The following is a 279816-nucleotide window of genomic DNA, read 5'->3' as shown; positions in this document are numbered from 1 at the left end:
AGATACTTTTAGCTTTGTGATTTAAAACCAGACAAGAGTAGTCCTAAAATTATAAAATACTAGCAAGGAAGTGCCATTCATAAAGGAACTTACTCAGGCTATGAAAATTACTCTTTGGGATCATGGAGTTTTAAGGCAGCAAACCAAACCAGACTAAAAATGTGGCTGTATTGATGAGCAGTGCCATTTGAATATTTTACAGTACTAATACGAGAAATAATGTGAGATTTCTAATCTTCTGTGCACAACCTAAGCATTGTGGAAACATGGTACTACTGTTGCAAATAATTTTGCTTCCAGTTGTACTGTGGTATGTATATATCATAGGTACTTCATATGTATATTCCTAATGAAAAGGTTTTAATGATAAAGTTAAGGAATATTTCTTACTTGTCAAGAATGTAAGTCTAACCTTTTCAACAATTTTTTGGTAAGACAAGATGCATCCTTCATGTGATGGGGGGAGGTGAAGTGAGATTACCCCACACGCATGCGGGTGAAAGCTACATTTAGCTGCAAACTTGAAGAGTAAATGTTAGTTTAAAATATTTTTTTTGCTACTGTTATGCTTACAAAAAATTTCTGTAGTAGCAATGTTGTTGCCATGATAGTCTTCAACACTGCATATGCTACATAATACAAATTGGCCTGTTGTCTGTAGGCTTACATTTGGTATGCAGCTGTCTGTAGTCCTGCAGGATTGGTTTTAGGGAATTACCAGTTGAAAAAAAAATACATTCATTTTGGAGCTGTGAACTGTGTGTATTCAAACATCCGTCCCTGATGGACCACTTCTCTGGTAATTTCTCTGACCAGAGCCTGTTCTGAACCTTGTTCAACTCAGAGAAAGTTTTAATCTCTTCTCTGACAATGTTCTCACTCCATCTTTTTAAAAATTGGCTGTTTAGTCTCAGTTAGTTACTCTAGAGTCCCTCAAGAGTCAGTCCCCAGGAAATAGGCACTTTTTTCCCCCCTCTCAAGAAGCAGGCACTTCCAGAAGGCAGTTTTTCAGCTTTCTGTCTCTTTCCCCATGCTGCACAGAGAGTGTAGATTTAGATGAACAACTTTTTTTTTGCATATCTACAGAAAATTAATCCCAACTGAATCATGACAGAAATGGTCCTGCTTCTTTTGCCTTGTTTTCGTGCACTTTTTGAAAGCATTGAGAAAATCTTCCAATTAATATTTTATGAAGGCAGAGTCCTCTTTAGAAAGCCTATGTGAAATATGCATATGTCATAGCAACTAAGAAAAGAAGGACCTTTTCTTTTGCACTGTCAGAAAGAATTCCACATACTTGTTTCTCTAATTCATTCTAAAAATGTAATTGAATAAGCCTGCAGATTTACTTAGTAAATTGTCATCTAAATCCACTGAGCAAAGAAGTGTTTATTGTAACAGTCCAGAAATCTTTATAAATGTAATAGTTAATCCCTTGTAATTCAGGTCCAAAAACATGTGTGCCAATATTACTTTCTCATCATTGAAGCATATTCATCTTTCTAAACAGATGAAATGCATTTGTCATAGTTAACAGGAGATCTAGGGAGAAGAACAGAGTTCTCTATCTGAATTTTTAGTAAGAGTAAGGGAATTGTAGGTAGGGCATAAAAACCCCAAAAAAGAGTCATGACAAGACTTTTTTTTTTCATGTAGATTCAAAGAAACCCTCCACCACAAAGGTAGGTAAGGTCTGTACTAAGGGATAGCTTTCAAAAACTTATGTTTTGGATTATTTCAGTTACCATCACTTTAGAGCCTGATTACCAAAATGAGGAAATGATACATAGGATAACTAGAGGAACATTCAGTGTTTTATTTTTTGGCATCAATAGTACATTTTAGATGGCATGCACTAGTAAAACTCAGAGCAAAGCACTGGAATTTGGCTTGAGTTACATGTTTTATTTCTTCCAGCAGAGATAAATTAAAACAAATCCTGTGTGAGCTGGTTTGCATTCAGCATTTCACAATCAATGCGGTTAAGTAAGCAGTTGAACTAACCTATACACTATGTGTCAAATCTGTTCTTACAAACTAATGCTTTTGAGATGAGTATATAAAAAGCACTTCTTACTGTTATATTCCGAACAGCATATGTGGTAATACAAAAAATAAATATCCATAGAGAAAAACCACTTTTAGTCTCAATAGCTTGTGGATGGAAGTTAAAAAGAAATCCAGAACTCTCTGCAACAAGCAATGAATTCTAACGCATAAGACTAATAAAGCAATGGCTAGTATGCAACCTGGCTCACAGAAAGATGATTTAATGTCTCTAGCACTCTAAAAAAGCTTGGTGTGGCCTTCAGTTTCAAAGACAATTTCACCTGTTGCAAAGCTTGTCTGAAGTCCACATATTTTTGAATTATCAAATCATGCCTTAGAATCAAAAGTTCAAGGTTTGTTTGTTTGTTTTTAAAAAAAAAAAAGCCATGTGTAGTTGTAAATGTTTTGCTTCTATCCACTGGAATAGAAAGAACAGTTTTCATAAACCACATGACAGTATTATTGCCATAGATTTTAGACATGCACTGATTGGGTATTCTTTTTTCTTAACCACTTTAAAGATTAGTGATATGAACAGCAAATTTTTAATAATAATGCCATTAATAACATACTTATTAATAAAATGAAATATTTAAAAATGGTTAGTAATAGGATAATAAATTGAATGTTGTGGATGATGGTCAAAAAGGGAGACAATGGAACACAAAGCTGCTACAGAAATTAATCCACTGGAGCTGTAAAGGGTACTCACGCATGTTAAAGACAATATAAGATCAAGAAGAAAAATGAAGAGACAAATCCATTTTAAAAGCACTTGATGACATTAGATGTCTTTTACCACTGCAAACTGCAAAGAACAGGTGAATTTTCCTCTAACTTAACTGCAACTATTACTTTTATTCAGGAATCCAACTCACTTCTTTTTCACTAAGTATAAAAATAAAAAATTGCAGAATAAACTAATAAAAATAATTTGCAGTCATCCAGAAGATAAGTAGGAGGTGAGTAAGGAGGTGAGTAACAGGATGGATTTGTGAACAGCAAATGGTGTTGGGCAAGTCTGATTTCCCTCTAGGACAGGGTAGCAGCTCTTGTGAATGAGGGAGAGGCAGTAGGAGTTGTATATTTTAATTTTCATAAGGTTTTTGAAAATGCCTCAAATGGCATTCTCATAAACTATCTAGGGAAATACAATCTAGGTCATACATTGGCAACATTAAGGGCTGTATGCCAGATTCGATTTCCCCCTCCAAATTATATGATTAAGAACCTGGTGCAAGTTGGGAGATGTCACATCTCAGACAAGATGCTTCTTACTGGCAACATGTTGCCTCTATGAAAGATATAGTGGCTTCTCGCATATATCCTACCAATGTGCTGTGATCCCTATTGGCAGGGTAAGCAGAAGGAAAGAGACAGAAATAGAGGATTAGAAGGCTGTAACAAGCAATAGCTCAAAGAGGCTGAGCTCTGCCTGCTAGCAAGTTTTATTAGCTCTCCTGATGGCAACTGCAAGGGCTACTGAAAACACAATATTTACAGAATTTAGTCTCCTTTGAACAGGTACAAGTATAACTCTGCACCTATCTTCTGGCCTTTCTTGCAGCAACTCAAGGTTTATGCATGGATTTTTGCTACTCTTGCTGTAGATTTAATGGTGGTTGAAAAGTACTCAAAAATTATCAACAACTTGGTGGGGCTTTACAGAGGGGTCTAAAATCTTGTGCTTTCTTTTTTCTTTTTTGGTGTCTTAAATGCTACAATTGAATATTAAAATATAATTATTAAAGTTTCACAAGATTGAGAGGAGCTTCCAGTGTGCTGAAAGGCAGGATTAGAAACTAGAATAGTCTTTATAAATTCAATACATAGTCTGAAAAATATAAGGTAGAATTTAGTAAGGAAAAACACAAACTTAAACATTTAAGTATAAATAATTCAACCACAAGGGTTATACAGAAAATGATCTGAATGTTACAAGACAGTGGAAATAGACTATATCATGCTGTTACAAAAAAGGAAAAGTGGGAGTTTTGCCTTTTAAGCAGCTTTACTACTGTTTGTTTGCCTGTTCCTGTTAGCCTTTCAGAACTGCTAGTATCTTTTGAATTAGCACCTCCATACCAGTCATCTTTTTAAAAATTCTGTGTCTTGGTTTCTTTATACCTGCAAATTAAATCTCCCGTGAAGTACATTTTTTAAAACTGACATGATTTTACAGAATGTGGTTTCCATCTCTTACTATGGAGTATTGAGTACTTTACTAAATTCAGATCATGATGACACACACAGCAACTGTGCTGGTCAAACAAGCTTAAAGAGTCCCTGTTTTCCACTCCTGCTGTTCATCCTGACTCTCATGCCACCCCTTTTGCCATGTTGTGCTGGCATAACTCTCCATGGGTTAGTATGGAGCTGAATCAGGGAAATTCACCTGAAAAGTAACATTGTAAAAACCCACAGCCAAACAAAAGATAAAGCCCATAAACAGAAGGCAGGAAAGACTGTGGAGATCTTGAGGAACACCTAAGCTACACTACCACCAAAGAAATTTATAGAATCTTAGTCTCAGGGATGTCTACAAAGGGCAGCTTCACAACATTTACTTATTGGGGTGTTCATCCTGGGAGTTGTCCCATTAATATTTTGTACTAACAAAGGTCACAATGGGTTACAAAAAAGTGGTTGATTAGGTAATGAGATACAACATTATGGATAATTTTTTGCTACTTGGTCCATAGCAAGTGGAACTGCTCAGCAGTGAAAATCTAGAGTTGCATTTGGAGTCTCTGCTGACAGCTTTAGAAATAACAGGTGATGAAGAATGAATCAGCACCAACAGCTAACTGTTCATTCTCTGCTAAACGAACTGTCAAAAAAAGCGAAGCTTGGCTTAGAAGTACAAGAATTAATTAGTTAGTGTCTGGAATTGAAGCAGTGATTGTTAATGTGCCACCTGGGCATATTCACGTCTACTGATATTGGTGGATATTGCTGATCATCAGCAATGAAGAGGACAAATTCAAGCCAGGAAAGTAAAGTGTGACCTGGCTCAGCTTCTGAGTTTGTTTTGGAGGTAGATTAGTAGCAGAGTTCTCTCTCTGGTGAATGACTCTGATCTGTTACTCATCAACTAAACAAGCCAAAACAGAAGAAAAACAAAGCAACTCACCACCTCCAAATAAAGTGGAGTGCTGGTGCCAGGTATGCTCAGCTATTCACTCCAGAGTGAATCTGTCAGCCCAAAACCTGCACATTCTGACAGCTGCTATTGCTATACGTGGGGAAGAGGATCAAAAGAAAAGATACTGAGAACACAGATAAAATTGTCTGGAGTCCTCAACTCCAAACACTTCTTTTATGTGAGAAGAACAAAAAAATCTTTATGAAAAGTTGACAAATACTTCTATAACACTAGTGAGGAAGTATTATTCTGTTAACACAGCTTAATTCAGTGATTCATAGACCATATCTTGTCCCACATAACTTTAGGTACTGGCATGTAAATTTTGAGTGTAGTCATCTTAAGGTCTTGTGTCATCAGAGTGAGTAACTTTTCAGGGTTCAGCCTTCCTAAAGTCTGAGTTGTCTCTGGAAGTAGCTCTCTGGCTTGGAGTCACTCAGTGGCTGGAGCTGATGCTACCTCAGTCATAGGTGCTATTGACAGTTACAGAATACCTCTGGCACAAAAGGTTTCTCAGCTTAGCTCCAAACAAATGCAACAGCTCTGTTTTCCCTCAAGACCCCCTCTGTCCTAGAGGTACAGCAATGAAGAGGAGTGAAGGGATCATAACTAAAATGCAACATGAACTGAATATTCTCAGCTCTGGCTATTCTGTGCCATCAGATAAACCTCTGGACAGCACAAGAATGCAAAACTGTGTTTGGTTAGGTCTCCAGCAGAGAGACCCTCAGTGCATAAGATCAGTTTGGGGTATGATTGGAAGTGTGATGCTTAACAGAGTACATTTTGCTTCATCCACCTGAAGAGAGGATTGTTCATAAGCAATGAACAGACTAGAACATGTGAGAGATGCTGACTTGACATCTTGGGGGACTATGGGTAATTTTTTTGTCCCCCCCCCCTTTTTTTTTTTTTAAATTTTTTCTTTTTTTTTTTTTCCTCAGTTTGGCCATCAAGCACACACGCACTCTCCTCAACCAGCTTTCTCAGGACTTCCTTGCTAATCAGTCACTGTTGAGATAATTAACAACAATGAATATTATTCTTGTCTGTGAAGCTATGTTTATTTTCTAGAACTCTCTTTCTTACATTGTGTATCCCTGTCTTGAAATTGATTTTGTATTGTGCTCTGAACTACGTTATTTTTTTTTAATAATTAAATGATTTCCATTTTCCTGAGGAGTAAAACTGGAAATAGTGGAGCTTGATAGTTATTAATATTATACTCTGGAATCTGTTTATTTTTTTCTGTGGCTTTTTTGTAGAAATAGTCTAAGTGGTGGCATACAAGAGACAATTTTAGTAAATTACAGGAAAACAATTAGAGAATGAGTTTAGTTTGCAAGCAGGCATTTTTATTGCTATTTTCTGGACGACTTCATACTAAATAAAATGTTTGGTTTCTTAATTATAGGTAATAAGATAAAGATTGAAGAAACTAATGAGTAAACCAAAAAATATTTAATATTTTATCATTTAGGTACAGAAACAAATTAAATTCCTCATACTACAAAAACTGCCCTAAAACTGCTGTTACTTACAGTAGCTCTTAGTTCCATAAACACTGTATCTTTTAAAAAGAAATTTCACTAAAGTGGCTTAAAGTCTACGGCAAGATGGTTTAAACAGCATAGCTCAAGTCAAGCCTGGGAAAATGTCCAGTGATGTGAATGACCTTTTAAAGGAAGTTGGCCCGCATTGATTTGGTGAGCTCTGAATCTAAGGATGAGCTGAATGGAGTTCATAGAAGTAGTAAGTCTTTACAGTGATGTTTTTGAATGGTTTAGTAGGATTGTACTTAGGATGCGTACAGAAAGAGTGAGGGAGCTATTGAGTTAAGGGGAAACTCAGGTATCCTCCATTGGGATTCCAGATTTCCTCTGCTGAATATTGGGAACTGTCTTGGAAGCAAGGGATTTCTCACACTTTTATTAGGTGATCCAGACCTTTCTTGATACAATAAGGACTGATGTGTGAGAGGGCCACTGTCCTGTCTAGCAGAGCCAGCCACATAGCAAAGAATGATTCAACTAAGTAAAGCCAACATTTCATTAACCCATCAAATGTAAAAGTGTGAGGAATGGAGAAAAGATGTCTGGAGTAACATAAACCTTTACAGGAAGATACAGAGGACTATAGTGGAGGTGAAGAGAATGTAGTCAGCCTTGACAAAATCTTGGTTAAACAAGATTGGGTTGAACAAGATGAAATGTGGGAGAAGTATCCTGGTGTGATCTGTTTTATTGACATACTTGTATACAAATATCTTGACTAGCATGGGTAATCGTAATAACTTAAATATTAAAAGTCCTAGCAAGAAAATACTACAAAACACTAGAATTAAGAACTCACTTTTAAAATTTTGATAAAACAACAGGAGTCAGCAAGACTCCTAGCATTACAGGACATTAAAGAATAGCAATTAAGACTTTTTGCCCAGCATATTAGTATTTTGAATCATGCAAATTATAGTTCTGTGCTTCCCACCAAAGGTCTGTAGGCAACAAGATTTTTCTTTCCAAATGTTAATTTTTTTTCTTTAAAGAATGTGTGTACATTATTAAACCGAGCTTGCCCTTCTACCTACTTTTTAGAGAAGAACCATCCTTCTATTGGTGTATTATAGGAATGAAGCTCCCTCCCCCTTTACAGAAGATGGCACAATTCAGAAGTTGTTTCGGAACATACTCAGTTTAATTACAGGATCAGTGAACACAGCAATGTTTTCTTGGCAACAGGTAGACAAGCTGGCAGTTAATCAGTTTCTCTGGAGCAGTTTCTTGGCATTACATTGCTGCATTAGAAACTTGGATTTCATTTCTTATTTGTTTTTCTTTTCCCCTGCTTCATTTCCTCTTTATCAGTTTTTTTCCTAGTGGTACATAAAAATAACAGGCTGCATTCTTTGTTATGAAGAAAGAATTAACTCAGTTGCTTTTTGAATTTGTAAACAGTGGTGGGATGTGGTAAGAATTCTGCATATACATATGCATTATCTGGTAATAAATAAGGTAGCTAAATGAAGATCATGAAAAGCTTTGAAGAAGAGGAAACAGTTTATAAGTGTTGAATGTTAAACATGTAATTGCCATTGCTGAACTTATATATTAAAGTGTATTACATGCATAAGAAAAAAATCTGGTAGGTATACAATGTAAAACTACTAGTGCATCAGGCAAGAGAAAACCCTTAGGGTAGAAAGTCAGAGAAAACCCGACAACAGTACTTGTGACTTATGTTAGTGTTTAATCACCGTTGCTTTACTGGCTTACTGCCTGCCCCATAAAGTTCATTTCTATTGATCACTGCATATACTAAATTGAATTTAATACTTGGAAGTAGATACGATATATTAAGAGCAGTATTTTTCAGAGAAAATATATTGTTTTCCTTCCCTTGTCCCTTTGAGAGACTGAACAAAACAAACAGCAGCAGTAACTGCTGACTGAAGAGAAAGATGTTTAAGCCCTGCACATATATCTACACTTGACAGAAAAGGGTAACTTTCCAAATTTTACAATTCAGATTGCTAGTTTTCTATACTTTAATATAGTTGTACATAAAGAATATGAAGAATTAATTGACAATCTGCATTGGATTCATGACAGAGCTATCTAAGCAAAGATGAGTCATAAAGAATGACATGCTTAATAGTAATTGATAGAACTTTTAGGAAATTGAATACCTTTCTAGCATTCAAATTGCCTCACTTTTGCTATATTCTTACCTTTATTTTTATTATCTTTGTTTTTAATGCTATCTCAAAATAGTTTTATCAATAATTGGCTTTTCTTAAATAAAAAGTTGTGGTTTTTGCTCAGTTACATCGTTATTTTTATGTTTGTACAGCAGATGGAAGCCATAAACAGACAGATTCTTCTTAAGAGCATGCCATGCCAGCACTCTGGCCTTATAGTTTTAGTTCATTTTTGTAACTCTGTATTCTATGTAAGCTCATTTAATCCAAAAGAAAAAAACCATTGGAAATAGTTCCTTTTCTGTCTCCTTTTCCACTTACTTATGCCATTGTACAACAGTAATTGAATATGGCTCCCATTACTAATTCACATCATGTACATTATCGTGTCTGGTACCAGTTTCTCATTCTACAGTTTCTAGTGTAGGATTGGAAGAAGTACCCAGATAAGGTAACTTTTTCAAAGTTTTTTGTCTTAGGATGTAATTTTGCCCCAGTGCTGAAGTAAAATATTTAAATTCCTATTTTGAGGTCTGCAAATCAGAAAGTAGGGCAACACTTCATTAGGTTGATGTTATGCTGTGTTTTGTGAATGCAGAGTTTGGGGGTTTTTCATATAAATTGTTTAACAGGCTTTTTGCACATCTGTACACTTCCATAAAAACAAAACAATTGAAAATATTTTCAGAGGTAATGAGGAACAGGACAAAAAGAGTTAACAATTGAATAGTGCAGCTTCTGGAAAACTTTAAACTTCTTCTCTAAATACTCGTCACAGCAGTAGCCTATAATTTTACTCTAAATTTTGCATGATGTTATGAAGCCTTTATAAGACTTTGCAGTGGTTTTCCAAGTCTGGAAATAATACATTAAAGTTCCAGAGTGTTGTTTATGTATGTCTAGCTCTCACTTAAGTGGCTTGAGCTTATCTCTAATAAATAATGTTTGAGTAAGCCTGCTCCTGTATGAAACCTTTTATTTTTTTAAGACAGGGATGACAGATCCATGCTAGATCTTCTGAACAGCTTTTGTTCTCTGTACTGTTGGAAAAACAGTTTGAGAGTGTTTTACTCTTTCAGCAGACACACCTTCATTCTGGAGAAAGATTCTGTTTATCTGATAAAGTACACAGCAAATATTACATTCAATGTTCAGTAGCCTGTGTCTTCAAATAGTTTGCATCAGGTTGGTATCACTTAAAGTCGTTTCCTGAACTTGGATGCTAAATTATGCAAGTCCTTGGAAGCAAGACTCAGGTTCAACTACTCACTTGCTCAAGTACATCACTAAATCATGCCTCAAAAAAGGGCTGTACTGAACATTTAAGATATTTTTGTGTATTTTAAAAAATCTGTAAATATCTAAATACAGTATCTAGATTTGATTTCAAAGGATTTTTGTATTTCTGAGAAACATAAACTAGAATGTTACTTCACTGGTTTTAGTTCTTGTTTGAGAACTCATTCTTTTGACCACACAAAGAAGCATTTTCTGTTTAATACTACTCTTAGTAGTAGTAATCTCAAATCTGTCAGCTTTGGAAATAATATTAAAGATGTGTCTTGATTAGCTCTTTTCATCTTATTTCTTTTCCTCTTGACTGCATTCTTATACTACACTTTATATAATGATAAATATGAGAGTAACGCCTGGTGATTTTGACTCACTTCTGATGATAAATATGAGAGTAACCACTAGTGATTTTGACTCACTTCTGATTTCCTTCCAGGGCTTTCTACTTCTATTTTCAGGCTTAATTGCTGCTATTTTAAAAATATTTGTTGTCTTCATAAAAGTTCCTAAGTGATTTTTGCTATGATTTGGGTGTGTCCTCTTATTCATACATATATAATGGGCCCATATATACACATTGTTTAATAACCACCAGTTAAGTACAAGCCTCCTTATTTTTTCCAAATATTAAATATTCTTTTATCCTGTCGTAGTGTGCCACACTTAAAATACTATTTGAGGAATTTACTCGATCTTTATTTAGATATGCTAATCCTGGTAAAAGATATTTTTGGTAGCTAAACTGAATAGGTTTGTGTTTGTTCTACTTTTACTAGATTTAGTATCTAAATTTAGTGCATGAATATAAAATCTTTCCTGACGGGCCCAGGATCTTCATCTTTCCAGATTTAAAGTACTTTGTAGAGTCCAGTCTTACCTCAGCAATTTTCTGTACTCTGAGTCTAGAGTGAATATTCTGTTTGCACTTTCAAGTGTTAAGAAATAGTTTCTTTTTTCTTTGTTGGGTCTTCATTTTATTTATCTCTTAACAGAACACTTATTTAATCACATGGCATCTACTGTGACTTCTCAGTAAAGTGTTTTGATTCTTTTGCAGGGGTTATAAGTCATTTGCAGAGTAGAGGTTTACTATTAGTCTGGTTATCTCACAATTTTCTGATATTAAACATAAGAAAAAAGCTTTTTCTGAAGTGGAGTTGTGGGCATTTATAGCTTACTTTTGAGCCATATAATGTAGAAAGCAACTGAATGTTTCCAATTTTTCTCATAGATATTTTTCACTCCAATTTATCTTTTTCATAATCTTTTTCATATTTTGTTTTAACTGATTTGTATTATTGCCATTTACAATATCAACCCATGTAAGAATGAAAAATAGAGGACAGAAAGGAAAAGTAAGAATAAACAACTTATAGTTTTAATAATTCTTAATCATCTACTGCTTTTGATACTTTAAACATGGTTTAATGTAATTAATGTGGAACACTCTGGAAGCCTTAGTAAGCTAGCTTGATCATCTGAAGAATGCCAGCACTTATTAGGGAAAGTTCATGATTCATACTCAAGAATTACGCCAAAAGAATCTTGTGACCTAAGCAGCCTGGCTCTCCAGTGGTAAAAATGGGATTTTCTTATCTTCAGAAAAATAATAATTGAGACAGAGAGCAGGGATGGAAGCAGACATTTGATTTAAGAGCTAGCAATACTCAGTGTGTAGGGAGATTGCTGTTTTGGTAAATTGCTGGTATCATGATAGAAACGTTAAAAGTTAAACTACAATATATGAAGTACTCCACAGAGATGAATCAGAGCATGCCTGAGAAACAGTAAAGATGAGATTTGTTACATGACATGTTAGGTCTTTTATCTTCTCAGTTATCCTTAAGAAATTTTTAGTCCTTTGCCTGATATTCAGGCAATTGCTCTTTCCCAGTTATTAATCACTTAAAACCAAAAACATGAACGTGCATCACAGTATGGTAGGTAGTCAGTGCTGGAAGACTGGATGCAGGATTTGGAGTGATACCATGAAGTCCAATCCTATTTCTAATAGTAAACATTGACTTGACAGAGTCAGTCAGCTTCAATACTTCAATTTCTCCATTTCTACAATTGGGATAATAATTTAACTTTTGATTTATTTGTTTAGAATCTTGGAAAAAAAAAAGGCCTTTGAAATATGAATAATAAAGGATACAATGCATAAGGGAACATTGCAAATCAGCTCCCTGAGGAAGTTGCATAAACACATGCTTATCCTTTTGCAGAGTTCATTGACAGAAACAGTCTTGGTTATATTTAGGTATACATTTGGATGCCTTGCCACCTCTATCCTTCTCCCTTCATGCTTATTTTAGTTCTCTTACTATATTTCACAAATTCAAAGGGAAAATGAAAATAAGATACAAAAGCTGTAGCCATCATCACTTTTTAATTGGAATCTGCATTCACAAGCATGAGAAAAGTAAAAAGCTACTGGTTTGGTGTAACTCCTGTCTTTATATTGCTTTCATTCCCTTTCAATAGTGGATGAATATCAGCAGGCAAAAATGTACTCATTGTACAAAACTGATGATCCTGTTGGTTTCTTTAAAAACCATGCAGTCAAATTCCTTAGCATTCACAATGTAGCAATCTCTGGCATGCACTGGGAGACATTTCAGTGGCAGCTTTTGTGGGAACTGCATAGGTAGGGTAACAGCAAACTCCTTTCTGTGCAATCTTTTGTGCTGGCTTTTGTATTGTACAAATCAATTATAAGGGAATGATGCTGTAAGTGACATATGCAAACATATTACTCTTTTTAATAACATCAGTGGTTTAGTTTGAGTTCTGTGAAGGAAATCATACATTAGAGCTTCTTGCAAGGAGCCAATTTGTAGGGAAGAATTTACCATCATTACACTTGTGTTCAGTTGCAACATCTCAAATTCATGTTTATTCATACCTTCCTCTGCAATCCTGTTGAGTTGCAGTTGAAATAAAACAAATTATACAATGAAAATGTATAAACCATAGAAATAGATAAAGCAAATTCCATCAGTGCTGCCAGAATCTTTGCTCAAATAACAGAGTAGTTTAAAATCTTTTGTAAAAGATTTCGTTGCATTTAAATTTTAGTTTGCTTTTGTGATATTTGGAGAAGAAGTAGACAAGTTGCATTAAGTAATACTTTATAAATATAATATAAATATAATACTATATAAAAATACTCAATACAATTTCTGTACAATAATACTTTAGTTTCAGAAATTGCAGTCTAAATCTTTTAAGATTTTTCTTAAATTTCAGTAGTGCAGCAGCCCTTGGCAAGAAGTAGAAGTAGGCCTTTAGAGACACATCCTGGACACTCCTTTTGTCCCCCTTAGTGAAAAAAAAAGGATGGAAAAATGCTCTATCAGGACAACAATAGTTTCTGTACTATAAATCTGAAATTATAGGATTGCTATTGTACATGGAAACACCGTATAGCAGCCCTTGCCCAGCAGTGCTCTTCTTATTTTTACAAATATTGCCACTTTCATTAGCAGTCAGGAATTTTCATTTCTTCTAATTATAATCACAAAAACTGAAAAGGGAGATTTAAGATAGCAAAAGATTTCTTTCTCTTTTATGTTTATAATGAAGACTTTATATATACCACGTTGTTATTGCATTTTCAAAGGGAAGACTTTTAAAAGCAAAAAAGACAATTAGATCCCAAACTACATGGAAATCATGATGACTGACCTGCCTAGCTCCATTTGTATCTGGGACATTACCAAAGTTTTGTTAACAGGTTTGCTAAATGTTGTTTACTACATTTGATAAATGGCAAAAAAACCCAAAAGACCCCCAAAACCATAAAAGACCTATTATTCTACAACCTCTTTCACCTGCCAGGACAAGACAACTTTCTTTTGTGGCAAAAATGAGGACCCAAAGCTGTAACATATTTTTAGGTAAATGCTGTTAAGAAACTATCAGCAGTTTAAATGATGTTTAAAGTGACAGTTCCTGTTGTTAAACTTGTCCTTCTTTCTATGCAGTGATTATTTCATGTATAAATTGAAAATTGTTTTTTAATGTCCATGTTTTAAAAGTGTTCTCCAGCTGAACTTGTAATTCTGACTTCCCTGATTCTCATTCTGAATTAACATTTAACATTAACAGCTTCTAATCTATAATTGTGCCTAAGCTGCTAGCTTTAAGTCCATATTTTATTATTTGCTGTTATGGTATTATATATGAAAATGCATTTAAAGTGTTATGCTAAAAAGACTCCTTTATTTGAAATTTCACTTCTAATGACTTTTACTTTGTTCTTGCGTATAACTTGCTATTGAGTGTGGAATAGATGTAGTTTTCTCACATACTGAAATGAGAGCTGACATTCAAACATGTTTGAGAACATAAAGAGTTTAACTAAGTGCAAGCAGGTGCTGGGTAACTCCCTTGCCCAGCCCTACCAGGGTTTGATGGTTCTGACTTGCAGAACCAGTCATGGGACTCATTTAAGGAGGAAAGAAAAAGGACTCCTAAAGTGTACAAACCATCAGTGTTTGCAAGTGAGGATCAGTGTGTTCAATTAGCAACCTTATTTTTTTTCCTTTATACCATACATTGTAAAAGATTTGACACCATACCCCAGCATCTATCCACTCACCTACCCCTTGAGAGAGTCTATTCTTTCTACTATTTTTTGAAAAGCCTATGATGTGCTAGCACAGTTAAATTGTGGTGAAAAACACATAAAGAAAATGCATCTCTGCCAATATCTAACTCTCTTACTGTTTTCTGGAGGAAGTGAGAATTTAGCTACTAATCATAATCTACTTGTATTTATATTCGGTCCATCTCTGATTTCTTCGTGCTAAATGTAAGCAAAGTAGAGGGCTTCTTTTTTGAAAAATGCAGTTTTCTTAGTACTAAAAATTGTATCTTTGTTATTATTGGCTAAAGGTGCCTCATTTATTAGCTTTTATTCCTGTGACCAGTATAAGTAAGAGCAAACATCTGCCCCAGAAAAAAGTGAGCCCTGTAACTTTTGTGAAGATTAGTCTTTCAGTCTTTTGTATTGGAAAAATATTTGATACACGTTTTAGTCTCATATCAAAGTTATACCCAGTGTGAATATCTAAAACTCATATACATAATCCTGACATTTGTATGGACATAAATTATCTCAGTTTTCAACATAGCTTTGAATAACAGACTAGAATATTTTACCCATAAGAAAAGCAATAAGAAAAACAAGGATTATGACAAAATTTAGACCTTTTAGTTCCCATAAATATTGTAAAACATTAGCAAAATATATTAATATTTATTTTCTGTGGAGTAAAAAGAATCAAAAAATCCTCAGTTCTATACGTCATTGTATCCAGGTAGTCTGATTCCTGTGTGCAGTCTCATCAATTTAATTATGTTCAGTGCAGGCTACAGATCTACTTGCAAAAGCACAGTTTGCACAGGGAAGAATAATACATTTATATACCAAAAATAAAAAGTACTTCTACAATGTTATATAAATTTAGGATTTAGATTTTGGAGAGCAAGCCAAAGCCACCTCTATACTTACAGCAAGATTTTGACTCTGTGTAGTGAATACTACCCGTGGATATGGAAATCATTGAACATAGGTTTACAAATTAGAAATAATGCCAGATAAGATTAAACTGTTTTAAGTATTAGATGTAAAGAACAGAGTTATAAAATTATTCACAAAATTCTATCACCTGAAAGAGGAAAACAGTTCACTTGGCTTTATTTAAAGTAAATACAATTTAAATTTTTGCTGTGATGTTGATTGTCTGCGTGCAAAATTTCTCACAGTAAAAGACTGACTGAAAGACACACTCGGGAAGATTGACAAGAAAGAGCTCTATGAAAATGCAATAAAAGCCAAGTTTATAACCTTTTTATATCGCTTCAAAGAGAAAGTAAGTTTATCAATGGTGAAGTTCCTCAAGCAAGGAAAATTGGTTTTCTTTCCAAAAAGAAAGTAAAATGAAGGCATAATATAATATTTAGAAATATCTACGTACCCACAAATACATAAATGTGATACCTCTCATTTATTTTTTTAGCATTCAGGTTCAATACTCAAGATTTAATATCTAAAGATGTGAGATTCAACATACGTTACTGTGATATATCCATGTGTGTTTTCAATTACCTACATACTGTCAGCACAAACCATATTTTAAAATATTTTTTTACTTCTGATTTTGCATGCCTCCATTTTTGAAATGTATTTTCAAATATTTTGAACATTGACAACTCCCTACTGATGTGAGCTGCAATTGGAAACTGCCCCAGAAGCAGATTCTTTTTACACTTCAGAGCAAAAGAGAGTAAAGACTTCAGAGTGAGTGGGGAAGAGTGTTCAGTGGAAGATGCTTTCAGCCAAATGTTTCTTTTACAAACATAATCTTTTTCAAAATAGTTTGTAAGTAGAATATGAAATCTATTGGTATAAAACCCTAGAATTTATATATTGGAATAGTTATCTTAAGTCACTTTATTCCCTGCCTCTTTGTGTGTAATGCCATTATCCATAAGGCAAATTATAAAGGATTTCTTCATAACAGGAAATGGGCTGAACAACTCAGTTTTATAAATACCTGGAATATAGAGATTATTTTTAAAACAATGCTGCATTTTGCTGAGTTTAACTTACAGTGTTTATTTTGACAACCTTTAAAAATCTAATGTAAGTAACTGAAACTCAGTCTTTATCAACATTTTAGGAATGTGGCATATGGACCCTGTAAATTCCACCAGTGCCCTTAAATTCCACAAACAGAGTGGGGTTCCAGACTGCTCTGCAGATATCTAGCAGCTAGCTTGTATCAGAGAGTAACAATTTGCTGAATCTCTTCTAAATATAAGTAACTTGGGCATTTCTGTCAGCATAGGACTAGTTTATTTGAAAAATCTCATTGTAATGTGTCTAAATTAGGAGATACCTTTTTTTTCCCAACTATAAATCATTTTTTAAGATACTGATCTAATCCAGGTTTACACAACTCTGAAATTAATTTTTTGGAGCAAAATTTATTGCTAGCTAAACCAAACCTTGCCACAAACAGAACAGATAGCAGAAACACTAATAACACATCCATAACTATTTCACTAAAAACTGACATAGATGTAACAATGATACTTAAAATCATATGGTTATTTAAAAGACTATTATTTTCAGAGTATAAATATTTTTTGCAGTTAAATAAATGTAAAGTCTCTCCAGGAAATTCTTATAATGTTGATTTTTGTTAAAAAGTGAGAGAGATTTCTGCAGTACTTATATACTGCTATACATGATTAATGATGTCAGTGCTGTCTTTTATTAGCATGTCTTTCCTATGGTATTTATGATATTAGTGGATTAATAGTACTGGCTGCAGTCAAATCTAGTGTAGAGAGGCACTACACAGGCTTCTCCTATGTATTTTAACCAGACCATTGCATTTTAGGACAGATTCTTAGCCTAACGACAGAATTTGCTCAGATTAACACATACAAAGTGGCTAAGCAGGTTAAAAGTCTAATGCCAAATGGAGTGAAAAACCTCATTTGGCACTCATCTGCATTTTCTTCAGGCAAAAGCCCCTGTAAATGTACGTGGTAGCTAAATGACCATATTTTGTCTGTTGTTGTTTATGGTGGTGGGGATAGAAAAGGCCCTGCTTCAGGCCTAAGCATGCTGCATTCCACATAGATCTTTGACACACAAAAAAGAAAGACTTCTCCAGTAAATCCTTCAAAAATTTCATACTGTAAGTTCTCCATGCTGGTAAAGACTTGAGGAATTCTGATAGAATTGTGTATGTGTGTTTGTTTTGGTGAATAAGTGGTTATCACAATTTAATCAAGCCAGTGAAGGTTTTGCAGGTAACTTCAACCCAAGTATTAAATGACCTTTTTAATGCCAGTGGCAAACTGTAACCAAGTAGTTTTCTGTCACTAGCCCTTAGTGATTCCCTTAGGTCATTATTTAAGGTAGCTGGACTGAAAATGTGCTTTTTACATTAGTCACTATAGTCAAGCAGTCACTTTAAGGATAAACCTTATGCTACAGAGAAAAATCAATGCTTGGGTTGGGGGTAAGAGTTACATTTTTAATGGGCATGTATGAAGAGTGTAAATATTAAGTAATAATATATGTTTGTATAATAGAAACATAGTATTTATCATGCACAGTGTGAAATAATGCCTACAAATAATACTCCTGAATGTAAGTATAGTTGTCCTAGATGATTTTTGGATTATGCTAGCCATTCCATCATGTGCTGCAGCTCAAAGCAAGTATGTGAAATGTGTCTCCTGGATAACATGTCACAATATTTCTTTATTCGGTGCAGTTATCAGGCAATGTGCTATTTTATAACAAAGAAAGTTCCTAATACTGCATTGTCTCATTTTTGCATAATGTTCCAGCCTCCGCCCCAGACAGTGATCAGTATGAAGGGATATACAGCTGTGCTACACTTTGCCCTCACACAAAACACATTCTGATTAGAGCAGCAACTCCTGATGCAGCAAAGGAACGTATTCAAGGTGCTGAATTAAATATACGACTTAGAGTTAATTTGTTGTGCCCTCTCCTCCTAAACCAACAGGAGTAGTCCAGAAGAATGAGTACAAAGAAATTTCCAGTAGTAATATCTAGGTCATCGTCCTCATTTATTCAGTGTGCTAATCCAGCTATCATAGTCTAAGTAAGTTCCAGAGAGAACCTCCTCTACAACAGGCACCAGCCATTTTTATCAAACAGCATTTAGTCACCAATGTTTAATCACTGTGCATTTAATGAGAGGGAACCTTGCCTGTTCAGCAGAGTTGTACAATTTGGGATTTTTGTTTTACGAATATAGCAAAAACTTTTCGTTTTGGTAAATAATTTGGCATGAGAAGGTTAGCATGGGTATTTCCTTCATTTCCGTACTAGTTTCTCACACTTCGAAGTTACTAATACTCCAGATTCCACATGAATCTTGGCCAAAATCTCTAGAGTTTCACGTTATTTCCTGTCATTAGTACTAACTATTTGCTGTGTTGAAATGAAACCATAAATCAGCTCAGGCATACTAAATGTGTTAAAGGGAATTTGGTCTGGGTTTCCAGGGGATTTAAAAACAAAAACTATTGAAATCAAGACTCTCTTCCATAGATTGAGATTTTTTTCTGAGTATTTCATACCTGTCTATGTGACACTGATGATTTACATAAGTGATTTTTAGGGTCAAATAAATAGAGACTCAGAACAAAATGTTCTGTCAAAAGAACATTTTACTGTGTTCCATTATAAACAAAATGGTCTCTTACAAATGTAGTTGTTTGAAGATATGCTGAACTTATGGTTGTACAGATCAGTTTCAGATTTCAAAACCGATCTATGCCTAGTGGAGATGTCAGGTGATAGAGATACCTATTTCTGCATTCTTTGATTTTCAGTAGGGCTTCTTAAATAAGGAAATTCAGTTTCAGTATAACCTTATACTACAAGGGTTTTTACAACATAATGTTTAATGCACACTCTGTTACTCTAGAAAGTTTTGTCAATATGACTATAATGACATAAAAATATTACTGCCAGTAATTTTAAGTAGACAATTACTAAGTAAAACTGTGTTTGTCATTTAGACTTTGATTGTGTTAGTTCTTTGTGAGTCAAACATCTAGTTGCTTTATTTTTTATGTGATATTAGCCTTATCTAGTGCAATTTAGAATGTATTTATAGGCTGAAATGATCTACATATGATAAATGCATGATTTTTTTCTATATTCATGCTTATTTTTGTCATTTAGAGTATCTGTAGGTTGCACAAATAGATTTGGGTGGTTTATAAAGTGGTGTCATAAATATAATAGGCAGCCACAAGACAATATTAGAATAGCCCTTTTTCCAGTATTTCTTCTGATCTTGTAAGTAAGAAAAATAATGTGCTGGCTTTTAATTTCTTAATCCTCTAAGGAACGTAGTGACTTTAAGGAGAATTAATCCCTCCTTACTTTGGGCATCTAAAACTTAGGGATCATGATGAACAAGATTACTGAGGAGTATTCTGCTATCAGGGAAGAGAAATGGCTACTGCCAAAGAGTTATTCATCCTCTCATATGATAAACATCTAAGATAGGTGGGACTCAAAGAAGAATTTGCTGAGTTTTGAAAGACTCTACCCTGAATTGGATATATTCTACAAAACCAGACTGCCATCTTTAGGGGGGTTATGCTGTTAAGCCACACTGTAATCATGAAAAGGTGGATTTTCTAGAAAGGGGTATTTCCTTTGCATCTACTAAAGCCAACCATATGTGTGTGTATATATATAGTTTTATATATATACACACATTGATAATAGTTAGGTCTTGCTCCTTAAATGATCCTTTATTACAGTGAGGCAGAACCAGGTACAATACATTACCTGTATTCTGTAATCTTTGTTCATTATTTTAATCAGTTTTTAATTTGGACCTTGGCTAAGATCAATCAAAATGGCTGTAAATCTGAAAGTCATGTAGAAATAGGTATCGCAGCTCTAAGAGTACAGATAAGGTACTTCCCATATTATCAACAATTGTTTAATAAGGGTTTGTTAAATTTGTAAAATTTGTTACTTCAGTAAGGACTAAATTAGTCATGCTCTCTAGGAATTCTTTCTAATATTCTTCTTAGTTTAGACTTTTCTGTAGAGAACTTATCATTCAGCATTATAGTACTTTTTTTTCCATAGAGGAGGAGGACTACATTATTTTAATTCCGTTCATCTTTACATTCCATTCGCTGCTTGGCTAGGATTAACAAAGCCTTCCAAGTATTTTAACAGGAAAGTAATACATTCACAAAATTCTAATTAAAGTCTTTATCTTCAAGTTACAAAAGACTACACTTTTTAATGATTAAAAACTGCATACTGAAGCAGCACATACTTAAAGATTAAAGAATGATTCTGATAGTACTTTTGTTGCATTGATTTGGGAAGATCCCTTTCTTTGCTACCACATTCTTATGTCTCGTAGCTTTAATACTACAGTAATAAATACTGAATTCTAATTCCAGGATATAATATGTGGCTGTCAGTGCCTGACTAACACAGATCTCTGTTATTATTAAAACAATCCCAATATGGAAAAGCTCAGTTTTAAATCTAGAGGATCAAATTATATTTGGGTTTGTACAAAGTGCATAAGACTACAAGTACAACTAAATAGCATCTTTCCAACAAAGGTTTATTGCCTTGCAAGATTTACGTCTTTCAATTTCATGAAAATTTAGGATGATTCTTAATTCATACAATTTCTTTTTTTTTTTAATTCAGACGGGAACTCTATGTAATTACTATCAGTACTGGAATACGTTATGTACAGAGCAGACTAGGTGCATTATCTGTTTAAGCAGAGATAAACACTAGAGCTCATTAAGATGATTTCCTGGTGCAGTACTCCTGGTGCACTACCTCTGAGCCATTACTTCGGAACAGTTGCACTTGGCAACAGAAATCCAAATAAACAGAATTCCCTACAAAACATTCTGAAATGAGGCGTTTCAGAATCAGGATGTGTTCCCAAGGTGGGTCCTCCCAGAGAAATACTGCTGGCCTGTTGTTAAATGAAGGGCTCCGTGAAGTGCCTTTGTAGATTACTTTTGCAGTAATGTGTGAGTAGAAGAGAGATGATTTCTCAAAAGTGGTATCTCCAGTGATATGTCACACACACTCAGATCTTAATTTTGAGCTATTTTCAATTCTGAAACAAAGCTCTTAATAACTTAATTGTGCAGTCAGGCCTATGATGTTGCAGTTTCTAATAAATTTAAAGTTATCCTTGTATTGACAAAATACAAATATGGCTGATTGCTTTGGGAGATACACACACACATTGAAAATTAAATGAACTGTTAGAACAACATGAATATTCTTCATGCTTGAAAAACACTGGATATTCTCAGAGAACTTAGAAATGAGGAAGTGCAGTTCTCAAATGTTATTCTCCACGCACTTTAATTCTCTATGAATTTGTGATGATTTATGAATGTACACCATTGTTTGCTTCTATATGCATATGCTTTCTTTTGCTTGCCTCCCTGACAAGTTGCCAAAGCTTTGTTTCTCAAAAACTAAGTTTTCAAAAAGTTTTGTAAAGTACTGGGATGGCAGGTGTGTGAAAATTGGCAAGAATTTGAAAACGGAATTTGAAATGTTTGTCCATTGTAGAGAAAATAATTTTGATGGTAATGTGTGCATACACATATATGGGTAATTAGGACTGTTTTGGACACTAAACACATCTTGCAATATTCAATACAATGCCCTGTATTAAGAAATTTTACAAATTCTATTGTACATTGAGATGTGATGTAACTTGGCGTTATGCAAATCCCTACTGATATTTTGCTATTGTTTTATGTCTTTCCTGCTAGTGTGAAAGAATCCAAAAAACAAAAGGAGGAGCTGACTATAGAAGAATTATGCATTTGACTGCATATAGAAATAAAATAAATTGTGAAAGCAAATTTTTACATGTATTTATACGTTTACAGATAAAATAGTTCTGATTTTTCTTCATTCATCTATTTAATAATTTTAAAAGATGCAGATGCAGTAGGAACAGTTACATAATTTCCATTTTGCCAACAGGTTTCTTGTGCAAGAGTGTTTTCCCGAAAAACACAGAGTCATTTCAGCCAATTAGTCATTCTTCTCCCTCTCCCCAGTGGTCACTTTCACCAGTGGAAATCACAAACTCATTATTACTACCCAAACTGGTAGGTATTTTAAAAATACTATATCCAATGACAAAATTAAAATGAGCCAACAGCATGTTGTCTTCAGTGCATTAAAATAATTGCTTATATAACCTTTCAGAATTATACCGAATATTAAAGGGGGGCAAATACAAGACTGCTTTAGCTTTTTTTAAGAAGTCCTATTTCTGAATATTTTTGCTATTCATTCTGTATTAGTAGAGAATTTACTTTCTTGTGTAAAAAGATTTGGATGTAACAGCGTGTTTTAGATTTGGTAAGATCAGTGAACCTGCCTATAATATGCCTCAAATATTTTAAAAGACTGGACTTTGCTTTAAAATAAAGAAGAATAACTACAAACCTTGTCAGCATTGGGAACAGAGTATATAAATTCTTAGGTAAAGAAAAGATTTTAACAAACATTCACTAACTATATTATTTTCAGAAAAAGTCAACTTAGTTTTAAATAAATCCTGCAGTCAAACATTACATATTTGGCTAAATCCAAATATCTCTTAGTTAAAAACAATAAAATATTACCTAGTTACATTCCCTCTGCCTTATATTTCAATGTAAAGCTAATGTGCAGATATAATTCTGTGTGTCCATTTCTCAAAAAGGTCCTAACAGGTTTAGATTTATCTATTTATCTATATCAGGTATTTCAGAATTATCTCGATACATTTCTTTGGAAGAGGGACTTGCCTCTAAATTGTGCTAAGGTGTTTTCTAGGTTCCAAGACAATCTGAGCAAAAACTTCAGTTGATATGAACTGGCATAATGCTACTTGACTCAATGCTGACATGTACCAGCTACAATGTGATTCTTGTTTTTTCTCTAGACTTAATAAATCAGGGTAACAAGTAAAAAGTTCCCTGTTAAGGTCTCATTTCGTTACTCTAAAATTGAACAAGACATTTAAGATCATTCAGGTCAAATTTTGTGTCTAAATCAGTCTTCCTTCTTGAAAGATGATACTTGTTTTGGGAGACCTAACCTAAGCTAATATAACCTGATGACAAAAAATAAAATTGAAATCTCCTTTAGGCAGGATAATGAGTCTAAAGTGCTAGATCAGCTGTCTTTTATGATATATGAACTTTATTCTACCTTAAACATTAAATCCATCAGACCCAATATAAGACAAATGTTATCAAACAATATTCTCTTCCATTTTAACTTAGATTTATTAGCTCCTTATGGACATTTGAGCTTTTGCACAAACTAAGGAAAAATATTCTTAGGCCTCAGAAGAGAAGTGCTATCTGTGTCTGGTGTGTCTGTGCTTGCCATATATGATCTCTTTATCCTCTGAAATACCAGCAGCAAAATTGTTGGTGCAGAGTTGAAAGACAATTTATTCATTAAGCAGCATGTTGCTCCTATAGACATGCAGTTGGCTAAACTGGCACGTTTTTTCTTTGCATTCTTGCAGGTTATTATTTATGTTACAGGCCTACATGAGCTCCCTTTATCCAGAACTAAAAAGTGTGCGGAATGATGATTCATTAGTATCCTGCTTTCTTCATGCCACAGTCAAGGTAGAGTAGTTTCACAACGTGGGCTATCTGCTGATTATCACAATATAGATTATCACAAAACAGATTATCTGCTGATTATCACAATATAGAGGTCTGCTGCCATGAAATATTAGAGACTTCGGAGGAATTTCATTGCACTGCAAGAAGCTATTGACCTCCCAGAAGACTTAAATTGAAATTTACACCTTATGGGCCATCTTACTAGCCTACTTGCATTCTGAATCTTTTAGAGCTACTTTTAGCTGCAGTTGCTTAATAGTGGAACAATCTCCTGTGTCAAGAGACATCTATGAAGTTTTATGGCTGTTTTATGAAGGCCATATCCAGTACCTGAATTTACACATACATGTCAGTGTCTGGTCTTGCTTGAGTTCTAATATTCTAGATTTGAGAATCAGAAGAAACCAGGATAAGCAATTAGGGAAATGAACTTAAATAACTAATTTTAAATTACTAATTTATTAAATTATTGAACTTACTTACTTAATTAATTGAAAATATCTAGCATGCCAATAGCAATACTTCTGTGCTAGTAGCCAGAGAGTAGTTCAATTTAAAAAATAATAACCCCTAGTTGACTAATATTAATATGGTGAATAAATATGCTACCAAGAAAACTGTTTATGTTTTCAAGGAAGCCAAGCATCTGCACACAAACAATTTCTGTCTAGCAGCAGAATGTTAACCAGTGTCTGAGAATACAGAGGAAAAAAGTGTTTGCTCTTTGTCCTTCAAGACAGGAGCATGTTTACTTTCACCAGATACCCATATATCTGTGACTCTCTCTCTTAAGCAGTCAGTTGCTGGAAAACTTTTTTATTCCTTTCAATAAACATCCTGCACATACATCTCCTGTGTGTGTGCACTAAATAAAGAAGGAAGGAAGTCCTGAAAGACTATGTGTTCAGTTGTGAGCTCCCAGTGGGAAACCAAGGCAAAGGACACAATTCTCATACAAATGGGCAAAGGTATCTACATTCCACAGTGCCAAGCAACCATCAAATCCAGAAGAAATTCCTAGTCCTCATCCTTGCCCTACTTCAGGCATCTGGGAATCATTGAAGTCTTGCAAATAACTGAAAATATTAGCCCTCCGGTTACTGATCACATCTTGCTAAAGTATCCATTTCATCTACCCGTCCTAATTTTCTTGTCCCTTTTACCCCATATTGTGAGACAGGATATTAAAATAAGTTCTTCATATTTCTTTGACAGAGTGTAACAACATTTTCCAGGCAAAATGTGTCACAATTTCTCCACAGTGTATTATTGTTATTTCTCTAGAGCCATAAAAATTGGCATACCACAAATGTCAGTGGTGCTTAAAAGCCTGTCTTAGTGGGGAAAGTGACTAAAAATAGTATGGATACTTTTGTAAGAAAAAAAATATAAAACTTTTCTAAAATAGATGTTCAACAAAATAAATGATACAGAAAAGTCATTAGAGTGTAGGATAAAAGTTTCTTACTGCAACCTAGGAAGAAGACCTTTTTCCTTATGTTTTTATCATCTGTGATTAATATACACACCTACAGTTTTTGCCAGTAAACCCTGATACTACATCACTGTGCACTATCTCTTTGTTTCTCCTTGTTTATATTATGCTGCATACCATTACAAAAAGATAACTAGAAGTGACATTTAGGATATATACGGCAGGATTTTTAATATTTACTTTGGCAGATCTTAGTTCAAATACAGATTTGGTGACAATACGAAGAGTCAAACACTATCAGTTTGTTCTAAGGCATATAGGCCTACATCAGAAAAACAATCAGGCAAGAATTTAAGAAGTGCTAAAATAGAGGTATACAGCAAAACCTGTCATAGCACCTATTTTGTACTATACCTAAATACACAATATTTAATTTTCAATAATTACAAAAGGCAAAAACATGGAAATAAGATCCCAATATCCACAGTTAATGTGAAAAGATACAGAGCAGAAAATGCATATTTTTAATCTAATGAAGTCACTAAGCCGAATTCTGCCTATTGTGCCATGACTTAAGTTTAGTTGCTTAAGTTTATCAGTGTAGAATTTAGACTCCTATATTTGTACCACCTGAAAATACAGAACCAGGATACAGTGGTGTAAGGGGGCAGATACACTGAGGAATTTACCACAAACAGAAAGAAAAGTTGTCTATAGCAGTGAAAGCTCCAGTTACTAAGAATAGAAAACATTTTTTTCAGCAGAGCAGTTTGGGCATTGACCAATTATTTTTCATTTTTCAGCTGCACATTAAAACTTTCCAGCACATTTCTATCTTTCAAATGAACTAATAAACTTCTGATACAACTCTTGATACTGCTTATCAACTTGTCACGCATGGTAGTGTTTGTTAACTTGCAACAAGAAAACGTTTATCTTTTTGCTACACTCAAAGCAAGCAGCAAAACTGAAAGTTCCTGTAAGAAGAAGCTGGCACGTGGCCTGCAGTCTAAAGAGACTTTGGTTTGTTCTGTTTTATTTTTCATTCCCATGCCTTTTCTGAGCACAACGTTTTCTATATTCCTTATGCTAAAGATTGGTAATAATTACCTACAGCCTGAAGTACAAAAAACGTTCCAAAATAAGGTACAGAACCTTAAAATTATTATTTGTTCTTGCCAGTCTTTTGACACCTGAGTGTTAAACGCATAGATCAGGACTGGGAGATGCAGAATCACAGAACACAAAGTTCCTATCTCCCAAATATGTTTAAAACTCCATGTTACTGCTGTAACACTGCCGTATTCTGGTGTGTTAGTATAAAATACTGAAATGGTTTTAAGTGTTCCATAGGTAGAATGGGAAAATACATTTTTCTGTACTCTGTGATATATATAAAAGGTGAGAATATGTCCTTGGAATATATAATATATATAACATCAATGCCATCCAATATTATGCTTCATTAGAAATGTTAACTTTTTTGTGCAGTAAGATAAACTTGCTATTGCAGGTATTGTTATATACTCTGCAGAATTTGGTGTTCAAGTATACTGCTCTGCTCATATTAATTCCTAGGGAAATCAGTTTAAACTGTGTAGCTAAACAGTTTGGCTGTTATGCAGGCTCAGGGTTGTAAGCTGTTTTTCAATCCTGTTATTAACAATGATAAAGGATGTTTTCTCAGGGAGTTAGGCAAGATGAAACTCAATGCAGCAGTTCACCATTTCTTGCTATCTTGAGGGTGACATCTGAGAAAAAGTCAAGAAAACAAGACACATAAAATAGCAATAATAAGGTCAAGTGTGATCTGCTTGCTGACCAGTCCCAAGTAGCCTGTGCAGCACCAGCGTTGCCCTGCCGGCAGAGGACTGGTGCCTTCCAGCCTCCCACCATGCTCACAGGGTCCTGCCAGAAGGCACTTCCCTCCAGGTCCAGCTTTGCACTGCAGTCTCCTCCTGTCGCGTGCACCAATGTGTTGTACGATGCCCTTGCTTTTATTATACAACCCGCCACACTAGATGCATGTCTGTTGCAGGACATGATGCATGGGTGTCCTGCTTTATGAGAAAATCAAGAGGCTTGAATTGACTAATTGGTGTAGTTTTCCGCTCACACACACCATATTGGGATGTTAGAAAGAGGTACGTTATCAGGAAATTGCAGCTGTGGCTCAGTCTTTACTTTCTGGCAGGAGTGTCTTGAAAAGGAGTTACCTCTGGTTCTGGGGGGGTTTTTGACTTCTTGGAACTTTCTGTTTGTTAACTGGATAATCTGCAAAGAACGAGACAGGAGTAGAGCTGGTACAGAAAGATACCATGTTTAAGGCCAGAGCTGACTTGCCCTGGCCTACTATTGCAGATTAAAATGCAGTCCGAAAATAGCTGGTAGCTGTACTGCTCCCTCTGACAGGTGAAGTGCATGCAGTACCTTACCGTGCTTAGGTTCTAGTGAAGGCGTTTTACACCTTCCTGTGACTGGCAAGAGGGCAAATCAGGGCCCAGACCTTGAATCCAGAACCTCTTGAATTTGCAACATTCACTTCCTAATACTCAGCTGGGAACCAAAATGCCACAATTTTCATTTCAGATACATTCCAAGAAGGGGGTTATTTTCCGGTTTTGTTTTAGATATACCCAGAGTTTTAAAAGAATGTTATTGTGAAATTCTGGTACAGGTTAGAATACATTTATAAGATAAGATGATTTTATATGAATTATCACGACATTGAATCTAGATTATTTGAATATGAGTCCAGATTATATCACAGAGTCTATGTTTGATTCAGACTACAGTCTGAAGATCTTCTGGACACACTCAGTTCTCCTTACTGCCAATTCCAGTCATGGGAAAATTTTGTTATGGATTAGTTCAGAACTCCAAAAATGACTAGCACAGATTCCCTGGCTTTATATATGAATATCTTAGTGCCTCCTCTGATACAAAATTAACCTGCTGCAATCTAGTTAGATATTTATGCTGTTCTCACCATTGAGATCTCAGAAAGCCTCAGACAGCAGTCATAGCAAGGCTGTAGATTTCTTCTTTTAAAATAATATACAAAATATAATTTCTCATTGGAAAGGTAAAGAAAAAATTTAAGTGGCATTTTCTTAAAAAAAAAAGTCAACAAAAAAGAATTTTAGTTAAGAATTCCAGTCACTCAGTAGATTATTTATCGGGTAATATCACCTGTCAAGTCTAACTACTGGATAAGTTAATTATCTTCAAATATTTCAGCTTCTATTTTAATAGCTTAAGTGTAAAATAGGTCATATTATCTTGATGAAAGCATGATTATGAAATGTGTGATTTCTTTTAATGATCTTTATTAACTTACAGTGATGCCTTGTATTTCTACTCTGTATACACACTGGCAAATCTTCTTCCAGCTAGAATTACGTCAGCGCTGTATTTCATAACTTACATTTGCGCTTGTTTATAGTACAACCATAAAGATCCACTTCAGTCAGAATCTTGGCACTGGTGGTTTAAATTTGGGAATAAAAAATGCTTACACACATTTAAAATTTAAGGAAAATGAAAACAAAACCATTTACACATATTTAGTCAGCCATCAGTGGCAACAAATTAACAAGGTCTGAAACAGTTTAGTATAACTGAGAAATGTAGGAGTGACCATTTATTAGTGGGGTTTATTTTTGTATGCATTTCTGCTCCCATAATTAACCATTTAAGGAAAAGATACATTGTAGGCTCATCATGAATACTGGTCTGCTTCCTTTACCCTTACTTCTGGCCACATTCTGGTCCCCTGTTCAGAAAACTAGTTAGGTCTTCATTCTGTAGATTTACAGCATCTGAGTAGTGATTGATCTCTTGCAGATGATTTGCTACTCTGCTATAGCTCTTCCCTTTCCCACGTCTTTCTCTAACACAGTGCAAAACTAGATGGCTTATTTGAGCTGTTCTGAACAGCTTCATTGTGGCACAGGTACAGTACTGCTTCCTGCATTCAGACTCTGATTCTATTTATGTAGTCCCATGCCCACAGGTAACGGTACAGGGAGCTGCACTGGTATCCCCTCAGTACTGACTGAAGCAGAATTGATACCATCTTAATTCAGTAAGAAACTGGATCTAACATATTGGAAGTCAAATAACATAGTAAATAAATATTATTAAAATCGATGTGTCAACTTCTGTACTCTAAATAACATTTTAAATAGCCAGTGTACATCCAGTTGAGGTAATGTTCAAAACTGAAGATTAGCAGGGGCTTATTCAATACATAAATGAAATTGGTTTATTTTATTCAGCCTATTTAATAACTACATGTTGTTTCTGCTTTTTTTGATTATAAGACTGTTAGTAATCACAAAAACTTTGTATACAGTAAAAAACTAAAATGCTGTTAACGCTCTTCTGTTTTATAAAAGAATGAAAGTATTTTCATATTATTCATTTCTTGGCACATAACAAACAATTAACATCTTTTCAACTGTGGAAATCCTGTTTGAAAAATATTACCTAGTTGCTACTGTTCTAACTTTTAGAACAACACCATGAATTTGTTGGTTCATGTTAATGACTCTTGGTCCTATAATTAAAAGAAATCAAAATCCCTAAGAAGAGGTTAATAGAAATCTTTGCTTTCCTCATATTTAAAAAACAACCAGACAGCGAAATTATCTTTAACAAAATATTTAATATTGAAACCTACTCACAGCCTATTCACAAAGTGCTGTTAGCTTCAGTGGACAGTTTTACTGATGAGTTTTGCAGTCCTTGCTCTGGAGCTGTATCAGATCCAGAGGTTTTTGTGACATAGTATTTCAAAGCAGAATAATTTAAATACTTAAACAATTAGACGCACGTATTTGAATTCAAAGGTTTAGGTACACATCTCAAACCATGTGTTTGGCTCTCATTTTCTAATGCTTATTATTCAGCAATAAAAATGTGTGAAAGATAACAATTGTATGTCAGGTGATTTCTATTAGATAGAAAAGGGACTGTAATATAGTGTTGCTGATTTTGATTCCCTTCTTTGAATTTAATCTTGGGATTCCTAGGTCTAAGCAAATATTTTTCTTGATAGTAGTGTCATATGATAAATGCATTTTTACATATTTACAGAACACATGTTCAGAGGGTATCTGACTTCTGTTACAGCCTGTATGCATATAAGTAGGTATGTATGTAAGAATCAGCTGTTGAGATCTGTGAGTTATACTTGCAAGAAATTTTATGAAAGATTGCTTATGTTAGGGAAAAAAAAATTCTGATATCCTTGAAAGATTACATGTAAGATAAGATTGTAAGATGGGACAAATACAAAATCAGATCAGTTTTAATGCTGAAATCTATCACAGTATTCTTTATGCAGTATTGTGACGAGCATAGCCCCTAAAAGACTTTTAAAAAGTAATTAAAAATCTAGTCTGTTCATATTAGCAGTGTGTTCTATATAAAGGTGATACAATTTATGGCTCTGGGAGTACTCCCTTTGCTGATCCTTAATATTATAGAACTCCATAGAATACATGCAGTCTCACACCTTTTTTTTTTTTTTTTACATTTTCAATTAGATGCAGAGTCTTTAGCTAGGAGTGTTACTTGGACATAAAAAGTTTGCTAAACATGCACACATGGCAAAAAATCTTTACTAATAACAATAATTCAATGAATCTAATACCTTGTAAGTAACTGTTATAATTTTAAAGGCTGGGTAAGCGTTGAGCCAGTCTGTGTTACACCACCTTTCATTTATGTCAGAAGGTGCTAGGAATCATCTTGCGATCAGTAGTCCAAACAGACACACGGAAGTATAGAATATAGAATTAATATAATGACTAGTTTTTCTACTGCTTTCTGTCTATATATACATTTGAAATGCTGTTGCATCTTGAAATGTTGTATGTTGAAATGCATATGCCAGCGTGTTTTGACCTGTGAATATTGTGCAACACAGCTCATTCTGTCCTTCTAGAAAGTAATTTTCTTGTTCTTGTGGTATTTATCTGGGCATCAAAAGTTCTGGGTTCCAGTCATAACAGCAAGCTTGCTTTGTGACCTATAGGATGTGACTTAACCTGTAATATTTTCCTGCCTGAAAAATGAGAAACACTCCTTTGGCAGAATGTAGAAGAGCATTTCCTTGGGGATTAAACTTTAATATTAAAAGGGACAGGGAGAATATACCCAGCTGGTTTCTTTCCTATGTCACCAAATATTTTGAAGGCCATTTAGAGGTATTGGACACTGTCAGAGGGATGATGCGATGCCATATATCTATTATTTCTTTTAAGCTAGTCAGTGAAGTCAAGAGTACAAACACATTATAAGAGTGTCGCAAACACAGCTACTGAAATAAATGTTATTAGCACTGCACATGTCAAACTGATGATATATTGCACTGCAATACCCAGACAAAAACAAACCATGTTTACATTTGTATGTTCTGCATTTTCCTGCAAGAACTGTGGAAATGTGCAGACTTCAGGGGAACCTGCCACCTAGAAGGAATAAACTGTACCTGAGAGACTAAGTGTGGGCACTCCCATCCTGGAGATCTCTCTCACTCAGCCGGAGGAGTAGAGAGAGGAGCCATACAGCACAACTGCATTCCCAGTGGACTATGCCATCCCTCCTTCCTCAAAAGCCCCAGCAAGAGGTATGCCCACACAAAGACCTTTCAAGTTGAATAAACATAGAATAGCTGTGAACCCACAATGTCTCTTTTAGGTTTAATCGTAATTATTTTGGAACTGCATGAAAATTTGATTTGAATATTTTTGTGCATTTAATTTAAATAAAAGTACTGGGCAGACCTATTAATTTGATAAATGGCCTGATGTATGTTCTTAAAAGCAGTTAATAGAATTTCTAAGTGAGGTCCACTGTAGCAGTCATTCAAATTAGCTTGCAAAATCTGTGTCAAGTTTTCGGAGACATACACACTAAATTCTTGTATTAAAAACAAGTTAATCATACCAAAAGAGTGAAGCTCTCACTCTTAAGCCAAAATATATTCCTTTTCATAATACCATGCAGTTATCGGCATGTCCCTTGGATTTATGACTTATGACATTTGTTTACCAACAGGTGGTTGCATATCTTGCCATTTATATTTTAAGCAACAGTAAACACAACTAAAAATAATGTAAGATAAACAAAATAAAACTCAGTGGGTTTTTTAAAGTGTTTTTAGAGAAAAGCTGTACTTATAAGCTAGGTCTTCAAGTAGTTCACACCAGGCCCAGCAACACAGAAGAATACTGCAAGAGCAATAAGGATTTTTAGGGGCATTATGATAGTGTAATGGAAACACATCTGCCCCCAAAAGTCCCTCATTTTCCCTGCGGTAAAGAGCCATGCAGGAAGTGGTGAATGCTGTGGAACATCAAGAATGAAACTATAAAAAAAAATTTTTTTAAGTTAGAACAATTGTCCAACAATACTTCAGGATTTCATAATTTCCTGTTAGTCCACTGCATAGGAAAATTGTAGTTTTTCAAGTAGCCTCTAACTCATTTACGTTGGATATATAAAATGGTTCTGTCCATTCACCAAAGTGAATTCTGAAGCAGCTATCTTAGAAATACTATTGGGAAGCTGAAAACTTTATGTGTAAAGCAGAGACAATCCAGGACAATTTTTGTTCTGTCAGCTCCCAAAAAGCGAAAAATAAAACAGGATAATCATCATTAACAGTTGACCTGCATCTCTCATTTTTAAGGATTTCCTTCAGTGACAGAGCAAATGTTAGTTTATAGAAAAAATTGATACATAATAACATCATATAACATTTTTCATTTTAAAGAATTTCAAAATATTTTCCAGCCAACCACATGGCAGTTTTCCATACATACAGAAAGACCACTCAGTAAAAATGCAAAGAGAAATCCTAATTTAGTAGAAACTGAATACTCCATATTTATAAATCTCCTTAGTAAAACAGGTAGCACATCTGAACTTTTAGTTATGCCTATTCAATTGACATGCTTAATGAAAAGTTACTCTTTTAATATAATCCACACTAAATGGCATCTAACAGGCATATTCTTCAATGGATTCTTGTAGCATAACATAAAATATAATAATACGGTTGAAAAAACCAATGCTCATTTCCTCATATATTATTCAATATGATGTTCTGTGTAATACATTTGCTTTTTGTTTGTTTGTGTTATAACATAAAAAATGAACCCTGTTCTTTCCTCAGGTTCCAGAAATTTTACTGTGATCTCACTTGTATTTTTCGTTGATGTAGGTCCAATGATTTCAGTGGAGATACTGCTGACTTACACCAGCATCCAGGCACCTACTGAGAGAGGTATGTGCATTTTGTGTGATTTGAAATAGGCCTTTTATTACAAAAGAAAGCTTTTCTACAAACAGCAGCAGCACCAAAGCAAAAACCTAGATTATGCTAGGTCTATTTAATAGGCATTTTTCAACAGTAGCAATATATAACAAATAGACATATCCCTTAGTAAAATTACTGCATTCAGTTATTTTTACTGACCCTTGTGGGCCAGTCCTGAAACATCTGAAATTATGTTTCTCACCCCTTCCTAAAACCATTTATACATGCCTTGTTGTAGATGACAGAACACATTTTATCCTTTTTTTTGTGTGTGTGTGTTAATTATTATCCTGACCTACAAAACCAAAGAAAAGCTATTGCTTTAAAAAATTGGTGTCTAGCTACTATTTTATATCAGTTCATATAGAAAGGCCATGATTCCAGTAAAAGGATTTGGACTGCCTGATTGAAGCCAAGATACTTAAAATAGCAAAAATGCATCAATACTACATTACACTGGTGAATTGTAGCCTCCCCCATTAACAGCTAAATTAAAATACAGCAGCAGTATTAACTGAAAAGATCGAAATAGTTTTGTTTAAAGTTATTAATGTGTATCAACTATGTAAGCATTCAGTCTATTAGGAAATCAGACAGGACTGATGCATCATTTTTAAGACTTCTTTTGAGCTCATCTAGGAGCAGGTATGCTCCAAACAGAAAAAGAAAAAAAATATTTTAAAACTCTGGAGTCTGTCTGCAGAGAATTATGATTCCAGTGTGGAAAATAAGATCTTGATAATTGAAGAGCCTTATACCCAACAGGGAGTCAGAAATTAGTGGTAATCTTCTGAAACCAACCGCTAACATAGTCATATTTGGCTAGCTCACGAAGCAAGTTACCTCAGTAATAAATGTGGTTTTATTTCTATTCCTATTATCTTTATTTATTCTGTACATGTTGTAGAAATGTCCTGAAAAAAATCCACAAGCTGAATAACACCTATCCATTCAAACATCACCTATGTAAACATTGACCTTGCACTGAAACCTCGTAAAGAGAAATTATTTGTGCATTTGACAGGCAAAAAAGCTGATTCTTTGTTTCTTTTTTCCATGTTTGCACCTTTACCGAATTCCCTACACATTTCCATTGTTTGAGAAAAGCGTATGACGCTGCAACAAGAGCTTTGTGTATTTATTAACTGATGTGTGCTGTGAACAGGGCAGATGATGCCATAAATTCATTCATTTCACCAGAAGCTTCATAGTCTCAAGCATGGTCTGAAGTGGATGTGGCAGTTCATGTAATACAACCACTTTTCTAACACTTCTTCCACTACAGGTGCAGCTTCCAGGTGATAGCAATGTTTTTCCCCTAACATTTTTAAAGCCATCAAAAATCCAATTTATTTTGCTTCATAACCTGCTAAATATGATTTTTAAGGTAAATAAGGATTTTTGAGTGATATTTTTGAAAAATATGTTCTGAACATACTGGTGTATGTTCGCATAGATTTTCTTTGTGGCAAGAGGTCCAGGTCGTACACAGGCAAACAGTGCTGTTGTGTAACATTGTAACAGAGAGCAAAGAACAAGACACAATTTAAAATTCATACCTTGGGTGTCTGTGTTCTTGCCCTGGAAGAATTCTGGATAGCTTCATATGAAGGGACAACTGATTTTGTAGCCTTTACTAAGGCAAAATTTTTTGTTGTTCCAGGTCATGAGTTTCCAAACTCGGGGTCACTACCTCCCTCTCTTTTTTTTCAATGGCTAGATCAGAGGGGAGTCACAAAACTTTTCTGTTGCAACATGAGGTCAGGAGATGTCAAAGGTTGAGGCCCTGCTTCAGAAATCAGACCAATCCCCAAACCATGCCACTGGATTCTGGTGGAGATCCTGATCTTTTCACTGCTTTCAATAAAATTTCAAAAGTAAACAGATTAGTCCATTTGATAATCCTCTGCTGATTCAGTGTTAGTAAGCTGTTTTTTTAAAGGTTTGCTTAAAAATGTAGAAAAGTCATTCTAAAAATGTAGTTTTAAATTTATTTTAAATAGAAACATAGCTAGTAGGGCTTTCAATTTTATAAATTATAAATGCAATAAATAATTGGAGTTGATTTTCCTAAATATTATTTTTTCAATAATTCATGACAGTTTTTATCTCAAGGAGAATTAATTTTGATTCCAAACATATCATCTACTTTTTATATTCTGTAAATCTCTTTTTTCATTTCAAACAGCAAGATAGGCTGATCTCAGGTATTTAATTATTAATGCTCTGGATACGCAGTACACTTCAGGAGCCTCAGCTCTGAGGCCACCACCTCACGCTGCACGCAAACCTTGTGGGAAAACCAGTGTGAGGGAGAGAGATCAAATTTTTATAACACAGATTTTTAAGGAATCTATCATGTTTTGTCTAATCATCATTAATTTGGGTGACATATAAAATGAACATACATTTAAAGTTTAATATATATGCATGAAATCTATAGTAGTAGAAAATGGTCTGTTTTACTGCACACTAGGGACAACCAGGAGCTCTTTCTGTAAGCTTAATAATGGGAAAAAATGTGAATAAAAATTTTGTATGAGGAAGGCCTACAGAAGTGTAACTGTGTTCTTTAACACTGCTCATTAATCATTTAAATAGTTTATTAATTCTATAGCTAGGTTATTGGTGCTAGAGAGAATGCATGTGAATTTTATGTATCTTCAATAGAAAATCAAATAGAACCTATCTGAAAAAAAAAATGTAAAAATAGTTGGTTAACAAAGTACACTGCATAAAGCACATCTTACTGAAAGCAGCTATACAAAATGGCATGTTTTAATTTAAGAGCTTTAAAGTAATAGTTGGTGAGAAGCAACTGCTGTATTTCAGCAGAGCAGAGTTGATCTTTGCTGCTGTTTAGATATGTAAGTTTGTTTCTCTTTTCCCTTAAAGCAAGATCCTCACATTGATCCACTTTCTGATCTCTGATTCTCTGCTCTTATGTGCTCAGAATACTACTGAAGAGACCATAGGCATTAAACCAATCCAAATCGGACAACTTGTAATATTGGACAGGTCTAGAATGTATTCACGAGCTAAGTACTAGAATTCAAAAATAAAGATTTTCTCCAGTTAAAGTTGTAGCTTAACTGGTTCATGAAAATTTAACCTTCTCATAAATGCTGCTTTTGAACAGCACTATTTAATGCAAAATAGTAGCTAAAAGGTATATTAGCAGCAGAATTCTGACTTAAGCTCTTCCACATCAGATTTCAGTCTTAAACAAGTGAGGAATTTGTTGCACTGAGGGTTGGATATGTCCTATTTCACATGTGTAGCGTTTATATTGCAATAAAATGTAAAATACCAGAATTCCATATAAAAGTCTTGATAATTCAGCATGAATATACAGATCGTGCATATAGTCATGCAATATATCACATATCAACAACTTCAGTTTAACAGTGTATCACTGTGTAACCTCAGCTGAATTTCCAGGCCCTTTTGAAATACTCAAATTGATTCAGTTTGGGTGGGTCAGCACTAAAAATTAATCTGACTGCAATGATAATGTGACCACAATGTGAATGTCTAGACGTTTATGTGTAACTTAAGCAGGTGATTAGCTGGCATAAAATGTCAAAACTATGACAGACGCGCTTACACCAACTGAGGATGCTGCTGTATGTATTCTGTGTGTGTGTGCCGTATACGTGAGCCATTGTATAAATTATATGAGTGTAGTAATGTGTTTCATTCTGTCTTAAATATATATGTACAGTATATTCAGAACCACAAGGAAGTCCAGCTTATCTACTAACAAATTTTCAACACTTACTAGAATCCCATGAGGAAAGTACAACTACGTAATTTTTAAGTAAAAAATATGGTCAGATTCTTTAGGATATTGATACGAAAATGTAAATAGTAACATGAATTTAAACAGCTCTACCAAGCTCAGGTTTACAGTGCCTTACTCATAAAAATATATTCTACAACTTTTATCAGTACAAAAATTAGTTATCTTTAAATTGATTCATAGATCAGACTGTACACAAGTAGACACAGAAACACACACACACACGTTAAAAAACAGCTAGTTAAAGAGATACATGAAAACCGAACACTTTGTGAGCAAAACTCTGAGGGGATTGACATGTTACTGGCGCTTATATGATGTTTTCAAGGTTTAAGCTGCCTCTCTTTTCTAGGGACTTTCTTTTCTCCCAGTTCACCTATACTGAATGACCAGTCTTTGAAACATAACTTTATCTTCAGCTTTCACTGGCTTTTTAAGAGAAAAACACAACCAACAATTAGAAACCTTCTTCTTTTACGTTTAACTTTCAGAATGATAGTATTTTCTAGCCACTTTTTATTGCTGAAGACAACATTAACATTAGAATATTATTTAAAGTGTATAGTAGCCTTTTACTAAGTGCAGCGGTAGTTTACTACTAAGTTTAATGTCCACTGTAAGAGCCATAATGCACTGGTTTCTTTTGCAGAACAAAGTGACCACCAAAAGCGGGACTTTGTGGGCCAGTTGGATAAAACATAAGCTCATCTCGCCCCCAAAACCCCGACTCTGGAACCACAACCTTCCGAGATTCAATTTGTAAGTAAAGTATCTTTGCAAGATATGCCCAATCAGCTGAGAGAATCATTGCTTGTCAAGTGGGTATCTCTTAGACTAACAAAAGAGAATATTGTAGCCAAGTCACAATACACATTCCTTCACTTTCTGGACAGCAGGAATCGCTAACAGATGTTACTTTGTTTTACTCACATTTTATGATTTACTTATTAAGTAGGTAAGTAGCACCTTCTTTAAGCGTCTAGAAAATGACATGGAACTCCCCCAGAATAACACTTATTTATTAGACCCCAGCACTCAAAATATCTATTTAGATTTCTTCTCAAAGCGAGAAACAACTTACTTATCTGTTCCACTGTATTTCAGACTAGAGTTGCCACTTTATAGAGAGATGTCTGTCGTTATTCTAACTTTGATGTTTGTAGACCAGAAAATATTTTTGCTTTACTTGAAACAGTTAGGTCTCTTCCCACTAACAGGGGTAGTTTAAAGTATTCAGCTGCGTGCCTGGATCTTACTACCCTCACTCAGCATTATGTTTCTTAAGAACTTTTCAAAGGTGAGAGGAAAAGTAGAGATCTGTAGACAAAAGGAGCGTATTTTTAAATCCTGAGTTTATCATTCCAACAGAACTTCTAAATAAGTCCAAGTTTAAAAGCATTATAGTTTACACTTGGATGACCGAAGTAGGTAAATGCTGTAAATTACTTTAAGAGGAGCTAATTACTGCGCTTGAAGAGCCACTGTCACATCTATTCTGCTTTTGATAATCAGCGCACAGAGCCGGGAAGGCTGTGCTGGCTCCACCGCTCTCTAAGCAGCAACATCTTGAGAGGAGAAGGCAGAGAAGTTGAGGAGCTCCTGGCTGGGTAGCGAGGGCGAGGGCTGAGCGACGGCCTGTGGAAGCGGACTCAAGCGCCTTGCCGGTGGCCCTGACGCTCCGGGCGGGTTTTCCTGCTATTCCTTCCCGTGAGCTCCCACCCCGGAGCTGCCGCGCCCCGCCGCGCCCCTCCAGTTCCGTGCGGCCGCCGAAAGCCGCCCCGGCAGCCCCGCTCGGCCCCGGGACGGGGCCGCCGCTGGCCCGCCCGGGGGGGTGTGTGGGGCGGGGGGGGGGGGGGGGCGGACACCTGTCGCGCCCGGGGGCGCGCGCGGCGCGGCGGCGCGAGGCGGGCCCCGGCCTCCCCGCCCGCACGCGCCCCCGCCGCGGCCTGCGGCAGGTGGGCGCGGGGCCGCCGGCACGTGCCGCCGCGCCGCGCCGGGAGGCGGCCGGGGATGAGCGGCCTCGCGCCGGCCCCGCGCCCCCGGCCCCGCCGCCGGCACCGGGCGCCCCTTCCGCGGCCGCGCCGGCTCGGCCGGTCGCCTCGCCCCGCCCGCCCAGCCCGGGTCGCCCGCCTGGCGCGGAGCGGGCGCGGAGCCGCCCCATCCCCGCGGCAGGGCGCGGCCCCGGCTGCCCGCGGCGGCGGAGCGGGGGGCGCGGGGCGGCGGCCCCACCTGCAGGCCTGGGAGGCAGCGGGGACGTGCGCGGGGCCACGCTTCTCCCCGCGGGCGGGCAGCGCGGTGGCGGGGGGGCGCGGAAGGAGAGCGCAACTTACCACTTGTCAGCCCCCTCCGGCGGTGCCCCCGCCAGCCGCGAGCAGACACACGGCCGAAGCGAGCGGGGATCCCGAGGAGAGGGAGGGTGCCGCTCGCCCGGCAGGTTCCCGTGCTTGGAAGGAGACAGCCCCTCGGTCCTCGCTCCGAGCCGGCTCCTTCCGTTGGCAAAATCCTGACTCATTACATAAAAAGATCACCCTGCCAGGCGCCCAGAAACATTTCTTCATCACGGTCACGCCACAAGCTAAACAAGAGGCCACATCAAGGGGAGGGGGAGAGGGGGAAGCGGAGGGATAAAAAAAATCCATAAGGTTTTTTTCCTGAAGATCCTCTTCCTTTAAAAAAGAAAAAAAAAAAAAAAAAAAAAAAGTGCAGAGGGGAGAAAAAAAGAGCAGCCACCAGGAAGAAACTAGAGAAGATTCACTCATTGTTGCCACAAAGACACCTCTCCCCTTCCCACTCCCTCTCCATGCTCATTCCTCCAACAGTGCTACAAAGACGTGCAGTCTGCGCCGGGAGTTGCTGAGCCCGAGCCGTGGGCTCCGCAACTCCGCGGGGGCCGTGCCAGGAGACCCGGGGCTCGGAGTCCTCCGACAGTAGGTGTGGTGAGTCCAAGACCGTCCGAAAATTATTTTTTTTCCTAGAAACTACCTCCAAATATAGTAACAGGGAAGGGGCATTCCTAGAAATTCGGGAGACGTCAGAAAGGGAAGATTTGTGAAATTCAGCTTCACTTCCTGCAGAGGGCTCCTAGCACAGGAAAAAAAAAAATCAAGTGAGCAATAAAGTGCTTTTCATGCTTCTCTGATCAGATAATGGTTAAAAAAAGAAGAATGGTAAAACACTTAACTCACATTTCTCCGATACGATCTAGGAGTTTCATCTGGGAAGAAAGCTAATCAGTAACCCCCTTTCCTCATTTTCTACTAATGTTTATAGATGTCTATCTCCTGTATTTACTTTCCCCCATGTCCTCGTATCAGACCTACACGCACAGCAAATAAAAGGAATACGCATATGAGTGAAAAATGGGCCAAATGATAACCCTCCCATGTATCACAGGAACACTAATTAATGTTCATGTGTTATTTTAAACAGGCTTTGCGGGCTGCATCTTTCATGCTACACCGATGTGAATAATTCATGTTATTATTGTAGATGTGTGCAATATCGTTACTCGCGTGGATGGGGATTTGAAGGTTGGTTTTTATTTAAGGGCCCCAATACTGAGAACTGCTGAACGCTGTCAGTCCCCATCGACTTAATGGTATCTTAGGCTGTTAATTAATTCTGCTCAGCAATTCACAGGATCAGGCCCTGACTGACAAATGTAAATGGGGACTTGCAGCAGACCCGCACACTGTCACGAGCTGCTGTTACTCCTCACGTGTCTCCTAAATCTATTTGCTTTGTGCTTGCGTCTTAACACCCTATCATTCTTTAGTCATATCTTTTTTAAAAAAACACTATTTGATACATTTCATAGGAAGCAGAAATGAATGTTTGCAAAGCAGTAACAGATTAAGATGTTCTATATGCTATTAATTATATAAAGACGCCAGTGCATTTGTAATAACACATTATTTATCCAGGAATAGGAAAGGTTGCTATAAAAAACACAATAGCCAGCTTTTGGGGAAAGATAATAGATTTCAATGTGTTCAACTCTTGCAGGTTAATTGAATTTCCCTAATGAAATTCCCCTCAGCCACATGAAATCCTTGGGTTTGTTCTTTGAATTTCATTATGACTTGCAGAGTCTTCTCTGCCCCCAAATCAAATGCAATAAAAGCACTGAAGTCTGGCTTTACTTCAGTGTTTTATAAACGCTCACATTTAATCAAAACTTAGTTACAGACACCTTCTTTGTCTGCAGTTTTGAAGGGGAATTAGCAGAATCCACCCGACCATCCTAAGTGTGCTTTGATTCCTAAGTGTGTTTTAACTATTACCGCAGTGCTCAATAAACAATTGCTTCAAAATACAGACCCAGCTTTCAGGGAGGTGCACCCACAGTGCTTCGTTAGCAATAATGCCTGGTTAGAAGTAGATTTATTTTAAGTAATCTCTTGGAATTCAAAACAGCTCTAGTTAATTGCAAAAAGGCCTTTTTAAGCTTGCTCGTTTATTTATGGCACACTGCTCTACTCTGCCTGTCACTCTCATTTCCTGAGTGAAAAAGTGAATGGCAGCTTCAAGTTCAGGATCTTCTGATCATTAAAAGAAATGGATGTGCTGTCCTCTGTTGGTCATACTGGTTGTCACATGTAAAATTCAATTAACTCAAAAAGGCAGCAACAGGCTCTGTTAAAATGACAAAAATGACTAAATTAAATCTGCTTCACCTTCCACTTTCACCAATAAGCCTGCACAGTGCAAGGGAGTTCTAAATCATTTCTACAAAATGATGCAAGGATGGAGACTAGAAGCTGGATTAAGGGGAGGACTCATTTCACATGACTCCCTACTACAGATTTTGCCCTGGCATTCAGCCCCACCGGACTCCGGCTGCTGTTTCAGCCCCTTGCTGTGGGCCACCCGCCCTGCTGTGCCTGGCACGCTGGGTGACACCGGGCGCTCCAGCATCCCTCTGGCTCCAGGGCTGGTCCCCGCGGGGGCCGGGGTTGCAGGGGGGCCACAGCACTGCCAAGCACGTGGTGAGAGAGGAAGTTTCGAGCTTAAATTTTGCATCACGCGGTCCGGTCTGCGTACGGGGCCATGTGTGCCAGTTCGGATAGTTTGCGCTCACGTGTAATGACTCACGTTGTGTGGTGTGATGGCAGCTATGCAGCTTCTCGGAGCACTCGAACTATGGCAGCTCAGGCTTTGCTGGGTACGCGTAATGCAAATTCCTACTCTGCTGCTGGTGGTGTCCTTCTGTCAGTTGTGATGTGTAGAAATGCTCTGCTCCACTCAGCATTGGTAAGCAGCAGAGGTGTGTCCACTTTGGGTCCTCATTTCAAGGAGAATATGCAGCAGCTGGAGAGGATCTGGGGGACTGTAGCAAGGATGATCAGAGGTGTGATTAGAGGTGTAGAAACCCTGACCTAGAAGGAGAGATTTTAAAATTTGGGGATTGTGTTGTCTAGAAAGGAGAAAGCTGAGGGCAAATACAGTAACACTTTCAAAACCATTTGACGTGATGTAAATGAACCTATGTCATGGCAGTAAACTGGTGTGGTGTGTTAATTATTGCTGCATCTTAACTACTGGAGTTACCAATTTCTGGTCTGCACTAGCTTCTCTTTTGATGTGATTTCATAGATAGCTTTCTAATTACAGAATTAATTTCAAGTAAATAACCATGAGACATGTTTTTAAATGTTATTTAGCAAAATCATTATCATGCTAATCATTTAGCAATGTTATTAGCAAAATGTAAGTTCTGTCTGCAAACTGTGGAAAAACAGGCTCTGTACTATCTAATTTCTCTGAGTGTCATGTAACACAGACTCACAGGCCTCAAACTGTTGTTACGTGGGTGAGACACTGCCGTAGCCCTCGTGCATACCTGGCTTGGTCTTACATTTCTAAAAAACAAGCATTTATGAAAGCATTACTCATCACAGGCAGGGTGGCTCCTCTCCAGGTTTATCCCTGAGGTTGTAGTAACAGAAAGCAGTATTTGCCAGATACATGTTTTGTCCTTGAGTTTGATTTTTATGTTTGTTTTTGAAAACCCTCTTAGGAAAGCAGCTTCAGGGACATGGCTGTTCCTCACTGTCCTTCATATCCATGAGTAAAAGTATCTAAGGAGACAGAAACCGATTTAGAAAATTTTGGGTTGTAGTTTTGCGTGTGCTCTGTGCTGAAGCTGTCACTGCTCAAAATCAGTAATTTACACTTTTCTTCTCTCTAGGGAGATCGGGCAGTGTTGTCACGGATTTCATACTAGAAAGTTCAAGTTCAAAAATGAGCTGCAAGGTGTGTAGTAGGATTTCCTCTCTGCTGACACTTCATCAGAGGTATGCCAGATTTGCTAAAGAGCAGTTCCGGAGACTTGTGAATATTGACAGTAAACTAAGTGCAAAAATTATACATTTTAATTACTTGTAATTAATACAGACAGATAATCTTCCTAACACTAAATCTGTGCAAAAAAAAAAAAACCAAAACTTTATATAAATGGTTATAGCCTTTCTTTAAATCAAAATACAATTTGAATGATGATTTTGACCTACCAACAGAATTTACATATTTTTAATAGTTAATGACAGTTATTTTTGTTCATACAACAATTGTACAATCTTGATTCTAGACAAAAGTACTGCAGAACATGAGAGGAAGATTTGTCAGGAAGAAAACAAAACTGTGTGGACTAATCAAAGGCCAGTGAAATTTCAAATGGTAAGCAAATATCAAACATGAATCAATAAGGATTTCCTTCCATTTGTAGTGCTGTTATTCTTTACATCGTTAGGATGGTTTTAAGCGCCGTCAGACCTTAACTGTGTGCGTGGGTTTGGTGGCTGGTCCCAGCAGCATCCCGGCTGCTCCTGATCCTGCTGGACCAGCCGTGGCTGACGTGCCCAGGGTTTGCTCGGGTGTGCAGACGGGCGAGCAGCAAACGGCTCCGCTAACGACACCGCGCCGGCCTTTCCTCCCCCGTTTTCAATGTCCCAGGGAGTTTTTCTATTTTAAAAAATATAGCAAATGTAAAGTGAACACTAACCAGATTGCAAATAACCCTTCTAAGTGGTTAGTGATACAGATGAAGAAACCTCATGTCTTCCTAACCAGAAGATGGAACTAAATTAATAAATAATGAAATGAATGGGGCGGGGGGAACAATGAAAAGAACCAGGAATTATAGGATAATCTTGGTAGCTGCAGCCTGTGGAGAACATCTCTTCCAGCAGGAGTTTGCAGGGGCTCCACCTGTTCCCTCCAGGCCGCTCTGCAGGTGGACGCCGTTGCCGCGCACCTCTGAGGCTGGGACCGCTTCTGCTGCTGCGGGGGGAGCGTGAGTGCAGGATCAGGCCCCGAGGACAAACCGCTGCAGCTGTTGCAATATGTGGTTTCGGCAGCCGCTGGGGCGAGCAGAGCAGCACGGGTGCGCGGGGTGCGCAGTACCGGGGCGTTCCCCGGGCCGCTTTGTTCAGGCAGGGGAGGCCAGCGAGGGCTGAGCCCCCTCCCTGCGCGGCGTCTGCCCGCTCGGCTGAGGGACACCCCCTCACCACCACCGGGGGGGCAGCGCCCGCTGCCGGCTGCTTTCCCCGGCCCCGCGCCCTCCCTGCGGGGCAGCGCGTCCCGCCCCCGCGCTGCCGGGGATTCTCCGTTGGTGCTGTGCTGGCCGCTCGCCGCCGCCGCCGCGTAGGGCCCGCGCCGCCTCCCCTAAAAAGGATCGGGAAAGCTCCCGCTGGCGCGGACCCGCCAAGGCACGGACGGGGTTCGAACCCGTGATCTTCGGTTTACGAGACCGACGCCTTACCACTTGGCCACCGCGCCTGCGTTACCGCGCCCTCCCGACGCCCTTCTATCGCTGGCGCCACTCCCGCGCGGCGCCGCCGCTGCCGCCCGCCCTCGCCAACCGCGCGCCAGCGGCCGGGGCCGCCCCCGCGTGCGCGGCCGGCGGGCGCTGAGGGGGCGCGGTCCGGGCGGGCGGGAAGCGCTAGCGCCTCTCCCTCAGGCGCGGAGCGGGCGGCAGGTGTCTGCCAGGGCGGCGGCGGCATTTGCGAGAGGGCGCCGAGGAGGGTCCCGCTGTCTGTGGGAGCGGCGAGGAGCTGCCCCGCCCGGCTGTGGAGGCGTCCGCAAGGGCAGCGCCCTCTTTCCCGCACCGGCCCTGGCGAGGCGCCGGGGCCCCGGGGCGCTCCCGCCTCCGAGGGCGGCCGGGCCGGGCGCGGGCTGCGGCGACAGAGTTTGTTTTCCCCGGGGAAGGGGGATTTGTGGTGCCGCGAGTGATTGGGGCACGCAGCGGTGCTGCAGCGGGGGTTCTCTTTACCAAAAGATGGCACTCTTAGATCAGTAAATGTGTTGGAAGGAATGTAGGCTTCCTCAGACCAGAAGGAGCAGCTGGGAGGCGGGAAGCGAGAGTAAAACTTTCTTCCTCCGAGAAAAGAAGCGGAGATCCTAAACGTTGGGATAATTAAACGGTAAATGTTAAATTAAATTCACTAAGTGGCTGGTATCAGTTCCCTGTGAAAGCTTAGTGTTTTGGAATGTAAAAAAGATACTGAAATACCTATTTTTCTAGGTTTGGCCTCCTAGATATTTACAATTGTGACCTGGAAACAAAGCTTGTAGTTTTCATTTGATGTTCATTGTGGAGATCTCTTTGAACTCCCTGTGAAACTTTTGGTGGGCACCCAAGTTATATTCCATCGTCCTGGATGAATGGAATTTTGTTTATTGACCTGTTGGGGGTACTGATCCCCGCATTTTTGTCAAAGCAGCATGTAAACATGGTAACAGAGGTATCTTTGTAAAGGTCGAGATCAGAGTTACTAGTTTGGTGGTGCTGTAATGCAGGTGTGTTAAAAGATTAATACATCTGTACCCTTTTGGGATGTCCTTTGAACTGTCAGCAGGAAAACTCATAACTGATGGCTTGACCATAAGAACAAATTTCAATTCTTTAAAAGCTGCCGTTTGTCAGCTTCTCTGTGATAACTCTGCATGCCTGTGTTTCAGCAAACACAGAGCAATTTGAATTAGCTTCACCTGCAGTGAAAGGTGTCTAAATTACCTTATGGGATAGTCAGCCTGTGTTAGGAGTGTCTGTTCCTACCCTGGGATAGCTGCCCCAAAGGTGATTTGTTCCATTTTTCCAGTCCTTACGGGCATAACTGATGGCCTGGCCAACCTGACCACATGCTGTAGTTTATCTGCTTCAAAGGACAGAGCCTCGTCTGGACTGTGGAGAGCTGGGAAGCCAGAATAGTACTGTTGTATTCTGCTTTCATCTTAATCATTGTGATCACTGCAGCACTTCAAAAGTGTGATGATGTGTAGGAATGGAAAGTGCCTCACTCAGCTCTCGTACCTGTAACTTTTATGATAAGGAGTGACCGCAGAGGGCCAGTTGTCTTAGCTGACTGAGGAAGAGTTACTCAGTGTTACCAAGCTTGCAGCAGGAAGGAGTTGGATTTTAATGTCATGGCTGACTGATGTCCCTCCATTTCTGGCCCTACTAGTGTATTACAAACATCCTCTTTTATGTGCCATACTTGGTAGTTGTAACTTGTTGTAGCAGTTCCTGTGCAGCTTGTGTCTGTGTTTGTTTTATTCATGCTTTTATACCTTTGTGATCTGAGAAGTAATTTTGTGGTGGGAGGAAGCAGAGGGGACTATTTGAATTATATGTGGGATTATGTGAGTTGTTATGCTACATTTTTAATAAATATATTTAGTTGGCATCAGAAATAGTATTTAATGGTAAATCCACCTCTAATGCTAAAGTTCTTCCTTAACTGTGTGGGGAGATTGAAAGTTCAATTTGAAATTGTAAAGATCTTCTGAGTAGATTAAGAGGAAATACTTGATTGGGTGTAAGAAAGATAATGTCAGAGATTTTGTTGGAAGGAGAAAATCATCAGGTTATTTTCTTCCTTCCCTAAGCCTCACTCTTACAAGATGGAGGTGTTGCTTTAGGAGAGGGCTTTGATGTCTGTTTTAATGTACAAAACTAGGCCTTTCTACAAATCTCCCTGACTCTTTTGAGGAGATACAGGGGAACAGTCACATTTATGTAGAATTTGTGCATAGCTGTTTATGAAGACTTGTTATGGGGTAGCTGGAATGCTCCTCACTTACCAATTACTTGAGCTTAGACTTTGTCCTAGATTTATGAAGGAACGTTTTTGTTCACTATTTTAACTTTTCATCAACAGCATTTGTCTTGGAGGGATTCAAGAATGATGCAGTGTTACAGTAGAGTGGCCCTGCAGTCCTTATTCTGCAGAGAAGACTGGAGACTCATCTTCAGGTAATTTTTTATGTGAAGGAAAATATTTCTTACTCTATAAATTTATGGATAAACTTAAAGGAAAAAAAAGCTGTTGCTTCTCAGATGTTCCTCTGATTGTTACTTGGATTCTCTTTTTGGAAGGTCTCAGTGGGGTTGTACACTATAGTATGGGGTGTGAGGAAATCTGTGGGACTTCTTTGCTATCAAAGAAACATCTCTGACTTGAGATGGTAGAAATACTCTAAGAAATATGTCACTAGCAACATCTGTATAATACACAACAAGGTAGTAGGGAGGAGTATATAGCATTTAATGTACAGAGTAAAGACAAATACGATGATGGTCATTTGTAGAACATGGTTTAATATATTCAGGTTTTATTGAAAACCAGGGTTTAGCTTGTGGAAGAGGTTCACTGAGCATAATCTCAAGCTTCATCAGTCCTTGTCTTGGTGTTTATATCATCATACTAACATGAACACAGTTTGGGAGGGAGGGTTATGTGTTTATATTTCTTGGTCTTTGTAAAACAATCAAAATCCCAGATTGCCAGATGGCACCAAAACAAGCGCTTTATCTCTGATACAGTCTAAATTCTGTAATGCACATGGTCAAAAAGTGCTCCACTTGTTTTGCAATATTTGTGTTTGGTGTGTGATATCTGAAGGTAAGTTTGTGGCACATATAGCCTACAAACTTTTAGAATGGTTAAAGTTCATAAAGAAAAGTATTTTATGAAATTTACAGGGCATATTAGTAAGTTTTAATTTGTTCACTTTTATGGGTACTATGTACTACTTTATGGGTTTTGCAGCACTTGGCCGAGTTCTGATGTCATCAGCATAGAACAGACTTTAATAAGGAAGGGGTGGGTGATCTAGTGTGGGGACTGCCTCCGCAAGAGGAAGTATAGTAGTAAATATTTAAATAAAGCAGCTTCATCATGACAAGAAGCTTGTGCATATTGAACAACTCATAGCTCATTCTCCTGAAGAAACATGTAGAGGAGTTACAGAACACAAGCTGAGCAGAATACAAAATGCAAATATGAAATCCCACAATCCAGTGCATCTTGAAACCTTGGAAGAATTCGGGGAAGTCATGAATGAAACTGGCTGCAATCTTTTCTACATCAGAAATAATCTTCTAATCATTTCTTTGCCTTATTACAGTTCTGAAATATCCCTTTATTTCTCACAGAATAGCCTTGTTCTTTGTGCTTAGTTGGTTTTTCTTTTTTATCATTAGATAATTACAGGTAGCTCCTTTTCAGAAAATTGCGATACAAATACTTATTTCCTTTCTTGTTAAATTCAAGACTAGTACTGTAAAGTATAAAAAAGTTTCGCAGTATTTTGTAGCTGATAAGAATGTCCCTGTAAACTTACTTGGGGATTATTTGTGTATGTGTGACAAGGTAACCCAATTAGGAGTGGAAGCCTGTATTGCAAGGTGAAATGCATCCAGTAATCTGCAATGGTATTTTAATAGTTTTTGACTTCACTCTGAGAGGCTTTAAAGGTTCATTCACATAAGAGAAAAAAAATGTTGCATTTGACTCACAAATGAGGTTAAACTATCTGGGGAGTATTCAGAAGCTTGCCTGATTGCACAGGCGCAGCTGAGAGATGCATCTCCTGTGGCCTGACCTGAGCAGCTCAGTGGAACCAGGCCACTAGTCTGCTCTAGGGCAGGGGTCTGAGAGGTTCACTGTAGGAACATGCACCTCTCTGGAATGCCTTGTTTATTCTGTATTTTGAGTTGCCCTTTTTCCCTCCCTGAAAAAAATCTCACTTGGAGTGAGGAAGAAACTCCAGGTTTTTCCTTCTTCCTTTTTCACCCTGGCACTGGGAGTCAGAATACTATTAGAGCCCCCTCTCTCCCTTGCTCTTGCTTTTATACATGACTTCAGTGTTGCAGCTTGTTCCCCCATCCACTAGCAAATGGTGTGGACTAATCCAAGAGATTATCCTTAGAGAATTTTGCTAGAGACCTGACTCTCTGTGGTTCACAAAAATACATATTAGAACCTTACTGTATTTTCCCAAGTCTTACCACAGCATCTTCAGTTTTGATCAGTTTTTCTTTTTGATGGGGATGGGTTTAAACTAGTGCTTTTTCAGTGATCTCTTTAGCACCCCTGCGCAGTCACACATGGTCAATGCATGCTTTATGTAACTTTAAAGTCCCCTTCTGTGCTAACTTTAGAGACTCTTTAAATAAGGTGTTTTGCTCTTGTGAAAAAGAACAGGGAATGTCCAGAACTACTCAATACATCTCTGCAGTTGCTAGTACACTGTCAGAGCTGCTTAGGTTTGTGCAGTTAACACATGCTTACTCTGGGTAGCCTAGGAAAAGCACTCCCTTCCAAACTGTTCATACCTTTTAAAAAGCTTGTATTTTTAACATTGGGCTGAGCCAAAGAAAAAGTCATTTTCCAATGACCTAATTAGTTAATAGATGAGGTGTGGGGTGGTGCACCCCAGCTGCACATCATGAAAATACAGTGACAGATTACAAAATAAGCCATACAGTCCTTATGAACTATATAAAAACGTCATTAATTGCAAATGTTTGAATTTTTATTAAGCCACTTCATTTAAAATATATTGAAGAGTATCACAGGTATATTTTACCTGTGTGTTATGTAAAATAGTGACACTTGTGCCTACATTAGGATTTTATTTTCTTTTTTAATGACAAAAGTACTGAAAAGTCTGGGTTCTTATCCTACCATTTCTTGAGAAAAGAATAAAAAACAGGAAAGGAATTAATATAGTAGTACTGCTTAAAAAAAAATCCAAACCTAAACTTTGAGAGTTCAGGAAATCTCTGTTCTTGCAGATTTTGGCTCTGATTTTGATGACAAACCATCATTCTTTTGGAGTTTGTCTAAGTGCAGATTTCGTTCTTATTCCTTTTTGTGAGAAACGTACTTAAAGCATATAAAAGTCAGAATTTTTGTTGAATATTATTAATGGTATTTTTCACTTTTAAGTAGTAAGCATGGACAAATGAACACAGTTTTCATTTTTTATTTGAGACACTTAGCAAAAATGCTGAAATATCAAACATTTCCTCAGTAGCTACAATATTGCCACTATGTACAAAATATTTGATAAATGTAGTACACATATAAAAATACAGTATGCATTACATATATACAGTACAATGTGCAAAACATATGGCATTCAAACGTATGGAATTGATTTTAGGGGTGCAAACAGCAAATACAAAGGCATCATGGTTTCTTATAGAAAGGCAATACATAAACTGACGCCCTGATTGCCATAATTTGCATTTAGTAAAGTAGTGCTTAAATGAAGAGGGCCCTAGAGACAGGTGTCTATCTTCCTCTTTTCACAAAATGAGATGCTAAGACATAATTATGACTATGAAAATAAGAAGAGAAACACCTACTAGGGTTAGCGTTATTTCTACTGCAAGCAGTACTGTGAAGAAAAATCCTATCTGGAAAAAAGCCTGTGCTATTACTTAATACAAATTTCTCAAACAACAAAAACAAATCTGTACTGTTAAACATCAAAAACAGCTTTGAAAATATCTACATCCTTAATTTTAAAAAAGTATGGATAATACTTTTTGGGATTTAATTTCCTATGCTTCAAAATACAAAGTGCCTCCTTTGGCAATATAAATGGCAATGCTTTGGTTCCTATTTAAATTTTTATATTATTATAATTTATTTTAGGCTGTCTTTTTACTATCTGAGCTGTATTTTTTTTTTTTATAAAAATAGTGTGATTATATAGTTATTAACCATTCCCTGCTTTTTATTGAGAATTTGCTCTCATAGCTAGAATGGCTTTTTGGCTAGATTTCTACAAATACATTTATGCACTTTTAACTTAAAAAGTGTTTATACTCAGTATTGGACACTACAGAATGATGTAGGTGTCTCTTTTTTGCACTTTATTCCTAACAAACTGGTATAAAAGGAGTATTTGTGATTACTTCAGGTTTTAATGGATGCTCTTTATTGGCCATGTATATACTATACGCAACTCCATTCCACATATCTCACATAAAAAACCATCTGAAGTATGGTCTAGAAGTCATCAAAAGGTGATTTAATAGACCACAATATAAAGAGTTTCAACAGAACATTTAGTAGAGATAAGTGGAAGAAATTTTTTTCCAGTTTTAGTAAAATTTAAGTTTATAATAAACTGAAGATGCCATCCAAATAATAGTTGTTTACACTGGTGAACTTTACTGTGTTTTGATTACATAATGCCCTTCCAGTTAAATGTATTCTGTGATTGCATTTTCTCAGCCTTGAAAACAGTTCAGCAGCTTGTGCTTGGTTTCCAATTATGGTGCCTACACTTTTCAGGCATCTGAATGTTTGAGACTACGTAATGTAAAAGTTTAACATTGAAACTTCTATTTTGATCACCTACTTCCTTGAACATAACTCCTGTTGGTGAATTCAGAAGTGCCTTGGAAAGAAATTTCAGTATTAAGTAGAGATTATTTCTAAAAGCTGTGGCCTCAGCTTTTTAAAGGTCTGATTCTGCAAGCCCACATTGCTGGATTAGACTCTGATTTCTATAGAGAACAACTGCCATAAATTAATTTTATTCTCAAAGAGAACTGTTAAATTTATGACAATGATTTCTTAACTATTTATAACGTTGAAGTTTTGCCTGTAAACTTACTTGCCTTAACTAATGCTGAATGGCACTAAAAGTGCGTAACAAATACCATTTCTGTATTAAACGCAGGATGTGACTCCCCTTGATTAACATTAGCCTTGTAAAACACGTCTGAACTCTCTCCATGTCTAGAAGTATAAACACCAACTTTTGATTTTTCACACTGATAAAATGGTATTCTTAATTACTTTGAAGGATCTGTGAACAACACATTTGATAGGATGCATTCTGTTAGTATACTGCAGCCATTAAATGGCAAATTTAGTGCCAGTGCATTCCTTTGCAACTATTCTCTTAATGAGAAATATTCAGTTCTGTACAGTCAAACTGCACAGTCATGATTAAACTTCTAAGATGTATTGTATTTGTGTTACAAAAATTGTCATGTAAAACATGCACACACAAAAGTCTAAGCAAAACCTATTTCTGCCATAACAGGCATATATAACTATGGCAAATATATCACATTTCAGAACAAAGTCTAAAGCAAACCATTATATATAAGGTTTAATACACAATTCTGAAATGTACAAAAAAGTAATCACACATTCCCTACACTAGAATATTTGTACTTCAAAAACTAAAATGATCCCTTAACTTTTTTAATAATTTTTTTTTTTTTTTTTTGCAAAGAGACTTTAGAGTAGAAAGCTATACTGTACTGGTAACAACACATCTCAACTGTTTGGGTTTATTTCTGCACATAGATTCCTATGGATTAGTTAACATTCTACACTGCCAATAAAGATAGTTTTGTAGCAAGATGACTTTGCCAGTTTTAAGCTCTATTTACATGCACATCAAAAATGACAGTACAGTTGCTCTAGGTTAATTTGTCCTCTAAAAATTAATTTACTTGCCTCATTTAATCAGAAGGCAGGGTCAAAAAAGGGGTAACTCTAACCACACATATGTGGTATGTCTGGTGTACCACACACAATAAATTGACAGTACTGCAGAACACTAAATTTCATTCAAAGTTGTTCCTATCAGACCAAGAGTCCTTAATTCTTAACCTTGTAACAGCTGAGGGCACTCAGTATCTCAAGAGTATTAGCTCCCGATAGTATGATGAAAAGGAATGCAAAAAGTTGAATGTCTTTGTTCAATGTTATTGAAGAGTCCTATACCATCAAAATTTAAGGCAGACAGTCCACGTGTAACACCGTACTCAAGTATTGTAGGCACAGCAAGAAGGAATAAGGAAACATGTTTTTCAACTTCATCTTTTGTTGTGAAAATCGCCATAGATTGTCTTTCTGTACTTAGTTTCAGATTAAAGTGAATTCTGGCCTGTAACACTAGATAGATATAGAAGATATGTAATGATTTAAAGTGCTGGTAACTGATATGATACAAACATACGATGCCAGTTTAAACCCTGAATCAATGATATAATCTACTATTTTATCTCAAGGCAATGGAATTCTGTAATATGAGTAAACCAGATTGCATTGTATATCTGGAGACATAAATTTGCAGTTAATTCCACAACATTTTCTAACAAAAGTACTTTGTTTGATGTTAATGTGATTGTGTTCTTTTTTAAAAATGTGATACAGATTGCTAAATAGTTAACAGCTACCTTATGTTTTCATTATTTCTTTGTTACTTTCTGATACATATCATTACTCTAAGAAGTAAGCAAAAGCTTTGGGGTATTTTTTCATTAGCTCCTACAAAACTTTATTTTTGAAACTTGGTGGTGAGGAAGGAATTCTGCAATGAGATCAGTTTTCAGAGTAGAAAACATACCACATTTCCATTGTTCGGGAAATAGGGGACTGTTTACTTTTATCTTAATTTAGGAATTCCCTAATAGGAAATAATTCCAATTTTATCTTTGATTATCAGCCTACATTATCTATGGCAACATTTAACAGCTATTACCTGAGACACAACCATAGAATTTCAAAGTATTTTACTTCTATATACATTTTTTTTCTTTTTCCAACTGCTTTCTTAACAGACTCCCCAAAAAAACAACTAAGGACTTTAAAAAAATAGTATTTTCATGCTGTGCTGTGAGGTAAGAGCTTAATTTTTGCTGTTATCCGTTTCAGGTATGAAATATGCCTTCTTATCACAAGACAGTACATCCTGATGCTATTTAGGATTCTCACTGAGCAGCTTCTCTGTTTAGCTTCCCTGATGTTATGTAGTGGTAGATGAAGCTGTTCAATAGATAAAGTATTGATTAAGAAATGGTGGTTGTCCTGTCAGTACTGTCCCCTGCAACTCTGATCCTATAAACATCTTTTATTGAGGGCACTGGGACTATTCTTGCATAGATGCTTGCAGGATCATAGTGCTCAAGAGCATTAATTAAACTTTGCTACTTCCTCAAACTGTTCTAATATGCTGAAATACTCGATTCAATGATTAACAACTATCCTCAAACACAAAGTAAATTAGGGTATTTATTATTTCCATTATAGTAATCTCTAGTTTGAAGACCACTGTTCCCCTCTGTTCACAAAAATAAGGTATGCAAAGAGTATACAAGTAACTGTCTGATATACACATTAAAACCTAGCTATTAAATCCAGAGCATTGCTATAGAAAATTCAGTGTTCTCAATATTACCTGGCGTAGCTACAGTGGATTTCTTGCAGTTACACTTAATATCCCTTTGGATGCAGTTAAATTCTTCCCTCATGATTAAACAATGAGGGAAGAGTTTTAAAAACCACAAACCCAAAATATAAAAACAACTTGAACAAATTAAGAGTCTAGATATATGAAATTTCACTGAACCAGCCAGTGCTTGTACTTGCCTTTGCCCTCACAATTCATTTTGAACCTGGCTCAGGCTATCCACAGGAACAATGAAGTGCAGTGATACCTCACCCTCCCCCAAACATTTGCTCACTGTGTTAATACAGACAGTTGTAATCTGACTTTTTCTTCTCTAAGTTTAGCCACGTTGTGTTGCTCATTTAAGCATTACAAAGTCAGAGACATAACTTCTTTCTTAAATATTTGTGATGCATTTACCTTGGGGTACTTTGAATCAGTAAGTACAATCATCCTTTCTTGACTTGTAAAATACAGCTTTCAGAGGGCCCTGATCTGCATTACTGATAGGAGCATAAAGTAATTCACTGTTGTAAACTTGAAAATCAATAAGGAATTAGCTTCAAGCATTTGTTCTTCCAAATATTACTGTCTTAATTTATCTTAATTGCAATCAGAATGGTATAATAATGGACGTCTGCTGTAAAGAGACTTGCAGGTCGTGTTCTCATTGGCTACAGCTTAATCCCAGTGCAACTGTAGATCCTGTGGATCTAAAAAGTCAGTGGAAAACACGCTGGGGGCAGTAGAACTGAGAGGAGTGAGTCCAGATGAGGAGCTGGGCATTGTAATGTCTAGCCATTCCATATTGTCCAAATTTGTATCAGGAAGGTCAAGAGACAGACAAGAATTATTAGTGGTAAACTGTGGGTCGGATGTTTCCATGGGTGAATGAGAGTGATCTAAAATGCTGGAGTGATTAAGCAGATCATTCTGGAGGTCTTCAATTAAAGAAAATGACTCTCTGTCCTCATTATTGCTTGTCAGTTGAGGAATTTCATTACCTGATGGTAAAGTTCCATCCAAGAGGGCTTCAAGTTGGTTTTCCAAACTTATAGACAAGCTGGTGGTTGGTTCTAAGGACACAGGAGGAGGGGCCATTTGGATCTGTGGTGGTGGGCGGGATATCACTGTATTCACTGGCATTGTAGTGATGTTGGCTGTTACTGGTCTCATTTTAGAAATGGGAGATGGTTCCTCCTTTATTGGAAGGGAAATCTCTGTAATAAAAAAACCAACTCACTGTTGAATTCAGAAAAGATAGTGACACATATCCTTGGGCTTACAACTTCCACCCCCTTTTTTCCCCACTGTGGGATGCATGTACAGTGAACTCAAGGGAGTAAGAGTCATTTTGCTGTTCTGATAATAGTAACACTACATACATCAGACTGTCAGGTACTCTATGAACAACAAAGTATTTTAAAGCAAGTTCCAGAGTTCTGCTTTCAGTAATACTTCAGCCAATTAGAATATTTATACTTATTTAAAAAGGAACCTCCTTCATGTTTATAGTTCTTCTGACTAATTAGAATGATTATGGAACCAACAGATTTCCTCATTTAGATAAGGGTGCCTGAACCAATTTTCGGTATCATCCCTGTGTCCACCTTGATGAATTAGAGTCTAAAAGATCAGTTGATGTGATTAGGATGCATTTATTCTTGATTCTAGAATCTGGAACTACTCTTCTGTCAAGAAGTTCCATGTAAGACAGTGGTAGTAACAATAAAAGAAAATAAAGCAAAGTAACTTCCAATTAATTCTTATCATAGACTGGTTTGGGTGGGAAGGGACCTTAAAGATCATCCAGTTCCAACCCCCCTGCCATGGGCAGGGACACCTTCCACTAGCCCAGGTTGCTCAAAGCCCCATCCAACCTGGCCTTGAACACTGCCAGGGAGGGGGCAGCCACAGCTTCTCTGGGCAACCTGTGCCAGTGTCTCACCACCCTCACAGGGAAGAATTTCTTCCTTATATCTAATCTAAATTTACCCTCTTTCAGTTTAAACCCATTACCTCTGGTCCTATCCCTACACTCCCTGATCAAGAATCCCTCGCCAGCATTCCTGTAGCCCCCTTTAAGTCCTGGGAGGCCACTCTAAGGTCTCCCCAGAGCCTTCTCTTCTCCAGGCTGAACACCCCCAACTCTCTCAGCCTGTCCTCACAGGGGAGTGCTCCAGCCCCCTGATCGTCTTCATGGCCTCCTCTGGACCCGCTTGAACAGATCTGTGTCCTTCTTATGTTGGTGCCCCCAGAGCTGGACACAGCACTGCAGGGGGGGGTCTCACGAGAGCAGAGCAGAGGGGGAGAATCCCCTCCCTCGCCCTGCTGGCCACACTTGATGCAGCCCAGGACGCGGTTGGCTTTCTGGGCTGTGAGCGCACATTGCTGACTCACAGTCAGTTTTCCATCCACTAACACTCACAAGTCCTTCTCCTTGGGGCTGCTCTCAATCCACTCCTCGCCCAGCCTGTGTTTGTGCTTGGGATTGCCCTGACCCATGGGCAGGACCTTGCACTTGGCCTTGTTGAACTCCATGAGGTTTGCACAGGCCACCTCTCCAGCCTGTCCAGGTCCCTCTGGATGGCACATCCCTTCCCTCCAGCGTGTTGGCTGTACCACACAGCTTGGTGTCGTTGGTGAACTTGCTGAGGGTGCCTCGATCCCACTGTCCGTGTCACCGACAAAGATGTTAAACAGCGCCAGTCCCAACACCAACCCCTGAGGAATGGCACTTGTCACTGCTCTCCTCTTGGACATGGAGCCATTGACTGCAACTCTTTGAGTGCGACCATCCAGCCAATTCCTTACCCACTGAGTGGTCCATCCATCAAATCCGTGTCTCTCCAATTTAGAGACAAGGATGTCGTGAATGGACACAACATGTGAATGGAGTCCATAAATAAGATTAGACAGACAGAACATGCAAATAAATCATCTAGCACAGGTGATGTTTCTGCTAGAAAAATTATACCTGAGAATAGATTTTGCATCAGTTTTCCAAGCGAAATCATGTCCTTAAAACCTGTAACAGCATCTATTAAAATGATTGCTTAGCAAAAGCAAAACATTACTAAATGGACCCTCTCACTCTCCTGAATTACATGAGTAAACTAAGCATTTTTCAGTGTAGAACTTGCTTATTTAAGTGCAAGAGCCCTGAATTCTACTTTGTTTTTCATAAAGATGATCAGGAAAGGTTTGCTTTTTTTATTGCAACTTTGCAAATATGGAGCAGTTATTACCTTTATGATCAAATGGGTTTAGTAACTTAACACTCGAAGCAAATATTTAAGTAAGCACACCAATGTTTCCTACATCCTCTGCTCCAGAGGTAGAACTACTTCAAACTACCCATGCAATATCTTATAAAAGCACTGAAAGCATTTTTTAATTTAGCTTGAGTTGTTCACTGCACAGGTCACTTATCTCAGTCTGTCACTGTCTACTCCATTTTCTTCAGCTGACTTTGCAATTTGCTTCAAAAACGAGAAAATACTTGGATGTTTAGAATATGGCTAAAATCTTCTAATAGCCCACAATCCATCACTTCTGTCCTGGCCTTCACTGCTGTCAAGAGCCTTATATGACAGTAGTACAAAACATTAAGTTAATTGAATTGCTTGGCACCAGAACATTTCTGAATGTTGCAATGGCTTCTTAGTCTACAAAGCCTCATTATGCCTGAAAGCCTCCTTCTTTTACTGCAAAGCTACTTTGTATATCACTTTAGTTATTTTAGTTCCTTTCTAATAGCTCCTGTATTTTAACTGACATAGAAAGCTGTTATTCATTAATGCCTCTATGTAGTTCATATATACTTTTTCCAGTAATGTATCTTTGGTTATATTTAATGAAATTCTTGTATCAACATGCTTTAACTCTTACCTTATTCTTTTTGTATAATTTCAATATACATTATATGGGCTTGCTCAACTTTTCCAATTTTGATAAAATATGTGTGTGCTAACCTAAGGTGTTATTTTAATTGTTTGAATGCCATGTGGATTATTGCAAAGGTCTACCTGGGCTAATTCACAAGCAGAGAAGTTCCACAGCAGGTTGACTGTGTGTGTTTTGGTAAATGTTTTCTTTAATAGATAATTATTGCAAACTTTCAGAAATACTAGTTTCATCCAGGCTAGACAGCTTCTACTTCTTCTCCCAGAAGAACTCTTTCTTTTCATTCCTTTGATTATAGCACTGAGTTTTTATTACCAGGTTTTAAATCTCTGCATCACACAGATGTCAATTAGCTTACCTCCGCTCTTGATGAGAATATCAAAAAGATCATCCATCTGCTGACTGTGTGCACTGGAAATCTGTAGTAGATGAGAAAAGGGTTATTCTTTTTCATGTAGTATTTTTTCCTAAGCTGATTGATCCTAGCTTCTCTCAATATACGTAAGTACTAACCTATGATCAAGACTAAAATTCTTCATATGAAACTGTCAATCTAGAAAACAGAGAGATATTTTGGAGAAAATTTAGGGAAAAAATCTGAAAAGCAAGATAAAGATTTCATGAAGGCAACCTAGAAGAGGGGTGCAGAAAACTAGGGATAAGAAGGAGAATTGCTAACCCTGTTTTGTACCAGGGTAAGTATCTGGAATAACTGCAGGACTTCGGGGGGCACATGCGGAACTGTTTTCTCTCAGAGATATCCTGAAAATAGCCATCAGGTAAGATAAATTTTGTTAGGTATGGCTTGTTTTTTTTCAATTTGTAGATTCATGTTCTTTTCGTTTTTAAAGTGGGGAAAGCTTTCATCAACTGTTTATCTGTTTGTTTTAAACAGCCATCTCCTGCATATCTGCACCTTAAGCAAAGGGTCACAAAATGCCTCCAAACCCATTCTTTCAAAAACGGTCTAGGAAAAGTGGAGATGTTTATGATAGTTTCAAAACTAAGACAGTGCTTTAAAACACTGGTTGTACTCTGGAGATGGGAAGTAATTTATTATCTTCAGGAGATCTAGCTCCTGAAGAGAGGCCAGTGGGGAGGCACTTCACTAACTGGTAGTGATAGAGTCATGTAAGACGACCTGTGTGCCTTTGCTGTGAGGGTGTCTCACACATGCCAAGAACATGTGAAATGGCATTAGATACCCATGCGTGTGCCTGAGTGTCTGCCACCACAAAACCAGCCATAATACTAAGTCACTACAGGGTTTTATCTTTTGGGGTAGTTCTGAAATGCATGAGGTTAGGGATGCTCATTAATATTGTTTGCAACTTTCCTCCAGTGTGAAGGGTGTCATGGTAGACTGACAAAACACTGTAGGATTATTCATCAAGCTCACGAAATACAGACTCTTTTCAAGCAAGCACCTATGCTCATCTATATATATATATATGTATGTTTGCCTAAGTGTGTATAAACACACATACATTTTCCTGGTTTTGGAAAACAGGAATATATTTTCTCTCTTTTAAGTCTGAAGTTTGGGCATCATACATCCTTGAAAGAAGTCAGTTGAAGGCTAGTTATTGTTAAGTAGCACTACCAGCATTATCCCAATTATATATATGTATCACCAACTGGATACTGTAAGACCTATTTACGTGTCTGTTGCTTTAATAAAAAGAATCATGAAACAGGAGTCCTGTAGTTAGAGACAGTTATGGACATATTAACAGCGTATGTTAGAAAATCTTGACACCAAACAAAAAACTAAAATAAGCAATGGCTTTGATAATTCTAAAGAAAAAAAAATGTTTTTAACGGACTAAACAAGAGAAAATAACTACCTCACGGTGCGATGGCTGAATATTGCGGGTCTGTTTTATGGCCTCTTCATAACGAGGAGGATCTTTTGTCTTGGATACTGTGTTGTTGAAGAGGGATTGTTGAACAATGTAAGGCTGGGCTTGAGATGGAGAACCAGGCTGCACGAAATAACAAAACAATGATGAAACAATATGTTTCAGTGAATTCAAGATGTATCAAGTTTTACAGATTACCCTATTTTGTTGTACCAATCTACATATCAACAAATAACAATAGCATAGGTAATCAGAGGGAGAAAATAACAGTGTCTCTCTTGCTCACACATACATACATCTATGCATTATTAAAATCTACAAAACATTCTTCCTCGAGTGAGCTGCAGTATGTACACAGTTGCATGTTATTTAAGAATAATAATATAAAACTGAACTTTATGGAACATTGTTGGTCTAACCTTACCTTATTAGGAGTAGCAGGTCCATTCTGCACAGCGGGGACCTGGTTACCACCAGTGTGAATGTTGGAGTTTGATGTTTTATTAATAAAAGATTGTGAAGGTGTTGTAACTGGTGCAGTCTGATAGGAAAATACTGTATTTGATGTGGTAGGTGGAAAAACCTGAAAAGGATTAATATATCAGTCTTAGGTTGTGGGTTTTTTAAAAAGTTAATAACATTGGGTAAATGACATTAATAAAGTTTAAGGCTTTTTTTTTTTTTTTTTAAATACTTGCTTGCTTAAATTCCCTATTCAGGGAATGTTCTTTGCACTGATTTTTCCCACCAGTAGAATAATTTGTAAATCTAGAATAATTAGTCTTTGAAAGAAACTCTGTGCTGTGACATGTTTTCATTCATCGCTGATAACTAAAAATATTTTCCTGTGATTTTCCAGGAAGCATGAGGAAAGTGTAATGTAATTTTTCCAAAATACATTGAGAAGAGTGTGGAACATTTAATACAGTATGCATGATTTCCCCACCTAGTGGACAGTCAAGAAAATGAACTTATTTCTGGTCTGATACAAACTAGTGTACATATCCATGCTTGTCCTATGCTGCCTCTTTTAAGACAGAATGGTTTGGTTTGTGCCATGTAATTCTCATTTCTTTGAACTACAGATGTCTCTGAGTAGTGAGGGAGAAGCAAAAGATACAACTGTTGAACTTGGTATCAACTGTAAATTTGGTTACTGGTATATAAACTTTTTATTTCTTCAACTCATAGTCCATACGCTTATTTCAAATGATTCTAAGCAGTATTGTACTTCTCATATTTTTAAGGTAAGGGGAGAGGAAGATGGGCTATGAATGTGTGAGTGCTTGAGATTATTCTTCAAATTCAGTATCACTCCCAGATACCTTTATGTACAGTATGAATACCAAATTAAGTCTGCTGTGAGAAGGTTTAATACAGTTTTTGTTAGCCACCTGGATCATCTGTGTGAAAACCGCTGTGCTCTCCAGCTGTCTGCCACTGAGGTGAATGGCTGTGGAGAGGTCTCCTTATTACTGAATGAATTGAAGAACAAGGGCCATGGGGTAGCTAGAATGGGAAGAGACACCTCAAGTGTGTAGGAGAAAATAAATGGAATAATCAGCTGGTTCGCATAAAAATCTGATCTACCTGAGAAAGTCTAGATGGATTCATGGGAAACTGGCTCTGGAAAACAACTGTTTATGGAGGCGATCACTATTAGGAAGACCAATTTCACTAAAAAGCGTTAAATTGATAAGTATCATTACTCACTCGCAGTTCATTAGCTCAGTCTGCCTGCTGAAATATCCAAGCCTCATGAAATGCAAACAGCCGGCAGGTAGATCTAATGCTGAATGCATGAAGACTGTCTTGATCTATTGTATCACGTCAGTATTTTACATTCTGATGTAAAAAACAGTGCAATTACGCTGCCTGGTTTCCTATGTAAAAGATGGCAGTAGATGTGTGAGAAAAACAGCTAGGATAGGCAGGCTGCTCAGCTCCAGGATAGCCAGATGCAGCCTAAAGTCTGCTGGGAACTATGAGGTCTCCATGACAACCGATCTGAACAGGGAAAAGACCAGAGGGTACAATTCTTGGTTATCTCCTGCAGTCATTTCAAGAAACTTCTAAACAGCAAAGGAAGCAAACTGCTAGTCTCTGGCACAAGTACGTGCCACAGGATGACTGGAAAATTTCCATATGGGACCTGTCGAATTAACAAGGTAAGATTAGCCCCTCACCAAATCCCAGAAAACCTGGATGAAATCTGTTTTTTGGATATATGTCAGTTTTGACTTCTGTAGGATAACCTCAATGTCCATGAAATTAAACAGATTGAACAAGCAGTCTGAAGAGTGATGATGCTCATTTAGTTGTGTTCCCCTCTATTAGCCAGCTGTCTAGAGAATGGCAGGGCATAACCATACGTCTTCTAAGATAAATTCTTATCTGGAACAAGAGCCTTAACAGAAGCAGATTAGAGGACATTGCACAGGTAGAAGCCTCAGATTGCATCAGAACGTGGGTTTTATGATGCAGTTGTGTAAACTGAAATATATTGTCACAGTTACATAACATACTGTAAAAATTACCCTCTTCATTGTGAAATTTCAGTTGTTTCTGAATTATCCTTTCCTTGGGGCAGGCTGAAAAACCTTGTTGTCCCAAGTGATAGGAGCCTTAGAGTCAATGGCACTGATTAGGAAGCAATAAAGGTCCAGAACCAATCTCTGAGTTCCTAATATTAGAGGTGAGCCTGGAAGAGGCTCAAAGGAGGCAAAAGCCTTTTCTTTTGTGATGACTGATGCTGATGGGTTGATATCAGTTACCATATGAACATGACCAGGTTGGCACTCACAGCTCTGCATCCAGTGCTGATGAACATCTGTTCTGGAATGGGAAATTTCACAGCTGAGTGTTTTGGGTAGAGAAGAAGAGAAGGATCTCTCTGAATCATTCCTGCATTCCTCAGGAAGAGATGTATTGTAGCTATGATGGGGTTCTGACTCACTAGAATTGCTGTCCTCAGTATCCAAGTCCATAGCCTTCTTCGGAAGTAAGGATGAAATCAACAAGGGAAGTAAGAAAACTAAAAGGAACTCCTTTTAAAGAATAAACCTGTGAAGCCATAGGTAAAAGCTTTCTCCTAAGACCTGCCTCCAAGAATCTTCCATTTTGAGCCAGTGGCAAATAGGAGAAGGTGACTGGAATACCTGATATACCACCTGTGCTGAGCGTGAGGAAGAACATAGTAACAGTGGTGCTGTAAGAATACCATTAAGATAAAAAGTCTTTAGCCTTATTTTTCAGTTGCAAATAAATATATAAAGTCCTGCACAGACTAAAATTCTGGAAAGAGATGGAGTTACAAGCCCATTTATCACACCGAAAAACATGGTACAGAGATGTTAGGTGACTGGATTTATATATGACGCAGATGACACATAAAAGATTCTAAAAGCTTCTAGATAAAAGATTCTAGAATTAGATTACACAGCTATTTATCTTAATGCTTATTTCTATCCACAAACCTTTCTGATTTGTTGGGTCTGACCAAGTGTATGCTGCGTGATGGTGTTTTGTTTTGATTGTGGAGTATGCATCTGAGGTGCTGCCTGGACCAGGCCAGAGGAAGAAATAGTAGCAGGTATTTGTGATGGGGTCTGTATTCCAGCTTGTGATTGAGCCTAAAGGATGAAGATAAAATATTTGCATTATTTGTACCTCACAGTAAATTAGATCATGTAAAAATCTATTGCATAGATTATGTAGAATAGCAATAGCACATATTCTGGGAAGGATGAGCGGGAACTATGTGTAGCAGACAGAATTTTTGCTCTGGTACTGACAAGTTCCCAGCTAAAAGGTGTTTATTTTGCCAAAAGTTTAAGAAAGATAAAGACAAACTGGAGAAGGTCCAGTGGAGAGCAATGAAAATAAAAAGAGAGAGAGCATAACCAGGAAGGACTATAAGAACCGGGTTTGAGTAACCAGAAAGACAAAACTGATGATGCAAGAAAAAGGTTGGTTTTAAGAAGGTAACAGCAGTTTTTAATGGCCACTGAAAGGCAAGAAGCATGTCTAACCTCAGGAAAGATAATTTTAGCCAATAGTTAGGAAAACTTCCTGCAGTATGAGTGAAGTACCAGAACAAGCTGCTTACAGTTGTGACAGAATTCTAGCAGGATTTTAGAACGATTTAGACAAAGATCTGTCTGGGTGCGTGGCTACTAGGAATAGCTCTTGCACTGCAGACTGTGGGGCCCATCTCCATCAGAATTTTACAGCCCTCGTAAGTATTGCTAGATGTGATGGTGCACATGCTGGCATCAAAGCCTAGGCCCACAACCTGCCACAACCCCCAAGTACACACTGGAGCTGAAGGAGTACGTCGCTGGCATAAACCATTTCATCTAGCTATGCCCAGTAGTGCCACTGGGAAGTGTATGCTTAATTCTACCTTAGACCAACAGGTTAAACTGTTTCAGCTTGGTGAGATTACTCTTACACCTCTTCATTTATTTATAACCTATCTTGGTTTATGCTGTATTTATTAATTGTGATACTACCTATAATCAGCCTAGAAATACTATTTGTGTAACCATGGTTTCTTTTTATAGCTCCACGGGAGTTCTACAACCTAGCATTGACATTCTTAAATACAATGAGCCATCAACACACAAGGAAGTTCAAACACATATTTTGCAAACAGATAGACCTCAAAATACTGGGTTTGTAGCTCTCCATTACAATTTGGAATTAACAAAATCGTGGTATATGCTGATATAAATCAAAACCAACTGTGCATGGAGGCAGTACATGGTAAGACAATTACTTTTCAGGAAAGAGTATCTGGGAAAAAAGTCATAAAGAAAGCAAGTACTAGAAGAAGTTATAAAGAGATTGGCTTTTACTTTTTTCTACTCTTTTCCCTAAAGCAGAAACAGGCTAAGCCTGATTTTTAAGTTAATCTTACAAGCAGCACATTTACCTATTTATACTAAATTGTGCAAATAGTGCCATGCAGTTTACATGATGAAAAAGAAAAACACCCTTACCTGCAACTTTATGTTTCCAACTGGTAGCTGCACTGCAGTGGCAGAGTTCGGTCCTTGGATAGATAGTGGAAGGAGCAGCTGTGCAGTTCCTTGGGTAGTTAATAAAGCTTGAGGTTGGGCAACAACTGCAGTTTGCGGCTGCCTCTGTGGATTAACATAAAATTGAGAAATGGCATTCTGAGGTTCAGCTTTGGCCACAGGTATCTCCTGCTTGATAACAACGGCCTTTTTGGCAACTGGATTCTGGCCACTGGTATATACCGGTTGTCCTAAAGAATGACTAGCTACAGGTACAGATTGACTTGTACTGGAGCAGTCAGTAAGAGCATTTTCATCTTTGACAGCAGCACTGAATTGCTTCTGTTCCAAAGCAGCTGAGTTACCAGAAGTCTGAGACTGTTGTTGTTGTCCCCGTTTTTCAACCTCAAGTTGCATCTTCAGTACTTCCACAAGTTTTTGCTCTTGTTCCAGTTTCCTTTTGAGCTCTTCAATCTGCTTTTCTTTTTCTTGAAGCTTGCGGTCCTTTTCTGCTACATCAAACTCCATGGTTGAGATGCTTCCACTACTGCGATTCTGATTATCATCACTCATATTTGCTCTTAGTGGTGAAGTACTTAAGAACTGGGATGGTGACATCATGGTCATCATTTCTGTGAAAGTATCTGCCATACTAGTGTCATCTGTGCTTAGACTAGATTGTTCTGAAGGAGAGGGAGATATAGGCAAAGGAGAGCTAATGTTTTCGGTATTTACAACTTTGCAGCCAGGTCCAGTAGATGTTTTTTCTGGAGGAAAGCTGGATATCGTATTAGCCACTGGTTTATTTAGTGTTGCAACAGGAAATGCCACAGTCACTTCCCCAGTGTTACCTGTGGCCCCAGTAGAAGTGGTTACTGTAACAGAGCTACTAGTAGCAACCCCATTGTTATTAAGATCTTGATAGGGTTTCAGACGCTCAATAAGATCTGTTTTTGTTCCAGACACTGGTAATCCCCTCAATTTCAACTCCATTTTAAGCTCTGCTACCTGAAATAAAACAAAGCACAATAGTAAAAAAATAAAATATTAAAACTTATTTATATACATTCTCCCTTATTAAATCTTAATAAGAAAAATTATTTTTCAGCATATTTGCTAGTTATTACACCTTTGTGTTCTGACAGCGTGCATGATCCGTGAGCACATTTCCATGACCTGCTACTTACTTTCACTGTTTAAGTGGCCAAAACCTTAGCAGTGTTCGGTGGTTGTACAATCAATAGTAGCAAAGTTATACTAATTTTTCATAAACACTCAAAATGGGAAAATGAACATACAGCTCCAGTTCTGGGCTAAAAACTTCTGAAGTGAACCTGTAGATGATGTCAGCAGTGCAGATAAAAGCACTGAACACTAGCACACTGAACCCCTTTGTTACGCCATCAAGGCGGATAGGTATCTTTCTGAGAAATTTTATCAGGTCAGTTGGATGACTCAATAGACCCATCAAACACAGAAGGCTCGCTCTCTAATTAGCAACTGAACAGTTATAGCTATGTACCATCTGGGTTTCTTTTACAATCATAAATATAAGAAGTTGAAATTAATCTAATTTCTGATAGAAAAATGTTCTCAATTTTTGAGTAAATGTACAGACAAAGTGAAGTGCAAATGTGTTGACTGTAAATTAATTCTGTGCTTCAAAACACCAATTAAAAACCAACAGTCACAGTGAATGGCTTCTGTTTATGATATACCTACACCACATCTAAGTATCGAGTGTTTGGGCTGTATATATATATTAGAACCACCTCTAAAAGAATAAAAGGTAGTGACCTCAGTAATATTTCAGTACTTTGCCAGTCTAGAATTTTCAATTATAGGTCTTCATGATTTGGAAATGATGAAAGGTCATAGCAATCCATTTAACATTTTTAAGAACTACAGTAATTTTATGTTAAATAACTGTCTACCTAACAATGACTATCAGCTGTCTCCCCTAGTCTGGTATCCTCTACTCTTGCTTAAAAGTGCATTTCAGTTTTTTCTGTTTTTCAACAATGCGTTTCTGAATTTAATCAGAACTGATTTACATGATTCAGCGTTAAAACCACCACCAGCAGGTCTGCAAGTATGGCTTATGTTAGTGTTACCACATTAGCAGGAATACCAATAAATTATGCAGAAATGGGTAAGTGAACAGCTTTAATCACTCCAAAGCACACATTCAGATATTAAAGTCTGCAAAGCTTATTTCAAGCACTGTTGTTTGAATGGCATTTTTACAGACTTGTTTCATATTAAAAGATTGGCTTTAACTGACAATAGATTACTGTCTTGAGAATCTAATCTTCAGAAGCCTCTTTTTTTATCGCTTTAAGTCTACAGCAATACTCCCATCCCTCAGAAAGCCTTGGTGAAGGGAGGGAGACACGAATAAACTGCCCACTAGATGTCCCTGCGCCTCTGCTCGGGTTTGGAACATTCGGGTAGCTGCTTTTGAAAGGGTCCACATCTAAACCCCCACAAGCTTCTTCAGATTCATTTTCATTACATCCCTCACAGTATTAATTCCTGTTGATGTATTTCTGAAGGAAGAAAATCCTATGCAATGCCTTCATATTACAGTTTAATCTGAGTTTACACAGATATTTTTAACTTCAAAAAGCTTTTATGAAAATTAAGTGTTCATTTTCAGATGATGTGTTGAACTCCGGTAAGAAGATCTCTCATTTTTCTGTTCTCTTTTACTAGTGTTATTTCTGTGTTGGCTTTACAGCAGTGACCTCTCTGAATATGTTATTATTAGGGTATCTTTTAATTTATACTGCTTAACTAAACCTCTTCATTGATATACTAGAATTGTCATGAGGAAATTACTGTTCCAGTGTTTAAATCTGCCTGGGTTAAAACTTCACATGAAGTGTGCCCCACAGTTTACCCAAGGTATCAAATTATGTACCTATACAATCTGTCTGAAATTCTTCTTCCTCTTCTATTTCTTTGACAAAGAAATGTCATTTCTAGAACATAAGCATATGAGGAGGCTAAATCAAAACAAATATTTAAGTCCAGAAGAGTTATGTCTGAAAACTTTGAAAACCTTATTCTAAAAGTTAAGAGAAAAGTACAGTTTTAATTGGTAAATAATATCCGGGCTTATTCTTGACAATAACAGTTGGCAAGTTATGACCTATAGTGATGCACAGGAATGGACAAATCCCTCTTATTTTTTTACCTTCAAGTCATCCAAGCTTGAAGGTAGAGGTCCTGGTTTTCGGCTCGGAATATTACTGTTCTGTCTTGGTGAGCTGGCAGCTGAAGTCGGTGTACTGTTGTTCAAAGTATTCAGTGGCGTATTCCCGTTGTTACTCTGTTTGTCATTCAGTGGCCTTCAAGCGATAAGAAAAAGGGAGACAATAATGTCAATGCTAAATATATTACATTGTCAGTCGAGAAGCTGTGGTTCTGAATCTAGTGTCTATCAAGTTAATGAACAAATGAAATTTTTTTTACTAATATGTATTTAACATAAGACATTACCATTAAGTATTTTTAGTAAAACAGCACATAGAAGTAAATATAAGAGTAGTACGTTGATACTTTATTTTCTCCTAAGAGTACTAATTTATGCTTCATAGCTTTTAATATTGTCACAGTATCCCTGAAGAATACTATGGACTGCAGAATCAGTTTATACAAATTAATCATCAGCTAGGGCAACTAGTTAGTTTTTTGACATGAGTAAAAAAACTCCACAATATTGAACTCTATGTATCAACCCTACATACATGTCCAATGTCCATATGTAACAAGGACCGATGTGAAGGCAGTTTACTCTGAAGATGATGCATTTTTATCAGCTGTACTCATAAGAATATCATATAAGGATCTCAAAATAATTGTACAAAATTTAAAAATGCCATCATTTATACTAGGTACCATAAGTCAGCTCTTTTATTTCGTCTGATTTATGAAAAAATGTTTCTGAAATGTCAGTAAATGGAACATAAGAAGCGTGGGTAAGCAGGCAGAAACATCTCTAGTCCAAATGTTAGGATACATGGTAATTATAAATATAACCACAGATGGTATCTTTAACTTCTCTAGCCTCGCTTGCTGAGGAAAAATAACTCAGTGAAAACTCATTTTAAAAAACCCCAGTTGAAAGTAATTTGAATTTAGGGTTGTGTGACTGTGGCATGTTACAGTATAAGCACTTCTAGGAAAAGATTGGTCTTGGATGGTGAGAATGAAACTGCAGATAGTCAGCTTCTCATTCTGCTATAGGGTGCTGGCAACTCTTTGAAGATTTATTTTTCTAACTGCTTCTACCTATAAATCATAAACCTATATTTCTCACTGTTAACAGTGCTAAAGATGAACACTGATGAGGAACTCGTATAAGCATTGCAGATGAAGCTATAAACAATATACAGATTTTACCTAATTTAAAATGACTGTTTCTTCTTATTTGTAAACTGCAAAAATGTGGTCTGTGAAACTGATGTAAAAAGACAGTAAAAACACAACAATAGTATATGTCTTTGTAAAAACCATCATCTGTAAGTTTCTCTTCTGCTCATATTTGAGTCATGTTTGTCATATTTGAGTGAAAATGGCATCAAAACTTTCTTGCTTTTGCATAAACGCTTTTGAGTTTCAAATATGCATCTGGTCGGAAAAAATGCATCTGACAGGTAGGAGGTTCTGTTTCCACCTCATGCAAAAATAACTAGAACCATTTAAAGGCTTATCAGACTTCAGGAGTATTTTAACAAGAGAATCACCTTGTTAAATGAGGCAAATAACACCCACAGTGATGCACATTGCCATTTAGGGTTCCAATTGTCTCGTAACATTTGCAAATGCTTAAGCTCTAAAGTCTATAACTGATGTATATATCTTTTCTTTAAAGGACACAAACAATGCTTCACATACTTCAGTGGTGCAGGTAGAATTGTCTGGTAGTTGTAGTGTTGTTGCTGTTGGCTCAGGATCTGCAGCTGCAAAAACAGTTGCTGCTGTTGTAGCAGACGAGCATAGTTGGAGTCCATCTGTGGCTCATTTTTCTCACCTTTCTGGTCAGGTGGAATATACTGATGATACTTCAATTTTTTCACCCTTGGCTTAGGTTCTTTACATTTCTTGCTCCGATGCTTATCATTTGGGTTCTTTGGATGGCTTTGCTGTTTATGGATGGAAAAGATTCAAACAACTGTAACAGATATCTCATTTACAAGCAGTTATGCAAGGTACAAAGTAAAGCATACAGGAGCACATTTACTGCAAAGAGTTGCTGAAATCCCTGCAAACCTGCCCAAAAGAATCACTTACCATCCTTGAAAAGTTAACGTACTCCAGCTGGCTTATACAAGAAGGGGTCATCAAATCACAGTTTGTAAATGTTTTTTTAATAGGTGGCACAAACGAAGCTAAGGGATTCTGCTAGTCATGACCTGTCATTGCAAAGAGGAATTCTTCTTAAAACAGTGCCCTGGTTTCGGCTGGAATAAAGTTAATTTTCTTCCTAGTAGCTGGTACAGTGCTGTGTTTTGGATTTAGGATGAGAATAATGTTGGTAACACACTGATGTTTTAGCTGTTGCTAAGCAGTGTTTATACTAAGTCAAGGATTTTTCAGCTTCTCATACTGCCCTGCCAGCGGCTGCTGGGAGTGCACAAGAAGCTGTGAGGGGACACGGCCAGGACAGCTGACCCAAACGAGCCACAGGGATATTCCATACCATAGGACGTCATGCCCAGTATATAAACCGGGGGGAGCTGGCCAGGGGACACCACGGCTTGGGGATTGGGTCAGTGGGTGGTGAGCAACTGTACTGTGCATGCCTTGTTTTGTATATTCTATTATTAATTTCCCTTCCTTTTCTGTCCTATTAACCTGACTTTATCTCAACTCATGAGTTTTACTCTTCTTTTTTTCTGATTCTCTCCCCATCCCACTGAGGTGGGGGAGTGAGTGAGTGCCTCACTTAACGTGCTTAATTGCTGGCCAGGGTTAAACCATGACAAACAGGTAGGTTCAAAGCCACTTAGCACTTTGTACAAGTAAAAGCTAGTATCTTAAAGTCCATCTATCTGTAAACACCTGCAGGTCAGAAGTACTTCCACGTCAAGATTAAAAGCATGGACAGACAGTCCTGTAAATTACAGGATTACTCTTACAAAACTTTCAGCAGTATCCTTATTAGCAACACCTGAACATGTGGTAAAACCCTCTTCCTTTACAAGCTCTTTGAAATTATTTCAAGTGAAAAGTTGAAGGCAGTTACCTAGTCATACAGAAGGTATCAAAGCAGAAATCCTGTGTTGATCCATGCACATTTATTACACAGGTAGCCTGTTTTGGGGGATATCTGAATTTATCATTAAGGTCCTGCATTAAGTAAGCTGGTACAAATCCAGTGATTTCATTGGATATAGACAAATTTATACTAGAAATTGACTATTAGAGGTCATCCTTGTAAACTGAGCCAAGAATTAATTTCACGTAGTTAGGTAGAAGTCTACATACATATATTCATTACACAGCTGAAGACCTTTGGCAAAGTTGCTGAAATGAAGTATTACAGACATCTTCTAACACAAACCCCTCTCTAATTGCATTCAAAAAAGTTCTCCAGGCTGCTGGCTACGTCAGAGCAGAAAAGAGAACTGAGTATGTTCTTCTGATATTCAAATACAAGGATACAGTAACTTCTCTCACACAGTGTGTTCTGCTTATATGGTAAATGAACTAAGAAAATAGTTGTGAAAAAGGAGCAATACCTATAACCAAACTGGTGAACAGCAGACTATGAATGTGGTTGTCTCTGTTACTATTAAATTATTCTCCATAAAAAATAGATTAGAAAAGATTAATTTCACCAATAGAAAGTAGAAACTCAATACTGCAAAAATCTGTTGTCCTTGTTTCTTAAAAACTTCCATAGCAATGTAATGCATAATTCTGCTTGAAACCTTTTGTCAGCTGTACTGTAAGGACCTCCTGAAATAATGAGCCACTCGCTACAAGTGTTAATGGTTGATCTTAGCATACAAAAGCTTTCAGTCAACAACCAAGTGTGTTCTCCTGAACACTAATAAAAATTGTTGTTAGAGGCACTGTAACATGTATTTTGTCATTAAATATTGCATTGAAAAAGGACAAAGATTAAGAACATAGTCCTCAGATGCCGATATTACAGATACCTACCTTTACTAACGTTGGCCCAGGCTTTGCTGCAGATACAGTACTTGTGGTCAGGGTGGTTGTAGCAGTAGAACGTGTAACATGCTGTTCGATTGTAGAGGGAGTTTTGAGAAATTCAGGAACTGGAGAGGTTAAAGGTGGATACTAGTATTAAAAAAATATAAGGAAAAAGAAAAACATTAAAAACATCCACCATCTGAATAATTGAAAAAACGTGAAAAGGTTAAGACAATTTACTATCATGTCAAATTTGCAAAATATTTTTAGGAGGAATTGTGAAAACAGGACTCTTTCATATACATGTCTACAAGTATTCTATAAAGGCACATTTTGGCACTCTTCAAATATAGCAAGTAAGATAAACTGGTTTACTACCTTGACTGCGTAGTTAACTACTGCATGTAAATGTATCCAAAATCTGTTTTTACTGGATTTACTTCTAGTTTCACCAAAGCAAAACAGTAATTGATTTTAATATCAATTTTTGTCGTGTATCATAATAAATATTTTTCCAACATTAACAGTTTTCTTTATTATTGGGTTTCTGCAGGTAAAAAGAACAATAACCAAAAAGGATTTGTAACAATATACAAAAAAAGCCCTCAGCAAGGGCTTTGTTTTCATAACCTTTACACTGTTGTTTTAATTTGCAGAATTCTCTTCTCCTTTTAACATACGTGAAAGCAAATAAAGACATATCATGAAAACATCTTCTTTCTGTCTTTCTTACAAAATCATAAGAAGGAGCTGGAAGGATTCAGAAGTAATCTCACCCATTCAAGTCAGAAATATTTTACTTAAACTGCTCCTAACATGTATTTGTCTCTGGTTGGTAGCCCAGAATCAGATTAACCAATTGATGCCAGTTCTTAACTTTTGTTTGTAAGTAAAAGGGAAGATAAGGGTTAGAAATAATTCAAGGAAGAATGCAATGCATTGTTAGTAATTGTTAGCAGAGACACCACCATTTGTTATTACTCTGCTTGAAGCAACATTAAAATTGGACCCTAGACACACTACACGTATACTGAAGTTAGAGAAACACTGCTTTATTACTATAGAATTAAGGCCTTCAGTATTTTCTGTCTGTGAAGTCAGAATCTTGTGTACACAAGATAATCTTGCCACCCAAACTAGTACCATCAGAGCAACCTCTCTTTTCATAAATGTCAAACATCAACATAGGAAAATGAACTTCTTGTTTCAGAATGATCATGCAGCAGCAGAGCAGATGTATTTTGAAGAGACAGTTTCCTATAGTATTTTCATGGCAACTGCACCTCTGATGGTGCCAGGAGGTACATTACTTCTGCATCTGACTGCCAGCACAACGATATTACTGTGTACAGTCCAATAGCCTGAACTTTAGTGGGTTTGTTCCCTCGCTGTTACAAACATCATGTGTGTAATTTCTTCTATAAATTTACTAAATTCCATATAAGCTTAGGAATTCTTATTCTTCTCCCAGCACCACTACGCCTACCAGAAAATTCCCAAAAGTTTTCCTACATAATTACCAGACTTCACCGACCTTAACTTTGTCGTATCAATTTTTTCTGTGCTGAAATTGTTTTCTGATTTAAAACCTATTTCCTTCTGTAGTGAATATCCCTCTGATGGCATACAGTCTCTGCACATAAACAGATTTCAACCCTTGTTTTTCTAGCTACGCAAATGATTTTTTAATTCTTTTCTCATAAAAGGGATTTTTAATTCTCTGATCATCTTCTCTTGTTTGTGTTAAAGTTTTCATTAGTCTTTCTTGGATATAAGTAAAAGTAACTGGAAATGTACAGGATATTCCACATGGCGATTTACTGGGATCCTCACAGTGGCATTAACACTTCCACTGAAATCACCTCTTCTGACATACTTGCAGTTTTACAGAGGAAGTACAGAGTAGCTCAGTCACTTCACTGCTCACCACTGCACCCCAACTGTCTTCCTCCTCAGTTTTCTTTTGTCAGGGCCCCCAGCCTTCCCCATTCCTTTTTCATGGGAAGGAGAGGTGGTGTGTATTTTTCTTTTTAAGAACTATTCCATTCTATTGGCATTCCATTTCTCTCCTAAAAGCCAAATCAACCAGTACTTTCTGCATAATAACAAACCAACTCTGTGCTGCCTATGCCTTTCAACTTTTGTTACATGATCCGTTCTTATGTCAAGGTTGTTAATAACATGAAACCAGAATGTCCCCAAATCAACTCCTGCAGATCACTGTTACCAACTTCCTTTCAACCCAATACTTCCCTCTTTCTGTCTTATCTCTGCTTATCTCCATCTTCTCCAGTTTTGCTAGTGTTTAATATCATACAGTATTAAATCCAGACAGATGAGATCAGTTGTATTTCCATTGTTTAAGAAAGCAATTAGATCACCTAGTACAACAGTCCTTTTATAAAAGCCCATCCATTTCCCTTATATTCCTATCAGTAAATATCCCTTTTCTTCAGAATACATTCTAAAACCTTGCATTCTAATCAAATCAGACAGGTACTTCTCCCTAATTTCTTCCTGTGCTCTACTATTCTTCCACAAGATTGTACCACAAAGGACTTCTTTTGCTAAAAACACTTGGTACACATTTTGCAACTTTATGTTCTGGTTCTTTTGTATTTCTGGGATAGCAATTATCAAGTTGCCAGTCTGCATGCACTAAGGTCTCTGACTTTTGCTTACAATAAAATTGTAATAATTTTCCCTTCTATCTCATTGTTTCTTTTATACGTTTTTCTGTGTCTCCAACTGTCAGCTGGCAACAGGATCCTAGCTTGCCATAACCTATCTAAACTGTATAGTGATTTTGATCCTTCTGTAGTGCAGCCATCCAGAGGAAAAGCTCCTGATACTGCTTTACTAAATTGCAAGATTTAGTATGCCATGCCTAGTCACTGAAACATTGCACACATGCCTGTCTTGGGGTTGTGTCAGTTTATGGTGGCAGGCTAAAGATATAAATGCCTCTATTTTTATATCCAACTTTCAAAGTGCTCTGGAAAGCATCCGATACCTACACAGTATCTGTTATTTGCTGGACTTGCCTAAGAATTGGCAGAGGACTTTACAGGGACTTACCCTTTAAAAAAAGAGTTCTGGATGCTGTATTCCAAGGTATTGCTCTCCTGTTGCTATCAAGTTTAAAAGGCTTAGTTATAGTGGTATCATTTTAAAAAGCATTTAGTTTGTCTTTGATTCAAAGTGTCATGTACCATAAAACACAGGAGAATTCTAATGATCTCATGTTTTTCACTGGTTCTTAAATTTTCTTTTCCTGAAGTCCCATTTAAAAAGCATTCTAAATGTTTGATAGTTCAGCTTATTCATTACATAATCTTTTACTGTTCATCATTCTGATCCTTCTTGAACCCAAATAAATAAATAGACTTCAAATATAATATTTAGCAAGCCTTTACAGGCTATGAAAACAAGTCCATGACAGCACAACAAAACTCAATAAAATGGCAAAGTTAGTAACTTTCTAAAAACCTCAAACAAAACCAAAAAAAACCCCACCTTTTAAATTCATACTGCTTGAAAATCATGCTGTTAAACATTCTCCTCTTGCCATAAACTACTTTTTCCTTACATTAGTTGTTATCCTAAACTACAAAGGATTAATGGCTCCATGAAATACAAAGCTTCCCAATTCTTCCTGCAAGTGTTAGATGAGGCAATGAACTACTTGATAGTTTTTTAAATTCAAAAAAACTAAATGAACATGTCTCAACTCCTTAACTTGATTAATTCATAAAGTAATGTAAAGATTATCTCCTTTGAACAGATCTTCTATTTCCATTTACAGATAATATGATTTCTGAACCTTTTCTTCTAGCTGCGAACAAGCATCTAGCAGGTCAGCAAGCTACAGTGAATATATTAAGAAAACGGTCTCATTAAGCAAAATACTTCAGCTGTTTTGAAGATGACTGTTTAATATCTTCAGAATTGTGAACATGACGATTTGATCTGTTTATAGTGGTGTGGTTAAAATGCCTAATCCTCACCAGATGCAAATACATTGGGTTAAAGCAAGTTTTAGGCCATCAGTCAATGAGGGTTGAAGGTTCTCAAAGTTATGTTACATCCTGTGAGGCCTGGAAACGTGTGGAGGAGGAAGCCTTGAAAAGAACTCTGGCTGCACTCCACTATTTTCAAAACATTCTTTGTATTTTATGTTGTAATAAAATGTAAAATTTGTCAGAGGAAATTAAAAGAATGAAGGAGCAATTTCCCAGACACATCTCCTGTAGAGACATGCTGTGCTGTTATTCTTTATTTCAAAAGGAACAACAAGGTAAGCATCTGTTTTATTCTGCAGAAGAGCAACTTTGCATTTTAGATCTGTGCACAGAAGCGGCTGTAACATGTTATGAAATCCATAAGCAAAGGATTGAAGTGCTATCTGAAGTGCTTTTTCAATCAAGTTCAAGTGCTCTGTTACTCTGTTGCTGCAATCACGTATCTATCTTGTGCTTCCTACTTGAAAAGCTTTTGGCATGTATTGCTTTGAGTATTTTTATTTAACTCTCCATTAGGAGCCTAAGTCTTTACTTAGGAATCTAATTTCATGTGGTTTGTTTTCGATTTATTCAACACAAATTACATTCTCTTGACATGAAACTCAATTCACATCTTAATCTGTATGTTGGGGAACAATGAAATAAAATGGATGTGCCGTACGTTGTGTCCAGCATTGGTTTTCAATATGAACTTTGCAATACTTTTTCTATCTACTATAGTAGTAAGAAAACCAAGGAGTATAATTCCAGATCGTGAGCTACTCAGTTGTCAGGTATCCATGGTCATTAAGACAGTAACATCTTTGGAGAATCAACAATATTTATCTCATATTTAACTGTTTAATTTTACATTACTTTATACAGTAAGAACTCAATTCTCAGTTCTGTCTTATCTTTTGTATGTATTTGTATTTAATTTATGAATTGCAGCACAGTTCCCTATGTACAGCCCTGCCTTTGCTACAAATCCTCCGAGAGTTTAAATATATAAATAAATGCATTTTCTAAAAGAATGCTTAATAAAGACAAGCATGAAAATAATTTGAACTGCAAAGTTACACATCTTTTTCTCCTTTCTGTAGTGGAGAAAGTGATGACGGAGCACTCTTAGGAAGTCCTCCTGAAAAAGATTTGTTACAGATTACAGTTGATCAACATTAACCTGAAGAATATACCGCATTTATAGTAATACCATTCACATATTGGTCAAATTTTGATACACTCTTAAATTCTTTCAAAATAAAGTATTTTAATGTTTGTGTTATACAGGCTAAAACAACTTGTTTACTAGGTACAGACTTGCATGAAATGCAACAAGTTAAAGTCCTAAAGCTTTTGAATTTCCATCAAATTCACACTTTCTGCTTAAGGAATACTGCTCAAATTAATACAAAACATTTCCGCTAATTAAACAGAAATGACAACTACCAAAATTTCTGCGTTTGCTTATATACACGTGGTATATCGATACCAAGTACACAAAGCCAAGTGCATTATTAAACTGATGTCATTTGTAAGTCACTTCATATATATAATACTGTGATGAAAACCCATCTCTTTCCACTAAATAATTTATTTAAGTGTAAATGTGGATAGTATGGTAAAATGCAATCTGAAACATAAATTATTTTTCTGCAATAATACAGCTGCTTTCATTTACATACAAGAGGAAAATGGGCTTATTGGGAGAAACAGTAGTTCAGGATCACGGACTTTTTCCTATCATACAGGACTGCTCAGCAGGCATGTGTAACTGATTCAACAACTAATTCAGCATTGATACAAGGCAAAATTTTTGTTACACTTCATTTCAACATGGAACCACAAACTAATGGTTCCCGTAGGCAAGTATAACTCAGAATATAAGCACAATTTGTCATTTACTTAGCTATGTCAGTCTCAAATGAACAAGCTGAGTGGAGATGAGTACTGTTAAATCTGGTTGGTTTGGAATTTGCTGGCCATTTAAGCTAGTTCCCATCAGACAACATATGATGACTTTGCTTGCCTTTCCCTCCACTGGAGCCTTAATTTGGGTCTCCATCCAGAGAAAAAGTTCCCTGAAAGCTGCAGAAATCTAGTTAAAAGCAAAGCCTTCTCCTCTTAACTGGGCTTAAGTTAGTGAGTTTAAATTTACTAGCTGAGGTATGACAGAAAACATCATAAACAACCTATTTAAGCTAAACATAGTAACCTTTAAATAAATACATGTATCTCATTAATAAATAAACTTACTGATTAACTTAAAGGTGAAGATAAAGACCTGTGAAGCAAGTGCTGTACAAGATATTCTAAAAAGCATCCAGGTAACAGTACGATTATGCATATAACTGTTTTCAGTATGCTAATAGAAGATAAAAGAAATTGATTTGTAGCACCTTTGTTTCATTACTGTTTTGGCAAATTATTTTACACCAGCACTTTTACAATGTGTTTAAAGATAGGGTAGGCGATGTTACTGTCCATTTCAAATCACGGAATTTTTGTAAGAAGAGTTCTCTTTTCAAAACTCATTTTTGCAACTCTCATGAAAACAGTCAAGTGTTTTCATTCAAATCCACTGTTCTTTAAATCCTCACATGTTTAAATGCTCTACTATAAAGACAACATTTTATCTGCTATGGCAGACTCAGTTACTTTCCTTTCTTGGTAAATAACTTGAAAAAATACTAAAAACCTCATAGAAAAATCAACATACAGGTTATTTTCACATCTTACATAGTAAATTCTTTAGACAGTCTTTTAAAACTATAGGAGAGAACATTTAAATTATGTGGGAAACCTTATTTTTTATGGACTTTTCTGGAGATAATGGAACTGACGTCAACTGTTGTTGTTTCAGCTAAGTTTAATTCTAAGCAAGTTCAAGACCTTGCCCAGAATGAAGACAGACATTAAGTAATCAATAACAGCTGCAGTAAACCACGGATATGACCTTTTAAACAACTTCTGGGAAAGCTGTAAATCTTCTACGGGCCATAATGAATTTCAATGAATTTATGGCTTTACCACAGTCTATGGGAATTTCGTCACTGCCAACAGCTAAGCCAGGGTTCCAATCTATACAGACTCCCAAACAGAAAATGGGAGTCCCAGACACTCCTTTGCAACAGCAAGTGTATTCATTCCATCTGAAACTATGCCCCATTTCTATAGTGGCAGACCAAAAATCATACCGTGAAGATTTTGTTTCAACGTTTAAAAACTGTACCTGTGTTGACGTAGTAGCATTTGGTGTTACTGGTGATGGTGAGTCACTTGTTTTTGGCTCACCAGGGGAAGCTGCTGAACCCTGGGATTCTTGGCTGGCTGGCTGATCTGGTGATAAAGCATCACTGCTGTCTTCATCAAATGAATAATCATCCAAAGCTTGAGGATAATTCTCTTGTCCAACTGCTAGAATGTTTACAAAGAAACAAGCAAAACAGTTTTTTTTAGTTACACAACTTGAATTTAGACATTAGTGGCAGAATTAGTTAATTGCTGGAAAATGATTGGTTTTCAGCACAGTCTAAACATAAGTATTTATTGTCTTTTTAATATAATGACAGCCATATTAAATCATATTCAAGGAATCAATAAAACTAAGTGCATAGCAGAAGTTGTTTTAGTAAGAAATTAAAAGGTATGTTCAACATATGTGGAGTGCACAGACACCTATGACAGATTGAGTAATGGCCACATGTTTGATTACTTTGTCATAATTTTTATTACAAAGAATTCTTTTCAAATACAGTATTACACTCCAACTGTATAATTCCAACTTAGTTTTGAATATAAATAGGGTAACTTTAATTAAATGATCACAGAGTTTAGGACTCAGAAGCTGAAAGAATTGGTAGTAATAAACTTTGAGTATGTTACCTTCCAGTGAACTTTACCCTCAAGAGTTAAATTATTATTTTCCACAATGCCATACAGATAACAACATAGAAGCTGTGGCACTCTGACTTGCCTATGATAGCTTCTTTAACGCTGGAGTCTACAGGAAGAATATTTTTTTCTACCAGTTCCATAGGACCAGGCCTCTGAGCAATCTTTTCATTCAGATCATCTGCCAACCGAGCCCTCTTCAGTTTCATCTGAGTGGCTTGCAGCGAAGGCTCTGCAAAGGTCTCTAAAAAGATATATTGATATAAATGTTCTGTTCCATCTTTTCTCCAATTTCATGACAACACTGTCTTGTCTTTGCAATAACCATTCCACTTTTATCAAAAGCAGGCAAGTATTCTTCTGAAAATTCTCAAATTAATAAGCAAACCCAAGATTATATGAGTAGATGTTGTTCATACCCATGATCATGTTTTTCTATAAATATAACCTTTTTTAACAGCAGTAATACTTTTGGTAAACATTTGTCTAATGTCCAAAAATAATGCAGGGAATATAAAATAGCAAACACTAATTATAATCTGAAGACAGCATTTGCTGCCCTAACAGTTTGCCATTGTGAGCTATGGTAAAGGTTTAATCAATCCACTGATTTTTAGATTCTCTTTTGACAAACATCTTAAAAAGTTTACCTTTAAAAATAGCTTCTAGCACAAATTTGAGTCTTCAAAATTGTATTTCAATGAAAATATGGGATAGTCTGTCAATATGGATGTGATCTATCAATATGGAGAACTATCTGGGTTTAGTATCCAAATGCATGTTTTGAAAACTAGTGGTTATTAAACTGACTTGAATTATGGTTATTTGGTAATTTCTGTCTTTGGTAAGATTATGGAGAAACACAGTAATACAGCCCCATTCATAAGACGACTATTGTTTCAAATGACCTGAGCAACAAGGAAAATAACAAGACAGGGTGAAAGTCAAGTTTATTAAAGATTGTTTGGGGCAATGGGGGAGGGGGGGAAGTACAAGGCTGTCAGGTTATTTAGGGTATGAGTAGAAACTGAAGCAATATATATGCTATGTGTACATACCCCATGGTATACTTATCATTATAGAATAAAAGCAGTATGCAACTGCAGAGGAATACACAGTTGAGCATACTTTCACTGCCACAGATGTATCTGTTATTATACACATTTAGAATACAGATTACAACAGACACTGTAGAAGTAGAGAAATAGAGCATATAAACCTTTAGAAATAATTCGTATCAAAGACTAATTCAGTTAGAAAACTGAGTGCATAACAGAAGTTCCTTCTAACAGCAGCTCAAAAGGTACATACCTTCGAGGATGTGCATTCTGACCAGCTCAGACCGGTCCGGCCTGCTGCGAATCTTGTGCTTCAAAAAATTTTCAGTCTTTAAAGAAATAAGGAAGTAGCATTAACTACTGTATGCTAGAAAAATCAAAGTAGTTTGATAGATCACTGATGTCCAATCAATGAATATTTGAAGTTGTATTCAGATAGTTGGACATCACTGTTAGAACATGGGCAGTAGAGGGGTTTGGTTTGGTTTGTTCTGTTTTTCTATCAGTTAAGCAGTGCTAATGAATTTCTATCTTCCCCAAACAAGTTGGGAATGTTTCTGGATTTGATCCCATACCACCACACAAAATCACAATAGTGTAGGTTTGCTACAGAAATACTGCACAAGCATAATTTACCCAAGCATCCTATCCTTAACTGGAGGTAGCTGTGTATTACATTATGACTGTTAAGTTTATCCCCCACCTTGATCTGTGAAGGATTACAAAAATTCTTCTCAGATTTGACACCAGTATTTTATTTTAATGAATTCTTCCAAGATAAAAGCAGATGTTATTACTGTAATGGTAATCATTTTTTCATGTACTCAGTTTAGTATCACCTACAACTGACTATCCATTTTCAGATGTTAATAACACGTTTACACAAAGTGGCTTACCCTGGCTCTTTCCAGGCTCTTTATCTGCTCATGGAATGCAGCTGGACTTTTCAAAGCTGTGAAGGGAGAGTAAGAGTTAAATTCACAGGAAGTGATTTCCAAAAGAAATATCCTAATCAGTATGTGTGTATGGGTGTTTAACACCATCTCAGAGTGGTGTTTGCATCTGACCAGGCTTACATTTGACTCGTGCTAGTTGTATTCACTCATATTTAACAGAGATGAGCAACACTCCTATACAGAATACTTGGAATACTTGATTTTAACAGACATTACCATGTAACAGTTAACTTTTTCACTCTGTACACTGGGGTCTATTTACCAAAACTGTTCCACAGTAGAAATTTTATGAGGTAAGGTTCAGAATGCCAAAATACTGTTTCATTGATTCCACTGTATTTACTATCTGTGTGTGCTTCATAATTGATGGTACTAGAGAGAACTGGACCATCCCTTAGGAACTATTTGTGCTGATTTTTTAGAAAAATTTGAGGAAGCCCCAAATGTTCAGATTAGAAAACAGAATGATGGTTAGCTGCTAAATAGGCAAAAAGAGTAAAAACCACTACCCAGCTAGAATTAATATGAGTCGTAGAGTGCTTCATCTCAATCAGATTGTTGAAAGGAAGTGAAATGGCAGCAGACATAACCCATTTTATTTGCCACACCTGTGGCAGAGATAAGATACTGCAAAACAAAATCTTTAACACCTTTTGACAGTTTAGAGGTTTTTTCCCAGGTTTCACTCAAAAAGAAACAGATCATTCTGTTCCTGAAGATAAGTGACACTACAGACCTGGGAAGGTGAAGATGCTTTAGCAAAGCGATCTGAAGTCTGCTGCATACTCAGAAACCTTCAAGAAAAGATTAGCTTTAAGATACTGTGCTTTCAAGCTAGAATTCACCAGTGCACACTGGGCTATTTATAATAACTTGACATAATTTTTGTATGTTTTCAATGGTTGCGGTTTTTGTTTGTTTATTTTAAGAAAAATCACTTTTCACAGTTGACTCTCTTGAAAACTTGAACCTATTATCTTAAGCCCAGTCTCATCCACTGTCCACTTAGGGATTCTCAGTGTTTTCTGTGCATTCCTCATTCTGAAGCCAGGCTTATCTCCACAACAAGTCAGAAGATGTTATACTAAACAATTAGCATAGTCATTGGGAGCTCAAAACATCTCTAAGGAAAGAGTTAACTGCAGTTGAATTCTAGGCCCCTAAATATCCATATTCAGGAGGACCTTCTTGTGATTCCTAAATTGATTTTAGGTGTCAGAAGTGCTGCTGCTGAAACAACCATCATCTCGCAACAGATTGAAATCAATAAAGGAGAAAATGGACTCTGGCAATAAATTGCATAAGCATGCCAATTACTTACTTTCAAAATACAAGTGCTGTGAGTTCAGACATACAAATGTAACAAATTTCCAAATTTACAAACATTATTTGCTTGTCAAAGCAGTATGATCTGCAATTGAATTCCAGTGGTAGAACAGAGTTAGAGATAAAAATGGTTTACTGAAGAACTGATAACTTCTTGCCTAGCTGTCAAGGATGGTAGGTAGCCAGGCCAAAGAGGCAGAAGCTCAGCATTACACAATCCTGAAATCATAAACACATCTCCAACTCTTACTTATGAACTTGGTGACATTGCTGCCTTAGTGAGACACTTCACACTAAGGTGATCAGCAGCATCTTAACTCTTCCAAAGACTGCATCTAACCACTATATAATCTTTGTTTTGGAAGAGAATACAAAATTCTTACACCAATTTGGACAGTTTGCCAGATGTGGCAAGTTGATCAGGAACTTCTGACAACTGGAAAAAAATGTTCTAAACCCAAACCAATTTACTAAAAAAACAAACCACCCAAAAACCAAACCAAAAATCCAAAGCCTCTTTCCATATTCTTGGAAAGGTATTCATGCGCAGAAAGAAAGGCCTAGGCACAGAAGATTCTGCATTAGGTCATACAATCCCAGTGTATGACGCCCAGCCTAATCCACTGCCTCATGTCCTGTAACATCACAGCTACCATCATGCAAGATCTGACACAGAAGACATGTCTGTTGGCACATAGGTCACAACTTCTATGTCTATGTGTCCTTTGCTTTTGTTTAGCAACCCTTGGCATCCTACTCTTTAAAGACCGCTGGCTTTATTGATGTCCACTCATATATATAATTCAATTTATTTCAGTAAGATTAGTCATAATTTAAAGAGAGAAAATAAAAGGAGAATCAGACTATGTCTGCAAATCCTTGCGTTTTCATCACAATGGGCTATTTTAACTTAAACATTAGATAAGCATGATGAATTTACTTCATGCTCATTTAAATTACCAAAAGGATCCCACAAGTCTTTTCAAGTAGTAGTTATTTTTAATGATTCTCATAGAAATGCTTATCTTTATTATTTTATATATTCAGTTCATAATGAATACAGTATAATAATACAAATGACTAGAAATAACATAAGTCTTACGTGGCATGATGCCCTGGTCCACCAGCTGTTCTCGCGTCCGTCTTTGTTGTAGCCTCAGCTGAAGTACTGACAATAGAAAACAATCATTCATTCATATGTAAGCATACTATCCCTCTGAAAGTACAAAAAAACCCCCACATTAAAAAGATATCAAGTATTTCAACTTTAAATAATTTTTTTCTATATGTATTTAGACCTGAGAGTAACCTCTAAGACATCTATCATTAAGGATCAACTGTTATTTACATAGTTTGGAGTGATTGATTCCAATCCCTAGTTATATTGGAGTTTGCTGCTTTTTGGTCACATCTGATAAAGGGACTGTATTTCATATACACATCCACTTTTCCTATCAGCTAGGCCTCACAAGAGGTACTAAGTATACATCTAAATCTAGGATATTTTTTTTCCCCTTGTAACACTACTCTTAGATTCAAAAAAATGCAGTGAGATATAAAGAGTTTATACCATAAACTGCAACACATAATGATTATATAGTCTTCTTACATGCCTTAAACCAATGTTACATGACTGCACTATGCTGATATAATGATGTTTGCAGAGCATTTTAAAAGGAAAGCTGCATGTGTTTGACTGTTTTTCCTTAAGGATTTTTTTTTTTTTAATATAAAGGCTTATTGTACATTTAAATAAATCTTGCTGAAACACAAGAAACTGAAGAGAAGCCAGATTTTACCTGGCTTATTTAAAAACACAAAAAAAGTGATACAATCAGGAACAGATCTCATCCTCTCTCTGAACATTAGAAATGTTGTTTTCCTGACTAATTGAGATATGTGTTATCATAATTATTTCAAGGACCAAATAAATCCAATACTGTCAAATTTGGAAAAACTGTTTAGAGTTTCAGAGGTAACATGTTTCATTACATTTAATAAAATGTACAAAGGTTCTCAGCTTATTGTTACTGTATAAGCAATGTGACACAGACTAAATACTACACCAGGAACTGCACAAAACCTGGGGGAGGGCATAGACATAAAGGCCTCGTACTTTCAAAGATTAGGGCTTTTTTGTAAATGTTCCCAGAAAAAAAAAAAGAAGAAAAAAGTAGTTGTTTCTTCTACTGTTCCCTTCCCCTTGTTTCTTTGTCAATTTATCATAGTGCTTCATTATTTCTTAGATACATACAGCCATTACCCTCATGTGAAATTTCATCTTTTGAACAAGAGATGGTCAAGATGCTTTGTCAAGGAAAAAAATATATTAAAGATGTAATATTTACATTCTTAAATTGTGCCTTGATAGCTTATTATAGGTGTATGATTATGGCATGCTGTTCCCATTGTATTTCACAAGGAAGCAAAATAAACTAATGCATTGTCCAAAACATCAAAATGAATGTAATTTCTAAAAATTAGGCTAAGGACAAAGTTCATTGTTTTCAGAATTTAAAAGGAACCAGCTTATTTCCTGTTCTACAGTACAGGAAGGATACTCTTCTGGCTAAAGCATTAAGACCGGGAATAGCAAGTCCTGAAAACAAGAACATTATTTTCTTGTGTCACACAAACATTGAGAATTTAAATACAAACATTTCAGGGCTGTGGCACAGCAGTTCCATTCAGACTTTACAATATTGTTACAGGAGAATTACAAAGGACAGAGATGGGAGAATGCAAAAGTAACAACAGTAAAATGTAAATTGATGGAAAGTCATTCAAAATGTATTGAGTTCCTCTGGAAACTTGAAAATACCTGCTTTAAGTAAAGAATTGTGTTTTCCAAGTAATATTAAATGACTGTAAAAAGTTAACTGAAGAATTATTTTATAATAGTTTGAATGATTTATTTTCGGTCTTCCTTAATTTCATGTGGCTCCATGGAAGCTGTGACCTCTTCTTCCAATATCTCTTACTAGTGGATACAAACTTGTGCTGCCTGAAGTCTTGAACCAACTCAAACAGTGCTGTTACACACTCCTTTCAGCAGCACTTCCTCAGTTGGCTTTGGCATATGGTGTAGCATAGATAGCTACATACTCCCACTAAGTTCAGAGCATGGGTAGAGAAAGTTCAAATTTTTCTGCAGAAAACCATGCGGGTTTCAAAGTCCAATTGGTTTAGTCTGCCCAGAGACATTTATGTAACTGTACATCCAACTTTAAAAATCCACAAGCTTCATACAACTTCAAGAAATGCACATTTCAATAGAAATGCATTTTAAGCATATGATATAATGTTATGATACAAAGCTTCTATTCCTGGTGCTACTTCTAAGAATTTCCTACTGCAGTAGCACAAAGCACTGAGAAGCTGATTAACTGGTGTGGTGTTTACAGGAGAGCAGAAAACTCTGATACGTTCTTGTTTTGGATTCTCTTGCTTACAACTGTAAAATCAAGAAAGCTCACAGTCTTAAAACTGAACGGGCAATCCTTTAAAAAATCTTAAATAAGTTTTACCCATCCAAATGATGTGAGAGACAGTTTATAAACAGCATGGCAAGACCATATTTCAGACCCAGTATTTTTGGTCTTGAGTAGATTAAAACTTGACTTTCTTCTGTTCTTCACTCAAACTATGCTTCCTTTTACACAACTAGGAAGCTGTGGGAAGGGTTGAAAAGCATGTCCTGCTGTGGGCAGGAGTCTCATCCATGTTTTACAGCTGTATTAGGTCCAAATTTACACCATACTTAAAATTGGCTTTCTTGGAACACTAAACACACTACAAATGCATCTACCAAATGTTTTACCTGGTTACAAGTCAGTTTTAAACATATGCCTCTTTATTTCAGGCTCAAGGTCTTTGAGAAAATGACCTGCTCCAACATCAATTATGTCCGGGGTAGAGCTGATATATGTCATCAGACACAGTAAGTAAATCAGAATTAGTATTATTTTCAATTCCATCACCTGGAATGCAGTGGATCAACAAGTGAATACTGGTAGTATTACAACAGGTGCAGGAGTGTTATCACTGATGCGAGTCATCTACCAACATATGATAGGCATTTGTAGTACAAAATATTTCTGATTTCTAATATGCTTTTTACTCAGACTTTCTTTTTTAATAAGCTTTATCATAAAACCCATTTTGTAGGTGTAGCTGGTTCAGCTGTGGCTACCTAAGCCTTGCTAGTATGGTGATTTCAAACATCAGTAAACAAAAGTGGGAAAAAATTAAACAACTTTCAAATTGACCTTGACACTACAGAATGATCACACTGTTTTGCAGAGTTGATAACAGTTTGAACGCCCTCACTAATTCACCAACTTGGACAGCTAGCTGATTTTGTAGAGTGCGTACACCATCTACTCTATGAAACCTACTACAGACAACAGATACTTGTTCTTCAACTTATCAGACTTATTTAAAATTCCGAAGTACCATCACTGCAATCTCAAATGTGAAAAAATAGCTTGACAGTGTTTTTTTAAGGCATTAGTTTACCTGTTAAAATTACAGATAAAGGGGCAGAGTTTTATCAGAAATTTATTATTTATTAATTAGAGATCTGGCTTTCCCAGATGCAGATACTGACATGACTCTCAGACCAAGACTTTTCATCTTTCATATGCAAAGGATCAGACTTCTATTTGTCATTCCATTACACCAAGACAGACAGCTCTCACTGTTAGGTCATACAGTTGGACTGGACAGTCTAAACACATCCCACCAGTTCAGCATTTAGCAATTATTGCATTTTAAATTTTCACTGGCAAGTCTGCAGGAAGAAAAATCAGAAAGGCCTCACGCTGCACTTTGCCAATCCAAGTGAGCTAAATAACTGCTCTAACACTTCTAATATGCATTGCCCTGTATTCCCCTAAAGTGTACTTTAGGAAGAGTCTGCCTGAGGTACATTCAGCTGCTGAAATTTCTCCTGGAAACAAGCAAACAAACCACCCCACAAACAAAAAACCCCTCAGAAATCAACGTGCCAAAGTTTCTGTGTCAAGGTCCTGTTTTGAACCCTCTTTCAACAAACAGCGCTAGTAACACAAATGTGTCAGCAACATACGTGTGTCTCCAAAGAGGAGGACACTGAACACTGAACGCACTGATACAGACCCGTTGAGTGCGATGCAGTTCCTGCAGCTCCCTGTTTGTGCTATCCAGTGTGACCTGTGTCAGGAGGGGCAAGGGCTGTGCCTCCCTCTGACATCACACTCGCACACAGCCCTATCTCATGGAAGCATCAACACTGTAAAAACATATCCCATTGGATGTGTTTGTGGCTGATGTGATTTCTGTCAGTTCCTGAAAATTAATGCTGCTTGGCCATGGCCATGATATTCACCCAGGAAATGGGGGAGGGAGACTAAAATAAGTCTATTCTGCAAAAAATAGTGTTGAGAATGTAGGTAACTTGCCTCTTATTTTCCAGCTGGTTTCAGCTAATTCTTTAATGAACATTAATTCCAAATATAGATAATGAGAATCCCTGCTACATAATTTATGAATGTATTATATATATTATTTGTGGCTTTAATTATGATCAGATATTTGGCTTAAGCTTTGCAGAATGAATAAAAACTGACACATGTCCTACGATGTGTAGTCTTACAAGTGAATATGCAGTGGACTATAGCAGAAGGATGAGAAAAACTGTAAGAATGTACCTTCACAAAACCCATATGCACTCAGGTGTGAAGCTTTAGCATTTTTTAGCAAATACATACATATATATAACAAATAGTTACTGTCTCTTATAACACTACTTGCCTACCCATCATCTGTTAACCTACATTGGGCATCACAAAGCAAGTAAGAGATGATTTTGAAGTTGTCCCATGTATGTCTGGACAAGTCATAAAAACCGGGGGAGGACTGAAAAAATGAGAGGTACAGAAGATACAGAACATGCAGTTATTCACTTATTAAGTAAATATCAGGAACTTACATATTACATAGTAAAGAAAGGACAGCCTGTAGCATGACTAATAGGGAAGCACTGCAGGGGGAATACTAAAGAAGAAATGACTCATAGTTAGAAAGATGGTATAAGAATATAACCATTGAAGATTTTGACTTGACCAGAGCAAGGAGGTTAAGCAGAAACAAAGTTGGATGAAAACCAGATTGTTCGCTTTTGCAAACAACTCCAAAATTAAGAAGGTTAATAAAACAGTTTGATGTCTTTTTTTTACAAAAAAATAAATATTGAGCAGTTGAATACGTTATTAAAGAAAAAAAGTTTCTAAATAGAAAGTAGTTGTGAATAAAAAACCTCAATATATTATTTTAAAAAGTTGAGAAGCTGAAAAAAACTTTTGCTTTGCCAAAGCAAATAGATCAGGAAAACGCTAGTATTTATATCTCAATAAAAAACATAAGGACCTAAAACACTTTGAGCCCCAACAGCGACAAAAAGTAAAAAGGAGAGATGTTTCTAAGGAAGAAATGATAAGGCCTGTATATGAGTTGCATAGCTACATCTAGTCAAAAGAGGATATTTGGCGTACAGGTCTGCGTGTCAGAGCAGATGGTCACACTAGTAATGACCTTTATATTGTCACTGCAGTTAGACAGACTGAGCCCTACAACTGAGCAGAAACAAGTTACAAACAGACTTGTATCTTTATACTGGAAATGAACCTGAAGTGGATATAAAGGAAGGGAATTGGAATGAGGCTTGTGAAAAGCTCAAAAGGAAGTGGGGACCCACAAAAAGCAGCTCAGAGAACAGCCAGGAAGGTATGGAAGATGGGAGTCATGGAAACTAAATCACAAGTTTTCAATAAAGAAGATGTGATGAAATTATCTTCAAAGACAAGAATGAACGATATGAGAATGGAGCACAGCTTTGCACTTTTGGCAAAGAATTGCCGATTTATTTCAGTGAGAAACTCTCTATAGAATAGAATGAAGATTGGTTTAAATCTAACGTAATTAAATCTAATACAGACTTTGCTTATCATATATCTAGAAATCCACGTATCAAGAGATTTCTAGAACAGTCAGTAACACACAAAGAGGTAAATCTATTAAGGATGGATGAGACAGAAGGACACAGCTTCCAAAAAAATCTAAAAACCACCGAGGCATTACCCAAAGTTATTATACTGTACTATTTGTTCTAGTTTTGGGGGATTTGTTTTGGAGGTCCCCCCCACCCCTTTATTACAAAGAACCATTTACAGAAAAACCAGTGTGAAATCTAGGGAAGGGAGAATTCAAAAGACACGAGGTACTACAAAACAAAGTTCCCTATGGGGTGGTACTTACTCAAACACTATGTTTAACAGATTGGTCTTATCAGGATGAATCCCTTCAGCTTGTTGCCCAATAGTTTACCTCTCACTTTCACACTTTTAAAATCAGGCAGTTACCTGTATAACATTTAAAATCGTAGAAGATGATCTCCAAAATAAAGGCCCAGAATTGACAAAGATCTGGATATGTTAATACACTATTAACATCTGTAATACTGTCCCTCCTATTTGAAGTGTATGTGCAAAAGAAGGGCTATGTTAACACCACTGAGCAAATCTAGTTGCTAAAAGACAGCACAAATATTTTGCACTTCACATTATCTGGCAGGAATCCCCCTTCACACCACTGCAACTCTAAGAAATTGTCTTTGAACTGCTGCTGAATAAAAGCCATGCACAGAGAGGTCAGTCAAACAGCTGTTTTGACTGAGGGGGGAGGGAGGGTATTTTTTTTATTTTCAAGTCAGTGTATGATTTTAAGATTAACACTTTAACACCAGGTGAAGAGATTCCAAAATTTCCATGTGTTTTCTTCAGTCAACAAAAGACCATTAAATCTTAGATAGTTTATTTAATACTTACTGACAAAACCAAAAAGTATAATCCCTCCCTCACAGTAAGAACATCTGGCCATCTGACTCTCATAGTCAGTAGAAGTCTTCTGACATCACTGGAGATACAGATTTTTCACCACCTGAAAAACTGAGAGCCAGAGGCCCCTATAAAGTTTCTTCCAGTGCTAGCATACCAGGGAATCAAGGGGAATGGAGATGATGGTACAAAAAGGAGAGGTTTTCTGTTAACCAATGCACTTTATTATTTTGGAACTTATTTCTATATAACAGTAAATTTTATAAAGCTAATGGCCTCTGTTTTCAAACAGTGTGTACTGTTCAGGTTCATGTACACTATACCCTAAAGGGGCATAAAGATCAAGAATAACCAAAACAAGCAGGTCTTCAATAGCTTGCTGAAGTGCTATACTGGTTTGAATGCAAGAAAGCTGGCACAAATAGGCACTTGGGCAAGTACACATCACATTCTGTATAAGACCCTTTGAAAGGTAAGAATCACAGAGCAGTATAGTCAGGTCTTACTCCATGTGGATGGTAGAATAAGTGTAAATAAAGTGTTTTATTAAATCACTTAGAACAAACAGCTATTATCAAAGTTGAGCAAGTAATTTCTGTTACAAATCTGTAATTTGTATCCTATGGAAAAGATTTCTCAAAGTAGCACTATATAATCACAAGCACTGGAATGTAAAGAGGCCAAAAATAAACTGATAGTTGTCCTGCAGGAACAATGCTATCTACACTGATTGACAAGCTTTCACCACTGCTTCTTGTCTTGAAAAAAAACCAGAACTCATACTGTGCACAGTAGTAATTCCACACCTAACACAGTTGATTATGTATCCCATTAATTTAAAATAAAATTTAAATTCTCTTTTTATAGAAGGTACTATGAAACAGCAAATAGTTGTTGCCATTTAAGAATTACACAGACAAAACAGACACTAAACCATCGAAAAGGGGTTCATCAGACAGCACACAGTTCTTTCAAATGACTGCAAGAAGAAAAATAATGCATCAAGATTTTTTAATGTTCTGTATGTAATCATCTGTTTCTTCCAAAGTTAAAATCCAGTGGATATTAGCTATTTAAGCCCTTAAAACTGCAAGTAAAAATGAGAAAATGTAACGTCCAACATTCCTGCATACTCCCTTGGAAATTTCCAAGAGCCATAGAAACTCCAGTGCAGGCTGCTAGGGCTGGCTGCCATGGAAACAGACAGTGCTGGAAACAGGGCCGTTTCCTTTAAATTAAAAGCTGTTCTCAGAAAGCCTTCATCTCTTTCTGCCATCTTAAAACAGCTTTTATGCAGCCAATGTCTCTAACACGTTGAGGTTGAAACACAGAGCAATCGATGTTAACAACAGACATTCTGGGTGCAGTGAAGCACTGCTGCAGATGAACTACTGCATCCTCAATCTGAAGCAGTTTATTACTAGCTGTTTGGCATCGGGACTATAACATTAATACAAGTATATGAACAGCAGGGTGGCAGTAAAGTAGAAGAGAGTATTTTATCAGATGGTACGTGGACCATACAAGTGATCAAGCATTGGCTTTGTATTAGAATTCTGGACCAACCTCGCAGCACAGGGTGACAGTTACAGAATTGCAGAAATCCAGTATCAAGTACTTAACTCTGTGTCTCTTTCAGTTGTTACCTTTGCACCCCCAAACTCCACCTGCTTGGACTTAAAAGTTTATATGGGATTTTCTAAACAGTATAGTTTACACTGTTAGTTTTCCAGAGACAGATGTTTTGCTTTGTCCTGAGCTGTGACTGTTTCTCCCTCAACTCTGTATGGGGTGTTGTAGTCTATTTATAATTCATTAAATGCTTCACTGACACAAAACCAGTTAATCTTTTCAATTAATATTTGTTCTGTCAATAAAACTAAAAATTTAATAAGCTGAATGTTCTGTATAATAAGTTAAAGAAAGAGCAGGTGATACACGAGGTACACATTTCAGGAAGGTTATGGAATATGGTAGCTGGTTTACACCTGGCATTACTCATTCCACATGTGTCCAAAGTCAGAAATTTGGTAACACAGCATTCTTTTCATTTATATGGCATGTCAAAGAAGGAAGGAAGGAAAGGGAAAAGCCATGAAAATACCTGCAATTTGTTGGAAGTGATTCTAAATAAGTTGTACAGCATTTTAAGGATAAAATGCATTTAAAATTGTGGTACTCACCTCCCATCAGCCTGAAGATGGTGATACAGAATGTTAAATACTCTCAATTTTAAAACAAAAATAATCCATCATTAAAGAAATCAGTCATCATCTAAACATGAGTGAGTATGTTATACTGGGTTCAGTCTTCAAAACTTTCATGTATGCCAGGGTATCATTTAAAAAAAGAAAATATTTTACTTATTTTTACAAAAAATTCCTTACTTATTTTTATATATTTTTAATGTTATTTTTTTCCATTATTGTGTATGTGATTTTTCTGCTAAGACTATATCCAAAATAATTAAGAAAAGTGAAACAGCCTCTGAGGCATACTCATTTTAAGCAATTATTCAGTCATACTTTCATTTCAGCTTAGAAATATTCTGGATAAATGTAAAGCATGTGAGTGGAGACTACTGAGGGCCATTTCAGACAATCTCCTCAGAGTTCTGAAAGGAAACCCTGCAGGACCTCCAAAGCTTTTAAATTATACCACTGTGATTCAAAGCTTTTGTCTGTAAGCCAGTAATGATGTACACATAACTGCTTCCAGAAGTAACATCATCATACTGAAAGTAGAAAATGAAACACTAGATGGGAAAGATAGCTAAATGTAAACTTCTCATTTAAAACAAAAATATAAAGCATAACAATATCATCAGTTGAGAAGCTTAAATGACTAGGATATAGGACAATCTGTATTGTACCCTATTGCTATGGAACATGTTGCTTAGAAACAAGCCAGAACATACACGAGCCTCCAAACAAATTACCAGAATGTCTGCTGGGATGAATATATATATACACGTGTACATGTAAAAAGCAAAATCCACACTGTTCGCAATTCTGTTTAAATCTTTAAAATGAGAAGAATCACTACCATCTTGGGTGGAAAGTCTGAATAAACTAAAGCTTACATTTCAAGCATTCTGTAAAATTGCATACCTTAAGTATATTAACAATACTTATATTTTCTAAATCTGCAAGTATTCCTCAGCTGAGTACAGTCTGCTGATTTTTAAAAAAATAATCTGCATTTCCTCAAATACTACTATCAGCCAAGAAGTGTTCTGTCAAGGGAGTTGTGAAACTTGGGTTTAAATGCTACATCTACAACAGACTTGCTTTGTGATAATTTGGAGCATATTACACTGAATGATGACAGATGATTTCCAGCCAAGCCTTCTCGAGAAGGTATTACCTCCATTTTCCATGCTTTTCCTAGGCACAGTAGAGCCAGCAAACAAAATGCATACCCAAGCAGATCCTCCAACTCATGAGATTACACATTAATTCAAAACACTGAGGAAGGTGGATTTACACTAAGATGCCTGATTGCAAACTGGGATGTAAGCAATGGCATTGTGTCAGCTCTGCTATGTAGACAACTACATCAGATTTCTGCAGATGCTTGCTCAGTGGGTGAGTCAGATTGCTTACAGTGACAGCAAAGTTGCTGCATTAAGAAGGACTCTGAATTAAAAAGGCTGAGGTACATGCATGTTTTGTTGGATGCTTTGTGAAAGAACAAACCTCCAGTATAGCAACAAAACAGACAGTAGTGTCAGAGTGTAGTTTCATAACTTAATATGATCTAAGACAGGATTACTGATGAAAAGACAATGGTCTCTTCCTCCTTCCAACCCCAGCTGCTTCTGTTGCATCAACACTGGCAAAGATGCAGCCTGTCAGGTCAGTGCTCTGATCTGGCTGAAAACTAACACTATTGAAATAAACAGTCTTCAGTAATACCTGTTCACCAATCCTACTCACTTCAGGGTTGCATAATTACTAATGCTAACACAAGAAAGAGGCTGGCAGTAAGCAGGGTAGGGCTGGATGAGACTACACCTACTTTTGGCAACAGCAGTCTTAACCCTAACTTTTTAAAAAACCTTTAAGAAATCTTGTAGCTGCCATAGCAAGTTTCCTTAGAACTCTTGGTTAGCCACTGTATCCTCTATTTGTATACAGATGACATACAAAATCAAATTAATACATTGTGGCCTTGGTTTATCAAAGTATTTAAGCATGTGTTTATTATAATGGGATTACCATATATTATTCACTTAAGTGCTACACTGAAGAAGAAAATTCTGCAGAATAAGTGCTGATTTACTTGCAAAACATACAATTATCCCACTGTCATTAAAGAGACTGTTTATAGCTGATACATAAAGTTAAATTTTAACACAGCCTCAAAGGAGGGCTACACTGAATTTCTAGTGCTTCCTTTATTAACTAAGATGACAGGAATAATACTTTTTTTTCAGTATTTTTCTCGTTATCTGTGTCTCAGGAAACATACCTGATAGACCACCACTGATAAGGGGTCACAAAAACACCCTCTAAACACCATATAACAGAACTTAAAGCTTTTTTAAAGAAAAACCCCCACAAATGTAACCAAAACCACCAAGCCAACAGTAGAATCTTTAAGTCTAAAATGCCACTGCAGGAGAGCAGTAGAGGTCAAGAGTATCACCAATACTCAACATGCCCGCAATAGCAGGAAATCTGATAAATAAACAATTCTCATGCAATAGTGATTTAATTGCAAAGGATGAAGGGAAGAAACCCTTCCTGACTAAATCTGGTAGTCCATTAACCAGAGAGCATGAAGACATTTCCAGTGAGCACCTGAGAAATCCTCGTGCTTCACTCACTCCACCCCATATCCTGTTTCTGGCACTTGCCAGTTTCTAGTTCCTTACAAAACAACAAAGTTAAAAAGCAATACAAATCCAGGAAGTAAATTAAGTTTCAAGGTGAGTATTTCCTTCCTGGTTAGTTTTTTTTCCTTACAGTAACCTGCGGGCAAGTGGTAACTTTGAAGCTCAGATTAATATATGAAAAATATGGTGCAAACAAAGTGGGATCCAATCTCCTTTTAAATTCCACCTGAGATAGTACCATACTGATTTGTTTCACCAATTTAGTACTGCATCTTCACGAGTTCTGCATGGTCACACACTCTTGCAGGAGCTCAGCAGTCTTTATATTAAAACAACATAGGGTACAAGACAAGACTTCCTAAATTCACTTCACTCCTCAGTTAGAAACCTCCTTATCTGCAGCCTAAATATATTCCTAATATATCCATTGTTGATGATACTCTTTCTTACTAACTGTATACACAATGATGTCCTGATTTCATTTAAGGCTTTTCACTTGAATTTTCTAAATGTTTTGGCCACTTACTTGACATTAGAAGTCAATGCTACAGGAATTTCTGAAAAAGCTGTTCAGCTGGCACTGTATGGTTAGCTTCGGAGCCAAAAAGTACTTTTATTCCTTGCTCATACAAAAGGTAATTTTGATAAAACAGGTAATTAAGAACTGTTTTCACAGAACAGACAATATGTAACAATAACTTACAAGTTGTTTACAAGAAAGTAGGGTAATTAAGAGGATATCCTCCTCTGCTATAGGATAATATAATGTGTATCCTCTAAGAGTATTCATTAGCCTAAGCAAAGAAAAAAATCATTCTTGTAATCTAACCTTCCAATGCCCTTAATTTGCTGAAGACAGCGTTGGGTTTTGTGTTTCCATCAAAAGTCTCCTTTCTTATAAAGAAATATTAAGTAAAAAAAGAACCACACCTAACAATTCTCAAGGTATGCACTGCTGAAATAAGCACACTGTACTCAGGATTTTTAGATTTATCAAACCTGTGCAAAATAGATTATGAAGCAAAGGCTGTACCACCTTCTGAATTACTTGACCCTCTGTGTACTTCATCTGGGTTTGCCAATAGAATTGCATTTTTAATTTTTGCAATTTTAACCATTCACAGATGGTATTTGTAAGTATTTTTGTGTTCTAACAAAAAAGGGTTTATGATTCAGGTGGCAAAAGCAATCGCATCATCATTTGAATTAAAGGGGAAAAGAAAAGGAAAAGAGAGAGGCAGAATGCCACAAGCTAATTTAGAATATACTGTTCTGTAAAATAAAATGTGTTTTAATGTTATTTGCAGTGTTATTTAAATAGAATGAAATTAACGACAGCAATTGATATTTTAAAAAAATCTACAAAATACCTGAACTACATTATTTTGTAACATTATAAACCGAAAAGGTAAAGCTCTGGTTTAGTCTCTCTAGATGCAAATCAAGCAGATTTGCAATGTTTTCAATAATTCATTCTATATACTACAAGAAAGAAAATGCTTAGTTTTTCTAAGCTTTAGAAAGAGGAAAGGCTGGAAGACGAGATCCAGTAGTCATTCATACTCTTAAATTAGAAGAGGTTCATTATTTTAATTATTACATTGCCCAACTTAGGAGAGATAAAAGGATAAGCAGTATTCACTGGGGAAAAGTGAAAATGGAGGTACTAAAACAGAGAAAAGGAAGCAAATATAGTGATTTTGGAAAACATATCTTCTTTTAGGGACTGAATAATTTAAACTCTAAAATATTCATGAATTTAGACTGGAAGAGTGTCCCATAATTGCAGGTTTTTTGCGACTCTGACAGACCATCATTATTGTAAAGTACATTCTTTCATCTACTTTCTACATAACTGACACATTCAAAGAAGACTGAAGATAATGATTACCGTGGTTACTTATTAGCCCACCTACACTATCCACCTCTCTCTCTCCCCTTTATTTCTTGGTAGCTTAGATTAGTTATGGGTTTCTTCCCTACAGTATTTCCCACAACAGTATGCTTACTCCTCTGTCCCTCTCAACTTCCTTGCCTTCTTTCTTTGTTCCTGTTGCCCCACAGAGCTTCAGAGGTAGCAGCTGCAGGTTTAACTGAGCCTGTTGGAGTTGCAAGGCAAACACCATGAAAAAGAATCCACGGTTGGCCCTTTCTCTTCAATCACTGTCTTTCAGTCAGTATTTTCCTGCCGTAAAGGAAGCAGAACTGTTATTCTCTCCACCACAGCCACATGCATCAGCCCTCAACTTCTTATTGTCTGTCTTTCCAATCAATAAGAAACCTTTAGAATCACTACATTACATAAAAGCCAGTGTTTTCTCTATCTCTAACTTAGAGCTAAGTAAAGGGTTTTTTACTGAATTCAGTTACTGAATTCAATAATGAATATGGGCTATCTTTTTGCTATTTTAAACATTTAATAATGTTTAAATGATCCAAATTTTAAAAAAACCAAACAAAACCCCAAAACAAAAATTTAAATTCTGAGAAAGGCATGATCTTAGAAGGGGGAAAACCAGCAGTCTTGCCACAACACCAAGGAAGAAATCTCTGAATCACCAGACAATGCAGAAATATCTGAAGTAAAAGCCAATGCAGAGTGCTGCAAAAGGAAAGAAGGAATTTTGTCTGCTACAAATACACTTTGTTTCTGAATGATTAAGAAGTTGGAGTTTGAGTCCTGAACTGTAAAGAGACTGGTATGTTAACACACACCAGTCAAGAAACTGTTCTGTGCAGGGCAGACTGCTGACCTCAAGAGGTCTCTTCCTTCTCCTCCTTAACACAGGCCAGCTAGAAAAATACCTCCAGCTAGAAGGAGTAAGGCAACTTCCGTGTCTCAGAAGTATTATTGCCACAGCCTAATAAATGCTACTGTAAATGAATCTAGTATAGTACCCTTTGTCAGCTTTAAATAACACTCCAAATGTCCTCAGACTGTTGCTATTTTACAAACTAATGCTTGTGCGTTGTATCAATTTAATGCACAGTCTAAAACCAGTAATTTAAGGAGACATGTAATTTGAAAAGCATACATCTGGAAAGCAGAGTCAAATCTAATCTTAAGTATGAGGGGAGAAGGGAATTCTAGAGAAAGACAGCTGAGAAAAGCACTGCTGAGAATGGGGTAGTAATACATGTCTAAAACTAAAGGTTTGTGGGGTTTTATTTTTAATAGTGTCATATTTAATGGCATTTGTTTAATCATATTTATTTCAATAGCGACATTTTGAAGCATGTTGTGCAAAATTTACAGGACAATTTCAGAGTACTCATGAATTCAGCACTAAATGCTACTCTGAAAAGGGTACTTAATCACTCACTTTTCTTCATACTACAATTTCTATCAACTATTATCATTATTTTGATACTCAAGTGAATTCTAAATTTAGCTATTAGAATGTTTTTTTAAGAGGGAAAACAACACGTCATTTAATGTACAAAAATTCTTCCTGACATACAACATTACATCACAAATGCTGGTGAACTGAGATCTGCCCAGTACTTCTGCATTTTCTGTCCCCCAACCAGCCAGTGACTGACCTTCCTTGAGACTTTTCTGGCTGTTCACCTCAAGGCATTCCTTCTCCTTCAGTGGCTTAACATCTCCTGCAGGTAAAATCTCGGAAAAGCCCTGCTGCTGCTTCTTGGAGCTATCGATCATGATGAGAATCCTTTAGATTGGCAACATCCAGCATAGGAAAAAAAAATATTGATTTGTCACCAAGCAGTACACTGCTGTCCCGAACGCTGCTTCCAGGTCCTTTCTCCTAATAAATGAGCAATTGCGCCTCTGTGCAGCCGAAAGCAGCCATCATCCTTCACTTTCCAGGTTGACCTGCAGTACGCTCAGCCTGCTCTGGAGCCTGTAACTCACTCAGACAGCAGGCACAGAGCATGTGAAGCAGAACTCCCAAATCCCACCTCTTTCCCCAGACAACCACTCCCCCTTTTCCTTTCGTTATGCTTGCTTCCTCTGCACATTCGTTTTTCAATATGCAGCTTGATGGTCAATCATCTGACAAAGAATGAGTCAGGCAGTTAAAAATAAATCCAGCAGTTGCTGAAGGAGCAGCATTCGCTGATACCTAAGACAAACTACTGCTGAGGACTCCCTCCCTCCCTTTTTCCCCTTCCTTCTCCCTTCCCCCACTACTCTGAACACTGCTGCAGGCAGCAGAAGTACTTTATCTTTGCCTGACCGGCACATTCATTACTCATTAAGTTTCATCAGTAAACAAAGCTGCACACTGGCATTTGAAGAAGTTATGTTGAGGAACTTCCCAACCACCCAGGCCCCAGGTCTTGTTTTAGAGACATTAATCTAGCAGAAGTAAGCGGGAAAGCCAGTGATTATTTCCATGTCTTTCCTCGCTCCTTGTTGTAAATATCTAAACCCCAAGTATTTTAATATGGTCATTTTTGCATTACAGTTACACATCTCATTATTCCCAGCAGTTTTAGGAGTATCTTCTCCCACAGCTTCTGATCTGCCATTCTCTCCAGCATATCCCATTTATCTTACATGAGTCATCAACTTCAGTGTCAACCTGGAAGATTCTGGGGAAATGGATCCCCACTAATTATCTGGCATTGGCCATGAGGGAACAGCAGACTAGTTTGCATTTCATGTACTTAAATAAACTATACATAGTTTTAAGTAGTTACTACATGTCAACAAGTAACTCTAGCAGATGCATTTTACCTTCCCTTTGGCCTAAAAATGCTATCATTATACATATTTTCCACACCCCTACTTCGTATTTTAAATCCTTCAGCCTGAAATTATAAAGGACATCTACTCAGAAAAACTGCTTCACTTCTATGGCATCAGATTTGAAAAGATATCTATGCAATAACAAACACCTGATGCAGAATTTTTAAAAGCAGAAACTAGAAAAAAAATCATCTTGCCTCTTCGGATCTTTCTACAAGACAATCATTCAACACCGACTCTTCACCTTAACGATGCACTCCCAGGGCAAGCAGTTGATACCACGGGGTGTGGGGCTGCTGACACAGCCAGAAGGATTTGAAAACCTCTCCCTGTCTTCCTACTGCTGGGAGAGGGGAGACCTGGATCTACGCAGAACTGCAGATTCAAAGGAGGCATGAGCTTACTAGGCCATATCAACTTCTTGACATCTAAGGAGCTGAAAATACAGGCAAAAAGCCCCCTCTTGCAGCATAAATGATTTGAGGCAGCTCTCGCAGACTAAAGATTTGTTGTTTGCACATCATTTGTATAAAAATTGTCAGCTTAAATTAGATTTTGCTTAAATACAAATTATAGACAATTCCAATACATCTGCTTTTGCAGCGATTTTTACTGAACGCACACACACACAAAATTACTGTGGAACTCCTTCAGAAATCAAATTAACTTCCTCACTGCCTGCACCTGAACACTTACTTTGCATAAGAAACAAAATTGCTGTTGAGAAACTCCACACATTCAGGGGAGAGAAAAAAATATCCAAACAAACAGAATACAAAACACATAATGCTTAAAAAAACGATATGAAAATCTGACACAGTTATGGATATACCAGATTGTAACTCCTCATTTTTCTTGTACCAATGGAGAAGTTAATAGTTTGGATGGATTTAATTATATTCTAACAGTATAACAATATGTAACAGCAGAAATCGTTTTGTGGGAATGGTACAGTGCACATCACACATTTTCTGAAAAATCAGTGCTTTGGTCTGTAGCAATTTCAAAATGATTCAGAGAATAGAGTATTTGAAATGAAAAAAATCAACATACTAATAAGAAAGTGTGTAATTAAAGAACCCAAGGAGTAACACATTTTCCTTCAAATGTCCTAGTTCTGAAGGTAGTTCTATCCATTCCTGTTTACAGTGCTTTATATAAGAGTGTCCAGTGCTCAAGTGAATGCTGGATCACAGTAATAGTAATTGGGTAACAGCAGTTCAAGCCTTCTTGCACATTTCTCACCTGTTCAGAAAGATCAGCTTTAGTAGCATGGAGTTCCTGCTATCCATTTCTCCCCTTTTTCATGGGTACCCACTCCACAGCAGCTAATGCTTCAGCCACTTGGAGTTAAGCCTGATATTTTGCTTCAAATTCACCTCCCAGCTCAATACAAGCTAACATACAGATTAATATTTAAAAACACCTTTAAGAAGTCTGATCAACATCTCTACAGTAATTTCATGAGGAAAAGCAAGAATCACCAAATTTATGGAAAATAATGATGAAATTCTGGTGCAGACTAGGGGATATGAATGATCAAAAAGATAGTGCATATTTTCCATGTAACCAAATATTGTAGATGCCAATAAATGCTATACAATATTGAATAGTTGGGGCGGAGACAGACATAATGACTGCAGAGAAAGAAAAGATACCCTGGAAGAAGAAAATGGTTTTTGTTCAGATTCAGTTATATCGTGACTACTAAGAATGCCTGGACATTCTGCCCAGGGAACAGTTTCTCTTAAATCCCTGCACGAAGAATGACATTCATCCCTCATGTCGTGAAAAAAAGACTCATACTCCAACAACATCTTGTTTTTCCAGCAGTCTTGAATATACATTAATCCAAGCTCAAGTGATAATTTAAATATACTGGTTACTTGAGTGATCAACAATATAGTTCTATTTTTAGTGATAAGGCTTCAAAGAATAATCAGCATGCCTCAACTTGTCTATTAGAAAAGTCTAAAATTCTGAGACAGTTTTACAGGCACCTGGGGGTATCTCACAACTGCCAGCTCAGTAGCTGTAGTTGCAGCACTGTAACATGGGAAAAGTGCATGTTTTAAGAAGTGACTTTCTCACATTCCTAAGAATTGTACTAGAAGGAAGAGACACTGTTAGCTGGTTAGCACATTCAAGTACTAAATTCACCTGCTAACTAACAATACTCAGTTGTTCAAAGGTGTTTTCCAATCACAAGCAGGTCCCACATGAATCAAGGCAAAGTGCCTCCTCATGATCCCCAGACAGCCAATCCACCCGCCGTTTAAGAGCTCCCTTTTCCCTGCTAAATGAAAGAATTTTGTAATTCTCCTAGAACAGTTCACACATGTTCTTACCTTTGACTGCTAAAGCACCATACCTACTTCTCAGATCTACTTACGCACTTTCAAATCCGATAGTAATTTTTTAAGCTCTTGCAAAATAGCAGAAGCCCTGTCATCAGCCACCAACACCATCTTAATACTTTAAACATACTTCCTATGTTTGGATAGTATTTGTCTTGAACGTCATTGTTCTGACGGATAAAAACTGCTTTGTACAGCAGTTACTGTTGTTGGTTTTAAAGGATGCTAATTCCATATGTATCTTAAAAGAACTGGTGAAAGACTTCAAGTGTGGGAACTTAACACTTTCCCATTCAAATTATCCATTTTGTCCTGTAACAAAAAATCCTTTATAATAAGTATTAGTGAAACAATAGCGACTGGTTTGTTCTTTGACTACTCTTAAAAGCTTTTTCTTTACTTTAGCAGTTATACAGTAAATAGAATACAACCCATGAAATATAAAATATAAACAAAGCAAGCTTGGGGTCTTTCAGCTCCACTCACAGTTTGAAATGCTTTTCTGTTCAGTGTCTAAAAGGCAGTTGGAATTTGGATTGTCATTTGAAATTGATGGCATTATCAAAAAACAGGCCAAAAACCCTTTTTTAAATTGTTAGATTTTTTTGTCTTTCTGCTGCTGTGTACTTAAATAAAGAAGGTTTTGTAATAAAGGAAGAAGAACTACTCATTTCCAAAGTAAGCACTGGATGTATAACCTCTCTGATTTGATCATGTACCTGTTTCCAAAGAGCTATTTTTAACAGTACAAATAGCTAAATGACACTGAGGATCATACAGAAACCTATAATGAGCTAGAAACAAAACTGGGTCTGAAACCCTAGTTTCTATGGAACAACAAAACATAAGTATCTCTTTCAGCTTTCAATGGTACATGTTGTATCTTTCAGTTACAGGTTTAAAACCAATTACAAACAGCATCAGTGTATCAAAACCAGAAGATACACAAGCAGCTTTTTGTTTCAATAAAAATTAAATCTGTTTAAATTCACATCATCTTCAGAGAGGGTAGAAGTACCTCTCATTTTAATTTCCACTTGTTTAAGTTGTATATATTGTATACAAGTGGGTGAAATGAAGAAAAAAGGCTTCAGAATGGAACATCCCTGTCAGATCCATAAACCAGAATCCAGTAACATCTCACTTAATAGCAACGTATTGCACAAGTTTCAAGTTTCTCATAAATCTGTTTTTTCTTTCCATCCTCCTGCAACATATAGATTTACAAGTGTTCTGCCAACCTTCAGACTACAGAAAAAGCATTATTTAAGAAGAGAAAGTGCCTAATAGATATTCCCCAAAATCACAACGTACAGGAGGAAACAATGCACCAACAGGGTACCCTCCCTAGTGCAAAGCCTGCTTGTCAGCCACTCAGAATAGAGCCGTTATCTGCTGAGTGAGATCAACTTCACAACCTCATTAAATGTGAAGTAACTAAGCAACAATTGCTTTAACAGTACCTTCTAACTCATCACATCATATGGAGCTCATTCCTCTGCAATCCCATAAAAAAACTCAAAAACCTACAGATGAACCCAAAAACCTACAGCCTTAGGTATTTAACCTATTTCGCTACCACAAGATTTTTAAGTGGGAAAAAAAGCTTACTTACTCAAACGTGTATTTCATCTTGGCTTTGTACACATCTTGATGAATTTCTTGGTCCTTTATATTGTGTTAGGATAATCCAGTTCTTCATCATGATGTAATAATTTCTTCACATAGGAAAATAGTGCTCTGACTACGCAAACTAAAGCATTCATGTAAATAATCCCTATTATAATTTATTCTATTACTTCTTTAAACAGTAAGAATGTTACCTCAAACCGTTAATTTAAGGGGTTTTGTTTCAGGATTTTTTGTTTGTGTCCCCTCTCCCCTCCACCCCCAATTGCCACTTAAAATAGATTTCTATTCTGCTTTCTTGTTTTGTTTAAAAAAACCAATTAAACTTCTATACCAGTATGCAAGTTCTCTGCTTTGAACACTTAAGACATTTTTCAAACAACTCAGCAGTAAATCTCATAAAAGAGTCATATGCTTGTATTTAAGATAAATATACAAACCCCCAAACATTCAGGTCTCTCATCTTCATATTCTTTTGGTAGTAAAATATCAAGTATATCTTTCTATTTGTTTTTTTCAAAAAGTCAAATGAAAAATTTGAGTAATTTTTGAAATAGCATTGTGTACTATGCTGTAACTAAGGAATTACCTCAAGACAGGAGACTTCTGCCTATATTTCCACCACTGTGGTAACAAAGACCCGAACAACCCAAATTATGGTCACCAACTACCTCAGTTACTCTTCCCAGAAAAATCCCAAACACTTACAGCGATACCAAATTTATAAGTCTACATGTTCTACTTCTCTTCTCCCACTAAAACCCGCACAAATTCCTTTTAAGGGAGGACACACATTGGCAGTGTTCACTGTTTAAATGAAAATTCCCTACCATTCAGCCTTGCCCGTATATTTATTTAAGTAAGTAAATATTCGAAGAGTGTATATAAAAAAATACATTAAACATTGTTATATATATATATAAACATTCAGTTTTTTAGATGACAATATTTGGTCATCCACCATGCTATCTATGATTTGCAAAAGGTACATATAATAAGTACTGCACATAATTACCATTCCGTTTGCACTACATTACCTTCTTGTAGTGGCCATGTCACAAGCTAACATTTCAACCATAACATATGCAGCTAGGATTTACTTCTAACAATTTAAAACAATTATACATTGGAATATAAAATTAACATTCTTTTCTAGCTATGCATTTAGTTATCCACAAGGAATTTCAGGAAAAAAAAAAGTCAGAATAAAACAGTTTGATCAAGAGATCTCTTTAAAGGAAAACATACTTCCCATATCTCCTGTAATCACACAAATGCTAAGCCCTCTAACAGGATCTTTTCATATATACCAGATGCCTTAAATTGAGTCAGTCACAGGTCATGTCTCCTATGTTAATCTCTTCACAATAAGCAGATAATTTAAAAAAAATATTTTAAAAAAATTCTATAAATCAAACTAAAATGATGGAATGTTTGTTTAGAAGTTTACCAAATGGAATGACCCTGCTGGAATTCTTTCATGTAGCCTGTGAAAATGTCAGAATATATTGCATTTAAGAGGTCACAGTCCCTAGAGAGTTCTGAGTTTTGGCCTGTATGTCTTTTCACATGCTTTAATATTTGAAAATTGTTCCTTGTAGACACTGACTGATGCCCTGGGAATGCTAGGATTGTGGGAACTGGCAGTACCAATGACAAAGACAGACTTACTGGGAAATCAGTACCTACTCAGTGTGCGCTCTCATCTTATAACAGATAAAACAACATTGAAATATTTACAGGGAGACCAAAAGAATCCACACATTAAGAGACATTTGTTTTTTCTACTGACACTGTTTGTTAAAAAACAACAACAACAAACAACTCCCCGAACTCCCCAAAAAACCTCAGCACCACAGGAAACAGACAAACACAGAGACAAATATATATTAATTACAATATACTGAGTGTTCTTACAAAGGATTATTTAGTAGATGATCTGTACTGGATGTTCCATGGACTATTAAAACCTTAAGGGAAAGACAAATCACAGAATCACTGAGGTTGGAAGCAACCTCTTGAGGTTACCTAGCCCAAGCCCCTGCTCAAGCAGGGTCAGCTGGAACAGTCTGCCCAGGACTGTGCCCAGTCAGATTTTTAGTATCTCCATGAAAGGAGATTCCACAACCTCTCTGGGCAACCATTCTTCTACACACACACATTATATATACACTATACTACATATATACACACATTTCTTTTGTAAACTTACATAAATTGTATACTTCTATATCTAGACAGGTTTTTTAGAATATACTTACTTTGAGGTTTTGGGTTTTTTTGGGGTTTTTTTTTTGTTTTTTTTTTTTTTTTTTTGTTTTTGTTTTTTTTTTTTTGTTTTGTTGTGGGGGGTGTTGTTGTTAATCAGAATCTCTGTATGCTGTTTTCCAGATCTTGTTGCTTTCAGCTTACTGACTATGAAACTACGGAATTTAAGTTGACATTTCCAATTATTTTCTGTGCCTATTACTTTAATCAGAACTAGGTTTTCCATTTGTTTTTCTCTAGTCTTCCCACTATCCATCTATTCTTCACTTTATCTCTCCCAACTCTCTCAAGAAAATAGCTTCTAAGCATAGTAACCTACCTGTGTACCATTAAGAGAGGAAAAAATATGCCTAATCGCATATCTTAAGAGTGGAAAAAACCTGTTGTTCATAGATACGAGGAGAATATCCCAAATTTCACCTGATTCCCTAGTATCAAATTTGCAGCTTCAAATCTATTAACTGCACAGAGGATTAAGAATTTGTTCAGAAGCCATAAAGCTATGCCAAGAATGCATGTTACCAGTGCTACATAATGAGGGAGTGGAAGATAAGAGATAACAAGCAAACTAATATACCCACAACTCTTTTCGATGCCAGAAAAATTCCCTTGGTTCATCAAATTTATTTAAGTAATATCATTAGGTTAAGTGTGATGTAGATTTCATTCAGTTATTTTGAGAACTGTCTGTCTCCCAGCTGGCCTGACTGGTCCCTTAGGAGGACTCAATACACACCATTTAGAGTACTTGTTTTTGTTTCGGTTTGGTTTTCTGGGTTTGTGGGGTTTTTGTTTTGGTTGGGAGAGGAGGGAGGGGGTGTTGTATCTTCACCTTAATTCACTACAGTTCCCCACCAGCTCTAGTGGCCCCACAGGAAGCTGTCATTCTCATCTGACCTTCAGCGCCTCAAGGTCTTTGCTCCTGAGCGTCATTGTTCTCCTATAGTCAGAGGCACTAATTTCTTTGGGCTAATTTCTTCTAATAGAGATTTTTACCAGTCGTGCTTTTACTTTAAGGTGTTCACTGTCCCAAGACTTTTTTCCTGACAAAACATCAAATACTTTTAGCTCTTTTCTCAATTAGCTCAATTCTGCTGTGGAATACTAGCTGCTAGCCATCAAAGAGTGAGATCTAGCTGACAGCTATAGTAGGCACATCACAACCTTTTCTACCCTCCTCCAGTACAAGATACACAACCCCAAACAGAACCAGAATGCAATCCCGTATCTACTCTGGTTCTGAGTTTGGAGAAGCAAACACCCATTGGCTTCCATTATCTGGAACAAAACTGTTTCTCCACACAATGCAGAGGATAGAGAATGGGCGCAATCACAATCTGAAATTATTTATAGCCAAGACAAAGAGCTGAAGCAGGCCTACACAGTGCTAAAGGACAGTCAACGGCCCATATAATAGCCAACCAGTTATCTACCCATTTTACAAGAATATAACCAGGCTCTCATCTGTGGATGACAGCTGCACAAGAGTAACTTACATGCCTCTTTTTCAGAAACTACTAGCCAGTGTCACAAGGAGATTGTGGCACAGTGGGATAGTCAAGGAAGCCACTGCAAAGCCAAGAGAGACTGCTGTAAAACATAGAAGCTAGGACCTTTTCATTTTACATGTACCTTAAAACAACTATAATTGCACCGTTTCTGACACCCAGACCTCCACACCTACCTCTACCAGCCAAAGTGGCATGCTCACCAATTCTGGGAAAGCACTAATTCAGCATGCAAAAAGCTTTGTTCATACAGTGCTTCCTTTTGTTGATGGTATCTGCATGTGCAATCCTTTCCCACCCTTTGGTTCTGAAACAGCAGGTTGGAAGACTGCAAGCAGCATCATTCTCATCCACCCTCCTGCTGTCAGCAGCAGACAGCCTATCCTTCCCTCCCTTGCCACCTCCTGGCTCTCAGACAGAAGCTTGTGAAACTGTGGTACAGTGTGTGGGTAGCATATTGTTCTGACTAGTACTTCAGCTGTGCCATGCTGCCTGCTACTCAGTCGTTCTTCCTCCACTGCAGTCCAACTAAACAACACCTAGTCATCAATCTTCTCCCTCCTGCTCCCCAAGAGCCTCATCTATGTCACTTTTCTCCTTCCCCACTGTCCTCCCTAAGGACACGGCATCTTGACTAAGAAAGCAAATACAGGGTACACAACCTAGCATCCTTCAGGTAGGGACACAAACCAGGAGCCTCTTCAGGCCACAGCATTCTGTTTCCCAACATCCATTTAGGTGAGAAGCCCAACTGCTCACATGACAGACATGGACCATACACCAGTGGCTGCCATTAGACTGCCAGAATCACAGGTGTGTCTTTGGTGTCTACTCAGTAGGCGACAAGTGTGAAAAGCAGAACCAATGAAGGTAACTTTTGCTGCTTTTCAGCAAGTGCAACAAGAGTTGGCCTCCTAATACGCTGCAATAAACAGGGCACGTGTTTACGTGATCAATGCATTATATGTATTGCCTAATTATCCAGAAAGATGCAGACTAATGAGAAACTAAAATTGATTTCATTACTAATCCAGTATTGCCCACAGCCATTAACTTGAAAACAGCTCAAAAGAAAAAACAGAATCTTAAAATTGTGACAGTCCAGAAGACCAACATACAACACCCTGGAAAGATGATTCTGTGTTATTACACCCAAATACATACACAAGGTTACCTTCTATGAACAGTTCGTTTTTCTAACACCAAATAATTAAAAATGTTTGCTTTAGAGGTGGTTCACTTGAAGAATTTCAGCCCTGCAATAAAACCTTATCTAGCAAATCATTAGAAAACTCCCATTAGTTGCCTTACTATTAAAATATGAAACATTTATTGCTCTGTACAACTGCTTGTAAGGAGGTTGTAGCAAGGTGGGAGTTGATCTCTTCTTACAAATAACAAGCGACAGGACAAGAGGAAATGGCCTCAAGTTGTGCCAGGGGAGGTTTAGACTGGACGTTAGGAAAAATTTCTTCACCGAAAGGGTTGTCAAGCACTGGAACAGGCTGCCCAGGGAAGTGGTGGCGTCACCATCCCTGGAGGTATTTAAAAGACTGTAGATGTGGTGCTTAGGGACGTGGTTTAGTGGTGGGCTTGGCAGTGTTAGGTTAACAGTTGGACTCGATGATCTTAAAGGTCTTTTCCAACCTAAACGATTTTGTGATTCCAGATGCCTCCCACACCTCTAGTGTCATTGGAAAACTTTGAAACACAGTTTCTGTACTGACTTGTGCAAGGCAGCTTAACAACACTATGCAGAACAATACTAGAATAATTCAGCTTTCTACTGGACTACTGCCAAAAGACTCGTTCAAGTAAACAAAGGTTTAAAGGATCACTACTAAAGCTCACAGTAAGCATAATGCTTCCTGCATAAAAATATTCAACACAAAACCCTTAAACATTTCAGATTTTTTTTTATTAAGTGCCACTCTATTTCTGTGTACTGAAATCTCTTTATGCTTACAGACTTTACAAAATAGTGACATGTTAAAATAATTCAGAAGAAATTCAGTTTTGGTAAAAAGTAAAAACAAAGAGTAAGTATTAAAGCTACTTTTAATATGAATCCATCAAGCTCTAATTTTACATTCACAAATTTTCTTCTGACTTTCATAATTTCTACAAAAAAATTATTTTTAACCAAATTAACCAAAATTACTAAATCTGAAATTATGGGTGAGGAATAGTCTGGAGAATGACAGTGCCCAAACTTCTGTTCAAGCAATTTGAACACAAATGTCTGTTTATTTCAGGAACAAAAGCAGCCAGCCAGTATAAAGTCAGATATTGTCAGATCTTTTGCATAAGGACAGGAAAAGAACTAGGATGCTCCTCTTAAATTCATTTAGGAATTATTTAAATACTACTAAAGCAGCATTCCCTCAGTGGCAGGATGCTTAAACAACATTAGAGGACAATGTTGTCCAATACAACTCTTCATACAATCTCTTCCTCAAAGAAGACATTAAAATCTTTATGGGAGGCCTGATACTTGCTATGGACAGATGCTCAAAAGTATCCTAAGTCATAAGACGAATTATGATAAATAACAAAGAGAAGGGTAATAGCTCTTAAATCAACTGGCACCGAGGAGTGAGAGACAGCTTCTCAAATTATTCCTTTCCTCGCCACCGCTTTATTTATTAAAATCTCCTCTGTTATTTCAACAAGCCAGAGCCCTTAAGCATTAAAATCTCTTGCTGCTGCCTTTTCTTTGGAAAATAAACAAGAAGCAGGTTATATATGAAGAGAATAAAAAACCTACCTATAAATTATTTCATTAATTCATGAAAACACAAAAATACCTTCAAGTTATGGGAAGAATGCCCAAGAAAAGAAACAACAGTCCAATACAGAAGAACTAAAAATGATAGACTAAAGAGCAAACATGAGTAAGTTTAGCACCTGAAGCTGCATACCTTGTTTTATTGTTTGAAATTTATCTTGATTAGTAAAAGCAGGAAGATACCAAAACAATGAAATTAAGTGAAGGGGACAAATATGACCTTAACATAGTCATAGCAAGGTTTGTCAGAAAAGAAATTGACAAGCTTGCCATCTTATACAGGATTTTTCCTGTTCAATTTAGTGCATTCTTGCAATAGTAGCCTTCAGAAATGAAAAGTTTGACTTATTTAGACCCAACGTAGATACCCGTGTCATCCATTTCAGTTTTACAGGCACTTAAAAAGATCCCCAAATTTTCCAGAGGTATAGTTACACACAGGATGCAAAAAACCCCACTACCTTCTCTTTTTGATTAGGTTTATGAGTTAAATGTTGGCACTTTTAGCCTCATTATGAAATAGATTTAAATATGTATTTCTATCGCTTCCTTGATAAAAATGTTGTAAGCTATCTTAAAACGAGCTTCTGGTATGGACATACCTATTACCAATTTAACATCAAATATTTTTTTTCTGCCTTACAAAAATTAATTATTAAGGATGTACAGCCAAAATATTAATAAATTAGCTGTAAGTCTCCTAGTTTAAAACACTTTGAATATATTATATCAGTTAACATACTAGTCTGTATTTCAAGATCTTCATACATGAGAAGAAATAAGGAAGTAATTGTAAAAGACAAGCTCAAGTATTCAAAGAGGTTGTCATTCCACATTTATATAAGCTAAGCCTAAGTCTCTCCCCTACCATGCTTTCCCTTTACTAAATTTTTCTTTCTTGGAGTACTGTATAATACTGATGGTATGTACCCAGGGCACCATGGAGTTAGTCCCTCATTGTATAAACAGGAGCATCTTGGTTATATACAATATTCCATGTCTTTCTGAAACAAATGATACCATGACTTAGACCTGTCCCCAGGTATCTGAGGTACATACAGCCTAGTAATATATTTCCCCATTTTTTCTGCTTTAAAGCCAGGATATTCAGATATTTTTCTTCTTATTTAATAATGCTCATACTATTACAACTGAATTAATAGCTAACTGTAGCTAAACTGATTTTTAAAAATGCACCAAAAAATCAAGTACTTCGTTTACATCATTTCAGTGTTCCCACTATTTACTACAAATACTGGAAAAGAAATCCCGCATTAAAAAAAGTTCATGCCTTCTCCCCAATAAAAATGAGCCTACATTTGGATTCAGACCTAATTCTTCCTGATGCTTACTGTAACAGTGGAAATACTTTTTTCCTAAGTTGTCATGCCAACATCAACAACGAGGAAAGATACTGGAAAGATTCCCAAAATGTAAATCTTATTTTTCTTTTGCTGTTCAACCTTAAATTATGTGGTAAATTACACTTTCTGGGATACAATGTGAAACTTCAATTCTCTATTAATTTTTGCAGAAAAAAACCTGTTCTTGACAATTATCCCTTTTTGTCTGGTAATAATACAACTCTTAAAAATATTGAATGATACACTATTATACACTAGCTGTGGTTTTAAAACTATTTAAAAATATAAACAACTCCATTTTATATGCCTCAGAGTATTCCAGTTGGTGTTTTAAAGTCAGACTTAGAAGCTGCCAAGACAGGTGAAGCTGATCAGGACAGATTTTGTAACAAACAGTGTAGCACTTTAACTCCACATTCCCAAACGATGTTTGGGAAGAGAATGTGAGGAGAGTCAATTCATGTTATTTGAAGAAATCAAACAAACATTATTATTCCCATAGAAAACATTTAAGCAATCTAGAGAAATAGAGAACAGTCACTTTTGCACTCACCATTCTTCCGTTCATTGAGAGGAGGTAAGTACTGATTGGGCTGCAATGAGAGTTCCTTAAACTCATGTGCAACTGCTTCACTGTGAGGACTAGGAGCAAGCCGTGTTAGTGATCCAGAGTCGTCCTCAGCATCCGCGGTCCCCAGGTGATCCATTGTGTTAAATTGTCTGGAGACAGGGAGAGCAAGTGGTCTCTTAATCACACTATAGTTGATAAAACTAATAAAGAAAAAAATTCATGTAGGCGTATTACTTTTTTGTTTGGTTTTTGGTTTTGGTCAGTTCCTTTGCACACAAAATTCAACTTTAAAATGATATATATACTATCTACTAATTTTCCACAAATATTACAGGTTCACAAAAATATAGTTAACCAATGTATTTACAAGCAATTTAACAGTCATTTGGTTTTGAGAAGCAGAACAGTTTCTCTGCTCACTTTGACGGAGAAATTACACGGTGTTAACTCTAAATATGGATGTCCAGAAGCTCCTGTGCCCTACCTTCTAGCAAGTGACACAGCCCGTTTATCAGCAAAACATTCTTTTTTTTCCAGTAGCTTTTATTAGAGAATGCTGAATTAATATATGATAGCATACAAAAGGCTTTTAGTATTTTGAAGTACTGCACAACTTTCCTTTGGATCAAAAATCAACTTTGCTATTAATACAGGACCTCATACCACCAAAGAACTATCTTACAACTAGTTAATTTCAATCTCTCCAGCAAGTAAGGCTTTTTGCCATGAATTTTTTTCAAATTAATTTTATTGCATACTAGCTACTTCTTGTAAAATACTCTACAGAGTGGAATAAGAGTCCCAATTTATTACTTCTTCCCTTTCTATTGTTAATGTGGTAATTAATCTACATGAGGAGAGACAGAAGTATGAATTACTGGTACAGGCTTTTTGTAGTTCACAAAACTCTATCAAGTCATTAAAATTTCAATAAATCAATTGAAGTCCATCTCTGGATTCTTGGAAACTTGAACAATATGAAATACTAACAGTTCATAAAGATCCACAAAACTGAAGAAATGTCCTATTATTGTTAAATTGTTTATTTTTAGTTATTTTTCTTAAGAAACACTACTGCTTGCCCATATTCAACCTTAACTTTCATACTTCAGGCAAATACATGTGTTGGGGTGCGTATTTACCATACATAAAATATTTCAAGTGTTACTTGATATTTCAAAAAAATATCAAGATGACAAAAAATTATCATGACCACCAAAGAATGGCCTACACTACAAAAAGGGATAAAGAATCACACTGCTGAAAGTGCCAATTTAAAAATAAGAAATATAAGCAAGTACTGTTTGATATATACCTCAGTAGAAAACTGTGATGGTTAAGTGCCTATTTTTCATTATTTTCCATAGTTACCAACTGATGCTTTCACATTATATGAAGACACATTAACTTACTGTTATGCAAGATTTTTTCTTTGTTCTTAGCTTTTAGAAGCATAATTTACTCAGCTCTCATTTGATTTCCTGACATTACACTCTTCTCAAAACTCCCACTCACCCATACAAATTAAGTACATTATTAACAAAGCGAGTCTCTTCAGAGGAGAATTTAAGTGAAAATTTAGCTGCTTATCTGCTCATATTCACAGCATTTTATCCACAATTTGTTAGCTATGAGTTATATCTTGGAGTCATTTTTCAAAGAGATTAAACCACATTAGCTGTACTCATGCCATTAAATCCATATGAAATTAATAGAAACACCTTCTTGTACTAAAGGTTTAACATCTATTATGCTGCATGTGAGCTTTGATTAACTCTTTTCCCCACGACAAATAACTAAATACCTTGCTTCAAATTAAACCAGTTTAACTTTCACCACTCTTCTACAACACACTACTAAATTAGTTACGTGTCCATTTCTTAGTTTTCGTTTCAGGAGTGTATGTAAATGTGGTTTTATTGTCCACATTCAACTAAGAACAAGGTATGCAAGAGTTATATGCGGCATATTAAATGGTACTGATTGCAGCACTGCAGTGCCACTCAAAACAAGTTGACTTCTCACACAAAATATGCTTAATCTGTTTGAACCTGACTAAATGAAGTTAGAAGGGACCTAAATGGATTAGTCCATCCATTAAAAAGTTGTTAAAAAAAAAAATTTCAGCACACCCAAACATCCACTATTTATCAGTTTACCATCATTACCGAATTTCACAGGAACAGGCTTCTAGGAAGCAAAACCAAAACAGGTTGTAGCGCACACATTGAAATACCACAGCTGATGCTTTCTTTGTTTCCTCAAGCAGTTGTCTATATTGATTGACAGAGAGGGATGAGATCACCACACACTTATGTGCAGAAGGCCCTCTTTCAATTTTTTGCTGCAAGGGTGCTGCAAGTCCCTTTCCCTATAGGCTGCTAAAAATCCAGGTATTTTCCCAAATGATCCTTTAAAACTAGAACAACCCTGTTGCTATGCTGCTACATCGTCTTTGGATGAAAGACACTCTAGAATTCCCAGAAAGTCTAAATTCCTCAAGTTCCTCAGTCATATCTCAAATCACATTTTGCTCTCATTTCTTTTCATTTTTACTGATGAACTGCTACCATATCAGACTGCGGAAATATTTTTGAGCTTAGAACAACAAATTCTTTTGACCTTCCCCCAAAAGTGAACACACACACTTCCACCCAACGTTTATAAGTTTTTTTTGTAGAGGGAAAAAAGTCTGTGACCTACATCATCACAATCTGGCTCAGATACACTATGATCAATGACAGCTCCTTACGGAATCAATGAACGGAACATCTAAACAATACTGTAAAGATGACAAATTGAAGACTTGTAATAATAAAATATACACAATTCACTTGATTCTTCTCTCTTGTTCCATTAGAATCTAAAGGAGAATTCAGCTGTTCAACTTTCTAAAGAGAACTTCTAAACTTAGCATCCATGAAATTACTACTTTGTCTAGGGCATAAAGTTTTCCTTATTGATTGACAAAGTAACTCTGAAACATAAATAAAAATAATTTTGATAAATACCTTTCCAAACAAACGAAATAAGACGTTTCTATGTATATGAGATAATAAACCACTACTACTTTTTTAGCACACTCATTTTAACTGCTGCAGAAGATGCATACAACTGCTTTACCATCAGCTGCATTTTCTTCACATGAAACTAGACTTAAGATATACAGAACATCTCTCTTCCGTCTTCAAAAGCTATACTGCATTCTGACATTTCTGATATATCAGCAATTCAAACACAAAAAACCCAGCAGAAAACAGTAGTTCACCTTGATTAAAATCAAACCCTGTACAATAAATACTTTATCTAGTCATCGTGCAAAAGTGAGAAAAGTATCTGATTTAGAATTTAATGTACCATGATACTACCTTATTTTATATTAAAGGTAACACATTTGCCTCCCCTCATTTATTTGAAGTCTTCTCAGTCTTGAAGAATTATTTCATATTTGCCATCTGCATTTACAGATGGTAACCATTATCTATGTAACCCCTGACTTTATGCAGACCTATATACAAAAGTGTATTAATAACGTAACTGAAACTCAATAGTTAAAAACATGTATAGGAAGAGCAAAATTTTAAAAAGATCCATACTATTGAAGTCTCAATATTCTACTCTGCATAATCCAAGAAAGCACCATTTTATACAAGGCTAATCTGACAGACAGACATTAGTTGTCACTTCAGGGGTTTCCACTCTTTCCTTGAAACTAAGACATCTAAAGGTTTATTAAATTGTATGAACCATCATTCTATTTGGTATGAAAAACATTTCTACTTATGAAGTGTTGGAAAGTTTAATACTATCTTATTTGTAGCAACTAAAATAAAACTACTCCTCTCCCAATAGTCCCAAAGGATTTCAGGTTTGGGGGTGGGGTGGAGGGGGTGTGGGAGTTTGGTTGTTGCTTTTTGTTTGTTTTACACAGAATTCAACAAAAAATTTAAGAATAGTAAACTGAAAACTAGAATAAAATTATTTGCCTACCTAACCTTCAGAATAGATTATCAAAACAGAACATGCACCAGCACTGCAAGCAAGGCTTTGGTTTGCATTTATCTGACAACTACATAGAAACAGTGTTCCAGTACTGGCAAAGGAGAACTCCTGTACAGCGTAAGAGTCTTATGTAAGTGTTCTCACAGATTGTAGGTGGTTGCTATCTTTCTTAACTGCTCAAGACAAACGCTTCTTTTATTTTTAAACATTTTATCTTCAAAACACAAAGTATATTTCCTTAGAAAAATCTTAGAAGGGAGGAAAATACATACTTCCCTGCCACTTGAGACACTAGGACTGGTATTTTATTTGGCAGAAACTGTGAAATCTGGATGACACTTAGGTAGTAAATCAACTTTTATTTTAGAAATCTGCTGGAAAAAACAGTTCAAGAATCACAGTGCGTTCAGACTCTGGCCAAGTCAAATGGCTGACCTTAACACTGCTCACTCATACCTGCAAGGAACTTGGGTCACTATACACCGTACAGTATCAAATTATTAACAGTCACACCAGATTAGATATTAGCAATACCAGGCTCCAGTACAGAATTTATTACGGAATCATGGTGTGAACATCAGCAGTCAAATCACCTAGGTTTAAGTTTCTCCATTTATAAAACTCAGTAAAATTTTAACCGATATAGCTAGCAGTTTGTAATACTCCACTCTTTAGTGGGAAGAATACTAGAATCACAAAATGTTGGGTTTGTGGTTTTGTTGGGGGTTTTTTTGTTTTTTTTTTTTCCTCCAAAGTGTCAGAAAACACTAAAAAAGGCACTTAAAAAAATTTAAGAACTGCATCCAGCAGGTTAGCTGGCAGCTACCGCTATTAACAGTTAAAAGTTCACAGTTGCCAGTGAAGGTCATTTGTGTTAAGCTCTTTGCTACTTTGTCAATGCCTAGAAAGACTTGAAAATATGTAGAGTGGGGACAATGATCTCTTAACACCAGAGTGGTAATAAGCAATTACGTTTCAAATAGCCTTACAGTTTCAAATATTACTTCAATTTGAATAGTAAGCATTAATGATTTGTATCTGAAATAATGTGCCAAGTCACACTGTGAGACTTAACTTGGCAATTCCTCTTTCCATCTCATAAAAGAAGGGCAAGAACTATGCTTTCACAATGCAGCTGGCCCTATCAAGTGCATAGATATGCCTACAGTAAATTTCCTTTCTGATCTTCAAATTAGCCCAGTCCCAGTGGTCAGACCCTCAGAATGCTCAGTACCTCCTTTTTTCCACAGCATCAATACAAGTAGGACTTGGACATAAACATTCAAAATACACAGGAACATTTAGCTCACTGAACAATACGGTAACTGTAAGCCAAGAGAGTCATTTCCCAGAGAGAAGAACTGGGGATATACCTGCTTCAGAGAAAGGAAAAGATGTAAAGTTTTTACAGGATGACTCCTCTTGGCATGCTGCCTATCATCAAGGGGTAAAAAGAAAATTAAGAAACAGATAGTAGGGTTGGCTGCAGGAAATCCATCTCAAGTCAGTTCCCAGAGCAATACCAAATCTAGGTGTCTGCTACAAAGACAATAATGCTCCTTGGTCTAGTACATAATGGTTTCTCTGTCACCTCTAGAGTGCAGCATGTTCTATTTGGTAGACATTAGCACATATCATACATGCACAATTTCATTTCAGCTGTGCTTACATCCTATTATACCTCTGAGATCTTATTAAATTCCTACATGAAAAGCTATTGGGGGTCCCTTTGTAATTGTTCTGAATAGCTTTTTCCACATGTCTATACACAATTTTTCCCCAAACTCTAAAGACTCCTTATATTTCATTACAAAACTGAAAGATAAATAATAGCATTATAAAGCTGTTTCTCCAAATCACTAGCCTGTCTTTACACTGTCTCATATATCGGTGTTTTCAAAATAGTAAAGGTGTAAAAACCAAAAAATAACCTTTTGCATTTAACACTGCAATTTTAACAATAAACTGTTAGAGAAAAGTTGGGGGTGGGGTGGGGTGTGTTTGGTTTTTTTTTTTCTCAATAGGTTTCAAATCCACTTACTGAAATAGCATTTAGAACCAGTAAAGATGAATATATGACTGAGTACAAAATGAACATAGGCATGGAAAGTACTTGCTATTAATCATCCAGATTATCAGTAAATTACCTGAATATGTTCATCTAATTCATTTTTGACATCCATAATTTCACTGATTGGAGAAAAGGTCTCAAATTAAGTTTGCCTCTGTTCCAAGAATAGTGCTTATTCTGTTGAGATTTAGGCCCCTCATTTCATGATTCCACAGTGTATTAAAAGACCAAAAGACAATTTTCATTAAGAAGTCATGAAAATATTCAACCATTTTAGTATTCCACTTCACACAGTACAATGCTGTTCCTCTTCCCAAAGAGATGCAGCGTCAGCACTGCTGACAACTCGGTGTTGCTTGCAACTTCTGCAGTTAGTTTCTTACACAGCCTCTCACATTAAATGTATTTTGGATACAGTATGTGACCTTTGAAATTAAAACTGACATTAAATTATTATATTGAAAGAGAAATTCCAATCCTACAGCTAATATAATACAGTGCTGCTATATTAATTAATGAAGATAAATTTTGTGGTAAAATACGGAGCAACAAATATTTAAATCATACAGCTATTTTTACAAAGGTAATCGGACAAAAGCAGAAAAAGATGAGAAATATCAACGGCTGACTAACTATGAGTAATCATCGTGGATTATGCATTATCAAAAACTGACTGTTACTATTCATTTCTTTAAAAAACAGTGTGCAGAGGTATATGACAGAACTGAGGTCCTGTCACGCTTCTCACCATACCAGTAATTGGAATTACATGCTTCTTAAAGGAGCACAGAGTCAAGACTGGACTGATAAATATTTCAGATTTCCTCTTTTATTTAATAAATTGAGGTTAAATTTTTGTAGCTGTCTACTCTAACTAAGTTAATACCCCTGAGCAGACACTAGACCTCCAGAAACTGATTTAACACTTTTGTGTATTTTGATGACAATGCTACACTGAGATTCTCTTTTCTAATTCTTAGAAGGAAATCGTTAAATCTTAAGTCTTTGGACAGATTCAAGTCTGAAAAGAAATAAGCTACACTAACAAATGCACACCATAAACTAGGTATAGAAAATTACTTATATGGACAGAGGCAGGGGATGAATCAACAGAATACTAGATAATACATTCCCTCCTGTACTATCTCCAGGCAAAAAAAAAAAAAAGCACCTCATTTGTAAAGGGAGATGTGGCCTGCTAAATACAAATTAATTATCAGGCCCAGAGTGTGGGTCTGTGATGAACAAAAGCAGCCTCTCACAGCTCTCAAAGTGTGGGGAAGCTAAAGCTTATGCTGTTGCTGTGTGGGGCCATGTAGATGCTTTACCTATTCTTTTTTCACATTACTGCCTTCTCAAAACTAATCTATTCAAATAACATTGGGTAAAATCTTCTGGGCTTCACAGAGCCCTTCAGTGGAAAGGATGTAACTCACAGGAATGTTGTGAAGCTTGGTGTTTAAATACTTTAAGGTCTCATAAAAATGTTTTAAATAGACATATTACAATTATCTTCTGTGTTCACACTTCATGGGCTTTAAAATGGTAATTAATAAAGTTTATCCAAGATGCTAAACTTTTTACAAGTATTTTAAGTAAAGCAAGCCAGGGTTCAATACACATAATATTCAAGTCACTAAACCAAACCTAATTCCTTCAGATGGAAGTGTTGTTTAAATTGTTTACTGATTATATAAAACTTTTCAAATCTACCATTTTCATAACTGTTTCTTAAAGGAAGATAACTTTGCAGGATGCACCAAAATAAACAAATGGTCTGATGGACCAAACAAAAAAGTAGAGTCTAGGATTAGCTGCCTCAAAGATAATACACAGTCAACCACCTTTTTCTTTAAAGAAGAGTATGAACTGCTCTGCTATTCTATCATGTGAAAGAGATCTGGTCCCCTAGGTCACTGTGGAAGCTATTTAAAAGCAAGCATCGAAGCTAGCATCTATTAATCCATCTGGATAACCCAGAACACCTTTTAATGTACCTTCTACTGACACAATGCTTTATAAGTAGAAGCTACATTATGCTTAACTTACAGTATAGTCTTTTGTAGCAGAAAGCTCAGAAAGACATAACTTGTGTTGAAAACTCTGAATGACAGTGTGTTATTTCATCTACGACTAATAAGTCCATCCTTCCTAACAGTTCCTACCTGAGCACTCAGTTGCAACAAGAATTATGGCAACAACGCTTGGAAGTATAATAAACATTGTCCTACAACTTGTTATAAGTGAAGGACTTCCAGATACAGTCTTAACAATTTTTTACTTTTAATCACCTTACGAGCAGACATAATTTGATTTCATCTCATCTTTTTTGTGGATATTCTTAGTCAACAGTGCTCATACTGAAGCAACGTTGTCATTCAGCTGGATTAACTTGATTAAATAAACACGAAGCTGTTACAGCACATATCCTCACTAGTTTTATTAAAATAATGAGCTTCATAAAAATACTTTAAACCAGAAAGGTAAAACATGATGTAATATCTTGTTTAGATGTTACACACATGCACACACTGTGCATGAAAATATGCCAATTGCAAGTGCTCAGAAAAATCTAAACATGACATTCCTATTTTTCAGTCCATGAAGATGATGTTGATTGTTCCTATTTTACATTTGCTTTAATACTCTACTAAAATTTAAAATGGCTGTATTAACATTGGCAGCAAATAAATTTAGACTCAGCTTAGAAAACAACTCAAGGTCAGTTTTATAATACCTAAATTTAGCAAGACAAAGAAACAAACAAAAAAAGAAACCATGCGCATTATTGATACGCAAACAAATGATGCTTCTAGTTTCTCATCCTAACGGATCTCTACAAATTCAAGTTAGATCCGTTTTTTCCAATAAAACATAAGTGACATATTTCAGAAGCAATTTATTTGAATTCCAATTAAGAAAATCAAAAGTTTTTAATATCAGTTTTAATATGAAGCACTTCACAGTAGTGTTCCAATAACTGCAAGATCAACTCAGATTTACCTGCTAAAAAAGCAAGTTCAGGTCTTCTGGTCTATGACAGAACTTTGTGGAAGGCATTAATAAGATAACATGTGCTCCATGATTTTCTGTGGCCAGCAAACATAAACAGTGTAGCCAGAAGAATCTATTTATGTAACTGAAGTTGACAACATATTAAAAAAAAGATCAAAACACAAGTGTTCATTTTGTTATTATAAAAGTGCTTGATAGCTCAAGTCTGAAGCAAGGGTCAAATACTTACATGGCCACATCATACGACTGCTAAACATTTTAGCGTCATGTCCTGTAAGTGGGCATTTGTTAAAAAAAGAGAAAATATACAGAGCTTTTTACAACAGCTGTTCTGACATTTCAGAAAATAATTAGTAACTTTTATCAATAAATTAGATCATAATCTTTAACAATTCCTTTATGTGTTCAGAGTCCTTTGATAGCCGAAATGCTGATCTATCTTAAAAATGAATGTTGGTAGAGCATCTAAGGCATTTCAGAAAAGGTTAAATTACTCCATGATTTCATTTGTTTGCTTAGCTACTTCAAGATGTTCCCATTTATGACTAAGCTGCAGGTGCTATTCTGTTTATTTTAGTGCCTGTAAACCAGGCCCTTGAATTGAACAAAGCAAGGAAAGCATTAGGATTCAAATCAGAGGAAGGAACTGCAAGACTGTTTCCCGTTGGACATGCTACTTTCTACCTTCCTTCATAAGCATGACCAAACATTACACAATCATTTCCATAAAATTAACTTTCTTGAAAAAGATATACTTTGCTTTTTATTTCTATATACTATAACAGAGATTAGCAGAATTTTATTGGCATTATTAGCAAATAATAATTACCAAATAATATTTGGTGTACCAAAGACTGATATTTGACCTCTTAAAAAAATACAACCAACTTCTATAGGACAGAATTTAACTTATTATTCACATTCAGCAATAAACAAAATACTAATTAGACATGAACTCAAAATAATTAGGGATTACTAGCAACTTCCATTTAGGGGATCCTGCAAAATACCAAAATTATTATGTCTGAACTGCAACCCAGTGCACACATGCAAATGATACTCCTAACCTTAGGACAACTTAGAAAAATCTCTCCTTCACAAACCTTTTGCTGCATATTGACTTGTACCAACACAGCTACTTTCAGATATTAACAATGCAAACAATGACTTGGATTAGCTCCCATGGAAACCAGTCAATTTGTTGCTCTTAACTTCTGAAACTAAAACTTGTCAAGTTTAACCCACTAATGGACAAAAACTTAGAAGATGACAGATCAATGTTTAAATAAAAAAAGATAAAAAGCAACTTTCTGTACATCTGAAGCAGCAGCTATTTACCATGCCTTATTTGATTTATGCTAAGTGCTTAGAGTTCATCTAAAATATTTTCTGTTCTTTTCTTATTTATGATCATGTAACCACCCTGTAAAAAGCATAGCACCAAACCATAAAAGCATAGTACCAAACGGTTAACATGTCTGGTTTACAAGTTCATGGGACCATCTCTTCTTTTCAACAATTCAGTTTACAATGGATGATGTGACACATTTTGAAGAGCAACAAAAGTACAACTAAGAGCTAAAGAAGGTGATGGAAGTTCTAAGATGATATTTTTTTTTTATGGTGACACTGTCCTGCTTCAACAAAACCATTGGGTGAGCTACCTCCTTAAGATTTTGAAGACTCTCCTAGTGCTCCCAAAGATAACTCAGTTAGCTACATTAGATACATATATTCATTACATGCATGCTGTGTGGGTATGAATGCTCATCTTTCTCAACTAAACAGAGGCAGCAACACAAAATTTTGGCAGTCCCATAATACCACTTCATGCTATTGCCAACTCTTCTACTCAGTACATGTAAGTTATTCTCCGCTGTATTTGTCATTATCCTAGAGTCAGGATGAGGTCAATATAATTCTAATTTCTTATAGCCAAAGCTGCTACTGGAACCAGGAAAATATATTTATTTGTTTGGCTTAAAAGTATTACTGTTACAGACTTTAAAAAGCACTAAAAGTGAAAAAATATAGTTGTTCCGTCACTTATATACCAGCTTTCATTTAGATTCATGGCTTCAGAAGGACAACCTCTTCCCTCCTCAGTCTTCAACTGATGCATTCTCCAGGTTACACCTGGAGATACAGCAGGGTTAAAGGAAATACAGCAGGGTTAAAGGAAAGTTATTACACCTTACCTCAAAGCAAACAGAACATTGTCACATTACATTTGGCTACAGTGAACCACTGCTCAACTGCTCAGATCCCACATCATAGTAAGTGACCTAATTTTTTTATACAACAGTGACAAAAGGTCAGAATGTGAATGCAATTAGATCAGCTTTAATAGATTTACACCTTGCAGTATCTTCCCAAGACTTAAAGTGAGGTTTTTTTATAGATACAATAAGGATGCATACTAAAAGAACACTAAATCCCAGGCATTTAAGCACAGACTTTCAGGTAGGAAAAAACCCAAACCACAAAACTCTAACCCCCAGCTGCCTAAACACTGAAAATTAAGCATGAAGATATACTACAAACATAATATTACTACTTTAACAGAATAAATAAATAAATTTTGTTAAAGACAATATAACACTCTTTAATAAACAAAAGCCAAACTTCTACTTCTCAAATCAAGAACATCTCTTGCAACAAGGCCAATAATACTTTCTGTGAACAGGGTAAGACCACAGGAAGGAATATCACTTATTGTTTCTTTATAAATACAGAACCAAGATTATAAGTGATCAAGCTTAATTCCCAGATCAACACCCATATTCTAAAATAACCAGAAAAAGTATGTTATTAGTATGGTGCCTGAAAACTCTAATGTTCTAAACAGTTTAATGCTATAATCCACAGTCCATGCCCTCAGTGCTTTAAGAACCAATTTCTCACGATCTCCAAAGCTAAAATGAACTTGAATTCCATTTTCCATACTGAAATTAGCTAAAGACTAATAGGGCAGAAACTCTGGGTCAGGAGAGTTTATGTTGCCTAAGGCCACTTTCAAAGAAGTCTTATCTGGTAAACTATTGTGTGTTCCAGTATTTCATTCCCTACAAAGCTGCTTGTTTAAAAATAAATAAATAAATAAATAGAGATAGATGGTAACCATAAAATTGTTTACAGTAGATTGCTGCAGAAACTGCTACACTTAACAGCTGTAACACATCTAAATTCTGTATTTCTTGGGATTTTCTTGTAATATAACTTGAAGTGAAAAAAAGCCATTAAACCTTCCCCTTATAAAACAATCATCATTCTCATCTCCCTAAGTTATAATGGAGAGAAAAAAGTCCTGTTTATGCAGAAATGGCAGCAATCAAGAATAAGCTGATCAAGTAAGAAATGTAATGGCCTTCAGAAATACTTAAAATCTGAAGAACCACTCAACAGAAAGTTAATAAACATAGGAAAAAAGGCCTCTTGTATTCAAAAATACAAATTTCACATGTGTAGACTTAAAAATGAGGAAGCCTCACAGCAACAAATTATTTTCTTCACTCAGTTGAGGCTAATTATTTCCAAAGATCATCTTTAAGGAAAATAATATTTAGAAATCTACAGTGAAAGTAATAACACAAAGCATCAATTTAACATTGATATGATCAGTGTAAAAAAACCCAGATTGTCTGTACCCACCCTCCCCATCCCCCCCCCAATTTAAAGAACAGGGTATTTCTGAAATGAAAAGGAAGAGACACTATTACTGAAATCTGCTAAACTGATACAGAGAGCTCCTGTGCAACACTGCCTTGTTATAACAAAACTTAAACAGCTCTTACTAAAGGTTTTTCCTTAATTCAACACAGAGCATCTGCCACCACTAGAGCATCTACTTCAAATGTTTAAAACACCTAAACTATAGTTACTGACTAATTAGGCCCAATGGCATAGCGACTAAATACAGGGCATTTCTCTTAGAGCCCCCAAGTCCGCTTGCAATTGTGCTGGCTGACAAAATTACCATTCTCTCTCATGATTTTCATCACCCGATTTCTGGTTATGATGATCTTGTTCACACTGCTGGGTCAGCTGTTGGCATGGGTGCTCCTTATCCACAGAGAGCTCGATCAGTTTAACAAGTTGGAACCATTACCTTTGCTAACTTGGCTAATCTGAACTGAAATGGTTTAGGAGACCAAACCTGAGCAAACAAAAATCTCTGGGAGGTATGGAATGAGAAGCTCCACCAAAAGACAATGTGTTATCACCTTAATCATGTTCCAGTAAGTTATGTGGCTGAATCTCCCCTCAGCTGAAAATGTACTTCAAACATGGAGTAAGCTTCATGAGCTTCACTAAGCCAAAAAAATCCTTAAAACACAGGCTGAAATATTTTAAAATTTATTTTCCTAATATCCTTCTGCATAATGCTAATGAAAAAGCTCTTAGTGAATATTTCTTCTCATGAACACATCAAAACTAGAGCAACAGTCAATTTAAAACCTCATGAGCCTAAAAATACTTCAAGCCATGATTTCTCTCCTACATAATAATTTTATTTGTATACAAGATATTTTTGGTCTTCAGCATCATAACATAAAATATATTTGCTTTAGAATTCCTTCTGATATGCAAGACACCTCCATCATTTAATAGTTATCAAACGTAATTTATTAGGGTAAGTATGTTTCAAAACACTTTAGTTAGATCTGTTTACTAACACTAAAACACACAAAGTATTATTTAATCATGAAAAAAACAGTAAAAAAAAGCTGAAAAAACTAAGCAGTGCCACTGTTTCCTCAAAGATACATTTTCTGAATAGCATTAAAAATATTTGTGCAAAAAAAAATACTACAAAGTTTTATTAGAAACCTTATTGGAAAACTATTGATAATCTGATGAAAACAAGATACTCATTAAATATCTGGTCAGAGATAACGAGAGCACGGTTTTCTCTTTTTCCTCTTGGCTTATTTTCATTATTTCTTTTCTGGCATCAGATCATAGCTCATTTCTTCCCCAGATCATTTCAGTACCTGCTGCTTTCCTTCTTGATTCCTCTTCTTGAATTTTTTTTCTGTCCTCCATGTATCACTAAATCACTTCTCATCTCAGCTTCCACTTTACTTGTCAAAAACGCTCTCTATACCATCCTTCCTTAATACATCTTTTCTCCTCTTGAACATGTTCCTCAGCCAGCCAGCATTAGGCTTTCAGAAGCTTACCTACAAATGCCAAGAACCCACAGACAGATCAAAGAGATGCTATGGAATTCTATCTTTTGAACTACCTTCTGGCCCCATTACTGCTCCAAATATTTGAGAAACTGTGCCTATGTTCAAGAGGCTCCTCTCAACTATCAATCTGGTTTAGGCTGCAGAAAAGGAAAGTACGTTCTAGTGTTTTATCCATCTTCCATTTCAGATTTTTAGTTTGTCTCTGTATTGCCCACCTTTGCTCCTGCTCAGAGCTTTCTCAGGGCAGAGAAAGATGAACTACTGATTTAGGTAGGTTGTTGCCATCTGCATTTCACCCTTTACCAGAGATTCCGCCTTTCTGTTTTCTCAGTTCTGCGTGACAAGTTGTTAAAATCAGGCATATTTTACAGGACCCGGTAAAACAGCAGTCAAATGGTTAAACTGGCAAAACAGAGGAAGGGTGGAACATCTGGCAAAGGAAAGAGGGAGTCATTAACCACTCAGCTTGGATCTACCGCAGCCAGAACAGTTTGCCTCACCATGCTGATCCGATTCCAGAAGAAATCACCAATTACACTATGTTATTCATAGAAGCAAAGAAAATTGGTTGAAACTGTCTACAGATGTAGAGTGAATTATTTAAAGCTTGATTCACACTGTAAGACTTATAATTCCTGTAACCATAAAGATGGTTTACATTTTGCAGAAACTAACAGCATTTGCTCAGTAAACCCTTTATCTTATACTAAGTGAAAGTATTTGAGTACTGCTGTATTTGACACTAATGTAAAGAAGCATTACTGTAAATAACCGAAAATCAGAAATAATAAAGGCTGTAAAATATAGTAACTTCTCTTAAGTATTTACTAGAAACACAGTAAGTAAGCACTGCCCTCATAAACCGCATATTAAAATCCTTCTGCTGAACAGAAACTCAAAATGAAATTACAGTGTTGAATACATTAACTAGAAAATGGTGAGGTTTTCAGTCATTCCTGTAACTTCACCCACAGTTGTGATGATGCCGTGATTATTCTCAGTATTTACCTAAACTATATAAGCCAAACTACAGGAGCATCGGAAATTTTTCAAGAAATAACATCAAGTCCTAAACAAACGATCTGTTAATTATCAACTTTGCTTTCGGAGCAATTCCTCAGTATTCAGTGATAGCAAGTATTATTAGCACTTTCATTACTTGTAAATTGTATTTAAATTTTGGATTTCTTACCTGAAAAAACTTTAAGGTTTGCAAAAATACATTAATCAGTACAAGTTCATCTACTCCTCTGGAGTATAAGCATTAAATCTGCAATTTTACTAAAAAAACACCCCACTTTCTAACAGTGAAAAAAACCCCAGAACTGACATGCGAACACCCAACTTTATTGTCAATTTTACATTCAATTTCATAGCAAATGCGGCTGCTGTTGGATGCAAAGCAAGAACAAGTATAACTATGAGGAAAATGCCATCCAAAAAAATTATTTTATTGGCTTGAATTAGTAGAAAATCTGACACATCACTACTAAATGGTGTCAAGAGATGATTCAAAAAGATTTTTTAAATTATTTCCTAATTTACAGTTTACAAGTCTTTAAAAAAACCCTTATAAATATATTAAGTATATTTAAAAAGAGTACAGCTGTACAAAGAGTACAACTTACATGTTGAAAATCATTAGCAAAACATTAAGGCATTTCTTTCGTTACCTGTCTTGAGTTGTGTTTTCCATGGAAAGACACTTTTAAGACAGTATTTTTTAAAGAGAAAATCCTAAAAAATAACCTACCGAGTAACATGATATCATAATGAAAAAACAAACGCTCCAAAACTGTTATGAGAAATTTATTAGTCCATTCAAAAACTCCTAAAATAATACAAAAGTGGTACAATTCAGACCAACCACAACGAACATAAAGATCCCATTAATTTCTGTATAGTAATCTCAGCATATTCAGCAAGACTCATTTTCAAATTACACACATTCCGAGGCCTTCGTCTGCCTGATTACCACCAAAGAAAGATTATAAAAGCACAAACACACTCCTTTGCTTTCACGCTTCCAAAGACACTTACATACAAGAATGAAACAGGCTAAGATGGCTAATTCACAACATACAAAAAAATTGATAACACATACAACTTATGCAGCATTTTAAAACACAAATGGAGATTAATGGTGATATTGCATGTTCTCTCAGATAACATGTAAGTATAAACTCTTACTAAGACTGGAATTCACAATTTACACTGAATACCTATCAATGCAAAAGAGATTACTCATACACAAAATTGCATCTATAACATTGCGGTGCAAGGAGGAATACATCCACCACAATGACATTCAGAAACAAATTTATTTGCTTATGTTAAGTCACAACTATTAGTTTCCTAAGGCTTTACTAACATGTGGTTCTAAATCCTGAAAAGCTTTAAGCATGTGTTCAACTTTGTGCAACTCATTTAGTCTCATAAACACATGCTTAAAGCTTTGCTGGATTACAACTTTACCAAACAATACATTTTCATTTCTAAAAAAGAGGAACAAACAGGATTGTGACAGCAATGTCAGACAGAATATCAGCAGCTGGAATTCTATGTCTCTTCTATTTGATTTCATAGGATATACTGAGAAACTTACCACTTCATGACATATAAGAACCATTTATGAGTATTAACTGGATTTTACTGGAACACAATAACAACTTGAAGTCTATTTTAATGAGTTTCTCTGCTGAATTTTTACAAGCTACCTCTTTTACATTTATAATAAAGAATGACTGGCAAACTAATTTTAATGTCTCTAGAATTTTTAATCAAGTTTTCAACAACTGTTCCCTAGCTTTCCAGCAGACATCTAACATTAGAAACAAAATGTAAAAATAAAAATACAATTGTCCACCGCTTTCAGTGATATGAATTAGGGCTAATTATCTCATAAATTCACAGTTAGAAGGGTAGAAAACCAGTGGGTTTTGTCTTTTTGTCTTTATTTTTAGTGTTTTTGTTCATTTGTGTTTCAAACATCAGTGTGAAGATCAAAAATGAGCTCAACCATGACTTCTCTCTCACTTTGTTGCTTTTGGCATCATGCCCAGGTTTAAGCCAGTTTTCAAACATTTAATTAATGGCTTTAGCCAAGTACCAAATACGAAATCTTAAAATACTGTCTACTGAGTCAACGATCATACAGATTCAGTTTATTGCACAAGTGCAAAACTGTTATATTAACATCTGGATTTAATAACAGTAATCTGAACACTTTAATAAATTCTGTAATGTGCATTTGCTTTGGAGTTTCAGGATATGGAAGATTTTTGTGGCTGTGGCTTTGACAGAGCCTCAACAACCCCTAAGAGTAGTTTTACAGCAGCTGTCAATTTTTACCACAGAAGAAAAGTTTGAAAAAGTTTTATTCCATAATTAATATTATGCAATTTAGGCTCCTGAACTTCAGGTGATAAAAATGCTTAAGAAACAATGCCAGGAATACTGGTTCACTATGCTCAACACAGCACAGAATAATTTCATTTAAAGAAGCAGACAACCATGAATGTTTAACGTTAAGTGCAAATAGGCTTAATTTCAGGTGTTGATCTCTTTTTTAGGCATGCTGATAAAAAAGTAGCAGATGCATTCGCAGTAAGAAACAAAGGTTGCAGATTTACTAAACCAGGACATGAAGTGAACTGGTTTGCCAAGTCTAATCAAACCTGCTCTTCTTCATGTAGACTGAATGCAACCTTGAAACACACCTTACCTTCAGGTTAAAGGAAGCTCCTCCATCTTTCTAAGTGTTTCCAGTTGCTAATTTTTTGCATAACACTATTACAGCTCTGGGGTTTGTTGGAATACGTCAATGCTCCAGATACAGACACCTTCTGCGTATATCCAGGAAGTTTTGTATGTCTTGCTGTTCTTCCATTCTCTGGAGCAGTTCTTAGCCATGAAAGTTGTGCGCAGTGTCTGGCTTTTTCTGTAGAGGTGGAGCCAATGTTCTGTTTCACCTTAGAAGGGCCTCAGTAGAAATTATCAAGGAGGCTTTAAGCTTGATGCCCTGTCTCAGTTATTCTGAAAATAAAGCAACCCCTCCCACCCCCTCAACAAAGCCCTTTTTCCCATACAAAAGATGGGGGGGGAAGGGGCAGGATCAGAACTTTCACCATTTCAGTACCAGCTGAACATCAGAGGCACAGTTCCAAAACTGAGAATGTTTCAGCTGACATAACCTAAGTTGCTGGAGACTCTTCCCAATACCTACTGAAACAGAACTCTATCAGCAGCCATTAAATATTCTCGGTTACTCCCTTTGAGGAAGAAGTTTCCTCTCCTCATCTATAACTGGATTTATTTAATCAAAACACACCGGGTCTGGTGGTACCGTGGAAGTGCTGTGCTGTTAAGTGTTCTGGCACTATGCTGGTACTAGCCCAAGTCACTGTGAAATAATTGTTAAAAATAAACAAAATGCTATATAGGCCAAAGTTTTACCTACCAATATCAAAACTACTAATACTTAGAAAAAGTCTACCATAATCTGTGAAGGCTTGCAAGCATGACAGTCCTTTAAAAAAGAGAAAATATTATTTAATCAAAATAAGGATATTTAAGTCAAAATTCTAAGAGGTGATTAAAAAGCACTCATACCGAATTGCAAAGCAAAACCCTCACAGTAACTTGCTCTTAGCTTATGTAACACAGGTACTACATTCTCCTATATTCCTGTTTGTATGAGAACATATCTCTTGGAAAACCTTCCATTTTAACAGGATTATTACCAGCACAATTTAAAGTGATACACTGCTCACTAAAAAATGGCAACTTTATAAAGAAACCTGTATTCAGAAAGCTTTAATTGTTTTAAGATATAGCACTTACCTTGTATCTCTAGCCTCCTCCTACAGCGTCTGTTTCAGCACATTTCTGGTTAATTGGAAAGTAAAGATAGGAAAAATGAAAGTCACAAAAATGTCACAAGGATTCTTTATTTTAAAAGTTACTTAGGTTAAAAATCCTTAGCATAAACTAATTTCAGTATGCTCTAGGCTCATTTTTTAGCACCTTTCATATTACTACTCAAATTCTAACACACTAATTATTTGTCTTTTCAGTTACCTCTGGCAAGACTATAGTGCTAGAGATGCATTACCCACTCCTTTTAACTCAACTACAGTATATAAGACCAGTCCTAGCTCCTTCAAGTCCATCTTGCATAACTCCTTAGAGCTGGAATGTCTTCACACTTGGAAGTTTAAGTGCCAGTTATATCTATGCACTGTAACTTCATTTAGTTACAGAAATATATTTTAGTTTTCTACAGATTCCAATACAAAGGAACCCTTACAAAGAAAAGTGTTCACAACCACATTTTGGCTTTTTGCTATGACAACAACTCAAACATACTTGTTCTGTCATCAACTTCTCATTTATTAGTATATTTTAGAGTATGCGTGTACATATATACACATACAGACAAGTGATTATGTCAATGGAAATCTACTGCATACTAAATTTAGAAAAGTTTTTTAAAAATCATTTATCTTTAAGGCTGGCCTTTATTAATGCCACTTCATACAACATGAATGAAGTTTACCAGTTTTGGCTTTGAACCCATAGGTATCGGTCTAAAAGGTCTCATACATTGCTTAGCCAAACAATGTTGCTTTTGTTCCGAGACGAATCCTAGCAGATAGGGTTTTTCTTCTTTTAAAGGTTTCCATGCCCAAAGGCTGAAGCTGATGTTATGGTTTCTATACATACCAGTGAAAGACGTTAAAAATTAGGGACATAAAAAACCAAACCAAAACACACAAGAGGAAGAGGTTACAAGACAGAAACAACAAAAAGGCCTAAAAAAAGAAATACCCTACAATAAAAAGCATTCTGTCTTCCTGCCAGTAATTAATCAGTAATCTAAATGCTCTTTAAAAAAACCAAAACCACAACTAATTGTATTCCCTATCCAATATCATATTAATCCATAATTTCATCAATTATCTAATTTGATTTCCAGGACAACAACCAAGGGCTCCAATTTATTGAACATTTTATGCATACAAACACTAAATTTGTCTGAATATGTGCATTAACCTCCACCTTTAAAGCTTTTTTATAATAACTCATTCCCACAAATTAGAAAAGGTAAATATTAAGGTGATTTCCATGTGACTGTATGACTGCTCCTAAAAATTCACCTGTATCATTAAGTTCAGTTTTCTACATTTCTCCAAATACAGCCAAATCATGAAAGTTGCTCTGCACTTCCAATAATGTACTAAGGATTTTCAGCTCCCAGATGTTTTTATTTCCTTAATAACCGACATGATTACCAGACAGCACTCTGTCAAGTTTTATATGCAAGTTATACCACAAAAATCATAATTTGCCCTAACTAATTACACAGGAAAGAAATCTTCAGGAAGGAACTAGATAAAATGTCAAACATTAGGAAAATAATCATGAAATGCCAGCTGTGCCTTTGTTGAGAGCTTTAAAACATCAATTAACTCAAAACCTGAGCATTTTTCCATCATAAAGGGAAAGATGTAGAGTGAGGAAAAAGTGTAATCACCTTCCCATAAACAAGAGCTTTAGAACATGCTGTATTCACAGTGCAGTGTAAGCGTTTTCTTTTTTTTAAAAGGTGACTGATGTTAAGTCTAAATCTTTTAGACACACTGACAGCAAAGTTATGAAATTTCACAGTGCTGTTTGTGAAAGATGCATGAAAGGATAATTTTCTGATATTTACTTCATGGTTAAACAAATTATTCACTTTATTTTAAATCCTGTACTTTTTATTCCAGCTATACTGCCTTCTGCAGCCATGAAGTCCTGGTATTATCTCTCTCGGCTGCACTGAGATAGCAGAACAGCAGTTTGCTGCACTGCATACTTAGCAACCAATACAAAAACCATATAAATGGAATAAAGGCAAATGTATCTGCTGGCACTCGAGAAAGGCATCGCAGCATAGATCTTTACCTTGCTCCCTCCATTCCGAATAATGCCACTCTCACAAGTGTGAACGGATTTATGTGCATCTGAGACACAGATCTGTGCATACAATTGCTACAGCCACGCTTGCTATTTTCTGCACAAAGCTGATTAACCAAGTGCCATTAAAAAAATCTGTGTATTTCACAAATATCAAACCAAACCCTGTAACAGTCCCTGGTGTACGGGCGGCTGCTCTTTCAACAGGTAAGTGAACCTACGCTGTAGTTGTATGATTTGGGTCATCAAGGCCAGAGGCCTCAACTTCACTGCTGAGAACACGGAAAAGCTTTCGTTTCAGTGCACGGATTTGTAAGGCCAGGCCCTACAGTTACGCCTTTCTACCCACAGGCCCCTACCTCTCCCAGGAGTTTATGTGCCTAACTAAAAAAGCAATAATAATAAAAAATAAATCCGTGACCGCAGCGCAACAGAAAGAAAATCTATCAGCGGAAGCACGGCAGAAGAGGAGCTGGGCAGCGCTCCAGGGCAGACGCATCCCGGGGCGCGGTGCGAGAGGTGCCGGCACCGGCACCCCACGCCGGGCTGACTCCACCTGCGCGGCCCCGCGGGGCGGGGGAGCCGGGGCAGAGGGGCACGGCAGGGCTGAGGGGACGCCGCCGCCGCCGGTCCCCAGGAGCCGGCCCCGCGTGGACCCTGCGCTCCCCCGGCAAGGCGCGGGGAGGCCGCCGCTCCCGGCGCCGGGCCAGGGCGGCGAGGCGCAGTCCCGCGCGCCGCAGCCTCCTTAAGATGGCTCTGGCTGGCGCGGGCGGGCAGCCGCCCGCGGGCGGGGCCGTGCCGGGCCGTGCCGCACCGCAACCGGCCCGGGGGCCGGACGGCAGCCGCTGGCTGGCGGCTGCCGCCCTCCGGCCCCTCCGCGGCGGCCGCCGGCCCGACCGCCACGGGCACCGCTGCCATCCCGCCGCGCGCCGGGGGCGAGCCGCCGCCGCCGCCGCCGCCGCCCCGCCCGTCACGTGGGGCGCCGACCCCGCGCGGAGGAGCCCGGCCAAGCGGCGGCACCGTGCGGCGCGGCACCGCCCGCCCCCCAGCTCGCCCGCCCGCTCGTTCGCCCGCCCGCTCGCTCACCCTCGCTCGCCGCCGCCGCGGACATGTCCTCTCGCGAGCTCTGCGGCCGAGACCGCCCTCGGGCGCGCGCCCCGGCGGTTGGCCGCGGGCGGGGGCGGGGAGGCCGCGCGGCGCGGGCGCTCTGTGGCCGCCTCACACGTGTGGGAGGCGGGGGGGGAGGAGGCGGGAAGGGGGCGGGGCCGACGCATCCGGGGATTGGCACCCCCCTCGCCCTGCTGCCCTCCGCCCCGAAAATGTCCTCGGGGGCCGCTCCCCCAGGGCCTGAGGTAAACAGTCCCCTCCTCTGTGCCCCTCGGCCGAGGCGGTGCCCCGCGGGGGCAGTGACCGCCGCCCGTTTTCAGGTACCTCCTCGCTCTGGACGCACCTGGCTGGCGGCGGGGGAGTCGCGCTTGGCTAACCCCATGGCTCGGCTCGGGGGCGGCGGGGCCCAGCCAGGGGCATGGGGCTAGGCGGGATTTCTGCGGCGCTGGGCCGAGGCTGGGGTGAGTAGAGCGCACCTCCTCCCCGCCGCGGCGGTGCGGCCCGGGGCGGTTCCCACAGAGCTTTTCTCCAGGTGCTGCAGTCGCACGCATTCGAAATTCGAAGCAAAACTCAGGGTACGGCTTCAAACCTCGGCTGTGCAAACACACATAAACAAGATGGGACTCATAACTCGTGCGTTTTCCCTTCAGGCTTAGCTGTAAATGTGCGAGGTGACTGAACCTGATCAAACATCCAACCAATCGGGAGGTAAAAAACCCATTTCTTACGAGAGGTTTTGGAAACCTGATGATGTCACTTGAGAATGTGCAATAGAAAAAATATGCGTTTATTCTGCGAGCAGAATGAGCAGCATGTACATAATAGTTTGTTGCATGTACTGTGCAACATTGTGCTCACAGCAGTGAATATCATGCTGAGAAATGGACTTTTACTAATACCAAACTAGTCCTATTGAGTATACTGCATCAGGCCCATTATTATGCGAGCCTGCTTTTGTTTTGTTGCTGGTTTTTGCTTTTTTGTCACCTCACAGATTAAGAATTGAGCTGCCACTCGGTGCAACGGTCTAATATATCTTTCTTATTATTTGCAATTTGCTAGTGTCCAGGATCTTGCTAGGAGACTACATGGTGCTTATGCTACATGGTAACAAAGCAAAACGTGGTTCCCTGCTCCAAAGAGCTTTTCAGTGCGTTTGTTCAGCACTGATACCACAGGCAAATGGAATGCATACATGCATTAAAAAAAGAAGAGTCAGTTTTTAATTTCTTATGGTTTTAAGATGCTAAACAACATTCTGATATGCTTCATTATAGACTAATGCTTTGACATTTAAAGAATTACTTGTTCAAATTAGATGGATTGGAAGGGTTATGCCTTGTTTTGCTTTTTAAACCAGGGTACATATCTCTTACGTTCCTCTAGATTACAGTTAGCTAATCAGATTTTATCCAATTTCGGAAGCAAACTAAAACCAGCAATGACCCGGAAATTTAGCAATAAACTGTGTAAACATCTCATTAAAACCTGGAATTTACTCCAGATTTACTTCCGTCACCCTTCAAATAAAATAGTTCAGATATGAGCGCTGTTAAAACCAGAAACACAAACAACTACAAGTAAATACTCAGTTTAATGTGTGGTATTTTATTAATCAGATTAGGATTACAAAGCAGTTAAGGTGAAATTGAATAAAACCAATTTATATCTGAAATGTCAGATTTCTAAGAAAATAGAAAAAAGCTATATGGCACAGAGATTGAGATCTTAGTCCTGCTTTGCCATTACGTTATTTGGAGATGGTCCTAGAACTTTTGAAGCAAAAGCAGAGAATTGATAAACATGAATTCAATGGATGTCTACTGTGTCCAAACATTTTCTCAAACTGAGAGAAACAATACTCTAAATTCAGGACAAATTATTACATGAGACCAAAGAGCTATTGCTGTTAACAAAACCGCAGAAAAAGTAATGGACATGTACGTAACAGGGAAGCAGGTGAGACTGATACAATTAAAAAGAACTGTGCAGTAGAACAACTATTGGAATACCTTTAGTTCAAGGCCTTTTTGCACAGACAAATACTGTTAACATGGTCAGAAGTTTGTAGAGATTAATCAAAGATGCTTACAAACTGATTTTTGTTCAGCAATATTTGTGTTCTAACACAAACCAGGGATTCATATGAACATAGTTACATCTCTATTTTTTACATTTAGTCTGCAAGGATGAATCAAGGAGGCTTCATCAAGTCACCCCAATGATCATGCCTAGAACATGTATATTATCCTTCAAAATCACTAAATATTTGGTGCTGCTGTCTCCTATAAAAACTTCTAATTTTTTAATATTGGCCTAGAGAGTTGTAGGAAATCTAATTAACAACAGAAAAATCCTCACCTAGAAATTCAGTAGTGCATACAAAACCAAAAGTCATTGAGAGAAAACAGATTTATAATGTAAATTCTAGCAAAGAATTTTGGGTGTGAATGGTACTGAAGGTGAGATGTCAGATAATTATGCCAAAGAAGTTATGATTTTTTTTCTGCTTCAAATGCACTGAATAACAGGGGTATTTGATGTATTAATCTTTTTGGAATGATTTCCATTCACGAAGAATTCTTTATTTTCTGTTTTCCTGAAAATGCAAGACGTCCCTTTGCTACAGAGAGATTATGTTGATGTAGTTCAGTCTGCCTCTTCACATTTTTCCTTTAAGTTAGCCAACACATTTAAAAAACGGAAACATAAAAAGATTAGCTGTGATTTCAGGTGATGGTAAGATATAAATCATATTTCTATTTTGTATATAAGAATGGAAATGACATAATTATTGCAGAAATGCAGATTACCTCTTTACAGCGTCTACAGAATATGGGAATGCAAGCATGTACAAGAACGTTGTGCAAGAGGTGTAAAATCTCTTTAATGTCACAATGCAGTCTAGATTATTCTAGTTAGTTCAACTGCTGCAGGTATTAAAGCGTTGCCAATTAATTGATTAGAAGGGTATAGATGTGGTTCAGATTATAGAATACCTTGAGTATTTCATGATAAGGAATACTATAGAATACTAAAAACCTGACAAAAAAGGTATCAGAGGAAAAGGTGTGTTAAAAGGTTGACATTAAACACAGTTGATATTCATTTCTTGAAGGTATTTGTGCCTTTTAAAACAACATGGTGATACTAGCCAGTGGAAAGGAAGACTCAATGAAAGCAGTAAATAAGTTTCTCCCATAAAATCACTCTATGGAAATTGTCCAGCTCCACACAATAGCTCTTCTCTTTTGAGCGCCACCTTTCCTGTCTTGGGCATGAACATGGACAACACTTCCTTCTTACTACAGAAAAGTTTAACTAGAGCACTTGCCATTTGCCTCCAAGAATAACAATGAACTCTATATTCCCTTTCTTACATTAGAAGTAAGTGTAAGAAACAGAGTTCCAGTGATTTTAACTGGTAGAGAAATGCTGCTGTCTGAAAAGATAGACCTAACTCTCCCTCTGTTGCTTTCAAACTAGTGTCCTGCTGTTAGAAACTGCTAAACATGAAAAGCAGACAAATGACACGATATCAGTATTTTAATATCCAAATTAATGCACAATAAAAATATTTGTTGTGATTTATAACAAATATGTATTTCATCATGCAGTTGTAAGTTGTACATTTTAGGGAAGGATTGTTTATATCATGAAACAATGCAAAAATTTTTTTAGAAATTATTTGGAAACTACAGATGCTTTTCAGTCCTAGTACAGCCTTTATATAAATAATTTGATCTAGAGATGTAAACACTGTGTTCAGATTTGTTAATAAAGACAATTCATTAAAACATACAATAAAAAATATTCTGTAAATAATTTTAAATTAGCACAAGAATTATGAAATTCACCCATAGAGTTTTGTGTGGTTTTACATGTTGAAGTCATATCAAATACAAGCAGTAGTAGTAAAATCGTCGGTGTATTTGTCTTGAGATGCATCTGTAAAAATCTTACACGTGACACCTCAAAGTTATTTGGATTTTTTTCCAAAACCTTTCCGTCAGTTCTTTTCTCAAGCATATTAGAAAAGAGAGGGTTTATTATATGTCTTCTAAACCCTGTCCATATATGGGCTGATAAAGAGAAGACACTGATGTCCAGAAATATTAACAATATCTTGCTGTCACTCTTGCCTGTATATATAGCTTCATATGAACGTGGAATGCATAACCAGTGCATCCAATTGACTAATTATCAATAATAACTTGCTACTGTTGTTTATAGGAAGATTGTCTTACAGTGCCTGTATTCTGCAGGTCTTCTGGTCTATTTTTCTTTTATATAAATATTTGGTAACTATATACAAGAATCACACTAGCTTTCTGGGGAAGAAATTAATATATACCACTCAACAAAAGTACATTCTGTGTAAATGCTAGTGAAGAATTTAAAAAATGTTAGTGTACATTTTCAAGTAGTGGGTTTTTTTGTTATCCTAATCTTCAGGCATTGTGACGTTCATTTGTAACATCCTTCTTAAGAAAGCACTTGAAGCCTGTATCTGCTAACACAAATAACCGAAGTACTTTGCTTAAAATGTAGCCAAACTCATGCTATTTCAGAGACAAGCTTTTATTCATAAGTTACCTTGCCAACCACAATTAGCACCCACTCAGATGAAGCGTATCATACAGTTACACCTCTCTACAAAGATAAATGCCATGTAAATGAATTATATTAAACATAAGAATTTTTATTTACTTTTTGTTATTTATAGGCATAAGAATGTCTTGAAACTGTTAAGAATTTTTAAATGCTGCCTTAGAAGATGTTGGAAATACCTTCACTGAAGCACTGAAAATAATATACTCGTATATACATAAAATAAATTTTTGTATGACATTGAAAATTAAGCATTTCAGATAATTTCTATAAATCTGTCTTTACCCAGGAGCACCAGTGAACCCCTTTGTTTTTTTCTTGTTCAGGCTGCAATTAGTACATAGGATATGAAGGGTTTTGCTCAACTTGAATGTTTATCAAATGATTAACCTTTTAAGAGGTTTAATTACATGTTTTTAGAATTCAAATGCTGAGAAAAGCATTTTGTAATACTTGTTCACTGCTCCAGGTATTTTTGTCAGAAAGTAGTTCCAGTTTTTCCAGCATATCTATGAAGTACCCACAGTCCACAAAGGAACAATGAACACTGAAGCTCGAGAGAAGTTCAAATACAGGATATGACTGCAGAAATTGCTTGTTGTTAGGAAATTTTGATCATGTCCAAGCTAGAGGGAAAAGGAAGATACAGAGTAAACTTTCTAGTATCACTGCAGACATGGTTACCTTATTTTCACTTTCCAAAAAGATAAATCCCTATTTCTTTGAGTAGGTCCTAAAGTAGGGGATATCTTAGCTTTTGCAAATACCTATCATCTGTGCTCTTTCACCATTTTGTGCAGGTTGTGTCTGCAAAGATTTGGACTACCTGCAGAAAAATAAATGCAATTATTAGTCTTGGCTGCCACAGCCAAGTGTCAACTATGTATTTGATGGGGAATATTTAATTTCTTGGTAGAATTCATTGAGTAAATATCACAATTTTGCCATGTAACTTGCAGGATTACAGAATAGTTGTGCAGTTACCTTACAACTGAACAAGCTATTTTGAAACTAGAATGAGAACTATGGCTTCTGTCATATAAATTGTAATTATTATATTCCAATATATTTCTTAAAGGCCTGAGATCAAAACAAGATTGACAGAGCATGCTATGCAGTGTAAAAATGACTCCTTTCTCCAAAGGTCTTTTTGAGTTACTTCAAATAACTGAGAGGGAAGTGGATAAGATGACTTGTTGATACAGTGTTACTTGGACTTGTATAAGCTTTTAACACGCCTGTTACAAAGGCTCTTACAAAATGGCAGCATAGTTAAAAAGGGCTGGTTCTCTCCTAGACTAACAACTCCTTAAGTCCAATAGGAAACAAAGGATGGGGATGTTTATGTGAAATGTCCCGTTGTGGCTACTCTTAGAGGGAGGATGCTGATCTAGATGGACTTTTAGTGTAAACCACAGTGCCAGTTCTTATTTCTGTATGACAAGGAAATTGAAAAAGACAGCATTTATCAGCATAATAGTTAAGAACAAAATCAAAAATATACAAAAATCTCCCACTGGATAACTAGTTAAATTGGTAGGTTAAGTAAGTATATAAACCATTGTTAATTTGAAACAGCCATGTTACAGAAACAGTAGGCTGGCCTTATCTCTGCCATAATTTTTTTGTATTCTCTAGAGAAACTTATAATGATTTTAGCCCAGTGATTATATAGAGGGGACAAACTACAAACTAAACTGCAAACAGTTTTAGTCTCCATTGCCAACCGTAGTCGTGCTGACCTTACTGAATGGAGCTCACTGGAGGCCATCAGTGGCTTCTCGTAAAGAAAACAGTATTAAACTTAGGGTTACATCTGAGAAAATAATTATAACGCATGAACATTGACTGTTACTACATTAGGTTGTAGCACTAACAAACAGCAGTTATTTATATTAATTGGAAATTCAGTCTTGCACTGAAGGTTGATTAGTCTGTCACAAGAAATAGATATTTATTAGTGGCATTTAAATTCTGTTTTTTCATTTGTGTTTGATGGTTGAATGTTAATGATGCTAAGATTAAAAGCTAAAACCTATTTTTTACTTTTTCCAGATTAAAGAGCAAACAAACCAGTGACAAACATTAAAGGCAAACCTTCATTAAATATCTTTGTCTCTGAAAAACTGAAAATATTTATAATCTTCTGAAATGCAAAGTTAAAAGTAGAAATACATACAACTAGAATACTGTTCTTGAACCTTTTCTTAATTTATGAAAAATACTGAGGTCTGAGCTTGATCTGCCTTCAACAGTGGTAGTAATGCACAGATTGTTATAATAGTATTTTGTTTAAGAAGCAGTCATTCTCATTGGTTGTAACTAAATCGTCTAAACTTTTTGTATTGCTAGCTTTTTCTGTAGTAACTGAATGGAAGGTGTATCTGTAGTGTTTGAAATATTACCATGCACAGTTATTTCTTACATTTTCTGAACTGAGTTTTTGATTTGCTGCATAAATGTTACATATTATCTCCTAAAACCCAGAAACCAGGAGTCAAGCATGGCTCAACAGAAACGGTTCATTATAATCTGCCAGCTGTGCACATAGTCTGGATATACTGTTTATCCAGATCTTTCCATTCTTTTCTTTCCTCCAATCCTCTTAATAGCTTCCCTTTTTTTGGTTATTTCTTCCTATGGGGTGCCTGTATTCCCTGTTTCAGCCCATTCTGCCTTGGAAGGCATCTTCTGCTCCAGGCCACATACTCCACAGGATTGCCAATGTTATTCTACTTTACGATTTGTTCATTTCATGAATAACAAAGAAGATGGAGCTGATGGTCAATTCACACTTTAAAATGAATACTCATTTTGTTTAACCAAGTTACCAGTGTCTTGTGTTTAAATCACAGACACATGGGAGCTAAGTGTGGGTTATTAGTAGCCCACAGTTTGTGAAAGATCCTGAATTCTTTGTCAATTGTTTCTCTTGGTCTTCAAAAACAAGGATTTCTGAAATTTCTGGTAGTGCATCAAAGCATTTGAGGGGAGGGTGTTTTCAGCTGGGATGTTTGGTATTAATTTTGGAACATTGGCAGCCAGCCCTTTACTTCTAATTAAATGAGAGAGATAATTTCTCACACAGAGAGGTTGTTGATTTAATTTCAATGTTTGTCAGAATGCCCAGAGCATCAAATGGGTGTCTGATCATTGTAACAACATCCTTAGTACAGATTGAAAGAATTAATACAATTAATTCACCACCACCATGGGAAAAATTTTGGGATTTGTTATGCAGATTGAAACTGATGGTGAATATACAAAACCAAATGTATGATACTCTTGCCTTTTCCATGATGCAGGTTCAATTTCTTATGTAAAGCTCAGACCTGAGAGGGAAAAAGCAGTTACTTGGGTACATGGGAGATGGAGGCTCTCCTCATTCCTTACAGGAGAGTCCATGGGCTACTTGTCCCAGGTAGTAACTGAGACCTTTTCCCAAGGGATGCAAATATCTCAGTGTTCATCTTATTTTGTTCTAGAGCATTTTGAAATATAGCTATAATGAAAGCTTGGCAAAAGAACAGTTTAAAATGTAAAAATAGCAAAATGTGCGGAGGCTGCTGTTCATTTTGTAAGTCAAAGCTTGTGACTAAAGAATGCTGCTTAGCAACAGATGGGGAGAATCTGAAGGTGATCACATCATTTTGCACTCCCTGAAAATTAATTATTCATGTTCATCCTACCTTTTAAGCACCATCATTTTCATGTCCCTGTTTTGCTTGTTCCTTGGGATTAGGACTGTGTGACTGGCTCAGTCGTGTAACCCAGTTTTATTATCGCTCATACTCATGCTGGTGCAGCTGTGATTCAGCCACAGAGCTCTAGCTCAGGCTTCTTCAGTTCTCTGTCCCACTGTGCTGCACATAATGTGTACTGATCCATATGGAATAGGACACAGAGGTGTCCTAGGAAGGAGGAAAGGGCACCACAGGCTATGCAGGTTCTGTAGATGGTTCTTTTATTAAGCACACACTTCTGTCTCAACTAGCACCATTCACCACCAACCCTTGCTCTAACTCCTCCTCTGCAACTTCTTCTCACACCTGATTCACCAACAGTTTGACTTCATATGTCTTTTTTTTTATGCTTTCAAAGAGCACAGGGTTGCTTTTGTTTCTAAGTTTGATTTTCCTTACGAAATTAATCAGATCCCAGATTGAAAAAATTATTTTATAAATATTGCTAATGAAATATTCTCAGATTGTGGCATTTGGGAAGCTGTAAAGTTCCTGTTTGATTCACTTGCCACTGCCATCATTCACCCTGCACAGGGTGGAAGCATAAATACAATATTATAAATTGGCAAGTAGTGTTTGATTTATTTATCTGCGGATGCTTTCCATGTGAACCAAGACTTATGTTGACCAAGTCATTAATCAATTTGGTAGGCTTAAAATATAAGCACCTCATACCCAACTGAAAAAATAATTTGCACAAATAGTTAAGGAAGCAGTGATACATGTTCATATTTATCTGATACATGCCACCAGATGAAATCTTGCCTGACAGGTGGTAAAAAGTCTTTGATGGGATGTTTGTACTCTTTGCTGGGTGAATTTCAACTTTTAAAATGTGATTTTGACACACCATAGTGTGGGAGTTATTTAGAAAAGTTTTCTTTGTTTTCTAGCCCTAAAGTAAGGCACCTTCAAGTTTTCTTTGTTTCTTTCTAGCCCTAAACCAAGGCACCTTCAAGTAAGGATACTGGTTTTCTCTACCTACAGAGGTGAGAAAAATTCAGGGTGAATTATTCAAGATATTGATTAGGGATAAACGAGCAGATTATAAGATTTTTTGTAAAGACTGTCATCATATATCAATTATGCTTATTACTTAATAAAAGTATATTTAAAGACTTGAGTTTTCAAAGCCTAGAAGTTACTATCTCCCTCATTGTATGCCTCAGTGGCATATGAATCCATTTAAACAAACAGAAAGGATAGTTCTTTTTATAAGAAAGTAGGACAACATTTACCAATATGTAAATAGGCACTAATAAAAGTAATGAATATTTAACATTTCTGAAAGAATGCACTGTAAAAAAGATCATCTTGCTGTCTGATTTGTAAGAAAGATAGACTTTACATTACATGCCATAATTTAAAACAGTGCAGACAGGGGTCCTCAAGTTGGGTTGTTTTGTTTTGTTTTTTGCCAGCTAGAATAATAATCTCACGTAGCAGCGGCAGGTGATTGTATGTGTTACAGAGTTAGAAAGAAGTGCAGTTAGGAAGAACTACAATTTTATACATTTTTGCTGCATGATCCTATTTTAAGAGATGCAGGAAGAATAGTAGAGTTATGAAAGTGCTGATTCTGACTTTCTAATTAATGTACATATGAATAGCCGTGCTGCAGAGGCTGACTTGCCTGATACTATTTCTCTGACACTGAACAAAAAAGTGGACGTGTAGAGAAGGCTAGAGGATGTATTCTCAGGCTCCACCAGTGTGTACCTTATAGACTTTCTGAACAGTGTACAGTGTTGTGAACTATTCATGATCAAATATTGGTTCCAGTGAGGAAAAGAACTAAAGAACTATTGGGAACTAAGGTGGATTTGTAATTATAAAAATTGGGGTAGTCTTGATGAGCAAGTAGTCTGATATATGAGTACACTGTGGAGTGATATTACTTGTTACATATAATGGGTACAGTGAGTCCCAGCTATGTGTACTGTGTTTGGAAACTATTTAGATATTTTAATGCTATTTTAATATAAATGAATTTATTTTTGGTATCTGTGGAAAATCCTTCAGTGTTAGTAACAATTTTGTGCTCTCCCCATATTAACAGGTAGCTTGAAAGGCAGAGCAGATGTTAATAGCACAGTTACAGAAGTAAGTTTAACCTTCATAAGGAATGAAAAAGCCCTGGGAAATACTAATTCTTAGGTCAATTACACTTATAATGCACTCTCATAAAATGAAATAGAATGAAATAGAGCTAGAATCTAAGCTGCTGATTTGTAAATAATTGAATATCTAATTTAGTGTTTATTTGTGCCCTCCCCCCCCCCCCCCTTTTTTTTTTTACAGTTAGAATAAAATAGTCTGGTGTATGGAATATTTGCCTGTGTTTGAAGAAGGACTTTTGGCTCCTAAAAAGGTACATTATAAGAACTGCAAAATAATTAAATAATAGATAGCTAGTGCAGTAAGTGTAGGTCTTTACAGATACTCAGATGCAAAGAGGTAAAGCAAAAGTGTTAATGTCAGAAGAGGGGATAGGACACAGGTCCCCTCTGCTGAAAAGACTCTGCTCTCTCCTCCTCTTTCCTGGGTTGCATAACCATTTCTTCCCACAGTTTCACCTCTTCCTTGGCTAAAGTTGATTAAAGAGCTCTCATTTCTATTTCAATCTACTTTATACAGTACTTATAAGATGTTTAGATCCTCTAGTTGATATCTACACACATTTGAAAAAAACCCATCACATAGATGCTAATTTGAGTTTCCCAGTTGAAGGTTTGAATGTTCAGTTACGATGCAATTAGTTGAAAATGAGGCATTATGTAGCAAAATCCCCATGTCAGCTTTGAAAGTTAAGTTTATGATGAAATAAGACATTTCAAAATTGAAGCTATGACTGCATTCTCTGTGCTTCTTTAGGCCAAACATGTGTTCATAATCCTTTTTATTTATTCATTATTTCTTAACACACAACAGCAAATTAAGTCCACATGAGCCTTTTAGATAAATAGATAAACCAGATCGTAACTGATTTGGCCCTGATCCTATTTTGGGATCTGTTGGTTTAAGCAGTGTAGCCTGAACAATAAGGGTCAAGCTAATTACAGTTGCTTAGAAATCCAGATTTTCTAAGTCTGAGCAGGGTCCTGCCTGCCAGCCTGAAGTTCTCTGTACTGTTTTGAAACTCACTCTTTGAAGAAGGACTTGAACTGAAAAAGTCTAGCAGCAAAACAGTAACTTCTTGGTTCCTGACTCCATGCTACCATTTAATCCCCAGCTTTCCTCTCTACAGAGTAGTTAGAGACAACCCAGAAGGTGAGATAAAACTGGCTTCTAGAAAGGTTTTGTTGGTGAGTTAGTGCCATATTGGGTCCCAAAGCTATACTGGAGGTGACAGAATGTTTCTGCATGTGGCAGAGACTGGCTTAGTGAATCAGTGCATCAGTCCTAGGAATCAAGAGAAAATTCAGTGTATGCTAGTCAGAGCATCGCTAGACACTTACTGAAATGAAGACTTTTACCTTAAACTGGTAATAAATAACAGCATATCAGAAGTGAAAAAGCATATGGAGGGTTATGAAAGATAAGACTTTTAAGGTATAAACTGATCTGTGAGTTAGTGGCTAGTTTCAATTTTACACTTCATCATAGACTTGCTTTGTCAGCTTGGGCATATCCCTTTGCCTTTAGTTTTTCTGGCTCCCTGTTTGTGAGATAAAGTAAATATATCATGAAGTCCATGACAGAATTAAGCTCTTAATTTTATAATCTATCAAGCAGGCACAGTACTCTCCTCATAGGGTCTGTTTGGTATTTGACTAGAGGTTGTATTCTTTCAACCACAACAGGTCAAGTTACATGAGTTCCACTTATGTCCATAGTCATTAAAAAAGACAGTTATTGTATTAATATAAAAAATCACCAGCAAGCCTGTGAACAAGCTTACCCCATTACCATACAGTAATTTTACTTAACTCAGAACTTTGTATGCTACTTTTTACTTTATCTATGTTAGTGCACAGACCAAGACATAGAGGAGCCATGTGTACTTCTGATACATTAGAAGAAACAAAGCAGAATATAATACGAGCAAAAACAGAAGAGATTTTTTTTTTATTATTATCAAGCCTTTATAACCTGTTACAGCTAAAGAGTTTAAAAAAAGTGAAAAAGGAATTAATGTACATGTTTAAGACTTTTAAAAATCTTTTTTTCCAAGATAAAATTTGTAGTTAAGTTCCTAGTTGAAACTGTTGTTACTCAAGGTAAATAACACCTGTACAATATCTTGCAAAAAATCTGATGGCAGTCTTCCCTAATTGACTGAGAGTACTTGAAAGCTTTTTTTTCTTTCTTTCTTTTCTTTTTTAATTTTTTTTTTTAATTTTTTCTTATTTTGCATGGAAGGAACTTCATCTCCAATCAGGTTAGAATCCTTGATCCAGTTTTAGGATTTGAATTTTTAAACAATTTTTACATTCAGTAAACAAGCACTCCAAAACCTCACTTATGTGCAGAATGCTTCATTCTTGAAATATTGTACTGTTCCTAAAATTGCATGTAGAGAAAAGCTGTTCACCTTCAGACAATAAAACCATTTGGGGAAAAAAAAAAAAAAGCAACAAAGGAGAGGAGATAGCTCTGACTTGCAGAAACAATCCTCGATGACTGTTCTGGGAATGATCTTCAGAATTACCTCATTATTTATTCTTGGTGCAGTCCACCAATTAAACAAACAGTTTTATATATAGAAACAGGGATGGCCTTAGCTTACTTTTTCAGGGTCATTTTCAGAGACGTGGACACTGAAGATGTGCAGGCTCATGTTACCCAACACAGCAGATACTCTGTGTCTGTGTGTGTACATGCAGGTGCAGATGCATATGTGTAATGTTACATGCTATCGCCAAAGTTGATAATGAGTGAAGGAGAGTCAGAGATTCCTGGTGGAGATCAGTTGAAATTCCTCTATTTGGGTAATAATGCATGTGTTATTCAAGCCACTAGAAATATGTCAGGGATCCCTAAGAAGCTGATGGGTCTGAGAAAGGAAAAAACCCACTGTATTTTAATATCAGTAACACTTTGCGGAAAAAATTCAGATTACTTAATATGTGATCATTCAAACCTTCCATCAAGTAACTATTAAAGTGAAAAAGAAAACCTTGATTATGACTTCTGTCAGCTAGTGATATGCAGTATAATGCTAATATTTAAAAAAACTAATTTCTGTAATAGTTATACGAACTATAATACAGCAGATTTATTGCTGCAATTCAAGGCTTGTTTGAGACTGCCTGTATAGATAGTACCTTATGCACCAAGATTTGTATGGGACATGCCTCAAAAGTTTCTAGGTATTTTTTCATATTTGGTATGGGCAGGACTCCTTTCTTGAAGGATCTCTAGATTTTTACTGTTGTGGTATAGCTGAAGGTGATCTGAACATGTACATACTGGCCGTATTAGGAGCGTCACTTGCCTCCAACTAGTGGTCATAACATAATGCTTTCAGACTACAAGCATTATAAATGTAGTATGGCATTCTGTAAGTTACAGAAAAGGTGGATTTCACTTCGGAATGCATCTGTAACAAATGAAACAAGTGGGTTACATAGACTTTAGCAGTTAGAATCATGTAATAGTTTAACACAAATGTATGTTGATTTTTAAAGACCATAGTTCTTTCCAACACTTAACAGATTTTAAAGATGAAGCAGGAACAAAGCATATCCTGACAGTGGGAGGAAGTAGGTAGGGGGATTTCATTAAAGAAAATTTAGACAACAGTAAGAGACATGGCATTAATATTTTTGTTGTTGCTGATCTCCTGTGTCCTGATATAAATGATTATGGATGGAATATGAGTTTTTGCAGGCTCTGAAAACTTGCCAGTTGTATTACTGCAATGTGTTAAAAGGGCCATGAGATATAAATGCCACAAGAAAATTTGCAGCTTCAGCTATCTGTATGTAAGATTCCAAGAATTTTGTTACATGCAAAAAATGCTTTGAAAGTTTTCCAGGGCTAGGAATAATTTATAAAATCAACAGATTATAATTTTATTGTATCTATATTTGGCCTGGTTTTAATCTGTTCAAAAAAAAAATTCCAAGACAAAAATAAGAATTACATGTGGCAAGAACTGCCAATCTGCTGCTCTGTGTCTTCTCTCCATGTCAGTTTTCCAAGTGTGACATGCCTCAAGTCTGAGACCAAAAGGAAAATGAAGTACAGTACATTTTTTATATAAGCCCCTGGATATTAAGTACTGGACAAGGCTCCAGTGCAGCCAGTCTTGCAAAGAACTCAATGTTAGTTGTGCTCAATAGACATCACAAATCTCAGCAATATTTAAGCAGTGTTCTTGAAGGCAAACAAATAGACAAGAATACAGACAGACATCATTAGGGTAGGAGAAGCAAAAAAGAAATAAATTAGAAAATTCTAGAGGAAAAATAGAAGAAAGATAAAAGTTGAATGGAGAATCTGAGAATAATGCAAACACAGCATCGTGAGAAAAAAAGTTATAAAGAAACTGTAAGATGTTACTTAAGTCAGTGTTAAATGATGCTGTGGGTATATGACACACAGACCTCCACTGCAGCTGCACATTCCTGGTGCCCCGGGGCCCCGTGACATTCAATTCACTCAAGAGGATGGTCAAAAAATGGATTATAATGCATGAGTCCCACTGCATACACTAATGGGATCTGAGTAGCTCTGCACAAATAACTCAAATTAGAATGATGCTGCCTATTTTTAGGGGGACTGAAATGCAGCAATGTCAAGTTTAGGCATTATGTGCCACTTTCGTGGGGGAAACTCCTGGGTTTTGAATGACTTGGGAGATGGTTCTGTATATGTTAGAAATTTGAATGTTAGTATGTTTCTGTGGATAATAGGTAGTAGTCACTAAAGAGAGATAAACCAGAGCTATTTCACTGTATCTACAGGTGGAAATTTGTTTCTCTTTTGCTAATCCAATTATGTAAAATTCCAGTTTATACTTGCGACCTTTCTGAATTAGGGTTGATGGAATTTGAATTCCATTGAACTATAGTTATCAAAGACAAGCTGGAGCAGGGGGGAATGGTGATATAAAAATAAAACTTTTACAAATTTATAGTACATAAGTGATAGATCTAGTAGTGATTTTGAAAATTCTACCCTCAAAAATTATAAATTTACTCTGGCATTCTTGAAAATCCTCCTGTAAGGCCCCTGCCTAAAATCTTTTAATCAGTAATCCCAGCTATGGTTGCTAGTTTAATAGTTCCTAAAACGGTGTTTAGTCTTCTTTGGACCTAGTTCATAGTAAACCTTACCATCCCATAAACAGAGACTTATGTGTGGTTTTACTTCGAGTCTCCATAAAAAGACTATTCATTGTGATCTGCTGAGCAAACTTACGGGAGAAAAGTAGCCATTAAAAAAGGCAAGTCAGTTGCAAGACTTTTTTTGCTACCTGACCACTGTCTGTTCATAAACAAAGGGAAAGAATAAAAATGAGAATGGTCTAAGTGGCATTCTGACAGTTGAAGAAGAAGCTGGGAGCTCAAGGACAAGACTGCATTGCTGAATAACAATTCCAGTTTGGAAACAATGTCAGTTGTTTAATAACTACAGTCTATTGCTCTTTATCAGTAGATGATAAAGTTGAAGGAAAAGAGACATAACGCTGAGTGACAGAGGACCCTAGAAATGAAATATATGTTTTTATTTACAGAGGGCAGCTCTTCAAACAGATCTGTGGTAAAATGCAAGCTAAGAAACCAATATCTATTTACCCCAATTTAATATTTCTATGAAGACAGCTTTATAGCAGTAGTGGATGAAGATAATTTTGCCACACTCTAAAAAAATCACACTAAAATTAGTATGTATGCAAGCCCGTTTTGATATATTGCAGCAACATCTTCTGTTTAGACAACAAATCACCATAGCAGTGTAGTAGCCCTGGTTACCCTTACTAAGTTCAGTAAGACTAAAGAATTAATCTTAGCTAAGTATTGGCTAGCAAATCTACTGAACATTTCTTCCCTGTTTTCAAGACTGTGTGGCTGAGAATATTTCTTCCTTTTAATTACTGTGGAGAAACTTGTAAAATACAGATCAAAACTCAAGTAAAAAACAGCCAGCCTATTTGTACTGAAAAGTCTGGGAGATGAACTCTTAACGTTTTGTACTCAAAATGAAAAATGGCACTGAAGCTTTAAAACATTTGAATATTTCCTTGTACAACCTTATCAAAACATTTAGTCAGTCATGTACATTCTCTCTGTCTCTGGCTTTTTACAATGGAGTAATTTTTTTTTTTTTTCCCCAGAACCTATTTGCCGATTCCAAGAAGAAAAGACAAGCGAAGATAATGGTGCTAAAGTGTTCGTTTTCTACAGGCTCCTCTTAATTCCCCTTTACTTAGCACCAGTTTTTCTGAGCCTTCTTATATGTATGTAATACGTGTATGTTAGCTGCATCAAGTTAGTGGGGAAATAAAGGTAAGGGGTTTTATTCAGTCATTATGATACTGGTTCCCTTAAAGAGTGTTGAGAGAAGCTAAAGCCAAGAAATGAACAATTTCAAATGTCACTGTTTCATCAATTGAAGCCACAGGAGAGTAGCTCTGAACTACCTCTCAACTATATTCTGGGTCGAATTTCAGTGACTCTGATCCCAGTTTTAGTGGCTGGGGGCGGGAAGGTCTAAAGGTACTCTTTCTATTACCAAATACTTAAGAGTTTGCCATCACTCTGTACCACATGAATCATGCAACCTTTCAAATTCATACACGTTAGAACTTGAATCTTGCTTTAAAAATAAACAAACGTAACTCCAGATTACAATAGATGTACCCAGCAATTGCACATTACTAGCCTCACCAGACTTGCTGCTATCACAGTTATTTTAAACTGATAAACATCAGGAAAGATTCATGGTTTGAAGAATAAACTGGAAATAAGAAAAAGAATAGAAGCAAGAAATACTATTGACAAATATATGTATCAGTTATGTCTTATTTTTGAGTAGGTTGCTAGCCAACAGGATGTTAGGAATATTATTTGAGAGAGGAAGATTTGGAAAGAATGACTATAGAAAAAAAATTGAAACTTTGGGAAAAAAGTGTATGTAATTGCAAATTAAGAAAAGTCAGTGCATGTATTGCCAGTGTGTCTATTTTCAATGCAAGAAGATAGCTCACAGTTAAGTAGATATTAAGGACTTCATATGAAAAACATAAAAGGGTTTATGCTTAGTTTGAGTTGATTCTGCAAATACCCAAAATTCTTGCTCTTATGTCAAGAAAGAGTAAACACGTGAAATAAGTTATAATTACAAAGTATTACAAAATCCTGGAGTAATAGTTTCTGAACTTTTTTGTTTATGACTCTACTTGCATTTCTTAAAATCACATATTGTAGAAAACAGATCAACTGAATATTAATTTAATTTAGGCTGTCTTTGAGTAAGAGCTAAGGAGAACTTTGTCCTACAACAGTCCTTATAAAAGGATTGTAAACCTTGCTAGCACCCGGCTTATGGAGACTTAAATAAAAATCGTCAGTTGGTAAGCCCACACGACAAATTTCTTTAACAAACCTCAGTTGCATTTCTTTACACTGTTTGTCATATAAATAATGTATTCATAACTATTTTTTGGCAGATGTTTGCTTTTGGATTCTGTTCTACAGTCATAGAATTGGAATTCTGGATGACTAAGGAAAGCTTTAGAGACAAATTTTTTATTTTCAAAAACTAAGTTATTTGTGGTTGTACTATCTGCAGATGAGAGCCTCACACTCGAGAGCCTCACACTCACAAAAATCCTCACATTTAAATTTCTGTACTTTTTAAAAGTCAGGTTTTTTACAGTATAGCTGCATATTTTATAAGCAGTGTGGATTTCTGGTCAACTGGTTTACATTTAAGTTTTGCATGCATAAATTTGAAAGTGATCAATACAGCTGGTACTGAAAAAGCCCTACTATAAATGTTCATGCAGAAAAAGTAATTTTGAAGGTGAAGTTTGTTTTGGTTAGAGACTGCACATAGCCAGCATGGCAAGCAAAATGACTCCTTTGCAATTGTAGCTAGAAACTGCAAGTGTCACCTCTAGGAGGAATAGTATCCAGATAACTTAAACACTGGAACTACACCATAATCTATCCTGTGCAAAATATATTCACTAATATAAGCTGCATTTGTTCCTAAGAGATTTTGGTTTTATTGTTATTCTAGAAGAAACCTTGTGCAATGAAAGCCTAGGACAAACTGCAGAAACAAGTAACTTGTTAACTTACTTCCCCATAGCATAGAAACCCCACCGGTTTCACGTATTCAGTGACCTTCAAACGTGTAGTCTTGGTTTGGGTGTAAGAAAGAAAGAATCTGAGACATTCCCAAAATGAAAGCAGTATCTTTTTTATTTAAACAAAAAAAAAAAAAAAAAAGAGGCAAGCAAAAAAAAAAAGCATAAACTTAAAACATCGAGCAAATGACAAGATACACAAAATTTCATTACTGCTGATGAAAGCAAGCACTGTTAAGGCCAGGGAAAGAATCCTAAGGATTTTCATCATTCACCCACACATTTTGTGGTAGCTGCATACAGGTAGACTCTTCTTGGTTATTTCAGGGTTAAGTGGTTTCAGCAGACAAGACCTCTTCCACCTTTGTTCACGATTTGTACCTACTGCCCCAGAAGGACACACCACTAACTTGCAACCTAAGTACAGTACAATTACAACCTAGTACAGTAAAATGACAAATCACAAATAAGCAGTAACATACAACAGTGTTACTTGTGGTTGTTTTAAAGAAAAAGCCAAATCCTGCATTGCAAAAAAACCCAACCAAAGAAAACCAAACCACCTTACAAAAATTCCACAGATATAAACAAAATGCAATTTAATCTAAGTATTTAGCAAATACTAGTTTCATTATGCGACTTTGATCTAGCATATAACAAAGCTACAACTTCATCACCTCTTCATATACCCTTCATTTTCACCTTATGCAAATCTAAGCAAAAAAACCACTGAGAAAGCTGAGATGTAGTACATCTAAAAAACCTCAAACCCGGAGTTCACGTAGCATCTTAATGATGCAAATGCAGGAACAATACACGTTTTCAAAGGTTGTTCAGCTCTCCTTTTCTGAATTAGGCTCTACAGGCCATGCATTCAGGACAGTTATGTTCTTACTCTGATCTTCTGTTTCTTAGCCCCACTTTACAGGCATTCTGAATCCTGAACATTCCTGACCTTATTGCTTTGAATAAGGAAAACTCATGGAAAGACTTCTTTTTATATTAAATGAAATAGAATGAGGGCAATAGAAACCCTAAGATACAGCTTATAAACCACACATTAGAAATAAAAATGTTCTGATACCAATACAGCCAAATGAGAAACAAGATAATTAACAAATTTTATTCTTATTATGGACATATTTAATACTGAAATTTGCATCTGCAGAAAAATGTTCTCTTTGGAATCTGTCACAGCTCAGTCTTGGACTATAAGTTAACAAATTCATAATTCACACTTAAAATGCACAGTAAACATTAAACCTGAAAGTGCGCAGTACAGTTTTTACTGAACTCGAATACAGAAAATCAGTATTTTCTCCTTTAGTGACAGTGATTATATTGATCTGCTGCTAGCATTAAAATCATATAAATACATATGTGCAAGTCATTATAAATAAAGGTTTTGTCTCAGCTGGTGTAAATGCACTGGCATGTAATGACACAGCACCAACCCTTTTGGCAACGGCAGTTTGTCACACAGCTGTCGTACCAAACTTCAGTGCAGAATACATGTTTTTAACAATATACACTTCCACAAACTATCAAAAGAAGAATAACTTCTCCCTGTTTTATGCTACATGGAACACTAAAAGTTTTATCCTCCAGGTGACAATAGCTTCACTGAATTTACTGACAGATAGTCTATTTGAGACATGAAAATGCAAGCGCAATACAACACAGAAAGAGACAATATTGGAAGAACTGTCAACGCTTTTGGAAAACCTTACTTAGAATAACTATTGCATTTTATGAAAGGAAATATGCTCTGGTATAAAGGAACAGTCCCAATGGTATACCTAGATTTTTCACTTTCAAGTGAATAAGGTAAAAGAGCTATCAAAATTGATAAAAAAAATAAAGCATCTTAAAAGTGTAAGTAAGGCACATTGAGAATTAAATTGTATCATGTCCCCACAGAATCTCTATCCAGTCTAAACCAAAGGAATGCAATTTGCAAATCCAGCAAGACAGAGCTGAGCTGACTTTGGAATGTCAAAAAAGAAAGTATAACTTCTAGTAAAGTAAGCAAATATAATGTAGATCATACCATACAATTGTAGTTTACTGTGACAGATGCTTATGATGATGTTCTAAAATTTATGACTGAGTCCATGTAAGTTCTCCTAAACAAACTCCTGACAAAAGACCACTATGTTTCAAATAGCTCCATCACTATCAAAAATTAGCAGTTTCCAGAGTGTAAGACATTAATAAAAATGGCAAAAGCAAAGTGATATATCATGCAGCAGGTCACACATACTAATCAAAACACAGTACATTTTTAGCTTTAACAAGACATCCTAACTTTCAAAAGAAAACACCTTTATCAATTAGTCTTAGCACTTAATTCTTATGGACTTGGTGAAGAGCTTCATTTCATTCAGTGAAATTATAGAATTGGTTAAAGTGCTGTAGAAAAAATAAAAATAATTTGCATTTCTCTATTAAAAACACTTTTTATTCCTCTTGAAACTTGTGTTCAGTAATAATTACATCAAGTGTTAAAACTGATGGAACAGCATTAGCAAGAAACAGCTAGTTATCTTAGAGGGCATTTATTAAAGTATTTCATGTACTTTGCCAAAGTACTGTGCAAGAAAAATGATCTATGCCTTGTGTTGAACAGTCTCATTAGTCATCTTTTGCTTTTTCCTTTAGATATTGCCTCTTTGTAGGTCAGATGAATAAAGTCAAAGAGTTGCGTGGCATTGGCAGCATTACCCAGAATTTTGGAGAGTTCGTCCTTTGACAGTGTCGCTAGCTCTGCAATGCTTTTAACGTGGTTCATTAAAGCTCGACAGTTTTTTGCATTAATACCTGGCATTTTTAATAGAAAGTCCTGAGGACCAGGGTTATACTTGTCTGACTCGGGAAGAATTTCAGAATCTGCTGTGACAGCCATTGCTGTTTCTGCATCAGGCTGGGGATGGTTTTGTTTTAACTCTTCAAACAGTTCAGCAGTAGCATGGGGAGAGGGACACCACAGGATACGTAACTTCGGGAAATGGAGCGTAAGAAGGGTTAGTTTAGAAGTAACATCATTACTGGAAATCTCTTGATGTAGAGAGCCTCGTGGAATCAAGGAGAAAGGTTTGTTAGGGTCAAATTCAATCAGGAGAATTGGTCGCTTATAGTAACGGGACATAGAAATGCATTGTGCATACAGTCTTCCATTATTTAAGGAACCAATCAGATCACTGATACTCTTCCGCTCTACACAGATATCAGGAGTTAGAATATAATCTCCAACTTCCAAAGTAACAGGCTCAATGTCAATACCACGACGATGAATCAGTGATGGAAGCTCACTACGGAATTCCCGCATATCCACTATTACAGTTTGCTGAACACCCTTCTGTTCCTGTCCACCTAAAGAGCAAAATAAATAGAGTTAACCTAGTACTTATAAACTCTGACACTGGTTGGATAGTTTTCCTGTGTGCTGCCAATGCTTCCGTAATGGATGGACCTCACATCTCAAATTATACGTCAAATTCAGCAGTAAAATAAATCCAGACTTCATGTAATTTTTTGCTGTTATAGCGAAAAATCAGTTGCCAAATTATATACTGTAGTTTATGGAGTATGCTTTGCAGTTTAATGAAACTATCATGCTACCTGGTAAAAGCTTTGCATATGTGACAATGAAATATGTTAATGATTTTAATCTACAGTTTAAAAAGGCATCAGAAAATTTTTTAAAAGTTGCCTGCAAAACAAGATAACAAAGCTGATCCTTTTTATTTCTAGCTGTTTCCCACAGAAATATGACATTTTATTGTAGCAGTTATACTTTAGCCTCTAGAGCTGTAGAAGGACACAAGGAGACGGCAACATCAAGGCCACAAAAGACATAGCAAAGATTAGAGAGCATATGGTAAAGGAGAGCACGGTTACAAAAATGACAGCAAAGAAAAACAGGCAGAGTTGTAAAGATGAAGACAGAGTATACATGTCAGAGGAAAGGAACAAAAATGTGGTTAGAACTGCAACTAAAGAAAAAAGGTGCTTTATTGCAAAGAAAATAGATAAAACCTCCACATCTGCAGTTGTTTACCCAGGGAATCTGTTTTGTCCCCAACATTTACTAGCTCAAGGACAACAGTGCCTTTGACTATCTGTAGACTTCAGTTTTGATGTTTTAATTTCTCTCCACTTCCCTACAAACGATACTAGACAGTCTCATAACCAACGAGCTGCCTAGAAATGATCCAAATGGTATCTGTCTTAATGGCAAAATACTTCATTAACGTCTATTTTCTTTGCAAAGAAAAACATCATTCATTGTCTTTGCACAGAGGTAAATGGGGTAAGAGAGATGATGCTCCTTTACCATCAAGACTGCAGAGCACTGTGGAGCCAATGTGCAATGTGTCTATGACCCAGACACTTTGGACAGGATTTAAACAGAAGAGTTATAGGTCTTTTTCAAAGCTGAGAGCTGCAGGCCTAACTGCAGGAACTGCTCACCTGCTTTGCGGGTGTCAGTAGAAGCAGAGGCAGGTTTAGCATCTCTTATTAGGTCTAAGTTTGTTTCATCTCTGCCTTCTCTTTCTTCAGGAATAACCATGCTGGCCTTCTCTCTAAGGAACCACAAACAAAGAAACACTAGAAACTGCAATTATATGAGAAAAATAGGTCAAAATACTTTAATACCCTTCAGCCATGTAAAATCATATATAGTTTAATTCTAATTGCAAACCTGATCAGAAATGCAATTACTAGGTCTTCTAGATCACTGGGCTAGATGCTATATTTTTATTTTCAATTGTTAGCACTTTTTAGCATCTGATTTATCTTTAAGAACTTCTCAGGGCATATGAAACCAAGGAACTAATGATGAGTAATAGCAGTATAAATACTGTCTTATACAGTCATAAAAGCCTTAGAAATACCTTACAAAAAAAATGTTACCTGCAGACAAAAACACATTACAAAATTAAATTCATAGACAATTAGGGAAAAATACAAGTGGTGCTGTTTAGCCTTTGAAATTTAATATTAAAACACCTAAAATAAATATCAGGTGCTTTGAAAAGGAAGGTTTTGACTTTATATTGATTCTCAATGGAAAATTTCTCTTAACATCTGAAAAACAACTGAATTAAAAGTTTATTTAAAGCCTTCACAGAGTTAAGAACTTCACTATTTAAAACGTAGATATATATGGGAATTACACAAAACATTAATAATGAAGGTAGTAAACTAATTTTGTTACCGAATGAGTTTTTCGAAGGCCTCCTTCTCTTTTCTCAGAGCTGTGAGATAGCGCTGTTCTTCTGTTGAGCCCCCATATATGAGGAAATATACTCTGTAGGTTTGGAGGAGAAGACACAAAAAAGAAAAAAGAAAGAGATGACAAAACTTCTTAAGTTAAAAACACCCACAGCCAATATTTAAGATTAGTAGCAGTAACTGTCTTACAAGTTAGTATTTGCCTTTAAAAAGGCAAGTGAAAAACCACTATCTTTTTCTGTAAAGACATTCCAAAATTTGCAAGAAAAAATCTTATATCCAGCATTCTCTCTTTTCCCACTGGCAGATAACACTTACTGGGATTCAACCACAGTGGACTCAGATTGCAGTCAGCCATTCAGCAAAGACACAAAGCAATTATAACAGGGAAGTTATATCACTGGTTTTAGAATCTTCCAGTAGAATATATATAACAAACTAAAAAAAATCTGCAGTCATCCTGGGTTAGGAAAAAACACCATCTAAGATTTTAAAATGATGTATCTGTACAAGGAAATCACAGGTTCTACAAAGAACAAGCTGTCATTTGTCTCGCAGAGATGAGCATACTGACAAACGAAGTTTTATTCCACAAATGGGGGTTTATATGGAACATATAAGAATTAATAATTACCTTAAGGAATTAATTGCCAATAGCCTTTCCGCACAGTCATTTTTTTCCAATACATTTTAATTGAGGTACATTTTAACAGACTGATAGGATTTTACTCCTATTACTTTTTTCGTGTGGTGCATCTCCTAACCCCTACTTGCATGACTGCATCGGATTTTCCTGCTCTGAAGTGTGGCAACATGATGCTGGAGGTAGATACAACATGTGCTGATTAGGCAATTAAAAATAAATTGTACGACTAACCCAGTAATTATCCTCATCCAATATACTTTGTGAGTACTGTCATTTATATTTGCACTAGAGAGTCCTTACCTGGGTATCAGGTACAGAGACTAAATACTGCCAAACTGATTTCCATTTTCAGTTACATTGCATATATCCAAATCTTTGACTGGAAAATTACAACTGCTCTGTTAAATTTATGCAAAAAATTTTCATGATAAATTGTGATAATTTAATGTTAAGTTTTCGTGATTGTGATAAATTCATGATAAATTATGCTTCAACTGTAGTAAGTAAAGTGTGTTTATTCTAAGACTTAAGAAACTGCCATAAGTTATTTTCAGAGAGGTACCGGTAGAACTACAGTTTACTCTATTCAAGAGATGCTGTATCAGGCAGCCATATAAATGAAAGATAATACAGAAACTCACAGTCTATTAAAATTTAAGTCTTCTATATTTTTAATTAGTCTGTAACATTTACTCATAAAAGGGAGTTTTGCAATTTACAAGTGTACCAAATATATATATAAACAATGTGGAAATCTTTCTGTCAGCTAACACCAGAACTGAGCATAACTGCAAATACTTATTTTCTTTACTGTGTTTTCCTTTACTTGTTTTTCTGTTACAGTTTCTGAATTACTGGTCTTCAGCATGACCATACATCAGGAAATGTGAAAATTAAATCCAAACTGGAGCTTGTTGTGTAAAAATCATACCTAAAGAGACGGTTTAAAATGAGACTACAGCACCTCAAAATGGATCTATTGCCACCAAGATCATAAAAGCAGAGGTATTTTAGAGGATGGAATGAATTTTATTTTTTTTTCAAACAGGTATGTTTCTGCTGTTAAGGGACTAAATACCTGCTGGGAAGTAAAAATTATCTTTTGTTTACATCAGACATTATGCTTTTGTCTAAAATTAAGAGGGCTAAACAGGAGTTAAAAGGTAGCTAAACAAACCACTGGATGCACATTCTGCCTTAACTGCTCAAGTGCACTTTTTATTTTTTCTTTTAAGACTAAAATTACCCTGACCAAGTCAACTTGCCTCAAAGGCTTCCCAGGCCTGCTTGCCTTGTAGATTTCCAGCTGCCGAACAAAAGTTAGTTCTGCATCATATAATACAACATATCTTGGTTCTACTTCATGCAGTACCCGAGTGAGCGCATAGGGATCACTGCAACCCTGCAACGGATGAATAATTGTGAGCGGGTTCTTGAAAATACCGTAGTAACAATCTGAGGGTAAGTTCACATCGAAATCTTCAGGAATGGTCTCTTCAATACTGCTTTCTTGGCTACTGCTTAATTCTTTATTATCTTCCACCTCTAACTCCTCTCTCTTTTCCTCCTCAGTTTTCCCTATCATTTCGATTATAGTCCGGTCTTGCTGCTTCTTGTGTTTATTTTGTTTAGAAGAAGCTGTGAGCTTGGCTTTTTTGGCTTGAGGCCCTGTGTCTGGTCTGGCATTTCCTTTGGACTTGACGGTTTTTCTGTCCTTAATCCACACTTCTCCAGCTTTCTCATCCTTTCCGAAGGTTTTGTTATACAGTCTTGTTAAAAAAGCTTCTGCTCCAGCAATAATACACTCCCTGAGCTGTGCACAAGCTCGGTCGTCACTGGCACAAATAAGCACTTGCCCTGCAGTCAAGAAACAGTAGGATGTTTATGATCTGTTATGCTATACTTCTTATCCACCTACAAGACATCTCTTGAGCAAATTGTTTTTAATGTTCCTAGAAGCCTGCCTGCCAAATACCTTTACATTTGGTTGTCACTGTTGCTCCAGACTTTCAGGGAGTCTAAATTACATGATGTTTTGTACCAAACAAGATTAGAGCAGGTTAATGGAAGTTCAGCATTCCTTATTCTTACACCATCTAAATTAGCGAGGCTTTCCTTTTGACCCTCTGAAATGAGGCAGATATAGTGTGTATCAAAACATACTCGGACAATTTTATTTTTTTTTTTTTTTTAAATGTGGAATAAGACAGAACTTCATTTAGACCATTCTAATTTTCAGCCTTTGTCAGCTGTGTTAAAGAGTCTAAAAAAAATACATGTTTCACACTGTATTATTGACATTTGTGGGCCTTGAATAACAATTCTCCACAAGCTGACTCAGATAAACTCCTACAACACTAGGCGAGAGCGCCAGTTCTTATCCAGAGTCAGAACACTGTGGGTGGGAGAAAAGAGCACTTTTTTACCCTTACTATTTCCTAAAATAAAACTTGGTGAAATTTAAGAGGATGAAAAGCCCTAAAATAGGAAAGTGAGCAAAGCAGTTAGAAACACACTTGCCTTATACTCTCTACCCCATTTAGGTGCATCTCCTGGAGAAGCAAATTTTCAGGTGCATGAGAAGAATGTGTGAGATGGAAAGGACAAGACAGAATCCCTATTTTTTTTGAACCTGAACTTGAGAAATAAGTGAATGGTACCTAGATTATTATAAATTTCCACATTATTAGTTTTATTGGTTTTGAGACTAAGGTATCAGTACAATATTGAAATGTAAGTTAAAATATTTTTTTGTAATAATACAGGTTCTTTCATAAACAGTTTTGTATAGTAACCAACAGTATTTCCCTTTTAGAGCAAGAATGACATAGGAGTTTATGAAAAACTATTCAGTTTTAGACAGCTTATGTACATAAACTCCTTAAGTCCACCAATTATTAAATTTAAAACTATCTCTTTAATAAAACTACAGTAAAGAGTTAGGCTCCTTCTCCCAAAAGTCAAGTAGAAGTGAAAACTAGCTGTACTGTGAAAGTTTACATCATTTAGTATTCTCTCACCTGGGCCACCAAGGTCTTCACTGTTCCTATTCTCATTTTCAATCTCTTTCAGTACTTCTCTCAAAGCTTCCCATTTTGGGTTACTTTCTAGAACCAATTCCCTTTTCAGTTCTGAAACAGAGTAAGATTGAACATAGCAGGTCTTACAGTCAAAATATCCTTCAAAATTTTAAATTAGTGGTTAGATGTCAATAGCATGATGGTTGTTGGCAAATACGATATTCAACAGCCTACATATGCAACTTGTTATGCTAATGGGTTGGAGAGCACTCTTACACAAATTTAAAAATGGGGATAAGTGCTTTAGTGAAGCAAAAAGTTAAAATATTCACTCATTCTTCAATTCTGAAGCTCCTGAATATATATTTTTTTTTAACAAAAGCTATTGCAGCCTCCTACCTGTTCACATAAATAAAAAAGATCAAGCTAAACACCAATGTAGTAGAACAATTCCATAAAAGCTTTCCCAATGATCGGCCAAGCAAGCTTAGAATAACCCCTTTACTTCTTCGTGACTCTATTTTATGTTGTTTATTATATGCTTTTTGAACTAAGATTATATCTCAAGTTATCCCAGCTAACAGATTGAGATCTGGAGCCGGTTAAGATCATGTAGGGAACCACAGCACAAGTAATATTATGCAGAGTGTTTGAAATCGTGTGACACTCTCAAACTTAAAATTAGGAATGATCATTACCATTTTCCTTCTTTACATCACTTTTTTCAGAGACTTTGCCTTTCTGATTCAGTTTCTCATCTGCAATGCGATAAACTCTAGCTCGAGCATTTACAAACATTGAAGTACTGGAGTCAAGAAACAGCCAACCTAAAGAGGAAAAGAACGCAGTAGTAGTTTAACATTTGCAACATGTATGTGTTTCAACCCTTTCCCGTAAGAGCCCCACATCTCCCAGTCTGGAATACCTGTGCTACCTGCTTGCTGTATAATTACCAGCTTAATAGAAGACAGAAATGTGATGCAAATCTCACACTGTTAAGTAACAGCAGTTAAGTGGGAAGATGAAAGCATTATCTGTCAATAAAAACCTACGTCCTTATGGCTGGTTATATAAAACCTAATTAGATACCTTCATATGTTTGGGAATGTTAATTAAAAATATCAACATTTCACTGTTTCATGCATTAACTTGTATGGTTATTCAGTGTTTACCTGAATTCTCACCAAAAGCTTTTTCACTTGCTTTCAGTGACTCCAGAAGATTAAGGAAAGTGACACAATCATACTGAGTTAGATACAGTAGCAAAGTACGTAGTATCTTCAAATCCTGGACCAAAGATTTTGTCTTAGCTCCAAGTTGATGCCAGAGAGGATCTAAATAGTGACGTATTGTCTAGAAATATAAATTGGAAAGTCTAGGATGTCAAATACATAGTATACTAACCAAGATAAGAATGCATTTTTTTTTTTCCTTTACAGAAAATGCCACTAGTTTCCCCAAGTTATTAAACATACCCAATTAATTATGTGATGGTGAGGTATTTGTTTTGATAAGTAATCACTTTTTGCAAAGTTAACATAATATAGATGCCTTTATGTAAAACATTTCAACAATTTGCAGATGTGTATCATTTAATGCTTTCAGTACATATTTTCCTTTCCATGTAATAATAAATTCCTGGTAAAATAAAAGCCCCCTTATTTTACTGGTACTGGCCTGTGCCTTTAGTATCTAGTATCCTAGTAAAAAATATTATCATGTCATTTAATTTTCAGAATGAGTACCATGCAGATGTGCAACCTACAGAGCATAAGAAAAAAGCCTCTAAATATTTAAAGCACAGAAGGCCTTACATCAAGATTAAATCACAGGTAACAAATAACCATGTTCCACTATGATGGTTGAAGTTTACAATTTTACCCTACAGAAAGCCTCTGTATGCCAAACATTCCGGATCTGCCGCAAGGCACACACAATTAGTGACATACATAATGATGGAAAGATATTATAGATGCATGCACGTGCATATTACCTATTATATACACTGCTTCTCCCAGTAGAGAAAATAAAAAATACCAGCAGGAAATTCAAGAGGAAAAAAAAGGGGAAGGGGTGATGGTGGAAATAACTGCACACTGATCTCTAAAGTATTTTGAGCTGAAATTGCAGCCATCTTTATCATAATCATCATAATAATATACCAACCATGAATCAGGATGTTCTTACTATAAGGACTTTGGAAATCAAGGAAGACCAATAATACCAATACACCAAAAACCCTACTGGCAACTGTAACATCACCATTACAGATTAACAGTGTTTCTCTCCTTGTACCAGTAATAAACACCTCATGGGAGAATACTCAGTTGCTGTCGGTTATTTATTTTACAAATAATATCTTTTTTTGCATGGCAGACAGTTTGAAGATCTACATCCCTTTAGTTACACAGAACAAAACAATCAAAATGGTTACCTTGTCAAAAGATTTACCAATAGCATTTTCTAAAGATAGATCTTCTACTTCAAGAGCTGGATTATAACGTTTGAGTTCTCTCAAGCATGCGTTCAGAATGTCCAGGACTGAAGTCTGGATAGCAAGCATAGCAGGGGTCATTGACACATGTATTTCCACCACTTCAGGTTTATGCTTCTCTAAAAATGAGTTCACTGCTATATGAAATCTAAGAGGAAAACAGCTTATTGAGATTTACATGGATAGTTTGCTTGACCTACAATTATTCAGAAGTTTGTATAAACTACAATAACAATTGTTTTAAACAGAAACAACTATGGTAATTGCAAAATAAATCAGTTTCTACTGCTGTGATGACTGAAATCTCATGAACAGCCTCAGAAAACCATCTATTCCACAATTATGACTGTAGTCATTCTAGTCATGTGAGCTGGTGAATGATCCATGGAAAATTACTCCACTAGATTCTCCAGCATTATTGCACATAACAACTCTTGAAATAAAACAAAAAAAAATCTCCCAAGGGAGGAACTGGAATGGGTTCATTAATCCTTTGGATTCACATGGATCCACTAGCAGATTCTGCTATGTTCCTAGCTTCTGCTTATAAGCAGCAGGTCCTTGTTACAGCTGATCTGGCTGTACAGGCACAGAGATGCCAGCTGATTTTTACTCACAGGACGCTACGTCTGCCGACCTCTGAAACTCAGTGGGCATTTCCCTTACTGCATGCTGCACCCCCAGGTCTTTTCATGGTTCAGAGGCCAAGGAAGAAAATTTAGAGAGCTTCTATTCAATCTTTTCTATCCTAGTTATGTCCATTTCCACTTCTTAGTGATACTGAAAGAAAGACTGTTAAAGAGTTTACAATGCAGAATAACAGTATGTTAAGATGGAGTGAAACACATTCTAGGCTGGACTAAAGGAACAAACAGGCAGATCTCCTGCCCAAGGCAAGAGCATCGAACGGGTAATCAGCTAAAGTTCCATTTGTGGCTCTGCTCCTAAAAGACTTCATGCATGTCACAAACTGGGCAATTTGGTTTCTATCAGGCATCAAGAAATATTATTCATACACAACACATATGTCAAAGAAGATTAAAAAAACTGACATGTAGAAACAAGTACCTCCATGAATGGCAGAAGTGAGAGATTGTATTCCTGTTACTTCATGGCTTAAATAATCTGTTTAATAAGTGAAGTTTTTCTTAAGCTATTAAAAATGTCACTTTCTGCTGTGATTTCTGTTGGCTATAAGGACAGCTATACCATAAGGTTCAGCCCCTTATTGATTTGGGTCTATTTTCAAAAATACTTAGAGAAATTTAGCATCTTTAAGACCACTTCTTCTGTCAAAATGGAATGAAATTTTTTTGGGAATACAAGAGGGAACACAGTGTGACTGCATACACCTCATTTTCTTAAAAACCCACTGTAACATCCTTCATCTATTTTCAAGTTTAACTCTCCAGTGAAGAAAAGAGGTGCCTTACCTTGGCCACAGATAAAGTTTCCTGACAAAAAGATTTCTCATCACTCTTTCCACGTGGCAAAAGCCAGTATTAAATGCAACCGCATTATCTGTAAAAGCTTTAATGAAGCCTTGCTTGTTCTTCTGACGATAAAGTCGCAAGATAAATGCTTCCTGACAGGACTCAATAATTCTGTGTGCTTTGTACACCAAAATGCCTGGCAAAATAAAAGGTTTTCAAGTTGCAAAAAAGTAAAGAAAGGTCCAATTTTGTATAGATTTTTTTCCTCAAAACTGTCTTACTCTTTTAACACTTTTTTTCCTTAAATAAAGTACAATAGGAATTTAAATCTTCTAAAGCGATGGTTGAACAAATGTCCTGGGATTCAAACCAAGTGATTCCTCAGTTTCAGTACCACGGAATCCCCAAATAACAGAACTGGGTTAATGATGCATCTTTAGCAAAAAAAAAAAACCCCAAAACACCTTGTGCTTGAGTGGCGGGATTTCTCAGCTTAGAAAATTCTTTACTTCTAAGGCAAAACTTGAACTTGAGCCTTTTAGAAGAAGTAAAAGCAAATGCAAGACATAACACACTATTACAACAAAGCAATTATGTGATATCTGAATTAGTTTGTTAGAGAAGTTCTGGAATTACAGACTTATCAAGTATGTTTCATTGGTAACAGTTCAAGTGTTTACATGATCAAAGAACTTCTGAAAACATTTATTTGGCTTTTCCTCCCCCTTATGACATTCATATTCAAACTTGAGGACAGAAAGTTCCATCAACTGTACACCACCAATTTTCTTCAAGGCTATGGGTGTATTAAGAAAAAAAGATTTATCGTGCACATTTTAGTACAGAGAAGTGAAACAATAGTTTAACTACATTAAGTGTTTGAGGTGAGTACTTCTGGGATTTACACTTCACTCAGCCAAGACTTGTTAAAACCAAGGCTTATTTTTCCTCATGCTTATTCGTGTTAAGTGCACATTACATTTTTTCACTCTCCCCCTAGTGAGGTGAGGCTATATGGTACTTTTATCTGTTCACAGCTTCCAGTGGAATAACAAATACCTTTCTAAAATGGAAGCAAAGAACAGCAAACATCACAGGTTTTACCTTGTACCTACATCAGCTGACAAACTTACAATGTATTTAATTTCTATAACAAGTTTCTTCAACTTGGCACCCAGCCACTGATTTTATATGCCTTTGCTTTGTAAATGAAAAAGCACCTATAAGAAAAAGTTCCATATAACTGTTAGCCACTAAAAGGTATTTTTCTATCTAGACATTCTTACATGTCTCCTATGAAGCAAATTTTTCAGGACATAATAATGATTGTACTCATTTCTGAACATCTTCCTGTCAAGATGTGACTCTGAAAGGACATTACAGGAGACACGCAGAATTTGTAACAGGCCAGTAAGACTATGTGTTTATTATAACACCTTCCTACTTTTAGTCAGTATTTCTCTGCTTACAAAGTGAGTTCACACTGCTGTGTAAGCCTTGGTAGAAACAACTTGCCACTGTTTACCTACATCAACTTGCATCAGTTTTACCATGCCATTAAGTACATCATTTCTATTTGGCCAAAACCACCAGAAATAATTCTTCTTTACTGCAGTGATAATTTCTTATCTTCATTTAGCTGAATTTATGAGTTCATCAAATGTTAATCCACATGTGATTCTACACTGATTTTATAACCATCATTTATAACACCTAGAAACACTTTACTGATTTTTTGCTATGTTAGCTCCTCAAGAAACACTATTACAAGTTTTTGTTGTTTCTGTCATGCAGTTTCACACACAGTTAATATATGTGTCCAACAGAACCACGTGTTACCCAAGTTTTAAATGAAGCAGCAAGTCTACCAAAGCTGCTGTCACACTGACCTCTCGTGGCAATGCAAAAACTATAGCAACTGTGTCATTATAGGACTGGACTATTTTTTTTTAACTCTTTAGTGTATTTCTTCTTTTCATACTGACAAAGTCCAAAGGTGTGTTTTCTCTCTTTTTTTTTACTTCTTTGGTAGAGCAGAAAGTTAGAGAGGAAGGAGTCAAGGGGAAGAAGATAAATTAAAGTACGTTGCCCAGAAAATGTGGGGGCTTTTTTTAAGCTAGAAATATCAGAATTGACAAATCTGGCATCCTTTGGCTCTAGCATAAAACTGTTCAAAATGTTTTACAGATTAGAGCTTGTCATACATTGACTAAAAGGTATACAGTTTCTGAAGCAGAAACTTACATTCTTCTAAACATTCAATATTCAGTTATGTTTAGCCATTAGGATGTTAACATGTAGACAACAGCAAAATATTCTTATATTCCTGGCTCTTAGATATCTATTTTACTAGCTCTCCAGGCTGTAACTAGGTTTCCAGTTTAGACAAGAACAAAAAACCAATGGTGGCTGAGGGAGAAGGGGAACAGAACATGAGAGGAAAAAGATAACATCTTTCATGTATAATTTCTATGTAACAACAAAAAAGGTCACAAGCTATTCCCAAAACCTTTATAATGGTAGCAACAGCATTACTTCACTATACTGCTATTCAGATAGTGTCCAAGGTGTGTCAAAACAAAGATTAGTAAGGTATTGCTATTTTTTGATTGGAAGTGTCATCAGGAGTAATTTGTTAACGTAAAAAATAGGTAGTGTGTATGGTTGATAAAACATGACATCTAAAATCAGTTTTAATCATAGGCCAGTGTCCTGGCCTATAGATTGCCTGGAGTATAGATCACAGGACACTATTTTACCAAGTGCAATCAATTATTATTCTTTGAAAGCCAGTCTGAATCTCATGTTTCTTATGTCAACGGCATGGTTTAACTGCTGATTTGTTTTCCAGCCACTTATTGATATTAGAAAGCTGTACAAATGCATGATCCAGTATCTAAAAATAATGTGGATGTTTTCAGATCATAATTAAGGCAAACACGTTTGGAGCAAAGAAAACCAGTAAAAAAAAAAGAACAAACTACGTATTTGCTCCTTTTACCTCAGTCTTTGGGGGAAAAAAAGGAATACTTCTTCAGCCTCAATATTGGTTAGGAGAACTCTTCCTATAGCATTAAGCTTTATATATTTTCAAACAGAACAGTCCTACTTTTATCTCATTAAACTCTTACCGGTAATGAGGTTTGCAGGAATTCTGTCGGTAAGGAAATCTACCACAAGGATTCGACTTGTTGCAAAGATGACTCCTCCTTGTGTGTAAAATTCATATCTAGTATTATTTGTAATTTCATTGGTAACACGCCGAGGAATATGAACAACTCCATCTGACCTCAGCTGATCAATAAAATACTCCTAAACCAAACACAATAAAAACACAAGACATCATTGTGGTAACTGATGACATGGATGCAAAAAACTGTACTCTGTTAAGTTTGAGAAGCTGTCCAGAACAAATTAAAGCATGATAGTATAACATGCTACCTAAGGAAATCAGAACTATGATTTTTTTTCTCTTTGTTCAGTTTCAAACTCATCCAGGTGATCAAAAAAAGTCTATGTATTTTCAGTAGTAGCTAGACAATATTTAAGCAAATATGGGCAACTGACACTCAAAGGAGCTTGCATTTTCATATGTTCTAATAACTCTTTTTCAGAGAGTAGGCAATTTTAATAGTGACTTAAGAACAGAGAATTGGGAAGAGATGGTCTTTTAGTCCACTCACCTGCTATCAAAGACAACTACATCAGGTAGGTCATATACATCAAGCTTAGTCTTATAAACTACAGCTGTGGTACTTATTCAGCTACAGTCACTACAAAACATCCCCAGAACACCACCTCCCTGAGGCTGGGAAACCTCCTTGGTTCCAGGGAAAACAGAGCGGCATTTTTTTTGTGCAAGTAGGGACAAATCTGTCAAGTTTCACCCCTTTCTGCTCGCTGGCTACTAACAGTTTTCTGCTATTTACAAGTTAATTACTTATTATTATTGGGACTTCATCGTGTTGCACGAGTAGAAATTCGGACCTTGATCTGATCCTGAACGCGTCTGGTCTGACAACTTCTCCCCACTAAGTGCAAAGGCCGGGGCACAGCGCCCAGGCCCCCGCTGTCGCTGTTACAGCCCCCGCCGCCTGCCCCTGCCCCGGCCCGCCCGGCCCGAGGAGCCGCTCCGCTCGGCGGGAGAGGGCAGCCGCCTCCTCCCCCAGGGCCGAGACACCGACAGACCCGCCAGCCGCCCCCGGCTGCGCCCGCCGAAATTGAGAAGCGACGCCGGTGAGGGGGAAGGGGCGGGACCGGCGCGACGCCGCTGCCAGGGCTCCCCTCACCTCCTCGGCAGGGCTGGTGTTCAGCACCAGCACCAGGCTGGCGGGCTCGCAGTAGAGGCGGAGGAAGCGCAGCAGCAAGCGGTCGATGCCGAGCCCGCGGGCGCAGATCACCAGCCCGTCCTGGTGGAAGAGGTCCAGGAAGATCTGGCTCTCGTGCTCCAGCAGCACCGCCATGGCCGCCGGTGCAGCGGCGCATGCGCACCAGCCGCCGCGCGCTCCCGCCTCTGGGGCGGTGCCGCCCCCTGCCGGCCGCAGGCGGTGCGGTCCTCCAGCGGCCGGCGCGAGGGGCTTTCCCGCCCAGAGCGCGCGGTACCTCAGGCGAAGCTCCGGCGGGCGAATGGCGGTGGCGGGAGAGGCGGGTCCCGAGGCCACCGGCGTGGAAAACGAGGTGGGGAAAGGACTTATCTGCCCTGCAAGCCCCCTGCAGGTGCTCCTATTAAGGCGGGCTGAAGCCCCCTCTCCTCCTCGTGGGTGCGGGGAGTGTGTACTGAGTGTAAATATGAGAAAGGGGTCTTTTCCTTTTTTACTACAAATTATTTGTTGTTTGTTACTAATTACTTGCATTTCTTAAGCAACAAAAGCAAACTTGACTGACCTTCAGCCTACATTCCTCACACAAATTATCAGTACCTCAATATTTTCCTGGTACCTCATTTTTTAGTATCCCTACCTCAGTGTAGAAAAGGCTGATTTTTCCCATAGGGCTGAGAGACTCTTCAGACCTACTTTCAGAAGCAGCTGAAAGTGAAGGACACTCTTCAGAGTTTCTCTACATTTCAACTTGGTGAAGGGCAGGTGAACTTATCTCCAACCCCTCTTAAAATATACAGTCTTTCTGGGCCTACTGCAGGGGAGATGGACGCCACTTCAGCTGGGTCAAAATCACCCTCTGAGAAAGCGAGGGGAAGATGGACAGCTTTTTGTGCAGGGTTATTGGGCAGAGGGACAGCGTACAGCCAGCTTCTCCCGTAACGTGAATGGGCAGAAGGTGTTCCGAATCTCTTTTACTTACACTGGGTATTAATTCCCATGATTTCCCCCAACATTGTCTTCTTTTGGTAAAACACCATTATCAGGGCATTGAGTCAACTGTCTAGTACAGTCAAATAAATACTTTCAGTTCTTTGTTTCACACTGTCACATGTTGGCAGTTGCAGTGGGGTTTCTTTTTTGTTTTTTTCTAAGGGAAAATAAAGTGTACAGCTGCTGACATGTTCTTTTACTGCATACTTTTTCAAGTTGACACTATTAATGAAGATGCACTTTACAGTGCCTTCTTTATAGATTTGCCACACTTGCAAAAATTAACAAAATATGAGGACTATTCTTGATTTTTCTCATACATGCGTCATATTTCCAAAATTTTATGCTGATACCTGAGCAATTTTTTTCTTTGCAAATTGGATTGTATCTCCAACTGTTGTACCAAATACCATGCTTTAGTTCTCGTTTTTAGCTGACCGCTACTAAGCTCTTCAATATTTGCATTTAAGACTTGTTTTAGACCATAAAAATATCAGAAAAATGGTATTTTTACTTGGACAACATTTGACTTTTGCGACCTGCAGGTCATTTTACTGACCAAAACAAAGCCTTACACAATAACATGATGATTATCATTAACATTTATTACAATTTTTGAATACTGTGTGAAAAGCTGTAGTCCAATAGAGCTACTTCTTTGAAGAATTACAGTAGTCTATAGAATTGTCCATACAATTTAGGAACTAGGCATTTCCTTGACCTACTGTTCCCTACAGTCCTAGAAATAGTATGTTTTCTAATGATCCAAATAAAATACTGCAGGCATCTCTGTAGTATGATTTTATTTTGTACTATATTTATATTTACGTTGCCTAAATATAGTATTAATGTAAAATTGTTGTGAAATGTACTTCTTGTGCTTATATATTTATTAACCAGTAGAGGGCTGTCATTTGTTACCTTAGAAGAGCAGAATTTAAGCCTAAATCTTGCAATTAATTTTTGTGTAATTTTTCTTTGCAAAATATTAGAGTGATACTGAAAAAGTATTCATAAAAACACAAGAAAAAACTTCAGTAGGAACAGGATAAATAAAATCTGTCTAAGAATTAGCTAAGAATTAGATATGATATGTAATTTTCAAGTTGGGAATAACAGGCTAGGAGAATGATGCTCAGGGGAGTACATTTCCATATTCAACAGTGAGGTCTTGCTTTTAATTTTAAGCATATTAAAACTTGTGTCATATATATGTATGTAATAAACATTTTGAGTAACTTTAGGAGTTTTATTCCATAAAAGATTATAAACAAATGCAAATGATAGGCTACTTTCAAACTGGTAGATGATATGAGATGGTCAGAACAGCCCATTATCAACCTCCCAAGACATTTACTTGCATGTTTTAAAAAGGCATTAACAGACCTATTTGCTTCGTCATACTAACACAATATGAAAGGCAGGTTAATTGTGTGGTAGTGCAATAGAACAAATCACTGGAGGTGAGATTATTATTTGGATCACTCATTATTATTGGGATCACCAATATGAATCTTCTCTTTAAGATATGCTTTTGACAACTAATTTTTTTTTTAAGTTTTAATTTTGACAAGTTATTAATCATTACTAGGGAAGAGAAAAATGCAAGAAACCATGACTAAATTATTAATCTGCCCATTTGTGTAATTACAACAGTATTTCTGAAAACTAGTAACAGTTCTTGTGCATCATATTAATAAATTTTTGTTACTGATAATGTAAAGAGCTGAGGAGGACTCTGTAAGAAGAAACCAAATATTTAGATAGCTTCTGTAAAAATGACTTTATATTCTTTCTAAAACATCGACATTTTATTTTGTCTTCCATCCTATCTTTGTATTTAAGTAAAACTCAGTATTTTCAGCTGTGAAAATGTGGTGAGATTTCCTACTCTGTGGATTTTTCATTGCGTCTTTGGTTTGTTGTTTGGATTTTAGCCTGATCAACCCCATTATCTACAGAGAAAAATCTCTGACTGACTTAGGGGATTTTTTTAAACCTCAGTTGTGTTAGCCAGCTAAGACAACTAGGGCCAATTTCTTTGAAATGTCAAAAAAATTCTCACATTTTGCAATTTCCCACAGAGCAAATTTTATAATAAATAAAATCTACTATATTTACCTCAAATCATATATTCATTTTGTTTCATTATCTCTGATTAGATTTATCAACATACTAGTTCCTAAACTTATTAGCTGATGAATTTTAAGAGATTAACATCCATAGTCCTGTTATTAGTTATCTTGCATCATTATATTTAAGACTATATATTTATTCTTTTTTTAAAGATAAATATATTTATTATTTTTCACAACTTTAGTAAAAATAAAGAATACCTGTTGGAGCTTATAGTTAAAAGATACAACTGCTGAGGCAAAACTGTCTGAATGACTGCACTTTTTTGTTATCCAGGTTCCCGAGGAAATATATATTTTTCTTTTAAATAAGAACAAACTTCCTTTCTAAGAAAAAGAGCAAAAATGCAAATACTGATATTTATCTGTAGGCATAAAGGTACATTGGAAATTGAAAAAAACGTGTTCCGTAATTTGGAAGTTTATTATAAGCTGTCTTTTAGCCACATCTATTCATTTTATTAGAATAGTTAGTTCTGAGGTGGGCACTTTCTGTAATTTGTAATTGGCTTAAATAGATTTTTCTCCAGCAGTCTACATACAGAACATTTTTAACAGGTTAAAAAATATTTCCCCTATAAAGGGAAACCTAATTATTCTTTTTCAAGGAAGCTATTGTAAAAATTAAATATGACATGCTTTTGCTGGGTTAAAAATGAACTCCAATAAAATAATTGATTTGGGCTATGGTCTGATGGATAGGGAACATTAGTAAGGTAAAGGCAAGTTCTTGTCCTACATTGGCTCTGCACAGACCATGAGACCCTGGAATGAATTACTCCTTCACCTTCGTTTCCCCCTCAGGTATAATTGCCATACAAGTAACAGCAAGTGTGTTCAATGTACTTTGTCTTAAGTAACTCAGAATTAAACTTAAGCAGTTGTTAATATTTCCACAGTATTTTTTCTCCACAATTACACAGCTAGGTTAAAAACTTTAAAGACATGTACAGTTCATACTTAAGCACTCTGAACAACCTTCATTTTGATTTTTTTCCCCTCTACTTCTGCATCTTATATAAGTAATGTGTGTGGTGACCATGCAGAACATCCCACTTCAATAGTTTCTAGATGTAAAAGTCATGAAATACAATGAGATTATTTTATTGTAGCAATATATAAAAATGACAGATAGATGGAGTGTTTTAATACATTACTTCTGTCTGTCATCCATTTCTAAGCAACATGGACATATTCACCTGGATGTTTAGCTGTGCATTTCATAGAATTAATTTTACAAGTTAACTACTTTGTTATTAACAAAAGAAGAAGCAGTTGGTGATGCAATAGGGAATATTTCAACATGGATGTATCTAGACAGTATTACATATGTGTAAATGTTTGCACCGTTGTGACCAGTGTGGATTTGTTGTATAGTGGTGGCAATGCAAATCTGGTTTTGTAATTTTAGTTGAAGATTTTGTGTTTCCTGACCCTATGTGAAAAAGTGTTGATGAAAAACATGTTCTGAGTGCTACTAGAAGTGGTTTTTTTTCTGAAAAGAACTGATTTTACACTGTTATTACTTATAACTTGTTTGTCTGAACTGCAGATACGTTAAGTTGTTGGAACATGTAGCTCAATGAGTATTCATTTATCTTTCTGATTCCAACAGAATAGTTATAAAATTTAGGGATTAGAACTGGAGCTCTACAAAAATATAAGCTACTTTCACTCACAAAGCAAATATTCTATCAAGCTGTTACTTTACAAGATCTCATAGACAAAAAGTGTAAGGTAAGATTGATGCAGCATTCTGAAGAGCATGTTTTTTAGGCACCAGGAAAACAGATAGACAGTTAAGGAGCTAATTTGCATTTTAGGCTGTTATTCTCATCAGTCCATGTCGAGAAAGGAGTGACGTACTTTTCTTTCCCAAGCATATTTGCTTTTTGTGGGTAAACCATATTTAGTCATTGTTTTTAAAGCTGGATTCCCAAAACAGTGTTTGTTGTGTAAGTGATGTATAAAGTATAGAGCAACAACATTGCTGTAGTAATGTCCTGTGGATAAAACAAACAAGACAAAATTGTGACTGTTCCTAAACTTCACTGGTGAAATATTGTTACCTTACAAGTTAGTACGAAGTATCAGATTTCTACAGACATTTTTCCCAAGGCTTATTATCACATTTACTGTTTCTCCAATACAGGAGTAGTTTAGCAAGGAAATGTACTAACATGACAATTAAAAACCTTTTCATATTAATTTGAAAATTGTAAAAGTGGTATTAATATTGTTTTACATGATAGACGTTTTTAATTAGAGTGCTTGTAGCCTATTATTGAAACAGGATATTGCTGCTAATATAGGATCACATTTGTAATAATTTACTTAACACTTTAATAACTGAAGGCAACTGCAGTTTCTTCATCACTGAAGGAATATTCTGATTTTCTCTATGGGACAGATTCATTGTGCCTCTATAACTTCTTGACTTTTAAAAAGAACATAAAGTTAACATGAAGCAAACTTTCCTGATATATGGAATTTTCAATTCCTCTAAGCATTTATACGCTTGAATGAATTTCCTGGGTTTTGTCACGCAATACAAAAATCAGAATTGAAATCTACATCTTTAGTTGCATTTCAAATCAGTATATCTCTTCTACCCTTTACTTTCAGTAACTCTATCTGAAAAATTAGATATGTACCAAATTATCACACCTCTCAGATTTCTGTCTTAGTAAGATAGTATTATGAATGTGTGATCTGTTCTATTTTTAATGATGTTTTAAACTCAATTTAAAGTAGAGAGAAAACTGTTGGCTTATGTTCTTCAGAGCCTGTAGGAAACCTCTAATTATGAAGCAGCAATAATAATTTCATAGTTCAGACTGAAGCTGGCTTCTTATTTTAGACCCGAGTAGTGAACTGTCTTTACTGAGCTCCAAGAGTTCTTTGAATCACTTAAACTTTGCATGCTGCATTTTATCCTAGAGTGTATGTTTCTAGGGAGTTTGTAGATTAGTCAGATGAAATGTTTTACAAATATAACACCCAAAAAATCTCATCTGACTGTTAAACATTTTTGTAGAACCTTGAAAGTGTGAGGCCTACAGATGTCCCAATCATGTAGTTATTTTCCTGCTAAGAAAACAAGTATATTGTTTAGAGATATAATCTTGGTATATTAATGAGGAATTATACACATAAAAAGTGTCATGATATGTGGGACTTGAAAAAAGACTTAAACCACTTTTCCAGCCAGGAAAGCGAACAGAATTCTAAACATGCAAGTCCGTGTAAGTAAAGATAATATAGATATTAGAGGTATGGATTAAATTATTCTTAATAAAAACACAGTGTAAACCTGCAGCCTAAGCATAATGTAAGACAGAACTAAAGCTACATGGGGTTTTGTTAAAGCAAACTGTAGAGGGCTGGGGCAGGCCCCTGAGAAGGAAAACCCCAAATATTCAGATCTAGATGTATGGACAATGTATCAGGAAACTAACCCTAATGCTGGTGTAAGATCAGGTTATTAACTACATATTTTCCTTTGATGGAAGCACACACATAATTTATTTTTTATGTTTTTGGGTGCTGCAATGTAGAAAGCTCTAGTGGTGATTTCTGGAATCTTGGGTTTGAATAGAAATACCTTCTATGCAGAAAGACACCTGCTTCTAGAAATCTCATGATATATTACTCATTCTTTCAGATTCTCCATTGCTGCCTTTCCCTCTTCAGCTCCCAGTTTCATGGGTATTCTCCTCTGTCATCCCAGAACTTCATGCTGTAATGCCAGTCTGCTTTCCTGTGCATTTACTATGATTGCTTCAGTCTGATGTTTTTTCCTTATGTAGGAGACTTACTTACATGTTTTAATTTGTTTGGACAAAAATGTTATTTTTCTTAATCACAGTCTGTGCCAGAGTCAAAAGTTTTTATTTTTTATTCTGTTAGTCTAAAAAGAATAAACACTACATGCTTCTTTCCTTTGATACATTTTGACCAATACAATTTTTTTTATACATTAGTTTGCTGACTTTGATGATGATATCCCAGTGAAGAATTTTAGAGAAGCAAAATCAATATCCTCGCTATATTAGTGTTATTTTTTTTATGTTTTATAAACAAACATTTGTTTTTCTGAAATAATTTTAAGAACCAAACATTATTTTGGATTGTACACAAGTGTGTTTAATTGTGTGTGTAAATTGCTGTATATTTTGGTCACTTTTTATCCTGGAAGTCCAGGGTGTGGTTTGATGGTATGATAAATCTAGCTTTACATCTGACAATAGCTATAAAAAAGGCTGTAATCATATGACACAATTATCTGAAATGTTCACATCCTGCCAGTTCACATTCATGAAGAAAATCTTAGTATGTTAATACTAAACCAAATGACATTATGTGAGAATAGTTATTGTTTGCCTTCTGATTATCAGAATAATGCTAGCATAAGATTTGCGTCCTATGCTTTGCTTGACAAAATGTGGTTATTTGCTCACCTCTGACTGGACTTCTGACTGACTGCAATGTGGAAAACAGCTTCCTAGAGTTTGTTTTCTGTGGGAAGTTGGTTGGTTTCTATAGCTTGGAAGACTCTAACTAAAAAAAAAGGTTGGAAAAGCAAGGTTCACATGATCATAAACCAGAATCCTTATTGCACAAATACTGATTCACAAGACAGGTGTGCAGAATTTTCAAATAAAGTAACTTTTTAAAAGCATAAGTTGTTGCTTATAAACAACCACATTAATGACATTACTGTAAGCCTTTGATAAATCAAAGTGTTTGTGGACTTCTGCTTTTTGAGAGTGTAATGGGATGGGATGTACCTGAAAAAAGGAGTGGTTAGTGTTTGAAATGCAATGTATTTCTCAAATAATATTTGAGATGGTATTCTTTCTGGGAATTATGTACCTAGAAAGAATAAAGGCTAGCACAGCAGAAGCAATGATTTTTCAGCATAATTCAGAGTAGTATGCATACTGCATTTACTAATTTTATTCAGCAAATGAATTTGAAAAGTGGTACAGTGAAACTCAGAAATAGGTGTTGATGTTGATTAGGAACAATTGTGAGATTACCTCTGGTTTATCAGCAGGCAGACTACTGCAGTGAATGAGATGAAATGTTGAAAATATTCTGAACTACCCATTAGTATATTCATGTGGTACAAATACCATAAAATGAGAATATTTTATATAAAAGAAATGAAAGCAGGGCATATAATATTTAAAATAATTGGGTTTTTTAGACTAAAAATAGTAGCTTCTTATTTTACCCACCTTTATTTACATTAAAGCTAATTGCTGTCATGGATGATCTCTAAACCGTTGACCTTGTTGCCCTCTGGCCCTATTATCAGTCTTCTTGGAGCCTGAAAATGAATGGTGTTGCTTGAATAGAGTTACATGTTTTCAGGTTTCGCAAAATTTCTAATAGTGAAGGGTGGTTAAAATTATGATTACTTGAAGAATAGACTAAAGAAACAGTATCCTTTTTTGGTAATAACTGTAGCGATGATTCTGCCAGCCCTCAGTGCTACTTAAGAAGCTACTGGGGAAGCCCAGGCAGAAAACAATACTGAAGAGCTCAACCACATAAATATGCTCAAAAAAGAACCTGGAAGATGGGAGAACGTGAAGGCTTTTCCTACACGGTGGTTTAATTTTCTCTTGAATTTTGAACTTTGAAGTCTTAGGCAGTATTATGCTTTCTTTTGCTGTCATTGTATCACAATTTGCCTCTGATGGTTTGAGACAAAGACCGAATTACTAGAGATGGTTTCCATAGCAATTACAACTATCTGAATATGCACGGAACTGCTTTCTCATTGTTTCTATTTTTCCAAGGATTTTTATTTACCAGATGAATGGTACAAGTTATAACTTTATTAAGGAGCTGCAATGGGGATTTGCTGAGTTTTTTGGGGAAGGGAGTGGCTATCTTAATCATGGCTTCACTGTGTTTACGAAAACCATAGTGAGTAATTCTGCAGTTTTAAGAAACACCATTATTATCTCCCCACATTTGTAGTGTAATGAAGCATGTATGTGTACCACAGCCATTTCAGTCCACAGGGCATTGTCTTCCTGCAGATAGGTCATAGTTTAAGCTGTGGTTGAGATGTGTGGACATGCTTGATTTTGCTGGCTGTTCTTCAGAGAGAAGTCAAATGGAGTGAGTAGTGTCAGAGCTTGTCAGGTGACATCTGTAAAATCCTTTATTTTGTGTTTGTGCACTGACTAAGAAAAGAGGATCAAGCACTATTTGGGATCTTCAGACTCTACTGTGATATAAAAAGTGAGCACTGATAAGTAGATATGGTCCAGTTCTGTGCTGCCTTTTGCAGCAGAATTTGTTAGAATTCTTTATGAGAAATAAATGTCTGTCTTAACTCTTCTCACACTTTGTCAAATTTAATTCAGTGGATTAGTTGTTGTATTACTTGCTATCTCCTGGCAGATCTTCTACTGTTGAATATCTCTTAGTTTCCCTAGTTCTTATATTTTGTTCTCTTTTCCCTTGCCAGGCCTCTGTTGACACTTGATTTGTGATTTCTCCTAACTAGGGGTATAACTTTCTTCTAGAGAGTTATGTCTTACATCTGATTATTTGCAGTTTGTTTTGTGTCAAGCTTTTTTGTACTTACACAGCCAAAACATAGTGAGCTATGCAGATTTGTTATGAGGTAAAATGTCTGACTATATAGTTTCACAGATGGAACGGTGCTAGTTTCACAGTGCATGTGCTGCTAAAATTAAAAAGGAACAGCATGGAAAACATTTTATCTGTAACCTAAGTTTCTCATTGAAATGTCTGTGTTTGGTATACAAAGATGGTGACTGCTTAAGGTGTTTGTTAAGAAATGAACTCAAGCTGTACTTTTTAAAACTTTACTGTGAGAGATATTCTAAATTTTCTTTGTAGTTTTCAAAAAGTTTTCTTCTTATGGGAAATTTAACAAACCAGTATTGCCTTAGATCTCTGTAGAATTGCTGCTGAAGTTTGTCAGCACTTTTGGATGTAACTACGTGCTTTGCACCAACATTTTAGACAAGAATTTAGAGTTGAATTCTAGATTCTGCCATGAGATGTGCATATGCTACTCCTGTGGATCCTGAAGAATCAAAGTTAATTGCAGTAATTTACTGCTGAGTTGTGTAGCGCATGTAATCAAAATATATAGACTGACAAGAAAATCTACAGTCAAGCATATTCATTTTAACAACTGGTACAATTTCAGTACCATTAATAGCTCATTATTGGTAAGTATTATTTCTTCTGCTATGCTTTCTTTGACACACTCCCAATGTACCAAATTTGCCCTCCTATCTTTCTTTGTGCTGTTATCACCCCCTGTCTCTCCTCTGGAGTTTTTTCACAGAACTTCTCAATCCCCTCCACCCTGTAAAAAAACCATTTTGCTTCTGAAAACAACTACTGGAAGGGGCTCCTCTCAGAATATGATACATATGGGGTGAGAGATAAAGGACAATCCATATAGGGTTGCATGGCTGAGAAAGGTAAGAAGTGATACATTCATTGGTGGATTGTCTGAGATCCCATACAGAAGCATACAATTCAAAAATATCTCCAGTGAAGTTTGAACTAATTTTCTTTCTGGATTTCACTGTACCCCTTTCTTAATGCTTTTTTAGGCTGCAGTAGGCTACAAGTTTTTTGATTTTTTTTTTGTTCCTCTAATGAAAGACAAATTCCTCAGAATGGGTAGTTACAAAACTGCCATAATCTAAGTTTTTTTTAAATTCTTGCACACTGTTGCTTAGTAAATTAAGTTAAACTAATCAATTCAGTCTTTAGTATACATAGCTTTAACTTTTGTAGCTTTATTTTAATTTTATTTAAATGAAACTCTTACTACTTACTTTTGGATAAAGTTGTGCAGATGTACTCATCATCGTAGGAAAACAGTGGGGGAGGGAGAACAGTAATATATATATGAAAAAAAGATGTTGCTAAAATTCACAGAGAATGCTAACACTTTCAATGTGGCGATGTATATTGGGCAGGGCTTCTGATTTTGAAATATTTTGAAGAGATTTGGAAAATATGTCTTGATCTAACTTTTTAGCCTTTGAAACATTACTCCATGACCCCATTTGCAAATGTTCATAATCCTATAAAAGAAATATATAATGAGGTTCTTAAAAACCCTTGAACGTTGATTAAAGTACTTTAGAATCCAAAGAATCATACTCATGTTAATGCATAATAAAACAAATGCCTTTATAATAAAACTGGTTACCTGCAAAGTCTTTTAGGCATTTTACTTTTTAATTCTCTCTGCCCTAAGTCTCATGTTGGGTTCCTCCTGCAGCCAGATCTCCCATTTAGATTCCCATGGAATTCAGGATTACACTTTCAATGCACATGTATTCCAATACACATGTATTGGAAAAGGCATAGATAAATGGATGACTGGGAAACACAGCAGATTCAGGTATGTTTGTGCTGTACTTCGTCCTGTTTTCAACCAGAATGACCTACCTTATAGTTAATATTTAGTCATATATTTTTTCAATCTAAAATAATTTGGTATTTCCTATTTCTAATGCCATGTTTTGATAACATTTGAGTTTTAATGGTATGTCTCAAAGTAATGAAAATACATAGGGTTAAGGATGATTAAATGTGCCAGGCTACTGCTGGCAGCCAGTGCGTAATTATATACCTTCTAAGCACCATACGCAACACAGACTATCACTGTAAAGTATTATTTGTAGCAGCTGTAATATTCAGCAACTCTTTTGTTGTTTGGTTTGTCTTGTAGTAATGTTTTAATACTTTCTTAATATTTATCCTAATTAACATAGTTTTTAATCCCCTACTTTTGGGGAATGAAATAATTGTAGCCCTATTGAACAAATTACTTTATCTTTCTAGCAGTAGTCTCTTGGCACTTGCTTGAAAAGCCTAAGAGTACTTCCAACTATAAACTGCACAATGTAGTTTGTTTTATGATGGAGGAATATGTTTTTCATGTCTATAGATTATTATTTCAACCTGGCTAATCTTGGTAGTAACTGAAGGTTACAGTGTCGTACAAAGGATCTTTAGATACAGATGCAAAGTAGATTGATAGGATCAGCCCAATTTCTCTTGAATCGGTGTCCATATCACAAAAAACCCTGCCGTGATTGGCACTAATTGGCAACCTTGTTGGCAGATTCTGGAATACGGTCCAAAGACTGATGGATAAAGAGGATGAACTATTGCATCCACCTATGTTCAGAGGTAGCTGTTTCTTGTCAGGATTGACAGCTATTGGTGGGGTGGGCTATGAACCTTGGAAAGTTTTTTCCTTTGGTTCTTTTTCTTCATCCTTTCTGTAGATTTTGGTTTTCAGTGTTTCAGAGTAATGCTAATACTTCTCAGAGAAACAAAAATCACTTCAAAATTTAATAAAAAGAAATCAAGTCAATGCCGTTCCTGAAATTTCATACAATAAAAAAATGTTAGCAGAAGAGATGAGTTATTTTTCTTGTCAGTCATATCTAGAGAGTTACTATTTTGACTTCTACCAGAAGAGAGGAATGCCATAATGTTTCTCACTATGGAAGGTGAATTCAGGGGGGTGAAGTGGTGATGAATCATCTCAATAGGGGTGTGGAATATGCTTTGTAGGGAAACAATCAAGATGCCATTCTGTTTTTTTTTTCCCCCTTAAGTCTTGGCATGTTAGCTAAAAATACAGATTCTGGATGATTTTTAGGAGATTTTTCTCTACTGCATTTTTTTGCCTATATGTGTTAATTCAGACAGCCTCTGGCTGTTGTAGTCCAAACTAGTATTTTAAAAAGCAGCTGGTTTTGGTTATTGTGTTGACATTCATCAGGCAGATCTGGTATATCTGAAGATCAGCAGAAGCTCCTGTGCACAATGCCTTACTTTTTCTCTTAGGACTTCTGGCTCTCACACTGAAAATTAATTTAAAACTAATTAAAAAAGATGGAAATACTTAGGATCATTTATCCTTTTAATTAAATTAGAAGACTTGAGGGAATGTTTATGGTCATTTGTGACCACTCACGCATTTCAATTGTAAATTAATGGGAAATATGTTCCCAGAGTCACCCGCGAATAGTCCCATGAGTCATGTTTTCATGTTCACTCACTGCTTTTTCAAAAAACTTGTGTGAATGTGGGCTGGGATAATCTGATAGAGAAGCATTACATTAGACTGCAACTTATGAAAAATACCTTCTTCTCCAAACACAAAGTATTGTTCCGAACATCAAAATATCTTGTGAAGCCTTTACAATGAATTACATACTAAAGACCAAGGAACTTTTTTCTTGATGGAGTTCAGTTTGTAGAGCTCTGTTGATAGACATGTTTTAATACACTTTCTCTAAGTAAAATGTAGAGCCAAAAATATAAAAATTAAAGTTTTCTTGATAGCATGGCATGGAAGTTTATGTGTAAATAACTGCATAGTTGAAAAATTTGTGATTTTTCATTTCCAATTTGATTAACCCCTATATATTAACTTTTATTAGTATTAAATTTGTAGTTAATCTTTGGGTCTTTGAGACTTGTTTATATTAAATATGGAGTTTCATAACATTTGGATCTTTTGTTAAAATTCTTTTTCTGTTGTTTACTGAGAACATGATGATGGTGACGTGGTCACTGTATGTACTGAATGGTGTATGAAAAGAAAGTGCAAAACGTAGTGAATAACTGCCTTGTTGTTGATGGAGGAAATAATGACTATGTGGTGACAGACTAAATATTTGTTTGAGCATAGCAGGGGTTTTTTTCAAGGTTTCTTTTCTCTTAGTTCTCATAAAATTCTCACTTAATGACCAAAGAGTTGATGGATAAATATTATAACACAAGAGGATGAATAATTGAAAAGAGGCCCTTATTGTTCAGAATTTTTCAAATTCTTAATGTTTTTTCTCACTCTAAAAGTCTTAGTTTGCATTCCTGACATCATCTTAAATTTGGAATTTACCTTTTATGGTGAATGATGACATAATTATCTAAGAAGTTGATGGAGAGATGCACAAAGAATAATTATAAATTTGTGTTTGCTGAGGACTTCAAAGCTTTCTGTCCCTGCAACACTAATCTTACCACAGAAGGGTGGAGGAAGTAGGAAGATACAGACTACACTTCGCCACACAACAGTAATAGAATCAGCATCTGTGGAGTGCATATGGTGACGTGTTTATTTCTGATGTACGGTCCCTTCTGAAGCTCTCAGTGGGACAATGAGACTGCAACAAAGGAACAAGGATCAATCCCCCGGTTGTCTTCAGAATCCAGGAAGGCATTTTTTGGTAAAGTTGTGGAAAGTTACCTGGTTCATCTGAGGTAAAAGTTACTATGACTTGGTTTACGTTAATGGCATTAGATTATGGAAACTTTACAGATTTGAGTTCTGTGTTGATTTACATGAATGAGACAAACTGGATTGCAAATGCTTCCTGCCAAGAAGTACCACTAGGCTGAAAATCAAATATTTTTAGAATTAATATATGGCACGTTCGTAGAGGACACTTCTTTTACAGGACAAAGAAGGAAGACAGAAAAAAAATTAAAGTAGCTGATTCTGCACCACTTGGTACAAACATGAACTGTTGAAGTATGGACCTGTTTGGGAGAACGTTATAGGAAAATAAAATGAAGCAGAAGAATGTAAATAAGAATGCTAGTTAGGTTGTTCCTGCTCTTGATGAAGTTGTATAGATTACACATTAAAGAAAATAGCTGCAATAGGTAAAGCCTTGTAGGTAAAAACATCTAAAGCTAAATCATTAACAAAGGCAGAAGTCAACTGTAAGACTTGAACTGGACTGTGACATTACACAGGGAATTGTATGTTCCACAAGATGGAGCTGTGTGATTTCTGCTTTTGGAAGCAATTCAGTCTATTAGTAAATGATTCTTTGATTACTGTACAAGGACAGGAGAATCACAGTGATCTATCATTGCTTTCTTACTCAGATGCTAAGGAACTCCTGCAATTTAATTCTAGATGGTCGTGTGGGTGCTAAAAAAGATTGAATTTAACATGAAGGCCTCTGAATCTAGAAGAAAGGCTATGTTTAAAAAAAGAAGAAAAATAAATCCATTACCTTTCTCTGTGACGATCGCAGCAATTTGCCTAGTGTGTGGTGTCCTATCAGATTTTCTTTATTTACTCACTTTCATGATGACTGCAATGCAGATTTCTTTGGAATGATTTCTTATCATTTATGCTCTGTATCATCTGGATGAGGGAGGGATATGATTGCTTAAATGATAATTCAAACAAGTATTTTCAGTAACATTGACAGACCTCCAGTTCTGGAGTGTTTATTAGGTCCGAGCAGATGTAAGTAAAGTACTTCATCAACAGAATGGAATACTGTGTTTGACGGCAATAACTGGAAAAGATCAAGGATTCGTAGTAGAAAAATAACAGAACATGAGGTGCTGGTGTGATGCCTTTGCATAAAAAGCTAATGTAATCCTTTTCCCGAATAAGCAGGAGTAAGGCCAGGGAGCGGGGAGCTTGTTTCTCCTCCTTATGTGGCATTGGTGAGACTGTCACATTCAAAACTTTCAGAGCAGAACTGAACAGAAGCAAAGAGCAAGCAACATTGGGATTGGCTGAGGATCATCCAGACAAAGGCCTGGAAAGGTAAAAAAGTTTTTCCACAACATACCAAGAATCTTAAAAAATTCAAGCTATCGAGGTGTTAATAACCTGGGACATGTCCCTAAGAACCCAAGTGCCAACTATGTGATTACTGATAGAGCTAGTGTGGACCCAGCTAAAAAGGGTGGGGTGGGGTTACATGTGGCCTCCTAGATCAAGGGGTGATTGTACGAAAAGATTCAAGAGCACTCTGGGATACTGGCCTACTTGAATTAACAGTGGAGAATATAAATAGCAGCTTGTTTGCAACTTTGTTAAATCCCAGTAAACCTGACCTTTTTTGATCTTTTCGTTTTTTATTGTTTTGGGTTATAGTGGGTTAATGATTACAGACACTTTGCAGACTTTAACAAATTCATCTGATTACAGTGTATATGCTGAAGCTTAGTTTCAAATGAGATTACATCCAATCAAACTACAGCTCCCTTCTTCATTCACTTTTCATTGCTAAAACCTAGCTTCTCTACTGATTCCAAAATACACTGCCAGCCACTTCACTGTTCCCTAGCTTGTGGCTGGGTGAGACACAGAAGACCTGTGATTGCTTCCGAATTACACACAAGTGGATTGTGGGGCTGATATATACACAGTGATCGACTTGCGGGTATGTCAAGCATAATAGATAATTGCTGAGATTACACACCAATATTTTCCTCACTGGAAAGACTCATGTCAGTCTTTATCTCCTACTTAACTGTCAGTTCTCATAGAAACTTGCTGGAACTTCATATCTTTGAGACCAGGTCCTTTTGTCAAATTTGATCAAAATTAGCCGATTCATTCAAAAGTTATGAGGGAGGGGATGAAAACTGACAGACTGGCAGTGCATCTGTGTAATTTATTTCCTTGCAAAACAGGCGTAGAAAGCAAAGTTCTCTAATTTTCAAACTAGGCAGAGTTCAGTAACCTGCATTTAACTGAAGCTTACAGAAATTCACACAGCTAAGGTGATGTGCACAATTTACAGTAAGTTACAGTGTTGAGAATCCTTGTCATTTTGGGTTTGTGTGCGTAGGGATATATATAAGCTGATATATAAACCACATTCACTACTGGAGAACCTGAGGATAAAACCTAGATCATCTAGCAGTCTTTCAGTTTGTTTACCTAACACAAGCCAATTTTGGAAAAAAAAAAAAAAAAAAAAAAAAAAAGCCTAGTTCCAGCAGCATTGATCGTCCACCTACTTTTTTTCCTATGGCAAACTTTCTACCAAAAGAGGAAGGCTGAAGGAAATAGCTGATAGCAGATGACAACTATATTTTCACATAATCTTAAGCTCTAATATGCTTTTTGTTATAGTGAACTGACCTGTCTCATTTTTAAAATAGGACTAAAGAAAAATACTGCTTTTATGAACATTACATGGACAAGGGAGATCATATAGTTACTGAGTTTGCAGTCTGTGGATAAAATATCTGTTACAGAGTTAGATATTAGACAACTTGCTAGAGTTGTCTCCTCTTTAATTATACATTTCTGAAAGCAGGTAAACTGAATGACATTTTTCAAAGAAATTAAAATATTGTAGGCACAATGTAAGTGATAATAAAACATATGTCCCAAATCCATTCTTTTTTAATTTATATTAAATCAAATTAACCATATAGATATTTTGGTTTACCTACTTTACTTTTTTACATGTTTGTCTTGAGACTTTTGAGGTGTAACAGTCTTTAGTTTGTAAAAACAACCTTACATTTAAGGAAGTCGTAAGAAATGATCCTGTGATCCTGTGGTAGAAAACAGATTTTGGCTAGGCACAGTAGTCCATCTAGATACAGATTTTAACTTCAGCAGTATCTGTTGAGAAAGATATGTTTATATATGTTCTGTCATTAAGTCATATATATCAATGGTTGGAAACTCTGTAATATAATTCTTCCCCTCCTTCCAAGGGTAGATAACATAGGAAGCTGCTTGGTTCAGCCATACTTGAAAGATTTTTAGAAATGAGAAGCTGAATTGCATTCCATAAGGGAAAGCATGAAAAGAAAAAGGCAGGCATTGCTAGTCAAGCTTTACTTTTGTGCCACCAATAAACAAGATTTTAAGTGAAACACAAAAGCAGTAAAGTGTGTGAAATTCATAGTATGAAAAGCAGGCATGTAATAACAGGGAGAGCTGCTGAAGTGACTTAAGAATCAAATGAAGGTGCTGTATTTGCAGGTAAGTATAGTGCAACCTACACACTTCAATCAAGCCAACAGTAGGCTTTAATAAGTGATAATAAAGTGTGAAAGGTGATTTTCTGAGACGAATGGAAAGATGCATATACTTATTGCTTGTAATTATTTATCCAGTAAACAGACACCAAAATAGACGCATTATGTTGCCTTGCACTGGGGCACCCAAACATATTAGTATCCATGGGCTCAGCTGAAGCTGAATTTGCATTTTTGAGATGGTGAACTCAAAGTTCATAGGTAGGAAATGTCAAATATGATATTTTGGCTACGAAAAATACACATGTGGGTGCTTTGCAGGTATCTGGGCAGTTATCAGGCTGTATAATTAAAAGAAGACAAAGTGCTTGAAGATGGTGTGTTGGAATGTAACAGTTTATTTAACTGGGATGAAGTAGCTTGCTTATTCACTTGTACATGAAATAGGAAGTTCATTTCATTTTAGGACTCAGATGTAGAATTCCCATACTTTTGGGGTCTGACTGTATGTGCCTATGTGGGGTTATATTTCAGTCTCCCTGGCCTATTTCAACTTGTTCACACATCGATTATTCCTGAAATGCTACAGAAATGAACAGAGGCAAAGAACTCTTACTCTGAATGTAGATAATATGTAATAACTCTGTATCCAAGACAAGACAAAATGTACTCCTAATCAATTTAAGACAAGCCCGATGTGTTCCGGAGCAACTTTATTGTGCAGCCAGGCTCCACCTGCAATAAAAATGTAATTGAGTAATGCTTCCTGTGCTCTTTGTAGGCTCCCCAGGGATGTCTGGGGTCATTGTGTGACACATTCTTTGTATGAAGACAGAGATGTCTCCAACTCTTTTACTCCAAAAGTAGCATTACTTTAGAGTAAACACTGTGACACAAAGAGAGTCAGTGATTTTGTAAGTCACTTCTTCCAGAACTTTTAGGGAGCTTTTGCCTGAGGTATACATCTAGTCATTTTATTCAATATATTTTTTTTATTGGAGAAGCAATATACTTGATTTACAACATCCGGTCCAGTGCACATTGAGGTTGGATAACTATTCTTAACACTAGTGTAATGAGAATTTCTGATTTGGGTTAAATACTAGAGGGAGAAGGAAGAATAGAGAAAGAATAAAATGGCACAGTTTTAGTTGTTACATGTCTGCTGGAGGCCCTGATTTTTCTGTTGTTCTTCAGCAGGAGGAATTTTGTCTCAGGACTAATTTTTCACTTCTGTTGACCCCACAGAATGTTGGAATTTACAGGCTAATGGATGAAAAGGCTGCTTAGGATCTCTCTATTTTTTCTTGTATGTTTACCACTGTGAATGCAGGGTTCCTTTTCTGCTGGCTGAGGCTTAGAAGATAGCTCCGTCCCGCAACACGTTCTGTTTTCTAGAATTCACTCTTTATAGCAACTCTTTAGAAGCCTTGTAGTGTAGGAAATCTGGCTTCCACAAAGCACAGATGTAAAATATATATTACTGTACTGCGGATATTTGATCAACTTTGCAGTTGAGCCCTTGATGTGCCCCAAAATGATCTGTAAATACAATGAAGCTGTAATGAAATGTGTCAGCTTGGAATGGAATGTCCCGGCTGAGTACCACAGCTCTGTCTCTGGGAATCAGTGTGGTGTTGTGTTAATAATGCAGACTGATGAATGTTTTAGCTTGAGTAAATGCAAAAATCCTTCAAACTCTGTCCTTTATATATCTGGTTGGCTGGAAGAATCTGCTGCAGGGTTAGTTAGCTTTCTACTATGATTCATAGATGTGCTTTCTCATCTATATTATTCTCTTATACGGTGAATGTTGCTATGTTCTCCTTTCTTTGAAACAAAATGCCTGTTGTTTAGAGTACTAGAACTTACATATTTTGAAAAGTGTAATTAACTGCCATCAAAAGAATATATGACTTGAGGGGCGATTCCTGCTCAGCAGTACCTGTTTGCCTGTTCACTCAACACGAACGAATTGGATCCTTATCTTCCCTCCTTTCTTTCTGTATTTTATCATCCTCTTTGTAGAAAGGCAAAACCTCAGCCTCAGAGATCCAGTTGAAAAATGTTCCTGCATATAGAAATATGATAACCATGTGGTATAGAACAGGAGAGAGAATATGAGGAAAATGGAAGATAAGATGTACTTTACTCAGATACATTTTTACCAAACAAGAGATACAGGTCTAGAAAAGTAAAAAGAAAAAAAGACATGCACAGGCTGTCTCCTGTAGACAATTCAGCTGTATATTTTGATAAACTCTTTTGTGACTTTTTAGGTGTGCTCTCATTTTTTTGAACTATGGCAATGACACAGCAAACACCCGACAAGATATTTCTAACAAGAAATGTTATTTCAATCCAGAAATAGAAAATAGCACATGCACAAAATCCTAGTACTTCTAGGTATATTTTGATAAGAACTTATATGGTGATCAATATTTTAAATAACAAATACTTAAAAATAACTTCTATTTAAGAGAATTGGTAGGTTGTCTGCTTTTCAAAAGTGCTAAGTAACCCATTGCTCTTACTAATGTTATTTGAGAGCTAGAAGATGCTTAACAGTTCTAAAAAATCAGGTAATATATATTTAGTATTGGTTTAACGCTACTCCTGTTGAAGTCAGTGTGAGTTTTGTAGTCAAATTCATTGACTCATAGAATGTTTCAGGTGGGAGGAACCTCAGGAAGCCATCTAGTCTAAGTACTGCTCAACACTGGGTCCACTGTGCCTGTGCTCAATACTGCATGATTTTACATATTGTTCCTTAAAGCAGGTCAGAAACATGCTGATATGCAAATGTTTATCTGAACCAAGAGTGGTGTCTGAAACACTTGACATGAACCTTTCACCCATCAGGTCTGAGACTTTGAGAACCTTCTGAAGCTAGATCTTATCAGTAGCACAGTCACCTAGGGTTTTTGTTTTTTGGTTTTTTTTTTTTAAATCTTTTAATTTAAAGAGCAATGTAGTCTCATTGACACTACAGATGAATATTAACCACCAATTGACTTAAATAATACTCTTTAATTGCTTCAGTAGTATTCATCAGCAGTAGAAGTAAATAATTGTTCTGGTTGACAGGAAAGTATTGGAGCAAAGGTCAGGAGGCAAAACTAAAACATGCAAATCATTTTCAATTACTATTTAGAAAACTATGTTTTTATAGTTAACAATTTTGCAGGGGGAAATAATAAAAAAAACCAACTCTATGCTTCTGCAAGCTATTCCAGTTCCTTGACAACTGCAGGTGTATGGTGAATTATGGCTGAAAACTCTACAAATGCAAAAAGGGAAATGGAGAAATAAGTGCAAACTACAACATGTACAACATGGTAGTTTTTAATCCAGAAAGGATGTTAAACCTCTGCACTCTTGTGTGCAGGGGTTTAAAATATTTTAAAGTTAATAGTCAGAAAGGAGAGTTCGTAACCGAAATGGAACAGTTGAAGAGATTGCTTGAAGATATTGTCTGTGAAGGGAGCATTTGGCAACTTAGCTAAGCAGGAAAAATGAGTCTTCTTTGAATGTGCAAGTGTGTAGATGTGCTGTGCTGACTCTTTTGTGGTTAGTCACTGTGTTTTCCTCTGCTGCAGTGGGTAGAAGAAAAAATATTTTGGTGGTGTCATTTTGGGTTTTTTTGTGTGTGTGGTGGTTTTTTTTTTTTTTTGTTTTGTCATTTTGACAACCCATCATGTTTGATTAATTAATTGTTTATCAGGAAGCAGACATAAACTGCCATCCTTAGGAATTTTTGGCTTAGCTCTAAACAGAAGGGAATGGAAGAATCAGTTTAAGGAGATTCTCCTTGCCTTCCCAGTTCACAGCCTTACTGGGATAATTGTTTTTCAACCTGCTAATGAGAACAAAAAAGAAGAGCAGAGCCCTGCTCACTGATGAGTTTATTAGGAAAAATGGAATCTTGAGCTCTTTGCATATATAGATGAAATTGCTTTTATAAGGAGAGAGAAAATAAGAGAGTAACTTAAATAATTATTTGGGAGATCGGAATATCCTCCATTAAAGAAAGGTGGCACTCTGATAAGTGGATGGCCTTCCTGTTTTGTTTTGGTTTTTTTTAAAGTTTAGAATAGATAAACAAATATATCAAATTGATGATGTCTTTTCACTCAAATGAGAGAATCTCCTGCACAATAAAAACACCCATGGAGCGTAACAGTGGTATTTTCCTGGAGAAAAGTCTTCCCTTTGTTTTAGCTAAGGATATCAAATCATTGATTGGAGCAATGCTGGGTGGTCACAATATCAACATTTAATTGTTTTCCTGTACCTCGCTAAAAAGTATTAGTTGATTAACTGAGCTTTTTTTTTTTTCAGAAAAATTTGCAAGCCACTCAGTTTTTACATATAAATTCATGAGGGTTTTAGATGCAGAACTGAAGGAAAATATTAGGAGAGACGGATGTAACCTCTGTGTCTGAGTTTAGTACACAGAAGGGATTAAGCAAAACAAAGTTCTTAAGATTTGGATTTGGCCTTTCAACATTTTTTTTTTTTTTCATAGTCAAACATACTTTCTAGCCATTTGCTGTTTTTACAGCTGTAACTATACATCTCTCCATAGAAAAAATCTGAGGCAGCTGCTTTGAACAATCTAAGTCAGTTATAATATCTATTTACTTGGAGTAATAATTACTTTTGAGCCAAGAATAAAGAAAAATAAATAGGCTGGAGAAACTCCCCTTTCCGTTAATTACTGACAGACTTCAGTTCTACTCATGTTCTGGATACATAACCAATGTCAGCTACAGATGCTTCTCTTCCTGCAGCTGTGGAGGCGCTCCCTTTCTCCTGCAGGCATGTACATGACTGCCTGTTCTCAGTTAGATGAATCTCTGAAGGACATCAACAAAGCCATAATACTAAAAAATTAAGTAATTGATCGAAAGATCATCTTTTGCAGATGGTATTTGTGCCAGCAGCATCTCCTAATAACTTGTCTTTATGAACTTTACAAAAGAAATGCACTACATATTTCACTATTAAATTTAAAATATTTCACTATTAGAAGTTGAAACTGGAAGCTTCATGTTTCTGCATAGTACAGCATAAGCTTGCTGAAATATGGATATGTCTTCAGACATGGGTTATGGCTTGAGAGTCACATGAGATGAATGTAGTTTTGTATTTTTTATGACATTCACTTCACTCTAAATGTAGATGTGTGGTATTTTGGGGTTTTTTTGCTTGTGTTTTTTTTCTTTTTAGCACAGAACTTGCTTTTCCAGTTAAACACTTCTTTTCTATTTGTGTGAGCAGTGGTACAGCCTATATTTCTGAAAATGGTGGGACTCTAAACAAACATTTATTTAAACTGTTGGTGATATGAGGAAGTATAATTATAGCAGCTGTTTCTTATTCTGCCATACATAAAAGTTTGGTCTTTGGTAAACTCTAGAAAAAGCATGTAGTGCTACAAATAAAACAGTTTTAAGAACTGGGTACAAAAGAGTCCCATGTTAAGAATTAAAAAGATTGTTTAGTAGTATGTTGCTTTGTTCTGGTATAAATTGAAAAGATAAAAATTAGTTTAAAGTTCTGTAGTTTTCCATTTCTCCCTTTTCTAATCCTTCCAAAGGAAAAAAGTTGAAAAAACAAAAATAGGAATCTGGAAGGCATGAATCTAAAATTTCTATTTGTATACTTGTGTATACAATACATATAAATATTTTTAATTTCTCTGTTCCTGTCCTTCCACATAGAAACAGTAAGCATGTGCTTAATTAATTTTCTCCTTTAAATGGTGTTCACATGCTTGTGTTCTTTCTGATGTTTTTCTCAGACAGATGCAATATTCAATGTTGTATTTCAGTTGTAATCTAACAAACATGATTAAAGTTGCTGACTTCTTTAATTGGATATGGTAACACAGTTTTTATAGGACCTCTTTGTTGGATCAACGTGTGAACTGAAAACCAGTTTATACTAAGAAACTAGTTCCATATTGCATGAATATAGCGTAGTGCTCCTTGCATGACTTAACACTGAAGTTTGCTATGGCCTTGGTATATAAACATGTAAAAGATGCATTCCAAGAACATGTAAAAGAAGGTGCACATACTGATTTTCACAGTTGCCACCACATAGCTTTCTAACAAATAAAGGTCTTTGTCAATATATCTGCACATGTAAACAAGCTGAAGTGTTACATGTGCACATACATACATAGTAATGCTTGCAGATATGTCCAAATAGAAGTATGCATGTATGTTTCTTAACATTTCTTCCTCACTTCTGCAAAAGCAGAATTTTTCTGCTGAGGGTGAATCATTCTAATATGATTAGATTTGAGCTTGAAAATCTGTTTTTTTCCTGTTTAGGAATCATTATATCAGTTTTACAAGCTTAAATACCAAACATTTTGTAGCCTATGGTGGTGGTAAGTGATAAAGTATAGTCTCCAATGTATATGGAGATCTTGCAATGAGTAAATTTAAGTTGAAATTCCAGCATGTTTTTTTTTAAAACCTGTAATGTCTACAATTCAGTCACTTTTGTGACAACACTATTTATGATCCTTTTAAAAAGTACAGAGATCACAGTGTGCTAAAAAGAAATATTTTAAAAATTAATCTGAGTGCTTCATAAGTCCAAATGCAAAACATGCTCAGAGGATATGATACATACATCCTCTATTTAATAAAATGGATACTTATCACTACCTGGTGTAGAGTTATGCATCTACACCCTGAGTTGGCCAGACATAAGTCTACTGTAGCCAAAAAAACAGGTATAGGTCAGGAACTTTAATTGCCCTGATCAGCCTCACCTGAGACCTCCACCCACTCCCTCTTCCCGATCTGGGAGCTCCATTTAAGGTCTGGCCGGCCCTACCCTCCTCGGCTGCTGGGGGCTGTACCCTTGTTGGTGGGGCTGGTGCCTTGGTGTGTGCTGTGATCACCTGTACTTTCTGACTTATTTCTCATGGAACAGGCTGGTTCTTGCTGCTCCCTGACAGTATGTTAGTGCAGGCTCAGTATCATGTTAAGGTTGTGATATGGTTTCTGGTCTGAAGGGGACTTGGATGGAGTGATCTGGAGCACAGGTGGAGCTGGTGCCTGGCATTCTGTGTGTGTAGGTATGTAAGTGTGCTATTAATGTGGGAAGTTTTTCCTGGATCAGAATGTATACAGAGATTTGAAAGTACTTGATGCTTTTATGACGGAATCTGCAAGAAGAACAGAGGGCAAGTAGCTGATGAATAATGCTTTTAGAGATCACAAACAACTAAGGATGTAAAAAATAAAAGAAGTTGTTCTGGATATCAGTGTAGAAAGAGGTTTGCCTGATCAATGTTAGTGAAATTTGTTATGTTACCCAAACTGACCTGAATAACTTCTATGGTCAGGTATTGTGCATGGACCTGCATATCAGTGTTTGCCAGTTGCTCGCAGACATGTTTTCTTGGTTTCTCCAGTTATATACCACTTTCTCTCCCACCAGAACACAAAAAAACCTGACACTAAGAAAGCAACAGAAAAGGCAAAAGGCAAGAGTGAGCTGAAAAAAGGAGGATGACATACTAAGTAGGAGATGGACTAGGAGCAGGGGAATGTTACAAGACAGTTTGTAGCATCCAGTTGTAAGCCAAAATGTCTTGCTAACATTTTTTTTTTTTTTTTACTAAGAATGGAGTAGGTCAATATTACTTTTGGAATGTGCAGATACAGCTGAAGGTTGGTGCTTCTGTAAAGAAGAAAGGGGTTTGAAGATGAGAAAGTACAACTAACAGTCAGGGCCTATTCTTAGAGATAACAGGAACAAAGACAGGACAAACTAAAACAAACCAGCTCAAGACACAACACAGCTGCACAACACCTCCTAACAGACCTTTGTGAGCATGTGTGAGCGCTGACGTCAACTAGCAGACATGGTGAGGAAGACTACCTTTGACCACCAGAGACCACTTAAGACCACCACCCAGCAAGAAAGCACAAGTGTAATTAGGATGCAAATATTATAATTAGTCCCAGGAAATCTAATGCATATGTAACTCACTTCTCAGAAAAATTATGAATATGTATGATCACACTGTATATTAGTTGCTGCTTATAGATCTTGGGCGTGCTCACTTTTTGCAAAGCTATTAGCATGTGTGCCCAGTGCTGCAATAAAGAATGCCTGCTTTCTAAAACTCCAAAATGAGTCTTAGAAAATTCCTCTGCTGGCTTTTATGGTAACACAGGGATAGCTAAATGGATAAGCAGGAATGTCCCTTGATAAAACACTGAATAATATTTCTGTGTAGAAAACAATGAACTTTTTCCATGTCCTCTGGCAATAGGACTAGAAATCTGTCTGGAAGGGTTTAGGTAGAGTTAACTGTTAAGCATGGCTGATCCCATGCAGGACTAGGTGACAGACTCTTTATAGATTTAATTATAGTTAATGAGGAAAGAACAACACATAAAAATTAGTATTGAGCATTCATCTAATAAGAAGTGGAAATGAAGTAAAAGAATAACTATATGAATCTCTGTCTTCCAATGACTTTCTTGTTCAGAGTGCTCCACGTATTTTTTTTATACTTTTTCTGAAATCACTGTGATGAGTTTATGAGGACAGATTGTTTCAGCAATTGCGTGGCTCACGTGTGTGAAGGAAACATAAGTGTCTATAATAATGAAAACCAAAGGAGCTATTTAAAGTCTAGTTAAAAAAAGAGGTGCTTTTGCAGCTGAATGTATTTTTGTATGTTTTCAACTGATGTAAGGAGGAAGGTGCCATCCATATTTATGCTTCATTAAATAGACATAAGGAGACCTGAAAAATAAAAGGGAAAACTGCAGCTTTCTTTCTTGTCAGCATGAAGGAACTTGTCAGTGAGAGATGCACTATTTAAATTGTGCCAGCCAAAAATGGGGATCAGGAAGAAAGCACATGAATAGAGTCTGTTTCCCAGATTCCAGAAGAAAGAAATCTCTATTATTCAAAGTCAACAAACACCAAATGCTTTCCTATGTGGTTCTAAATTCTGACATGAGGAATTAAAATCACTAGCTACTAGACTGGCTTGATATTTTAGTATTTCAGAAAATGGAATAATTGTTTCTTCCTTTCTGAAGTTGGGAAGCTTTTTTTTTTTTAATGATGGCTATGGAAGTTCTGTTTTTGTCTACTTTACAAATACTGTTACTAAAGATGTTTGCAGCTACACCTAAGCATGGGCAATGTGCTTTATTACATCATCACAAATAATATTTATTTTTATTTCTGATTCCAGCACACACATTTTTCTGTGACTTTATCATCAGTTTTTTAAATATGAAACTTCATAAAGGACATCTGTGAGTTGTAAGGTTTTATAGGATAAAAATGCGTTATATATTTGTGCTAGAAAGAGCATTTTCTTGATATATATATATATATATAAACTGTGGTGAATGTTTTTTTCATGTTAAGAAATTAGGGTGTGGGGAAGAAGAAAGTCGAGGCATTAATGAATGCTAAAGCTAAATCTCTTTTGTGATATATTTTAACTTCTGCATCATTATACCTTTCTCTTACAGTGCTGGAGTACGCTGGAACTTAAGGCAGTTCGGGGGAAGTTCTGTAAAACTGGCTTCTGCAGTGGCAATGGTATGTGTGCTTGGTGAATAGCAATAGATTCGTAATACATAGGCAACAGGAAATAACAACAATCGGGGTTTTTTTTGTTATTTATATGTTTTATTTATTGATGGTTCAGTCTTCAAAGAATAGTGCAGAAAACACAACAGCAGCTGAGGCAAAGCCTTGAGCTCGTTCAAACACAGGTTCTATACTAAATTCCTGTTGTCATTACACTAGGTCACCTGAATTTGCTTCAGTGTTCTTTGTCTTCAAATGTTCGATTGGCAGTTAGTTTTGTTTTAGTCTGTTATGTTTCAGTTGAGTGAACGTTAAGCTACCTACTTTGATACCCAGGTACCCTTTGTTTTTGAAAGACCATCTACTAAATACCCTGACTGGTTTTAGGTTCCTCTCTTTACAGGAGTGCATAACTGGTTGTTTCTAAACTTACTGATTCCTTACTATGATTTAGAACTTCTCACCTTCTCTGCAGGTTATCAGAACAGAAGCTGATGGAGTGGGTAAACTGATAAACAGGATTTTCAATCCTTCTGCATTAGAATAGCTTTTTGTATTGAAACGTTGTAGTGTAGAAGCCGCATTAAAAAAATGTTTAGAACAAAAGATGAATTTGCTGGAGAACTGAAATACATATAAGTGTGTTTGTACTTTGGGATTAACTGTAATGTGGTTTCATTTGAAAATTCTTTTTGTCTTCAGTATTCTGGTAGTTTTAGCATGCAGATCATTTGGAAATTCATAAAATGCTTATATTTGTAACAGGTTTGTCCTCCCCTCCCCGCCCCCCCCCCCCAAAAAAAAAAAACCAAACCCCAAACAACTGTCCCCCCCACCCCCCTTGTGTTGCTGCAACATGCTAATGTTGTTTGGATTATTAAATGAGGGAAGAGCAATAGAATACATTGGGGGAAGTGTCCTCTGTGGTTTAATCAAATAAGCTATGGTTAAATACTCTGTTTTTTATTGTTACAATGTAGGTACCATTTCCTGTTGTTTTAGGCTGGGAGTTTACTGAATGAAACTACTATTAAGCTTTCTTCCACTTCATTTATATAAGATGGCTCAAATAATTCTTTCTCTTAAGTGTCTCAAAGTTACTTACCTATAGAGTTGCATCATTAACTATTTAGGGACAATTACCACAGGCATACACTCTACAGGTAAGCAATACAAAGCATTCCTTAAAAATCATGGTACAGAGTGTTTACCTTTTCCTTTTTCATCTGTTTGGGTCTATTCTTTCTGTTACATTTGCTAAGAGAAGTCCTTCTTGTAGATGGTCACCATATTCACGTTATCCTGCTATTGGCAAAAAATAATACAAGCTTTAACATCACCAGTTGTTTTCTTTGCTGGTTATATTTATTCTTAGTGTACGTATTCTAAGGCATAAGGTGTTTATGTATCAGTTATTCCACTTCTTATGTACTTCACCTAAGAAATTTTACTTGTTACAAACTAAACCATTAACCAAATAGTTTATAGCATCTTCTAGAATCTGTATTCTGTATTTATCCTTGACAACTTCTTTTAGGTTATTTTTTTTTTTGTAACCTGGATATTAAATAACTTTTTCAAAGAATACTTTCAGTGTATTTTGAACATTGGAGTGGGGATACATTAATAGCACCAGTGCAATCACGTACATAATGAAAGAGAAGGCTTCAAATAATGCAGTTTTGGAAATACAGTTCTCAGGGGGACACTGATCAGACTGCTCCAGATGAGCTCCTTTTCTGGTCTGAACTTCTCTGATCTTCCTGCTTTTCCCTTCCTTATTGTTCTTTAAAAGCACCAAGTCTTCCTCTCCCATGATGTTCTGTTAAGCCACTTTGTTAGTTTTGTTCCTTCTTCCTGTTTAGTGTCTGTGCTCTGCTTCTCCCTCTTCAGGGAATTTGGAGGAACTTGAAATTCTTTCCATTTTAATCAACTAATTGTCCCAAAATGTTCCTGATTAAATCAATCTGAGCTAGATAATGGGAGCACCTTCTTCAGCTGATGTCAGGTTCTATCTCCTTATTGAAGCCTGTTAAAGGTACAATTATCCACATAACATATCAGTCCCAACTTAGCGGCTCAGGCAGCCATTGTTAGTTTTACTGTTTTGCAACACATTTACTATATACTGGGATGCTTCAGCACCTTCATAATGTTAACCAGAAGCTATAAAATATATGTAACAAGAATATAGACTTGAAATACTACAAGAAAGTATCTTGAGATGAGTTTGACTGGCATTTTACACTAATTGAACTTCCCTGATATGTTATGCACAGTGGATATGAATTTCCCAGACACTCATCCTAACTTCATTTCAAAATTTCTTTTTGAACTTTTTGTGTTGTTCATATTATCCTCAAAGAAAGATATTTACTTGTTGTAAAAATGAGGAAATCCTCCAGGGAGCCACATTCTCTCTGTGCAGTTTTCTTTGCAGAAGTGATGATCATATGAAAAAAAATAGCTTGAGTTCATATAATGCCTAAATTGTAGATGGACATAACACTGTTTATTAATATTGAATTTTTAGTTCTAAATTGCTCAGATTACATTATTTTTTCAGTTATGACAATATATTTTTATTATCCTTGAAAAATAAACACATTTTCATAAAAAAGAAAGGAAATAGGTAGCTATTGCAAATATGTATTACCAAGGTCATGTGTGATTAAATGTTATACAATATTTTAATGGCATATATCAGGAAACTGGGATTCAGTAGTAAACTGGATAAGTAACAGGGAAATGTTACCTTGGGAGGCTAGATCAACTGCTTAAATTTATTTCCCTGCTAACACCATTTGAAAGGACAAAATCCTTGTACTGTCTGCTGTGATAAAGGGGAATACTTTGTGCCATGGTAAAGAAGGGTTATTTAAAAAATAAGAAGTGGATTGTATGCTAGCTTTTTCTTTTCCCATTAGCACAACTAGTTCCAGGAATATAGATGGACAGCAGTTTAAACAGAACTTAAGCTACTTTGGAATTCCTGTGAATGTGACCTCTTTCCTCTCTTCCTTTGCCAATGTCCCATATCTTACTGTATGCGGAGCTATTCCAGGAAACTACAGCAGTGAAAAACATGCATGTGGTACACCATACTGGGAGAAAAGTTCACTTGCCAGCTTGTAGTAGGAGGGATGCATATTCAAAAAGGCAGGCTGTAGTTAGCTCCTGCTCTTTACAACTTTCTTTAACTTTGTCTTTTATTGTAGTGCCCTTTCATGAATATAATTACACAGAAAACTCAATTCTATAATTTGGTGTGATCTACCTTTCTACTACTGTACTGTGCTTACACCAGTGGTATCCAGCTCTTGCCCTGGACAGTTATGGCTACTTAAAGTCTGTTCCCTGTTACTGTGCAAGCTGGTATGCCTATCTCACAGACCAGTGTGTTTACTTTCCCTCATATGATGCAAAATATGTGCATATTTGTTATGTAACCCTATAGTCACTCATAAATACACTCCTCAATGTGTCGCAATGGGCCCACTTAAGCATCCACTGTCTGGAAAACAAGTACTTGGGTCTGTGGAACCTCAGAAAAGTTGATGGCAGGCACCAAAAGTTTATGAAAGGCTCTGAGAGTTGTTCTGATTGGTTCTTCCCAGGCAGGAGGATAGCAAATCTTACATGCAGTAGAAAAAGAACCTTATGATATCGGCCAACATATTACATGCTGCCATCCATACCATTATTTGGACGGTTCTTTCTCAAATTAAAGTGTTATCCTTTTTAAATACAAAGATCACTATTCCTTTTACATGATGATTTTGCATCTGAGACAGTTTCTCAGCTATATGATAATCTGCCAACACTCGAATTTCCTTTATATATTTGCACAGTATTTGTGGCATTCCCTTCTTGATTTATCTCTGGACTACTTTGTTTCAACATCTGATGAGAGGAGACCCAGATGCTGACAAAACCTTTCCTTGTACCTAGTGAACCATTGTCTTTTCTCACCATTGCAACTGCATGATCTCAGTTCTGCCTTGAGATGTTTCTTTTAGTTGTTGCTTTGACAGCTAATTAGAAGATAATATATAAAGCTCGCCTAAGTCTGATTTTTTTTTTATAAAGCATATTTTATCTCTTCAGTAGGCATCCTTTCTATATCTGACTACAATTTCCATCTTTTCACACAGTAAAACTGACACATCAAAATAGACTATCCTACAGAAAATTTGGAACTTTTTGAATTGTGGAGCATGTAAATGCCATGAGATATAAGATTATTCTGTGTCGCATATTGTGTATGTGCACACATTAAGGAAGGATTATGTCACTAAATCTTGCAACAGAGTACGTTAAATATATTGCATACCCTCAGACTGCTTTTTGATGGCCAGGCAGCTACAGATTTTGCTTTTGCATCAGCACTTGATACCTGTTTTACTGCTACAATTAATGTCAAACTAGAAAATATGGGCTCTAGCCAGTTTGGAAGGTCCATTGTCATTGCAGAAACATGTGATTACTGCAATTGTAGTAGGCAAAACAGATGATGAGCATGAAAGGACAGAGATCAATGATTTATCTGAAGTCTTGCCTAGACCTAGAAATAGAATCCAAGCATTCTGCTTCCCAGTGCAGTGTCTGTTTGGCTGGACTGTTGCATGACTTCAAATTTGTGTTCAAACAGTCTGCTGAAAAAACGTGCAACATAAGTATTGCTATGAAATACCACTCTGCAGAAGCATCTAATGGTTTTCAAATCAGGCTAAACTTCTGATTAACGTTCAAGAACCTGACAGTTTGTATTTGGGAAAATTTACATCTTTGAATATTTTTCTGCTTGGCTACAAGATTGTTGAGATACATTATGAGTTGTTCTCTAGGCAATTGTTTATACACTAATTTTATAATTATTTTATAAATAATAAGTAAAATTTTATAATTTTAATAATCCTAAACCCATGTCCCTCCATTGCCAGAATGTGTATGAAATACTATATTTGTGAATATTTGTGTTTGCTCAGTTACCAATTTTAGAACACATTTTTATCTGATGTACAAAACATTTAATCTCCATAAATCTAGTCTGAAATTAGAAGGAGCTGCAGAGAGACAGTGCTTCAAAAGATCATATTTTTTGTTTGATAGATGTATGACAATAAGACCAGGAAAATAAGCAGATGGCCAGACAAATCAAGGTCTTGACTGACAGCAACATGGGGCCCAGTTCAAATTTAAGGCTTATTATTAAAATATTGAACATAATTTTGAACCCTTGCCCAGAAACCTAGGGGATTTTCCATTTTCTTGTAGCTCAGAAATAAGCACTTTTTCCAGGTTTGCAACAGTAAGGCAAGGATTTGAAATAACAGAAGAGGTAACAGGCAAGAGAAAGGAACTACAATAAAATACCAATTTAGATCTATAGAAAAGGCTTAAAAAGCCAGGTTTCCTGTTAAATGTCCTTGAAAGCCATGTTCCCTGCTAGTTATTCTCACTTGCTTTTACTGGATTCCCCTAGTGTAGTTAATCGTTCCATCTGTTAGACAACTGGTGGTTTGTCCTTTGCTATTTTCTGACTCTAATCTGGTTGGCTGTAGTTCACGGCAGCCTCTACGCTTCTTCAGTGAGTTCAGAATAAGATAAATGACAAATGAAGTCTTTGGTAAAGAAAATGTGACTCCTGGATTAGAGGCTTTTCTTTACCTTCCTTTAAAAAACCCAAAGAGCCTGTTTTGCTTATTTCTCTTACTAGCTTTGAAAGATCTACATTTAGTCAGAATAACATCTTCCTGATGATACTTTATTACTGGAAAAATGGGTGCCATTTAGTTCTTTATCCTTGAATGGTTCTGTGTTGTATTTCCCTCTGCTCTACAATTTAGCTGTTATTTAAAGAAAGGTTCCAAAATACAGTGTGTATCAATTAGGCCTGCTCTGACCTGATCCTTTGTCCCACTCTAGTCAGTGTGGAATGCTTTCAGGGCTTTTCAGATCTGCATGGAGTGTTCTTACCCTTTGGAGCTCCTCCCTGGTTTTCAGCAGTAAGTATGATTAACTGAAAGACTTGCAGGAGGCAATGGTGTCTCATGGAGAATGCTTTGGAGCTCTCTGGATGAAAGCATTTCCTCTTTTGCTGTAGGCAATTCACAGTGTCTTAGTACGGATAACCCTGCTTCTGATCTGTGATACGCCTTTTGATGAATCAGTCTTTTATATTGTGTCCCCAAATATATACTGCTGAGGGACTTAGTAAGTATTTGCATAATGTGAGAGGATGGTATAGTAAATAGTGATGATTAGACAATGTAGATTTTTTTAATGTTTCAAAAATTTAAATGTTTTTATTTAATTTTGATGGGTTTCTTGATTCAAAATCTCAAACATTTACAGAAATGAATCACTGAGGTTTTGGATTTTAGTTTGTATCCTTACCACAGTTTTTATTTCTAAATTGTTTTGTCTAAGAGCCCTCATTTCCCCACAAAAACCCCCTCTCTCAAACCTGTGGTTGTTAAAGATTTGCCATTATAAAATGTATATAATCACCATGTGGTAGCAGAGGGGAATTTATTTGTCTTAATTTATGTAGCTGCTTATCTCTTGGAGTATGCAGAGAATCCATTTAATTTGGCGAGCAACTGTGAGAGTAGCAGGTAGCATGGTCTGGTTACAACAGTCTGTGCTATTAAGGGTAGGGGAGAAGAGGTAAAGAGCTATAATGATAGCTAGATGGGAGCATAATTGGAGAGAGGCTCATCACAGTAGTGCTTTACAACTGCTAGTGGAGCATTGTGAGTGGGCACACAGGCCAGGGCTGAGCAACTACGGTGGAATTTCATGTGCTTGTTATAGAGCAATGCTTCTCCTCTTATTTCCTTGAGCCTGAGGGATTTTCGTGACCAAATTTGAATTGCACTTTTATTGTTGGCCTCATGCTGAAGTCCTTTTCTCTAATCATATTCAAACAAGTTCTACTTTGAATTATTAATGTCTCTACGTGCATTTGAAATGATGCTGTCAGGAGGAAAAAAAAAAAAAGAAAATCTTTCCAGGTGTCTTTCATGTGGTTTTCCTTCTGACTATGAAGAATACACATTGTAAGTTAGTCAGCTTCTTTTTCTTTATATTCTATTCTGAAGCTGCTCTTATTCTAAAATCTTCCTGTCCTTTCAGTTGGTGGAAGCTGTCTGTTTCTACCTCTTTCCTAGCAATGTTTTTGATAGATTTCAAATTCTCGTCCTTGAATTCTGGCACAACTCATGAGAGTAGCTTTTGCAGTCCTGACAGGAGGCTTATTTAAGATATTTGTTCCCTGTGGTGATGGGGAGGGATTTTCCAGCTGGCAAAGAAAGCATAACTTTAGTAAGTCAACAGTACATTGGTAGAGCACAGAAGCTCTTGCTTATAGTCTCATGATGGAACCACCAGTAAAAGAGAAGCATCCTGACAAAAAAAAGTGGACTTTTGACATGGGAAGCAATGAAGTTGCCAACCAAAGTAAGAAAAGAGGAATTCCAGTGTTCCTGACGCTGTGAGGACAGGCTCATAACAAATGTAGGTGGCAATTTGGTACAGATGGATACACATTATAGGAAAGGTAGTTCTTATTGCAGAGGAACTGTTCATAATTTATGAGGTAAAAATGTAGCAGAACAACAGAGTATGTTTTTTTTTTTTAAGGGTCCAGAATTCAAAAAAATAACCCCAAATTCAACATACGTGAAGAGATAAAATAAACAAGAGGATTCGGGTGGCAGGCTGGGGACAGTGTCATTCCCTTTTACACAGGAGAAGGGAGAGGCTGATGCTCTCTACTTCTACATACATTTGCAGCCACTTGAATAACTGCGTGGGAACCACCTAATGGAGGGTACTGGAGATTTTATTTATTGCTCAGTAACAAAACCAACAAAAATCCAAACCATTATATACTTGATGTGTCCGCTCATCTCATTGTTTGATTGGGAGATTTTATGTATCACTGAGCAGCAGGCACATCCCATCGTTGCTTGTATATGGTTGTTATTGTCACACTCATGTCACCTGTCAGGATCAATTATTTTGATTCTACATATTTCCAACTATTATGTTTTTTAATCAGGAGGGGTGGAAATAGAAAATCGATTCATTGCAATGAGTTAAATCACAACTTGCATTAAACCTGCAGTTGTGTGTTCATAGAAAAGGGCACAAGAGGAAATTAGATTATTCAAACAACATGATACTGCCTCTTTTCCTCCCTTCCCTCACCCTCTAAGTCTAGCAGAAGAGGCTTCATTTTTTGCTAATGGTTTCCTCTGTTTATTCACCAGTTTTTCTTTCTCTTTACCCATAATGGCATTTTCAGAATTGATCCCACTTCTCTTTTTCAGCTGCACATCTGGTGACTGCAGGACTTAATTATAACATTTTTAATGATCAGCTCTGTCATTTCTTCTTATAATATACAGAAAAAAAAACCCAGACATGGACAGCAAAGAGTCTTTTTGTTTTTTCCTTTTGTATCATTCAGTAGCAGTGAAGCAGAACATTGCAGAAGTGAAATATTAAACCAGAGACCATGTTAAGAAACTGCCTTTTATTTCTTTATTTTGAGATCAGTGCTGAAGTCTTTTTTCAGGATGACTTTTTAATCTTCTGCCACTTGGTCTCAAGAGTTCTTTTTCTGTGGATGTTCAAACATGAAAGGAATTCACATCCCATGCCCTGCAATGTGAGATCACAATGTGAGATTCTTTTTAGGTTTCTTTTTTCCCTACTCTCTAAATATTTCCTTTGTAAAATAAGTTTTAGACATATTGATCTGATATTGATATGAAGATTTTTAAGTGGTGTATAAACTTTTCTTTAATTTGCTGAAAAGGTTCTGTCTGCTCTCATGACATGCAGAAATATTCCATTGTTGAACTACAGCTGAAACAGTATGGGAAATGCAACAATCATAGGCACTTACAACATAGATAATGGGGTCTGTACTTACGTGGCTGCTCTTCTGTGGCAATGCTGATAGTATCCACAGTGTCAACTGAGAAGTGACAGTGTAATGTCTTAAACCCTGCTGTAATACATTAGCTCCTGATTATATGTGTATTTGGGAGGACTTAAACTTTATTTTGAAGATAGGAGATATTATAAATTACATATGTCTGCCAAATTATTTTCACATAACAAGGTCATTAAGTTCACTCATTCTTCAAAAAAGCATAGCAAAGTTGTATTTCCTGTTGTCTCTTATTGATAGATGTAGAATGATTTTACAGCTGGATTTTTGGTCTGGAAAAACAAGCATCACTTGTGGAGACTAAAGAGTGCCTGAATATCAACATAATATAAAAACCAGGTGTTTACTTAGAGTATTGAAGACTTTATGAATATCAAGGCCCCGAGAAACACTGAGAAACTCTGATTATTTCTGGACAGCTTTTCTAGAAGGATCTAATTGATGTTCTGTTGAAGTTTTCATTTCTCAAAATACTAAAAGAACCTAGTCTTGGAGAAAGCATCATGAAAATGTTTATCTTCCTTATGCTGCTTTCTTATCCTGCTTCTTTCAGTGCTCGTTTCTAAATCTGATTTTCCAATCATTTGGAATGTCTGTTTCTTGTTCCAGCAATATTGGTATCCAGCTGAGGCTGTGGCAACTTGAATAACTTTGCCTCTGAACTCTGTCCCTTTTTTTTTTTTTTAGTTCCAGTCATTCTCCTTCATCTTTCTCACTTCAAGCTAACTGGAGGAAAAAATGCTTTCATCTTTACAATTTGGTAATACAAAATTTCTTTGACTGTTTAAGCTTGTCCTTTCTGTTTCATTGTTTGCCTGACAATTTTGTGGATATTGATGACATCCGCTGCTGCTTCCGTTTTGTACTGGTGACCTGAATCCTGAATTCATTTAACTGGATCTTTCTTTGGTTTTGTGTCCTCTAAATGTTGTTATTTGTTCGACTCACTCCTATGTGTATGACGTCTCCAAATCAAAGTGGGTTGCAAAAGTTATTGAAACACAAATACAGCAGTACAGTTTGAAGTGTTGTTTTACCTTTTGGGATAGTGATTCTCCTTTGCTGTTTTTGTTCCTCGATGTTTTTAATCTCTTCGCAGTTGATTATGAAGAACGCTACTGAGTGATTGTTGTCCCTGTAATTGAGTAGTAGTTATAAATGTTTCCTATTTGCACCTGTCAGTCTGAGCTTGCACCAGGACTTAAGTCTAAACTTTTGTGGGTGTGTTTTTCTGTTTCTGACCTTCAACAGAAATGCAGGGGTGCCAGTATTCTTTTCACAATGTTCATGGTTTTTATGTTACTTTTAAAGATCTTTATTTATTGTACATAAACTTTATCTTGGCTTTGGACTGATAACTGTTTGCACAAAGGTGTGGTGGATGACTTTACTAAAAATATTTTTCTATATGTGAAAGCATCATCTTGTGATTGCTGATATAATGTTTTCTGCTCTCACGAGGACAATGTCCAATATACTGGTGAGCCTTCAATAAATGCTTATATGTGAGCAGGCTTAATTGCTGTATAGCAACTCACTAGAGAATATATTCATCACCTGAGAGTTTATCCATCATCCTAAAGTATTTAATAGAACATATATTTGCTGAAAAATAGAATACTTCAAATGTGTTTTAGGTAGCTGAATGTACTCAGGATGCTGAAATAGGAATTTCTGATACTTTAACGTATCTGAAAGAATATGGCAACAAGAGAGGATTAAGTAGCTTTAGGTAATTAATGTCAGTATAAGTAGCTGATTTGTTTGGGGTATATTCTTGTATTTTTTGACATTTATTTTACAAAAAACCGTCTTATTACAACACCCATTAACCACCAGATACATATTAAATTCATGTGTATAGCCACCCTCATGTATAGGCGCTCTTGGTAGCATGAATAAAATGATATTGATTAATCAGTTTTAAATGAAATGTAGCAATTCTGAATCTATTGCTGCTGGCATACTTTTTGATTCTGACACCTGCAGTGTAGCTGCAGAACAGAAATATTAGGGTTTCAATAGTCACATTATTTAATGAGATAATTGGGTTTATTCTAATTATACTCAAAAATGTAATGGTATAAGGTGCTTTTTCCTGGTTCTCTCAAATATACTGTATTGCAAGTGCATTAAAAATGAGATATTAAACACGTAGGTTTTAGTAACTTTAAAACATTTCCTTAAAGCAGATAATTATTTCAACTAGTTTGTCTCAAATGTTTTGGCTCTTTTTTTCTGGCTTATTAATTGACTGTGAATAGATGATGTTCATTGGATTTTTTTTTGAAGATGCTTGCAAATTTTTTTATCAGAGTTCTCTTCTTGACATTATCCTGAGACAATTGAAGGAAGTTTCAGTCAGTTCAATGAGAATTAGAATATTTCAATCTTTTTGTGACCTGGTTCACTATGTGTACTTGGAGAAAATATTTTTCCGCTCTTGTCCTTTACCCTGTCTACTTACATACATGATGTGTTTTACAACAGATACGGGTCTTGCTATCTACTTGTATGTAAGTCCCCATTTTAGCTGCAGTTGTTTTGTGCTACTGATGCGAAAATCAGATCAACTATTTGCAATTCATAGTGTGCCAGTGAAGGTATATGCTGTTATCTCTGCTTCTTGAGTGAATGAAAGCTAACTAACACAGCATGAAAATAAGTTGAATTAGATTCACCTTCTTCATTCAGATTTAAAAATTTAAATGGATATTCACAGTAGAGTTTAGAACACTCACAGAGAGTAGAGGCAGAACATTTGTCTGCCAGAAATAGGGCCAAATTTAAATTAGCTTTCATACTGTAACAATGATTTATGGCAGTTTATTTTTCACTAGGGATTCAGCTATTGTGTAATTTTTCTTATGTTTTTTCCTATTAGTTTTGCCAAAAAACAGAAGCATAAAAGGAAGAGCTTCTGTTCTGACTTTCATGACAGCAATGAAACTATTAGCTAGGAGTTAAGCCTAGTCCTGTTCTGAGAGCCAATGTGAAGCTTGCACACAACAAATGTTTATTTTAGAGCTTGAGTGAGATTTAAGAAGTTACATATAGAGACTATTTGGAGAATTTTCTGGTCTGGAATCTTTATATTGAATTATGAGAGAATTTACCATGTATCTCATTTTAGAGACATGTATCAGTGGTAACCACGCTAGAAAGAGCACAGATTGACTTTCAGTTAATGGAAACAGTACTTTCATTAAGCATTTCTATTAAGTATTCATGTGGGTTTGTTATTGCTGCTATCTTTAGCATAATCTTAAGAATTACATACTGGATTTTGAAAGCAAAACAACATTTCAGTACTAAAGCCACTGGCAGGCATTTGGAAGAGCTGCATGTTTTCCTCCCAAAGAGGCAGAATGCTTCTGATCTGCTCTCTCATGCTATTTTACTACTTTTTGATATAAGGCAGTTCCTGTCAAATCCTGCTGTGTATACATGTGACGTTAGAGCTAAGCTGATGTAGTGCCTGCTGCCCCACTATGGGCTACTGCCCTTTTCCTTGGACTGGCTCCGATGCTCCTCTGACCTCGCAGTGTGCCTGGGCATGGAAGCACACTGGCAGGAACCCAGCCTCAATTGACTGGTATTCTGCTGATTTAGTTCTGTGGACTGGCTCACTGCTGGGTCACAGGAATGGCAAAGTTTGCACACAGAGAACAACAAAATTTATTTCAGGTAAAGGAGAAATAAATAAGACCTTTCTTCCTAATAGCAATTAGTGATTTAGCCTTTCATATCTGCTATGGGTTGCTGGCCCTTTCTCTTTACTATGTAATTTGGCTTGCTTTTAAGCTTAGAAAACAAGCTGGACATATATTATGATTGAAAGATAGACTCACGATTTTCTTCCACTTGCTACAGCTCTGCGGTAGCTTCTCTAACTTACTCTGGATGATTGCTGTGATCTTAGAGCTGGGTGTGTAATATTGCTTGACTGTACTTACAAAACAGGCTAGGTAACAGCAACAGTTCTTTGTGATTCTAGTTAAGGGTTCAGACTAAGCCAGAATGTGCAGGTTTTACAGGACTCCCAGAAGACAATGGTGCAGATGCACTCAGTTTGCACTGAGTCACTGTGTTGGCCTTGCCAGATAGAGCTTTCCTCTACTTGCAACCACTTTCATGGCTCTGCACGGTGCACATTTCTCAGAGTAAATGAAGGGCTGCTTTGCACAGATGCAAGTAGCAACCTAGGCTGAGTTTGTGCAGTACTTCTAATATGCATCATGAAACACTCAAATGACCTCATGAGAGACTGTTTCTATCTCAATTTTTTCAGTGCTCAGGTTGAGTGCTGCTTACCTAGTGAGCAGCTATTCAGTGTCTGGCTTCGTTGTTATCATTCATTGTGTGACCTCATGACTTGCACGCTGTTCAGAGGTTGAGTCTTGTGGAAAAAATTTTTAAGAGTATGCCTTGGACTATTATACGATGCATAGGACTAATAGAGCTGACAGAGTTGTACAGATGCACGGCTTTTGTAACCTTTTTCCCTAAGATATCTTTGCTCATATTTTCCAGTACTTAAAAATGAGTTCCCCAACCATTCAAATTCAGTTAAGTAGATAGTTTCACTTACCCCATCCATGAGGACAGAACCATTGCAAAAAATCTTTGCTTCTGGAGCTAACGAAGCAGCAGTAAGCAATGGTTTCCTTTGCTGGCCAGCAATCAGAGATGAGACCTGCATTTTGTTGCTGGTTTCATTAGCTACTGTTGATAGCAAAAGAGTGTTGACTCGGGGACTCTGCACTTTAGTAAAGACTCCTAGCGTGTACCCACAATGAGACTTTTCTGACCTATTTTAAAAGTGTCTCTCTCCCTGACACTTCTGTTTGGTTCTCGTACCAGGTCTCCCTCACTTTCTTAACTCTGTAGGTGTTCTCCCTTTTTCTGAATCCTAAAAGCTCTTTCAAGGCCATAAGCAACCCTGGCATAAGTGAGAGCAAAGCAATTAAACATATTGCAATACTAAACATTGGTAAAGAGCCCTACAAAATTTTGCTGTCTGCAAGTCTCATCAAATTCTGGCTTTTTCCAAATGCCAGTACAACTAAATGGTTTGCTGCATGCCCTGAAGGTCAACACACACTGACTGTTTTGGACATTCTTTTTCAGATTAAGTCTTTTTTCTTCCTTTTGTTTTTCTCTTTGTTAATATGTTATCTCAGATACAGAATATTTTGGTTTTTTTCTCCAGTGACTTGTTGTTCAGTGGATATGGTAGCAGACTACAAAATACCCAAAAGACACAAACATTTAAACTACTAACTGTGCACTTGATGTGTATACTTGGTGACTGGTTCGGTGTTGTTTACTAAAAACCAGACCAAACATATTATTGCTTCCTAGTCTGTCTATTTTAGCAAAATATTAACAAGAGAACAGCAGTTATGTTTTTTTTTTCTGTGAAGTAAATACTGTTAATTGTTACTGATTTCAGTAGCTGCTGACATGTCCTAGAGCTCTTTAGAACACTAGTAACTGGTGCTTTCTCCTATATGTACATTTTGGACATTTTAAGAAATAAGCAGTATTTAACATTAAAATTACATTTCACACAAATGTGGTCCATCTTTTGTCAGAAGTCCTGTGGTTTTGTTGTTGAGGGAAATGGCATGTGCTCATCAGACCTCATTTGTTTATCTATCTATGCTCATAATATTCAAAATCATGGTCACAATTGCTATTACTTGGATACAGAGAGATTTACTGAGATACAAAATGAGATTTTTTCTTTCTCGGTTATTGCAAAATTCCTTAAGAACATCAAAGAGAAGATTCAGAACTGAAAATGTATTGTTTTACAAACAATAAATCCATTATTTATTTTCCTGGGATTTGTCTTCCTGCATGTAGTGGTGTTTCCAAGGTGATGAAATCAAGAGAGCTATTGATACTGTATAACTTGTGGACTAATACAAGAGAATCTTTAAATACAGTAATTTTAACTAAAGCATTATAATGGCACGAGTTTTTGTGATTTGGTATGTATGTTGGACTTCAAGATACACTGTTCGTTTTGTTATATTGTGAAGGTGAGGTAAATTAATACTTAAAAGTATTTGATATGCCTTCAGAAAAAGTGGATTGGAGGATGATTTTAGAAACATTTAAGACTGCTTTCCTATGTGGAAAGGCTTGTCTTCTGCATAGACGTGGAAATATCTGGTATGTAATTCTAGCCAGCATGGTCTTGTATAATTAATCTTTCTGGCTTCAGAAAGTTTAATCTGTAATATTGGGCTCTTGCAGGGTGTTTTGTAGTCTATTTGTAGGCTGCACTGAAGTCTTTGTTTGGAAGATGCTGGGAAATATAAATCTGTATTATAATCAATTTGGAACAGCAGTTTGCTGCTGCCTGCCCTCGCAAGGTACACTCTGACAATAATACAGATGCACTTCTAAAATAACGTAGGTGGCTGTTTACAAGTCTGCAAGCAACCTTCACTCCCTGAAACTGTTCTCAGTGCAGAGTCAGTGACAGATGCCCTAGAAATAACTAAGCAGAGAGAGAGTGTGTGTTGCTATGGAAGCTATTCTACTGCTTGATGCGCACTGTATCATCCAATTTAGAAGAGCTTTGGAGCCAATCAAATAGCTTTTTTTTTTCCCCTCCACCCTAAAATTTGCCTTTGGGGGCAAATCCTGTGAATCAGAGCACAGCCTAAGCAAGTTGAGAGCTCCACGAGCCAGAAGAGAAGTAATCTGGTCTTTGGTGTAGCTACTCAGCTACTTTGCAGTCACTCTGCAACTTTTGAAGGCTGTGTTCGTGTTTGTTGTGTGTGTACGTTCTGAGTGGTAAATTGCAGTTTTGTGGCAGTCGAGTTTGTAGTTCTGGTACAGACTTAAGGAGAAATCTTGTACTACTGAGGGTAACTTCTGTGTGTCAGTTTCCCAGGTACAAATGAATGGTTTCTTTCTCCCACATGCTGTCTAATCTTTTTAGACTGCAAGTGCTGCTATACAAAACTTCTTTTAATGTCTCTGTATGTCTAGTATGATGGCACTCCATTCTTAAAGCTACTGGAATATGAACAGCAATGGCTGAGTCAGAGCCATTGTCCCTCCTTAGCCTCCCCTGCCTCAAGGCTAGTGCAAGATGGGAAAGAAGGATTCTTCCTTTTCTAAAAGATGTGCTTTTGCATATTCTAATCTTACTTTTGATGCACTAAAACTGCCAGGTTCCACTGTCCTGGGTGGTGGAGAAAGGAAAAAATTGACTGCTGCATTGGAGCTAAGGAAGTAAAAACAACATCACTGGGTTATTAAACATTTATGTTCATGTTTTTTTACAGGGTTGTGTAATCTTTACTATGTTCTCTTTCTGACCATTTTTTTCCTTTGTGCTCTTTCAGAGGTGAATGTGATAAATTCCCGTTACAGAGTTTGTTTTCGTGATGCTGAGTACCTGCTGTTTTTCCTGAGCAGGGAATATTTGGAACTTCCCAGCAGAGGCTAGCACCAGTTTCTAATGAAACTTTAAAATAGCTGAAGCAGTTCTGTTTTAAGTATTTGGAAGAATATTTACAGTATCTAAATAATTACTTGTGCCATATAGGAGACATTGTTGTGATGTATGTTGAGCAGACCTTATAATTAGTTCCCTAGGGAACTGAATGAAAATATGACTCCATTCTGCACTTTCAAATAAAATGTGGCCTTGCTAATTAATCAATTTTAAGAATACCAGGTACAGTCACATAAAACTCACCATTAATGCTGGGACAAAGGTTGACAGCTTTTGCTAAGAATACAAATGAAGGGAGAACAGCAATGATTAATCATTCTCCTACTTGAAAGTGATTTTTATTTAAAACCATCCTCCCTATTATATATAACTGCAGGCTTGTTAATGGCTTAAAACTTCTTACTGCATACTGTTAAGTAGTTTGGCAGATCACAAATGTTACTTTAAAAGAGCACTTAATAACACTGAGTTAGTGACTTTTAAATGTGGTTAGCAAAGTAATAATATTTCCAGTGTAAGTTAACGTTGTGCAAGACCATGGCATGTAAAAAAATGAAAGATGTATTTTCTTCAGAGCAGAAGTCCAAAGGCAGAGTACAGAATAGTGTTCCCTCTCTACTGTTACTCCTGACAAATTCAGCTGCAAGGGGAGAACATCTGCATTTTCCTTCTTGAAAATGTGTGAAATATCATTTCAACATCCTCTTGCTCACACTTAAACTATCTGGATGAATTATCTGTTTTGCAGCATAAACAGAGGGGAAGGGAATAATTGTAACTGCAATTCAGCTCTTCACTGAACTAAAGCAGATTTAGTACCCTTTAGTGGTAATAACCTTGCACATTGGATACTAAAGTTGTAACTCAGTAATAAGCATCCACCATAGTTCAAGGATGGTGTTTTGATTTCCAGCTGAAGCACTAGGGGCAGAACAAACATACTTGTCAGTGCCATCTCTATTCCTTGCACTTTTACCATAGCAGACTAATGTTTCAGGATACCGAATTGATGTCCTGTGTCAGCAAAAAGTTTTGCTACACCCCTAGCTAACTAATACAAACTAAAGATGAAAATTATTTTAATGTTATACATTTAAAGCTATAGCGGCAAAAGAAAAATGGGTGCTATACAATTTATATATGTAGGGGAGTCTGTGTGTATATACTTTCTCCGTTATGAATGTGTCTCCTAGATGCACCATGTCAGTTCAGATCAGAAAGAACTGTCAAAAAATTCTGATAACATCTTAAATTGTGCCGCTCGAATCAGTTTCTCATCATCTCCAGAGCCTCAGTGCATGTGGCTTCATGGCTCTCTGCATCTTATCAGTCACTCTGATGTTCTTAGTGCTGTAAAAGCATTTCAAAATTTGTCATCATCCAGAAGCTCAAGCTAATTAAGAATATTGAGCAGATCTAGTAATAGGCAACAAGGCATCACCAAGTCACATCCACTGCAAACTTAAGGTGGGTTCCATAATACATCTGCTTTCAATCAGTAGGTGTCAGGCCCTAAGTGCAACTCCTTCCCCTCTCCTAAGGCTCTGACTGCCTGTACTCAAATCCAGCTTTGATGTGGTACAGCTGTGTAACCTTGGATCAGGCTGCTGTGAGAAGAGCACTGGAACACTGTTGAACAACCTCCCTGGTTTTGCCTGGGAGTTGCTTGCCTGAGCTTTGTTGCCTGTGCTGGGCCATTTACTGTGCTGGTCCTGATCTTGACCCACTGACTTGACTTCCTGCCTTGAACCCCGACCTGCTGCATCGGTATGGACTGCACCCATCGATATGGGTGGCAGTCACTGAAGCGTGTCTGACCAACTACTGTTTCTGGCCACTCTCCTTGCTCAGGTACCATGGAGTTGTGCCTCATGTGAGCAAGAACACTGCCTGTGCCTATCTTGTCACGCTCAGCTCCTGGCTGGCACCCCAGTCCTGCTGCTCCCTGACACTAAAGGCCTTCGTGAACAGTTTTTGTTTGTGGCAACTCTGGGGAATTTTGTGATGGGAATTAACAAATATTTATTTCTTCATATTTTTGAGACATTGAAAATGATTTTACATTTCCCAGGAATGAGTTTTTTTTCATCTCCCAAAGCTTTTGGAACATATCTGTGTATATAATCCTTGCTGGCAACCTCCAGTACACACTGCAAGGATCACTTCTTCCCTGCCCCAGTTTTTGTTATATAAAAATGGTTTGCTTTTGGAGATATATAGAAACTGTATCTCTTGCAGTAAGATTTTGAAAACAAAATGGCAGCTATTCAGAGAAGCTTGGAGAGGTAGTGGATTTAAAGAAACTACTGTGGAGTTAGTCATTGGGAATGCTGTGCAGTGTTGACCTGTATATGCAAACTATCTTTACAATATGTATGTATGGATAGGTTGTGTCAGTCTCCCACTACTCTGTTGTATTTATAATGTGTATTTCAAACCTTAGTTTTGAATTTAACTGTTTTCCTGTGTGACTAGAAGCTCTCAGGGCACATAAATTCTTACTGTATTTCAAAGTAGTACCAGTACAGTGAGTTCTTAATGTTGGTGGCTCTAAATAGTATTTCTGTAGGTAGATGACTAAGGACTCAGATTCCAACATCCACCAGAAGTCTCCAGATGTTGATGGCCCAGTGCTGTGATAATTTGAAAACTCATCTATATTCATTATGAACAACATTCTTCTGATTATAGTATTCTTTTTTGCAAGGAAATATTCTTCAGAAGCAATGCTTGTTTGATATGAGATTGAATCACTATAGTTACAAAAGATTAAAAGAAAATATCAAATTAGAATAATTTGTCATTTTATTCTCTCCAGTAAAAAGTGTGTTTATTTTTCCTATGCAAACTTAATTTGGTAGCGTGTGTCAGTTAAATGAAGAAGAAAAACTCTGACAGCAAAGGGAGAATTTTGTATTGTGTGCCAGTGTTTGACGTGAAGAGAAGAATTTTTAATTTTAAGCTATGAAGAGTGTGTGTGTGTGTGTGCGGACACACACTTTTTTATAAATGCACAAGGGTACAATAAAAAGAGCTGTTTCTGAGAAGCTGAGCCAAGCTCGACTGATCAGACTCACTGGTTTAAACTTAATTCAGCATAGGGAGCAGATGCTGTGCAACAAAAGGGCATGGAATGGGAAGGAGATTCACCAGACAGGTAAACAAGGCTGAGGAGAGACAGTGTGAGACATTTTATTTGAACAAAGTCTTGAACGCACATGTCCTAACTGTGAAAGTTGAATGCCCTTTGAGGTGGAAGGGGTTTACAAATTCTGACATGCCATCCTGAAGTAAAAAATAATGCACTGTGTCTGCCTCATCTGAGTCTTTTTCCACTTCATAAAGAACATTAATCTCCTATATGGTGTGGCGTGGCTCCAGGTATTTATTCAGGAGCACAGGCCCTGTCTGACTCTGTAAAATCATTTTCACATGAAGCAGTACTCAGGTAGTGACTGCTGTTCAGTTGTCCTTCTCTAATATGTCTGCTTTTGTCTCAAATGTGTGTTTACAGCAAGGAAATAAGGAGAGAAGAAAAAAGTTAGAAAGAAAAAGGCAAAAGCTTTACCTAGCTGTGCAAGACAAAATCTTTTAGGAAGGAATTTCATTGAAGGAGAAAGGGCTGTGCAAAGCCTTTGCTGAAACAATTTTAAGGGTTGTAACCTCCTGTCTGTGTTCCAGCAGATGTCACAAAGCTGAAACTGGTGATCTAGACATCAAGTTGTTCTTTAAAAAGAGCGTTTTATTAAAATTGAATGTCTACATTTCAGATCTTTTGTTTGCTTGTGTCTGCTGATTTCAAGTAGAGGATTTTTAAATTTTTTTGTTTGTTTTACTTGTCTTGGCACACACAAGCAATACAGCTGCAGAAGAGCTAACCAGAGTTTTTTTGACTACTTCCAGAATCTTTCCTCCTGAATTTCAATGCAGAACAGTGTACTAGCTTTCTATTGCACCTCTGAACTGCATGGAAAGTACTAGACCTGCACAGGTGTCGATGAGGAGCAATATTGAGAAAACTATAATTTTACGTGCATTTCTTAAAGTGAGTTTGTAGAAGGGGCTTGCTGAGACTCAGACCTGTTGGTGATAGGGGGTATGAGAGTGAAGCCAGCTTGGCTGTATACTCCAATATGAGTTGGCAGGGCTGACAATAATAAAGAAAGAACAAAAATACAGCCAAATTTCAGATCACCAATGTAGAGAGAGTTTGAATCTAAGATGTTTGGAATCTAATTTCAGATAAAATGTTGGTGTGAGGCTTGTATGGGATCTGATTCAATATTACTGTCAGATACCTGAAGATTAGCCAAATTATTTAAAAGACAAGCTGCTCTCCTATCTCTTGAAGTCCAATATGCAGTAAATTCTCTGAAACACAAAGAATACAAGCTTCAGATAACTTGATATTTTACAGGACAGTGCATTGTCTAATCTTTGACAGAGGTTCTTCACCCTTATATTAAATTCTGTTTGCCTTATCTATTAGATGAAGACGTTGTGTGATGAGGTAGCAGGCTTATCCCAGAATAAATGTTTTAGTGCTAGCTCTATATTTGGTATTCGTGGCTTCCAGCCTCTTAGTTGTGTACTGACTTTTGCCAATATGGTTGCAGCTGGAAGATTACCACCAGGAGCCAGACCACTGCTTTAGGCCATCCCATGTTCCCTGGGATTAGTGTTAAAGCCTCACCATACTTCCCAGTTTGCTTTGTCAACTTTCTCTTGACTTCATACTCTTTTTGTTGTTGCCATATAACAGTTTTTGAAAAGCTTCTAGTTAGGGTGGATCTCTTTCTAACTGTAATTAGTACAGTAGAGAAATAAATGCATACCACAAGAGGATTTTTTTTAATAAACATGTGTTGGGTAATTTGTAGACTATTTTTGTCTTTTGTGTAACCAGAGGGTATAATCAGGCCCTGTTCCTGCACTATATTTGGATATCCAGGGAAAAATCATTACATATGTTATATAAAATTTAAAATCTCCATACCAAGTAAAGGTGGCTTGCATGGGATTTTTGTTTTCTAAATTGAAATGAAACTACATCAACAAAGTATTGTTCCCTGTATTTTGGAAAACATGGAGAATATGCATGGTGCTGATAAGATTAGCAGTGGAAAGTTATGTATCCCAAGCTAGCAATCTTTTTTTTTTTTCTTCCCTTCCACTAAGACAAGCTGAATTTCTTTTTCAAAGTCTCTAAAGATAAATGCAGTCTTTCATGCCAGGTTTCAGCTCCTGAAAAACTTTTTATTTAGTAATAAATCCACTGGAAAAGAGGTTTACAAGAAAAGTGCTGACACAACCCTAACTATGGTGGTACAATTAGTTTAGCTGCAGGTTTGTTGTAATCCCAAAACAATAACAGAAAAGTGTCATGTCAAACAAATTCCATCTGTCCTTTGTATCATGCAGTCCCTGGATTATAACTCTTTACGTATGATTATGTCCTCTTCAATCAAGCTTTCTAATATCAAATTGCATTCAACTTTTTAAGTACTTCAATGCAGATACTCTGAGTGAGTTAGCCAAAGACAAAGCACAGAATAAATACATCTTAGAGGAGATGCTGGTATTCATATATGTAGTACTTTCAGTGGTATGTAGTTTCCCTGTCTGTTTTTATTTTTTTTTACTTTTTTCAGGGCTCAGAAAACAGTTCTCAATTTAAGATAAACATTGACCAGACTAAGTCCTTTTATATCCTTGTTACAATAACATGAAGTGTTAAGTGGGCAACAGTAACTCTTCTGTCTCCCTTACCAGCACTAAGAACAGATAGAAAAATTGCATTTAATCCTGGTGTAATTGTTTAAGCTATTCATCATCACCATGACCAAATGCCAAAAGGGGTACTAAAATTTTGTTTTCTGGAGAAGTGGGAGAGATGACTGAAAATCTGCTAAATGTATATATGATTCCTTCACTTCATCATTCTCAGATATTACCATTTATTATATCTTGATACACTGAGACTCATATTTCTAAAAGACTTGCAGAGGGAATATTTTCATGACAGAGCAATGCACTGAGATTGAACTTAACTGAAAGGGATGTATTTTTTTTACTCTTGTTTTGTAGAGGCAGCATAAAAATCTGTGATAAGAAAAAGACAGAAAATAGTATATTACTGTAGAAAATGGAATCCTGTTCTGAGTAAAGGAGTGAAAATTGCATTCTAGCAATGACTTTAGCAAGTGGACAGTGACAGTTCTTACGTAAGGTTAATGTCTAGGAACATCTGTCCAGAATACTTGGCATAAGGAGATTTTTAATTTTTTTCTAAAGTTCTGGACTTTTATGCCATTATCACCTGGAGGGAACTAGAACCATACGTGCCTTGAGTATATAGATGGTGTCTTTTGTCTGCTGAGTTATTGGCTTCTTTACTACCCTAAGTGTAAAAGAACTTAAGCAAACTGATATGTATGACACACTGATGAAGTCAATCGAAACACATTTTTATAAATGTATTCAATAGAACAAAATTTTGTAGGGTTTTTTTATCCTTTTTTATCCAAGGTGCAATCTAGCAGTAGCTAGTTCACTGACAGATGCTGATATCCCTTAGAAAGGAATAGGATGTAACTTGGTTCTGACCAAAGTGTGATCACATTTCACTCATACAGAAATGTTTCTTTACACAGAGCACATAGTGCTGAGTTTCTTTTCTCATGTCTTTTAAAAATTCAGAGGCTATGCTTTAAGAGTTTATTCTCTAAGCTTGGCATATGGGATTGATTGCCTTGTCACCTGGCTGTAGTTCCTGATGATATGCAGTAATTGTATTGCATACAGTTCTTCATGGGATGTGCCCTATTTTTCCACACTAATGTGTTGTTTCATTCTTGCTCTGTCCCATTTTTAATTTCAATTTAAGCTGGAAAAGAACTCAGTAAGGATGTAGTAATGGAACAAGTTTATTATCATAAAGGAACTGAGAGTCCCTTTGGTTCCTTTATTGCATGCTTACTGTCTTAATGTTTTGAGACTGAACTCTTCCTCCTTCCTGTGAGAGAACAGATAAATGGTTACAGCAATACCAGATGAGACTGCAGTACTTACAGCTGTTGTGCAAAAAGCATTTTATATGTTTTAACAAATGGGGATGGATACTTTGCGGAACTCTCATGCATGTGGAGAGCACTAGTTAAAACTTTCCACAGTGAGCTTTGTTTGAGTGTTTGGCAGAAACAAAAGAGCAGTTTCCACTATTGACTGATTACTTGTTGAGAATGAGCTATTTTATACAGGTGGGAATCCAAGCTCAGATGATGACTTTTCATTGATGATGATTCATTGCTCTTGTGACATTCCTTCACTTGTGTTATCTATGATCTGCCCCATTCTTACAGCCCATATGAGTGGAAAAACTGAGTCCTAAATCAGAGGATTCTGATGAAAGTTAGAATCTGAGCTGCTGTAGGGGAATATGCTGGAATATTTGTGTCTCTTACAAAAAACCTTGAGAATGATATTGTCCCCCTTCCCCAGCATCTCATTCTATTTTATTTAGATTGACCTAGGAGTGTGGTCAATTCTGACTGTATCCTCTTTATATCTATGTAAATGACTACTCATGTGAAATGAGGCAGGGAAACAACTTGCTGTATTTTCCTCCCTGAATCAGAGAGTTCCTACATGATTTTTGCAAAGATATGTGAAGGATACCAGTGACACAGCTGCATAATAAAACCCCAGTTTTAACAGCCATCATGAATAAACATAATATGAGTTCTCAGGGCTAACATAAGGAATAGATGAGTTTATGAAGTAAATGGTTTGCTGACACCATTATGTGATAACTTTCTTCAGCCTTTAAATTAATGGGAAAATGAATTAGCAGCTGTCCCGAAGAGTTTCTTCAGTAGGGTACTAAGAGGCAGTTGAAGGTGGTAAATCTAGCAGCAGCACCTCTTGAAAACAGCATCTTTAATCTTTCTGCTGCAACTGAAGAAATTTTATTCTACAACTGGAAAAGAGGTGATGGCTCATCCAGTGCAAAATGTAGAGGTCAACACTGGTACGTATTGCAGACTACAGAAGGTTTGTGCAGTCAGCATAGGGGCACTAGTAACTGCAGAGGAGCTAGCAGCTGGAATGGCCTTACTGTGTTGAATTGCTTCATGTTTTCTTGCTGTGTGAACTGTACTGTCTGTACTTCATTTTCTTACTCCTGAGCCAGTGTAGTAATCACAGAAGGTAACATTACCTCCTGTGCAAAGATGTTGTTCTTCCTGCAGTATGTCACCCCTACCAAGTCTGCTGTAAGACAGTTTCTCCTGAACTAATCAGTAGCCTGCAGAGCAGCAGCACATAAATTGTTCAAAAGCATCATTTATTCGTATTGGTCACCTCTCCTTATCTAGGGGGGCATGATTCATCAGTTCTTTTCCTGTAGCCTCTGTCAGGCTTGGCCTGTCCACCATCACTTATATATATTGCTGGTAAATTGTTTACAGGCAGGCTGAGTATACTTGACTCTGAAAGCCCAGAAGCGAAGCCAGACCCGCTACTGCTGCAGGTAGCTCTTCTGCAACAGAGAAATGAACTTTATTATATAGCTGAGTGGTGAACGGTTGTTGAGGGCTTTGGATGTGAGCCATTTGAGATCAATTGTTCTGTTTTGCTGAGTAAAGCAGCAGGGTTGAGCACAAGGTTTAGGGATGACAGTTTGGAGGGAAAAAGAAGAAGATTAAGGATAGGTAATTATCTTTAGCTTCAGTGGTAGTTATGTGGCTAAATTCCCTGGTGGGGCTTGAGAACCTTGGTGCTTCCCTACAGTCTTTTAAAAAAACAAACTAAACCATCATACTAAAAGCAGAGATTTAAGAGCTCTTCAGATTTAGAACTATTGTTATTTCTTAGTTCTGTTTGTCTGGAATACTGGGGGAAAGTCTGTAGCTCCATTATTTTTAATTTTTTAAAAATCTATCTTTTAAAGTTAAGCACAGATGATAGAATTCATCCATAATTGGTAAATGCTATCAAGGAATTACTTTGATGACTTGTTTTTTACTTTTGCCAGTAAGCAGTAAAAACTTTACCAGAATTCTGTCAAACCTTTCTCATTGATTAGTACCTAAAAGGTGCCATAAGAGAAGGTCATCTGCTGAACTAAAATGTATTGTCCATTAGTAAACACTGTGCCTACATTAATCATCTGTAATTCAGATTTTTTTTCATGTCAGCATATCCTATTTGCTAGTGTAACTTTTTCAATATTTTATTTTTTTTCGAAACAAAAACTACTTTGAGATGTTAGTGGATAGTCTTAGATGTTATAGTGGACTGAATATATGACCTAGCAGGCATTTTCTTTCCTCTTCAGTGTATGGATGGCTGTTCCGGCATATGGGTACTTGGCAATATATGGTACAGGACCTGGCCAATAAATTGCCTGGAGAATTGGGAATAAGGGCAAGTAGAGTGAATTCCCCATAGTAATACTGATTTTAAACTACCAATGATTTTGCAGGAGAAACCGCACATCTACACTGATCCTGGAGCAGCTTATCTTGCTGTAATTTGACTAGGAGATCTTATGCTCAAGGCCTTCCCGTATGATTGAATTTATATCAGTATGGGAAATCACCCTTGGTCTGCTACACTATTGTTTCACTATGGATTTTCTTCTTTGGGGCGATTTCAATAGAATGTTTTTCTTACATTGCATGCAAGCATTTTATGCAGTTAGTGTACATCTCAGTAAAGTAAGTAGCATTGTGGAAAAAAAATTATAAAATTTTATTATGGCTGGAGAAAATGTAACCTTGAAAAACTAACTGAATTTTTCTGGGGGCTGAAGGAACAGGGGCACAGGAAATGCACATGAATGTTTTCCAAGTCTTCTGGTAAATGGTGGGGTAGGAGGATTTTTTAGTGCTTAGGACACTTGCTGTTGTGTTCTTTTCCCAATCATTTATTTTAAGCTTCTCTGTATCCCTTGTTTCTTTTCAGACATTTCATTAATATTTGTCTATATTCAGTACAGTCTGAGCTGTAATACCTGGTGGCCTGCTTCCTGTCTGAGTAATCCCAGCTCTCTCATTAGCAATGAATAAATGAACCTTCAAGTCTGGTCATATATCCCAGAGTAGCTTTCATAAGAAATAATTCCCTTAATATGTTTTGAATTTAATTAGTTCCTTTCAAACAGTAGGTTTTTTGCTTGCATATTGCATCAAATCAGCTGTACATAAGTGAATGTGCCAGTTTGGGATTAGAATAGTGTTTTGTCTTAATCTTATATAACCAAAATGTTGCAAAGTTTTTTGTTTTTTATATATATATTTATGTATGCACTCTTGAAATGCTCATAACTTTCAAAAATGCTCACTGAAGACTCAGAAATGCACAGCTGTTTTGAACTATTACTTTGCTGTCATTTTGGGCCAGATTCTCAGGTGATATTGAATTGAGACCATTATGTTGACTCCACTGGATCTATACTAGTTTCTAACAGATGAGGATTGTCTAGGAGTTCTCAGGTTTTGTATTAATAGTGATGCCAGTAAAAATTCTAATATGCTTGTAATAACTCCAATATTCATTCTCTGATTGTGCAGCTGTGCAAATCCTTAAGAAACAAACTAACCAGCCAAAAAACTGTGCTGAGTGACACTGATTTATGCGGATTCACATTCAAGTTTTTTTTGACCAGTGATCCTCTGTTCTCAAAGGAAAATTCCCTTGCTACCTTTTGCATCTTTGAGGGGGGGAGGGAAATACTGTCTAGGCAGAGAAGGAAGTTTCAGATGGATAAGGTCTTTTGATATTTCTTTTAAAAAAATGGATGCACTTGTATGGTCTGAGAAAAATGTGGGACACTTCAGGTTTATTCAGAAAGAAATTAATCTGTGAACTTTTCTGTGTCTGTCACAGAAATGCCAGGTTTATAAACCAGTAGAGCCAGCAGAATTTTTTGCTCACTTGCACTCATCCCTCATTTTTCTCTCAGACGTGTAATTTCCCAAGTGGCCAGTGTCCTTACAGATGAGTAGTATAAGAACGTGAAAGTGTCCATCTAGAAACCTTTAGCTAGTAAATCTGTGTTTTGCTTTTTTTCTTATGTGAAGCTGTTTATGTCCTGATGTAGGCTCACCTGCCCAGCCATGCCAGTTCATTTGAAAATGTTATGAAGGGGTGTCTGTGTGTGTAATGTGTGAAATAACCTAGATGAGAATGCATTTTTAGGTGGCTGACACATAACTTACTCTCTGAAAGTGCCACTACTTTGTCCAGTATGCTATAAAGGGATGCAAGGTGAGCTTGTTTTCAGAATGTGTCTTTATTTTAATGATTCTTTCAGTTTTCTATTCAGACATGCTGCTTTCCTGTCGGGCAGTGGAGAAAAACTGTGTCTACAGAAAAAAGCTTTTAAGTAATTGAACTAGATATGTGGAATCTGGTATGACATGTTTGCATCCCAACCTTACACCTCACATATTTAAGACTGGCCAGAAAAAGGGGGCATTTTTGAACTAACAACTCACTTTCATTTTCACTTCCCTTGCCCTGCACCAAATTACAAAGTACAAAATTACAAGTTTGGCTGATGATCATCTTGAAGAAAATGAGATCAAATAATTACAAACTATTTAAAAACAATAATACTGAACTAAGCAGCACTGCAGAACATATATTCAGTTTGGGTGAAATCATACTATTTGCAAGCATTTGTACTCACTAGCTGTTCCAGTGCTCGATTGTGGTGGAAAAGAAGGGGAGTGTTGTTTGCAAACACTTAACTTGTTGCCTCTGAGGATTGTGATGGCAGCTGTGATTTGCCTGCAAGGCTCTTTTTTTTTTTTTCTTTTTTCCTTCAAAATAAAGCAAGATCAGACAATGCGTGGGACTTGTATTTTAGCATTCCCCTCCTTTCCCCGCCCCCCCCCCCACCCCCCCCGCCATCTTTGTGGTATTATGTGGAGGGTCAGAAATTCTGGTCTCTTGGCTCAGGCTGCTTGGAGGGATGAAGCCCAAATATTGTGGCTGTGTAGTGTGCCCGGTGCCTTGCAGAATCACTGATACATTTCAGTTGTAAGGTACCATATCACCTCCTGCTTTTCATGCATTTGCTTTAGATATCTAGGTTCTATGCACACACTTGTATTTTCTGGCCGGAGTTTACTCTTATCTATGTGCAAAAAAATAGCTTGTTTTGCGATTGTTTTGTTTAAAGATCTGCTTTTCCCAGTTGCCAGATAGTCTGTAGACAAAATCAGAAGAGCTCTGACTTTCAGTGTGAAAGTGCACATTGAACTGGTGACCTGACAGCCTCTGAGAGCTTGTGCTGTTTCGATATTTGGCTAGAACTTAATGAAATAGAAGATAAATAATGCAAGTTGAAAACATGTCACAAGTGGTAGACATTTTGAAAAGATGTTCTGCATCTGAAAGCAGAGGCTGCAAACCTATCCTGGGGTCTCTGTCTAGAGAAAGAGTGACTGGCTGCTTCTGCTCTGAGTCTTGATCGGGTTGAGAGCCCAATGCCCTTTTTTTCACAACGGGTCAAACATCAGGCAGGAATCTGACTCCAAACTTCCCTTCAGATGTTTCTGATTTTACTGTACTGTTCTTGCATCCTTGTTTTCTCTAAATTCCACATCTTCCAAGCATGATGAGTACAAAAATGTTCTTAATGCACCAGTCCTATGAAGGATGAGGCACTGCTTTTCAGATGGTAACTAATGGGCTCCAGTTGCATCCTGACTTCCAGTCTTCAGCTGCTGGGTGTGCAGCTGAGTCTTTAAAGGACTGCAAATGTAAATAAAGAAAATACCAACATCTTATTTGCTGTACTTCTTGCCTGTATACTTATCAATCTTCTTTTAAAAGCACTTAAGTGGTGTTGGTTATGGACAAACAAAGAAAACTGTATACCTATCAATCTTCTTTTAAAAGCACTTAAGTGGTGTTGGTTATGGACAAACAAAGAAAAACATACTAAAGAAAGTTACAATTGAGCTGCTTCTGTGAACATCCCTATTCCCGTTTCTTATTCCTCAAAGCTTGTGTAATATAAAATTTGAGAAGAATGAAATAAAAATCCAAACCTGCCATACAGTTAATCTGAGCAATGTTCTGAAAGTTTATGCTATTTTCTGAAAGTATGAATGCCTAAGATTGCAATATTTAATTGTGTATATATCCACTGATTTGATTCTTTGTAAAGGCTCTCCCTAAATTTTTCCCAAGTATTTATACGGTGGACAAGAATAATCTGAAAGATAGTTTATTATAGTCTTTGCCCTTAAATTTCTATGAATATACATTTCCATTACAATATTTGTTACAGCATCTTTGGGACTGTGAATAATATTTGCTGTAAGCATTGGTTGGTTTGGTTTTTTTGAACTAGGTTCTGCATTTGTATTGCACAGGAGAAATCATAGAATTGTTTAGGTTGGAAAAGACCTTTAAGAACATCAAGTCCAACTGTTAACCTTGCAGTGCCAAATTGTTACCTGCCGAGTTTTTTGATAGTGTCTTTGCTTGTGCAGGACCTTTGAAGGAAATGGCCAAACCCTGAGGTTGCCCTTCGTATTAGATTCAAAAATGCATGTCATTTTTCTCCAAAATTTTGTAACAAATGTGATCAACTATCTATAATAGTGAAATGCTCTAAGTTCCTCCTGAACAGCTGTCAATGGCTACTTGTTCCATTGCTGAAGAAAGACTGTTTGGGAAATGAAGAGAAAGGAGAGAGGCAGAATTAGTATCTATCCTAGCTGTATCCTTACACACAATAGTCAATACTGAAATTCCTTTCTTTATTGCTTCATCTCTTCATGTTGCTGACTGCTGCAAGTGGAAATCAAGGACTTGATTTCAAAATATTACTGTAATAGTTTAAACAAAATAAAAAAAACCTCACTGGAGTGCATCAAAGAAACAACTGCGTTGAGTGTTTCTGAACTTACATGAAAGTGCACTTCATAGCCTTTAAAAAAATCCTGAAGTGACAATTTTAGAGAGGTGTTGATCTATGCTTAAGGAAAGGTCTTGTATGACCTTATATACATGTATATTCTCATTGGAGGCTTGCTATGGGCCTTGGGTATTGCAGTAATACTAGAAGTTATTAGTAGCTGTTCAAAATTGTTAGAATCCAAATTCTGCATGGATTTATGATGTATAACTTGAGCAAGGTCAATCACTTGTGAATACTTATTTCATATGTGAAAAAAAGTGTCTTTTCCAAGTATTTCTTTAAAGTTTTATAATTCATCTTTTAGGGAGAGTATACAAAGATGGTCATCTGCTTTGTATTATGGTAACATTAAATAGAAGTGTTAGGGGAACTGGGGGTTTCCCATTCTACTTTAAATACTTGTTTCAGTTTATTCCAATGCAGCAATATTAAAGGATGAATAACCTATTTGAAACTAGCTGTCTTTGGATAAAATCAGCTCTAGGATAAATGTCCTCAACAGAAGTCTGTTCAGGGAAGAAGTCTTTCAGGGAGATCTTTAAAGCTTTTATCAACATATTGTGATTTAAATATTACTGTTAATGGTATTATTTTATAGGATTTTGTTTGGCAACTTTCATAGTCTTATTTAATGTTGTTCTTCATGTTGCTAGTGAATTTGATGTGGTGCAAGGAGCCATATAATCTTGTGCTATTTTGTTGTAAGCTTTTAAAAAAATTAAGTAGGCTGCATTCACAAGAGCAGGAACAGCTAAATTGTTCCAGAAGTAATTTATTTGGTGGGATTTCTTTTAGACCTGTCAACAAGCCATGTCTTGCACAGTGCAAGTGTATGGGAAAGTCTTGCTCCTTGCAAGTGTATGGGGAAGTTCCACATAAAACAAAAGCTTAAAAGAAAACCCAACAGAAAGTGTAGGTTTTTCTGCAATAATATAATTACTAAGGCTAATGTCTTGATCAAACCTCCAGTAACTTCCTTGTCTACTTACACTGTCTTCAGAAAGAAGGAAATTGAAAATTGCTTTTTTCTGGTTTTGCTCCTAGAATAAAATTGTATTATGTTGTATGGCTGTGCTTCATTAAAGAGCTGCTCTGTTTTACCCTGGAGAGAGTTTTATGTCTGTACTTGTGAAATGATCCCTGGTTAGCAGCATCTTTATATAGCAATTTAACAAAGGTTAGTAACTCTTACCTCTAGTTTACAGTTAGAGAAACTAAGATGCAGTGTTATTTGCCCAATCGCAGCACCTACTGGGTGTTTTTTCCTTTAAAATTTTTCCTTCCCTGCTTCCTGCATACGGAAGATACTGAATTTGATAAATGAAAAATAAAAATCTCTGGAAAGAACTGGAGGAGCTCATCTCTTATTTCAAATTCTATATGCCAAATAGGCAGTTTTGAAGTTTTTGGCAAGATAGTGGCCATCCATGCTGAGAAAGATTTACAAAGTAGCAGAAAATGGCAACAATATTGCATGCATTAAATAAATCTATCATTGCTAAACTATTTTGTCTACCTGAAGTTTTATACGAAATTATGTGGATATTCCTTTTGCTGTAGCCATATTTTAAAGAAGACCCTGTGCCTACTGCCCCATATTCAAGTACTCTGTTATGAAAATATCATTGTCTATATTTTTTATAGTTAGAGAGGTAATGATTTAAATAAGGGCCAAAGTTAAGAGAGTTGTGAGATTAATTAGAAAGTAAAAGCAGTGACTTTGCTATGCCTGTATGTTCTCTTTTTTTGTTGCATATAAAGTAGGTGGCAAATTTACCAATCATTTTTCATTCTTGGAGAAAAGTTGCTTATTATAGTCACCCTGCCCAAATTCCTGAGTGCTTTTAGCAACAACTATGTCCCACAGACTGAAATTACAGTTTGATGAATAAAATAAATAAATCTGTAATTTCAAATCACTTATTTTAAAATAGTTTAATGTGTTTTGTGTGGACTTTAAGATCTTTAATGTTTTAAGAGTTTATTCACATTTTTCTTGACTCTTGGCTTCCTTGCCCCAGAAATGGAGCACTGATGTGCTGAAGATAATATTCTAAAATTGCAGAATTTCCTTTTTTTTTTGTTTAGACAATTCTACTACTGTGTGTATTTTTTGTACTTTTCCCAAATGACAATAGAATGTTATGACTGCAGAAAAAAACCCAACTGTGATTCTTCTTCAGCAATGCAGGTGAAGGTCACCCAGAGTTCTCTCCTGCATTTTGAGTAACTACACAAATCACAGAGTAACTCAGATTGGAAGGAACCTCAAGTTTTAAAATAACTTTGGTTGTGAATAAGAAAAAGGTGTCTTGGAACCAATTTGAGGGGCTGCAGCTGTCTTCAGTTATTTCCTACTTCTTATCCTATTTAACAAGCCCTTATTTCTAGTCTATGGATTTTAACATATAGCTATTTAAAACAAAGCTCATATTTTAATTGCACAAAGGAATGCAAAGAAACAGGTGGGAAGGCAGGTGTTCTCCTGCTATAAATTTTTCTGGTGATTGGTGATTCACTTGTACTTCTCTCCATGTCAGTAATGGATGCTATATATAATTCCAGGATGAGAGAGGGCCACCTGCCTCTCTGAGTCTCGTGTAATGTATCGTACAAATACATCCACCTCTTGCAGCAAAATTTCAATTCACTTGCTGTAAGGTTTATTATTTAAAACAAAAAATGCTCAGAGTTTAGGATATCTGTAAGTTTATAAATGAATCCTTTATAAGTGCCACTTATAAAAAAACAATGACCTAAGTTCAGATCAGAATGTGACCCTAACCCTATGCTGTATAGTTAATCTCAGAATTTCATTAGATTTAATAGGGAAAGTGTAAGATTATATGATGATATACATAGTACAATTACTGTTTATAATTAATTGATATGCTACTTGAAAGTATATTTTCTACGTTAAAAAAAGTAATTGAAGCTACAGTTTGAATTGGGTTGCTATTGAAGGTGATTTGCAAACAGTAACGGCTAAGGAGCCACTCTTTTGCCAGGGCTGATTAAAGGATTTGGGCTTCCAGGCTTGGCCAGATCTTTCCCATTTAAACTGTGGAGCTGTGACTGTTAAAAGGCTGCATTAGGAAGCAGTTGCCCCTCAGTGGATCTGCCACAGATTGGGGGAAATGAGGAAAGATATGCTTAGAAACCAAAAAGCAATCTCTTAAAGATCATGTGAACACTATGATGCATTTCGTTCTTACAGGAATAAAATTTGTACCACAGGAAACCTGGGAGGCTGGGTGAGTTCTAGGAAAAGGTGTCCTACAGACCACAGTGGGTGGGAGGTTGTGCACCTGCTTAGCTGTGACCGTGGGGTTTGACTGGAGTGATAAAGTCCCCCATCCTTCCCAATAAATCTATGCTTGATTAATTAATGGATTCATTAATTAATGGATTAATTCTGGGCACTACTGGGGAACAAACTGGATCCTCCCCATATGGACTGTTCTTCATATGCTGTGGTGATTTTATAAGGAACAAAAGGCAAGATTATACGCTTACCCCTGAAGTTTACTCCGGTGATTGGTTTCACATAGAGCTCTTCTGTGTTGAATGCATTTGCTCATCTGGGTTGTTACCTACTGGTATGATGAATTTTCACTTGCTTGGTGAATGAATAAATGAACTGCAGTCTGCAAATAGGTTACTTTAAAAGTGCAATTCACTTAATGCAGATTTTTTTTTAATAGGCTGCACTACTGTAATAATTTTGTTTTCACATTTTGGTTTCACTTTTCTGCTTCTCTTCCCATCTGCAAAGTCTTAGGTACTATGCATCAGACATCTTTTTAGTTCCTTTTTTCTATGTCTCTGCATTTGGCCTTACATCCAGGAATACATGCTGAAGTGTATATATTGTGTTCCTTCCCCTGCTTGCTTCGGAGAAGGGGAGCACAGAAGGACTGGAAATTTCTCTCTGCCCCCAGTGGCACTGACTGATGTGATGTACTCCTGCAGAATTGTTCTTTGGTATTGCTACCAGCTAGTGATAAACATACTTTTTCTCCCCAAGCCTGAGCAAAGACAAAACTGTTTAGTAGTTTGTTTCTTTGTGGAAGACTGGAAAAGCAGTTGCTGTTGTTCTAGGACAATGTATGAAGCAGTTGTGTTGTATTCAGAGATCACGTTTGGCCTCGTTGCAGTTCTGGAAAGTAATCCTTAGCAACCTATTTGCTAAGGTTTTGACTTGATCCTCTTCAGAAGATTATTAGATCTTAACAATATACTGTGTATTTTGATGATAAAAGGTGTTCTACCAATATCATTAGTGTTATCTTTTGAATTAATAGATTGATTTTACTTTCTTTTTAAATCTCTCTTTAGTTTTTCTCTAGAGTGGAAGTGTTATGTTCTTGTAATACACAGGCTTGAGAGACCTTGTTCTAGACTCGTCACAGGTAATTCATTGCTGTTCTTATGTGATAGGTTTATGGATCCATGTCTTACACTGAATGTTACGAAGACTGTATGTGACAAAAAGACCGTGTTTTTTTTAACTTACAAAGAGCATAAAGAAAGGAGGGACTGAAGAAGAAACAGATAAAATGGAACATACTGTTATTTTTGCATGTTAAGAACTGCTTGGGTATTTCTCCAGCTTTTTCTCACCTGTAGTTATGACATTTAATTGCCATTTGTGCATCTGGTGACTTGTTTTTCCTGCCATGATTAGCTGCACTTGCATGGTTTAGTCTGTGTCATCTGAGGTAGTTCTAATTCCTGTCCCATTGTACTGGGTTTGTGGGGCAAGGTTTTGGTAGTGGGGGGCTACAGGGGAGGCTTCTGTGAGAAGCTGCTAGAAGCTCCCTCATGTCCGATGGAGCGAATGCCAGCAGCTCCAAGACAGACCCACCACTGGCCAAGGCCGAGCCCATCAGCAGTGGTAGTAGCACCTCTGGGATAACGCATTTAAAAAGATGGAAAAAAACCTGCATAGCCAGTCAGAAGAGAGGAGTGAGAATATGCAAGAGAAGCAACTCTGCAGACACCCAGGTCAGTGAGGAAGGAGGGGGAGGAGGTGCTCCAGGCGCTGGAGCAGAGATTCCCCCGCAGCCCGTGGTGCAGCCCATGGTGAAGCAGGGTGTCCCCTGCACCCATGGAGGGGAACGGTGGGGCAGATTCCACCTGCAGCCCGGGGGGGACCCCACGCCAGAGCAGGTGGGTGCCTGAAGGAGGCTGTGACCCCCTGGGGGTCACATTATTTCTCATTATTCTACTCTGATTTGATTGGTAATAAATTAATTTTCCTCAGGTCGAGTCTGTTTTGCCTGTGACGGTAATTGCTGAATGATCTCTCCCTGTCCTTATCTCGACCCACAAGTATTTAGTTATGTTTTTCTCTCCCCTGTCCAGCTGAGGAAAGGAGTGATAGAGTGGCTTTGGTGGGCACCTGGCATCCAGCCAGGGTCAACCCACCACACCTGTGACAAGTGAATGTGGTCCCACATAATTCAATTAATTACGGGGTTCTCAACTTTCTTAAAGACCCTTAGGATAGGAGGTTATTTGAAGTCTTGGTTTGAGTAAGACTTAAACTCAGTACAGATGAAAGCACTATGAGACCTTTCCAGATCAGCTGCTTATTGATTTATTATTCCTAAAGGAAAGCAGGATTGCACATGCATCACATTGCTCTGGGATCACTTCGCTCCTGGGCAAGATTGAAGGATAAATGAGTAAGTTTTTTAAAAATATTTGATAACATTACTGGAAATCATTAAACAAAACAATAAAATAATGCAATAAACCAATTCTGGGTTATAACTTACAATTAGTTTCTTATTTTGTTGCTTTATTGTATCTTTTTCATGGCACTGTCTCTCACTGCTTTTTTTTCCTGCTGGCAGACTGGTTACTTAGTTTCACTGCTTAATTCCCCATGTTCTCACTCTTCCCCAGTCATACCTAGGCTGTTGTGTACTGTACTGCTGTACTCATGCATCTCTGTTTCTCTAGAGTTAGGTCACAGGCTTTATATATTGCACAAGTTTGCTAGGAAACCAATCTTTTTTTGTCTCCTGAAGAACAATGCCTTTGTGATGAGCAGCAAAAGGAGTGTTAAACTGACTTACGACTTGGAAAACATGCACTCTTGTCAGAGAGATGATACTACTTTATTTCCAAAGGTGTTCTGAGGCCTAAATCACTGATATTTGCAAAGTGCTTTTTGATTCTCCTTTGATTCTCCACTGTTCTGCTTGGTGAGAGCAAAGTTTGAGAAGTTACTTAGAATTCTGACAGTTGCCCTCCTACTGAGGACTCAGCCAAGCCTAACGCAGAGCACTACTACTTGAATTGTTAAAACACTTTTCATTGTTACACTTAGTGAATCACAATTTTGCTTTATACTCCTTTCTGCAGGAGCACTGGCATAATTTGAAGCAACAGCTACTTTAATGGGATGTAATGAGCAATTAATGAGCAAAATAATATCTGTGGTGTTCATGGTAACGGCATGTCATTGTCTCTTTGTTCTTGTTCTCATCAACTTCTTCAGCATCTGACCTATAATCAGTTTTATTTTCATGCTTATCTACAGTAGTACTATTACTTCAGGCAAGGCCTCATTGTCCCTTTCAGCACAGAGAAAATTGATAGTGTGAAGAATTACATGAAAAGAGAATAATATTCTTTTCTTGACATAACTAGTTTCCCTCAATCTTCACCCATGTTGATAGCAATGACATCCTTAACCAACTTCTTGTGGTCTCCTTTTCCTCAGAGTAGTGTTGTTTATAAATTGTTTCATTTCTAGCTGCAACGTCCTGAATTCTGCAGTAGGATTTGCAAATGTGTGTAGTCTTGAAACAATTTAAGTCCTGTTGACTTTTAATGTATTCAATAGGGCCCCATGTTCCAATGCAGTTTTGAGAAGCCCTTTCCTAGAGAGCTCTGGTAGTGACTGCTTGTTCCAGCTCTGCCAGGATTTAATCATGAGGAGGAGACGGCATGGGTCCAGCTTCACTCCTTGTCTTTGCATGGCAGCTGCTTGCTCCATGCTGGGTTGGGCAAAGAAAAAGGCATTTGCCTGTTTTTATGTGGAGTAAGGGTCAGAATAGACTTTTCCATTATCAGAAAACTCTGAAGAGGAAAAACAGAAGCTAGGAAGAAATGTTTCAGATGTAACTTTGTTTCAATAATTCAAGATTCTCAGAGCTATTTATTCTCATTCCCCAAATGGTGTTTGTCTTGAGAACTCAGGGGAATCAGCTGACTTCACTTTAGCCTCAAGGTGTATTAAGGATGGTATTCAAGAGCAGTAACTGCACTGGAAATCAGGAAGTAATAAAGCACAACTTACTCTAGAATAATTTTTTTAAAAATTTACATTTCTACAATATTAGGGGGTTGTTTTTAATGGAGGAAACTATATTCAGCCATGAACTTTAATACTCCTGAGAATTCCAGTTTACTTTAGTAAAAGATGTAAAAGTTAGTTCATTATGGTTATGTACCATACATAAGAAACTTGCAGGCAGGGACATGCAAGTGGAAAGAAAACTGTCTATTCTTTATCCAGAGGAAAGTTTGCTGCCCTTTGGGTAGGTTTATATTTTTATTGTTCTCACTGTAACTGTGTGGCTTTGCTTATTGTAGTTTAATTCAGTGTGTGTCAGGAGGGCTGGAAGCTTCTGAGCCCGAGAAACAAATATTCTTTGGGAAAGGACTTGGTCAAGGCTGTGTTTGTTTTTCAGGCATGGTGGGAGAACACTGAAAAGATAGGTGAGGATGGAGCAGCAGGCCATGCAGATTTACCCAAACTAATTTTAAACTGAAGGATCTGGTTTGTATTAAGTGTCACTGTAGGCAATTGGAGCTTAATGAAAAGGTGAATCTTAGTGTCCTGGTACCTACAAATTCTAAGGGTTTGAAGCATTTGCTCATGTGTCTCTCTAACACACCAAAGTTCAGTTTCCCTGTTTGTTTCAAACTTTTTGTGCTTAACATACACTTCTGTCAATCCTTTCCTGATAATTATAGAAAATAATACTTTTGCTTTGCTATTTTGCTTTTGCTGTTATGGAAGGTGAAGCAGAGAAAGAAGCCTGTGCGAAGACTGGGTTTATGTTATGTAATCGACAATAGACAGGCTTCTTTCCCTGTATTAAGAGATAACAGGAAAAGATTTGTGGCAGTTCAAGCCATTCTACCTCCTCTAATTTGCCTGCTCCCATTCTTCATTTTGGAGTAGCCTGAAAAACTGGTGTTCTTCCTCACAGAAGTAGGCATATCTTATTCTCAGCCAATCCGTTTTCAGTAAAATTCTCTTTCTGTCCTGATAAAATTTTCTCACTGTGTTGATCTATGGAGCTGAATTGCTGATTTGATAAACTGTGATGAAAAAGTAATTTGTCTCTCTGAAATAAAGGTTAACCGTCTGCCAGATTTCACTGTTCAAAACAACTGTTCTTTGCCTAGAGAAAAATGAGCTAGTGGAAAATTGAAACCTGGTAAAAACATCTTTTCCTCCCATTAATCATAAGGCTTAACTGGTTTTGCTAAATGTGAGTTGCTTCTTTCTCAGATGAGGTGAAATCTGAGTGTGCAGATTCAAATCAAGAGTGATCTCCTCTTAGTAACTATGCCAAAAAGAAGAGTGCAGTTGATGTTTCCTCCTGAAGTGTTTGCAGATTGAGAGCTCATCCATATTGTCTTTCATGCTGCAGTGCATGTAGAAGTTGAAAGGCATGCTGTGAAATTCCCCTTGGCTCTGAATGGGCTGGTCTGCCCACCTGATGTCATGCAGGTCATGCAGACACCCCAGCTCAGTTTCCTGAAGCAGTGAAACAACAGCAGTATGTCTCATGCTTCCATTAATTGCCCAGGAGCTGAGTGACTTGCCCAGGTCCCACGGGCAAGCCAAACCATCCTCAGGGTGCAGTCTATTGACTTACCTTCAGGTACTGTAGTACATCCTAAATGTATTTCTTGAAACTAGTTGCACTTTGGAGTCATTCAGAACTTCATGCATTGCCTGCTTTCATGCAGAGCAAATATTCTTACAATTTAATTAGGAGAATAGTTTTTAAAGATTGTTTATTTTTCTGATAAACACAGGAAAATAACTATTTATCATAAAGACTCCCTTGCAAAGGAAAATAGTTGTAACGTTTTGGAAGCCTGCATATAGGATATTATATTGGATCCCTACTGCATATCTGAGGCATTAGTGTGTGTTTCATTTAGAGACAGATAATTTCTAACATAATTCGAACACTTTTGGTTTTAAGCAGGAATAAGCACTGACATTTTAAAAACCTGGTTTGGCACACATCACATGCACACAGGTGAAGGTCATACTGGTCAACATAGACAACTTTTGATTCATTAAAAACTTGGAGGTGGAATAACAATCGCTAGTATTTGTCAAGTGATCGATTAGTTTTTCAGTGATAAACATGAAAGAAAATCTTTATGCCACAAGCAGTTTTGTCAAGTAGCTTGGAAAGGCTGTGTTTGATAGATAGAGCCTTCAGGGAAGAACCTAAAAGGAATCAATTTTTGTCCTGACTATATCTTAGCATGAGTTCATCATTAAGCAACTCTACTCATCATTAATTCTCAGCAGTCCATCTCCCTTTGTTTTTCGTTCATATACTACCTACTTTTCACTGTGATCACCTACAAAAATTTGAACTGAGTATTTAACATCCAGAATTCTTGTCCCAATACGAATAGCTTCAGGTTTTTGTTCTAGAAGCATGTAAGGACTTGTATTTGTCAGCTAGACACTAACAGATTTTTAGACTGGGAGAGGAAAAGAGTTGTTTACAATTAAACAAAGACTTTTCCTCTTGTGTCACTAGCAAGTCACCATTCTCGCCTTCTGTCATACCTGCTCTCAGGTTAACATCAAATCTTTCACAGCTGATTGAAGGTGGGCAAGGCTGTGTTTTGTCTGGTCAAACCATAAGAAGGACAGCAACATTTGTTGCATTTTCCTGTGGTCCATCTTCTTGTAAACAACCTTAGAAATTACTTTTGCTTTTCTGACCCTTTGAATTCATGTTATTGTCCAGAAACACTTTGGGATTCAGCATAAGGGGCAATACCTGGTCATCTAGACTGGCAAAATCAAAGGCAAATAAAGAACAAAACTGGGTTGATATTAAAGATTATGCAAATCTCTAATTGTCTTAACTATATACAAGATAAGGTCCATAAATATCCATCTCTTCTGTGAACTTAAGTGGCTTGTGATTTGGGCATTTTTATATTTTTGAGAGAGACATAGAATGAATTGTACAACAACACTTCAGTTTTTCTTTTCCAGACAATTCTTTTGGCTTAGGACTCAGCTGCCTTGGACTCTTTGGTTTACCAAATAGATACCAAGGAATATTTTTCATTTGCTAATAATAACTATGAGATCAGGATCCCCAGATAATATAAATCCTCTCTTTATTTTGAACTTGGCTTTGAAACTTTACCTAATCTTCACATTTCACATTATCATCTATGTATTAGCAACCATTGATTTTAAAATAAAATATTCCTAATCGTAACAACATGCCAAACATATCTGGAAAACTTAAAATACTTTTTTTGTATTCATCAGTGACTCTAATGCAGCTATCATGATTGATGAATTTGATTTACTTGAAATTGCTGACAGGAACTGGTAGGGGGGTATAAAAGAGGAAAATGTTTTTCAGTTTTTGTACAGAATGTTCTATGTCAGTTTAGAAAGTGGGGGGACAAACAGCTTATTGCAGTGGCAGAACATGTATCTTTGCAGCACACTGGTGCTGTGTGAGGCAGGCGCTTGCTTATGAATTTGGCTTTTAAATTGTAGCGTGACTGCTCAGGGTAGCCACCACAGTAACAAACCAAGGCCAACCATGCACAGCACAGTTCCTTTGGAAGAAAAGTATAATCCCTTGCTATGAACTGATGCCAGACTTATCTGGTGTAAGTTACAAATTGAGGATAGTTTAATAAATTTTTTTATGTGTTGTCTTGTCAGTTGGGAAGGAGAGGTCTGAATAAATTTGTGACTATATCTTGTAATTTTCAGAAGTAGAACTCTGAAAATTTTGTTTCACAAATGAACTGTAAATTTTTGTTTAAATGGCCACAGCTATAGAAGGTTTTATCAAGAACATTTGTGCTTCATTCTTTGTACATAATGCTAGAAACACCTGGAGAGGCAGAAGTTGGAGGGGATGTATCTGAGGAGGGGAATATGAAGAAAAACTTGCAAGCTGCTGTTTCATCATGGTAAGTCATTTGACTGAGGTCTGTGAGAGATGATTAATATTTACTCACTGTTAGCAATAAGCAGCATACACAGTGGAACATCAGCTAAGATCACCAGATGCTCCTGTTATGTTTCAGTGTAAATCAAAAGTAGTTCAGCTGAAGACAGTTTCAATCGTGCAATGAAAAGGAGATATTATCTTACCTGAACACGTTATGTCAGCTAAGTCTATAAAACATCCGTTCCATACTGACAGTTCACCAGAAAATCTACTCATGTCCCATTTATTTGTCAGGGATTCTTTTTTTCACTCCCTGAATTTGTAAGGATTATCAATGTACTCACACACAGAGTTCATCATAGTCTCTTTTTCCGTTCATTTGTAATAAATGAAGCAGGAGATCTACAGCAATAATCAAACCTTCCCTGTTTCTTACCCCTGTGTTTATGCTTTTAACAGGAATGGAAAGAATCAACTATTTTTTTGGAAAAAAACCTAAAATCTCCCACTGATGCTTTAATGAGGAATACACTTAAGAGGGGTTAATTTTAAGTTGTCTATCTTGGTGTGCATTTTCTGTATTGATAATAAAAAGATGCCATATATGGAAGCTTTAAATTTATGTTCAGAAATTACTTCAGGAAGCACTTAAACAGAAGTTAATGGGGAAGAAAAGTGATGTGTCCCCTCTTTATTACCTGGCCTCTTGAGTCTGAATGTAATAGGGAGTAATTTTGTTTCTGGCTATAACCTGGCTGGGCTAGCAATGTCCAAAGATCTGATATAAATGAAGAAGATTATAATATGGAGAAAATTATCTCTAACCCAGCCAAAACCACACAATAATGTTCCTAGATTTACAGGTGCAAAAAGATGTCCATGGAAACAAAGTTAAATGCTGGCCCTACTTCTGGATTCCTATATTTTCTAGGATTTTCCTCTCTTTTGCTTTTTCTGGTTATCACAGATTTCTACAGCAGTGTTTGCAACTTGAGTGGTAGGTTTTGTGCTAACAGTCACCACCCTCAGGTAGTCTATATAAACATTTTCCCATCTGTGTGACAACACTGTTAAAAGCACAGATCCTAAAACACCCATTATGGCCAAAAAGAGTCTGGTAAGCATTCTGAGAGTAAAGATGATTTTTCAGTTACAATTACATGTTGCGTGAGTTGATCACAAACTTTGGAGAGATTTTGTTTCTTGTAGTCACACAGTCCAGCACATTTGAGAAAAGTATATTAAAACCAAGTCCACTGCTGGCCTTTATAGTCCTCCATTTTGTGGAAATAAAGAAATGAAAACACCTTCTGGGCTCAAGTGAGGAGTGACCTACATTGCCACTCTTACCTAAGTGCTCACTGAAGAAAAACCTGTGGAAGATAGGATGCTTGTTCAGCACCTGAAAGACCTTAGTAAAGAACATAGACATTTTATGTAGGCCCCAAATGCATACGGATGCTGATGAGACTACCAAGGCTCATATCCTGGAAATCCAGGTCAAGCTGAACACAAATGTCCTGTGTTGGAGCTGAAATAAAAAGAATAAGAAAACAGGCATATGTTTATTCACCTAGACTGAAAGCCATAATGCAGTCTTTGTAGATTAATACTTACCAAGAGGTTTCCAAATTCCCTGTACATTTATGGGAGTAATTTGTTGAGCATTGACAGTGGGAATAACAGCTTTACAAGAGCTGTGGCAACTGCTGTTTCATGATTAACACTGCAGTGTTTACTAGTTCATCTGCTTTGCCTGTGTTAAAGTAGCATAAGGAGGCTGGACTGGAGTCTAACCCATGGGTTACACATTCTTATGTCAAAGATTCCATGACTATAAAGGCCATGGGTTTTTTGTCTGTTTCTCATCCTATTTTTAACAGCTAAATAAGATAAAAAACACGATGGAAGTGGGTTTTCCATAAGGGGGAAGGATAGAGTCAGGGAGTGCTTGGTAGTAGGGTGCTGAATCTGTTTATCCCTGCTGCCTCAAATATCCTTTAGTATTTTGCAGATGGTCTGCTCATGTTCCCCTTGCTGGCGGCTCAGGAGTTCTTGGACCTTTGCAACCCACTCCTGAGCCTCAGGCACACCCTCTTCAGTTCCCAGCAGCGTGTCCCAAATGGCAGAGTTAACATGTTCAGTGCTCCCTATCAGATTCTCTTTTCCAGGACCCCAGATCCCCTCCTCTTCTAGTTCTCCTTAGCACTAAACCTCTTGTCAAACCTTTCATTTACTGCCTCAAGATCTTCCGCCCCAGGATCTCCACTTCTACTAACTCACCCTCTGCATTTCCAGTCTTCAATCCTAATTCCCATTTTTCAGTTCTGTGGTTTGATTTTACATTCTTGCTGGTTACTGGCACCACTACTCTCCTGCACTCTGTACTGAAGCACAGTCTAAGCTTCTGGGCTCTTGGTTGGTAGTTTTTTTTCATTTGCTTGTTCAAAGAGCAAAGTCTTTGATATTGGGAGTGGTTATTGGAAACCTGCCTAGACAGGATGCTGAGAGCAGAAATGTAAGGTATGCATGGGAGTGAAGGTGGAATGGCTGGCATAATGACATATACCTATATATCTTGGTCAGAATTTCTCATTAAATGAACAAATGGAGAGAAGAGATTTTAGGTGCTGTTTGTGCAAAAATCTGTGTTCACTCTTGATCTATCCAGGGGAGCTGCAGGTGGAGAATCTGGTTATATTGTCCGTCAAGTATTTCAGCAAACACAAACAGCAGCAGCTTTCCCCACTTGTGTTTACTGCAGTGCTCATGGCTTAGTGCACATGGATGGGAAATTAAAGGTCTATCATAATTCACGAGTTGTGGTAATACCTACCTGCCCATTTCTTTCATCCCCTCTAACTTATTTGAAGGCAGAAGTTCTGCTTTTGTAATTTACTTTGCTCTGGGTCTGTGCACTTTTTGTAACAACAAAGTCATCAAAATACTCTTTCTAATGAAATAGTTATCTAAAAAAATGTAGAAAATGCAACAAACATGCTTTAGGGCAAATAAATACACATACAACTATATTATAGTGTAAATAGAAGTGTAACTTATTTAGTGTGACAGTACAGTAGCTCATGTGATCAAGATTTGGAAGTACTTTCTGGAATAAATGTTTTGTTTCTCAGCAGAAGCTGACAGAATCCAATACAGAAAGTTGTAATTGGTCTTCCAGCATAAAATGCCAGTTTCCTTCACTCTCCTCTCTCTGTAGCACAAGATTATGTGTTTTTATAAGCCTGCCAAGATGAAATCTCAAGGAATAGATTTACATGGGGCATTAACTGCAATATGTTGCTAGGAAGCTGTGCAATAAAAGAAAGATATGATGAAATTCCTGCAATTTACAGACCTAATCCACTCCTCAGTGGCTCCAGGAAGCTCTGTTGTAAAGGATAGCCTCATGTTACCAAAGAATAGATGAGCCTGTATGTATCTCTTCTAATTAATGAGGAGAAAAACCCTGAAGGTTCAACTGAAAGAAGGCAGAATTGCAGAGAACAGAGTGGGGAAAGCAGAATTTTATATGTAGAATGGGACGACTAATTAGCTTTTAATTTTCCATGGGAAATAGGACTGTTTAATCTTGCAGGGAAGTTGTGAAGTTGTAGTTTGCCACTGATATAAGAGAGGAATTGGCTTGTTACTACGGAGTGACAAAGTGTTTTGTTACTGATACTGAAATTGTTGTCATGTTTGAGATTTAAATTTAAGGAATTAATCATATTGTGAAGTGAATCCAGGATAGAGTGAGTGACACCAGCTGAGGGGTACAAGGGAAGCCACCTGAGCTGTGTGAAGCTTGAAGATAGCTTAATAAGTTTCCCACCTCTCCTCGACCTGTTTTCAGTCCTTCAGGACAGTGGGTAAACCTCGGAACCTCAGGACACTTCTTAATGCAAATGTTCTGGTTTGTCTGTGCTCCCTGTTGAAAATGGCCACCAAGCTACATCAGACAAGAAAGGAGGCGCTCAGCCTTTTTTCACATTGGTAGTTCCACCTGTGAAAGTATGGAAGCAATTATAAGCCGTGCATTAATGAATGTGCTGGAATAAGGCATTAATACTAGATTGTGCATGTGTATATTAAGATTAATATAACTTTAATGTGGTCTTGTGACAGGATATTTTTGACACATGTACATTTAGACACAATATTTTATTTGGTTTCAGTAATCTTTGTTGTGATGCAGTGACTGCTAGTCTTTCCTGAGAAGACATATCGTTATGAAAGGAAATAACAATGACTGTTCTTTCAGTAAACTTTGAATGTGTCCTATTCAGTGCTATTGGAAAGTCCACTTATACCACTATAAATATCTGCATCTTGAAGAAGAGCTTGTATTTTTGTGATTTATACTGATGGAGAGACTGGCAGCTTTGTTCCATATTTTAAACTTATAATGAATTCTTCAGATTCTTGAACTAGCAAGTGGTCAGTAGGTTATTTATCTATCAATCAATCTGCAAATAATATTTTCCCAGAATGATGTGCCTCAATTGCATGGTATTAATGGCATGCATTGGATATTGCTGTGGCTGGACAGTTTGCATAAGCAGTTGCCAGAAACATTAGTGATATTTTCTACTTTCTTTCAAAGCAATGTCATTAGTCTTGGGGCGAGAGGCCATTCTAAAGTGTATTTAGTTAGGCTGAGATCCTCAAAAATAGATTTAAGTGTGGTTTTGTGTAGGCAATTTTCAAATTAAAATTTGGCTTGACATGTTATTGTCCCCTTAAAGCTTTAAAACTTAAAGAAAAATAAATTCAGGAAAATATGACTTAAACGTGTGTGCTACATAAAGATGTCAAAAGTGCTGTAATTATATTTCATCAAGTGTAACTTAACATTTTAATAGGTAGTGTCTAGGGCTGATCTGACAAGGCATTTTTAAAGTTTTGAAATGAATGCTCAAAATAAGAAAACATGCCACTTAAATTTAATGATTCATTTCTATAAGGTGTAGTGGCTTGCTAGGAATGCCAGAGAGGTATGTCACTTAGAAGGTGCTCTATTATATTCTGAAGTGCTCTGAAGTAGGTGTTTGTTCTTTCACTTTTGATTTCAAAGAGTGAAAAAACCCCCATACTTCCCTTTTACCTACTGTTGGGGCAGAAAAAGACCAACCCTTTACTAAAAGTCTCTAGTATGACTTTTGTCTGAACCAGTGCAAGTTCTTCAAAATTAATTAATTGCATTACGTTAAAGTTATCCAGCTAGACCTTCAAGTGTATAATCAACAGCAGTAAGTTGACAAGTTTATCAATCACTTTACAAGACATATCCTGATTAAATAAGAAAGGGACTTAATCTTTATATTACAACATAAATCGAGATGGGATCAATTTGGTTTTCTACAGCTGTGCTACTGACAGCTATTGTCTATAAAGCAGCACAGAATTACTTGCATTAAATCAAGAACTTGGCTGGAAGTGTAAGTTCTGTATCAGCTTGCCTGAACCAGGAGACCAAGAAAAGACCCTTATATCGGACTTCATGTGGTGTAGCATCTCCTTTTGCCAGGCACTGTGACTGGGTAGGTTTAGATTTGAGGAGAGGCAGTGCAGCAGAGGTGACTGGCGAGGGGGAGCCCTGTCTGCTACTGCAGCAATGGAGATATGGAGATGTTCTGCCCTGCATGGGAAGGGATTGTCCATTGACTATGAATACCGTTAGAGTGCGCCATGACTCATATTATACTGTATGCATGGCATGTACGCATGTGTATATAAATAATGGTTATATAGTGTATGATGGACCTGTACTATATATCTAGTTAAACTAGACTATGGCTTATTAAACCCTGATACAAAAATTCAGTCTAGAGAGGCACCAATAATGACTAGAACTTCTTACCTTTTGCTTCCTTCTCTACCTCTTCCAGGTCCTCCTTTTTCTTGTATTAATTACCCCCTTGTTTCTAATTTGGTTACTGAATTCTTATTGTATATCTAATGCCGGCGTCCAACATTGCAACTTAATGACTTCATTTATATGGGATTAAGCTTGAAGAAGCTTTGAAGTCCTGGATATTCAACTGGTAAATCCTTGTATTTTTAGCAGTGTATTTGCAAAAGATATTCAGAAGATGTTTAACATCTGCTTGAATCTACAAAACCAGGATGAAAATATAAAGCTGAGAGTCAAATTTTCTGCTCCAGTACATGCGTGATGCTTCCAAGAAAAAACAGTCTTCAAATGAAGAAAAGTTGCACACATTTAAGAGAGGGAGGTATTCTCAGTGTTGGTATCTGTCTTGTTTTTAAAGAGGGAGAAGCCCAAACAGATGAAATCTATGTGCTGTACATCCTCAGCAGGTTCTGTGAGGCATATAATTTTTTTTAATGCAAAACCTAATTTCTTTTAAATATATTCCTCTTGGTTGTAGCTGTAATTACTGAATATTTCTGAATATATTAATGTATTTTTTATTAAAGAATAGAAAAAAGTTTCCTGCTGTTTGTGCATTACTTTTGGCGGTTTAATTAATTGTCTAGACTAAAGGTATGATGTAGTTCTTAGTTCAAATGTCTCCTGCAGCTGAAGGGATTTCTTGAAGGGATTAAGTAGCTATGGAATGAATGGACTTTGGAAACCTCCCAAAAATTTCTTTTGTAATGATTTTTGTCATGGTGAAAGCTACAGTGGCTGGGGTTCCAGGCAGAAAAATTAATCTCTGTTCCAACACAGCAAAACAATTCCTGAATAGTTCTATTGATGTTCCTCTTTAAGAGTAAATTGCTTGTAAACATTTGTTTATTTTCCACTTCTAAAATATTTGACTGCAAATTCATCATCTTCTTGCTATCTTGGTGAAAAGAAAGTTCCTCCTGCAAAGAAGGAGAGTGAAGTGTTTTGCACTAGTGAGTAGTAGTCAGCTAATGAAATTCATTTATTACCCAAATCTTTCAAGTGCTGTTTTCCTGTGCAGAGGGCACTGCCAGGCCCACATGAAATCAGGAGACAGCCTCTTGCACATGCTTCAGCCAACAGGCTTGGGTGCTGTTGGTTCAGAGCACCAGCACAGCAAGAGGGAAGCTGCTGCTGTCCTCGTGGTTTGTCTCTCCTTTCTCAAACTTTGGAGCTTAGTCTAGTGAGTGTAGCCATAGTCTCTCTGCCAAGAGCAGAACACTTTCCTTTTTCTGGTTTTGTCTGTGCAAAGATTTTGGCATAAGATCCTGAGCCACTGACATTCCTGCTGTCTGTTGTGAAGGAGCAGGAATCTGAAATGGTGGAATTGCTCAGAAGTTCAGAATACTCATAAAGCATAGAGGCCAGGTACTGAAAAATATTAATATAGGGGTGCTTGCCTCTCTGCTTTCTTGGATCTCATGAGGTATATGTCCACTGAATAGGCTGTGGGGCAGCAGCTGGTAGTTCTGATATATGCTGGCGAAGAGACTAACTGTGCTTCATGTCACGGTTGGGCAGTACGGCATGGTGTGTACAGGGAATCAAATACTTGACAAAAGCATGCTTTGCAACGAATTAAATTTGATGTGAGCAAGCTGATTTCAGTGATGACAAGCATTCATGAAAAGTGAAAAATTGCAGGGAAGTGTCAATATCCTGGAAGCTGTTCACTGATGTTGATTGAAGAAGTAAAGATAAGCCACTTTCTGGGGAATCTACAGTAGCCAACTTAATTTTCTGAATTTGCTCACAGTTCATTTGGGACATTAGTGGGAATATTCTACTAATCATAAGAATTGCATGTGTTGCTGTATAAACACAGTCAGGATTGGACCTTGCTATGAGATTTGGTACACATATACGGTAGAAGGGTCCCTTTACTGGCAAGGTTGTCTCGAGTAAGTGAGACTCAGTGATAAAATAAACAGTGATAAAGTACCAAAATGCTATTAATAACATTTTATACATGGAAGAAAGAGATATATGAAAATTAAAACTGTATTTGGTGTTTTCACCTGGGAGAATACCTACAGTTAAATGAATCATTTATTGTTGTGATGTGCTGTTATATGAAACAAGATGAGTTAAAAATGTATTCCTCAGTATCAATGAAAAGAAAAATGAGAGCCTGGGGGAGAGCCTTCATGACACTCTGAATTTTACTGTCCCTGTGGATTGCTCTTTGATTTCCTGGATCAGCTTTTGAACTTGATTGTTTTTGTGCTGTTATGACTCAGCGGCTAGGGCAGTGGGAGTGAGATCATTCCTCTGCTTTCCTGAATTTGGGTTAGAGATGGCTACTGTAATAGAACGGGGCTTACTAGTAGATGCTGGCTGTAGGGACCATCAGGAATCATCAGGGGTGCACAGAGGGGCAACAGACAAACAGCTAAGCTGCCCCACCTGTCAGTGTTGCTGGCTTCTGGCTTTTCTGGCTTTATGTGCAAAGAATAAACTCTAAAAGCTCTCCTCTGTCCCCCTGCTCTCCCCACACCATTTCAGGCAAGGAAGCAGATCAAATATTAAAGAGCTAGTCCTTTCATATTCATTGAATATTTCCAAATACATTTTGGACATTTTGAGCTATAAAGTCACACTGAGTTGTATTTACAGGTAGTGCTTATTCTAATCTCTCAGTGCTACTGTTGAGACATAGTCTGTTTTGAATCTTACATGAAAAGTGTCAGAGATGCTCTTTTTTTTTTTGTTTTTAAGCATGCATTCCTTAGCACACATGCTGCACTCTGTGATGTCATCAGTGCCCTGTCCACTACCACTGAAATGTTTTCCCAAGAATGATAAAAGGTTATGTTTTTGCAGTCTGAAATGCTCAGTAGAATATTCACGTGTCTTTTGATTGCCAAATTGTGAAATTTGTTATAAAACCTGATGATGATTCATTACACCGTTGCTCAGAGGTGACAGTGACTCTTTAATGCGTACTGAGTGAAAATTGGGTGTGAGAAATTGCACTGGCAACGTTAGTTGTTACAGTCATTAGTAATGATCTGATTGATTGTGATTTATTTATTTTGTTTTTGTTTTTCAACATGCACTTCACATGCTCATGCAAGCCACCTTGCAAATTTAAGCTTTTATAAAGAGAAATGAACAACTTGAGTAGCATCCACGCAAACACTTAAAAAATGTTATTAATGACTCTAACTCTCTTGCCCTCAAGTTCATAGAAGTGAACACAGAAAGTTCACTGGAATCCACCTCGGCTGCTTTTTCAAGATTTCTAGCAAAATACAATTATTGTACAAGGGGTTGGGGTTTTTTTTTGTTTAGATTCCTTCATGGTAGCTGTGGCCACTTCCTACATTGTCTTCTGAGCTTTGTGAGCACATCGTCCTTACCTGTTGTCTTTAAGCCTTCTCCCATTGCAGGGGTTCATTGCTTCATCACACCAGGCTGCAGTGTACTCCAGCTAGTGTGAGTAGTCCAGGACTGTAGCATAGCACACATGCTTTGTTCTTCATTTCTCGTGTTCCTTATAGTACAGGGAGTTCATGGGTAGAGCTTAGGAGACTATTTTCAAGAGATGTAGAACTTGGTTTGGGACGATAAATTGTTAGTAATCTTCAGAAGACTTTCCTGGAAACCTTTCAATACAGTGTAATTTTTTTAGAGGAAATCTTTTCCTCTAAAAGAACTTCTGCCAAGGTGTTTGTGTGTAGATTATTGCTGTAGACAGTTTCAGTCTTAAAAAGCTACGTTTGTGCTTCTCATCCTGTTTTGATGTTTGCCATTGACTGTATGTATCTAAGATGTGAAGCCTCAGAATGAAAAGATGTCTTAAAAAAACTGTCACTTTAATGAGAAATGCTACTGGTGAAGGTAATCTCAAGATTTTAATTGAATAATTCCATACATTGTCAATTTTGTTTGAAGAAGGAATGTCATGAACAGTATCTTGGAAAAAATAAGACAGATGTGAAAACTTAAGGACCAGTAGAACTTAATTTATACTTTTGCTTGAAAAGGAATACCTAAAGGCATCAATGCACACTGCTTATGTAAGCTTACATATTTTGTTCGTATACATATTTGTCACTTCTAGATGTCACTATTCAGGAAAATACCTGATATCAACCTTATGTTGAAAAAGAAAAGTGTTGAAACAGCCTGCCTGTTTGTCTCTGATGTGGATCAAAGGTAGTTGTATCCATTTGGGGTAGATGCTAAGGTAAGGGAAAACTTACATGGTCTTCAGTTGGGTTCTTTATGTACCTTGAGAAAGAAGACAAACTAGCATGATTTTGGGAGTTACAGATAGCTCTGAGGCTGTTAGGAGGATGTCAGAATCTTCCTGATTTTGAAAAAGAATTGGTCTTTAAAAATAGACTCCTGTATCCACATTTAGATATACAAAAAAAATCTGAGTGTAATTAAGTTTGTATGTCAAAACTAGTCAGTTTTTTTTAGCACTTCTTTTTTAAGTCTCAACACAGCTATTTTTATTTCCTCTGACGAATTAAATCTTTCATTGCTACTTCCTTTATATTACTGAATCTGTGCTAATCTCTGTTTGAAATATATGCAAGAATATTTTATCTAATAGTTGTATTTTCTTTTCCTGGCAACAGAAATTTGCCATTTCCACAGCTGAACGTTAGAAACATCACAAGTATCTGTGAACTTTGCATTTACTATTTTTCTGTAGAGCTGTTGTTTCAGAAAGTCTAAGAACTTGAATACATTCTCAGTTAGAAATTAAGAATATAGATGGTCCTTGAAAGGAAGTTATGAAGAATTCTGAAAAGGCAAAATACGTTTTTGTCATCAGGTTTAAAAAGACATTCCAAAATATGTCATTTTCAATATAATTATTAAAATATTCTAATGATATTCATATTAAGCAGACTAATATATTCCATATAATAGGGCATCTATTAAAAAGCTGAAGTAATAACCATACTAAATCTTCAAATAAATCACTGATCAAATTGACTTTTTTTTAATTTGCCTTTATTGTTCACATTTTGGTAAATGCACATTTGGTCAGAAATAATAGTTTTGATAACTGATGATATGATAGTTATTACTATTTGATCAATAAAAAAGATATTTTTTAATTGACTCCAATATTATTACAGTTGTTGGAGTTAAAAACTTCTGCTGGAGATTCTGTGTAGCTGATATATCTTCTGCTGTCCTTCCTTCTGTGCTGGTACTGTCAACAGACTCAAATTTTGCACGGATGTACTTATCTAAGCCTATGTTATTTTTAAATTTTAAAGCAAGCAGATAAATATACATGTGATACAAGTGTGCTATGGGATATTTTCTCAGGTTTTACAAACTAAGTCTTTTCTAGGATCGGTATCAAATCTTATCCTAGTCAAAAACCAAGTTTTAGTTTCTTATCCTTATGATTTTAGGTGATAGCTGGGAAAATTTGAGGAGAAAAAGGAAAGACAACTTGCTTTAAAATGCAGCATGAAGAGGCTTCATCAAGATCTTATGAAATAGGCTAAAGTCAGGAATTCATACCGGGACAATGAAACATTGCAATTATGCCAGAGGGAGGTTGTGACTGGCTCTGAGTTGAAGCTTCTGCTCAGTTTGTTGTAGAGATGAAAATGGATTTTTTTTTTTTGTTGCAGAAAATTGGGGAAAAAGAGAGTGAGAGACAGGCTGACTCTTAGACATCTGCTGCCAGAACTTGGTGAGATAGCTAGCATGAGCTCCATAATACCTTGTGTAGGAAGAAATACAAGTAATATTGACAGAAATGTGTTTTGATAGGGCTTAACATGTAGTTGGATTAACTTGCATTTGGAGTGGATAGGTGTCGTCTGGTTGTTTCTGTCAGTTTATCTTGGTATATAGCCAAATTTCTGTGTGGAGATGCAGGGTGCCTTTCGAACATCAGACTTGCACAGCACTGCACTTATGGGGTGAGTAACTAGTGTGATGTGCTTCATCCTTCTCTGTTGTAATATCTCCCAATTACCTAGAAGAAAACTCTGCAACAAATTCTGACAGTATTGATGAAAAGTGCATCAGCCAGTCTTTGTAACTGGTACTGATAATTATTGCCACAGTTTAAGGTGAACACAAGAGGCAATACCGGTTTGTTGTTAGTATTGTATCATCAGTAATGATGATGATGACACTTGAAATCCATAGCAGAATAAAACCAAAATGTTTCAAAGGTTCGAGCCTTTGTAGGCTCCTGATACCAGCTTTCCCAAATGTGCCCATGCCAGACAGCTCTATGAGACAAACACCCAAATATGGCATAGGCTTATTATAAAAAATGGCGGTTTGGGTTCTTACGCTATGCTGGCACCCTACAAATTATCTTTGCTCCCTAAACAATCTTTGGACATTTCAAAGCAAACTAGAACTGTGTTACTTCAGTTAGGCTCTGTCCTACCTTGGACAGCCAGTTTGTATGGACACATGGAGCTTATTTTCTCTGAAGCTAGTTTTGAATAATTGTATCTAAATTCCTTATTAGTAGTGAAAGATTATGAAGGTCTAGCAGAATAGCACAGAATAAAAATACATGTTTGTGGACTCCTTAATGAAACGAAATGTTTTAGTTGAACTGGCTACTCATTTTTTTTTTTCTGATTTATGAAGGAAAATATTGAGATGAGATCAGAAGATGAAATTTCCATTTCTTAGGCTCACATCTGGAAATTAGTTGCTGCAAGTGCTTCAGGTTGAGTAACCAAAGTTGTAAGCCATTTTTAGAAATCTTTTTCAGAAGAATTTTCTGAATTGTTGCACAAGTTTATGATCTTTACAAAACTAATGCAAAAGGATAGGACATGATATAATATAACATGATATAACATAATATAACATGATATAGCATAAGTTATATCACGTGAGATCTGTAAATAAGTTTGTTATCCGCTTGCTCATTCTTTCATAGATTCATTTAATCACACTCCCAGGTATGACTTGTGTGCAACATGGCAATTAATTTCTCTAAATGCTGCTATCAGACAAAAATGAACCTTTCTTCAATAAAACCCCAGCATGGACTTTAGCCCTTGATCTGAAGTGAGACTGCATTTCTGGTGAAAATCATCTTTTTGGAGGCTACTATAAACTGTTAAGAAGGTTATATATGCCACAAAATTTGCAGAAATCCAAAGTCAATGCAAACATTTGTGGAGGTATGTTTAATGGCATACATATTTTATGTTGACCTTTACAGTGTAATGAGTATCTCCCAAAGGGAATCTTTCTGGCTTTTTCTTAGCAAAAATTTTTGGAAACTGAAAGAAAATTGATGATGGTGAGAAGAAAAATGTTTTTTTCCTGAGTTTATTTAACTTTAATCCAAATGCTAGCTGGTTCATTCTTTTGCTTTGTCTGCACTTCAGTCTGCATCTGGCCAAGCTTGTAGATTTGTATCTAAGTTACTGAAAAAACTGTGTACTCAACAGATCGCTTCTACTGATTTAAGTATCACTTCCTTTATTTAGGACAATTACTTACTTATTGGAGTTTATTCACTGGTGTATGAAGTTTGTCAAACTCTGATTTCTTCGTGGTTCTGCACAAAGATTCTGGTATATTTGGCCAGCAACATGGAAAAGAAATTTAGATCTAATAGCTGCCTTGGAGGAATTTAAATCTGGATTAAAATAAAAAATTTTCCTGAAACTGAAGATCTGTTTTCCTGATTCAGGGATGAAATCAGAAATACAAAAGATTAAAAGTGATTTAAAGCAAATCTCAGGAAGGCAAAAAAACCCCCCAATAGGTAATCTAATGTCAGACAGAACTTTTCAAGTGGATCCTGTCATGGCTTGCTCAGAGACCAGTTCTAACAAATGTTCTTGTTAATGATCTGGGAATGGAGAGGAGACTTCAAGAGTGGATTTGGGAGAAAGCTCTTGTAAAATGATCGCAATTCAAATCAATCTTGAAGGACCTGGAGACATGGTCCCCTATTAAAAAGGTAGAATTTCATCAAGACAGCAGCAGTGCAATGTATTAAGGAAGCATCCATGGGCTTTACAGCCGTGGCATCCATGGGCTTTACAGCCCACAACAGAAGAGGCCCTGAAATGGCATGGATTGCAGACTGGCTGTATGCCAGTTTGTCAGGAGATAGAGGCTGCTTATTTCATAAAGCCGCATCTCACTTCAGGATGTGTTAGTAAGAGTTTTGTATGTAAGAAACAGGAGGTAATTAATCTGTGCTATTTGGAGCTAATGAGGCAGAAATATTGCTCAGATTTGGACATCATGCTGATGATGTCTGGCATGGTGATGTCAAACATGCTGACAAATTTCAAAGGAGAACAAAATGGAAATCATGACCTGTGAAGAAAGATTAAGTGAAGTAGGTTTATTCAGTCAGAAGAGAGGAGAAGGCAGGACAATGTGACTCTTCAGTTGCGTGTTGCTTCATGCCTAGGTCAGGCAGGAAGAAGTAGCACACAGACTGCTGGTATTGCTGCTAATGAAACCAAATACCAAATCATGAGAGTGCTCAAAGTTAGCTGCTCGATTAGACAACTGGTGCCAGAATGCTGATGTCTAATGTGAGGGAGGAATTCTACCCAGTTTTATGTCACTCTGCATCCATTACAGTGTTAACCCAACACTGTAAGGAACAAAGGTTACCTTGTGAGGAGCCAGCATGGAACTGCTAGGTCCCTGCTGTAAAATATGAGCAGTGACAATTTATCTCTCAATGACAGTAGTACAAGCCAAGAGTATTGCCAGTACTACAGAGCTACAATCAGTACTGTACAAACTAGGGCAGGTCGTAGTCTATTACTCCATTGCCTGTATCCATATTCTTGTCCTGTATGGGTGTAAAGTAATCTGAGGTAGTTTATCCTCAATGGATTAAAAATGTGTTTTGAAAAACTTAATGACTGTTCTGAAAAATTATATTGATTAAAAGATTGTTTTTTTTTTTTTAAAAAAAGCTATGGAACTGTGAGTAGTATTTATAGAGTTAAGGTTATTATGGATTCAGGCAATTACATGACACTATTTTTAGGAAAGAGTAAGAGCAGGAAAGCATTATAGCAGGCTAACTACAGAGGTTATAGAATTTCCTTTGCGGCTTGTTAGGGATAGGTTTGATAAATATCTGTCATGGATTATATCAATATTCTTCAGTCCTTAATGGAAAGTTTGTATTATATAGGCCTTTGCCATCTGTTCCAGATCTCTCTTTTGCTGATGCTTTGAAAAATACACAAAATGCTGCCTTCTTTTTCTTCAAACTAAGGTTTTTTTCATATTCTTCCAGTTTCAGTTCACTTGATTATTTTTTTTTTGTCATCTTGTACGATTTGTTCTCTGATCACATCTCTTTGTCTCAGTAAAGTAAATGCAACAAATAGTTAAAAGAGAAAAGTACTAAGAGGTAGAGAGAGGTAAGAAGGGGATTGGAGACAGGAAGGAGAAATAATTGTCTAATTACAATATTGTGTGTGCAGAATCCAAAGGGAATGCTCTTGCATTGATAGAGTGAAATGCTGCAGGAAGAAGTAGGTGTAATAAAGAGGAAAGCAGTGAATAAAACAGGATAACAGAACAGGTAAGGGGAAATTCAGAAAGCTTGTGGGAGTTGAAAGAAGAATGAAAACAACCAAGGGAACTGAGAGAGAACAGCTGACAAATGGAGACAGAAGCTGAAAGGGGACTGGTGTGGAGCAGATGGTGGGTGGGGTGGGCAAAGCAAGAAAGTGGAATAGCTGAAAAACTAGTTCAGAGTAGGTAGTAGAAATGGAAAACAGCAATATCCAGGGAGAGCTCAGTAAAAGGACTGAGTTGGGGGGAATGGCTCAAAAGTGTTGAAGGAATCAAGTGATCAGAGATGACAAAGAATTAATGTTTGAGAAGAGCAGACAACATACTGTCAAAAGCAGAAGCCTACAGAAGGCTTTTCGGACCCTTCAGCCAACTCCTGCTTTAGAGCTGCTCTTGTCACCAGCCCTATAGCTTGCCTTTCCTGGTGCTGGTTATTTATTTCAGTTAGCTTCTGCAGCTTTATCTTAAAATCCTGGTTTGGACTCCTGTTTGAGATGTCACTTTTCACAAATTTAATAAACATTGTTATCCATTTTAAACACATAGGAGAAAGTTTGTTTACCCTCCATTTCCTGGGACAAGAGATTCTGAAATGTTAACTATTCTGTGCAATTTTGCCTGTTTTACTGTATTCACTTGGGACTTGCATCATGGAGATTTCACATTCAGCTGGTCCACATTTCTCTAAATTGGTTAATAACATTTTAATGCCACTTACAGTTTCAACTTGAGTAGATTTTTTTCATTGCTTTCCTGCTGCTTAAGCAATTGTGGTCAGTGTGTGCAGAACCTTCCATATCTTTGCAGTAAGAACCATAGTGAACATATTAGTGAATAACAAAGTATGCCTTGATGTGTCAGTGGCTTTGGGAATCACATCACAGGAAGTGCAGTACAGTTGGTTGTGATTCACATAGCTTTATTTCATATGGTAACTGAAGAGGGAAATGCTGATTTTTTTTTTTTTTTTTAATTGCTCTTGGAAATTAAGTGGCTTGAATTTAGTCTGCACTCAGTCTGTTGTGGCTGCAGTTAGTCAAGGTTTTGGGGCTTTACTTTCATTCTGAGCTTGTCTGTTGTTGCAGTAGTACAGTTATTGCTGAAGAGAGGGGGAGAAACTCTTTCATATGACTAATGTTCTGCCCATTAAAAAAGCTGAAGTAAATGAGTAGTTTATTAGGGATTGGCTAATTCATTTATCCTTTGTTTAAAATCTACTGTGCTCATCTTCTCACCATATCCTTGGCAGAGAGTATGAAAAAAGGAGTAGAAAGGGTGAAAAATTCCTCTAAATGTAGCTGAAAACAAGATCGTGGAATAGGGAAATGAAAAACATTATATGCAGAGATGTAAGTGGACGGAAGAGCACTGACTCAATTATGTGCGGCCTTCCAGGTGGTATAAACTGGTGGATGCTCAGGAACATCATCTGGGATTCTGTCCTGTAGGATGTTTGTGGGGTCTGCATGCCCCAAACTAAATACAGTATACTTGTGCATGCCAGTCAAGTTTGTAATGGTGTGGATGATATTTTGCTGTTGCTATCTATATTGTGGATTCCCCAATCCTTTGCTTTTTAGATTAATATTTTTAGTTTTGTGTGGTAATATTGAATCATGTGGTGGGGAACTTTCATGAAGGAAGGGCAAATTGTGAGGGGAAAAAGTGCCAGCAACTGTTAGCAGTTGTTCAAAGACATGAATGTCCCTTTATGTCTTCATCCTTAAGTAATGTGATTTTCTGCAGTAATACACAAATTTAGCCCCGTGAAATTCCCTTTCCTATGGAAAGGAACGCTGTCTAATAGGAGTGAAAACCTGTAAGGAAAAGGTTGATGGAGAGGAGAAAGGGCACTCCTCCAGCCTCTGCTGCAAATCGCATCAGCTGTCATATGCTTCACTTAGTGGAAGATTAACGCAGTAAAGCCATGCGTTCATCCTGGACTCTTTTGATGTAACTGCATGATACAGAAATGAAAATATTCTTATATGTTCTTGTAGCCTCCTTTTCTTTGCATCCTGTGAGAGTCTTAAATGAAGCTTCTATTTCAAGTGGTGCTCAAAAGCCCCACTAACCTCTGCAGGATTTACATTTTGATTAGGGGAAGAATGGCATAGTCTTTCCCTTTTTTTCCATATCTTCTTCATATTATTTTTGTTCGTGTTTTCTTGCATGGGGGCATAATTAATAATTTCAATATTTAAACTATTACTGTCTAAATCTTGTATGCTCATATGAATACAGGAGGTCATGTTTCTCAGAATTATTATTCAACGCCCAACAAATACAGGCAGCTGTCATGGTTCTCAGATCACTTAGTTCACATTTCAAGGATATCTCAGTAACTGCAGGAGGCAAACACTTGTACTGAAACCTGCTAAGACAGATGGGGTCCCAGGATCAGCTGAAACGACCGTTACTGTCCATGCCATACACCAGAATGAAAACCTTGAAAATAAAAAGGAAACAGGAAAGGCTGCCAGACAACCAGGCCACACATGAAGTGCTCTCATCCCAACTTTCTTTTGAAGATCTGTCCAATATAGTTTATAAAACTTATATAAACAAGCAAGTTTATTCTCATATGTGTGATAGATTTGAAAAGACTTATATTTTGAAATAAGTATTTTAGCCCTGGTTTAGCAAGGGTCTTTCTCTGTACCTGCTTTTCTTCCTTTTCCTTTTCACTCGATACCTTTGAACCTTTTGTCCAATTTTAGCTGTTTTGTAAGGGACTAGAGATCTCAGCAAAGAAATATATTTCTTTTCCTTTTTAAAATTTATTTTATTTTTTGAGGTGGGAGATGGGCCATGTGAGTGCCTCCACTGAAAGCAATAATGGAAGGTTGCTTTGTTTGACATGAGAGAATCTATATGAAATGAGGCACTGGAAATCAGCCTGTATTATATCACTGCTCACAGGCTTATTTCTAATACTTTCCATCTGCTGTTGTAGGAGGAGCTGTTGAACTTCTGGAGCAGTAGAAGTTCTTGACTTTTCATATAATATTTGCATTCATTTAATTAACTTACTTTGCAGTCAACCCTGTGACTCTGAATTTCAGTGGTCAAACAGTTAATAGCATGTGTGCTTAGGCACTCAATTTCTTATTTGGCTATGCAGTGAAAAGAGCTAGGGGATGCATGCTCAGATTCTTTAATATTAAATTGAATGGCTCTGATATACAATTTCTATTAGAAATTAGATTAGGAAACAAGTTTTGGATGTTCGTATTTTTAAAGTGAGAAGTAGAAATTGATATGAAATCTCTTAATCTCTGAAATAACTCTTAATAAGGCAAAACAAACCCTGAGAGAGACCTATTTGGAATCTCTCTCCAGGCATGGAAGCTGTATGAAAACATATCAGAGTGTTTTTCTTTTATCAGACACTTTAGCAGCAGAGTTAAAACAGCTCGGTCTGCCATAGCTTCTGTTCTGCTAGCAGCCCTGTGTGCCAACTGGCCGATGTAACCATCTGTGGGGTTTCTGTGAGGCTTTTTAAGCATTTATCATTTTGATTTGGAGTATAAATGATCCAAATCCTTGTAAATGTTTAATATGTATGTAAGATGCCACGTGCATTATTCAGGCGAGATATTTTATAAAATGCTTATAAAATATTTCATGTAGAAAATACTTCATTTAAGATTTTGCCAAAGAAAGCAATTCCTGGTTGCAAATAGTAAAACAGTTACATGGCTTTTTTTCAGTTATTTATTTAGCTTTCAGGGTATTATCTATCTAAAGAGAATGGGAAATTAAGCTTTTGTTTAATTTATTGGAGCCATCTTGAAAATCAGAAGCCAAAGATGCCGGCAAACACTTGAGAGGCTTGAGTATCGAGTAGTGCATAATTGCTGAAGATGTGATGCACACCTGGGCATCTTTTGGACAGTGTTTGCAGCTCCCCAGAGTACTAAAGTCATAATGAGGGTGTGAAATAGAACTTGTCACTGCTGGGCATTCATCTGGAATCATCCCTTCATTTGAAATGTTCTAAAAGGTATTTGTTCCAAATAAGTTTCTCTAAAGAGTAATTATTCTAAAGAGAGATTTCCACATTTTTTGACATTAGGAGGCAAAAATTCATAAACCTGGGATAAATTGAAGCAGAGAGTCCAGGTACTTACCCAGATGGTGGCATATTTATCCTACATCACTGAGCTGAAGTGTGAGGCAGAGGTTATTTACAGCTACGGAATTCATGTTGCAAGTATGATGCTTTACACAGAATGCAAGTAAGTGAACATTTTAGGGTTGGTGACCAAGTGGAAAAATAATATGTACCTGTTTGGATCAAACAAATTTAAATTTGCTGTTTTTCTCATTAAAATGTTTTTCATTCAACACGAACGACTGTTTTGACCCAAAAAATCTGGTTCTTGGAAAGGAAACATGAAAATAGTTATACGCTTCTTTTAAACAAAGCATTTTTCCTTAGAACTCTTGTGTAAGATATGCAAGAGGCGGGTTCTCAGGGTTTTCCTGAGGGACCTGAACTTTCAGCCCTTCACACAGCCCAGGGAGGAGCACTGTGAAGCCGGCAGGTGAAGGCTGACAGGTAGACAACCTGTGTGCTAGATTCTGCTTATATGCAGATTTCCTGGAGTTCTGGGCACACCATTTAATAAGTCTGTCTTGTTTCTTCTGTTAAAAACCAAAAAACAACGAGCTTTAAAATGAAGTAAATAAAGGTAGTAAACATGTTGAGATACTCTTCTGACTACATTTTTATTTGTGCAATATAATGCATTCTAGAGAACGTATTACTTTAGAGGGAAGTGAAGATTGCAAATTGAAGGTTCTAAAATTAAGGGCTGCCATATTGAAACATCATTGCCCTGAAAGCTGGACCAGGCATAGCAGGGCTGGGGAGCATGGCTTGCTGTGTGAATGCTTTGCAGTGAATGGGGATACATTAGCTGGTGCTGGTGAGTGAGGTTACATTCTTGTTTCCTTTTTGATAAACCCATGACTGGGCATTTACTGTGTATTACTTCAATTCAACAGCATGACTTTAATTAGAATATATTTTGTCCTCCCTTCAGAAAGGGAGGAATGACTTAGGAATATATATCTATCTATCTCTATATCGGTGCCACCGGCACTTCAGACAGATACTTGTCCCTGTGAAGTGCAGGTGTAACTCTGTACTGATGTATGAATAGTGTGAAGTGATGTTCTTGCCAGGTAGTTTGTGGATGGATGATTTGTTGTGAACATTTCAGGGTTTATAATAGTAATTTGTGTTTCTGTTAGGGTAATAAAAATATTGTTAAACTATCCCAAGTGATTTAATTAAAATGAAGAAATGAAACCCACTTAATCCAGATCCTTTGTTCACCTCTGCAAGTTTGCACTGATTTGAATATACTGATAGCAGCAGAATCCTGATTTCCATCACTGGATGAAGGCTTGGCCTGCGAGTGCAGAACAGATTTCTCAGCTCTGATTTGACTTGTGGATAACCTTGAAGGTTCATTCAGGATTTTATTTCTATCAGGCAAATAAATTGTTCTAAACATGTGCTGTTGTATAATAATTTCAGTCACTTAGTCAAAACAGGTTAATGAACTAGAAGAAAAAACATACATTTCTAAAAACACTTGCATAGAATGAATGACTGGAAGAACAAGTATTTTTGAATCTAGGGAACTTCATAAAATGACAGATATGAAAAAGTATCACTTCTTTGCATCAAAGTTATTCAACTTAGGAAAAATAAAAGTTCTAGTCATAAGACTATTTTTGATGGTATTCAATGGTAAACCAGTCTTTTGGGTAGGAATCTGCTCAGATCTGCCTTGTATTTCTTAATGCTTGCTCTTTGTGTAGAGCTCTGCTTTCTGTAATCGTGTTTGCTTATACGATCACCATTCCACAGTTAGCTTTTCTAAACAGTCCTGCAGGCAAAGTGAGCTGTATGCAATTGCTTCAACTTCTGTACCTGCATAGCATATATATATGCAGTGATGACATGAAGGGCTAATACACCTTCGAGCCCCCGGTGCTCTTACCCAAGCGAATGAAAGCTTCCTGCTGTTGGTTTATGGGTGGAAGAAAATTTAGGTTTTATGGTTAGGTGAGTAGCCTTCTCATTGTCCATTCTCAGCTCATGAGTTTTTCATTGCTGTCTGTGCCTTTGGGATCCTCTTAGCGTATTTACAAGCTTTCTGCACAGTTATGAGAGTGAAAATGCTAATGTCAAACAAAAGGCAGATAAGTTGGCAAAAATACTGTATTTTTGAGGGGAAAAAACCAGACTATTAGTAGGTGATAGCTTTCTTTCCTCTCTTGTTAAATGCTAGACACGTTCTATAGGTTGCTGCCTGAAGTATAGAAGTGCAGCACATAAAACCTCTGCAGGGGACAGAAGCTGAAAATTAGGAATATTTAGGATTTGTTTTACTGGACAGAGATATGTGCAGTGTGTTTGTAATCAGTGACCTATAGTTTTAGTCTTGTTTGGGCATTCTTGTGGTTGTGTGTGTGTGCAGCCACCAGAAGCAGCCGGCTGAGCATGGCTGGAGAGGAGGGGCTCCAGCTGGGTGCCATTCCTGCGCTGAGGGTGTTACAGACCAGATCCTGTCCTCTTGGCACAGTGCGACAGGGGTGCAAATGCAGCCACGTAAATAATAATGAAATCCTTAAATCCTCCATTTAGGGTTAGTACTGCTGGTCTGTACATAAATTAAAGACTGAGATACGAAAAAATAGAATTTAACATGAAAATCCATGGCTGGAATCTAGAGTGGAAGTCATTTATTGCATTAATAGTTTTTAATTTGTCTAAGCAGTATTATTGAAACACTTTCCATTTGGCAAAAAACCCTCAAAAACTGGCACAATGGTGTAATTATTGATGCATACAAACTAATTATCTGTGCAGAGTTTTGATCCAAGGATGTTACTGAAGTGGTTGTTGCCAAAATGTTTGTTAAAATCAGTATTGATGCAATTCTGCTAGAGTGTTTTCATTTTCAGGGCTGTATTTCCCTGCACACATACATTCACAAAACATGACGCAGTGTGTACATCTAACAAACCCACAGAAACTTCTGCTCCTGTGCACCCTGATTAAGTGTTTAGCTGAGATTTTTCAAAGGAATGAATTTAGCACTCAGGATTTGTGTCTAAGGGGTGGCACAATGCCTGATTTCTTTGACAGCTCTTTATGTGAGAAAAGTTTTTGGGTTTCTTTAATCCAAATCTTCCTTAGGATTTATTCTGTAACTATTCTGTGCCTGGAACTTGGTCTGCAGTGCTGAGAGCAGCACTACAATGTGAGAAAGACAGAGGGATAGAACGAAAGAAACAAAAAGCAGATGTATTGGGCAATAATATATACTGAATTAATATTCTTCTGATCTAAATTAAGGCAATCTAATATTCTAAGTGCAAACCAGATTTTGAGGCAGGTAATGTTAAGTTGGAAAAAGAAGTTCTTATTTCAGAATAAAAGCATCTATGTGGTAAAGGGAGAAATCTGAAACAGCAAGTTTGTTGAATTTCCAGGTGTTGCACTTTAAAAGAATGATCTTCTCAAAGAAGTGTAGGCGACAAGTTCAAGGCAGAACATTTTACTTTCCGATTCTGTTTGCTAGAACTTAGATTTTCATCTTTGATTTCTGTCTCAAAACTAGACAATAAATTTAAAAAAAATATATATTTACAGCACCATCATTGTGCCACTTTCAGGCATGGGTGGCATTGCTGTCTCCAAGCCACGGTGCAGCTGAAGCTGCTTTTCTTGCCTGTCCTTTTTCTTTCAGTCTTAGCACAGCAAGACCACAGTCTTTAATGAAACTTGAGAGACTTATGCTATCTTTCCTAAGGGGAGAGATGTTTGAATTTAAACAAGGCTTAGCTGTGAAACCAATATATATTTGTACTACTGTTTTAACAATGCTGCTTCTCTGAGTAGCAGACAAGTAAACTAGAAAGGGAGTTGTATCACACAGCAAATGCTTCAAGTAAGATGACGGGCAGTATGGTCCGCACAAGCCTGTCAAGACTTGACTAGGCACCTTGCCCGTATTCTCCTGTTTCCATGATGCTTGCCTTAGTGTTATAGCTAGAGGATACATTTCCATGGCTTCCAGCCCACTTAACGGGAGTTGCACTTTTTCTTGCTGGCGAGGTTGAACAGTCTTAAACAAGGGTTACCCAAGTTCACAGTCAAGCGCTGTGTGACTTTGGAGAAGATGAAGCGCACCTTGGCCAGGCCTGGCAGCAAGGCTCGCCTGAGCTGCGCCAGCCGCTGTAATGTAAACCACTGGCAGTAGTGATGACCTGGCTCAGGCAGTGGTTGCTTGTGCATTAGTGTTACACTGGAAGTACAAAAAGGTGCCTTTCTCTTTTCCACTAATCCTTCTACCACCCATAAACCATTTATTTAGCAGTAGTGTAGTAGCTCTTCCTTTTTAGGGTGATATATTGTTAAGTATATGAAAGTATGTTGTTTAATCTGAGAGCTGGGAAGTAGTGTTTAACTTAATGTGCAATTACTATGTGGTGGTTAATGAAATTTACATATTAAACATCAAAAAGTGATTTTGCCAGTAGCAAATGGAATTAATCTTAATAATTTTTGGAATGCACTTTCAGTGCAGTGACCTAGCTTTATTGCTGCGATAATGCCGTTAACAACAAAGTCTGAGTTCTGGAAGTTGGTAAAATCTATAAAACTTTATCACTTTCACCTTGGAACTTTATTAGTAGTAGGAAATATGTTAGAAAAATCTTTTCTTATTCTGTAAATGTTTTCTGTGTGGTCCTGTCAATGGTGCTTGGAGCATCTGTTACAGGGTGCTGTGTACTTTGTTGTTCCCAAGTGCTGTAGTACCAGTGAAACTACTGTTTGTGGTACACTGCAAATGTCGTCTTGTATTAAAGTCATGCTGCATCATGCTTCCCAAAATGCTCACATACAGCAAGGGATGAAATGACTGTGATAAGTTTGTGAGTGCAGAAAAGGGCTCACAGGCATCACTGGCTCTACCATTGCTGTCTTTTTCTGAAGCTAATACTGATGGTTTAGAAAGCAATCAGGAGTGTTCAGTTGCCAGGGATATTCCACGCTTTCCACCTGTCTATGTTTATCAGTGGACACAGATCCTGATCTCAGTGGCGATTTACTTTGTGAATTTGTATTTTGGTCAGAAGCAATCCTGCTTGCCTAATCTGAATGCCACTTAATTCCCCCTCAAGGACCATCAAGTGTTATGAGCCGATAGTGCTCATTCTAACACTGATAATTAACTGCCTGAAACTTGACATACCCTTGAATATTAAAATAGATTTTATAACATTTGTAAACAACTGTTACCAGGAAAAAAGGTAAAATTGTATGTGTCATTCTGTTTTCTACCATACACAATTTGAAGTTCAAAGTGAATATATTTAAATGAACTCCCCTGCAGCTACTGTTTACAGTAGCCTTCAAAGAATGATGAAAGCTTTTAAATAATGTAGAATATTACATGACTTATTTTTCAAAACACATGCACTGAATGTTTTAATGTGAAATGTCTGTGTTTCAGATTAGATGGATTGCAGACAGCTGCTGCGTTTACTGAATGTTACAGATGGAAGGGAAAATAAATGTAGGGAAAAGACTAAGAAAATGAAGGATTCTTAAGAGTGCCTTATGTCTGAACAGCAGTAACTTAAAGGCGGATCAGATTATCTCAGACATCATCTTGATAGCTAAGAAAATCTCACTCTCTTTTCCTCTTAAAAAAACCCCCGGCAAAACCAAATACGGGGTCTCTGCTTGCTTATATGCATATTTGCTGTAAGTTTTCTGGGAGAGCGATGTGCTGCCTCTTGTATTGCCTTCCCAACTTCTACTTGAGCTGGGTATTATGTATTTACCAGCTTTTCTTGTCTACACTGTTTTATCAAGGAAACCTTTAGGTATTAATGTAACGAAGTTATTACAGAGTTTAAGAAGCAGACAGACGTTTGTCCATTACATTTTTAACTCTCTAGCCAGGAATTTTTTCTTTTGATATGTTTGTAACACACTAACTGCTACTTCTGTGCATGCATCTTGACTTAATGCAAGTGAGAACCGAACTTCACGCTGATATCTGACCAGCCACATATCTACTCACCTTTTTTTGGATGGGTTTTGCATTTTTAACTGAGCTTTAGGCTGTCAAAATTACATTGCTTACGCTATGAAAGATTGATTGAATTTGGCTTAAAGTGTGTCTACTCAGACCACAAGCATTACTGCCTTGTAAAAGCATGGTAAAAGATGCAAACAAAAATGTAATTACATGTATTTCTGGGATAATGAGTTGAAATTTTTATTTAACCTCACCTCAGCTAGTACATTAGTTATGCCCTGAGCATAAAGCTCTACACTTCACAACTTGTCGAGTTGAAATTCCTTTATTGGTTTTGTAAACTCGCTGTTTTTACACTTTTTTTTTTGGCTGGCTTGTTACAAATGATCTCTTCTGCTGACTAAAACAGATTGAGAGCTATCAGTTCCAGAAACAGTGCTTCATCTCTAAAAACTAGAGCACAGGATTTATTCCCCAAGAGGAATAGGTCTAAGGGAGCCCTGTTTCTGTCTTTCCATCTACAAAACGGTTACAAGTCTTCTAGGAAATGCTAGAAAGATTTGAATGACCAACAAAATTGTGGTGTATCCCAGAGCCACCTCATGGACAGCTGTAAGTATAGGAGTCTGCTCCGGGCTTGCTGCTTTTATGTTCTCTGGATGCCTGTTATACTGGGGCTTGGAGGACAGTGTATTTATGTAGTTTATGGTGTGTGTGTTAGAAGAAGCAGGGGTCTTAGAGGCCATGTTCTCTTAATGATACTGGAGCTGGGACGAGGATCTCAGTGGATGATCTTTTTTGGGTCTGGAGGCTCCTGAGGTTTAATACTTAGGGGACTTTCTTCCTTAGAAATGAGCACTTTCTGGCTTTGTTACAACTGCTGTAGCACATCTTAGTTGAGTCTTTCTCCTCCCTCTTTTTTTTTTTTTTTTTTTTAAAAAAGTACCTGTGTATGAACTTCTTATATGTTTATTACCGTAAAATTGGCAGATGGGTTAAATAGGACACTGTGTCTTTTGTGGTACTTGCCAGATTAAATTGATAAAACCCTGAAATTTTAACCTATAACTAAACAATGTTGTACCATAAACAAGGTGATTTATTTCCATATGGTATCATAGTTAAGGAATATTAGAGACAAAATAATGTTTAATATTATAATTATAATTTGTGATAACCTGCTACAACAGCAATAACATTGCTTCAGGTGCAGGAAGAGGAAATCTTCCTTCCCTGGAAGTGGAAGCTTTGATGTCTCCAAGAGAAATTATGTTATCTGGGTTAGAAATAACTGATAACAGAAAAACATTCTATAAACACAAATTTAGGTGGGATTTTTGTTTGTTTGGTTTGGCGGGGGTTTTTTTGTGTGTTTGCACCATCTGCGTGAACTTGTTGTTTTTTCTGGCTTTGTACCCTCTGATGGCTTCTGACTTTCAACGTTTCTCTGCTGTTTTCTCCTTTAAAGTGTGATCTTGGTTGCTCTTTGTTTTCCATGACGTGGTTGATCTTTGAGTTCAGAGCCTTGTTCAAAGTCTTGTTTTAAATGGAATTTGAAGATGTCTCTAGCTATATATGTATCTAATTACTTTCACAATCTCTGATATAAAGCAAGCTTTTGTTATAAGAGCCCATCTGACAGGTCAGCCTCCTTCTTTACAGGAACTTAGTTCCTACCTGGCAAAAATCACACAGATGACAGACGCTAGGTAATGCCCTGGCTTGCAGTTGCACAATCCAGGCTGAAATCAAATAGGTTCAAAGAGTGAATTATTCTGTTACCCTTTTAAATGGCTTTACTAGCTTAAGGCAAGTCTTGTTTGACAAGGAGGTGTGAGAAAGCTTGCATCACAGCTGTCTGTACATTGACTGCACTTGTTGAGCTGTAGACAGAGCATTTAGGTCTTCAGGACTTACCAATCTATGCACATATTTTCCAGCATAAATAATTCTTTTTAATAAAAAACTGTTATTCAAAACCAGTGATCAGCTTGTATTCTCTGGATTCAGAATTGAAGTTGGGCAGATAATACTTTTGTCTCTCAAAAGTGAAATTACAGTAAATATAAGTTATTCCTTCACTATATATTATTTATGATGCCCTTATAAATGTAGTGTTTTACGGAAGCAGAGTAAAAGAAATGAATCTTTAATATTTGTATCATAGTGAGAGTTAATGAGAGGAAAAGAAATGTAGTTTCTTGCAATAGGAAGCAACATTACTAAAATTTCATTCCCCTAATTGGGGGAAAGAAGTCTTCTGATGCATATGCAGAAAAAATCTATTTATCATAACATATGCATTACAGTAGCTGGAAACAACCTTCCTCTAATATTCTTGTAAAAATTGGGTTAGGGATTGGAAATGTTCTTCCCAGCAGGGTAAAATAGCCTATATGCAACTCTATTCTGCCATGGTTTGGTTGTTTCCTTATTCCTTAATGTCAGTAGTTGTGAAGAAAAAAAATAGTAAAAATGAAATGGAAACCTTGGGTTTTCATACAGCTGATAGGTGAAATGAAGGTGAAGGAATGTGTTGGTTCTTTTTTCCAACTATGAATTATTTTGGATCTGTTTCTTGAAGACTGATATTTAAAACCAAAGCCCCCTTGTTGTTTATTATGTGAAGCTGTTTTTCCTGAGCGTATTTATGTATCTTCTGCAACCATATTAGTTAGTGTGAGTTAGCTGTGTAGCTGTGGTTTAACAGCCTGGCTCTCTGTCAGTGTGTCTGCCAGGTTTGCATCTGAATATCCCTTCAGCCCCACGGGATGCCCCGCGGCCTGGCTGCCCCCGGGCTGCAGTGATCCTCACCATCATTACGCTGCCTAGCTATTCTGGGTGGAGTGTACAAACTATGGTTAAAGCTTTGAACTGCTGTTTGGACATATCCCAAGTCTAAACTTGGCCATTTGACAAAAAAGAAATGTTCATGTACTTAGAATACTAGAATTTAATGTTGGCATATATTCCATGGCCTTGGATAAAACTTCTTTTCCCTCTTAGCTTCAGTTATGGCTTTCAAGACTGAGGATAGCAATATTGTATTGCTTTGAGAAATGATCTGCACAAACACATGCTAAAGATATAAAAAAAGAAAAAAACCCAATAATAATGACATCCTTCACATATTCCCTCTTGGGCTATAGGTTTTATGTTACTATAAAACAAGGAGATAAGCCATCATCCCTTGTCCAAGAAATATTGAAAAAGATTTGACAAAACTTGCACAGGGAGAAGGCATTCATTTGTTGCCTCCTCTACTACACTTACCTTTAAAAATAAATCTGATTTTGTAAAGAAAAATTCCAAAAGTAATGTTATTTTTATGGTATTTATATTATTATATACACTCCTTATATTCAGCTCTTGATGCAAACCATCAAAGTCAAGATTATCCATGTTTATGCATTTAGGTTTTTATGTACTTTCTATTAATTAAGCAAATGATATGAAGTGAGTGTGCGCTATTCTGAAGCTGCATGTCTCTGCCCAATTTTTTCTTTTTGGAAAAAAGCAAATATCAAAAGACATCTTTTCTGTTACACAGTATGTAGTAACCACAATTCAAGATTTGTAAGCCATCATTTTCAACTGTTCTACTGGCATACATCAGTAGTGGGGAAAACAGATCTTTGGGAGTGAAAAATTGAGTCATACAAGGTAGATTTGTGTTTAATCTCAATGAAATGTCTTTCTTCCAAAGCAGAAGTTTCAGCCAACAGAACTTGAATACTAGAAGTCTATTTAATTTTGTAATAACTGTTGATTCATTAAGTATGATAAAGCTTTAAGATGAACGATTACACTATATTTCGTGTTGTTCCAAGTCTGAGTTATTTTATAGATAACTATGCCAACAGTACAAAAGACTTTTATTAATGTAGTTATTCCAGTCCCCTACTTTAACTGCTTTTCACATATGTGTGTCTTAGATACATGATGTTTTATGGTTATAAAGTGTATTTCTTTGGCAATGCTATGGAGTGTACAGTAGGGCAGATGAAACGTTTATGTCCTGTAAGATGTTTTTTTGGAACTGGGTGATAAAAGAGCAGAACAAGGAAATATGTTCTGGATTCAAAGGTGTGGAAATCAGCAGGGCAAAATTCATGCTAACAGAATAATCAGAGAATTAATCACAAATGGCACATGTTTGTAGAAGCACTTCCTTTATTTGCTTCTGAATATTTTTGCCTGTTTTTCATTAGACGGTAAAAAATTGTAATAGCTATTGCTGCATAGCTGTGTCCTTCCTCCTGTTGAAAGAAGCTTTTGGTGGTGGTTCTCAAAATAACCAGCTAGCTGTATAGATTTTCATAGTGGAATGGGAAAAAAATTGTTCTGTGTTCTTCAGTATCAGGTCCATGATAATTTCAAGTCCTTTTTTTCCAAAAATATGAGAAAGTCTGGGGTAGTTCTTATGAGGGCAGCTTCTTGACTGACTCAGGCTATCCTTTCATATTTTAGTGAGGAGCTCTTGTGTGCTGCCTATTTGAAAACAGTTATTTTCAGGAGAAAAACCATTATGATTTTAAATAGGAATTATATATGTGTTTATACGAGGCTTTATTTTGTAAAAAGATGAAGAACCTTATGAAAAATACATGACCAAAAAAAAAGGAAAACCCAAACCTGTCCTAAATACTTATTCAGTGTGTCTGCGTTGTGTTCTCTGATTTCAATTACACTACCCAAGGGATGTCTGTGAGACTTTTTTAACTAGTCAGAAAGTCTTCCTTTATGCAGTTCTCTCTGTCAATAGACATGAACTCTTTTGAACACAAATGGGTATTATGAATAAACATACCCGTACTTAGTTGAAATAAATGTTTGATGTATCTATAAATATATCAGGAAAACATAGACTGTATCATGAAAGTGTGTTACCTGAGACTGAAAAGCACAGTATGGTTTTATGGGAACGGAATTGCCATCAAAGCATATTATTAATCTGAGGTCATTGAGCCTACAGATCTGTCTTCATAGTGGAGTTGATCTGGGATTTGAACCTTCTTGAGAGGAGGGTGGTATACCATGTATACACACCCACACCCCCTCTTTTTACTTTACTGAGAGATTCCTGAATTAAACCCAGGCAAAGTAGACCCTGGAGGCGATACTCTTAATCTGTTTAAGAGCTCATTCTTATCTTTTCTCACTGTCTTTATGTCCAGAATAAGATCTTTTTATATAGTGATTCTTAAACTGCAGAACAGAATTCCCTGTGGGTCTGTTGATGGAGACTTGCAGAGTGGGAGATCAGTAGCTCTGGGAGAAGTGTCAGCAAGTGCAGAAAGCAGGAGAACCTGCGGGAAGCCACTGTGCTGCTTCTTACTGGGACTTCTGGGCTGGAGGATAATATAAGAAAAAGATGGGATATAGCTTCTGGTGATCATGGGCTATCTCTGCTCCTCTCTATACAGTCGATCAGTCTGAAGCCTTGTCTTTGGCACTTAATCCTCTTCTGACACTAATGCCTCCTCACAATGCCTGCAGAAGCGGGAAAAAAATGACAATATTCCTCTGTACTCATCAGCATGCCTGTGAAAGACAGGTTCTTCTGGGCTTGATGCAGTTGTCCAGAAAACAACTGAACCCCTGAAACTTGCCTACAATGACTTGCAGAAGCAGTGGGAAGGCATCACGATGTGTGTTGGAGTAATCACCCCATTGTTAGGCTAAGCTAGATCCAAGAATGGTCAGTAAAGAATAGTTTGATACTCTGCTAATGTTTCCTATGCTGAGTGAAGCATGCTGTCAAAAAGTGTTTCATGCCTCATCTACCACTAAGTATACTACCAAGTGCTTTTAAAGGGTTGTCTCTCATTCATCCAACAGAATGACCTTGACAATTGATTTCATTATCTAGGCAAGTTATTACTGTGTCTTGCTCACTATTAACTGCAACTCTGGAACTGATAATGTGTTCTTAATTTGAAATAACGTTTTAACTTTGTGGTTGCTGAGGCCAATCAAATGAGAAACAGGAAACCAGCAGAAATCACCAGTGGGAAATGTAGGAATTCTTTTGTTCATTAACATTTTAAAACTACATTGAAATGCTTAGTGATGACTGTAAAGATATATTAATTTGATTTCATGTAAGTATCCAGTTCTTAGCAAGTTTAAGCCAGTGTATTGCATGAAAGACAAAGTCAGTGGACTGTGCTCTGAAAACAGTATTTTAAAGGATTTTATCAAATCAGAAGGAAAAAGAGAATATAAAAAGTCTATATACTTCTATATATTTTTCTATTGACAGCATCTGCAAGAAATTTGTATTTGAAATATCTTTTGAACTTCTCTGTAACTCTTTAACACATCAGAAGATCTTTGAAAATTCAAAGTTGATATTGATCTTCATCCATGTAGTGAAGCTTGAGTTTTCAGTTATTCTTTGTTCATTGGAACCAGGTTGTCTTTGTAAGTGTTCAGTTCCATTCATACCAAAGTTGTGTTATCTTCTTTCTTCTGGGGTTTCTGTTGCCCCATCACACGACATCAAAATAACAAGATAAGCAGACAGTGCTGTACTTCTGCATGCAATTTGGTATGAAATGTCTTAATGTGAATTACTGAACAGCTGGACATAGAGACTTTCTTGAAATCTGATCTTGTTATAATCTTGGATTACATCACTAGTTAATTGCTCTATTAGTTGTATGTTGTGGGGATTTTGAGAAGCTGCAGTCCTATATCAGATCCCCAAAAGAATTCTAGATGCTAAACAGGATCTGGCATAGGCTTTTATTAAAGTATTACCTAAGAGGTTTGAGGCCAAGACAACCTGTTCAGGGCTAAACTCTTTAGATCCAGGAAAATTTAGATTGAGATATGTTGTATATTAAGGTTTCATAAAAACAAATCGATAAAAGACCAAATTAGAAATTCTCTAACACAAAGAAACTCCTAGGCAGAGTCTTACATGAACTAGTGTCTTATTTTTTTATAATGTTGACCATCATCTAATGGGGTGGAAGGGAAGCTAACTATGAAAATAAGGTCATCCTGTTAGGAAAGGACTGGTCGTTGCTGATCTATGCTACACTACCATAAACCTACCACAGATCAATTAAGAAGGGTGTTGACTGTTTTTTAAAATCACTAATATCTCAGTTACTGCAACTGAAGGAGGAATAACTAAAGTGAATGTTAAGGGAGGGAGGGTGGTAATTGCTTGCCATGACCTTTCAGCATGCTTTGCTCTTTCCTAATTTTTGAAGTTTCAGTTAAACACTTCTATTTTTTTTCCTACAGTTCCTTGCCATTATATCCCTATGTTACAGAATTTCTTTTTAATGAAAAGCATAAAGGATTTGAAAGGAAGGAATTATCTTGATCCTTATGTTAGAGGTTTCCCACACAGATTTTATTTTTGCCATCAATATGCTTGTGGAAAACAGCTCTTTGGTCCTTCCAGTGCAAAGATAAATTCATATTTGTATTTCTTTTGCAAAAGCCCTTCACTGGACGTCTGTCCTGTAGAGAATACTGATTGTAATGAAAGAAAGATCTTTGTATCTTGTCTATAGCTCATGATGTTAGTTCTATGTATAAGAAGATACAAGCCAAAATGTATTCATTGTATGCCTCAAGCATGTGTTAAAACTATTATTTGAGCAGAGTTCTGCATTCTGAGCAAATCTATGCTGATATGGGGTGTGACTGACAAACATTTGAAGATGTCCAAAATTCATATGTTTGAGACACCAGATGGTTCTTTAGAAAATAAAATTTGATTATATATCAGAGGGTGAGAGAAATATTTCATTACGAAAGTGCTTCCAGGCTTCAGGCTGAATGGACAAGTATCATCCTTTAAACATTTTTATAGATCACATTTTTATAGCCACATATAGTCATATATAAACATTTTTATAGCCACACAAGTCTAATGTATTGGCACATTTTTCTGTCTAGTATGGTTCTGTGTTCTTGCTACAAACTTCTGTCATGGACCTCTGGTTTATGGTCCAGTTTGGAAATTATTTTATTGTAATCTTGTAAATTGATTTTTTAAAATTTTGAAGTATAAAGATTATTGATGAAAGTCCTAGCCATACATGTATTTTTCTTTTATAATCTTGATGTGGTTTTATCTATTCTTTAACAGGTTTCTATTTTTGACCTTCATTGATCTCTAAGGGGAGTCCTTCGATTCAAAGCTTTGTTGGGATGTATAAAAATGGCACTGGGATTCTTGCATTTACCTAATGAATTTCTGTGAAACACTGGAAAAGCAGACACTGTGCAGCACATTGTCTGTAAACTTTCACTTTCAGTGCCTGCTAAACCTTTTTGAGTTTCATGATAAATGTTTCTTGCTTTTTACAGCAGTTAATAATCTGACATATCAAGGAGAGAAAGTGGGAGGGAAGATGTCCACTACTTTTTGAGTCCAGCAAAGGGAGAGCATTTTTAGTTCTTATGTGATGTATTTTTTTATATATGTGTATATATATTGTGATATATTTTTAATAGTGCTAATTAAATTATGATCAGTTTGAAATAGGAGTTCGGTTCCTCAGAGTTACCAGGGTCATCCCAGTGTGCACCAGGAAGATAAGTGCATTTCAATAATGTGTGAACAAAGCCCTTTATTATGATGAAAAGGAAACATTGGCTTTTGTTTCAGAGAATTAGGACAATGTAAAATACATATGATGATTAGATACGTAAATGGAAATGTTTTTTCATTATTTGAATTTTCCTAGTCTGTCTCCTGTTAACAATATCTTCTGTAAAGTTTTGTTATTAATGTAAACCCAGATTTTTAAAATCTGAGTGCCATGCAAATGTTGTCTAACATCAAAACAAGTATGTTTTGAAAAGCGTTATTCCATATTTTTAAATTTTATTAGAATCTAAATTTTAAAAAAAGCTTATGACTTGCTCAAGTTTCAGATGTTGCTTATTTAGCAAATTGCCCCACTTTATAACCAAAGAGAAATTTTTTTTTAGAAAAATTCTCCTATATGTAAGCGATGACTCTTTCTAAAGTATAATCCTGAAAAGCAGCAAAGCAACTTTTAAGTCTATTGGTAGTTATGACAAAAACTTTTCTGAATGGGAATAAGGATTTCTTTTTCTTCATGAAGAGTTTAAAAATGGAAGTTAGTTCCATGGTGTCACATTTTGAGACAATTTTACATGAATAGATCATACCACTCTTAAAAGTTTACTTTCTCACATTATCTGAGCTGAAATTGCTAAGAATTTATTTAGGAAGACATATATATTTGGTCCTGTTCATTGGAGTCAGTTATATGCAACTTTTTGGGGTGTTTACTAAACATATTTGGACAGTGGGCTACATAGAATTAGAGAATGTCTGGAGCCACAGCTCACTTGTGACTTTGCCTGCACCACAGCCTGCCCACAGGTGCATTGTAGCTTTTCCCATTTCTTGACTGGAAAGGTACTATCAGAAAATTAGTTTTGGGGGCTTATTGACACGTGATTCTGACTTGCATTTCATTTGATGCTAAATAAATAAATAATGGAGAAGTACTATAAAAGAATAATAAAAAACCCCAACCAACCCAGAGCACCTTGTATAGCTTTTACCTAGTTAAGTAAGCATGAGAGAAATGTGAGGAGTTCAGCACTGAACCCAGGCTGCCCAGCTGGATGATGGAAGTGCTGCAGGTGTTCAGAATTTGAATGGACAAGGCCATGGGCAACCAGATCAACCTTTGCAGTCAGCTTTGCTTTTTTGGGTTAGGCTAGATAATTTCAAGATAGCTTTCAACCAAAAGGGTACGATGATGCCATGAAAACAAATGCTAATATTGCTGAAAATCTTCCATGCAGTTTGATTTTTGAGTTCAGTAGTTCCATATAAAGAGACTACAGTCACACAAAGCTACTAGTAGTCAATCATCAGTATGCAGAACTATTGTGTGAAATGAGCACTCACTACCCTGAGCTGTGTGTACAATAACTGGGTTATAAACCCGTGTATCAGTACTCTAAAGGTTGGCTGCAAAAAAGTGTCAGTCAATGCAATTACCTGGTTGTGACCCACTTGAGCACCCTGCAAGAAGAAATACATTAAATACTCCTCATTAACTAGAATGCATATGATGATCCAATTCACTTTTTTCTTAGAGAGTTAGGATTGGAAATGGCTTGTTTTAGGAATGGCAGCAGCCGTTTAATACAGGTAGAGGTTCATTAGTGCTTTGCTAATTGGCATCAGTAAGTTTAAGGATCAAGAAAAGAGACTAGGAAGTAAAGTATCTGAACTAGTTTCCTGACCTCATTTCTGTTGCTAGATAACATTAGACTCTGAAAATGTTGGCACCAAACTGAATAGTATATAACCACTAGCTGTTAATTGCCAGTGGAGGAATGAGAGAGGTAGTGAACTCTGAATGTCTTCAATCTTACCCTTAAAAAAGTCATATTCTCTTGCCAGGAAAGGCAATCTGATGAGTCTCTATACTGCCATTAAGTAAAAGGAATTGATCAAAGGTTTTAAACAAGGTTTCTTAGGGATTTTTTGGACCATCGGCAACCACAGCTAACTAATACCTCTTCCTATCCAGCCTTGAAAGCTGCCTGTATTCATGAAGACATTTCTTTTCCAAAGAAAAGCTGTTGAATAATTAAGCTAGTTAGTTTCTCTAGTGACACTTGCGTTTACAATTTTTTAAATTTCTCAGCCTGCCAGTAAATTGGAAAGAAAAATAACACTGAAAATCAATATCCTTTAAATGTGTTACCTTTGGAGGTCGCTGAAAGCCTTCAGAGCTGGGCGGACAGACCTGTTTGCTGGGGAGGACATGCAGTTCCTACCAGTGGCACAGCACAGTCCTTGCCATACTATTGTGGCTCCTGTCTGCCTCCCTGTAAGGTATGGTCCTCCTCTGTCCTGCTGAATGTAGGCTGCCGGGCAGTCATTCCTCTGTCTCTGCGGCACACTGTTAGCTCTTGTCTTTTTTTTCAGTGAATTCTTGGCCCCTCCTCTACTATCCAAAGAGGTATTTATTGTGACCTTAAATAGTGAGCATGCTTTCTTAACAAATAAAGCAATATAAAGGGAACTAAGCATGTTAAATAAATGTAGTTATTATTTATAATTTTTTATTTTCAGGAGCTTCTACAGTTGCATAATCATATCCTCTCGTGCAAATATGCAAATAAGATGATAATACTTGATTAGAGTTCTCAAGTTTCCATTCTAACATGTGTGGGTTTTTTTTGATTTGGTTTTTTTTGTTTGCTTTTTTGGGGTGGTTTTGGTGGGTTGTTTTTTTTTTGTTGTTTGTTTGTTTGGGGTTTTTTTAGAATATCTAGAGCTTTCTTCTCAAAAGGTTTCTTTTGGTGGTGTCTTGATAACAGTGAGTAAAGAAAGAATATTTTTTCATAATTTAAACAGATGACAACTTTCTGATTTTGATGGGTTTATTGGTTCTACATTTCTACTACTGCCAAACTGGTTGCAGGGATATTTAATAATCTGAATATCTAAAGCTTCTGGGTAACCACCTGTATCTGCTCTCAGAATTGCAAAGAGAATTTGCAGTTTTAAGAGAAGGTACATGTTATCTTTGGTTCTTGGAACCAATTAAAACAATGTCAAAGATAAGAGCATACTTATTTAAGTAGAGGTGTATCATCTAAGATGTTAAAAAGTATGTATGCAAACATTACACCATCCTCAGTAGCACATATGAATATGGTTTTGTCAGCTGAGAACCCTGCCAGATTTTGAAGCTGAGAAATGTGCTTTCTGAGTACTCGGGGAAAATGCCTTCTGTAACAAGTCTCACAGTAGGACTAACTGAAACAAAGTTGGAGCCAAATAATACAGTAAAATTTTGTAACACCTTGCATTTGTAAGGGCCTTCAGAAGCATCATCTGTTTCACGATGTAAGGTAACTGTGTAAAATGTATAAATTACTGATTTTATAGACAGAGAAACAGAAACAAGGAAGGTTTAAATAACACAATTTATGTACTTGGTGGTTTTGCTCCCAGGCCCTTGAACATGAAGATCTATGTCTGCCTGCTTTAGCAGAGGTTCTCTGGAAATTAAAGTGCCATATAAGGTTATACCATAATATAAATATCTTGGTTGGTTTAAATTAGAAAATATTTTTTTTCTAACATCAGTGTGAAGAGAAGCAGCACTGTCACATGTAAAAGGAGGTGAGGAAGAACTAGCGATTCGGAGGAGGGGGAGCTACATTCATTCTGCCTTCTGTGGCTGGGATGGCTCTGCTGTAGAGCAGGCAAAGCAGTGGAAAGACATGGACGTGGCCTGTCGTAAGTGGAGGGATTAGTGAAGCAAATATTTGTGGAGAGATGCAATAGAAAAATTGAAGTGAGCAAATCTGTGCACGTGTAAATCCTTCTCAGCTAACATAGCTACTGTACAGTTCAGAAGCACTGGTGTAGCAGTGCTCTACTTCTTCTACAAAAGGACGGTTCAAATAGCTTTT

The 279816-nt window shown here is 36.7% G+C and overlaps 2 protein-coding genes, 1 long non-coding RNA gene and 1 other non-coding gene across 14 annotated transcripts; 1 reads left to right on the top strand and 3 right to left on the bottom strand.

Annotated features, from left to right (window-relative positions):
- Positions 1–45695: 45695 nt before the first annotated feature.
- Positions 45696–45767, bottom strand: TRNAT-CGU (transfer RNA threonine (anticodon CGU)). Its single transcript has one exon. It is a non-coding gene; the product is annotated as a tRNA-Thr (tRNA).
- A 5477-nt stretch (positions 45768–51244) lies between these two features.
- MRTFB (myocardin related transcription factor B) lies at positions 51245–137022 on the bottom strand. 6 transcript variants are annotated; one of them, XM_074841520.1, is made up of 18 exons: positions 136921–137022; positions 133334–133761; positions 132599–132814; positions 114574–114740; positions 85778–85843; positions 83290–83345; positions 82647–82722; positions 81418–81579; positions 80674–80858; positions 73447–73587; positions 71173–71420; positions 69470–69623; positions 66253–67278; positions 64726–64881; positions 61674–61832; positions 61235–61372; positions 59746–59806; positions 51245–56701 (listed from the first exon to the last, which is right to left on the bottom strand). In XM_074841520.1, the coding sequence occupies exons 4-18, from the start codon at positions 114725–114727 to the stop codon at positions 56163–56165; spliced, it is 3321 nt and encodes a 1106-aa protein (XP_074697621.1). In that variant the 5' UTR covers positions 114728–114740; positions 132599–132814; positions 133334–133761; positions 136921–137022; the 3' UTR covers positions 51245–56162. The 6 variants fall into 6 exon arrangements, with proteins under 6 accessions (XP_074697621.1, XP_074697617.1, XP_074697619.1 ...); XM_074841516.1 differs by having other exon boundaries at positions 132599–133402; positions 133717–133761; XM_074841518.1 differs by having other exon boundaries at positions 132599–132856; positions 133717–133761.
- Positions 137023–137099: 77 nt separating this feature from the next.
- On the top strand, positions 137100–166787 carry LOC141930063 (uncharacterized). 6 transcript variants are annotated; one of them, XR_012625198.1, is made up of 6 exons: positions 137108–137402; positions 147597–147666; positions 153580–153751; positions 162287–162448; positions 162813–162904; positions 166200–166787. It is a non-coding gene; the product is annotated as an uncharacterized LOC141930063 (long non-coding RNA). The 6 variants fall into 6 exon arrangements; XR_012625195.1 differs by lacking the exon at positions 166200–166787 and adding an exon at positions 165673–165793; XR_012625194.1 differs by lacking the exons at positions 162813–162904; positions 166200–166787 and adding an exon at positions 146232–146284 and having other exon boundaries at positions 162287–162557.
- ERCC4 (ERCC excision repair 4, endonuclease catalytic subunit) lies at positions 155657–172862 on the bottom strand. Its single transcript, XM_074840372.1, has 11 exons — positions 172680–172862; positions 171522–171702; positions 168391–168586; positions 166898–167105; positions 165636–165816; positions 165162–165290; positions 164464–164574; positions 162709–163300; positions 160781–160873; positions 160033–160145; positions 155657–158931 (listed from the first exon to the last, which is right to left on the bottom strand). The coding sequence occupies exons 1-11, from the start codon at positions 172851–172853 to the stop codon at positions 158198–158200; spliced, it is 2712 nt and encodes a 903-aa protein (XP_074696473.1). The 5' UTR covers positions 172854–172862; the 3' UTR covers positions 155657–158197.
- Between the last annotated feature and the right edge of the window lie 106954 nt (positions 172863–279816).

Source organism: Strix aluco, chromosome 15, assembly GCF_031877795.1.
Source record: "Strix aluco isolate bStrAlu1 chromosome 15, bStrAlu1.hap1, whole genome shotgun sequence".
Taxonomy (NCBI): domain Eukaryota; kingdom Metazoa; phylum Chordata; class Aves; order Strigiformes; family Strigidae; genus Strix; species Strix aluco.
This window is presented reverse-complemented; position numbering and strand designations above follow the sequence as displayed.

Coding starts and splice junctions, on each gene's coding strand:
- MRTFB (XM_074841520.1), bottom strand. CDS start 114,727: ATGGATCACCTGGGGACCGCGGATGCTGAGGACGACTCTGGATCACTA. Junction 85,844..114,573: donor TCTCAATGAACGGAAGAATG/GTGAGTGCAAAA, acceptor TTCTATTGTCAG/TACTTCAGCTGAGGCTACAA. Junction 59,807..61,234: donor TTCAGCCATCGCACCGTGAG/GTAGTTATTTTC, acceptor CATCTACTACAG/ATTTCCAGTGCACACAGTCA.
- ERCC4 (XM_074840372.1), bottom strand. CDS start 172,853: ATGGCGGTGCTGCTGGAGCACGAGAGCCAGATCTTCCTGGACCTCTTC. Junction 168,587..171,521: donor TCCTGCAAACCTCATTACCG/GTAAGAGTTTAA, acceptor TTATTTTGCCAG/GCATTTTGGTGTACAAAGCA. Junction 160,146..160,780: donor GCCTTCGAAAAACTCATTCG/GTAACAAAATTA, acceptor GTGGTTCCTTAG/AGAGAAGGCCAGCATGGTTA.